The following is a 288,358-nucleotide window of genomic DNA, read 5'->3' on the forward strand; positions in this document are numbered from 1 at the left end:
AGCGAGAGAGTGGGCACAGACACCTGGGAACACCTGCCCCTGCTCAGGAGGTGCTGGGAAGGGGACACCTGCCCACAGGGGATTCGCCTCGTCCAATCCTTGGGTCCTTGTCCTCGGTGGCTCACGGTCCTGTCCGGCATGGCAGGCTGCTTGGGATCCGTGCTGCTGTTGCTGCTGTTGCTACTGGGTGAGCCCCTATCTTCCTGCTAGATCCCAGCTCTTTGCACCAGGTCCTCCCAGATGGGAAAACCAGAAGTGATCCCAGGAAAACTGGGACACAGGCAGGGGTATCTGTTGGGGAGCCTGTGCTCAGGGACTGGGGACACCTGGCCTTGCAACTCATCTGGGGACCCAGCTGAACCACCCCCCTCCCAAGGCTGGTCTGGTACCCAGGGACTTTCTGTCTGCCCCAGGGACTTTCTTTTCTGTGCCCTGAACTCCACTCCCAGTCTGGACCTCCATGCCCTGCGTCTGCTGTGCCCCCTTCCAGGGCTGCCCTCCTTCACTGGGGCCTCAGGAGGCAGGGCAGAGACTCTGTGGGGAACGGAGTCTGGTAAAGGTTTACAGTGCAGAGTTTGGAGCTGGGACTGGAGAGGAGGTCTGGGTGCAAAGGCCAGCTGGGTCCAAGAGTTCAGGTGACACAGGTGCTCCTGCAGTTGCTGTGCTCGGCAAGGCTGGTGGGGAAGACAGAGCACCTGCTCTCTAGGCCTCAGGCCTCCCTCCATCGGGGAGAGATGGACCGGAAGGGACAGAAAAGGAGGCCCCTCCTCTTCTGTGCCAATTCCAAGTCCTCGGTGTGTCTGTCCTTTGTGCAGACCAGAAGGCACTGAAGCTACAGCAAGAACCATGGTCCCCACCGTCAACCTTCAGCCCAGAAAGATAGCAAGTGCCAGAGGGGCCGCCCAGCCCAAGATGAGGGGCAGGCTGGGCCCTCTTCCTCAGACTGTAGTGCCACAAAGGGTTCTAGTCTTTGCAGTCTATTTGGAAAGGGAGGGGGCCCGACAACCTGGTGTTGGTAAATCAAGTCCTAGGACGGGATTGTCAAGTCTACTGGGTACTCGGGCGGGGCTGGATGGTGTCGTCTCTGGGCACAGCTCATCTGTCCACAAGAGCCCCTGATGTGAGGCTCTACCACGCCAGACCCCACGTGGTGTGTCACTTGTCACTGTGCTACTCCACTGCAACCCAGGACGCACCCTGAGGTCCTGAGTTCAGCACTAGGTTCTATGGCAGCCATCCTGGCTTCTCTCCATCCACATCCTGCGGCCGGCCGTCAGGGACCTTTCCTTGGCTGATGGAGGCTGGAGGGCTTGGGAGGCCAGAGACCACGTGGGGCAGGCTGAGTGAGACCCTGACCACAGAGGGCTGGAAGGAGGGAGAACTAGACAGCTACAGACCACCCGAGGTGCTCCACGAGGCGGAAGAGTGGAGAAGAAGAAAGGTCAGGCACCCCAAAGTGGCCAAAGAGGCCATACGGGGCATCCACTGTCCTCGGTGCTATGTCTGCGAAGTCTCCATTAGCCAGGCCGCCACGACGCCTCAGTGTTGCGCCGTCAGGTGGGACTGCGGTTGGAAGGAGCACCGTGGAGCTCTTCTGGTGGTGTGGAGCAGTTTGGGGGATGGTAGTTGTGACTGGAGAGGGTGATTTGGTGCAGGGACCAACACAACCCGCCACTACTCAATCTCGCCAACGTGGTCAGGTCAGGGGCATTCGGCCAGGCTTCTGGGCCACACTGTCCCCACCCTGGATTCTGAGTGTCACTCAACTTCCGAGGTGGCCAGGGAGAAGCCAGTAAGGTGCACGGTGAACTGCAGCCTGCCCTTCCTTCATCAGGGTCTGCGAGCGACGCCGGAGGGAACCGCTGCGTCGACGCGGCCGAGGCGTGCACGGCGGACGCGCGGTGCCAGCGGCTACGCACCGAGTACGTGGCGCGCTGCCTGGCGCGGGCTGCGCCCCGGAGCTGTCCCCGCGCCCGCTGCCACCGCGCCCTGCGCCGCTTCTTCACCCGCGGACCGCCCGCGCTCACCCACGCGCTGCTCTTCTGCCCGTGCGCAGGCCCCGCGTGTGCCGAGCGCCGGCGCCAGACCTTCGTCCCCGCCTGCGCCTTCTACGGGCCGGGCACCGTGCGGCCCCCCTGCCTGGAGCCCTTGGACGCCTGCGTGCAGAGCCGGGTCTGCAGGTGCTGGGGGTGCGGATGGGGGGCACTCGGGCCGGGCGATCCCCGCTCACCACCGCCCTGCCGCCCGCACAGGCCCCGTCTCCTGGCCTTCCAGGCTTCCTGCGCTCCGGTCCCCAGCACCCCAGACGGCTGCCAGCGCGACCAAGGTCTCCGCTGCCTCCGCGCCTACGCGGGCCTCGTGGGTACGCCTGACCCTGGTCCAGGGGCGGGCAGAGCCTCTCCTAGGGTGCCTCTGTACTACGGTAGGCCTGTGACCCGGCCCTCGGTCTCACCGCAGGCACGGCTGTTACCCCCAACTACGTTGACAACGCGAGCGCGCGCGTGGCGCCCTGGTGCGACTGCAGAGCCAGCGGAAACCGGCGGGAGGAGTGCGAAGCCTTCCGGGGGCTCTTTACCAGGAACCAGTGCTTGGGTGAGCGAGGAGCGAGGCGTCTACTGGCCCTTCCCGAGTCACCTTGTTGGCAGGAGCCCACTTTAAAGGAAAGGAAACTTTAAAGGAAAGGAAACTTGCGATAGCCTTGCAGGCATCCTCTGTCTCCAACCCTCGCTGTCGCTTTACCCCTGGGAATTGCGCCCAGGTCCCAATCCCCAGGAGGTACCAGGGCAGGTAGAAGGGAGCGAGTTAAAACAGGTTTTTGAGGACCTGGAATTGAACAAGGTGAGACTCCTACTTCCGGCATTTCTAAGCGCCCCCCCCCCCCATGGACGTGCTCCCAGGTGCTACAGCTGGCGCTATTACCCCTTGGAGTCTGATGGTTTTGTAGTCTGGGAGTTAAAAGGCCTGAGTTGTGGGCTCTTACTCCATAGATGGGGCCATAGGAACCTTTGACAGCAGGTGGTCTGGACTCCTGCAAGTCCAGCTGGACCCTCACCAGGACCCTGGATACAACCTCCTGCAGGTAGGTGCGGGGAGGAGGTGGTGAACTAACAGTTCCTTGAGTTTCCTCTTGCAACTTGCCATGCCAGGAGGGTGAGAAGGAAGCAAGCTTGTCCTGGGAAGGGGGTACAGGCGGCACCAGGCTCCTGCCTCAAGTCCTCACTCTGCTCCCACCCCTAGGTGTCCTCTGCCGCTGGGCCCCTGAAGGAGAGCTCCCTGCTGTCCATATTCCCTGTCCTGGCACTCCGGCCCCTACTGTGACACCACCACTCACTGTAAAGGGACCGGCTGCCTGTGTGCCTTTGCCCTGGAGTGAGGATGGAAGCTGGGGGCTGGGCCACAAAGCCTCCAGTTTCCCATTCAGTAGGGATTTTTTTTTTTTTTTTTTTTTTTTTTTGGTACCAGGGATCAAATTCTCCACTGTGTGCTTGCACAGCAGGCGCTGAGCTAAATCCGCAGCGCTCAGTAAGGATTTTAGGTCCCTTTCTTCACAGGCTTGAGACCACTAGAGTCTCCCTGGGGTAGGACAGGAGAGGGTGGGCTTATAGCCAGGCTGCACTGGTGCCATGATCTCAGCGATCATCTGGACTCTTAGGACTCTTGGACACTCTATCTGCTCCCCAAGCAGCTAACACTCTAAGGAACACACCTGAGTGGACTTACAGGCACAGCTACCCTAGCAGCTACTGCAGCCTTTTAGGGCACCCACTGTAGATCCGCCTGCGCCCCAGGGCTAATGTGGCTCAGTGCTTCCTGTCCATGCTGTGCTGCTGGGTAGCTGCCACCTGGATGAGAATCCGGTCCCTGTCCTGTCCTATCTCGTATTGGCTTATGGGCCCATTTTTCCTCATGGCTTGTCCCCAGCGCTGGGAGTGGCACACCAAGCTCAATAAACCCTGTTGCACTGAGGCTGACCTTGTTCTCTTGTTGTCTGTGTCGTGGAAGCCGGGAGATCAGGCTGTGCCACATGGTGTGCTCTGCTGTCCTGTGTGGGCTCAGATGGCCCCAGAACCTCTTCGGGTTCTGCTTTCTCCCTTACAGATGCCAAATGAATCCATTCTCAGGTCCTGTGGGAGAGGTTTTCTTTGTTTTTGTTTCTTCCTTCTCTGCTAGTTTTCAGGTAGAGAAGCTACATTTGCCAGGCCACGTAACATACCCTAGCCAGCGTGATCCAGCTAGACCTGGGCAATCTTAAATTGCTGTGCTGAAGGTGTCACCCAGTGGGAGAGTTTGTCTAGCATGCATGAGGCCCTGGTTTCCACCTTAGCAGTAAATAAATATAAACAGACAACAAAAATGACGAGCAGCTGTGTGAAGGAGTCTGGGGAGAAGAGGGTAGCAAGCCTCTGTCTGCTTAGTATATATATACTAAGCCTCTGTCTGCTTGCTTCCTCCTAAAAGCATGGAGACCCCTAACACAGCTCATAGCTGTCCCCTTCTCTGGAGAATCACTGCTCAGTGGGGTTCACACTGCTGCTGAGGTGACTGCAGCTCAGGACTGAGTGAGGCAGGCAGGAATGTAAAGGCCTGGCCTGCCTGCCTTGGGGCATGTCATGGCTTGTGTCAAGATGCACCCTCCCCCCCAAGCCTCATGCGGTCATAGGTGGGGCTTTTTCAGAGGTGGCTGAACCTAGAGTGTGGGATTAATTCGTAGTACAATCCTAGGATTAAGGGTAGGTGACTACTAAATCAAAATCAGTACACTGATTGGTTTAGCACCGCCCTGATCAGTAGCCTGGATACAATCTAAGGAGCAGAGAGAGGCTCATCTTGTCCCTTGTTTGCTTTGCTACCTTCTGCCTGTGATGGCTCTGGTGTCTGCACTTGGATTGCAGACCTGGCCATGGGCTGACTGTCCCCTGGGGCAAGGTCTCTGTTCCCGATTCCCCAGCTGGCAGGTGGCCAGGGGAGAGGCAGAAAGGCAGGTGCTGGGCTGAAAGTGTCCATGGATTTATTACCGGAAACTTCATGGCTCTTGAATGTGTCCCTGGCTGACAGCCCAGTGTCTAGGGACAAAGCTGGTATGGAAACAGCTCACTGCCCACCTCCCCAGGTAAGTTAGGCCAGCCTCCCTGAACCTGCTGGTGGACACTGGCCAGTGAACTTCACAGAGACTAAGGGGATGGCAATTGTGCAAGGCTTCTAGAGCAGTGCTCAGCAGGACAGCAGCTTGCCAGGGAGGCTGACACACTGGGAAAGCAGGTGGGCACATCATCCCACGTTGCTGCCTGTGAAGGCCAGAGTTGAAGGAGATCTTGTGACACTGTTCTGCCAGGGACTCGTCACCCCATACCCAGTGAGCCTTCAGACCAAGGCTGACAGTACAGAGAAAAAAATGAGTTTCCACATAAGTGAATAAAACACACAGCCAGGTGTGCTTATACACATCTGTAATCCCAGGTATTCAGGAGGCAGAGGCAGGAGTATAAAAGTTCAAGCCCATCTGGGCAAATTAGTAAGACCCTATATTAAAAATTTTTTGTAATATTATTATTATTATTTTATTGAGATGGTGTTTTGCTATGCAGTTCCGGCTGGCCTTGAGCTCACTTTGTAACCCAGGCTGGTCTAGAACTCTTAACGATCCTCCCACCTCAGCCTCCCGAGTGCTGGGATTACAGGGATGAGCCACCACGCCTGGCTATATATTATTTTTTAAAAAAGTCTTTTTGAGGCAGGGTCTCAATATGTAGTTTAGGCTGGTCTTGGGCTTACTGTATAGTCCATTTTGGCCTTGAACTACCAGTGACCCTCCTGCCTCAGCCTCCCAAGCAACTGAAATTATTACAGGTGTGTGCCACCATGCACAGCAAAAAGAAATTTTAAGGACTGAGGATATCTCAGTGGTAGAGTCTTTGCCTAGCATGTGTGAGGCCCTGGGTTCCATCCCCAGTATTACAAATAGATTAAATTTAATACACAAACTCAAACGACAGGCATTAAGGGACAGAGATTAAGCAGTTGAGAGGCAAAGCTTTACAGATGGGCCCTGGCTGCAGAGCTGAGACCAGCTCTTCCTAGCACTCCTTACCATCTCTGAGGTCAGCTGCCAGGTCCCTTTCTCATGTTGTGGACAGCTGGTCCTTGCAGTCACCTGCAGAGCCACAGGATGCTGTTCAGAAGGGACCAACTGGTCCATGGGGTTGGAGACTCAGATGCTAACAGTGACCTCACAGTTGGTGAAATTTCCAAAATGATAACCAGCTCGTGGTAAATCTTTTGAGGAAACAAACTTTAGTCCTCCTTTGATTTACGTGGTGGTTGAATTTCTGAAAAACTGATTGTGTATTAAACCAGCTCAAATGCTTTTTTAAGAATATGGTTAGGCTCTGTGTTAGAATAATTAGAAAGAGGTTTATTTTTTCATCTACACAGACAGCATCGAGATGCCTGAAATTCTGGCGTGATGCAGGTCAGGTCCTCTATGGGTCCGGCTGGTCCCACATATCACAGGGTATCTGTCTTCATCAGTGCAATAGGCAAGACTGCCATCGAGGCCCCTGGACGGTGTCCCCTGGAGGCAGTCTTGTGTTCCACAGTTCCACTGAACCTGTGGTCCAACGTGTCCCACCGTACCCTCATTTTGTCTCTGCTTTGCTCCAGTCACCCCACCTGGTGAGCTTGGGATCCCTCAGGCATGCTGCTGGCCTCAGGGCTTCTGCACCTGCTGCTGGTTTGACTTGCTCTGTTCTGCTGTCACCTGATCAGAATGACCTTCTCCAGCCACACCATGAGGTGGCAACCCCCCAGCATTTCCTACCCCAACCCAACTTGCGCCTCTCATCCCAGAACTTATCATCTGATGTTTTATACATACTGCCTCCCACATGAGGAGGCTGTAAACTCCTTGAGGATAGGAGATTTTGTTTTTCTCCCTGAAAAATCTCTGGTTCCTTCACAGTGCCTGGCCCTGTTGTGTCCAAGAAAACAAACAAACAAACAAACAAACAAACAAACTGTTGAATGGTCATACTTAGGCAGGGTAAAAAAAGATAGCTATTTCCCATACCTTCGGTCTACAGTGCTGTGTTCTACAGTCACCTGGGGTCCCAGGTGCTCTGACTCTATTCCAATACCGTCTTCTTTTGGAGGAGGTTAATGGATGGTGGAGGAGACATTCGAGACCTTGACACATCATTGGTGAGAACTGATTACTTATCTCCACCCAGATGCCTGCATCCTGTGCAGTACAGGTGACACTGGGGACTCAGGAGGAGGAAATGTGTGCTGAGTACCTGGCTGATGTGTGGCATGATTGCTGTCCTGGACAGGAAACATAGGCACCCTCTCCTAGGGGAACAGTACAAGTCCCATCCCACCCTGAGCTCCAGGTGATGCCCTGCATTAACAACTGACCTTCCGCACCCCGAGAGATAGGGGTGAGGTGGAGCAAGGTGCCCTCATTAATGCTGTAGTATAGGCAGGATGGTGGCTCGTGCATAGCAATAACTGGTTTTCAAGTCCTGCAGGCCTGCCCTAGGTGGGAGGGCCTTGCCAAGCCTAGTTCTGTCCTCTGCAGACACAGCTTTCATGGCTCTTCTTGCCAGAGGGCAGCTGTAAGCTGCCAAACCACCAAACCTCACCAAACCAAACCTGTCAGACGTTGCTACCCAGCTTCAGGGGCTTGGAGAGACCCTGGGGAGTTGTGAGGAGATGGGGGAAAAGGGGCAAGGGCAGTCATGAGTTTTGTCTTTGTTTTAAAGGCTGTACTCAAGATTTCTCAAACTTACTGTAACTTTCTCTTTATGGTGCTGGGGATCGAACCTGAGGCCTTGCACATGCTAGGCAAACGCTGTACTTCAGAGCTGCGTCCCAGGCAGGACTCGTCACATGCTTATGGTTGTTTCCCTGACAAGCAGTGCCTGCATTCTTGGTTCCTTTCTGGACAGTTCCACGTCGGCTTTATTCTTTGCGTCCTCCACATGGTGGCCTGAGGTTACCAGGCTCACTGGGGAGGCCACCGCCTCCAAGACCCACTCACTGTCTTTAAGTCTCACAGGGCTTAGCTGCTCACCAGCACCTTTTGTTTGGGGGGAGAAGCAGTTAACTTTCCTTCACTGCAAGGCCCTGGACTAGGACTCTCCAATGTGGCAACAACAAAACATGACACACTGCTTTTTCTTGCTTTTCCCCCCGACCCTGAAACTCGGTAGGCATGTGATTTGTTCCCCAAGTCTTCCCAGATGTTTTGCCATTGCTTGGCAGGGACCTCATATTCCTCCTGCTGTCTGTTGTCTCACTGCCCACCACCTGCTGCTAAGCCAAGGTCAAGTCTTATAGGTTTGGGTTATAGGTGCATCACACTTCAAGGTACTGGTTTGTATGTCGGAGTGAGAAACGCCCTATTGTAACAAGGGCTCTAATCTCAGGGAAAGATTGCCTGTCTGTGACACAAAGCTCAACCCAGCACTTACTGACCAGCTGGTTTGCATGAAAGTGGTGACTCAGGAACCCGCTCTCCCTCTGACATCTCGAACATGTGGCCCCCAGGCAGAGTCCTACAGAGAAGCATTTCAGCACCAAGTCTGGAACTGGTGTTATCACTTTTTCCGACACTGCATGACCATGACCCTGTCTGGTCCCAACCTAACTGGCGAGAGGGCTGGGAACTGTAGCCCTTCATGTCTCACAGCTTGTCTATGGCACCCACTTTGATGGCCTCATCCCTCCAGGACTTTGAGCACTGGGAGTCTGCACTGGGCACTGAAATGAACTGCTCAGACCCCTCCTGTAGGCGGAGCCAAAGAAAGTGGGGCTGAGCACGCAGGCCTTCGTAAGAGGCTGCGTGAGTGCAGACATCATCTAAAATGCAAGGCCAAGGACAATGCAATGGCCACCCAGGATGGCACCCGAGTCTAGGGCTGGGCCGAGCGGAGGTGTGGGATCCAGGGGAAAGCCTGATGCCACAACCAAAGTGGGAAGGGCCCTGAAACCTGTGAGGAGGGCGGTGGGAGCTGCCACCAGTTTCCAACAGGACGAAAACCTGGCATAGTGAGTTCACCAAACCTGTCAGATGTTGCTACCCAGCTTCAGGGGCTTGGAGAGACCCTGGGGAGCTGTGAGATGGGGGGAAAGGGGCAAGGGCAGGCAGCAGCATGGCCAGGCCCAGCACAGAGTGTCCCCACACCCCACAGGCTACTGGCACGTGCGCCCACCACCTGGCCAGCGCTGAGCTCCAACCCAAAAGGCCTCTGGGCAGCTTTACATCCACACCTTCCTGACTGCCAAGCGCTTCCTCCGGGGCAATCTGAAGACTGCTAGCATCCTTAACATTGTTTTTCTTTTCTGCAAAATTCTGACCAAGATTAAAATGAGCACTCTGAACAAACCCACATTTTTACCAGATCTACTTTTATTTCAGAAGGAAGTTTGTATTATAGTATTTACTTTTGTCTATATACAAGTGCTTCACATTTGTGTTTAAAATGCACAGACCTCCCTTAATTCTCTTGTTCCTGCTTAAATTAGCTGTTATTTTACAATACAAAAAATACCAAAAAATTGCAGTCCTAAATGTATGTATAACACCCACAATCCCAGCAATGAAATAGTTTACAATACTTACTCCATATTTACATGAGTGCAATAGATGCTAAATTATACATATTAACAAACTAAGCATAAACCCAAACAAAACAAAAACGTAAATAACTATAAAACAAAGACATTTCCAGAGCCAGAATTAGTTCAACGAAGCAGGCTTCACTAGTGTTCAGAACGTTGTTTTGTGCACAGATTCAGTTACTGAGCCGATTCCATTATTGCCTTTGGAAGAGAAGCCGCCGGCTCCCTCTGCACTCCCGAGCGCCCCTTGCAGGCAGGCGGTGAGCTCCCGCAGCTGGGCTCAGTCAGGGGCGAGGTCTCCATTGGTGGCAGCAAGCTGCATGGTAGGAGTTGGTCAACAGGGTAAACACTGCAGATGTCTGAGGGCCACGGGCAGCCAGGGCACAGTCCAAGGACAAGAGGTCTTCCTGGTTCTGCCTTCTGGATGGCCAGGTCTCACAGAAACCATCCTGAGGAAAGCTCTCCTGGGGGGTGGGGATAACAGGTCTGTGAGCGTTTAGAATTTCCTGTAATTCTCAAGAGCTACTTTTTCCATCTCCGTCATTGCCCTAGAATTAGCTTAGGTTAGTAAGTGTTCAGTAAATATTTGTTGAACGAATAGATGAATTCATGGAATGGGTGAAGGGTTCTCCTGAAAGCCATGCGAGCACCATCTCCCTGAGGAAGTGAATCACCTCCCCACCCCCAATCTGCTCTCCTCTATGGAAGGAGCAAGGCGGGGCCTGCAAGGGAAGTCTCTTCCTATCCAGAGCACTGTCTTCTGTGCCTCCTAGTGCATCTTCAGTCTTGCACCTGAGGCCTTACAGATATTCCAGCATTTTCCTGTCTTCATCTGAGTCAATGCTTGGTGTATAGGGGTGGCCTGCTCTGCATCCCTTTCTCGCCTTTACAGGTGACCCTTGCCAGCCCTCTCCAAGCCACAGTGAGGGGCAGGAGCTGGAGAGGAGGCTGGGCTGAGAGCTCCCTGCGAAAAGGAGCTTTCATGAACAAGGCTCCACCTTCCAGGCCCGGTTTTCAGTATAAAAGACAATGGTGCTCAGAAATGGTCATTAAAAATTCAGTCAAGGGACAACAAAGTGCAGCTGAGAACCCATTTTGGGAGTCTGACTTCTACAAGTTAATAGTCTTTGAATTTAAAGACCAGAGAAACAGCTTTCACATCGATGGGACTGCTCACCCCTTGCGCCCAAGAGTCCTGAGGCTGCCAGGTTGCCAAGAAGCATACTGAGCAACAATGGCGACAGAAACTCCTGCTTCCAGAGCTGCCTTGAGCACCGCCTGGGATCCAGCCTCACTGCCCAAGTCCTGCGGGTCCTGACAGGTTGAGTCCAGTGTGGAGCTTTCTAGCAGGAACCAGGTGCAGCCAACCGCGTCAGTGGCCTGGCTTTTGGTGTCATCATGAGTTGAGAGAGGATGTCCCAGGAGTTGGATACCCAGTATATGGCACAGAAACATATGTTAAACTCAGATGTCATTATGTTTAATAAAATACATTATGCTATTTTTCTGATTTATGTACACACCAAATGTCTGAACATTGTGGACACTACTGTGTAGTTATGTACAAGTGCAAGGTCAATGTTCCCACGAGTGCTTTATGTACAGGTTCTCCTGTGACGCGCAAAGGTACCAACGCCGACTCACTCCCTCTGGGAACTGGCTCTAGCTGTGCTCCTCTTCCTCCCTCATGACCTTCTTCTGCCCTCAGCCTGGAGAAAGCTGTTTGATGTCTCCTGCAAAGGAGAAGCAGGTGGATTCAGCTGTTTCTTCATGGCTGGAGCAGAGTGAAACTTCACTTGCTTTTTCCTTCCTTTTAAAAAATAAACATGTATTAGAAAAAAGGAAAAAAAAAAGACATAACGAGCTGGCTGGGGGTCACGGTGCACGTTATTTCAAGTGCACAGGACAAACATGGGGAAGAGACTTCTTTGGCCAAGGAAATTTGGTCCTTTGAACAAGGAGGATCTTCCTTGTAGGAGGACAAGCCTTGTGGCCTCCCTTTCTTCACCAAGAGGCTTCCTGGTGATCAGAGGGTGAAGGGCCAGGCGCTGCGGGTGCCATGTTCTTAAAGATATGGGGAGCTCCTGACAAGGTCTTTTCTAGAATTGTCTGCTCTTTAAGAGTGATGTGAAAAGGAAGCTTTTTGAGAGGCAAGTCTCACAGTAGAGGTGTTTTATGCATCGGTGTTTTATGGTTCAACCTCCTTGGAAACATCTTTCCAGAAACTTCTTCACAGGAGTGGGGTTAGTGTTGGGTTGGAGATAATACCTCCTCTCTAGGCACTGCATTTAAAGGTGAAATGCCGCGGGTTTTGCTCTTTTGAGTGTTAATTCCTCCAAATTCAGACTTGAACTGTCCAGAGGTCCATCCCAATCAGGTAATGCCAGAGAATTGCAGGTTTTGAAGCGCAAGAGATCATGGGAGGCTGCTGCATAATGCGGGTACAGAGCACCATATATGGGGAAATGCAACATCCAGGCAGTGCCCTGTGAGAGGAGAGCAGGGCACTATCCTACCCCTCTTAAGTTTGGTCATCTTCTGTTTGGCAGCATGTTCTCTCGTGCCCATTTTCCCAAGTGCTTTTCACCCCTTCCCATGTTCCCTGTCTTCCTCAGCCACAATGCAGTCTGGGAGGACAGGTGGGCCAAGCCCTGCCTGCAGAGAAGCTGTGGACAGATTGGGGTCCTTCTCCAGGCTCTGGGCGTATGCTGCCTGGCAGCAGGAGGCCATTTCCCTCCTGGTGTCTACTCCACCCTACCTGAGGCTGGCTCCAGGTTCAGATCAGGCGACAGAACACAGAGCTGCTCTTCAGGCCAGATGTACCACGCACAGGTAGTGCTCAATTCTGCTCAAAGGAGTCACATGACATGAATGAGTCCTTTCCTCTGTGGTGCCCAGTGTGAGTAGCCCAGAGGGCTAATCAAACATCAGGACTAAACTGACACCAGGGGGTAGGCAGGTGGCACACGGCGACTGCAATTTCTCGATAATGTCCTTTTTAAGAACAATATAAACAGGCGCATTCACAGTCCATTTCTGCATTCCTCAGTCCCTGCCGCTAGGTCAAATGTTCCTTGGGGTGAGAAAATTCTTTCCTGGCTGCAAATCAGATTTTAGAAAAAGAGCAGACTGCCAATGGTAGCTATTTAAATTTTACAAGAATGTAGGAATGCAATTATGTAAAAACTTAGGCTCACTAACTTTCCAATTGCTAGATCTATTTAAAGTCTAGGCACTTAGTGTGTGTGTATGTGTGTGCACGTGCTCGTGTGTCTGAATGAGAGAGAGGAAGAGTGAATATCAAATGAATTAAGACTAACTTAAGTTGCTACAGAAAACACCTATTACATCCACTTACATTCTAAGTAACACTGCTGACCTTGACATTTCCTACAGCCCCCTTCTATCCTAGTTGGACATAATTCAAAAGAGATGGACCATTATTCTCAACTAGAAAAAAGCTACTTCCTGGAAGAAAGATAATCTGCTGAAATTGTGCAAACGTAAACAGCACATCTTTAAAACACATCGCAGGCTGCAGATGAAAACAAGTGAATTCATCTGAATAATTTGTAAAAGATCACACTGAAGTACAACGGAAGATGAGGGTCTACTTGTGACCCCGTCTTTCTGTTTCTGCAGCTGAGATAGTCCCAAGGGCAGTTTCCACAGGCAAACTGGGCGTGGCTCCTCACTCCCTCGCTAGCTCTACACTGGCCTCCTCCAGCAACAGGCGGACCATCCCTGGACCTGAAGATAAATTATTTCCTATGCAAAAGTAAAAAGTTAGATGCTGGACATGGATGGGAGAAACCGTCAAAGAAAGTCTGTGATCATGCAGATGAGTTGGGTGCTTCGAGGGTTTCCAGTTTTCTGCCCGCATGGCACCGCTGCATCCCTGCCTGTGCCATCCCCTGCAGGCGGCTCTGGTGGGCATGTGCCCGTGTGCGCGGGAGTCCCTGTTCCCAGCATCAAATGCAGGTTCCAGGCTGTGCAGGAGGCTGCTGCTTCCGGTTCCTCACTGCTCCTGACTTCTCTTTGTACACTATTGGCATCTGCTGAGAAATGTCCACCAGGGCACTGGCCACAGCAAGACCTTGGGAGAACACACAGGAGGGATGTGTGTCAAGGAGCAGCTTGTTTTTGTTTTCAAATTTTTTTACATTTTCATCGTGCAAAAATTTTAAAAACTATACAGTGAAGAGCCTAACTTCTACTGTATATACCCTCTCCCATGTTTCCCTACCTCAGGAGTAAACCCCTTCATCAGTTTCATATTCTTCCAGGGTTTATTTATGCAAATGAACCTGCATATACCACCCTCCCTACACACACACACACACACACACACACACACACACACACACTCTCACAGAAGGTGCAGCCTGCTTGTTAGCAGGTGTCTGCCTGGTGGTGGGAATGTGGAATGAGACTGTAGCTATGCCCTAAGCGTGCCCTTTCTCCTGCCTGCCTCCAAAGGTTGGCAAGAAAGCCAGGCGTGGTGGTGCATGACTGTAATCCCAGTACTCATGAGTGTGAGGCCAGCCTGGACTACACAGGAAGACCTTGACTCCAAAAAAAAGCTTAAGCATGAACTTCAGATCTGTCCCACACCACTCTTTTAACAGGGGGTTATTTTTATGGCCACACTATGATGTGGGGCAGGGTAGACTTGACCCAGTCCAGGCCTTGGGACAGCAGGATTCTTTAACCCTCCTGTGTTAGTTCTGCATTTGTAAAACCAATGCATTAACAGCACCGGGCCAGTCGATGCATAAATTTCTTTTTGCGTTTTTTTTTTTTTTTTTTTTGTCTTTCTCTGAGGCAGGTTCTCACTATGCAGTTCAGGCTGGCCTTGAGCTCACTTTGTAGTCCAGATTGGTCTTAAACTCATAATGATCCTCCTGCCTCAGCCTCCTGAATGAGGGGGTTACAGGCATGCACCACCACACCCAGCTACAATGAGTGAATTTCTTACCTTTTACTCTCAATTCTGCTCCCTTAGGTATAGGAGTCCCCTTTTCCTACTGTATGGTAATTAAACTGATGTTCACTGGGCAGGTCAAGGAGCTAGGAAAGCTGCATCCTTAATACTGCAGAGGTGGCCTGCCTGGGTGCAGAGCCCTGCTGAGGCTGCCCTCAGGGGCTATCACTGTTACCACCACAACCACCGTGCCCCTGCTGGGCCAGTCAAATGGGGAGGAGAGAAGCACAGCTCTTAAGCGGCCGCTTTAACGGTTGGCACAGTGGAGAATCCATGCCAGTGATAAGTGTAATGGGCGAAGTCAGACATTCTGGCAGTTCAGGAAAGGGCACCACCGATTGTGTGTGTGTGTGTGGGGGGGGTTGACTCAGCAGTAGCTCACTTGCTTATCAAGTGCCAGGCTCTGGTTTCATCCCCAAAACAGACCAAAAAACCCCCCTAAAAGCCAAAAATGTTTCTGGATGTGGCAGCATATACCTGTAATCCCAGCTATTCAGGAGGCTGAGGCAGGAGGATTCCCAAGCTCAAGGCCAGCCTAGGCAACTTAGAGAGACCCTGTCTCAAAATTCAAAGGGCTGGGATGTAGTACAGTGGTACAGTGTTTGCCTATCTGTGCAGATCCCTCTGTCTGACACTCCCCCCCACCAGTACCACAAAACCAAAAAAATGCTCCCATAAAATAGAGATGTAGAACAGTTGGCAAGAATGGCCTCACTGTTGGGGGGCCTCCAGCAGAAGGTGGGGTGCAGAAGGTGTGCTGCCAGTAGGCACCTTGTTCATTGGAGCCCAGCGAATGTTTGCAAAGCTAGGTAGTGGCAGGTCATGAGCCACTCTGTCCTCAGCACTGGCAAGGCTGAGTCAGGAACTCAACTCCCAGGGATCCCGAGGTGAAACAGACAATGCATCTTGGCTCTGCCACACCGAGGGTGTCGCTGTGACGACACCAAAGGCCCCTGCCACTGTGTAAAATGAACCAGAAGCCTTTTTGGTCTTCAGGTGCTGTGGGGACACAGCTCAGGGTTGGACATCCTGGGCATCCTTTCCCCTCACACTCTAGGTCATCTTTGGTGAAGACCACCCTGAGTTTCAGGATGTCTGACATGTTTGTGTTGCTTGGAGCATCCCTACAGAGTACTTCATGATGAATTGAGATCTTTCCAGAACTGCATGCCATGGTTCCTCTGTGTTCCAAGTAAGAGCGTGCTTATGCAAATCATGACTCATGTATTTGATGCAAAGTTTACAAACACTGGTACAATACTATGTACTAAGCTGTAAAAGTGCTAATGACAGTTACATGAAAAAGGAAGAACAAAAATTGAGTCTATATAAGCATTCTAATTAAATTGCTGGCAAAGGCTAGGAAGAAAACACAGCAATAAAAATTGGTGAGTGTAGGCATAGCAAAACTGACTTTTTAGAAATCTCCTTTATGACATAATAATGCTTGTCTGGGATTTTTATTTAAAATAGAGTAAAAAAGCAAAAGAAATAGAGTGCGGCTAGAAATACTAACATGAGCATCACCACCTCTGAAGAGACAGTGACAAGTCAGGGTGCGGAGAAGATGACCAGGAAGGGAGGACGGAGAATATGGGAATGCACCCTAGATTCGGGACTGAACAACAAACAGAAGAAACTCGGCGCACAGCAGAGCCCAAGGGGCCTGTACGCCCCCTTTCTCTGAGAGGCTGAGGAAGCCGGGCCTGATGAGAAGGCTGGGCTTCTCTAGGAAGGGAATGGTGACCTCAGGTGCAGTGTTTGGAATGTAAGTGACAGCAGTGTTACATGACATAATCCTTGCCATGACTCCAGGGCCCTGTTCAGTCCCACCACTCCACTCTGTTCTCTGGCAGCGAAGCTTCTGAGGCCTGGCTCCTTCGCAGTCCCTCCCCACACTTACCCGACTGCCCAGGAGGAGGGATTCCACCCAGGCCTCTTGGAAGCCTCACGAACACAGACAGGACAGCAGCTTTGTTGCCAAAACATGGCTCCAGGGCAATGGGCTTGGGAACGGTCTGTGGAAGAAAAGCATCACCTCAAGTGGATTCCTCAACTGTCACCCAGCCAGATGTACCCTTTTCAATAGTGCTCACAAGGTCCGCAACTTCAGGAGTGTAGAAGGAGAAGCTAGATTCTAACTTGCACCATGAGAAGGATGGTACTGCTTGCCTCCTTCCTCAGAGCTCCTCATACCCGCCCTCTCTAAGGGCAGCCTGCACTGTGGGGAAGGCGATGTCTAAATGGCCTCATCTGGGCTCTGTACTTTTTTTTGAGACAGGGTCTTGCTTTGTAGTTTAGGCTGGCCCTAAAATCTCTATGTAGTCCAGGCTAGTCTCAAACTCACAGTGATCCTCCTGCCTCAGCCTTCCAAGTGCTAGGATTAGAGGCGTGTGCTACCATACCAGGACTGGGCTCTGTACTTTTACTTGAAATCCCAACTCACACTGCAGCCTTTAGATATGATGTGCTTGAGCAATTTAGTGAGATAGTGTCTTAAAATAAAAAATTAAAAAAAGGGCCAGTGATGTAGCTCAGTATGAAGGTGCTAAGTTCAACCCTCAATACTGGGGGAAAGAAAAAGAAGTGAAAGGGCCAGGGATTTAGTTCAGTGGCTCAAGTGCCTGCCTGGTAAGCAAGGTCATGAGTTCAATCCCAGCTACCAAAAAAAAAAAAAGTGAGATGTGACAGTGACTTAGAACAAGGTGGCAGCAATAGAGGTGCAACACAGTGGCTAGAAAATGTGGAAGACAGCGAAATATTTGATGCTACTGGCTGTCCAATGAGAGTACAAGAGTGAGAACTAGGGGCTGAGGCAGGAGGATCACTGTGAGTTCAAAGCCGGCCTGCACTACATAGTGAGACTATGTCTCAACCACCACTACCACCCCCGCAAAAACAATGCTGCCATGAATACTGCTGTATAAATATCTCTTTGAGATTCTGCTTTCAATTCTTTTGGATATATACCTAGAAGTAGAAAGTTAGATCACATGATATTTCTTTTAATTTTTAGTAAATAGCAATATTGTTTTATAGGAGCTGTATCATTTTACATTTCCATCCAAAGTGCACAAGGATTCCATTTTCTCTGCATTATAGGCGAATCAATGTCTGGTTGATTTTAAACTATTGTTTGTCTTTGGATATCTGTGGATTCATGATGGTAAATCCACCGTAGTTTTCTTCTTGTCTTCCCTCTTGCTGGCTTTCTATAATCCTGCTTATGATGTGCTTTGCTTTGGAATCTTTATATACATATATTCCATCAGTTTTGGAAAATTCTCAGTCATTAAATCTTTGAATGTTGCGTCTCTTCCACTTATTTGTTCTGGTACTCTAAACTTATATACATTGTATCTCCCCATGCTGTCCTCCATGTCCTTATAATTAGTGCTACTTTCTATACAACTTTTTCACATTCCTCTTCCAGTTCTTAAATTCTCTCATTCATGTCTAATGTGTTATTTTAAAAATTTTAACAACTATATTTTCCATTTGTAGAAGTCCCACTGGTTTTTCCTGACTCTCATAGCTTTATGATTCCAATTTTCATTTCTTTAAACACTTCAAACATAACTGCATTACATTCTGTAGACACCTGCAGTAACATCTGCGGTCCTGTCTGAAATCATACCTGTTGTTTCTGCTAACTCCCTACTATGGCTGCCTCTCCTTGTATTTGGTGATCATGAGTTGCTTGATCCCCTACAGGGACTGGTGATGTTTTCCTATGGGGAAGATTTGCACCCATTTCAGCAGGAAGTTGTGATGTGTTACCTGCCTGGAACCATGTAAGACAACTCATGACACTGGCCTTTGGTTCATTTTTTGAGAAAAGGAAAAGTAGTTCCTAGAGGTTGTGCCTCCTTTCGAGGGTTCAGTAATGCTTACAAAAGTCTTTTTCAGGATACCTAGCTGTCTTCCCAAACTATCTGACATATTTCACCATTTTGTCAAAGAAGTACTATCACTTCCTTTATCATTTTTAAGGGAGGTAAAACACTTATTTTCTACAGAATACAAGCAAGTTATCATTTTGCTGCTAAAAAACAAAAAAAAAAAATCCCCAAGAATATTATTATAAAGAACAATGGCCAGTCTGCCTATTTTCAAATACAAAAGTTAAACTATTTTGTAACAGAACACTTGTACACCTGGCAACCACCATCTTTTTGAAATGTAAAAATCTATTGTTTTAACATAAAATTATTATAGATGGCAGTAATTTATATGTAAAAATTCCCAGAACTTTTAACCACATGGACCAATGACTAGAAAATGAAGGCAGAAGAGTACCTGACACTTCAGTGTTTTAGCTTACTGTTATGCTTGATACACTGTATCAACTTGAAAAGTTTAGAAGTTTAACTAAGAGCCTCAGCCGGGAGCCTCAGCCAGGAGCCTTGTAGTCAGGATCCTTACTTTAAACATCCTCATCCTTTGCAAGAGGGCATACAGATTTTGTGAGTGCTACACCCATGCGAGGGGGTGGTAGTCTACTTACAATATAAAGGAGGAAAGGTTTGTTTCCCCCAATCCTTTAGTTCTGGCTGCTTTTGCTGGCTGCCGCCTTGACGTGTTGCCCCTGTGCCATGTCACCCCATCTTGGAGCCAGCTGAATATGGACTGAAACTTCCACAAACAGGGAGTTAAACAAATATTTCCTTTCTTCATTTTGGGTGTTGGGTATTTTGTCCCAGTTAATGATAGAAAAGCAACCAAGACACTTACTGTTAAAGAACAGAGGGAAAAAGAAGAGGAGCCGAACAAGGCACTTGCTCTCATGGGTTTGCCAGGCTCAGAAGCCTGAGTCTTGAAGCGTTAACTTATGGGGAAGTCTGAGAGACCGTCTCACCTTGACACTCCCTCCAATCAGATCTGGAGGCTCTTCATCTGTTTCCAAGGCAACATTTACCGAAGCAAAGGGTCGACTGGCCATCTGCTGCATCTCTCGAAGAAGTTGCTAATAGATGACATAGCGAGCATTAGACAATGAGTATTGAGGATATTCTATTACTGAACAGTGCACATTAAAAATACCTTATCTTCCTTAATTCAAACACATCGAATCTAAAATCACACGTGTGACAGCTGGGGATATAACGATATGGACTAGATATTAGATAACAGGAATTATTAAATTCTGTTGGATGTGGTAACGTTGTTATATCTTTAAAAGCTCTTTATCTGCTGGATATACACATTAAAGTAGTGGGGGATATTATGTGATGTCTGCATGTTAAATACATAAAGTGATGAGGGGCTAGGGTTTAGCTCAGCAGCATAAGCCCCTGCCTTGCAAGCAGGCAGTCATGAGTTCGATCCCCGGTACCAATAAAAAAAAAAACATAAAAGTGATGGAGCCTTATTGCTTAATACCCCTACTACATGGCTAAAGTCAGGCTTGCTTTCTTCTCATTGAAACTAAACCAGAAATTTTTATAGCAACAAAACCTCACGCCTTACTGCACAGCAGACAGGTCCAAGAGAATGCTTCATTCAGAGGTAGTGTAAGGTAATGTGGATGGGAAATTCTGCAGAGGGACAGCAGGGGTCTTGACTCAGGGAACGTGGATATGAACCCCTGTTCCACTCTCTCCAGCTGTGTGATCTTAAGGAAGGTGTGATGCATGTTAATAATCTTAGTACTTTAGGAGACTGAGGCAGGATGGTTGTGAGTTTGAGGCCAGCCTGGAACATAGCAAAGCTGTTTTTTTTTTCAAAAAAAAGATGTGCCGAACATGTCTTCAGTTTCTTCTTCTCTGAATCCATTTTGATCCCATCAGGTCGTTAGAATCAAGACACTGCCAAGCACATGGTACACAGTCGCCCATGTGTTCTTACGGCTTATTAGAGGTCTTCTGGGCACATTTTGAGGCTTAGAATTAGACAACATACAGGACTTTGTCAAACTACTTCTTAAGAACTATGATAGAATTCTGGGTTGCAGAGGTCACAGCTCTGTTCTAGAGGGTAATTTTATGTTAAAACAATAGATTTTTACATTTCAAAAAGATGATGGTTGCCAGGTGTACAATGCCTGTAATCTCAAGGGAAGTTGGGGCAGGAGGATCACTGTGTGTTCCAGTCCAGCCTGGGCCCCAAAGTGAGTTCAAGCCAGCCTGACTTATACATCAAAACTGTTTCAAAAAGGGGTGGGGGGAGAAAAAAAAAAGTCACAGTGAGACAGACCTCCTCCCCTCTGCAGCTCCCACTCCAGAGCCTTCGAGGAATGTAGGAGCAGATATGAGCACAAAGCACTCTTCGCAGGGCCCAATGCGTGCAAGGATTTAAAGTGTCCTGATAGGCAATAAATCACTACTGACCTTCTGGAAATGATGAAATATATGATGAATGGTCAGGTTCAGAGTTACAGAAACATTCTCAATGACAAGGGTGAAAGCTTGGTTTTTCAGTTCACCATTCACTGTGTCAGCTTCCACTGACCATCTCTGAATGGTCCTGTCTGCTGTGCAAGGAGGCACAACGTTTTGTTGCTGCACAAACATCTGGTTCATTTTCCACAGGAACAAGGCAGGCCTGGCTTTAGTCAAGCAGTAGGATGATGAAGCAGCACGGCTCCATTGCGCTTTTTTTCCTTTTTCATTCTGAGTCAGGGTCTCGCTAACTCACTAAGCTGCCCAAGCTGGGCCTACGCTGGGTTTGGACTTGATCCTCCTGCCCCAGCCACTCAGAGTGCTGGGGTTACAGGTGTGCGTGCACCAACACACCTGGCTCCTTTTATTCTCACTGTCATGAAAGGGTCTTGAGAAGGCTGTGTCAAATCAAGAGGTGGCCGTGGCTGTGGCAGAATTAAGGATGCTCCACACAGGACTGTACACTGAGTCTACCCACTGTGCTGCAGAGCCCTATCCTGCAGGGAAGGCACCAATCACAAAAAGAAGTGAGCTGCCTCAGAAACTCTCCTGGGGACTCTTCATCTTTATTAAAGAGGCTTACCTCTCTACGCCTGGACGCCCAACAACTTTGTTTGATCTTCCACACCACAGCAGCCACCAGGAGCAAAGAGAGGAAACAACTGTGAGAAAGGAAAGTACTGCATTATTATCCCAGCCCCAGAATCAGTACACTGTCACCCACACCTGGTCCTGCTGGTGCTTCCCCACCAGGGCCCAGTTCACAGGAGGCAGAGGCTCACCTGGGGACTAAGCATTCCAGCCTGACTTCTAGGAAAGCCCTGCTGGGTGCTTGGAGAGAGTGCTGCCCTTCCAGGGCCCTGTCAGAATGGCCCCTGTACCTACCCCCAAACATGAGAAACAATTTTATGGTAATAACAATAGACAACAAGCAGGCCATTAATCAAAGTAACAAACATCTACTGGTACAGTCTAAAAAAACCAAAAGTTCATTATTAAAGCAACAGTCAGTTTTTCAGAAGTAAGTAGAAGAAATGAAGAACTGTATGTGTACTGATAAATGTACTTTGAATAATATTTTTACAACATGAACACATGTATTTTTATAAAATAAAAGACATTTAAGACAACCAAATGAAGCCAACAACTTTCTTAAAAATTTTAGGAGAAAAATAACTCTCAGTGGTCTTACAACTGAAAAGATTTCAGTGTCATCTTATCTATAAACCAGGTGTTGAATGATTTGAAAGCTACCATGATGGTAAAGAGGAGAGACTTTAGAAATAGAAAAATGAGGGGCTGGAGATTTAGCTCAGAGGCATAAGCACCTGCCTTGCAAGCAGGCAGTCGTGAGTTCGATCCCTGGTACCGATAAAAACGAAAAAGAGAAAAAAAAAAAAAAAAATGGAAAGATGAGCTAAGTAAACCCCTTAGGTAACTGCTGTAAATAATTTTTAAATTGGCATTTTTACTCCTATCTTCTGGAAGGGGCTTGCTGTAGAGTACTTTTCAGTTTCAGGCAGACAGCGCTCTCTGCTCCGCTGGGTCAGGAACCTTCGTGGGAGGCTCTGGGTTTGTAGCACAGGGACAGTTTCACATGTGACACTAACACACTGTCTCCGGAGCCAGCAGGAGAAAGTCACAAGCTGCTGGGAAGATGGAACTGCCCTTCTGCAAACACAGAGCTCAAGGCTCCTGTAGCCCACTGCCTCCCAAAGCAGCACAAGGTGCAGAGCTCTCCAATGGAAGCCTGGGTCAGAGAAGTGCCCGCCAAGCCCCTGGTCATCACTCAGTGGACAGCCTTCAAGTCTGTTTGGTGGGCCTCACTGCTGTCTGTGCCTCCTGGGCAACAGTCTATACAGCGACCCTCAGACCAGGTCCTGTTCCCAGTTTATGGAGTACATAAATGAATAGGACAAAGAACATGGGTTCCCTGGATCACGTGATTTACATTCAGCAAATGGACAGCAACAGTGCACAGAAACAATGAGAGCCTGTCAGAAGGTAGCAAATGCCCCAGACATAAAAGATGTAAAAAGGTGAGGACGGCAGTGGTACTACAGCCAGGAGAGACTCCGGGGGCAGATACATGAGCTGCAGGCAGGGTGGCAGGTGGCTTGGAGATGGCATTTGGGAGTCATCTGCCCATTATCTAGTATTTGAAGCAATCAACTTGGATGAAGTCACAGGTGGGGTGGGGGCTGAACAGGTACAGGGGTGTCCTGAGGTACCGAATTTAAGGAGTTGGGGAGAAAAGAGAACTATAAAACAGTCTGACAGTAACCTACATTTTTCTTGGTTTTATGTACAACCCTGTTTCTTGTTATTTTTATTCCAGCAGATAAGCACAGGAGGTAAGCTAAGTAGGTAGGCTCATGCCTGCTGTAGCTGTGTACATTCAGGCAACTGCTCTGCAGGGCCATCTGCCAGTGTTTTCACATTTTGATATAGCAATTAGAAGAATACTATCCCAGAAAGACAGTCACAGAAAAATGCAGACATATGCAACAAAAACTGAGGGTAATCTAAGTCTCATCAACTAGAGTAAGACACATTTATACTATGGGAAAAGTTGTTTTAAAAACAAAGTGAAAGCTGGGCATAGTGGCACATGCTTGTAACCCCAACACTCTAGGAAGCTGAGGCAGGAGGATCACAAGTTCAAGTTCAGTTTGAGTAATTTAGGAACAAAACAAAACAAAAGGTGGGAACAGGAAGTGTAGCTCAATGCAAAGGCCTTGGTTTCAATCCCCATTACTGATACTACTAGTAATAGTATACTAGTATATATAGTACATCTCCTAGTTAAAAAAAAAAAAGTTGATTCTATGCATTGGGAAAGCAAACTACAGAATACTGAGTAACACTGTGCAGGTTATTACAATTTAGATCTAACACATCCCTCAAAGTCACACTCAGAGGTGGGGCCTTGTGGAGTGGTGGTAGTTACCATGGGCTTGACTTGAAAGGGTGCCTTCTCATCCTAGGCTACATAGTAAGTTCAAGACCAGCCCGACCTTGACTTTTAAAAAATGGGTTGGAGAAATAAGTACATAAATACAATGGTTTGGAGAAGTGACATAGAGAAGCTGTGGAGTACTGTGAGCAGAGATTGATGAAAAATTCTGGTAGCTGCTCAGAATTTTGTCATATTCATATAAGAATGTGAATCATAAAAAGGCTAAGTTCAGGAGGTGTCAGGTGGGAATGAGAACTCTGTTGGCAGCTGGACTAGAGGGCGTACGTGTTACACTCTGGCAGAAAGTTTGTTGATGTTTTGTCCATGTCTGAGACTGCGAGCGAATAGCAGACTAACCAATTTACTGGAGAAAATTTTAGGGCAGCCCAATGTTCAGCTTGTACTACTGGCTGCTTTTACCTTGATCTGCAGTGAAAATTAGGAGCAAAAAGTAGAGTTGAATGATTTGAAAAGTTTGTAGGTCTATCAGAAAGGAAGCTCCTACAAAGTTGGGGAAAAAGAGAACATTTAATGCTGAAAAGATTAGCATTAAAAAGAAGACAAGTTGAGGAGTAGCTCAGTTAATGAACTTTGTTCCACGAATCTGGAAAAAATGTCCACAGTCATGTTTGTGTGGGAAAGATGGCCATGTCATTTTTGTTACTTTACAAGAGTTAGCAAGCAAAACCAAAATTTTGCCTAAGGTTTCTGAAGCAAATTATTTGCAAGCAAAAGCACTTGTGAACCAAAGTATTACTGTATTTTGCACTAGAACCATAAAAAAGATTAGTGAGACCTCACCCCTTGAGGCTCAAGGGTGCAAAACTCTTAACTTCTTAAGAAGGGAATCTTTTGGACACCTGTCCGTTAGGACAGCCCAGGGAGGTGTGGGCACTCGAGGCCACAGCCTATTCCTGTTCTTCCCTTTAGGAAGGGGAATGTTTACCCTGTGACACTGTATGTTAGAAGTGCTTTTTCTTTTTGATTTTTACAGGGTCTCACAGTCAGGAACTTGCCTAGAATTTCAGAGGAGACTTTGTATTTGGGTTTTTCGGCAACATTGGAAGTGTTAAACTTCTGGCGACTCTTCACAGACTAAATGCATTATGCATAAGGCATAAGACTTTGGGGGTGATCGGTGAAATAAATTTAGCTCTAAAATGTCCTATAATGGTCTCGTGTTTAGAGGCGAGGTCTGGTTACATGCAGCTTATCGAGGTCTGATGTGGAGGGTATACTCTAGTCTCTTCCCTTCTCTGCTTCCTGGCTGCCATGTGGTAAACAGCTTTCCTCCACCATGCATTCTGCCTAGAGTCAGGTGATCATGGTCTGAGTCCACTGAGAACTGTGAGCCAACACAGATCTCCCCTCCAATAAGTGGCAAGTATTTTGTCCCAGTGACAGGAAAACTAATACATGAGATAAAGAACATGGGAGGAAAAGAGTGGCCCATTGCATAAATTTTGAGTAGTATATTTACAGAAAAAACTCTCTTCCTCAAGCTCATCAGCTCACAGGCAAAAGTGGGCCCATCAGTTTCTGCATAACCCAGCAAGGGATTTCTCCTTTTACAGTACATAGGGGAAGAGGTCATCTGATGCTTCCCCATGGGAAATACAATCACATGGCTCCTATGCCAGCAAGAGCCAGAAAGGTGTATGTCTAGAACATAGAATTACTTTTTCCCCCATTGCCCTTATATTTTTCAACTTTACTAAATTCACTTAGTTTTAATAGTTATCTGTGATTATTTTGAATTTTTATAAATATAGTCACATAATGAGTACTGATGATTTTTTTCCTTCCCAATTCCTTTTTTGTCTTTTCCCTTTTTATCGGTACCGGGGATCAAACTCATGACTGCCTGCTTGCAAGGCAGGTGCTTATGCCCTGAGCTAAATCCCCAGCCCCTCCTTCCCAATTCTTGTATTTCATTTATGTTTCTTGTCTCGCTGTACCTGTAAAACCTCCTATCACAGTGGGACAGTGGACATCGCTAGCTGGCTCCCAGTAAGAACGTGGTTTGTTGCTGTCATTACACAGTTCCTTTATCAGAATTAGAGAAATTTCTACTTCTAGTTTTCTAAGAAGTTTATTAATGAATGGATATCAAATGTTATTAGATGCCCATCAATTAAGATGATCATTTTATTTTTCTCCTTTATATAACTATACAAACTGCTTGTCTGATTTAAATCTATCTTGCAATTCCTGTATGATCCAATTGGGTCATGATATAGTAGCCTTTACATATTATTGTCAGATTTTGCTTATTTATGAGTAAAACTGACTTACAAATTCTTGCTCACATTATTTCTTGTCAGGTTGAGCTAGGTTCAAACATGAATTGGGGAGTTTTTCTTTTTTTTCTGTTCTCTAGAAGTGATTAATATTGGTATCTTTTTTTTTCTTGGAAAATTATCTGACCAATGAAGCCACACAGGCCTAGCTTTAATGTACGGAAACTTATTTATGTATTGTTTTTAAAAAAGACATAGGACTATTTTTCTTATTTTTTTCTGTACCCATTTTTATAATTGTATATAGTTGGGCTTAAAAAATGTTTCCATTCCATCTGTTATGTTTTCAAATCTATTCACAAAATACTCTTCTGAAGGAGAAAAAAAATGTCTGTAGGTTTTAGAACATACTCCAACCCCCTGGATTTCCAACACTGGTCATTTGTCAATATTCTTTTTAAAAATCCACTCTTAGCCAGGGATGGTGGCACACCTGTAATGCCAGCACTTTGGAGGTTGAGGCAGGGGGATAGTTATGAGTTCGAGGTAAGCCTGGGCTACATAATAAGACCCTATCTCAAAAGCAACAATAACAAAACAAACTCCTCCAAAAAACAAAGATCCACTCTGGTTCTTTACTCTGAATTTCATTTTTTCCCTAGATATTTATTTGTTTATTTTTGATGCCAAGAATTGAACTTACGACCTCATGCTTCCCAGGCAGGCACTGTGCCACTGAGCTACAACCCTGGCCATTAGATCATTATTTTTTGCTCTTTTCATATTCTGTTTCTTGTTATACTCTTTACGTTGGCACTTCTATCTGTTGAGAGGAATGTCTTTTCTTCTATCTGTTGAGAGGAATGTCCATAAGAAGTGATTCCTAGCCTTAGCTGCACAATGGAATCACCAGAGGAGCTTTCAAATGCCTGGGTCCTCTCAGAATGAGTTATGGGTTGGACATCAAAAGCTCCTCAAGTGACTCCAGATGCAGCTAAGATTGAGAACTACATGATTAAAGCCATATCCTCTAAGTACAACTGCATCCTACAAGTTTTAAATATTTTCTTCATTATGTAGTTTTGGTCTCACCCTGGGGAGCAGGGAGTCAGATGTCATAATCCTGCTACCGGCTGCATATCATCTTGAGCTTCAGTTTCTTCACCTCTTAAATGTGAATGACAACAATAACATTCTTCACCTGTACGGTTCAGTGTGAGGACTATATGGATAATGCTTTTTTTTTTTTTTTTTAAAGTACTGAGGATTGAGCTCATAACCTCGCACTTACCAGGCAAGCATTTGCACCGCCTAGCTAAATCCCTGGCTCCTGCATGGAATGATGAGACTGAAAGTGTTTGTTTGTTTGTTTTTTAAAACAAACTCAATGACATAAGATACTGTAGCAAGGAAAAAAACCTTGGTGGACAGTTATAGATCAGTTTTTTAAAAACTTTTCCTAGCTGTATTTTTTAATCCTATCTACAGGCATCAAGTTTCAAGAGATTTTTAAAGATTTTTACTTATTTTAATGCATATTTTAAGTTGATACCTATTAATTACAGTATTATTATTACCATTCCAATATACTATATATTTATAGGTACAAGTGACATTTCAATACATGTATGCAATGTGTAATGATCAGATAAGGATAACTGGCATATCTATCACCTCAGACAGTAATATTTCTTTATATTTGAAACAGTCAAAATTTCATCTACTAGTTATCACAAAATATCCAGTTACTTGTCACCAACTATAGTTACACTGCTGTGTGCAGAACACTAGAAATCATTCTTCCCATTCAGCTTCTGCCCTGTACCTGTTAAGCCTCCCTGGCTGGCCCTCCCTCCCTGCCTCACTTTCCCCAGGGTCTATAACCACTCTTTTCACTACTTCTTGAGATCTACAATTTTAGCTTCCACATATAAGTGAGAATATGAAGTATTTATCTTTCTGTGCCTGATTATTTTACTTAATCTCTTCCAGCTCTACCCACATAGCTACAAATGTAAAATTTTTTAAAAGAGGAAAAGAGATCTCATACAAGGAGTGGCATTAGCCTCCTCAATATTCATACTAGAAGTTAGAAGAAACAGCACAATGTCATCTGAATTGTAGTGGGAAGTTATTTTCAACCCCAAATTTTATATTCAAATTCTCAAGGAACTTGTAAGTATAAAAATAAAGATATTTCAGTTGGCAAAACTCACAAAATAGTTCCTCCTATGTACTTTTTCTTAGAAACCTTTGGGAGTAGACCAAAAAAAAAAAAAACAAAAAACAAAAAACAAAAACCTTTGGGAGAATGTGCTTCAGTGAAAGAAGGAAACATATAGGAAAAACATAGTGCAAATCAGGGAGGTTCATTAAAAAAACTAACAATTTAAAAACAAAAAATGGATAACATTATAGTTAGGATAAGCAAAGAGTGAACCTCCACCCAAAAAATGAAGTATAAGCATAGTTCAAATCAGCTGTAAATTAGAGTTTTATGATCATAGAAACACAGGCCACAGATTTGGCTAAGTGCTACAATACAACTGTATTCAATGGGTGGAGGAAGAGGATTGTGTACTCATTTGTGGTGTGGGGGGAACTGCTGGGTAAGGTAATGTAAGACAATAAATCCTCAGGAAGGACACCAATAGATTCACTTGAAAAAATGAAGAAATAGCATACATGTGGAGGACAAAGAAATAGCTAAATGGTTAAATTGGAGAAAGAACCAAGCAATGGAGGAAAAAAGGAAGGAGATGAAAGAGAATCAAGACGTGCTATGTACCCACACCAACTCTGCACAATGAATGCAATCAGCATGTACTGTAAACTTGTACTACCAAAAGAACTTTTAAAAAGTAAAATGGGAATGCCAGTTACTGCTCAAATAAAAACGGCGGGTAAGAATGTATGAAGCAGGCTGTTGATACTTTTACTAAGGACTGCAGCACTTGTCTTTAGTTGTTTCTTTGTAGCACTTTCAGAAAAACATTAAAACATAGAAAAACTGTAAAATAAAAGAGACTCTCATGGGACTAAAAAAAAAAATCACTTTTAGTTTTAAAACTCTGGATACTCATTGCAATCATTACCTGAACAAGATGAGGAATACATGCAGCTCACATTAGTAACCATTACTACTTTTTTTTTAAGCTCAAGATTTTCCCCATGAGAGCCAAATTACCTGTAAGTTAGTAAAAGGTACATACAAAGCTGCCCTCTCCAAAGCCAGAATGTACAAACAAAATGTTTTCATTTCATCAGGCAGGTGGATTATACCATCATAACATGCAACTTTTCAGGAACACACATTAAATTCGATCTTCTATGGAAGCAAGGATTTTTTTTTTTTTTTTAAATCTTTTACAAGCCAGTACTCATGGAACTAAAGGTCTGAACTGAAAGGACAGCTGTGGTTTATCTGAGGGAAGTTACCTGAAGAAAGTCACGAAGAACTGTACCAGGTCCATAAAGTTGCTGTGCTGGGAGAAGGCGATCTGTGGCAGAAAGGCAGGTGGTGAGTTACTTAGGCTAGGAAAAGCTCTGCTGGCTCGCAGCCCTCCTTTCAGAAATGAGCTAAAAGACAGGCGTTAGCCAGGCACAGGAGCACTCACCTATCAGCTCAGAACTCAGGGAGGCTGAGGCAAGAGGATTACAAATTTGAGCCAATCCTGGGCAATTCAATGACTTAGCGATACACTGCCCCTACCCCGACAGATTTTACATTTTAAAGGCAATGATTTCACTTACAGCAAAGTGCCTTCACTTCTTGTCTTGTCTTATTGCTAACTCAAAAGTGGAACAATCTGGGTTGCCCCATCACCTCCTACGGTCCCTTCCTCCAGACCCCAGGCTCCTCTGATGAATCCCGCCCTTGCACCTCCCTCAGACACAGTGCTCCATCGTTTGTTCCAAAAGCAACTCCTGGATCTACCTCAAGGAAGGCAGCCTCACTTTACGGCCTTCATTGCTTTACTATGTTTGTTATCACAAGATAGTGCCCTACTTTTTAAAAAAATTGTGTTTCGGATTTTGTCATATTAACTATATCTGACAATACATTATCGGTTCAAACAAATAATTTTACTATTATTTTAATAGTGTTTATATAAAAAATATACAAGATCCACTGTACTTCAGCAACTCTAATAAAACAACACTGACTGGAGGCAGCAAAGTCATTCTGTGTTCTATTAAGAAACAACATTACCAATTAAACTATGACAGAATGCTTTTGCAATCACTAGTTGTGAGATGCACTGTAACTCCAGAGATACTAGATATGAAGAAATGTGTACTGCCGAGTTAATTAAATAAATATGACAACTGTTAACACTTATAATATAACTACTGCTGGCTAGATCTCACAGTGCTTTTTTAGGAGATATAGCCCTTACTGGAGAGACAATGGTATAAACTGAGTATCCTTTACCCAAAGTGCTTGGGACTAGAAGTGTTTCAGATGTCAGCTTTTTTTGGGATTTGGGAATATTTGCTTAGACTCTGCTAGATGAACAACTCTGATCTAAAAATTCAAAATCTGAAATGTTTTCAAATCTCAAATTTGTTCACGTAAGTTTTGGATTTTCAGATTAGGGATAAATGAAACAATTACTGAATAAGGTAATAACTGTTCTACCACAGACAATAAATATGACAAGAATTAGGAATACTCATGATTATATCTTGATTAGCGCGTTTTTCTGTTGTTTGGGTGCTGGGGACTAAATCTAAGGGCTTTGTCAATGTCTAGCAATGTTCCACCACTGAGCTTTACTTCCAGCCCTCTGACACTCATCACAGCAAATAGGAAATTTCTGCTGGTTTTCTTCTTTTCCCTTTTTTGGAGACAGGGTTTCACTGTAGTTCACGCTAACCTTGACCTAACTATGTAGTCAAGGCCAGCCTTGAACTCATAGGACCCTTCTGCCTCAACTTCCCAAATGCCAGGATTACAGGCTTGTATCAGCACACCCCGCTCTAGAATGAAGTTTTTTTGTGTCCTGCCTCTAGCCAAATCATTTAAATCAGAAATAGAAGTAACACAGATTTTTCTAGAGTAGGCAAGCGGAAACCCACTTTCTTCTTTTCCTTCATTTTATAGTGACCAGTACCAAAACAAAGGACTTTGAGAGAAAAGCTATAGAACATAGGAGAATGGTCCTCACATACAAACTGTTTAGTAAGACTGAACGACAGTTAGGTAAATAAGGTTAATTAGTCCTGGGACACGAAGAGTTCACGTTACAACACACGAAGAAGAACACAGATCCCAGTCCCTCCCAGCTCTGTTTAGATTTAACTCCTTTGAAACAGCAGTATGTCCTAAGAGTTTCCACTCCTGAAACCCCTGAGATACTTTTACTCACTGTGAGTGACAGAGGAACCAGTGAGGTCCATGAGCACTGCCAAGTAACACTGCATAGGGCAGCTCCCCCATCCTTAACACGATTTCTTGCTGAAGCAGGACCACACCAATTCATAATAAAGAATTTACAGACCACCAGTATGGTAAGTATCCAAGACCCTACAAGGGTCCTCTTATCAAACATTGAGCATCTAAGTCTCCACATTCATAAGTTTGCAAAAGAAGCAAAAGCCACAGTGTGAACCTGTTTATGAATGTTTACTACTCACTTAGAACTATCTAGCCATCTCATCTTTGCAGGTCAGCCTTTGGTAAAGTGAAGAACTAATCCAAACTAAGAACTTCTGAGAGTGAAGGCACGTGTCATGAGAAATGACACTGGTAAATTTTCTTTTATGTATAGGGGATCAAACCCAGGGCAAATGCTCTATGCTCTTGGCTCATAGTTGAGTAACTTTTAATTATTCAGAGTAACAGGCAAAATCCAGTAACAAGCTGGGCATGCTGGTAGAAACCTGTCACTCCAGCACTCAAGAAGCTGAGGCAGGAGGATCACCATTAGTTAAGATTTTAGTAAAAGGTTCTACTCACACAGAACTACTGTAAAGTGAAGACTCAGCAGGCAGCTGGCCCTGTTAGCAGCTGAAAAAGGGGTAAAGGATAAAGACAGAATAAATATTTTCTAACTCTGCTCAGGACTAAGTTAGGAGGACTTTGGAGAAACCCATGAGACCCTAACTACAGCTTTCAAACCACAGAGATATCTGGAGTGAAGGACTCCACTCCAGAGCCACCACCTCTCCAGGCCCCATCACAATACTGAAGCCCCATATTTATCTGCTTAGTGCACTCTTTCTTAGAGACTTTATCTCTGTTGATTTATAGTCTCTTCCACTAGAGGCGGACTGCAGGGCAGGAGAACGAGAAGCCAGGCCCTCCCTGAGAGTCAGCGCCATGCAGGGGCTGCTGGGAGAACAGTTACCAGTGCTTTCCTATGAGTCAGCACCATTTGCAGACTGAGGGGGAAGAGAACAAGAAGCCAAGAAGCCAAGCCCTCCCTGGAAGGTGGCGCCATGCACGGGCCACTGTGGGAGAACCAGACACCATCCCTTCTGGTGCATGGGCTAGCAGACAAAAAGAGTCAAGGTCTGCCCCTTCCATTCCCTCCATAAGCAATAGGCTGATCTGGAGAAACACAGGCTGCAGTGATAGCTATTGAGGTAAAATACAATTTAATGCTTATAGTGTTTAGTACTTCACTGACTTTGCAGGCCTAATGCTGGTAGTCTGATCATCTATTTGGAGGATAACAATATGCATTGTAGCATCTATGGAGGATCTCTTTCTGAGGGTTGTAGCAACTGTTAATTCCCTATCATCTTGTTTTGAATTCCTGTATCATTTTCATTGTTTCATTGGGTTGAGTTTTATTCTGTTTTGTTTTGTTAGATTTTATTATATCTGATGGCACGGGCAGCTATTTTAAAGATAAAAAGATATATTATGGTAGCCATTTTGAAGTCCTTTATTGCATTCACTGTTTTGTTTTTATTGGTTTTACTCTTCTGTTTTGGTTTTTACTATGTCTGAAGGTATCTGCAACTATTTTGAATACCGTAATCATTGTTGATTCCATATTATTTTGAAGTCTGTGCCACTTAAACTGGTTTACTTTGATTGGTTTTATTCTCTTTTTTTAAAAAAAATCATCATGACTTAGAAGGAAAAGTCCTGTAGGATGGGGGTGGGTGGGTAAGGACACAGCAAAAGAAGAAAGGACAGTTCTTTGAAGGAAAAGGTGGGGCAAGTCCACATGTAGGGACTGGGAAAGGGAGGAAGCATTTGAAAGTGCCTGAAATGTGGAGTGCTGCCTAGTGGGCTTAGGAGGCTCTGGAGTTGCAGTAATCACTCTGTGTCCAAGATTGCCCTCAAAAAGTGAGGGTCCAGGAGGAACAGCCAGTGAGTAACAATCAGATCAAAGGCCATCTGCAGCTCTCTCTATGCGGGTAAGGCCTGAAGTTTCTGTATGTTCCTGAGAAAAGAGTATAGACCTCCACAAAAACAGAGGGTAAGGCCAGATGTGATGGTGCACATCTGTAACCCCAGCACTCCAGAACTGCAAGTTTGAGCCCAGCCTGGGCAACTCAGTAAGACCCTGACTCAAAATAAATGGTTCCGAATGTAACTCAGGGAGAAGGGCCTGGATTCAATCTTCAGTATGAAACAAAAAAGACAAAACAAAAAACCCCCAAGCCAAACCAACGCATGAAGAAAAATCCCAGGGTTTGAGAATGAATTTTAACAAGCATGGTGGGCAGAATTCTTATGACACTTCTTATATCAACTACAGAACAAATGCTTTTTTAAAAATGTGTATTTTGTATCTACTATGTACTATATATAAAATAGGCACTCAGAAACTTGAGTGAATGAACTGGGCAAGATGGCACATGCCTTTAATCCCAGATCTTGGGAAGCTGAAGTGGGAGGATTGCTGCAAGTCTGAGGCCAGCCTGGGCTCCATAGCGAGTTTAAGGCCAGACTAGACTACAGTGAAACCCTGTCTGGAACAAACAAAAACAAAAACAACTTGAATGAATGAAAAAGTGAATGAATACTGAGTGATTTGGGGAAAGGCTATTGGAAGTTTGAAAAGAGAGGAGAAAAGACCTCTAACTTGCTGTATCTTCTCCATGAGAATTTTAATCATGGCTATGAGCACGTAAGATGGGGAAGCATAGTTGCTGCCCTGTAGTATGCAGCCCTCCAGCTTTAGGCGGAAAACCCCAAGTATACCTGTACCAGCCAGATTCTTGCAGACTGCTCCCATAGCCCCAGAGCCAGCACCTCCACCAAGGCTGGGAGCCTGCCAGGACCAGGGCCTGTTTGCTCTTGGCTTCCTGAGGCTGAGATCTACAGATTTTTTTAAAACCTCAGGAGCTGGGCATGGTGGTACATGCCTGTAATCCCAGTACTTGGGAGGCTGAGGCAGAAAAATCATCACTGTGAGTTGAGACCAATTTAACTACACAGTGAGTTCAGGCCATTCTAAGCTTCATAGTGAGGCCCTGTCTCAGGAAAAACAAACAAACAAAAAAACAAAAAAACCCTCAGGAATGTCCATCCCTCACATGAAGTCTGGAGAGAGTCTAAATGGCCAGGCTGCCATTGGGGTTCCTGGCCTGGCCATGACAATCTAAACTCTGCAGGGCCAGAAACCAAGAACACATTTAGTCTTCCTTTTAAGAGCTTAGGCCCCACTACAAACAGCTTTTCTACCTAGGCCTCAGCTCTGCCAAGAATGGAAGATTCTGTAGGTGCTGGCTGAGTGCATTCTACAGCTATCACCTCCTTGAGTTTCCTTACGATACAAAATAACTTACTTTCTTTTAAACATCAAAGTTCTTACAGAACTCTGTATTGAGAACACAGTTCTGGACTGGATCCCAGAGACCATCAATTGGCCTCATACCATCTTCCTAATGCCAGTTTGTGCTGGCACAGAAACTCTATCCTCAAACTCTGGTGAGAGCCCAAGGCCAGTTAATGCTTGGGCTGCCCACTGCCAGCCTCTCTTCTCAACTCTGCTCCGAGCTTGCCATCTCTGATCTCCTCTCAGCCATTTCTTCTCACTCAAAACTATCCAGAATTCTTATTCCCTTTTATCACAGTTGATATTACTTTAAAATCACCAGACAATTCTATACATTCACTGAAATATCAACAAGTGCTAAAAGGCTAATCACAGTAAGTGGCAGTTGTTGCCCCTTTTCTCCAGAGGCCTCTACCTTTAACTGGTTTTCTGTTCTTGCAGAAGTTACCTTTTTTTTCTTTTAATTTAAAGTTTTTATTTTGAGACAGGGCCTTGCTATGTGGTTATGTCACAAGTTGGCCTTAAACTTGCTTAGCCTCCCTAAATGCTGGGATTCCAGGCTTGCTGGAAGTTACCTTATTATCAATATGATATTTATTATTATTGTATTATTATTATTTTCAGGGAAGTTTATGTCACTGCTCAGTGTCTCTGTTAGTTTCAGTGTTGTTATTCTGAGGGTGATGCTTTCAGAAAGATGCCAACAGACAGGAAATAGACACAATATCCTTGGATACAGGGAGAGGATGTGTCTGTTTCCATAAAGAGCTATAGGAGCAGAAGAAAATGCAGCCATGGCCCAGGACTTGTGGCCCCCAGGGAGAACCCCTGGGGCTCTAATGAGTGGCTGAGTAGAAGCAAAGGCGGGAGGAAGCTTCCTTTTGCACTCTTATCAAGGTAGGTGCGCAGGGGAAAAGGAAAGGATCTTTGTGCCTAATCTCCAAATACTCTGTAGACTGTCCAGTAGCAGCCAATAAAACCTGAGTATAAGACCCTAAACAGTGCTGTGTGCTTCCAGTGTGGGAAAACAGAAAGAAGATCAGTTCCAGGGCTCACAGGAGTCTCAAGGCCTCAGCTGGAGTGGCCCAGCAGATGCAGATTATGGATGCCATCCTTAAGGAGGCAAAGCAATATACTGTACTACCCAGACCTTGCGCTTTCTACCCCCTGTATTTCATTTTTTTCATTTTTCAATATAGGAAATTTAAAATTAAAAAAAGTAGAGAGCCCATCTTGTTTCATTTGCATTCCACCCACCTCTCTCTTGACTGTCTATTTTGCAGCAAATCCCAGCCGACACCCATACCAAAGGTACAAATATTGCAAAAAACAATAAAGTTCTGATACCTACCCTAAAGCTCTTGTACCAACAAACTGCCATCTCTCTAGTACATTTTTATAGTGTCTCCTCAACAAATTCTCACAATGCTGAAGATGTAGAAACATCAAAATGTTTGTGTCTACAGCTGTAGGGCGCATGGTTGGAGAAGTCCTATGGGAGCAGACACTTCCCCTGGGATTCTACTAAAGAATTCTGCCTGAACTTCCTGATTGTGGTGTGGCTCCTTTCAAGCCACACTCGAAACCACTGCCGCAGGGGTTTCTCTAAAACGTGACCTGTGGTTCCTTCTTGGTTTAAAAGATTTCAGTGAATCCCAGTCATTTTCAGCCTCAGCTGAGCAGCCTCAAGACAGCTGCTAGCTCCTTGTATACAAGCACCATCAGTTCTGCTAAACTTCTGGCAGGTTCTGAAAGCAACTGGACACTCTCTCTCTCCCTACTGCTAACACCCACTTTCTCTCCTCATGGTGAACACCCCCACCTCCTTGCCTCATGTTCCCTAGGAGTCAGCTCTGGTGTGGCAGCTCCTTAGATTCAGGGGAACAAATCTCTCTCCTCCCACAGGAGCTCATTTCCGATACCAGCACCAATGACCACACTGCTGCTCTGGGCCAGAAAAGGTGTAGATTGTAGAGTAGGTGAGTTTAAGGAAGTCTGCCTGGTTCTGGCTATGGGGACCGCAGGAGGGAGGTCTGCTAGAGGTGAAGATTACACATTCTAGCCAGAGGTGGTGTGTAGATGGCAAGGTACAAGAAGGAAGACAGAGTTCAAACAAAACCAAGGGAACAATGATGTTGAAGAGCTGATAAAAAACAGCCAAAGACACAAGTGAAAAGCTGGAGACCTTCAAGAAGGATAATAAATTTTTCTTGATGATGAAATCTACAAGGCAAGATAAGTACCTTATATATAGTTTAAAAAGGAAGACATGCTTTAAGTACAGTTTACTTTTAAATATATTTCAATGCTTTATAATTTTTAAAAGTCTTAAAGCTCTGCTAACACCAGGAGGTATATATGTGTATATGACTGTACGTAAATATTAACATCTTGGGGCTAGCTTACTGGTAGAGTGCTTGCCCAATAAGCATAAGGCCCTGGTTTTGATCTATAGTATTATACACACAAAATAAACAAATAAGTATATATCTGACATTACTCACAATAGCCACGAAGTAGAAACATTCAAGTATTCATCAGCAGAGAAATCGGTAAACAAAATGTGGTCCAGATACCCAATGAAATTCTATTAATCCACTTTGACAAGGAATGACGTTCTGACACATTCAAACCATGACCCCGAAAACATTATGCTTAGTGAAAGAAGCCAGTTGTGGAGTACTGCATTATCACATGATTTAATTTACACAAAATTCCCATAACAGGCAAATCCAGAGATTTCTGGGTGCTAGAGGAGGGAGAAATGGGGAGTTCTTTAGGATGATAAAAATACTCTAAAGTCAATTGTGATGATGGCTGTACAACTCTCTGAATATACTAAAAGCCATGAAAGCCTGCAATTTAAATGGGAGAGTTGTATGGTATAGGAATTACATATCGAGAAAAGTCGTTGTTAAAGAAGTATATCCAAGTGTGCAAAACATTCACACATCCTCTAAAATCTAAAGTGGCTGGTTCTCAAAACAAATTCTGTATTGCCTTCCATGTGAACACTGGGCTCTTACATGAAGCACTCACTGTGAAAAGGGCTTTAACATTAGCTCCACGTTACAATAACCACCTCTGTTGCAGAGCAAGTCACAAGTCAGAGCCTAGCTCACCATGCACCCTCCCTCCCACACACAGCGCTGCCTGTCCCTCCTCTATCCTGAACACCTAACCCTCCCACACTGTGGGCATGGTGGAGCCAGAGGAGCCCCTGCTCGCAGGAGAGAACCACAAACATGGCTTTTAGAGAGCAGAGGCCGTTTGCAGCAACAACTGTCCCTGCACCCTACCTCCCTCTACACACAGGTCTTTTCAGTCTGGTGTCATTTTTTTAAAAAAAACTGCTTCTACAAAGATTTTTATAATCAGCTTCAAATTTCCTTCAGTTATAGGTTTTGATCTGTTCCTAATTACAGAAAAGAACTTTGGGATCAGTTCAGAGTGAAGGAACTGGGGTTTTAGCATTACCACTTTTAAAGCATCAATGTTTAAACGGCTTCCTGTGTCAACAATCAGACTTCCTCAGTTACTTTGCTTTAAAAAATGAGGCTCATAGGCACAGAAATTCATACTGAAACTTAACTGAATGTCCTACCCTATACTGCACACTTAAGACATTTTCTTACTCTTTTCCTTAAATAAAGATCTACATTTTTGCTCAATTTGTACAGCTGCTATGTGTTTGTGTACGTGCACATGCATCTGTGTGTGAGAGTTACACCACATCTAGAAAAGCTACAACCCTGCGGAAGACAGAGACCACAATGCGCATACCCAGGAAGATACTAGCTCAGCCCTCCACACGGTGCCCAGCCAGATCCCTTCCCAAGCACACAGAACCCGTGTAAACCTGACTCCATGAGAGGAGTTTAGTCACACTGTTTACAGCTACTGCAATCATTTGTACCACAGCAAAAAGAAACATTTTCAATAGAACTTACCTGTTCTTTCAAGGTGGGCTTGGCAAACTCAAACGTGAGCACGCCATTGCTCCTGAATGCAGCTTTTATAAGTGGATTCTATTCAAGTTACTGATCCAGTCCAGGTAAGGAGCACCAAAAAATGAGAAAAACTAACATCTGCTTGGTTCTTAAACTTAAAATTATTACTTTTTAAAGTAAGTTTGGGGAAGAGCTCTCTCTTGAGGGATAGTTCTAAAACCATGTCAGTGACTTGCAGAGGGTGGAGCAATAGGGTGTTGGAAAGAAAAAAACTAGAACTTGGCATTGGCAACAACACGGCTATCTCCACACAAAAGCCTGCTTATATGCACACAGCTCTTTCCAGCTGTGGAAAACGTCAGCAGCGTAAATCAAGAGTCTCACTAAGAATCTGAAAAATATTAAATCATCTTCCAGTTGGGAACAACAAAGCTAGCAACTTCAACTGGATTTAGATTATGATGAGGTCAGTATAAAAACAAATCTCAGCTTGTACAAAAATTTTTATTTTTTGTACAAAAATAAAAATGTATGTTGTAAAAAATATACATGATCTATAACTTTAAAGTGCATTCAGGGTGTAGCTCAGCAGTAGAGGCACCTGCTTAGCATATTTGAGGTCCTGAGTTCCAATCCTGAAGACAGATCTTCTCCTAAAATTTTTTTCTAAAAGCTTTTATAATTACATTTTACATTTAGATCTGTGGCCAGGCATGGTGGCGCATACCTGTAATCCCTGTAGTCAGAAGGCTGATGCAGGAAAATTGCTGTGAGCTTGAAAACAGCCTGGGCTACAGACTGAGTTCAAGGTCAGCCTCAACTACACAATTAATTAAATCCTGTCTATCTCTCTTTTTTTTTAATTGGTACCGGGGATCGAACTCACGACCGCCTGCTTGCAAGGTAGGTGCTTATGCCGCTGAGCTAAATCCTCAGCCCCTTAAATCCTGCCTCAAAAAGACAAAAAACCAAACAAAACAACACTTAGATCTGTAATCCATGTTGAGGTATCTTTTGTAGAAGATGCACAGTTGAGCTCCAGGCTTACATACTTGTTTATGTCTGTCCAGATGCACTATTTGTTGAAAAGGCATTATTGGTTGAAAAGGCATCTTTCCTCCAATGAATTGCTCTCCATCTCTTGCAGAAGTCAGCTGGAAAACTTGATGTGGTTCTACAGATCAGCCTATCCCACTGATGTGTGTATCTACTGCTCTGCCAGTAACCATAATGTATTGGTCATGGTTAGCCTCAATACTAGGTACAATCATTCCTCCCACTTCATTCTTCTTTTTCAAAACTGTTAGCGCTATCATAGAACCTTTGTCTTTTTGTAAGTTTTAGAGTAAGTTTGTCTAAATCTACAAAAACACCTTGAGATATTTAAAACTTTTTTTTTATTGTGGCAAGACATATGAAACAAAATTTTCATTTAAAGACCTTTACCACCACCACCACTTTCTTTTTCCCTATGTTGCCAAGGCAGGTCTTGAATTCCTGGACTCAAACAATCTTCCTGCCTCTATCTTTTGAGTAACTGAGATTATAATACATGCCACTGGGCCCTGTTCCATTTTAACCATCATTAAGCATAAAATTCAGTGGCAATAACTATATTCACAATTTTAAAGCCCTATTATTTACTTCCAAAGCTTTTTCATCATTCTAAATAGAAACTGTAATAATAATGAAGCAGTACCTTCTTATTTCCTGCTCCTTCCAGCTAACCTCTAATCTATTTTCTCTCTGTATGAATTTGAATATTATCCTTTTTTTATAACTGGAACTATACATTAGATATCCTCTTGTGACTGGCTTATTTCGTTTAGTATAATGTTTGATGACCATTTGTCTTGTGGTATATACCAGAATTTTCACCCTCCTCTCTGTGGAGTGTTGAGGACTGATGGGACTCAGGGCCTGGCACTCACTAAGCAAGTATCATACTACTGAGCTACACCCCACCCCCAGGCCCTTCACTGCTTTTTAAGGCTGAATAACTTTTCACTACATACATAGCATAACTTTTCACCACATACATACAAAATTGCTACATACATAGCAATTTTTATTAATTCATTCATCTATTGATGGACATTTGGGTTGTTTCCACCTCATGGCTAATGGGAGTAATGGGCACTGATATACAAAAAGGTCTATATGGAGATAGATGCTATAAAGATTAGAGAACAGTGTGAGCAAGCTTATAGCAATACATCTGGAAATATTAAAAGTGACTTAGGGATTGGGCATATAGCTTAGTGGTTCAGCCCCTGCCTGGCAAGCATGAGGTCGTGAGTTTGATCCCTAGTACCAAAAAAAAGTAACTTGAATAGGAAAAGAAAACCCAAAACTTCCTCTCAGTTGATTCAGTAGCTAAAAAAAACATCTCCACAAATAAGACACTAGTCGGGATATGGCTCAGTGGCTCAGCGCCTGCCTGGCAAACCTGAGGTCTTGAGTTTGATCCCTGGTACCAACAAACACACAAAGCACTAGAATTAAATGGCTTTATAAGTATTTGATTTTTTTTTTTTGAGACATGGTTGCACTGTATAGTGTAGACAGTCTTTAACATACTATGTAACCTAAGGTAGCTTCGAACTCATCACAATCCTCCTGCCTCATCCTCCAGAGTGCTGGGATTACAGGCATGCACCACTACACCTGGCTGTAAGTACTTGATATTCATAATTCCAATATTTTCTACAGATGAGAGAGGAAGAAAATTCTTCAAATTACTATTATTAAAGGCTGGATTCATTTACTTTGATATCAATACCATAACAAAGACAGAAAAGGAAAATTACTGCTACTCATGAAATACACACAAAGTTCTACTTGAACTATTAGCAAAATGAATCCAGCGATGTGTATAGTAGGAAAAAAAAATACCATGCCCAAGTTGGGTTTACACCAAGAATGCAAATGATTTCCTGGCCTGGTTTGTACAAAAGCATGAATGGAAGTGCTGTTCCCTGAGAAAAAAAAATATAGGAGTTTGGGGTTAGGATCCCAAGAGCGACCACACACTATGCAGTGCTTTTTAGCATACAGGCAGAAATGTTGAAGCAGCAGCCATGAACATTGGTGCAGCCCTCACCTGGAGGCAGTATCCTGAGGTCTGCGCTTGAGACAAAGTACTCAGGGAACCCCTCTAGAGGGAAGAAAGAAGACCAGGGCCTGAACTGTAGACAACCTCAGTGCCTAAGGAAGAGGATTGCCTAAAGACTAGCCAGATAATCAGGGAAAGAAAGGAATGAAAGACAGCAACTCAAGTTATGCAGCAAGAGAGAAAGGGGACTGAAGAATTCAGTCATCCAGGTTCAGTGGGATACAGTCGTTTCTGGTGTGGTGGGAAAGAAGATTGCTGTGGGCAGAGAGTGGAGAGGAAACAGAAAATGTGGTCCTTGTTTATATGAAGACTGAGGAAGGAAGCAAAGAATGTGCAAGAGCAAAGGAAGAAGCAGAAGAGAAGATGAACAAATTTGCAAACTACCTACAGAAAAAGGAGAGAGAACTGTGAAGAAATAAAACATAGTTCTTGTCCTCCAATTCCAAAAAAGAAGGCTCCTTTTCTGTCACAGTCCCAAGGCATGAAGTCACAGCCACCAGAACTAGCTTCCAAACTCATTCTAGCTGGGCAATGCTGATTTGCTTCCAAAGTTGATCACATTAGTAGCTCCAGCCCAATAACCACATTTCTACAGCTAAAAGTGAAACAGTCTTTCAAAGTCCTCTTATCCCACCCCTCCACATTCACTCAAAATTAAGGAGGCAAGAAGCAGGCATTTTTGAGGCAAGAGCTCAGAGGACACAACAAATGGGTCCATGGGTCTTGACAGAAGGAGCCTGCAATCCCCTTGGAAGCAGGAAAAGAGCAGACTGACAACAGCATAGGTTGTACAACCTCAAGTCACATGCACAAATCATCTGGGACTCAGAGAGGCTCCACGATGTGCACAGCAGCTGTGAATCCAATCTTCTGTGAGGTCACAAGGCCTATGCTCTTACACACCACTTCATATTGCCTCTAGCTACACTGCCTTAAACTCTGATGGGGATCTTTTCCTAGGTCACTTTCCACACTGGCTTTCACTGGTTGTATTTGCTTATTTCCTTTCTACTCTCCTTATTCACCCCAGAGTTAAAGCTCTTTGTGTAACATTACTGGCTTCTAAATGGCAAGTGCTCTTTGAAGAAATGAACACATTTGTAATTACCAAATTTGCTATATGCCAACCTGCTTTCAAAAATACTTACAAATTTTTTTCAAAAGTGATGTAAGAAAGCCCTAGCACAAGCCTTTCCCCAGTGCTCAGGTGTTACAGCATTCCTTTGCACAGATCTTACAAGTCAAAGGCAAAGCAACAGTGTACATTTCATTTACCAATTCCAAATTAGCAAACTGAGTCTTCCCCTTGAGAAATTTCATCATCTGTGCATGAATGAGGCCAAAAAGCACTTCTTACCTGAATTTTGACAGGCCAGGTAAAATTACTGACATAAACAAAGAAAGTGATATTTGGGTGGTTGCGAAAATCAAACTTCTCATTAGAGAAGCTATCTTTATACTCCTTAATGTTGGTTTTTGAAACAACAGGCATCTCCTCTCCAGCTTGAGTTCCAGCTGTTAGGAAGAAGAGAATGAAAATAAGAGACTTCTTTGGACAGAATCTGCACTTATTAATAATGAAGATAACAGCATTTACTAAGCACTTATAATGTCTAAGAAATAGCATTTAAGAGCTCAATCTCCATTAATCCTCATAACAGCTCTATTATCATTTACAGATTAGGTTCCAGGAAATTAAGTAACTCGTCCTGGGTCACAAATAAAGCAAATAGTGGAGTTGGAATTTGAAGTCTGGCAGGCTGATACACAAGCCTGTACTCCAAAGCAGCAAGCCCCGCAACTTCCCATCCCATGACACTGTCAACACACAGCCATGAAACCACAGACCTCATCAGGTTCTAACTCACTCTAGCATTCCCTGTGAACAACCACCTTGATTCTCAGGTGTTTCCCCTTCACACCTGTAAGGCAATGGACCAGATTCTCACTTCCTAACGAGCAATGGCCTAAAGTCTAACAGGGAGGAAGGGCCTCAAGGGGTCACTCAGCCCCATCTTTTGCTATAAACCACCCTGTATGAAGTCCTTTCAGTCTGTTTTAATTCCATCTGTTCCCAGACATGCCTTTCACCTTCATGTTCCCCTCAGCCAGGAACTTGAATGACTATAGACCCATAAAATGGCTTTTCCCATGCTTGAGTTAACCATCGGTCTACAACCTAGACCAGTGATGGCAAACCTTTTAGAACTTTCAATCATAGCAAACACATGGCTGTGGCATGTGTGCCATAGGTTTGTCACCACTGGCCTTGACTGTCACATCTCTGCTGATATGGCCACTGCAAGTCTTCCCATGTTCTAAGGTGGCGCCTTTTTCCAAATACTCTATATTTCACACTTTTTCAAAAAAGTATCTCCTCATTGCAGATTTCTGAATTTTCCTCAAATGCTACACAATCTTTTTTTTTTTTTTTGTACCAGGAATCAAACTCAGGACTTATGCTTGCCAGGCAGACGCTTGTGCCACTGAGCTATATCCCAAGCCCTCTACACAATCTTTTAAGATCTGATGAACTCTAAATTGGTCGGAAAGCTTGTATTCTTATTTTGAACCAGTCTAACTGATTTGTGTTCTTACAAAAGTAAGGTATTGGCACAGTAATCATGACGATGAAACACAGTTACCACTTAGTGAACATTAATCACATTTCAAGTACTACATTGAGTACTTTATAAAAGCCTCATTTAATTCTCGTCACAATCAGCAAAGTGCTCTTTTTTTTTTTTTGGTACCAAGGCTCGGACTCACAACTGCGCGCTTGCAAGGCAGGCGCTTATGCCGCTGAGCTAAATCCCCAGCCCCAAGGTGCTCTTCATTATTTCATTTCATGCACAAGGAAAATGGCTCAAAAAGCTTAGGTAACTTGCCCAACAGCACGGGACAGTGAAGCAGCAGGCAGAATTCAAACAAACTCTATCTATCTGCTGAGTTATTAAATCGTGCAGGGTCATCTCATCTTTACTGAATCACAGTGAGCCAAAAAACTTGGTTTTAGTGCTCAGTTTAATTCCCAAAGTGCAGTTTTCTGTACCTATTAAATCTCATTTTATTTAAAAGGTATTCATTTCTTGACACCATGAGTCCTTCGAATGGCTGGATGCAGATGATGATGGCAGTGCTAGAGCAATGACCACAGCAGAGATGTGAGGAGTGGCAGCAGGGCAGGGGTAGTAACTACCTGCTGAAAGCAGGCAAGGGCAAGTATAACCTGAGTTTGCACAGTTCCAGGAGGTAAATAGGGCCATGCTAACTTTACAGATGAAGAATTCTAAGGTATAGAGAGGGGGTTAGACATTTGCTCAAGGTCTCACAGCTAATAAGTAGCAAAGGTAGCTTTTTTCATTTGTTTGTTTTTTATCTTTTTGAAACAGGGTCTCCCTATGCAGTTCAGGCTGGCCTTGAGCTCACTTTGTAACTCAGGCTGGTCTGGAACTTGCAAAGATCCTCCTGCCTCAGCCTTGTGAGTGTGTGCGGGATTACAGGCATGCGCCACCACATCTGGCTGCAAAGGTAAGTTTCAAAGCCATTTGTTTCTTTCCAGAGGCCCCCTTCTCCAATCTATCATCTCTGCGTGCAGTATCTTCTCTAGATGTCTTTACCTGAGAAGCTGGCAGCCCACGTAATGTTGAGGTTGAAGTTTTTAGAGGCATTGATGAACATGTCCAAATCCCTGTTTTGCTGAAGAAAGAGTAATAATAGGTAAAAAATTAATTACAATTATTTTCAGTTGTTTTTTGTTTTTTTTTCTTTTGAGATAGAGTTTTGCTATGCAGCCCAGGCTGGCCCTGAACTTGTAGTGATCCTCTTGGCTCAGCTTCCAGAACGCTGGGATTACGGGCATGTACCACCACATCCAGCCCATTTCCAGATTTTAACATAAAGCAATAATAAGATTTTATTCCTCTCAAATTCCTTAACTACAGAATGTTTTACAATCTCAAAAGAAACTCATGCTTATAGAAAAGATAGCAAAATTGCTAATTTTCCTTAATATAAGCAATATACCCCATAAAAATTTCATTTCCTTCATATAAAAGTATATGGAACTGGGTGTGGTAATGCAGACTTGTAATCCCAGATGCCTGGGAAGGTAAGGAAGGAGAATTCCAAGTTTAAAGCCAGGCTAGGCAATTTAACAAGATCCTGTCTCAAAATAAAAATAAAATAAAAATAAAAATGGCTGGGGGGGTAATAGCTCAGCCTACCCTGGGGTCAATTCTCTCTCTCTCTCTCTCTCTCTCTCTCTCTCTCTCTCTCTCACACACACACACACACACACAGAGAAATTTAATGCCTTATCAGATGCCTAACTCCATGAAAAACACCTTTGCAAAAGGTTACTGTTGAAGCACAATGATTCACATCTTATGACCCATGTCAGAGGACTCAGATTCTTCAGGAACCTCTGCGCAGCTGTTTTCCACATGTCTGCAGTTCAGATTTACTAGGGGAACACCTCATCCAGTGCCTCAACTTTTACTTATAACTTAAGTTCATATGCTTCTGAGTTTACAGATTATGACACACTATAAACCTTCCCTCAAATTGGACATGTTCTTTAAAAAGCACATATATAAGCCACTAGGACTGCTGAAAGTTTGAGGCCAGGCTGAACTACATAGTGAGACCCTATCTCAAAAAAGCATGTAAAGCTAAAATATACTAAATTGCAAAAATAATATAATTATGTTCACTCATGATTTAAAATTCCTTCCTCTCACTAAAAATGTTATTCAAGAGAAATATAACTAAGTATGCTCTCTTAGCTCTGAAAATCTTTTTTATTCCTTAAAAATATAGCAATTCAAAGATCCAGACTATTTTGATTTTGATGACTAAAAAAAAAAAAAAATGACTGAAAATGTTAATGCTGAGGAATCTGCTGAGCCAGAGTGAAAAAGACACTATTGTCTGTGCTAGGTAAATCATAATACTAAGTTTTAATTTGCACAAAAATTTGGCTAGTAAATCTCTTCCTGGGGTCAAGTAATTATGTTGGCAAAATAATCAGACTAGATTTTACAAAGGTATTCAATCATGCAGAAATTCTTCATTTAAAAAAAATCTTGGGCTAAGGGTATAGCTAGAAGCTAGCATGCTTGCCTAACATATGCAAGGCCTTGGCTTCAATCCTAGCTCCACAAAAAACCAACTGACCAACCAACCAACCAACCAACCAAACTCAAAATATATTAGAAGAGTAAGACCTGTGATGGTGGTGTTGTAATGGTTACCATAGTACAGAACCGAATGAATGGAACACTTGCAAACAATCATCTTCAAAATGTGAGCTCTTTATGAGCAATTTCTGTCACAGAGTAGTTATTTTCTCATTTACTGAGAAAATTTCAGTTTCTCTTGCAAGGACAGATCAACTGCTTACTTGTAGCATATGACCAACAATTCTTTCCATGGAGAAAAATCAATAAGCTTTAAATCTTTGTTTTTGTGGTAGCGGGGATTGAACTCATGACTCCGTGCTTGCCAGGCAGGCACTTATGCTGCTGAGCTAAATCCCTGGCCCAATCTTTGTGTTTTTTAAAAGACAGAGCTCACACACTTGGGTAATTACACTAAATATTCTGTCATAAGACTAATGGAAGTAGAGAGGTTCAAAGATTATGATCATTACCTGTCTTGTCAATTTGACCACTTAAATTGTGTCTGGCCACTTCTTGTTGGACCCAACTAAACTTTTGTTGTCTTACCTCCTAATGAGGCTAAGGACTCATTCTAGAAGCACAGGGGTCTACCCTGCTACTTCCTTTGCTGTCTGCTTGTGCCTGTGGCACTAGTGTCACTTCAATCAACAGTTTCTCTAATGGCGATCATAAAGTCTCTGGTCTATTTTGAAAGAGTCAGACGGGGTTCTGCCACCTGCTTTCAATAATGTGCTGACAGGCAAACCAAGTATGTGTACAGACAATGCCAGTCTGTGTACCATCAAATCCTGGCAAATAATATAATCATCTTCTTGCCTTTTGGATGGAAAGGAGATAAAGTGTAGATTTTAACATTTCCTGCCTCTGAAGACCACCCTGTGGACTCCCACTCTGAGGCTGCTGCTAAGGCATACAGTCCATGTTATGATGACCATGATGACTATGAAAAGGACTCATGCACAGTTACAGCATGTTGGAAAACTTTTAAAAATCTTACTTCGTCAGGAGTAGCCACAAAATTGATGGCTGTGTAATACCGGTCATCTTCCTGGGACAGGCTAAAAGTGAACTGATAGTCAATAAGAAGAGTATCTATGGAAAGAAAGAAATGCATATTTAAAAAACTGAAACAACAAAATAGAACAGTTCTATAAAACAAACTAAGTCTCTTGGCAGCATCATTTTAACTGAGAAACCCATCAAATCCTCCTTGTATCATGACCCTATTTGTGATTTTGACTCTAATCACCTACAAATATTAACTGAATGTCTACAGCTAGACTTAGAACTCCGTGGGAAAATGGTTGATTTTAGGTCTGGAGTATGGTCCTAAACATGTATGGCACAAATAGTTTGATAGTTTACAAAGAAAATAATGCATGTAATATCACACAGAAATTTTTCATGGAGGATTGAGACTGGAACTCACAAGAAGAGCTCACTTACAGCAAAGGAAAAACAAAATGTTTCTTCCCAGGAACTACTCAAAAAAATTATGGAGCACAGTGTGAGCTGACAGGTGAACAGGCAGGTGCAGCATCACAAGTATCTACGACAATATGGAATTAAAAAGATGCTGTGTTCTACAAAAAAGGACAGGCAAACAAAACATATGTGCTCTCAGGGTAAGCAATACTGGTGCATGGAACATGCAGTTGTCATATGTGAAGACTGCATTGAGCACTGATGGCTGAAGCAAAGATGACTGCCATAGTAAACCTTTGTACTTATATTTTTCACATAGGTTTTTATTTCAGATGTTATCTTTTAGGTTTGTAAGCAAGAAAAGAGTGATACAAAAATGTTGACGTCTAGAGCACTTTATATTTGACACTTTGTCTTACTGATATTTCATTTTCCTAAGTGTGTGTTGTGCAATACAGTAAGAAGCTCCTGAAAAAAGAGGAAAATAAGTGACAACAATAGCCTGCCACGCAGGGAAGGAAAGCTACACACATGTCAGTGTAAGTGAGATGTGTGCATGGAACGTGCAGCTGTCATGTGTGAAGACTGTGTTAGGTATGACAATTGAAGCAAAGCTTATTTCTGTGGTAGAGTTCTATTGGTATTTTCATTATAGTTCATAAAGGGATTTATGTCTGATGTTATCTTTTAGGTTTTGAACACAAGTACACTGCTGATATGAAAATGTTGATGTTTATTCCTAAACACATAATACATATGAAGAATTTAATATTTATTTTATTGGTATTTTATGTTCCTATTAACTCCACATTGTATAATATAATAAGAACCTCCTGACAAAACAGCAAGAGTAGCAAGATGTCAAGTACATCCTACAAAAAGGCCAGGACAGTAAAACACATGTGCCGCCAGTGTAAAGTAGTATGTCTGCATGGAGTATGATATCTAAAGTAAAGATCACTTTTTTTTGTTGTAGACTTTTTTCATTGTAATTCATGTAGGAATTTATTTCTGTTGTTATTTCTTAGAATTTGTACATCAAAAAAAGTCAATGATAAAAATTTTCATGTTTATAAACAATAAAATTTTAAAATTCAATACTTTATCTTGATATTTTTTCCTATTAAGTACTCATTAATACACTAAAACTCATAAAATTTAAATTAATAATTGAACACAAATATTCTAAAGAATCAATATGGGTATTATACCATCACAATGCACCTTTATAACAAAATTGTCTACTGGCTGCACACAGTGGTGCACACTTGTAATCCCAGCACTTGGGAAGTTGAGGCAGGAGGCTCACTGCAAGTCTGAGATAGTAGCTGGGACTATACAGCAAGTTCTAATCTTTTTTTTTTTTTTTTTTTTTGTCTTTTTGAGACAAGGTCTCACTCTAACAGTTCAGACGGGCCTTGAACTCACTTTGTTGCCCAGGATGGCCTTGGACTTGCAGTGATCTCCTGCTACAGCCTCCCAAATGCTGGGATTACAAGTGTGTGCCACCACATCCGCAAAACCCAGTCTTAAAAAAAAAAGTATTAAAAATGTTTATTGTATGACTAAGTAGCATCAACAAAAAACCTATTAAAAATGAGCAAAACCCTTTTTTCCTTATCAAACTGCCAATATCATTTTCCATAAAGATTAACATTTTGAGTCTTATGTTTCTGTAAAAATGGAAAAGACTGAGAATAGACTAAACAACTTTGATAAAGGAAAAAATTAAGAGCCCCAACCCTCCCCAACTCCACAAATGATCACAGTTACCCGAATCATGACAAATGAGCAAAAAGCCCTTTAATGAACATTTTTTCAAAGAAGATATACAAACAGCCAACAAGCAGCTGAAAAGATACTCAATAATATCAACAATATTAGTATTATTAATATTAGTATTAATAATACTAATAATATTTACAATAATACTATTCAATCTGCTTGTTAGAGAAAGCCAAACCAAACCCATAATGAGATGTCTCATACCCATCAAAATACTACCATTATAAAAAAAATCAAAACAGAAAATAACAAGTGTTGGCAAGGATACAGTATAAAAACTAAAATACTTGTGCAGTGCTAATGGGAGTGGAAAACGGTGTGGCTCTAATAGAATATGGCACCTCTTTAACATTAAACTCAGAATTTCCAGACAACCTAGCAACCACACCTATGGTTATACTTCCAAAAGAACTGAAAGCAAGGCCTAAAAAGGACACTTGTATACCCATGTTCACGACAGCACTAGTTACAACAGTCAAAAGACTGGAGCAACCCAAATGTCTACTAATAGGTAAGTGGATGAGCAAAACATTATGTAGTGCAATGGAATATCATTCAGCCATTAAGAGAAGGAAAATCCAGACGTATGCTCTAACACGGATGAACCTTGACAACATTACAATTATAATACCACTCATAAAGGACACATACCACACAGTCCACTTAGATGAGATACTCAATTAGGGTAGTCAAATTATAGAAACATAAAATAGAATGGGTGATTGATAGAGTCTGGGGGGGGTGATGAGCTCTTGGTAAGTCTATTTTTAACTATTTGGTTTCCCCAAGTAACATAGGAAGGTTCCAGTTTCTCAACATCCTTGCTAATAAAATTTGGTGTTGGCTTTTAACCCTACAAACAGATGTGCCAGATGACAAATTTCACTGATGAGTTTTCTATTTCCTATTTCAACCTTTAAGAAATGACCAGTTCTCCAGTTTCAGTAATGTATCAAAAGACACTGTACACAGTAGCACACATCTATAATTCCATCACTCTGGGAGGCTGAGATAAGAGGATTGCAAAGTTTTCACCCAGCCTTGACAACTCAGCAAGACCCTGGTTATGAGTAAAGGAAGAAAGGAAGGAAGGAATAAAGGAAGGAAGGCAAGAAGGAAGGGAGGGAGGGAGGGAGAGAAGGAGGGAGAAAGATTCATAAAGTCTCATTGATCAACTTTTATGAATTATGTTTTGCAAATCACATTGAAGAGCTCTTTTCCTTAGCCAATGGCAAGAAGTTCTTCTCCTGTCACATTCACAGATTCCTGGTGGACACAAATTTTGAGAATACAAATGTGATGCTATTCAACCTGGTAAGCAGTTATATAATTGGATACACCAAGCATTAGCTGCTTTTTCTTTTGGTCCACAATCTGGTTTACAATGTGAATTCTCATACAGGGAAAAAAATGCATTCAACCATGAGGACCTAGTCACCTTCCAGATCCACCTTTCACTCAAAGATAATTATTCTAGATTTTATTTTAAATTATTTTCCTAAAGAGGTGGTTAACACAAATCAGCAGCAAAAAGAATGATGAAACTTTATTTATAAATAATTTTAACAATTCTGTTTTTTTAAATCTCTATACTGAAATATGAAATGAAAACCTTGGTCAGGTAAAGGCACATGAAGTAAGGATTCAGGAGAAATGAAGGAAAGCCAGGCTTTGTAGCTGTACACTTTGAAGCTACACAGTAACATAAATCACAAGTGAAATAAAAAGTGTTTAAAACAGTGCTTACTGGGGACACTTCCATGGCTGCTGCTGCTGCTATAGTCTTCTAGCACTTCTAAACTATGTTGAAGAAAAAGAAGTTTTGTGGAACTACTCTGCTTCTAGAAATAAGAATTTTAGCACTTCTTTTTTTTTTTTTAACTTTTTATGGGTACCAGGGATTGAACTCACAACCGCCTGCTTGCAAGGCAGATGCTTATGCCGCTGAGCTAAATCCCCAGCACCGAAATAAGAATTTTAAAAAAACACTTACAGTAACATGTTCCTTTGAGAGGGTTTCCCTGGTATCGATTTTCTACCTCACATCTAGAAGAAGAAGAAGAAGAAGAAGAAGAAAAGAATTATTTTCTCTTAAGACAAAAGTCTACATTCATTTTTAAAAGAGAGACTCATGTAAACTACAAATAATTCTGAATCATGATAATTACATTCTGCACTATGCTTCCAATCGATGGACTAAGGGTTTGCAGGGATTTTCATGCTGATTTCCCAGCAATGTGCACCACCAACTATATGAAAACAATGGATACAGTGGATAGGGAGCTGCAAAAGCACATGAGATAAATCTAAATTTAATGAATTCAGATCCATTTATTATAACAAAAACCATACTTTCAACTTTTGTGTGGACTACATGTTCTAGAACAGTCAGATTCTTAATATTTTTCAAATATTTGCTTTTCACTTCTTTCCTGCTCTCCTTGGGTAAACTTTCTTTATAAACACAAGCAATAGAAACCTAAATACTAAGAATCACCTCAGAAACAAAAGGCTTTCAACGAGTGTTCACCTGTCTGGAGAAAAACTAAGTTCTATTTAAAAAGAATATAAATTTTCCAAAGGTACCATCTAAAAACAATTATTGACTAATGATCATCTACAAACATCAGCAACCCAGCTTTCTACCGCACAAAGCCACCAAGGCAAGCATGACGGCTTGGAAGTCTGAGAAGAGGGGAAGGCCCGGGGGAAGCACTTTTCCCAGAGAAGCTAAGCAGGGGATTCTGCCCTTCCAGCCACAGGGATAGTAGCTTCTGGCCCCAGCCCTCCTGGGTACTGTGTGTGGTACTCACAGCTGGCACTCGTCCCCCTTGACACCCTTGGTGGTACAGAAGCACTTGCCCGTGTTGGTGTTGCACAGCGACGCGTGCCCATTGCACTTGCATGCTGCAGAGGAGGAAAAGGAGCGCAGGTCACAACTGGCTTACACTTATTATCACACACTTTCACTCAAAGCAAGTAACTGTCTTCATTGGCTTTGGTAGGAAAGACAGGCTAAAACAAGAGCACTTAGTGGATAAGACTCATGATTTTTCAACTAATCATTTATTTCTAGTAAGGTAAACGCAACATTAAAGGAACCAAAGTCGAAGAGAAAGCTGGCTCCTACTGCTACCTTAGTAGTCACTCTTGATCTTTTTGATAGATTCTCTTTTTCAGTATCATGAGTCATCTGTTCAGTAAGTATTTACAAAGCATTTTCAGTGTGCCAGGTACTGGCTGCATGTCCTCTGGAGATGCTCTTGGTGAATGACATCAAACTCAGAACTGGGAGAGGTTCCCAGAGCAGGATGTGCATTCAAGGCCCTTCAGCACTCACCATCCTCTCCTTGCCTTCTCCTTTGTGTTTACCAAAAACAACTTTTTCAACTCCCTCCTGCTCAACACCTCTACCTGTCTTCATCCATCACACACTGATGAGCTACTATACAGCTGATTCCAGTCAAAAGGAATGAAGCTGTTGGTGTGCAACACCTTTACACTTTACATTGTTTTCCTATTTATAGGTTACTACTAAATTAGTCATTAGGCTGGAGAAAAATGAAATTTTAAAATAAATTCTATGGATACAAAGGAATCACTCTAAGAAATCTATAAACCAGAACAGTGCAGAGATTACCAGCATGTGTGCTGGAGTCAGAAATACATGTTCTATCTTGCTTAGCTGTGTGTGGAGGTGGGGCAGTGTCTCAGCAAAAAGCAGAGGCTGGCATTTGAATCCAGTGTCCTCCACGTAGCTTTTCTATAACTCTGGGCCTGCTACTTAACCTTTCCATGTCCTTGTCTATATATTGCAGATAGTAACACTTCCTATCTCAGAGGGTTGTTGTGAGGATTAAAGGAGACAATACATGTATGACACTTAAAACACAGCAAACATTCCATAAAGGGTCCGGGGGGGGGGGATAAAAGATTTAGTGTACTCAAAGGAGTGTTACTTGGCTATCAGGAAAGATAAATTCAAAACATTTGTAGGAAAATGGACACATCAGGAAAATATGTTACACGAAATATATCAGACATAGAAGCTTAACTATTGCATGTTATCTCCCATTTGAATGCAAAGTAAAAATAAAGAGAAAGTAAATAGAAGGATAAAGAGACAATAAATAGAAGGATCCAGGGAGACAGATTTTTGCAAATGGGAAGGAGCCCAAGGAACCAAGGCTGAGGGGCAGTGGGGACAGGAAGTATGTATAAAGGATTTAAGATGTGTCATATACATGTACCAATAAATATAAGCATTAAATGTTATAAATATGAACTAAAAATAATAGTGTTAACAATAATAATGGAAATGGAGAAAGGGGATCTAGAGACAGAGAGGGAAGTAGGCAGAGATGTGAAGGGAATAGAAAGAATCAAGATACGTTCTATACATTTTCCTATTCCCTAAGATGAATGCAAACTTCATGTTCATGTATTATAAACATGTACCAATAAAAATAAAAATTTAAAAAACAGCAGAACAAAAACAAAACAAGCATTCAAGATAGATATGGTGGTGCACACTTGTAATCTCAGTACTCAGGAGGCTGAGGCAGAAGGGTCACTGCAAAATTCAAAAATAGCCTGGGCTACACAGTGATTTCAAGACCAACCTGAACTACACTGTGAGACCCTGTCTTAAAAAAAAGAAAGAAAGAAAAAATAAAAACAAACAAACATAATCTGCCAAAAGCCAAGCATTCAACACAACACTGGCTATTGTCCTTTGTTAAGGGCTACATAATTCTAAGAGGAAAAATTAAAGACTTGGTACCATAAGGCATTTTTAAAATGATGCTTTCTATTGTAGATTAAAACTCTGAAAAATAAAATAAACCCTAAGTTCTGGACAACTATACTAAGTTGCCCTATGGATGACCCCAAAGGAAAATGTATCTTTCTAGATGGCAACTACATGTATGGAGATGATCACCTGGAGGTACATCAAGGCCAGTAATTAAGGTCAGTACTACTGGATGTAGCTTCCAGTGTGGCAGATTAATTGAAAGTAAGGTTTCAGGAGAACTTTAGGAAAAAAAGCTAGGGCTTTGTATCTGTACACTGTCTGCTCCTATCTTCCATGGACACACTAACATAAATCACAACCACGTGTAAAACAAAAATAGTGCTTACAATAATGCTCACTGGGGACCTTTCCATGGCTGCTGTTCCACTGCTGCTATGCTCCTCTCATACTTACTGCTCCCACACCAGGTGAGTTCCTGGGCAGGTTACTTGGCCTTGTGAATAATCAAGGGATCTGTGTCTCAAATGTCTGTCAGCACAATTTGCCTTGTATACATTTACTGCTCAGTAATATTAGGTGTTCTGATTCCTCTCTAATGAATGAAGTATAGTCACAAGGAGTAACTAAGCAGGATATTTTAAGAGTGGGTGGGAAACTCCAGAAGGGTAACAGTCATTGCTCAGTTATGAGTGCTGACTATGCATAATGCACTGTTCTAATCGCTCTAACCACAACCACCACCCTACAACCCCATTACATGGACGAGGAAACTGAAGCTGAGAGAGGTCAATGGGCATACAGCTAGATTACCACTGTCCTGTTCGGGCAATGAATGAGCATGGTAAGGAGTCTGGAGCTAGGATCTGAGGAGTAGGTAGAGGTATTCTTTGTTATTTTCAGAACCTGAAGGGTCTTTCAACTAGAGGGGTCATATCAGTTACCTGGAAACTAGAACAAATTTTTTAAAAAAATCAGTTCATTGGTGACATTGGTCACTTTAGAAAACATAACTTATGGTCTAACAGTAAAATGTCCTGTAGCTTGCAAACTTTTATCTGACACAAATAAGAACTATCTGAGTCTTTAAAATATGTTAGAAATATTGAGGAGTACAGCTCCTGGTTAAAAATCTGTGTGTGATTTATAGGCCCATTTGTAGGCCATTGCAGAGGCTTCCCAGGCAACCTTGGGGGAGAGGGGCCCACTGCCTTCCTGCCAACAGAGTCTGGAACAACACCAGGACCTGCAGTCCAGGCCGGGCTCAGCCCGCAGTCAATCATCATCTACTTCTTGAGTTTAATCTCAGGCTTTGGGTAGAGGACTCCAGTGCCTCCACTGAGGCCTCTTTAACAGAGAAAAGAAGAAACCCTAAAGATACTTTCTTCACTCTGACTCAGTGCCAGAGACTTCCTCACTGCAAGCTTTTCCCTCTCTCCTTCCCCACAATCTCAGAGTCCAGCAAAGCAGCTGACCAGGTTCCCTCCCTCCATGGTGAGAGGACATCCTTCCGCAGCACTGACCCTGTAACCACCCCAGCCCTCAGCTGGAGAAAGAAACAGGGAGTCAGCACTTTCTCTGGTCCAGGGCCCTTGCTTACACCACTGCTGACTGTGAAAGCCTTAACTCTTTCATGTCTGGCTTTTTACATGCCAGTGTGCTCAGCTCTCTTCTAACTCAGCTGAGCTCTTGATGAGTATCCAAAAGCAAGCAGCTTTCCCCTCCAAGACATTCAAGTCCAGTGGAAGCACTGCTTCCACCTGATCTCCAGTGGTGAAGCCGGCCAATATAACTTACGCTGGCATTTGCCTCCATTAGTGGGGTCTCCGTAGTAGCCAGATATGCAGGTCTCACAGTGCTTGCCGGTGGTCAGATTCTCGCACTTCTCACAGATACTCTGATTGATACATTTGCTGTGGCCGTTGCACTGGCAAGCTGAAAGGAAAAGAATTTCAGGAGGCTTCTCCCATGCAGAGCTGGGTGGCGCAAGTCTCACAAGATTTATTTGTATCTGTGAGTTCTTTATTGCATTTCAATACAAAAATTATCAAAACTAACTGGCAGTGGCATGTGCCTATAGCCTCAGGTACTCAGCAGACGGAGGCAGAAGGATCATTTGAGCCCAGGAGTTCAAAGCCTGCCCAGGATGCAAAGCAAGATTTAGGTCAGATGTGATGGCACACATCTGTCATCCTAGCATTTAGGTAGCTAAGGCAGGAGGATGGCTGCAAGTTCAAAGCCAGCCTGGGCTACATAGCAAGACTCTGTCTCAAAAAAACCCAAAAAGAAACAAAACTCAACAGATAGGTACAAAACAAAAATAAGCAAAACCTGAAATGCTAAAAAGTAGTTTGAGGGGTTAAAGATATAGCTCAGTAGCACAGCACCTGCCTGGTCAGTTTAAGGTCCTGAGTTCAATTCCTGGTCCCCCCCCAAAAAAAAAGTAGTTTGAGAAATAAGATCAAAATATCAAAAATGAAAATAATTTTTGTTCATTATAATGAACAACATATGCTCGTGATAGTGTATCTGTAAAATACAAGGAGTGGGAAAGTCACAGACAAAGCTACTATAGAGAACATTGTTCACATTTAATAACTTTCCTTCCACTATTTTTCTATACTGTTTTACAGTTTTGTTCATGTTAATATTCAATTTTGATATTTTAACTTAGATCAAAATTATTTTAAATTATTTCATCTATCATAAATAAAACTCTAAATAGCAAAATGATTTCTATAAATCATGTTACTGAATTACCCCTTTACATTCTAATACTTAGCTTGCTTTGTATTTTCATTACTATAAAAATTCTTTACATATAAACATTTCCAGAGGTGAGATTACTAAGTCTCCTGCCGCATACAGGACTTCATAACTAGAAAGCATATGAATTTTGGCCTCTCAGGACAGCTATGCAGGTATGCCCTGCAGAACTGAACAACTGTGAGCAGAATCTCTTGACTGCGCAGCTGTGTTTTAGTTGATAAACATGATGTAGTTTTTTCACCATCCTGGCAAATTTTCATAGCTTTTTTTTCTTTGTACTGGCCATGGAACTCAGGACCTCGCACTTGGCAGTGGAATTTCATAGATTTGCTGGTGTTCTGTTCATTCATCTGTTAGCTACCCATCCCCATAGGTATTTTAATTGTTTCATACATATAAAATTTATATAGTTGTATAACTTAAAAAGACTGCATCGGTTGTGCGTGCCCCCAAATGACTTAAGATGTACAGGGTACATGCTTTGTTCCTGTGAAAATAAGCAAAGGGCAAATCATGTGACACATGAACATGTTATAGTGAAACGCCTAAAGTCATTTACCAAAAAACGTCTGTCTTCATTCAAATAAAAAGAGAAGAAAATACTTCTTTCTCTTGTCTTCAAAATCTCATTGAAATTACAGAAAATTAAGACTAAACATAAACCAACAAGAGTGTGAGACAAAAGGGAAATCTGGTATCAAAATCAAAGTAATGCACTAGCTATCTTTAGGTTGCCAAAGCACCCAATGGGGAGAGGAACCTGACATAACCATGAGTGTGCAAGCAATCCAGGCATCTAGGTTCACTGTTCAACTGGAGCGGAGCACAAAGCACTCAATAACACTGAGAGCAGACCACAGCTGGGCAGCTCTGAGGCTGGTTGGCTTCACAATGGCTCACTCTACTAGCTGCTGGCCAATGTTGATAAACCTGCAGTCTTTTATAAACACTATCGACCCTGAGGACTCACTGTGTAAGACAATGTTCAACCTATGGGATCCACCAGGATAAACATGCAAACAGACCTAAATAAAGTGTTAATGTAAGATATACGAAAATAAAAAATTCTAGTTTTTAGTATTCCAAGAGGCTAGAATTACTGCAACCAAAAAATAAGAGAGAAATCTCTGAAACACCTTCACTATAGTTATACCTCTTATAAAATGTGAAAGATAAAACAAAAGTAGGCACAAAACTAGACCTAGGTTCAATAAAATATGTCAGGCTAAAGTTATCTATAGGAAAACACTAGAACTGTGTCAATAAATTTGAAACCTTAGATGAAATAGACAAATTCTTAGGAAAATATAGATTATCAAAATTGACTCAAGCAAAAATAGAAAATCTCAACAAATAAAGAGATCATATCAATAACTTAAAATCTGGGGCCAGATGTGGTCGTACGTGCCAGTAACCCAGCACTCAAAAGGCTGCGGCAAGAGGGTCACTGCGAGTTTAAGGCCAGCCTGGGTTATAAAGTAAGTTCAAGGCCGACCTAAACTGTATAATGAAACCCTGTCTCAAAAAGACACAAAATCCAGGTATGGTGGCATCTGCCTATAATCCTCCCAGCACTTAGGAAGCTGAGGCAGAAGGACTGCTCTGAGTTCAAGGCCAGCCTGAGCTACATAGTGAGTTCAAAGCTAATCTGAACTACATGGTGAGACCCTGTCTCAAAAAAAAAAAAAAAAAAAAAAAAAAAAGTAAAGAAATAAAATCTTCCCACCAAGAAAACTGAGAACTGATGGCTTCACTGGTACATTCTGTTAATGTCAATTAGTTAACTCTTTCAGTAAACACTGGAGGAAGGACTATGCCCCAACTCACTCTACAAGGCCAGTACTGAACTATCCAATTACCATAGCCTGACAGTCAGTCACCATAAGAAAACTACAAATCTACATTCCTCATGAATATACACAAAATCCCCAACTAGTAAATTGAAATCTAGCAGACACTAAAATCCAGCACATCATAACTAAATAGGTTTTGTGTTTCAAGAATGCAAATCTGATTTAACATCCTTTATTAATGTTATACCCAGTATTACCAGATTAAAGAATAAAGCCACATGATCATCTCAACAGACATAGGAAACCATTTGAAAAAAATCCAATATCCACTTATGGTAAGAACCCTCAAAAAACTAGAACCAGAAGGAAACATTCTCAAGCTGTTAAAGGGCATGAATAAAACATCTAAATTAATATCATATTTAATGGAGAAAAACTGAATTATTTCCCTTAAAAAGATTAAGACAATGATGCCCATCCTTAACCACTTTATGCAACATTATGTTGGAGTAACTTGCCAGGGCATTTAGCTTCCCCAAAAGAAAACGCTGTTCTGTTTGGAAAGAATGTTTAACTGTCTTTAGTATCAGATGGTATACAGAGGATCCTAAGAAATTCACTAAAACAAAACAAAACAACTAGGTAAGTTCAGCAAGGTTTCATGATACAAGATCCATATAAAAAAATCAACTATATTTCTACAAATAAGCAACAGAACAATTAGAATATCAAGTTGATAATCTCACTAACAACAGCATGAAGAACAAAATATTTTATATGAAGATACAACAACCTAAGTACATGACATGTACACTGAAAACTATAAAATACTACTGAGAGAAAGTAAAGGGATAGGGGCTGAGAATGTAGCTCGGTGGCAGAGCACTTGCCTGGCATATGTAGTCTGGCATCTTACCTGGACAGTGAATGAAAGACCAATTGTATCTGCCATCCTCCAGACACATGCTGGAGTTCAGAAGGGGCTGTGGATACACGATTCCCGTAGAGGCTTGAGAAGGCATCTTCACTGGTCCTTTATAGGAGCCCTCTATGCACTTCCCTTTCCCAGTATTGCTGGGGTCTGTACACCAGCCACAGCCTGGCTGCTCCAAGCAATGACTGCATGTACAATAGCCAGAACAATTTTCAGCTGCAATGAAGCAGAAGCTACAGTTCACTACCACAGGTAGATTTGCACTCACTGTATTTAAATTACTTTTTCTTTAACAGACTATATAACTTCTTTGAGTCAAAATTACTATTTTATACTGACCATCTCTTTTTTTCTTTTATTTTTATTTTAAAGAGAGTAAAACCAAACAAAATAAAACCAATCAAAACAAAATAGTGAAAGTGATACAGGACTTCAAAACAACATAACAGAGAATCAACAATGGCTACCATAATGCCTCTTATTGTCTTCAAAATAGCTGCCCATACCATCAGATATAATAAAATCAAACAAAACAGAACAGAATAAAACCATTCAAAACAAAACAATGAAAGTGATACAGGACTTCAAAACAAGATAATAGGAAATCAACAATGGCTACCATAATATATCTTGTTATATATTGACCATTTAAATAAGACAACTAATTCTAAAGAGCTCAACAAATGCTCTGCCCAATATACAATAGGAACCTCTCCCCTCCTCTTTCAATCTCAGAATGCTGGAGGGAGAGGAACCCCAGAGATCTTTTACTGAGAAGCACTTACTTTATAAATTAAGAAATTCAAATTGGAGACATCACATGGATTGAACCTTATGACCCTGAAGTTGGAAAGTTCCTCTGTACTCCATGATCTATCCTAGATTTATTTATTACATGTGTTATCATGCTGCCTTCTGCATGAACATTCTCATCAGGCAGAGCTAGCTTAAAAGCCTCTGCAGAGAATGGGGCAGAAGATGAAATCCAACTTGTTCAAATCCATAGACGTTCAAAGGCGAGAGCCCGTCAAGCACTGCTGCCCCATGCAGACCAGTGTTTTTCCACTTACGGGGACAGCTGCTCATCGTATACCATTCCATGCACTGGCCGAAAGGGAAGGAGGCCACATACGCATTGGAGTCCACGCACTGCTTCATGTTGCTGCACCACATGCACTCAGAGCTGCTGCTGGTGCACTCCCCACATGCCGTCCGCAAGGCACATGGGGTCCGGCACTGCTTGGCACTGTGGTTTGCTGAGGATGAAACCCAGAAGGGACACTGAGATCACCCACCATGTCAGCTAAGGTCAAAGACTGTTCAAATGCAGATTGTGATCCATCATCTTATTATGAAATCAATTTAGGCGCTAAAGTATATGGGGAGGAAAACCAAAATTTCAGAGTCTTTATGTGCTGGTTAGTCAAGTATACTCAAACAGCTGGGGAAAAAATGACTCCTTCAAAACTCACTGAGGACAAAGATAGGGTAAGAAGACAGTCTTTCCACAAAATAAGGCCTAAGACCCCACTGAATACAGCAGACCTGGCACGAACCTTGAAGTTTTACAACCTACCTGAATTTGTAATATCCTGTTGGTAATTTCAGGGGGGAGGGACCATAGAATACATTAAATTCATCAAAGTATTTAGGATTCAAACAGGCTTCCCTATGATAGTTTAGAAATCCTGTTTTAAGGTGACTCCTATGCTAGGAATTTTCTTCTACATATCCTGTATTGACCACCTTAAAACTGACCACAATATAAGTAGGGGCCAGCCTTCCAACATAACCCACAAGTTCCCCTACTGCTTGTGGGTCCTGTGCTCATCTGTAGGCTACCAAGGCTGGTTCTAGGCCTTCCTAAAGCCTACATAGCAGGAAATCTGAGAAGCTACGCAAAGCATCTGATCATTCGGTGCTCTGCCATACCCTGGGCAAGGCTCGGGCTGACCTCTGGCTTCTGTTAGAACTGTTCTCACCTTCTCCCCACTGACACTAGCTTTCTGAATACTGTCCATGCAGCGACTTTCTTTTTTTGTTCTTTCTTCTACAGCATTTGTCTGCCATCAGTGAGACATTTGTCTTTCAAAACAATCCTCAGTACTTTTGACGATCAACAAACCAATCCATCTCAATATTAATTAGGACTTCAGGTGCTTTGAGTAATGTTAGTTATTTTTTGTTTCATTATGGCTCAAGCTAGTCAGAGCTACAGACTATTTTTCTTTTAAAATTCTAAGTTATATTTGAAATATGCTTGAAATCAATACCTCATCTGTTTTCATCATTATTTCAGTCATCTTAATACATAACTGTGCTTGACCTTTTCCCTCAATAAAGTTCTGAAGCACCTAATTCACCCATGTGCTTACCAGGCCTTTCACAGACGCTGCCGTTCAGTGGATTAATACATGTTGCAGCCTTCAATCCCCGGTTACTGGGTTCTGACAAGATTCCACAGAAGCCAGCATCACTGGGCTCAGATGGCATCCATTGTAACAGGCTATTTGTAAATGGAGACATATCTTCCCAGCACCAGTAGGACACATTGATCTTCCGAAGGCCAACCCATGGGGTTAAGGTGAGCTTGGACTACAGGCAAAACAGGCACAACTGTGAAAACAACCAGTGTCTTGACCAAAACAGGCTTTTAGATAAAAGCCACTAAGTTACGTGATATTCCACAGATACAGGAAAACATTCTATTTCCCAAACTCAGCAGTGGCTGGTTAGCACAGACCATCTTTCAATATGGTTATTTTTCAAAGGACAGAAACATAGCTCAGAGAAGATAATGTATGAAAATGTTCACAGAGAATAACAGCAAAGCAATAATCAAGTTCTAAAATTTGATTTTATATCCTACATTCTATGACAAATGCTAAAGAAATAGTCACTTCCAAATGCCCATGTATACATGAAATTATTTAACCAATATTTATGAAATAATGTAGATACGATCCTCAGATCACTACTAAAGCCTGTCTGGAGCCAAGGCCAGTTAGATTCAAGAGTCCCACCTTTAGCTACAAACTACTGCTTCGCACTTAAAGTTTTCTTTCCCAGACTTACTGAGGTATAACTGACCAAAACAAAACAAAACCGCCACACACAAAACTGTTATTTAGTTGTACATGTTTTGATATACGTATCTACTGTGAAATGATTCCCAAAATCACACATTGATCATCTAACATATTTATTACAGTGTGCACACATGTGGGGAAAAAATTTAAAATGTACTTTCTTAGCAAATTTCAAGTATTATTGATGGTATTATTGACTATACTCTCCATATTATTACATCTCCAGAACTTATTCATCTTGTATAACTAAAACTTTGTATCCTTTGACCAAAATCTTCCTATCCCTCACCTAACCTGAAACCACCACTCTACTCTCAGCTTTCATGCGTTAAATTTGCTTTAGATTCTACATATGAGGTCATGTAGTACTTGTCTTTTGTTCCTGGCTTATTTCACTTAGTGAAACATCCTCCAGGTTTACCTGTATTATCACAACGGACAGGCTTTCTTTCTAATACTCCATTCCTTCTATATACACACCACATTTTCTTTCTCTATACACCCAACTTGACACTAAACTTTATAAAGACCAACAGAGCAGAGAACCCTGGCACAGTCTCTACCTCTACTCTCCTGAATTTCTTTCTCACTGTCATTTTAAAAACATTTTTTTAAAAAATGAAATTATGAAGTTTAGTCCAGAAATGAAAGCTATCTCTAATGTGGGCACTTAAAAAACAAAATGTATAATCTTTCCATTTTTGAAAGGGAAAATTTACACATGCCTATTAAAAGACCTAAAGGAAAAGAAATACATCTCATAGATGTTTTTAGTTATGATAAGTGAGATTTATTTTGTTATATTTATTATTAATATTTTCTTTGAAATATATCTATTATTTTAGAAAGATCATTAAAATTAATACTTTTTAAAACACCTTTCAATAATTTTTTTGCCCTCATAATAAAATTCAAAGCTATTAGCACTATAGACAACAATTCTCAGGACTTGGTCTCTTCTTGAAGCCCAGCTATCACAATTCCTTCCCATATACCCTGCAGCCAATCACACACATGCACGCGTGTGCGCGTGTGTATACACACACACACACACACACACACACACACACCCCTGCAGCTCACTCAGTGAGCCTATTCTCAGTCTCTCCAGCTTGCACATGAAAGTACACAATCCCTCTTTTCCTTTCCAATTCACTTCTTCCTATCTTTAGCGTTATCTTTTCCCACCTCCACCAGCCAGCCTCTGACCCTGAGGCCAGGTGAGTGCCCCTTCCTGTTTGAGTGCATTCCTGGGCTCTACAGACTGCCACAGTTAAGTGTTAAAGAGAAGCATATTATACTTTAGTTGCCTCATCTGTTACTCTTATGACAGGACTGAGTTTCTACTGAGTTTCTAAAGTTGTCACAACAGACAAGACTAGCCAAGACTGCTAAACGTCAGGAAATTTAAAGGACAGAGGTGTACCTGTGGCCAGCTGAGGTAGTCGAACCTCCCTAGTCAGGTAGTTTTTCAGAAAAGTAAATCTGTGTCACTGGAAGAGACCCCAGCATAATGGGCAAAGCTGTGAGTCTGCCACTCACTTCCTGAGGGAGTGAATGACTATGAGTAAGATCAGCTGATAGCTAAGGACAGAATACCCAAAGGACCCACACTTGGGGAGAAGAGAAATAATATAGTCTCCAATGGAGACTATAAAACTCAAAAAAGCTACCATAATATCATAAAATACCAAATGTAGACCTGGTATCCCCTGAGACAAGCAGATTAAGACTATACTACCAATATCTGTGTCCACAGCATACCAAAGTTATACCGGGAAAAAGAAAGAAGTAAAATATAGGGTACCTCCTAGCAGTCTCAGGATGGCCCTTCAGGTGATACACAGAGGCTGCACATAGCCAGGACCCAGGCCATACTCTGCACTGTCACTTGAAGATGGCTCCACCCAAGAAAGTGTTGCCCTCCACTCTTCTCTGCTTGACAAGAACACTCCCACACTGCCAGGAGAGCTTTGTTACATAAATACATAGTTAACTAAAGTCAGGAGTACAGTTCTTAGACTTTGAACTAAGAGTGACAAATTGTGACTATTAACAACTGCAAGTTGTTCAAGAGCACAAGAGTAGGGGACACAAGTAGGAGCAGGCAGGGAACATTTCTTAGTCTCACCACACTCAAAACCTTTAACAAGAAACTGCCTTCTTCTTTTGGGTTGGCCTGACCTAAGAAAGACTTAAATGCATTTCCTATTGGTGATCGTACTATGCACTAACATCACCTTAAATCTAAGGGATGTGAGTGGCTTAATCTACCATAGCTAATTAGCTGTGAGTTCTTTCTTCACTTATGGAAGAATCTAGACAAAAAGCAGATATGAAACTGTCTACTGAAATCAACAGAGTCTGTGAATATACATACACACATTACTATTTGCCCTACAAACTATTATGTATCTCATAATAGATATGACTATCAAAAATATACTAAGTGTTAAAAATTTTAATATAGGAAAAAAAAAGGCAGTAAAGCAAGACACTGACTGTTAGCATTCCTCCTCTGGCCATGCACACCACATGCATCCACAGCCTTCCACATACAAACTGCCATCAGGCCCTCAGCAGAAAGGTGAGGATTAGAAACTGAAGAACTCACCATGGTCTGTGAAGACTGCATCATTCGTAGCTGCTTAAGGACAAATTCCACCTTCTTCTGGGTTGTGAGAGAAGCCAAAAAGGCATTGTGATTTCTACAGGACAATTTAGCATTATCATAATTCTCCTTGGCAGTGGTAATTTTCAAACACACGTTTCCAACCAAATGCCAGCCCATGCCACATATGTTTTCTTTTACAAAGTGGAGAGAAGACAAAAAAAAAAAAAAGAGGTTGAAATCATGAAATTACTGTATTACTAGTTTGAATTATGGAATAGATAAATGATCCTTCTGATCTGAATTCTAGGTGTTTCATAGGATGTGGTGAGGGCATAAGACACATTCATAACTTCTAAATATAGGGCTTGAATTGCGGACCCACATGCAAGGTGCCCCTACGAGCTTACCAGGCAGGGCAATGCACTCCTGATTCCGGGGCTCCCACTGGCAATTCTGATCCAGGGCACAGCTCCTACAACTGGTCTTTTTGTTACAGTAGTACATGGGGTTGTCCTTGGGACAATTCTCATATTTGAAAATGGAGATCTAAAACACAGCAAACAAATGCATTTGTCTTCAATTCACAGAGAACTCAAGGTGAAGACTAATAAGATACTAAAGACCACAAAGTCCAACTGAGGAGCAAATAGCAAATAAGGAGATAGCTACATAAATCAGAAGTAGATAAAGCAGCACTGCGGTGGAAACACTGCAGTGGAATGTTCTGGTCAAGGACATGCCTTTACCACACAAGGAAGCAGTCCACTCTTTAAAAAATGTCACACCTTTCCTGCTCACCTAAAAAATGGGAATGTTAACCTTGCTGCTTTCCAAATGTTCCCCTAAAATCTAAAAATTTTTTATTTTACAAACTGCATTAACTTTGTTTCAAAGTCTAATTAGCTATCAAAAACCTAGGAGTGGTAACATAGGCCTGTAATCTCAGCTATTCATGAGTAAGGGAGAAAGGTTGCAAATCAGAGGTCAGTTTGTGCAACTTAGTAAGACCCTGTTTCAAAATAAAATAAAAAGAATTACAGGTGTGGTAGAGTGCTTGTCTAGCATATACGAGGCTGTGGTTCAAGCTCCAAAGCTGGGGGAAAAAAGGCTGATAAATAACCTAACCTTGATTTTTAAAAAAATTATATAGAGGGCCAGGGATTTAGCTCAGCAAAGTAAGTACCTGTCTGGTAAACATGAAGTCAGGAGTTCAATCCTCAGTACCAAAAAAAAAAATCATATAGAGTGTGCACTGATATGCTGAGCCAAGACACAAAAAAGACAAGGATATTTTGCTAAGTCTACCATCTTCACAATTCAGTATGGGACAGTATACACCTGCTTCAAACCCTAACTTTCTCCTGAAGCCTTACACAGGGGAATGAGCTTAACATTGTAAACCTCACACCCAGAAGCTGGTACTTAGCCCCTGCCTTGCCCAGGGCCAACAGTCCTTAGACAACACTACCACCTTCTTCTGTTATACCACACACATACTCTGTGGCTCCCTGAGACCCTTGGAATCAGGATGCACAGAGCATCCCATCCTGAAAGAAAAGCTGAGCAATAAGAAAATCCAAATCTATATCCCATTTAAAAATAATTCTGGGTCATTATTTATGCATATACTCAACTTCTACCTAAATCCAAGCAGAATTTTTCTATCCTCTATGATGTTCCTGAGAAACAGCACCTGACCTGGCCTTCCGTGCAGCTGTGGTTTCTAGGCACGCAATGGTCATTGCACCAGTGACAGTCATTGGTGTTGGCTGTACAACTGTAGCAATCTGTATTCTGGTCACATCTGTCATGGTCAAGAGCTATAAACAGAAAACACATTAACTGTGACAGCTTCTGTTAAGGACAATCTGATATAGTTAAAATAATCATAATAATTTAGTAGTTGAGAAGTAAAACGAACAATGAAACTGGAAGGAAATATACTGGGATGTTCAGGATAGCATAGGACTTAGAAATAAATAGGCAATATAAAGAAATACTGTTTTGTATAAAAGAAAACAAAAAATACAGAAAGTGAAAAAGCAAAGAAAGATAAATTAACACCTATAAGGTATAGTGAAATTCTGGGTCTTTCAACATTTTTCATCCCCCCCCCCCCCAAATGTAAAAACCTTCCTACAAGCCAAAGAAAGCAATGCAGGAGACCATGCCATTCGTCCCAATTATGAAAGCAAGGCTGGTTTGGGTACAGACAGAAGACAGTGCCAGAGATCCCTAAAGCAGGCACTAGCTGAGTATTTTGTGCATATACACATGAATTCAAAAGTGCAATCTCAGCTGGAAGTGGTGGCCCACACCTGTAACACTAGCACTCTGGGAAGCTGAGACAGGAAGTTCAAACTCACCCTGGACAACTTAAGTGATTTAGTGAGACCTTGTATGTTTATATACGTGATATGTATTTTCATATATGATGTGTATTTATATATACTACATATGTTTATGTATCATATATTTGTAATATATATTTTATATGTACTTGTATATCTCATAATTATATGAACATATATACTTCTATGCAATACACATATATCATATATATTTATGTAATTATTACATACAGTATGTATGTTATAGATTATATATTTCATATATTGTAAAGTGCTGGGGATATAGCTTAGAATGAAGGCCCTTGGGTCAGTTCCTAGTACCATAAAAAGAAAAAAAAAGTGCAAGTTTCAGAACTTCTGGGCTGCTGCAGATCTGATGCATTTCCTTTTGATCTCAGAAAAGAGAAGCTGCATAACCATGTTGCCTCATTTGTGAACCATCTTACGGGTATGGCACATGGTGGAACCCATTAATAAAAAAAGCAAAGGCCCACTAAGTGGCTCTTCCTATGCAAGGATTAGGGCTACCCAGAATTGAATGAAACAGAGTTAACATATAAAATGGGATGGGTTTATACTGAACCACTTAAATAAATTATTTCCAATACACTGCTGTTTAATTTGAACTTTTAGATTTTTGGTTACAAAGTAATTATTTCACTGATTTTTATCTCCTTCCAGAGACAGTGACTAACCCTACCAGTTTCTAGTAATCTCTGTTCTTCATCAATGAAGCTGGGATAACCATCTACTTCTTAACACAGACTTAACGCTCCTTAATTTGGAGCAACTCAGGAAAGTAAAATCTGCCTCTGTGCACCATAACTCACTGATCTTCTTAGGTAAGGAAGCCTGTCAATATACTTTAATGATGTGAACAAATATTTTGCAGATATTCTTTGTACTCTTAAAGGATGTGTTGTTCTGTACTCTATGTCAGAAGAAAGGGGCAAGAAGCTAAGCAGGTAGGATAAAGAAAGCAGCTTAGAAAACCTGGAGGAAGGTTCTAAAGGTGAGGATCATTGTTCATCCTCAGCAACATGAAGGAATGTTCTAGAAGCTGGAATCACTATTCATCTTCATCAACTTTCTGTCTCCCTATCACTGCTATTATCCAACTACAAGAGCTAGGAAATACTTTGTAAGGATGGGTGTATCTCTCTACCCACCAGAACAATTTACTATAACATGGTTTTTCTGGGTTGACCCTCCTACTCTCATTCTTAATGTTAGACATCCATAATCCAATATGGTACCATTAGACACATGCAGTTTTTAATTAAAATTAAATAAAATAAGAAAATACAATTCTTCTACCATTTTAGCCACATTTGGTTGTCTGATAGCCCCATGTGGCTAGTGGCTACCAGTAGAGAAGTGTAGAACATTTTCATCATCAAAACATGTTCTACAAGACAGCAGCACTGTCTCAGACCAAATGCAACCAGGTTTTGGAGTTGATGTGCAAAGTCTATGAAATGTCATGAAGATTTGCCTCTATCATTTGCAAAGAACTTCTATGAGCCACATGGCATGTCTTCATTCACTATAAATATTTTTACAAAACAATTTTCAAATACTCAAAAAAGCTTTGTGCAAGTATTACTAAATAATTATGGATAATGAAGTGAAAAACAGAAGTATACATGTCACTAAGTTCCTTCATAATTCAAATAAAAATTAGATCTCTAATTAAATTCTAAGCCAAGAAAAACATACTTCCTTTGGAAACACATTCTGATTTTAACTTTATGACTTGTTCTTCTGTAGTCAGTTCCCAGGAGACACACTGAGATGTTTCCGTGTCCCACACACATCGGATACCAGGTCCTGCTGCTATGCAAGCAGCTTCACTCTGGTGTGATTCACACTGTTCTGAGGTGAACACCAAGATGTCACTGAGGAGGAGACTGTTGAAACCACCAAATACATACATGGTGCTGCAAGATAAAAAAGGGACAGAAAGAATTTACTGAAAAATTAATAAACACACAATGTACTTTTTACAGACAATCTTCGACCATTCTTATATATCAAAAGTTCCCTAAGAAATTATTTTTCATGATCTCAAAAGTCATTATTGTTCTCTTCTTTCCTGAATTCCACCCTTTCATCCTGACTTGTCACCACTCAGAATAGTTCCAACAGCCTACCTCTAATGTGCATCCGGAAATATACAGTGAAAGTAGCAGGTTAAATTAGTGAGGAGAAGATGGACTTTTTGGTAAATGATAACAACATAACAAAACATTTAGAAAAAATAAAATTTACCTTAATTTCTTACTCTCTATATAAAGATAAATTCCAAATGAATAAGAGAACCACCTTTTAAAAAAGTCATGCGAATTCTAGAAAAGAATAGATGAACATTACATCCAACAATACAAAAAAATTACACCCATCTGATTTAAAATCTATAAGGTAGGAAAAATTTTAATCAGAAAGGGATTCAATCAGTTTTTAGGAAAAATGCACATGAAGAGATGTTCAATCATAAGAGAAATGCAAATTAAAATTACATTGATGTAGCATTTCTCATCTATTTGACTAGCAAAGAAAATCTCACAAAGGTTGGACGGCACATAGATTGGTGAGGCTGTAGGGCAATGAGCAAGCTGCCACTATTGCTAAGCATGTAACATAGTATAAGCACACAGAAGGGAATTTGGAAATCAAACTATACACTTTCGAACTTGATATATTTCCAGAAGTCTATCACAAAGATTCAAGAACAAAATGCAGAAAAAGAGCACACACAAAGCAACTTGCTACATCACTAATGATTACAGGAGAAAACTTCACAGTATGTGCTATTTATACATCGAAGGGGTCAAACATACACATATACAACTCATTTTTCTTTATTAAAAATAAGGACCACATTTCCATTTAACCTGTCTTCTTAACAGATTAATTCAGTAATAATGAACACAACTAGGACGTAGCTTAAAATACTTAAACCTCCCCATCACTTCCCTCAAACTACAGTTCTTCAAGAAAAGTCTAATTTCATGTCTGAGTCAAGAAATGTTCATAATGAATCTATAAAATCTGGTCATACCAGAAAGAAAGACAAAGATATGAATCTAATTAAGTTGATTTGCAGGAAGTTCAGAAGAGAGACCAATATGTTATTCAAAAGTCTGGAGATACTATTATCAAAGTCTGGGGCTGGAGGTGTAGGCCAGTGGTACAGCACTTGCTTAGCATGTGCTCGGCCCTGGGGTCAGTCCTCACATCAGCATAGGTAAGAACTGGGCTACAAGCAATTCTACAAAATAATCAACACAATCTCTAAGAAATAAAAGAAACTATAATGAGTGGGGAGCCTATTGATATAGAGAAACTTATAAGACTTTTTGGGGGGGTTGGGGAAAGGTTAAGGCATGATCCTTCTCTGTAGTGCAGTATGCCCTGAAATTTACTATGTAGCACAAACTGGCCTCAAACTCAAGGTGACCCTCCTGTCTCAGCTTCCCTCCCAAGTGCTGAGATTAAAGATATGCACCACCATGCTCAACTAAAAGACATTTTAACCAGTTGTGACACATAGATCTCATTTGGATCCTGATTTGAACAAATTCAACTTTTAAAAAATTTATGAGATAACTGGGAAATTTAAATATTTGAATAGATACTATGTGATATTAAAGAATTATTAACAATTTTTAAAGTGTCATAAACATATAGCGGTGATATTTTCAAAAGAGAGTATTTTTAATAAAAGATACTCAGGGAGCTGGGGATGTACATCAGTGGTAAAACACCTGCATGTACAAGGGTCTGCGTTCAGTCACCAATACCACATTTTAAAAACAACAACAATTTGAAACAACTTTATTTGCAAATTTTATGTTCATAAATTTGTCTACTTGTTAAAATTTATTTTTAACTCTGAAGTCAAAGCTTATAAGAGTTTCATGATCACTTCCAGACAAGTGCATGCAGTGGTGAAAAATCTGAGTTAGCAAACATGCACATTCCCAGTGGAGGTCCCCAAAAACTCAATATTTTGACTTCTTTTTTAGATCTCTGACTATAAGCAAGTGTCCCTTTTATGATTTCCTTAGTGCCTTTTATGATTTCCTTAGTGTGTGTGTGTGTGTGTGTGTGCGTGCACACATGCGCTGCATACTGTTATGATTCTGATGTTTAAAAGTAGCATCCAGAGCTGGGGATATAACTCAGTGGTACTAATTCCTGCCTGGCAAATGTAAGGTCCTGAGTTGGATTCCTAGTACCAAAAAAAAAAAAGCCTCCGGCGCAGTGCTAGAGTACTGTCCAGTGTTTCTAAACTGTGAGGTGCCTTACAGAGAAAATATGTGTTAGATAAACTTTCTTTAGCCATGAGTTAAAGGGCTGTTGGTTTTTAGCTCAATATTAACTAATCAACAACATATGTTGAAATTATCTTTCAACAGAAACACACATAAAGAAACATTTTGTATCAACTGGCTTATGAAATGTGATCAGAGGACTGTAGGAACCTAACCCTGCATGTTCTGTAGAAGTAGTAATTCACTATTCAATGTTTATAGCAAATTTATAGAAAATAACTACTGTGAATAATAAAATTAACTGTAATCTGAAACATCTACTTACGAAATCCTATTACACTGAAAAACTGCTTCAAACTAATTTGGAGTGAGTTAGGGTAGTCGGCAGTTGATGCTAAGGTTGAGTACAAGGTACATGAGGTTCATCATACTATCATCTCTACTTCTGTGTGTACTTCAAATTTTCACAATAACAAAGTTTTAATATTTTTTGGAGGGAAAATTATTTTGCTTAAATCTCTACCTAAAAGATTATAGTACATTTCTAATAATATACATGGTCTTAAGTCTAATTTTGTCTTTAAAGATAAAAAAGTATTTTTACATAGCCATTGATAGCATCTGTGTTTCTAAAAAGAACAAACAGCCAGGTGTGGTGGTGCACTCCTGTCATCTCAGCACTTGGGAGGCTGAGGCAGGAGAATTGTTTGCAAATTTGAGACCAGCCTGGGCTACAAAGTGAGCCTAAGGCCAGCCTGAACTATATAGCGGGACCCTGTCTCAAAAAGACAAAAAAGGAAGAAAGGAAGGAAGGAAGGAAGAAAGAAAGAAAGAAACAAACAAAGAAACTCAAATCATCTACCCATTTATTTATTCATTCAGAAACACCTATTTAGCATCCACTACGTAGAAAATACCTCTGGCTCCTGAACCTTCAGCCTGGAGAGTCAGTCAAAAGCTCAGCTCCACCTCCCCACTGCCACAGCTGAATAACTAAACTGTCAGAGGCCAAAGCAGCTTGGTTACCCTCTTTGAACTTTATTCATCTCTTAGTTTTTACCCAATATTCCCTTACTACTGTGCCAGGTCCTTGCTTCATTCTTTTTAATTGTCTTTCAGCAAAGCATCAGAAGGCAAAGTCTTCTTAAGATTTAGTGTCCAAGTTTTAAAACTTTTAAATGAAGTCTAGTTCTCCTTCAGAGACAAGGTAATCACAGTAGACTTTAGTAAAATTTCACATCTGCCAGAAAAGCAGAATGTTAATCTAGAAGGCTGTGTGTTTACACAGGCTTCAAGAATGCTCCAAAATTAATGAAAAAGTTCAGTTATCTACTCTGACCTACTGAATATGAAGTCTTGAAACTATAAGAAGCAAAAGCTAGGGCAGACTTGTAAACTTCTGAAACTCTGTTTCCCTAAATCACAAATGGGTCCATCAAGAAATGGTGGAATCCTTACTGGATAAGGATATTTAAGCAAAACCATTGACTGAAAACTAAGCTACAGTAATCTAGAGGGGTAACCCCCATGAACTCAGGCTCAAAATAAAAAACTACCATGAAGAGAAATTAACAGTGGCACAGTGTGTGGAAAACAGAAACCACAGAATAGAGTCCACAAGACATTAAATAAACATCAACAGTTCCCTTGGTTCCACATTTAGGTGACAAAGACTTCAACGCAACTAATATACTTGGGGAGGGAGGGATTAGGTCCAAAGAAATAAGTGAAGCATGATATGAATGACTCAACAGATAGGGGATAATAATAGGGACATAAATTATAAAGGGAATTTCTATTCAGAAAATGAAAAATTCACTACAGCAACCCAATACCAGACTTAAATTGGCAGTGGGGAAAAAATGAGAACTTTAAGTCAGATCAATATGGCAGGGAATGTAACTTAGTGGTTCAGCAGTATCTGACACGTAGGTCCTAGGTTCAATCCCTGACACTTCAAGGAGAAAAACCCCAAAAAATTCCATAATAATTATATAACCTGAAGAAAATGAACTGGGCTAGAGACCTGTAGGACACTGTCAAGCATAACTTACTACAGTGGAACTGCACAGGAGAGGAGAAAGAGAAAACACATTAAAAGAAACAGTCTTACATAGAAGTAGACTGAAGAATGACTTGTGCCTGTGCTCAATACTTCCATTTTCTCTGATAATATATTTCCAAGGATTTTTTTGTTCATCAATTTTGTTAACATTTTAAAAATCTGTATGACATAATACAAACTATTTAAAGGGAAGAAAAGGTTTCTTCTTAATTTTTAGTCATAATGTGTTATGCTAGGGACTAAAATAGAGCTAATCATGCTTTTTCTAGTTTTAGCATGATTTTTCTAACAGGATGAGATGACATTTATTGTAAGACAGGAATAACCTATTGTTAACTCTGTTGTCTAAAATAGTCAGTTAAAATATCAGATTCCTTAGTAGATCAAATCTTTTGTCTCTGGTTTATTCTGTGACATAGCAGGATGTCTAAAAGAAAACTATTTGTTAAAATAGTTAAGAGTTTTGTCCTGACTTCCGGGAGAACATGGCGGACAGATAACAGCAACTACCGGAGGCTCTCTGAAAACTAGGCTCAGAAGCCAGGTATGGTGCGGACTAAAGAGACATAAGCAGGTGGAGTTATGCTCTGCTGACTCAGGAACGAACTCGGCTGAGAGAAACCAACTTGGAATGCAGTCCTGGTGCTAAAACAGGAACAGAAAAGCCTCGCTGCTGAGGCTGGACCCCACGCCATTTGGGTTTCCCGCCGCGCGGTGGCTGGCTGCCTCTACATCGGCTCGGCAAGGAGAGAGACGCACGGAAACTCTGAGAACGGGAGTCTGTGAACGGAGTCGAAAACAGGACAGGCAGGGAGGCATGTTCTGACTTGTGGCGAGGTGAGTGAGAGAAACTGACACTCCACCACAGTTTGACTCCAACGGACTTTCTGGGCCCGGGCAGTCCTGCGGGAGCAGGGCGCGCTGGCGACTCCAGCCACACATTCCCCTGTCGGGCGGGATTGGTGAAAAGTGCCTGGCCTGCGTGACGCTGCCGGCGGACCCCGTAGGCTGGCCCAACCCAGATCCCAGAGCCTGACGGAGGCCGGGAGGGGCGGGCCCCCGCGTAGGCTGCCTGGTGTGCAGCAGTGAGTGGAAACACCTAACCGGCGCAATTCGATCAGGCTGTGGCTGACAGAGAGAGAAGCTAGGCCTCTCATATAAGCTTGCATATATAAGGAACAGAGAATATGGGAAGAGGCAGCAACAAGAAAGGCTCCTTGGCCCCCAATTCTGAGAAACAGGCAATAACAGACACCGCACCATTACACATAAGGCGCCATATAGAGAGCCTCATAGACCAATTCAGGAATGAAGTTATCAACGACCTGAAGCTAGAAGTATGCAAAATAGTTAGAGAAATACTAAGCACCACCCAAGAAAAAACAGATGGTGGAATGGAAGAACAGAAAAAGAGGGGAGAAGTGTTTGATGGAGAAAACAGGGAAAGCATAGAATACGTGAAGCAGGTTCAAAGGGACTACCAAGAAACTAAGAAGTCTATCGAAGACTGGCATAACAGCTTGAAAGAAACTAAGGACAGACTATCTGAACTGGAGGGCAGAATTGTAATATGGGAGAACGAAATGAAAAACTTCTTAAAAATAACAAAGAAACAAACAGCAATAATACAAAGACAAGAAGATGATAAGAGGAGCCATAACTTAAGGATTAAGAACATAAAAGAAGAAGTAGGGACACAAACAAATGAACTACAAAAGCTACTCACAGAAATAATCCAGGAGAATTTTCCTAATTTAGCAAAAGGTAAAGATACTCAGATGTATGAGGCATACAGGACCCCAGCCACCTACAACCCTAACAGAGCAACACCCAGGCATATAATAATAAAAATTCCAGAAATTCAATACAAGAACAGAATATTAAAAGCTGTCAGAGACAAGAAGCAGACCACTTACAAGGGAGCACCCATCAGAATTACAGCAGATTTCTCTGCACAAACCATCAAATCACGAAGAGCTTGGGGGGAAATAATTCAAGCTTTGAAAGATAATAATCTCCAGCCAAGATTGAGATATCCTGCACAACTGTCCCTCGAAATTGATGGAAAAACAAGGTGCTTCCAGGATAAAGAGGAACTGGGGGAATTTGCAACCACCAATTCAACTCTACAGAGAGTATTGCAGGATATTCTAAAAAAAGAAAAATACAAAGAATCCAGAAATAATGGAGGCCACAACGAATGGAGCAGAGAACAAAGTGAAGAAGACAAACTGACAGCTACTGACAGAATAAGAGCTCAACAGAAATGAGGCAGAGAAGATTGGATGATAGGAACAGCTATTTTGGAGAAAATGACATCTTAATAGGTAATACTGATTTAGTATCATCTTGTTTTGAAGTCTCATCTAGCTTTTGTCCTTCTGTCTCCAATGGTCCAAATAGGTTGTATCTTACTGGATTTTATTATGTATGATAGTATAAGCAAAAACCTTTTTAAGACAAGGAGATTATACAGAAACCATTGTTCATTTTCTGTTAGTCGATTCTAAATACTCTGTAATGCTGTCATTCTCTTGAATGGTTTTACATTGTTTTGATATACTTAATGCTACAGTATACGAAGTTGTACTCAAGGATTTCAAGGAAAGAGATAATATGGTAACTACTTTTAGGTCAGGATTATCTGGTGGTGAAACACTATTCTGCTTAAATGGTTATGTTTTGATCTGTGCTGTTTCGTTGTTATGCCCTCTTTTATCTCAATCTCCACTCCATTATTTACTTTTTTATTTTTATCCTTTTAATTAAAGGAAAAAAATAGCAGGATATATTATAGTAACCCACTTTGACTTTCCATTACCTCGATTTAAAGCCCTGTATTACTCTCACCATCTGGTTTTTAACTGATGTTCCCCCATTCTGTTTTGCTGGATAGTATCAGGTTCGAAAATTTAGGCATCAGCTGTGAAGATAATGAGATTCATTATAACGCCCATTCTCATTGACTTTTATCTATTTTTGAAGACCTACAATGTCTCCAATGTTTTGGTTTTGTCGGTTTTATTCTTTACAGTTTTGTTCAATTGTATTGTAACTAACAATATAGGCAATTCTATTAGAGATAGCGGGAGGCATTATGGTAACCATTGTTGATCACCTTGTATTATGTTTTCACATTATCTATTATGTCCACCCTTTTGACTTGACCGATTCTGTTCTGTTATGTCACATTTGGTTTTACTCTCTTCCAAAAAAGTAATAAGAACCGTGGGAGCAATGAAACCCAAAATGTGTAATAGTCATTGTACAAAAGAGAGGAAAAGAAAGTGCTCTGTACTATATAACTGCATGTATATTTAAGTGTATAAGATAGAAAATGATATCACAGAGTTTTATTGGATCATTGAACAGAACTGTTTGCAGTATCATTGATGGAATGTCCACTTTACAAGCTTTAATTTTGTGACTTGAACAATTATTTCTAAGATGACAATATGTAATCCATTAACTAGTAATTTCCTACTGTTCATTTTTTTTTCTGCAAATCTGTATAACTTGTACCCTTTCTCTGCTTTTTTTTCTTTTCTCCTTAAATAAAATTTAAAAAAAAAATTTAAAAAAAAAAAAAAGAGTTTTGTCCTGTGAAATCTACTGTTTTTTGGATTTTTTTGCTTTCCACCCTCCCTAATTATTAATTCTGCCTGTACTAGTCCTCTAGAAATAAGCTGAAACAACTTGTTGGGAGGAACTCTCTGCAGAGTTTGTTTTCCAAAGAAAAGTACTGTTCAGAAGAACAAAACTGAATTTCCCCAAGTGCATTATGAAGCATGGTCCCTAATTCAGCAATGGTCAGAAGTGAGGTCAAGAGAGCAAAAGGTTAATCATGGCACTAACCTTATTAGTGGATTAATTCAATGATGCACTGATAGCTAAACAGACTACACAGACACAGGGGTTTAACTGGAATAAGCAGGTCACTGAAGGTGTGCTTCTCCCCAGCTCCTGCCTCTCTGGCTTTCTTCCTACTTCGTCTGCTTTAAAGTGAGCAGCCTTCCTCCATACCCTTCTGCCATAATGTTTCAGGGTTGGAGCCATCCAACCAGGGACCACAATCTTTGAAACCATAGTTGTAATAAACCTTTCCCTTCTAAGTTGGTTTCTCGGGTATTTGATCACAGTGATCAAAAGTTAAACAACATAATGGAAGAGGAAAGGATACTCCTCAACACATTCTGAAAGTCCAGAGTTAGTCAATAACAAATGACATCACAAGAAAAAACAACTACAAGCCAATTATCTTTCATGAATATAGATAGGAACTATTTTTTTAAACAAGAGAACATAAACTTTGTGAGATCTTGACTATAGTGATGATTTCACAAGTGTATCAATGTCAAATTTATAAAATTACATACTTTATGTGTAGCTTCTTGTATATATCCATTCTAATTCACAGGCCACATTTATACATAAAGCCAAAAGTAAGTATAATAGCTCAAGAGAAAATTCTTAAAATGCTACTTTCAAAATTCTTAAAATACAAGGCTAACAAGGTTTACAAAAATGGTATTATTTGTATCATAGAGTATCCCAGGCAATAGTTGCATGCCTAGAATATCTCTGTACCTCTTGTGTGATGTTCAGTGGGTCATCCTTAATTTTACCAAGCCTCTCCAGATAAGTCTGAAGAAAATAAGGCTGGAGGCTGTGATAACAGCTAACAGATAACACTATCCTTTAAAGATCTGAGGGAAATATGCATAGTATAGGACTAATGCTTCTCTTGCTACAATTTAAAGATTGGACACAAGATCAGTAAGTGGAAGATACAGCAAAGCAGATTCCAGATATCATGAACTTGCTAATAATTAGTGTCTTCTAAAAAGCCAGGAGCATCCCTCTTAAGTAAATTTCTCATGCTTGAACTTAAAGGATATTCTTCTCTTCATGAGGCATCTCTACCCCTGAACAAGTATAAAGAGATGCATGCATTATATGAGATTTTAGGAGATGGCTTCTAGGACCTTCTGCAACTCCAAGATCCTACAAATTGCCAGGAATGTCAATCCTAATCCACAATGAGGTACTCAATAATTTACTTGCACTGTGCCTCTAGTTCCCTCAAATCAACAGAGTACTAATAACTGAAGCATAAAGATCACATGGTTATCTAAATATTTGTTAGCATATTTGAAAACTGCATGATTCAATTACCAAAAAAATCACCAGTTTCACTTTTAACCCCACTATCAACTTAATAATATATGGAACAGGCTGGATTTGGCTAGTGAATTTGTTGCTTAGCTTCCTTTTCTCCCAAGAGAGTTGGTGTTCCCAGACATTTTGAATCCCTTTGGTAACACACATCCCCTAGAAGGGTCAGAAGATGCCTTCCAAGAGGCATATAGCAAGGAGCTGAGAGGAACACAACATCCTCTGCAGCCTCAATGCCTCACAGCCTCTTCTCTGTTTCCCACCTCTCTCAAAAGGAGTCAGAACAACTAAGGCAGGCACAGCTGCTCCAGAGCTGCTGACTGATTTAACAACATGGATAAATGTGAATCAAAGTTTCTCCTTTAGCACTATGGCATCTCTCGTCAACTCTTGCCCTTTTCAACTCTGCCCTTTACTCACACACACTCACAGATCCGGACTCAAACACGCTACTGAAATTACATGAAAACTAAAATTTTATTATAACTGAACAAGTCATTTTCAACTTTGATGCATAGTTAAACAATGTTTTACTGCAAACTTATCTAAAAGTTTGTATAAACCTCCTCTTTTTTTGGTGGTTCTGGGGATTGAATCAGAGACATGTGCCAGGCAAGTGCTCTACCACTAGGCTACATTCCCAGCCTATTTTGAGACAGTCTCACTAAGTTCCCCAATCTGGCATTGAAGTTGGTATCCTTCAACTTTAGCTTCCTGAATAGTGGAGATAACAGGCATGCACCACTGTACTCAGCTCCTAAGAATGCTTCAACAGAAGATGATTTGTTTGATGGTTATAATCACTGCATAAACAGGTGCCATTCAGCTAATGCCTACTACATGCCAAGCCCTGCTACAATACCAGGAACACAAAGATCAGGAAACCTGAGGTCAGGCAGCCAGGGTCAAGGTGATGGCCAAGGGTTCCATTGCTTGAGGTGAAAAGCCTCAAGAAGCACTTGCTAGAAGGTTTTGAACAGTCTTCCTCAGAGAGGAAACATCATATTATAATTGAAGATAACACTTAAAGTAACCAAGGTAGTCAACAATCCTTCTATTTTAGTCTGTAACTATCAAACATTCTCGCCATAAAACTATATATACTGCTAAAAATGAAATCATTACTTTATAAAAGATGTCAGCTACTTCCAAAATTCTAGTTTCTAAATTCTGTTGAATCTTTCTTCACATCTTCAAAATGTTGATTTTTTTTCTAATCCAAACTAAAATACCTTCCCTGTTCTTCATCACCATAACAAAAATTTTAAAATCCAAAAGGATCCCAACATAACACAGCTTTAGGGTTTTATATGACTTTGATTTTAAACACGAACAGAGATATACCAATAATAGCAGAAACAAAGTAAGAAAAATTAATAATGTGATTAAGCTGTTTAGCTTCTCCAAAGTCTTTAAAGTTCACTATAAGAAATAAGAAAATGACCACTTCAAATCTCTTACTGGATGGAGACTTCTCCAGGGCAGACTTACACAAAGCTCTGGCAGTATGATTCGGGCACTGCTTACAGGTATATGTGGTCTTACCAAGCTTAACCCCATGTCTGTTCCCCTATATTATCCCTTACCTAAAGTGCCTTTTTTCTTTTTTTCCCCCCTCATAACTCTCTTTACCATTCAGATACAACTACTAGAAACTTGACAACTTAAATACCAAAAAGAATGGCAGAGAGCATAAGACAGTCATGTGTATATAGCTTTGGCTATCTCATGCATTCAGACACCACCAAATATAGCATACTCTGCATTCTAACAAAACCAGACCAATAAACAAGGCACTTGAGGAAATTCATATCCATATTAAGCATTTTAAAGCTAGGCCAAGAAATCCCTATCTATTCCACTTCATTTTATTTTATTTTCATTTTAAACTCAAGAGAGAAAAAAGCAAGAACTTCTCTAATTACCTGTTGTGTAAGACTGCTGAGTGGCCAAATCTGTTGACGTCATGGTGGAGATCAGGTCTGGGAAGCACTGACCAACGGTCACAAGCTAGAAACAAGAAAAACTTGTTTCAGAATGGACTTGTAATCAACAGGAACTGACACAGCTTTTGGGAAGAAGACTGAAACATAGCCTCATAAAACACCCCTCAACTTTCTTAGTCACACAGTTACTGCTCGGGCACAAAATGGCAGTAACAAATCAGTGGGACAGGAAAGAAAGGGAGATCATGTAGCAATGTTAATTAGCAAATGCAGCCAATGCTGACAAGCCTGTCACGCTGTTCCACTCTAGAAGGTATTTTTTTTTTTTTTGTCTTTCTCCTTTTTATCGGTACCCGGGATTGAACTCACAACCGCCTGCTTGGAAAGCAGGTGCTTATGCCGCTGAGCTAAATCCCCAGCCCCTAGAAGGTTTTTTTTTTTTAAACTCACGTAAATTTTGTACTTTACAAAGCTTATTTGAATAAAATAGCTTTCATGATTATTTTCCAATCTTTTCTATTCTGACTTGCCCAAACTTAAGTAGCTACAATGGAAAAGTATCAGTGGAAAATTAAAAATTTTTAAATGAAAACTTAAATTTAATGTTTAAAAAGTTCTCCCTTGATTCCATAGATATACTGATTTTCCTTTGTCCTGACCCATGCCAGCAACTTGTCCTCTGTACCTAATCCAGCCAGTGGAGGCTCGTGCACCACACACACTGTCCTCATGTTCACTGTCTCTCTCCTCTCCTCTCTCTGACACACGCACTGAACATGGGTTCTTCTCCGCCCAGACCTTCATTCAAGCCTGACAACAGTCTTCACGGCTTGGATCCTGACTTCCTCCCAGGGGAAACAGAAGCCACAACTCCCTGGCTTCTAGCCAACCCACTTTGTATCCTTCCCTATTACCATGGTGTTGCAGTATCTCTTCCTCTCATCTTACCTGGAAAGACACCCACCTTGAATGAACAATGCATACCCTTCTCTCCTTTGGGCCTCCAGCATCCGCCAGAGGCTTAAATATGCCCAAGGCTTCCTCTTTCTTTCTCTGTCTCTCGCTATCTCTCTCTCTCTCTTTCTCTGGAGAGAGGGTCGCACTACGCAGTTGGCCTTGAACTCACCATGTAGACTAGGCTGACTCAAACTTACTGCAACCCTCCTGCCTCAGCCTTCCAATTGCTGGGATCACAGGTGTGCACCACCATGACTGGGCTCATCCCTTTCTTAATGTCTCTTCCAGATTTACCTCCATCTGAATATTCACCTTACTCCTTTGGCTTGCATCTCTCTTAAAACACACCCCACGCAACCTTCATGCTCCTGGTAGTCAGTGAAGTACATCTAACTCTTTATCTTCATAGCCACGCTCACTACACTGGTTCAAATCTTCAGCAGGACTTCAGTAGTAGCCCTCTAACTACCAACAGGCCCTTTTCTAACCACTTGCCATAATGCCACTGAAGAGATCTTCATGAGACATAAGATTCTATCTCCTCCTCTGGAAGATACTTCGAAAAACCTATAGGCCTCAGCAAGGCACAGCAGGCTTCTCAAGATCAGAATGGCCTCCCTTGACTGCTGTTTATTTCTCTAGTTCCACTTGAGGCCACTGCCACCTTTTGTGTTATGATACACACAAAATTAATTTCTCAGCCATGTGCCATGATTTCTTGCCACCTGTGTCTCTGTACATGGGTGTCTAGGGCCTAGGAAGCCCTGCCTAGCTTTACTTGGCTGCTTCCCAGAATTCCTCAAGACCTCACCTTAGATGGCTCCTCCTCAAAGGCCCTCCCAATCAACCTTAAGAGTGATTTGAGGGTACTCAAGAGACTCTTTCATGTATTCTCTTCAGCAAGAAACATCTGAATTGCAGTTACACTGCCCATTTTTCTGCCGCTTCATCATTAGACTAAGGGCTGTAACTCATTTATCGTTATCCCCCAATATACAAGCTCAGTGGTCTGCACTTAAATGTCTGTCAAAAATTAAAACCTGGCTTAGAATAATCAAAACTGTAGCGATAAAAGAATGGTAGTTGCAAAAGTTGGAGAGGAGACGGAAAGGGGAATTATTGTTTAATGTGCAGACTGTTTCAGTTTTACATGATGAAGACAGTTACGAGCACAGATGGTAGTGCTGGATGTAAATATTATGAATGTATTGAATTCCATTGAACTATATACTTAAAAATATTAAGATTTTAAATGTTATGTGTATTTACCACAATAAAAATGTTTGTAAATGAAACAACAACATATTTACACAAAAACAGTTCTTGTGCTGTATTTGCTTTGTGGAAACAAACACTGCCCTCTTCTGGTCAAATATATTATACAATGAAAAATATGTGTGAATCTGTGCTTAAACCAATTTATGCAATGTTGGTGATTACAACTACTCCAGCTCTACATGTAAGGCAGGGAAACCATTTTTGTAAAAATGGAGAAATCATTTCTCTGAACTCAGCCTCAAAAACAGTTCTATTCAAGCAGCTAGCAACAGTGACTTCAAAAAGAACCTACCATAGAAGCTATACTTTTAATAAATCTGTAACCATAATCAAATAAATATAAAACTACCATTTGTATCTCTTCCAAATGGTAAAACCCATTTGAACTGGTGATATTTTCAGTTACTTTTTTAAAGTTTCCTCAATAAAACCTTTTTGAAGTTAAATGGCACTGGAAAACTTACCAATGTCATAAGCCATGAAATCTGAAGAGAAACATTTGGCACCATGGCTCATGGATGTGTCGTTGTGTGTATTTCCTCCAAACACCAGCATGGTTCCACTCACTACTACAGCTGTGTGCAAGTAACGGAAAAATCGGCTGTCCTTAAGAATGGTCCTTTTGAGTTTATTTAAAAATAATAAATACAAGGTTAGTTTTTAAAGAATACTTATCTATCTGCTAATGCAAACATAGCCATTTTATTAACTTCAGACCCAAATATGTAAATACTTCTAGACCTTCCCTATATATAATTTTCTCAATAAATATGTAGGAAACTCTGTAAGAATTTTGGCAAAATATATTAAGAGCTGTAAAATGTTCAAACCCCAAGGCATTGTAATCACAATTTCTGGGCATAAATTGTGAAATACAGAAAGAAGCCCTATACAATGATTTTTTTAAAAGACAAAAGCTAGAAATTAAAATCATCAAGTACACCAGCTTAGTATCCCTACACAATGGAATACTAGCCACTAAAAAAACATAATTTTTATGATAACATGTGAAATCATACCCATGATATGATCCCAAATATATGAGGAAATATAAAAAGAAACAGAAACTATTGGTTTATCATTACATTATTCCATAAGTCAAATCTGCTTGACATTTGTTAAAATTAGCACACTTTTCACAGGCAAATCTATAGTTCAGTGAGGAAAACTCTATCAATTAGATATAAACACACCTTGCCTATTGATTTTATGGGATGACTGATAGTAAAAGTTACACATTTATAACAAGGCAAGATTAAACACTAGGTATCTCTTGACCTTGGGATACAGGTCAGTGATAGAGTACTTGCCTAGCATGTGTAAATCCCTTATTTGATCCCCAGCACTACCTCCAAAAGAAGAAAAAAAAAACCTTTTAATTAATTACAACAGTGTGTACAAACTCAGCTATTTATTTTATTCTGTAGGATAAAATTTTATAGCAGTGCTTAGTGTATGAAAATTGAAAATCAGGCTGGTGATTTAGCTAGTGATTTAGCATAAGTGCCTGCTTTGCAAGCGCGAGGTCATGAGTTCAAGCCCTGATACCAGAAAAAAGAAAAAAGAAAGAAAGAATCAGCTCAAAACTTCTAAGTATTTTCTAATTATCCTACTATAAACTATAAGAAATACAAAAAACATAAATACTAGCTACTTTCTTACTCTGTGCTTATTTCCTAATTTCTCTAGGTACAATGTCAAGAGATAATCTCTGGATAATTAACCAGATCTGAAAACAAAAATATAGTACGTTTTCCCACCAACTGCCTTGCTCAAATCTGTATCTTAAAGTGGAAGCCCAAGAAAAACCACCCACCACATCTGGGTATCCACGTCATATCTGTAGAGGTCATCAGTGAGTCGGTATTTATTTGCACTGAAAGCCTTGTAGCCACCATGAACATACAAGGCCTTGGTCTTGTGATCATAAACACTGCTGTGCCCATAGCCTCCTTGTACAAGGGCACCCTGGGTGGGTAATATACTCCACGTATTCTTATCTGAAAAGAGAAAAGCCAGTTGCAATCTCCTCTTCTCTAATACTTAAAATCCAAATAGTTTAGGGCAAAAGAAGGGATTCCAAGAAAGCTGACTGAGATATCTATACATAGATATATATACATCTGAATATGGAAGTACCCATAATCATATATATAGAACTTTTTATTTTAAAAAAAGTCATCTAAACTTGTATCAAAGCCATGTGGCCAAACTACAGTCAGTTAAATGTATTTTTTTTTCAGTTAAATGTTTTATATGCTATATAGGAAAAGAATGTCACTAAAATTTAAGAACAAATGAACATTCAATTCACTATGACCTTAGGGATCAACACACCTTCATAGGCCTATCTTCTCAAAACATCAATTATAGTTGGTACTTTTTTTTTTTCAAATCCATTTTATTTCAAAGAGAGAAAAAAGGAAAACAAAATTTCAAAACAGGGAGTAACAATGGTACACATTTGTACATTGTCATCCCCAAATCATTCATCCAGAGCACAAGGCATCTATAGCTGATACTCTTCTACGAACAATAACAGATACAATAAAATTTAGCCAAAGGAGAAAATAAACACACACACACACACACACACACACACACACACACACACACGAAATCAAACTCCATTAAACTAATCTCTAAAGGGCTATACAAATGTGTTTCAGAGCATTTATTGTTTGATATATTACATAGGGGCATCAATAATATGAATTTCACTGAATTTTACATTACTGTTCAGTGAGTTTCAAGAAAAAGAATTGGATCAAGTTAGATTGAATCTTGTTAAACCATCCTAATAATGATGGTAGAGGTGTTAATGTTCAAAACACATCTGCTGGGAAAAGTATACCTACCCAAGTCATATTCCTGTACATTGCTTATATAGCCATAGAGAGGGCAGTGACCAAAGATGACCAGCATGACCACTCGGCCAGTGTTCAGTGTAACGATGTGTGCTGAGTGACCAACCACTGCATACTGCTCCTTTGCCTTTGGGGTCAACAACACCCACGATTCATTATGAATATGAAACACTCTTAACTCATTGGTCACATTCCCTGTTGAATCAATTTTTCCTCCATACATGTAAATTTTATCCTATGGGAAAAATGTAAATAGGAGTTTTAAAAATACTGAAAATTCAAATCTGAGAATAAAAAAACAATCAGTTCAAATATCTCAATATTATTAACTTTAAAAATATTAGTGAAATGTACCTTTCAGTAATTATTAGGAAAAGGACAGAGAAAGGAATAAAATAAAATAAAACAAATATTCTATTTTTCTAAAACTTTGCCACTTTTCTTAGACTTCCTCAAATGAGATCTTGTATAGAATAAAAGGACTTGGAAAAATAAAGCTGCCCCATTCTACCATACACCTACAAAAACAAGGAAATGAAAATGATTATTCAGTCACATTACAATGTGGTTGTTCTTGTCTAAACTTTGCTAATGGGCATAAAGGTTAATCTACACTCATTAATCATCATTCTTAATCATTCGGACCACAGTCATAGGTTAAAAAAACTTCAACTTCTGTTTCTATTTACAACTTAACCAATTACTTAACCTCTCCCCCCAGCTTTTTCCAATTAGAATCAATATTGACTACTTCTTCCACTATACTATACATAATGACACGAAGGAGTAGCTGAGTTTATAGTTCAGTGCAAACCTTATATAATCTCTTACCTTATACAAGGCTAAAGAATGACCGTATCTCACAACCACATTGTTCACAGAACGGTTCAGTGGAAGCCATTCCTTAGAAACAAGGTCATACCTACAAAACAAACAGTCCTATTTTTACCCAAAAGCCAAATCAGAACATCTGTACTCTCTTATTTGTGATATAATCCAGCTTGGAGATACTCACTAAAATTCCCATACATATAGAGAGGAACCTTTTACACTGATAACACACCTGAAACCTAGCTCACTGGACATGTAAGAATTCAGAAAGGGAAGCTGAACTACGCAACCCAGACATTTAAAATAATGAAGAAAATAATGAAGCTTTGGGGTCAGGAGTTTAGCTCAGCAGCACAAGCATCTGCCTAATAAGCACAACGTAGTGAGTTTAATCCCCAGTATCAAAAAAAAAAAAAAAAAAAAAAAAAAAAAAAAAGAACAGAAAGAAAAGAAGATGAAGCTTCTAATACCTCCCCAAAACATCTTATACTCACAGTCTAAATCACCTGAATGCTGCATTACACAGCACTAACAGGACATACATTACTTACTGTAACTTTTTCCTCATTCAAAATGAGAAACTGAAAACAGTACTGAAAAAGGAATAGTAATTAAGTAAATGAAAATTACTAAACTTTTACCTGACTTTTTGTTATTGCTAAAGGCAATTTTTAAAAGATTTTTTTCAGATAGGGTCTTACTATGTAGTTCAGGCTGAACTTGAACTTAATATATGTAGCTCAGGCTGGCATCGAACTGCTTCAGGTTCTACATGTAACCATCAATCACCACGTTTAGCATATTTATCTGGCTTTTAAGAAAGGCAGAACAGGGCTGGGCATTTTGCTCAGTGGTGTAACTATCTGCCTGGCAAGCGCAAGGTTGTGAGTTCAATCCCAGGTACCAAAGTGGGGGGGCAGAATACCATTACAGTATTTCAATTATATTATGAGTATATTTTGAAATACAAAACTAACAAAAAGAAAATGATTTATACTCCTTTCATGCAATTCACATTTACTCATGTATTACTGAAAATCATACTCAGTATCTTAAAATATGTGCTTTCGTTTTTTTTAAAATCACACTACTTCCATTATAAAATCATAGATGCCCATTACGAAGAATACAAACAATGTAAAAAAAAAAAACAGCTAAAAGTTTAAAAAAATGATCCCACATTCCATCATCTGGAAATAATGCAGCAGTAAACATCATTTCAGACATCCTTCTAAGCATATACACAGAATAGACAAATTAACAAAATACACAAAGGGATACTATCTTACATACTATACTTAATTTTTTAATGGAAAAAAAGAAACCAAAGGGGAGCAGGGATTATAGCTCAGTGGCACAGTACCTGCCTAGCAATCATGAAGTCCTGAGTTCAATTTCTGGTACAGAAGGAAAAGAAAAGAAAAGAAAAAACAAACGAACGAAACCAAAGGGAAACCAATGCCATTCTTAAACTCTAAATCTATCTGGAAACCAATGCCATTCTTAAACTCTAAATCTATCTGGGCATGGTGGCACATGCATGTTATCCCAGCACTCAGGAGACTGAGGCAAAAGATCACCATGAGTTACAGGCCAGTCTGGGCTATCCAGTGAATTCAGTGAGATCCTGTCTCAAAACACACAAAATACAATACAATACAATACAATATAAAATAAAACATTAAGTTTATCTGAATAGTTCAAGTTTTTAAAAAATTATGAAAAATGTTATTACATTTCAACAAGGCTGTATAGCATTTATCATAATTGCCTATCAGTTAAAATAGATTGATAAATTATATATCCAGGTAATTAATTATACAGACTAAGAATAAATATACTCAAGCAACATCAACATAAATCTCAAAACAATGCTGAGTTAAAGAACCAAACTACAGAATATTGTTTTATTATAAATTTATTAACTCAATACATTTTTACATATGCTTAAAGTATAAAGAAATTAAAGTGAAGTGTTTTTTTGTTTTTGTTTTGTTTTTTTGGTCGTTTTGAGACAGGGTCTCACTAGACATTTCAGGCTGGCTTTGAGCTCACTTTGTAGCCCAGGCTGGTCTCGAACTCACAACAATCCTCCTGCCTTAGCTTCCCGAATGCTGGGATTACAGGCGTGAGCCACCATACTCAGCTCAAGAAATTAAAATCTATAAACAACTGATAGCAAAATCTGGATACTGATTATCTCTGGATTTTGAAAAGCATGCACAGGTCAACTGTACTAGCAATGTTTTATCTCCTAACTTGAGTGGAGAATGCATTGATATATCCATTATTTTCTCTAAAACTTTCCTTTTGTCTTAAATACTTTACACATGATTTGAAGCAAATATAACAAAACAATGGCATCTACTAAACACGAATAGTACATACATTTGTACCAGCCATTAGGAATATTTTTGGAATGTACCACTTTTAAGAAATATGTAAATAATTACTTAGACTTTGGTTTTAATTTCATAATTATTCAGTAACTAGTTTTATTAAATACCTTATTTTATTACATAGACCAAAATTACTAAGTATTGAAATTATACACAATTTTAGACAAAACATACTAACTTCCTGCTTTGATCACTGAAAAGCTTAGTATTTATATTTCCAGTCCCATTTTCCCTGATTTTTGTTATCTAACTTGCACAGTATCCACGTTCATCAGCTTCCCTCTTGACCTCTTCAGCTCTGAGCTGGCCAGCTTCCACTGCCAAGTGGTATTTAGAGTAGCACGCACCCTTCACCGACTTTCCTTCAAGACGTCGCTTGCTCGCTTTACAGGTGAATGACATCTCGGCTGACTCAATGTGTAAGGTCCTTCATTTCTCGCAGGCACTGCTCCCTTGAATGCTACTGGTATTGAATGTTGTTATGAAGAAATCCAAGATTTTTCCACCTTTTATTGGTTTGATTTCCAATCAGGAAGTCTGAAGATTTCTCAATCAGTCTCATTCTCTTTCCCTCTCCTTTCTTTTTTCTTCCTCTTCCTCTTTTGTCTGACTCTGTTGCCTTCTTTTTTCTATCTCTTGCTATTTTTTAAAGATACAATGCTGCATTTTATCAAAGTAGAAATGACTTAAATCCATCCTGAAAAATGTTTTTATAAAATGCATTGAATACCACTCTAACAATCTGATAGAATTTTGGCTGTGTATGGTGTTTCCTAAGGACTTCCAACACTTCCAACCACACACAGACACCTTATGTACCTATAATCTTGAGAAAGAAGGAAAACTCGGAAAGCATAGGAAAAGTCTCTAGATGCTCCAATCCATGACTCTTTCAAGTGGCATGCAGAGTGCTTGACCTGTATCTTAATGCATTCTGCTCCTCCTCAGTCAGCTTGTTAGCCCTAAGAGCTGGAGATACCTAGGGGCTGACAGGGTTCCCTAACCAAGCTAAGGTGAACTCCCAAAGATCCTTATACAACAGCAGTCAATTTTTTCAGACCACAGAGAAGCAAATATAAGACAAGGACAATAGTAATAAAATATAACGTTATACGTTCTAAGAAACAAATGAATTCTATTCCCTCTCAGAAACAATAGAACATTAAGCAACTACTTCTAAGACCCAGACAAGCAGGTAAGCAAAGACAAACTTCATCAATTTAGAAATAAGTGTGTTCCACAGAGCTGCTGCCACCTCTCACTAGCCCTAGATGACAGCTAGCAACTCAATGACCGCTACGCCACATGTCACACGCTCTACCATCCTCAGTGGTCTGGTAACCTTTGACAGCACACAGTCACTACAAAGATCACAGAAAAAGCTCTACAGAGACTGGACCTGACCTCACCTGGTGGGAAGCACAGAACTTTCCCTGAATCTTCCTGAACAATAATGAGCTTTATTCTAAAAGTTTCTAACTTGACCAGATGAAGTCTTCTCACTGTGAAACTAAAGTTTTCCTGAAACAACTTGTGCTATTTCAATCCATGTATTCTGTTGACTAGGTTCTTTTCTTCAGGGACATCTGTTACGTTAACATTGAATCATCTCCTTTCGTGTGTTTTTGCCTTTATTTTTTTCCAAACCTTTTCATCAGTATTCATTGGAATTATCTCATCTGTCAGTTATTCAATTTCATTCTAGTCTTTGTTGAATCTATTTATTTCTGTTTCTTTAAGTCTATTCTTTCCCATTTCATCTTATTGTTATTATATTTTTGTCTTTTGTCTTTTCTGAAATGAAATTCTCATTAAGTTGATTTATAGCACAAAGCTAGAAAGACTGTCCTTGAAGTTCCTATTTTACAAACTGCATTCTTTTTTATTTTTTTCAACATATTTGCATTAACTACAATGTCACTGCTTTCATTTTATCAGACACAGTTTTCCACATGTTTTATCTGCAAAATACAGGTGACTTTAAGAATTCTATTCCCTACACAAGTATACTGGATTGCCACTGGAGCTTAGCAAGTAGGCTAGTTCTTTATGTTCTGAAGTCTAAAAAAATGTTGGCTTGGAATGAAGAGATACATAATCTGTTAGAATAAAATACCCAACCTCTCCTTGCCTCTGAGAATTTGTTTAAGTGTCCTACCATAGAGTGCAGATTATATTGTAACAAGGAGACAGAAGCCCTGAATTTGAAGCAGTCAACCATCCAAGCAATTTTCTCATTTTTCATTTTATCCTCCTTCACATCAATTTCTCCCACTCTTCACTGATAAGAAACCGGCAATGCCCACTCAGTTTGCTTCTTTCTGGATTTGGGGCTAGTGAAAACAATTCCCAGTGTGACTTCTGTAAGATACACAGTATTCACCCCTGATCTCCTGTGAGTCTCAAAGTTCTTTATATTACCTAATACTCATTTTCTTATTTGGTTACCTGTTTCTTAATTTCTTATACTTTTGTAAACTTTTTTTTTTAACTTCTTGAGCAGAAGTTCAAAGGAAGGAAATTTGGTAATGACACTTCAACTGGCATTCTTAACCATGAAGGCCAAGACCATTTATTCTGCAAGAGACCCACTGGGTGACATAAAACAGGAACTGCTTTTAAGACAACATAAAAGTTTTGGATTAACGGGATATGAGAGAAATAGAGAATAAGAAATAAAGACTGTAAGACTACACATTTACAATTGAAGTTCCAGAATACTACTTTGTTTTGGTTTTTGTTTTTTCATTTTTTTGTACCAGAGATTGAACTCACAACGCTGCACTTGCCAAGCAGGCACCTGTATGGCTGAGCTAAATCCCCGGCACCCAGAATATTACTTTTAAAAGGAATCACTACATTTACTTTTCATGGAAGCCAGTAAATCATCATTTGAAACTATACTAATATTTACATGAAATATAAAGCTTTAAAAATCATGTTTCAATAAAGTACAAATACAAAGAAAAAAGTTTCAATCAAAAACACAAAGTTGGAAGCACAGTGGGAGATGTCTGCAATCCCAGAACTTTACAGAACTGAAGGACTGCAAGTTTGATTTCAGCTTGGGCAACTTAGTGAAATTCTGTCTCAAAATAATGGATGGAATGAATGAATGAGGATATAGCTCAGTGCAAAGGCTCTGGGTTCAGTTCCCAATGCCAGGCAGAAAAAAAAGGTTCAGAGGTATACCAGTCAAATAACAAACAAAATGTTACACTGATACATCCAGAAATAAATATTTGTGAAGCAAATAAACAATACACTTGCTCCCTGTGTAATAGTACCATCTATGAGTTAACCCTAAGCTGAGTGAATAAACAAAGTCCCTAGCTTTTAAAGAATTTCAAGTGGAAAGAGTAGAAAATCAGTGTGCATGATAATGTACAGAAATGTAATTAAAGATTATCAATACTGCTATAAAGAAAAACACAAAGAACTTGTCTGAACTGGATGGTCAGGAAAGAGCTCTCTGGGAAAATTAAACTAAGATCTAAAGGATGAGAGATCAGTCCTGAGGTAGAGCAGGACAGTCTACATAGGGGGAACAATAAATGCAAAGAAAGCCCTTATCAACAGGATGCATCTGGTGAGTTCTAGCTAAAGAAAGAGGGCTGGTGGGGCAGTACAGAAAATAAAGGCAAGGACAGAACAAACTGTACCTGGGAAGGTAAACAGTGGTCAGTATACAGGACCACTAAATTTAATGGGAAGACAGCAATTGATTTTCTTTTTCTTGTCACCGGGAATCAAACTTGCACTTGCCAGGTAGATGCTTATGCCGCTGAGCTAAATCACTGACCCAGCAATAGGTTTCTAAAAAGTAGTAAATTATATGAGTTATATTTTAAAATCTAATTTCTATTTAGAAAACAGATTAAGAGGAAAGAATATAGGGTTGAGGATATAGCTCAGTGGCATAGCACCTCCCTGGCAAGAACAAGGCCCTGAGTTCAATTCCTGGTACCAAAAGAAAAAAAGAGGCAGGAATCGTAAAAAGTAGGTAGAAGATGACAGTCTGGGCATAAAAAAGAATAAAAATGCCATGCATTTGGTGACAGCTGATGAGGCTTGATACTGTACCAAATGACTCCCAGATGTCTTGCTTCAAGAGAGAGAATGGATGCCAGGTACAAGGGTAAAATCATATAGAAGGTAACACGCATTGCTGTAATAATATCTAATAATAATATATCTAATAACAGTGTAACAACAGAAGGAACACTTTCTCAAGTTTAGCTTCACCTTTTCTTTTCATAGTGGCAGCACTAGAAGAAGTCAGAAGTGATTAGATTTGTGTAGGTTTGTTTTCAAGGCAGATTTGCTGGCATACTGCAATAGGGAAGACACCTGGATGGGTCCCCACAATCTCTGACTGGCTGGCATTTGCACCCAAGTGTGAGGAGGACAATCACTTGCTTTTAACTAGCAGACTACTGCAAGTATAATGGGATGTCATTTCTCTGAGTCATCCTACTCACAGACTCAGTCAAGGCTCTACTTGTGGCCCAATGAAGTTAGCAGCCATATTGGTGAGACCCAAGGGACAAGGAACTCAGGGTGGCTTCCAGGAGTTAAAAGCAACAGCTGTGAGTTGAGAGTCCATAGCTAACAGGAAGACGGGCCCTCACTCCTATAGCCACAGGAAACTGATTCTACCAGCACTGAGCATGGATTTCACCCTCAGTTGAGCTTCTAGATGAGAACACAGGCCAGGTAACGCTGACTGCGCTGAACCCAGGTTCCCGAACAACCAAATTCTCAGGTAATAAATGCATGCTATTTTAAGCTGCTAAATTTATGGTAATCTTTTATTTAACAAGAGCTATGTAATATAGATGCCACTGCGGAGTGTGAAAAAAACCAAGACATCCAAGATGATGCTAAGACTTCTGGCTGAAGTAAACAGAAAAAGATGAAGTGATTAACTGAGATAGGGAGATATGGTGAGTTTGCAATTCCTATTAGATAGACAAAAGATTAGGGGTTGACAATACATGTTCAAGTGAAAAGTCAAAGGTACAGATATAAATTTGAGAGTCACCAGCATAAAGGCCAAGTAACTACTTAAGAACACAGACTAAAGATAAAGCTAGATACAGATCCCAAGCTGAGCTCTGGGGTACACCAGAAATCTGTCAAAGGGGAAGCAGCTGAAAAGTCCAAGAAGGAATAAGTAGCTAGAAGAATTATCTAGAGAAAATGGCATTCAGGAAACCAACTGGCAAAGTTCTTAAAAGAGAGAAAGACTGACTGTCAAATGTCCATCCAAACAAGTACTAAGAATGGACAATAAAGAATTCTATTCCTCAGTCACACTGGCCACAATTCAGGTGTTCAGCACTGCATATGGCTAATCACATGGGAACATACAAACAGACCATGACTTCCACTGAATAGCACTGATTTGCAGAAACAGAACATGCAATAAATGAACACAGATTGTAGGTAAAGGGTAAAAGTGGTGGTGGAAGTTTGTGGAAGTTCTTTGCCAGTGAATTTTTATCTTTCAAAATACAAGTAGGAGGCTACAGGTGGCAGTGTCTTCAGCAGCTCCCAGTGCAGGATGGTGCTGGAAATGGTGGTGTCACTGGTGGCAGCAGCAGGAGGGGAAGCAGTGCCCATTGAGGGTACAGCATGATAGATTTTGAAGAGTTGAGGAATACTGTTTCTAGTTTTATAGTTTCTGAAATGCAAGTGTTACTAGGCTTCACTGCACAGAATAAAAGTGGATACAAGCATGATCTCCTGATGAGGGCCCTGCATTTACTGAATAGCACCAGTAGAGCTGTGGTTCAGATTAAAATCCAAGAATTATATAGATGCTGATACCCATAGACTCTTGAAAGGCTTCCTGATTTATCTACAATCAACTCATCAGTTTTCTTGGCCAGGGATATAGATCAGTGGCGCAGCACTGACCTGGCAAACACAAGGTCCTGAGTTCAAATCCTAGTATCTCCCCCCCCACACACACACACCAAAAAAACCTATCAATTTCCAGTTTGGATGGTAACTCATCACCTGTAGAACCTGAGTTGGTTGTGGCTGAAATCAACACATAGCCTTTACCTTCAGTTACATCTCACTAACCATTCTCTCCTGTTGGTTCTGGGCTACTTCAAGATATTAAGCCCACTGCTGAAATGCAGCAACCATCTTCTCAAATTCCTCCTGTCTATCTTGATGTGCAGTTAAAAAATACTTGTCCTTTTATGACGCCCTTGATGTTTCTCATCAAGTTCATAAGAGTAGTTCAAAGTGCTATTCAACAATTTCAGACAAATTTTTTTATTTTTGCTTTTACCCCTCAACAAGTTAAGAGAGTGATATGCAGACTGATATGCATACCTGGATTTTTTTTTTTTGCTAGATGGTCAGAGAGCTTACACAGTTCAAGTTCAGCTGAGACTTTGCCTGGCAGAGACAACTTGTCCTCAAGACAGTAACTATCCCAATAGTCTATGTATAAAAGTAAATGAGGGGGGAAAAAAGTAAACGGGAAGCTGTTTCCATTGCCTGGTTACGCACCACCACCCAAAAATGGGATTGAACAAAAGCACCCTGGTTGCCCCTTAAATATTGCATCTTTAGTTAGGTTGTCCTCAGCTGTGCCAAACAAGATTTCTATTTCTTGGGATCTAAAATTGAAAAGAATTATTCCATGTCGATATATTTTGTACAACAACTAACATCAGTGATGTTTTTATGGAGATTAAAAATAAAAGATATTATTAGAAACCCTAATCACTCCAGAGCACTAATTAAAGAAAAACTTTCTGTAGATCCTGATAGTGACATTGCTAAAACCAATCTCTGGGTGTTTTTGACTTGTCCTATAGGGAAAATGAAACTAACAATGCCATGCCGTGCTGTAATATGTACACATCTGCAGTGCTTAGATGCTGTCTATTATTTACAAATGAATGAGAAGAAGCCCACCTGGATAGTTCCTGTGTGTGACTAAAAAGCTACCTATGAAAGTCTAATATTAGATGGGTTTTTTATGGAAATTCTCAATGACTGTTCTGATGTAGATGAGATCAAATTCTAGGAAAACGGTTCTTGGTGTCGGTGAGACCAAAGAAAGAAGTTATGAAAGTATCCAGCCAACCATGCATAAAAATAGAAAGTTCAAGTGTCATCAGTAAGCCTTGTTCAGTTACTGCAGCCAGTGAGGCAAGCAGGAAGAAACAAAACATTATGGGCCTAACAACAGAAAGTTCTTCTGATGAGGAGGAAGATTTTTTTTACTAAAATGAAATGCATCTCTATGTCAGAAATAAAAAGCAACCCAAGCAAAGGGGTTCTCATGTATCGGCCATCTTCTTAAGGGTGCCCAATGTGATTTCAGTTGACCCTGCTGCCATTCCACCTCCATTAACAGAATACACAGTGCCATTCCACCACATACCAATATCAAGCACGTCATCAGATGTGCCAGGTTTGGACTTTCTATCTCTTATTCCAATTGATCCCCAACAATACTATTCTTCTATGTTTTCAGATAGTCTCACCTCACACTTAACAGGAAGCAATACGTCTGTCACCATTACTACCACCATGAAAGCAGTACTCATGTTAGGTCACCCAGCAGCAGGAATGAGACAAGGGTCATGACCAGCAGTGGAAGTAGCACTCCTGACATCATCTCATTGCACTAAAGAAGGATGTGCTTGATTCTGGGAATCAATAATCAAAATTACTTTTTCTTAGATCTCTGATCCATGGAAACTTTTTTGGGGGAGGGGCAATTTGATGTTTACTGAAACATCAGATGGATTCTTTTGCTTTTTGAGAGATGAACACAGATGACAGCAGCAAGAACCAAATGACAAGCAAGGACTTCTTAGCCATGCTGCATACTGAGCATCAGATACATTCAGCCATAAACAGTCTTGAGCAGTGGATTTCAGTGCCATACTGTTATGGTTTGTGTCCCTCCCAAAGCCTGATGCAGTCATGGGATGGGTTTCTAGATTTTGTGATTGATTCATAGTCCTGCAGAGATTATGAGTGTGAGTGCTACAACCACCGTAGGGTCAGTAGTCTACATACAATAGAAGGGACAGAAAGAGTCTGCTCCTCCCTCTTTTTACTCTTGTTTTTGCTATCTTCTGCAGTCATGAACTTGCCTTTCACCATGAGCCATCCTGTCTTGGACCCAGCAGATTATGGACTGAAACTTCCAAAAACTGTGAGCTAAATAAATCTTTCCTTCCTGTTTTGGGAATCAGGTATTTTGTCTCAGCAATGAGAGAAAAGTAACCAAGACACATATACCATTGGATGGAGTCTACATAACATTTTAAAAAAATTATTGTATAATAAACAGCAATAAAAATCATGCATATATTTTTTAGGAACACAAACAGGAAATAAAACCATTGGCTAAGAATAAAAACAGAAGAAAAGGTCATGGAGATTTGTAAAATGAAAAAAGGGGTAACAGAGAGAAAAGACAGAATTGATGGACTTCTGTGAGGCTCAAAGATTTTTGGGTCTGGAGTATTGAGAGGAAAACCTAAAGAATTTGGAAAGTGTGTCAGGTGAGGTACCCTGCAAGTATAGTCAGACGGTATGTGTGTGTGTCGACATGCACATGTATGTATGCATGCATGTATGTGTTTCTTTTTCTAGTACTGGATTGGACCCCAGGGTCTCATGTATTCTAAGCAATTGCTCTGCCCCTAAATTATACCTGCAGCTCTTTTTATATTTTGAGAAGAAATCTTGCTAAACTAAATTGTCCAGGCTGGCTCTGAACTTGAAGTCCTCCTGCATCAATCTTCTAAGTAGCCAGAACTGTTGGTGTCTGCCACCATGCCTGACTGAATGGAATGCCTGAGCAAGTGATTAATCCAGGAAGTTCTCTCTGGACAAACATGCCAGAAAGTGAGATAAGACACGGAAAGAAAAGCTAAGCAAAAAGAAGGATGCAGCTGAGGTCTAGCTTTGGCCCGATCCCAAGTAGAGCTTGGTTTTAGTAAAAAGAATACTATAGTTTTCCCACGCAGAAGCAGCATGAGGCCCTTCTAATTCCATGTCAGTCACTGGCTGCAGGCTGCAGTGAACAAACATCCTGGTTTGCTCAGGACTGAGAAGTTTCCTGATAGGCAGGACTTTTCCGTGCTATACCTGAGAGTCCCAGATAATCAGGAATGGTTAGGGGCTGTCCCATGTATAGGGCATGACCTTCTATGTATTCTGGGTAAGATGGTTCCAAAGTGCTAAGAGAATAATTCAAAGGAGATAGCTATAAGCTGACAACAACCAACTTTCACAGCAGCTGGTGACTAGATGCACCAGCCAGGTAAAAGTGAAGAGCTCTAGGCACCTAGCACAGCAGGGGTTGGCTGGAATGTATAGAATGCACAGAAATGAGATTACTGATAAGAACACAGTCTAGGAGTGCCCAAAGGAGTGATATGCCTGAGGCAGACTGGACTGAAGAGATGGGCTAGCCTCTGAAGAATTATGGGGCTTTCTCTGACTGCCCAGCAAAGAAATGGGAGATGGACAGCTGTCTTTCCCCCAGTGGCAGAGTGTGTATAGGAGTTCAGTATCAACCAATCTATTGCAAGTCTTCCAGAGCTGTTTGTGCCAGTCCAATGTTGTACTGAAGAATCTGCTTTAAATCTGTGTATAAAACTGAAATAAAAGGACATTTTAATTTTATATTAAGGCCCTGTAACTAATGCGTGCCTATAATCCCAGCACTTGGGAAGCTGAGGCGGAAGGATCATGAGTTCAAAGCCATTTTAGTTTACATAGTTCTAGGTCAGCCTGGGGACCCTTTAGCAAGACCTTGTCTCAAAACAAATGAACATCATTTTAGGAAAACATCTGTATTCTAGGAAAAGAAAATAGCGGCATCTACGGTATACAGAAAGAGGAAAACCTGGCAGAGGAGTAATCTTGACCTGACCATCACAAGCATCTCATGAGAATTTATGGGGCTTGAACTAACACAGCAGCAATGAGACAGAGCTTGGGCCAGTTTTACTTGAGAGACACTTTAAAAATGCAACTATCAGTCCCAGTGATTTACTGACTAAAGGAGAAATGAGGGAGAAGGAAACTGAAAGAGGACTTCAACATCTTAGCATGATTGAGTAGTCAGGACAAAAGTGATAGAATTACTATGAGGATTAAGAGTAAGAAAACATCTAAGATGACACAGAGTATCCAGATTATTGCTATTGAAAATGATTGTCTTCAGACACTGCTTGTTTTCTGCTAAAATGTATGCATTTTGAAGAAGTTGTATGGATTTTCCAAGGGCAATATATACACAAATCATGAATTATGCTTTCAAATCCTTCTAGGAGAATATTAAATAAATGTAGTACAAATTTCATATAATTAATTTTAAGATCTTTTTTTGGTTGTATTTTGGCACATGACTGCTATAATTAAGCCAGAAAGAAAGAAACTTTAGATTTTAAGAAACCTACCACCTAATTTTACAGATGAGAAATAATCTCAAGAGTCAGTCTGGGCTACATAGTGAGTCCAAGGCCAGAACTACACAGTGAGAAATCACCTCAAAAACAAACAAAACAAACGTCAGACACTGAAATTTCTCCAACTAGATAGACTAAAACTCCCATCAAAGATAGTAGTTCACGCCAGGCATGATGGCACATGCCTATAATCCCAGCAATTGGGAGGCTGAAGAGGAAATATGGCCCAGAGTTTCAGTCAGCTTCAGCTACATACTGAGTCCAGGCCAGCCTGAGTAACACAGTGAGATTTTGTCTCAAAAACAAAAACAAACAAACAAACAAAAATAGAAACAGCAGTTCAGTGTATTTTAAAACCTCACAAGAAAGAAAATTGATTGCATTTACCAGCATTTTTTGTTCTCTGCGTTTTTCTGTCCTCTTCCTGAGGTTCTAAGATTCTTTCTGTTATCATTTCCTTTTATTTAAATACATTCCTTTATTATTGTTTTAGAAAAAGTTTAATGACAATAAATTATCTCAGTTTTCCTGTACCTAAGAATGTCTTGATTCCATCCTCTTTCCTAAAAGATATTTTCACAGGACACAGAATTTTAGGTTGACTTGAACAGTATACTGTTCTTTTCAGCGCTTGAAGAATGCTGTACTATACTTCTACTCTTTTGCTTTGCTTTTTGGTACTGGACTTAAACTCAGGACAGGACAGGCACTGTGCTACTGAGCTCTATCCTTCGCCCTTGTGCTACAATCTTCTGCTACCAAGGCTTTGGGAAAAAAATCTGCTGTCATTCCAATTATGTTATCCCTATAAGTAAGATGTTAGTTCTCTCTCATGGACTTCACAGTATTTTTCATCTTAATTTTTCAGAAGCTTGATGCTGGTGTGTCTTGGCATTTATTTTTTTTTTGTCTTTTTATCGGTACCAGGGATCGAACTCACGACTGCCTGCTTGCAAGGCAGGTGCTTATACCGCTGAGCTAAATCCCCAGCCCCTGTCTTGGCATTTATATTTTGGGGCTTATACTATTTGGAGTTGGCCTAGATTGTTGAATCTATAGATTCATGTCTTTTGTCAAATCTGGGAATCTTCAGTTATTATTTCTTTCAATATTTTTCCAGAAATTCTTTTTCTTTCCAAGATTCTTCCAGAGACAAAAATTTAAATTTTTTTTCAGTATAGGACTGTAAGTCTCTGACCTTCTATTTGTTTTTAAAAAATATTTTCTCTCTATTGATCAGATTAAAGAATTTCTATTGTTCTATCTTTTCTATGGTTCCTCTTTCCCCTCAATTCTGCTGTTGAAAAACTGATTTTTGTTTTGATCACTGTATTTTTCCAGTTTTATAATGTCCATTTGATTTAAGAGACTAAAACCAAAAGAAATAAAACAAGACACAATCAAAACAAAAAAATGAACATGACACAAGACTTCAAAAAAGATAAAAGGAAATCAATAATGGCTACTATAATGCCTTTTGTTATCTCCAAATAACTGCCCATACTATCAGGCATAAAAAAGTCAAACAGAACAGAACAGAATAAAACCAAGCAAAATAGAACAATGAAAACAATACAGGTTTTCAAAAATAGGATATAGATTAACAATGGCCACTGCCTTTTCCCTTTAGACATCTCCTCTCTTTTTAGCTTCACAACATATAATGCATTTTTGGATTCCGCTAACTCCTTTGGGAGACAATCCAATGTTCACCCACATGTCTCTGAATCATTTCACCCAAGAGCATGATCTCAAGTTTACCTACAAAAGCCTCCAGGTTATTTATTTATTTATTTGGTGCCAAAATCTGAGAGGTTATTTTTCTTTATATCTGAGTAACTTTCCATTGTAAAAAATGCCATATCTTTCTTATCCATTCTGCAGTTGATAGGCAAGCTACCCTACTTGTTTTCTGATTCTCTGTCACACAGAGATTGTTTTCTCTCCTTTTAGTCTATGAATTTCCTTTGGAGTTAAACGTGTTTCTTGAATCAAGCATACGGATGTATCTTATCTTCTGATCCACTCTGCCTGCATTTCTTTTTACTAGTGAATTGAGGCCATCCACGTTAATGGTTATGGCCAACATGCACTGCCTCATTTCTGCCATGGTATTGTCTACTTTTCCCAGCTGTCTGTCCTGCCCAGTGATCCCCCTCTGCTACTGTTTCTGGAACTGTGGTATTTCTTATCACTCTCTAGAATGTCCTTCAGTAATCTTTGTAGGGTTGGTTTGGTAGTCATGAATTCCTTCAGTTGTTGTCATGGAAGTATCTTGTTTCTGCATCAATTTTGAAAGATCGTTTTTCAAGGCACATCAATCTGGGTTGGAAATTGTTTTTTTTCAGAACTTGAAATACTTTACTCCAAGCTCTTCTTGACTTGATGGTTTGTGTTGAGAAGTCTGTCGTGATTTTGATGGGTTTTCTTTTGGGTGATCTGTTTCTTTTCTCTAACAGCTTTTAATATTCTGTTCCCGTGTTGAATTTCTGGGATCTTTGATTATTATATGTCTGGGTACAGATTTACTTTGGTTATGGCTAGCTGAGTTCTATATGCCTCAGTTATCCTATACCACATCCTTTTCCCGTGTTTGAGAAGTTTTCTGCTGTTACTTCTGTAAATAGAATTTTAATGTCTTTTGTGTTGACCTTTGCTTTTCCATTGACACCTATTAAGTTATTTTGCTTTGCGTTGTCTTACAGTCACTGAATTGTTATTTCCTGGTTCCTTGTTATTTTTAAGAGATCTTTCCTTTCAGGATCACAAGCTGCAAGCTTCAAAGTCTGAAAAAGACTATTTTCAGTTTCTTTCAAGTGGTTTTGCCAACTTTCAATGGAGTTTTTTAATTTCTTGGATATCTCTTTGAATCTGTTTCATACATTCTAAATTTCTTGTATTGTTCATTCATGGTTTCCCTCATTTTCCTATGCTCCTCTATGTTTCAAACTATGTCTTCTTTAGAGATGCTTAGCAATTTTTATTATATTTTTCATTTCTTCTTTTACCTGAGATAGTATTTCTGTTCTAATTTCTTTTATAGCCTCATAAAGTTGCCTCTTTACTTCAGTTGCCTTCACTTCAGAAACTTTAGGTGTACAACTCCCAACCCCTTCCATGTGTGAGTCCAGGGATTGCCTTTTGCTTTTTTGTCTTGACATTTTCTTGGGTTCTTCCAAACAAGCAGGTTATGAGGTCCCAGGTACTTCCTGTGTTGGCTACAATTTCTCCAGAACGTGACTGTTCGGTCCTCCTGGCCAGTGCTGGCTATAGGTATCCAAAGGTGGCCACTAGCTGCTGTTTTTCCCAGCCTGGGCTGGCTTCCTGGAGTGCGTGCGAGCACAGGGCTGGCTGCTGCCTTCCTACTGAGCTGGAACTGGTTACCAGTGGGCAGCATCTCTCCATTTGATTTTTTCTTCTTTATATTTTCTATTTCTTTGGTGATACTTTTTTTTTTTTAAGAGACAAGGTCTCAGTATGTAGTCCACGTTGGTCTTGAACTTGTTACATAGCCCAGAATGGCCTCCCACACTAATCATCCTGCCTTAGCCTCCCAAATGCTAAGATTATAGGCATGTGCCATCATGCCCAATTCTTTTTTAGTACTTTTTAAAAACTTATTTTTTTTTTTCAGTAACCACAGTTTACAATCACCTTGGGGAATACATGTAGGTAATACATCATGGTTCTTTTCTTTTTTAATCCCCCCTGCTTCCTCTAAATTCATTTTTGTTCTTATTAATATTATTAATCTTATCACTGTGTAGCCCAGGCTGCCTCAAACTCACAGTGATCCTTCTGTTCTAACTACCCAAGTGCTGGGATTACAGGCATGTGCCACATGGCCAGCTCTGACTTCCTACATAATTTTTTTTTTCAAGTGCATACAGTTCCTCACTGTAGCATTCTTACAAAGACTGCTTCAAAATCCTTGTCAGATAATTCTAACATGTCATCCCAGTGTCAGTATTTCTTGATTATTTTTTCATTCAAGTTGCTATTTTCCTGGTTTTTGGCATGACAAATGATTTTCAACTGAAATCTGAACATTTTGTATATCATGCCATAAGAATCTAGGTCTTATTCAAATCATCTGTCTCAGTAGGCCTTGTCTGGCATTACCCCAGTGAGATGGGGAAGGTCGGCTGTAGTTAATGCCATTACTGTCAGGTGAAGATAAAAGTCCAGGTTCTCTATGTGGTGTGCACTGATGCTGCAGAAGTGGGAAAGGTCTTATTACTGCCTAGTGGAGATGAAAGTCCAGGCTCCCACTGGCATTTTTCATGACACTCTAAAGGAGTTGGGGTATCTCATCACATCCTAGAGGCAGACATCTAAGTTTTCCAGCCAGACTTTGGCAGCTCATGTGGGTAAGGAACCACATTTCTGTGGTGTTTGGCTGAAGAAGAGTTACTCATATAAGCTTTATCTTGAAAGAAAGGAAGGAAGGAAGAAAGGAAGAAAGGAAGGAAGGAACAAATAAACTTTTAAAACTTAAATTCTTAATTTCTGTCCTCTCATTCTGGATTTTTCTAGTTCTGATTAGATTGCTCTTTCATATCATATACCATTTTCTCACTGCACTAATATTGAAATATAATTGCCATTAGTTTTATGAGTATATTTTAAAATGTGTAATGCTTTCTTGTATGAATAGAGTTAGACCATTTTCTTTTTTCTCATAAGAACTTTCTATAAGATTTAACCTTGGTATTTTTAAGTAAACTTGTTCCTCCTTGTGCTTTTCCAGGGGTATCCAGGTTTAGAGTAGTTTCCCTAAGTTCTCACTTCTCAAGTCCTCTTGAAAGGCAGCTCCCTTGTTGAGATCTCCTGGCTCTGTTCCCTTCAGATAGTTATCTAAACTTTCTTTTACTTTGTCTCTATTGTCCTTGTACTGCTCAATTTGAATTCATCTCCAGTGTTTAGCCTCAATGTGGAACTTGCTTCTGCACAAAAATTTAAGCTGACTCATTTTGAGAATAAATAAGTCACAAACTGTTCCAACCCCTTTTAATCCTAATGTGGATCCCTTGAACTCACTCTACTACTACAAAATGCAAAACTCAGAAATCACACTGCTACTCTCAAATCAGTCTGCTGAGCCTCTTCTCACCACTCTGGGTCCTAGGGAACTCCCACTGTTCTGCTTTGCTCCTTGCTGCACAGACACTGACACCGCACAGGTCTGGAGCTATTAATAGCTCAGCACCATCCAAAGACAAGGAACAAGCTTGGCTATAGAATTTATCACTTATATGTTTGGATTTTGCTATCCTTGCTGTCCTGTATATTTTTGTTGTTGTTGTTGTTTGTTTGTTTATTTTGAGATAAGGTCTTGCTATGAAATTCAAGGTTGGCCTTGGGCTCACTTTGTAGCCCACACTGGTCTCAAACTTGCAATGATCCTTCTATCTCAGCCTCCCGAGTGCTGGGATTACAGGAGTGCACCACCATACCCAGCTTGTCCCCTGTGTTTTAAGAACTATATTAAGGGGAACTGAAAAACTACACCACCATTACTGTAGTTCAGGACCTCCAAAAGGATGCCAATGTTTTACAATCTTCATTAATGGAAAATGCCTAGAAAATTTCCAGACCAAAAAATCTACATGAGAAAGTGCTTATTAAGTTAGTCTAAAATTAGAAAGTGCTTATAAAGTTAGTTTGTGTAGTTAATGGCACTATGATTATGTATATTTTTTCCCTTCAAAGTAAGTGGCACAAGATAGTAAATGGACTTTGAATGTTGGAGGATATAAGTGGCATGATTTACATTATCAAATTATAAATTCAAACCATTTGATTTATGAAACTATTAATTTAAGAGAAAGTAACCTCATATTTATATAATCTACTATATGTACCTAAAATAAAATGTTACAATTTTGATAGAATTTTCAAAAAGGTAAATTATTATGACAATGAATTTTCTGCTACTCCCAATTTCAAAAACTCAACATATATATCAAGAAGGTTTAAAAGACTACTTCCAAAATATTAACAAATTTTTCACAGGTAGTAGATTTATTTTTCTTCTTACTTATCTATATTTTATAAATTTTCAAAATCCTGAACAAAGCTTCTTGCAAAAATATTTAAGACAACTTACGCTAGAACCATGTTGTAATCTGAATGGTTGAACATATAACCCCCAACAATCCACATTGTATTTCCATTCACCACAGCTTTATGAGATGCTCTAGGGAGCTTTAAATTCGAATATTCTTCTCGCGTCCAAAATGACTGGTTAGCTGGCACAGGAACTGAACATCCAGGACCTAATAAAACATAAATTAGCCTTATAAACTGCAGCTTGAAAGTTTATTTCAAATTTTAATCATCTGAATATAACAAATATTTAAGGAATATTTTGTCTTTCCTTTAGCATCTAAATATCAAGCAAGTCTCTTTTTGCTTTTAATTTAATTCTAGGTAATAACCAAGGGTAATCTCTAATAAAATACAAAATTACACACTAATGATAACTTGGCCATACCCAGGTTACATGTTTTCAGTAATGAAAAACAGGTCTTAGTGGAAAGACTACACAGAAGAATTATTTATTCAGCAAGGGTTGGTGGCACATGTCTGTAATCCCAGCACTCTGGAGGCTAGGGCAGGAGGATCACGATGAGTTTGAAAATAGCTTGGGCAACATAGTGAGTGCAAGGCCAGCCTAACAAAACCTTGTCTCAAAAAACAAACATACAAGATTATTCAAATAAAAACTTTAGGGTTAAAATGTAACAACTAGATCTCCCAATAAGAATAAAAACTATCTTCTGGCAAAGTAAGGAACTTAACTGAAGAAAGAGACTTCTTTCTTGGGAGTCTGAACTGCTGCAACTTCTGTTAGGTGGAAAGTACTCAAATTCTCAGGTATTAACTCAATATCAGCCAAATCCAACAAACCAAAGCATTTAAACAAGCACATTTCCTTTCAAAATCAAAAGGTCATGAGCAAGGTGTAAGTATTTAAAAAGATTACTAAATCAGTAACAACTGTCTTTACTCATTTCTTAAAGAATTCTCTACGACTCCTTCAATTATTTCTGTAGATAATGCCAGTAAGTGACTGCACCAAGATTCTAATGTGTAACTGATCTCAATTTTCTCTAAACTTAGGGGAACTTTTGAAGGAACATTATTGTCAGCTCTTCTTCCATCTTCCAGTTTGGTTCTCAGCTAGTGTCATCTTACAGCTGAGGCCAAATCATCTGACTTTCACAAATGAGTTACAAAAAATATCAACCCCTCCACAACTCAAAGGAGACCACTTTGGCATATGTATGAAAATGAATGTAAGAAGCAGGACAAAGGGATGTGAAAGTTTAAGTGTCACCTGATATTGGTTAACACACACTACATGGATGCTGAGTATGAAGTCAACTACAATTTATTAAACAGAAAACATTTTGTGAATTGAAAGAAAAATGTGTATAGAAAAGGTGCTTACCCTGCCACTCAGATAAGCAGGAGCATCCTCTGACATTGCTTGAATTGCAGATGCCTCGATGAGGAAAGCCACAGTTGTCTGTACAGTAAGGAATGTCACATGATTCACCTGTCCAGTTTTCAGAACACTCACACTCAACAGTGTTGCTGCTGTTACTGATCTTACAGACTCCTCGGCCTGAGCAGTTGTTCGGACACATGTCAAAACTATAAAGACAGTGGAGAAAACTAAATCAACATACAGTAATGTGCCAATTAATTTAGTAAAATTCCTTCTACACAAGTTTTAAGGATCATTCTGTCTCTTCTGATCACTCACAAATGGGGCCATTTGATATTGCATAGCTAGGGTACTCGACATACAAGTCAGCAAATCAAATCAACTATGCTGGATCCTAAGAAAAGAGTAGTAAGTAACTCATCAAGTTTTTAAAAATTGTAAGAGAAGAGATTGTGCAAAATTATTCAGACTTAATTATTTCAGGCTGGGAGACCTATTCTTGTAGCCTATTAGTGCTGAGTGTGACGTAACAGTAAAGTTTGTACTTGCAAATGGGGAGTGGGGAACTGCTGACACGCATGGTACATAAAACCCTGAATAATTTCGGAAACTTGTAGAATTGTTGAGATTGGCGTGGTAGAGCATGGCTATTCTCAAGCACTTGGAGGTTAAGGCAGGAGGACTGTTGCAAGTTTGAGACCAACCTTAGCTACAAAGTGAGCTCAAGGCCAACCTAAAGTGCACAGGGAGACCCTGTCTCAAAAAAAAAAAAAAAAAAATCATTGAAGATCAGTGCTCAGACTGATGTGTTTAAAGTTTCTTAACAACTGTATCTACCTGATTTCTGATGAGAGAAAGCAGGCTAATTTACCTTAATTTACAAATTTAACTATATTATGTCATATAACATGAACTTTGATAATCACAACTGCCAACATTCTGAAATGACATAATTCAGATTTTAAGGAGGGGGAGATAAATGCACTATCATGATACTTTAAGTATATAGATTTTCTACTACTAAATATATAACAACTGCTAGAAGTTGTTGACTGTACTTAGCAAAAAAACCCTGATATTTTTATTCATTAGCAGGAAAATATCCTCTCTTCCAGGAGAACCTGAAGAGCAGCAACACCTGGGTTAAAACTTTGTCACACCACCACCACTCACATTGACTATTTTTTAACATTTTGTGCCAGTTTCTTCAATTATACAAAGAGTAGAAAAACACTGCACACAACTCGAGCTTTTAAAAGAACTTTAAATGAGAAAACGTGTGCAAACTGCACAGCACTGCACCTGCCATGCTGTAAGTCCTCAGTGTAGCAGTCTTTGTCATGATTAGATAGCCTTTTGAAGAAAATCACAAACATTATATTTAGATATCTTACTTGTAAGTGATATTAAATCCAGTCAAGTTATAAGCAGCATCACTAAAAAAGTGCAGCAGGGCATAACCTGATGTGACAACAACCTCGGGAACAGTCTCATTGCTGTCTCTCTCAGGAACAATGAGGCCACTGAAAAAGAAACACATTTTCATAGGGGAAGCACAGTCACATCAAACTGGAATTCATCTTTACTATTTTAAAAGCCACATCCAAGATGAAGCACAAATTCCTGTGATCAATGCACAGAGCCTCCTAATCTGGGTCTAGTTAGCTCTGGATTTTCTGAGGAACAGCTTTGAAACTTTTGCTAGGCTTTCTTTATTAGATGTGTTTTATTTTGTCCTTGTAGTACTGGGGATTGAAGCCAGGGCCTTTGTAGTTAACTACACATCCTCAGTCCTCTTCTGTTGTTTATTTGGCATGAGCTAGCATACCCTGCTTACATAAAACGTTTCAATACATAATAGGTATTTATATAAAAACTTTAAAAAGAAGCTAGGCAAACTCATAACCCCACATGACAGGCATTCTGATATATTTTCTTTGTTCAATTGGTATCACTTCTATTTTATTCTATTTTATAAGTACTATTTTATGAGCAAATCCTTGTCACCTGAAGTTCCCTAGGCTCTCCCTAGAACCTCACTCAGAACCCAGAACATAATATTCTAAATAAATATAAGTACCAATAAACTCAGGGGAGGAAAAGAAGTCCCGAGTCAAACGACATAAATAATGGCTTTAAGGATTTTTAGGTCCATAATACCAAGTTGTTTTTAAGAGAGATGCTAACTTGACAATCTTGTCAACACAGAATGAAAGGATTCATTCCACACCTCACCCTGCCAACAAAAAGGACCAGCCCCAGTTTAATTTTGCTAATGTAATAAATGAAAAGGGAATTCTTAAATTATCATTTAAAGTTCTTTTGTACTCCCAAGATTGTTTTTCTTTTCTCTTCTTTTTTATTTTATTTATTTATTGTCTTCTTGAGACAGGGTTTTGCTCTGCAGTTCAGGCTGGCCTTGAACTCACTTTGTAGCCCAGGTGGGCCTCGAACTTACAGTGATTCTCCTACGTCCACCTCCCCAGTGTTGAGATTACAGGCGAGCACTTCCACACCTGGCTCTCACATTTCTTATGTTTCTTTGCCACTTGCATTTCTTCATATGCCTACCACTTCTGCCCCATTACTGATTCAGCACATCTGTAAACATTCAGTCCACAGAATGAGCTTTGTACACTGAACCACCCAATAAAAAAACACTACATATTGTATTACTCTCTTACTTTACTCACTCACCCCTAGCACTCTTGTTTTCTTAGAGCACACGCCACCACCTGCCACAGGGCTATGACCATCTTAAATGCACATTCATTCTGACCTTGCAGTTGTTTCTTTGTTGGCATATACAAAGACAAACATCAGAATCCCAATGGCACTACTATCCAGGTGGCAACAGTCTGGAAGGCATCCAAGTGCTCAACCATCAGAAGCCCACTGACTCATTATAAGGTGGGAGTAGTTAGGGTAGCTGGAGAGGGAGGTGAGATGTCTTGGAGCCTGCTTTAAGGGCTAGATCTACCTCTTGAGTTAAACTTTAACTTAGCACATCCAGATCTAAATACAGTAGGAGAAAATAACCAGGTGAAGCTGCTTGCACACATTACACCTCGAGGCATGTACCTGGTGGTCTTCAGAACCAATGCCAATCCAGGCCTTACTACCATATCATTAAAAACAGTCTTTTCACCTCCACCCGACACCATGGTGACCTCTGGGTTGCTTGACAGTTCCTTCAAGGGCAATAAAAGGTTAAAAATTCCACTGCCTGACAGAGCTAAGCCACTCACTGGTAAGAGCAAGTCCTAAAACCCACTTAATTTCATCCCAAACCCAAATGCCTAAACCCTCAACACAAAGGCCCCAGGCTTATGAGTTTTTCTGATTGGCCTACTCCCTCTTGTGCAGCATAATTTCATTGTCAAATAAATCTTTGATCTTCAGTGTAAAATTTTGCTGCTCCTTTTGGTTCAGAAACTTGATATAACTGATCTGATAAAAATTACATATGTACGGGTCTGGAGGGAGCTAATCAAGGCATTCTGATGTAACAGGAGGAAGAAAGGCTACAAAACAATGGACCTAATATAAGTACACATTTACCTGAACTTATATGAGTGCATATAAAAATCACTGTAAGAGTAATCAAGTAGAGAATAAAGATGAGGAAAAGATGGGAAATTCACTCAATTTTTAACATAAAGACAGAACTCTAAGAGCCCTAAAACCCTAAAATATTTCAGGGACTACAAAACACCAATGAATTTTCTACTATGTATTCAACAAATATTTATAAAGCACTCGTGAGGCACTGTTGTAAATACTAGTAATGTAATAGTGAAAACAATGGCCCACCTCATGGAATTCAGCTAGAGCAAGAAGCCTGTACACATCCCTGTATGTACGTGCATGAATGTGTGTGTGTGTCTGTTTGTGTGAGTGTACATAAAATGCCAGGAAGAAGTACTGTAATGCCATGATGTTTTCCCTGCAAGGCAAAAGTTACTGCTTTAGAAAGGCGGATAAGGAGATAGGCAGTGTCGCCTGTCTGTAATTCCAGCTACTCAGGAGGCTAAAGAAGAAAGATCCTAAGTGTGAGGCCAGCCTGAGCAACTTAGCAAGACTTTGTCTCAAAATAATTTTTAAAAGGTCTGGGATGTAGAGGATTTCCGGGAGAATATGGGGGATAGAGAGCAGCAGCTTCGGAGGCTCTCTGAGAAACCGCACTTAAAATCCAGGAATGGTGCCGGGCGAGAAATCCTAAGCAAGGGGAGATATACTTTGCCGACCCAGGAACAACAAACGATAGAAAAAGAGCTCAACAGAAATGAGGCAGAGAAGATCGGATGGTAGGAAAAGCTATTTTGGAGAAAACAAGACATCATAATAGCTAGTGCTGATTTAGTATCATCTTGTTTTGAAGCCCCATCAAGCTTTTATTCTTGTGTCTCCATCGGTCTTAAAAGGTTGTATCTTATTGGATTTTATTATATATGGTAATATAAGTAAAAACTTTTATAGACAAGGAGATTATACAGAAACTATTGTTCATTTTCTGTTAATTGGTTTTAAATACCCTGTAATAAAGTCATTCTCTTGAATGGTTTTATAGTGTCTTGATATGTTTGGTGCTATAGTATATGAAGTTATACTCAAAGATTTCAAAGAAAGAGACATTATGGTAACTATTTTTATGTCAGGATATCTTGTGGTGAAACACTATTTTGCTTAAATGGTTATGTTTTGACCTGCGCTGTTCTGTTGTTATGCCCTCTTTTAGCTCAATACCTCCCTTTTTAAAAAATTATTTACTTTTTTTCTTTTTATCTTTTTAATTAAGGGAAAAATAAAAAAAAGCAGGATACATTATAGTAATCTACTTTGATTTCCTATTAACTTGATTTGAAACCCTGTATAGCCCTCAACATCTTGCTTTGACTGATTTTCCCCTATTCTGCTTTGCTTGATAGTACCAAGTTAGAAAGTATAGGCAAAACTGTGAAGACAAAAAGATTCATTATGATGCCCATTCCGGTTGACTATTAGCTTCTTTTAAAGTTCTGTAATGTCTCCAATGCTTTCGTTTTATTCTTTACTGTTTTGTTCAATTTTATTATAACTGGCAATTCTTCTTAAAACAGCAAGAGGCAGTATGGTAACCATTGTTGATCACCTTGTATTTTGTTTTTACATTATCTATTATGTCCATCCTTTTGATTTCACCGACTCTGTTCTGATATGTCGCATTTGGTTTTACTCTCTTCAAAAAAAAAGTAATAAGAACTGTGGGAGTAATAAAACCAAAATGTGTAATTGTCATTGTACAAAAGAAAAGAAAAGAAAGTGCTCTAAAGGTTATAACTGCATATATGTTTAAGTGTATAAGATAGATAACCATATTACTGAGTTTTTTGGATCATTGAACAAAACTGTTTGCACTCTCACTGTTTGAAAGTCCACTTTATATGCTTCAATTTTGTAACTTGAACAACTATTTCTAAGATGAGAATATGTAATCTATTAACTAGTGATCTCTTACTGTTTATTTTTTAAATTTTGTATTACTTGTACCCTTTTTCTGTTTTTTTCTTTTTCTCCTTAAATTAAAAAAAAGGTCTGGGATGTAATGTAGGGGTGGAACACTTGTATGGTATGCTCAAAGCCCCAGATTCAATGTCTAGCACAAAAAAATGATTTTAACTATATCTCATTTTCAATGGTTTTACATAGAGGTTGTATATTCTTTATCTGAATGATTGGGACCAGACGTATTTCAAGTATTTTCCGATTTGGAATATTTGCATATACATGATGAGCTCTCTTGAGGATAAGACCTAAGTCTAAACATGAAGTTCATTTATTTTCCAATATATCTAGTACACACGCCTAAAGGTAGTTTTATTGTATCTTTAGTAATTTTGTGCATAAAATAATTTCATGTTGTAAAATTTTCTACTTGTGATGTCACATCAAAACTAAAAAGTTTCATATTTTGAAGCAATTCAGATTTCAGATTAGAGATGCTTCATCTAAACCAGAATCCCCTGAAACATTGAAGGAATAGGTTACCTGTAAAGCAGGCATGCCAAAAAGGCATATCAAAACTGTTATGGCGGGGCTGGGGATTTAGCTCAGCGGCATAAGCGCCTGCCTTCCAAGCAGGCAGTTGTGAGTTCGATCCCTGGCACCGATAAAAAGGAAAAAGACAAAAAAAACCAAAACACTGTTATGGCTTATGTCTAGATGTCCTCAAAGTCTCTTGCACTCATAGGTGGGGCTTTTGAGATGAGGCAGAAACATGGATCATGGGTGTGTGATACTGGATCACAGGTATACAATCACTAAATTAGCCCACTGACTGGTTTAACATGGAGAACTTTAACTTTACCCATGGATTAATCCATGGAGAACATAATTTGATGGCATTGTTGGATGGATGGTGGTAGAAACAGGAGGGGAGTCTAGTGTAAGGAAATGGATTGGTGTGTGACTTTGGGGACTGTATCTAGATCCTGGTCCCTTTCTCCCTTGTGCTTTTTCCTTCCCTCTCTCTCTTTCCTGGGTACTATAAAGCAAGCAGCCTTCTTCCACAACAAATCTACCACCATGATGTTTCTGCCTCATCACAGGCCTAGAACCAATGGAGAAACTGACTGAAACCATGAACCAAAATAAACTTTTCTTCCCAGAAGTTGTTTTTTTCTTGGGTATATGGTCACAATGACAAAAGGTTGATCAACTCAAACTCTAATCCTTGTTCCACATGCCTGGGCAAGTCATTGACATTTCTGTGTTTCAATTTCCTCAAATTCACAAAGGAGAAATGCCCAGGAGCTCACAATGATGCAGTGAGGATTAAGCTGGTAAAGCATGTGGAGTGCTTATTAGGCACCACCTCACACTAGCAGGTGCTCAACATGAGATGGCTGATGTCTTTATATGGTGGGAACATTCAGGTGATTCTACCAACTGTAACTACAGGAATTGGTCAGCTTCCTCGCTGTCACAGAGGCTTAGACATTTGCTTCTATTCACTTCAAAAACTTACAACTGTGATGGACTTCTCCCAGTGTGAAAATAACTGGTTGATGACAAAAATAAACTTTTACAGAGTAAGTGAATACAAACACAGCCTCATTCAGCACACAAGAAAATGAAAAGTATATAGGTGAGGTAGAAATGCTGTATGACTTCCAGACTAAATGGCAGACTGCCTCCCTATCCCTGCCCCTAGGGAGATCAACAAGTGCTTGTGCAAGCCAGGCAGATGTCAGGTACAGTGTAAATGTATGTGCAGTCGAGGCTGCAACCAATTGTTCTACTTGAGCAAATCTAGAATTCCTGGCCTTAAGGTTGTTCAGACCTTTATATTTTAAACACTGACCATTACTATTTTTACAATTATTTTTGAACACTACAGAACTTTTTTTTTTTTGATAGTATACATTGAGGCTTGAAGCCCAGGCCTTTGCACTAAGCTGCATCAAAGCTACTATTTATTTTGAGAGAGGGTCTTTTTAAATCACTAAGTTTCTCAGGCTGGGCTTGAACTTGAAACCTCCCCAAAGTGTTAGGATTATAGGTGTGGTACTACTATGCCTGGCAGAACTAGATATTTTCTTAATAGTCCTGAAACTTAGCATAACTGTCTCAGACAAAAATGAGCTCTCTAGACACACATGACGTTATTAACTACACTATATAAATTTATTAGTAATCCTCAGTTTGACATGCTTGTCTCCTTGCAAGACTACATGCTCTTCAAGGGTTGAAAGACATAGAAAAGTAAGGCAGATTCTTAAAGTCAGGGCTCAGAGCCCTGGCAATTATGAAGTCCAGCACAGTCAAAACTTTTGCTTGATGAAGGAGAGTCTAAGAATACAAGTTACATGTCTTTCTTTGGTTATTTTCTCTAGGCATGCTGCAGTCTGGTTTCAAATGGGAGCCAGAAAGGCTGATTCCTGCTTTCACAAGGCTTCCTCTATTAACACCAATGTCTTAACACCTGCCTCATCAATACGTAACTTTAAAAAATAGTAACTCTGAAAGGAACTGCTCTTTTAAAAACTGTTCTCAGCTGGCCCTGAATCAAGGCTGGCAGCTTCCTGACACTGTTGGTTTCAAGCAGGAGCCTGAAGAGATGTATTTCTATGGTCTGTTGGCCATTTCAGAACTTGGGCAGTGAAACAGTCAATTCATTAGAAAGAAACAGCTAGAGACGGGTGTGGTGGCTCACGCCTGTAATCCCAGCACTCAGAAGGCTAAGGCAGGAGGATCGTTGGGAGTTCGAGACCAGCATAGGCTACAAAGTGAGCTCAAGGCCAGCCTGATGCACGAGACCCTGTCTCAAAAAGACAAAAAGAAAGAAAGAAAGAAAGAAAGAAAGAGCTAGAACCACCCCCCATCCCCTGCACCCCCACCTATCACCACCACCACCACCACCTGGTGAGCAGCTGTGAGTGTGGCAGGCTGCAGAGGCCCAGAAAGGGAGCCACTGGCATTTACTGGAACCCGAGCCATGCTGGGACCTGGAGCACTGCGAAACCGAGCAAACCCTCCCCTCTGCCTGTTTTGTTTTGTTGAACTTCAATATACATGAAAGTATGGACAACTATTTTGAAGAGAACAAGAGACTCTAAGACAGCCATTAGTGACTTCTCTACTGTATGATTTTGAAGACCTAAAATGCCTTCCTCATTCTGCTCAGATCAGTTTTACACTATGTTGTTTTGTATGAATTCTCTGTATGCGAAGACATAGACAACTATTTGAAAGAAAACAAGACAATATGGTAGATAGTGAAGATCTCAGGTCATCTAGTTTTGAAATTTGTATTTCTTACATTGCTTTCTTATGTCCTATTTTGTTCTGCTTTGTTGTGTTTATTTTACCCCCTTTAAAAATAAATAAACTTTCTTGGAGAAAATCACTCCCTTGCTTCATCACTGCCACCATATTGGCAGCTCCCTACAAAAGTACCTGCTCCACAAGGTGCTCCACACATGCACCCACTGAACCACAAAACCACAAGTGTTAGAGAGTGGAAAAAGTCTTACATTGCTCCAGTGGTTCCTACATTTGTTTGGCAATGGAACTCTTTTGTTAAACTGAATTTTTTTTTTTAAAGAACTGTAGCATATAAAAAGAAGAGCCAGATATGGTGGCCTATGCTTGTAATCCCAGCACTGGAGAGGCTAAGGCATGAGGATCACTGCAAGTTCAACACCAGCCTGGGATACATAGTGAGTCCAGTGTGAACTACACAATGAATGTCTCAAAAAAAAAAAAAATTTATACATAGAAAGATAAATGTAATCCAGCAGTTTGGAGTCGAATTAAGCTTTACAGTTTGTAATGCACCCAGAGAGAACACAAGGTAAAGCAGTGGTGGCAAACCTCCTATATGCATATATGTCATAGGAGGATATTTGTGATCAATGAAAGCTCTAAAAGGTTGCCATCACTGGGATAAAGAGACGACATACAACACCTTCATCTTAGCTTTTAGAAACTGAGATCCAAAGGACCTGAATAATCTATTCAAGTTCTCACAAAGACTTGAGCAGAAGCTACACTTAAAGTCAACACATTTTGAAACCTTTTCTTTAGTGGAGGGCTATCTGCTGTCAGGCTCTCTCCACCCTGGACCCTCAACACATGACCACTACATTGGTTTCTCTACCCAAACAGCTCCTGGTCCAACAGCTCTCCTGGTCCAAGCCATCTTGTAGAGGCCTCGGTATATCCTAAGACAGCAGTTTTCAAATGGCTCTGCACATCAGCATTTCAGGCAAATTTTAATATTTTACCTCTTCTCACTATATATATTTGGGGAGGGGGCATAGGAATTGAACTCAGGACCTTGCCCTTGCCAGGCAGATGCTGTGCCGCTGAGCTATACTCCATACCCCCTCATTATATTTTTAGGAAATTCACATTCAAATAAATAGTAAGTTAAATTTAATCAGTGCATTAACTTATACGGCTAACCAACTTCTGTACATATACTTTGGCTTCTCTTAAATGTCACTGGTTAGAATAAATATAGTAGTCCTCCTCCTCCTCCTCCTTCTTTTTCTTCCTCCTCCTCCTCCTCTTGCTTCTTCTCCTTCTTCTTTTTCTTGTGTTATTTCATGTGTCTGCCCATCAAACACTTAGTCCAGATGAACTGTGGGTTCATGTACACCTACTTGGTTCATGTTCCTACAAGGGGTATTGGCAAGTTGATTTCAAATGCCCAGCATATAACATGGGCTTCATGAATTCTGATTCACAAATGCAAAAACAAGTAAAATCCTTAGTAAGTACTGTTAGATGACATCATATTAGTTTTTGTGTTTGTGTTAAACCTTGGCGTGCTTCCTATCATCACAAGCAGGTATAAAGACACTTATGCCTAACACTTGCTCAATGTCATTTTCAATGCTTAGCATAGCCTATCCATAGCCTGCTCTTTGGGCCTGTATGTGAAACTTTAAATCCCAGACAATGGCCCTGTTCTCAGTTCAAAGATAGGTCAGACTGCACACTAGGCAAAAAGGATGGAGAAATACAAGGGCAAATCAGTCTCCTGATCTACTGTCCCTTGGCTTCTCATGTACTGCTTATTATCTTCCTCACCCACGTAGAATGTCAACCAGACTAGTCCCAAGTGAGAAGCACAAAAAATATTTGTTGGCGTAATTTCTTTTAAAGTCAAAGAAATAAAATGTTTGGAGGAAAGACATCTAGAAAGTCAGTTGCAGATGAAAAACTGACAACTATGGTTTCCTACAGAGATATGCCCTTTGAAAACATACTGTAGAACACTTTATCATGTAAAAGGAAGAAAAACAAAGACAGCTTTGAATTCTCATTTAGAATAAACAACACTGCTCTTACTACTAAAAAAAAATCCTAAAATACCAAGAAATTCAGAATATCCCATATAGTTGGCAAAACTCTTTTTAACTACTTATATAAAGTATACTTGTTGGGGAAAAAAAATCAGTATATATAACTGGTATTCTCATTCCCAGCAAGTAACCAATGCTGGTATTATGTGCATTTTTCTAAAAAGTTTCCCTTACTCATAATAATGCATATACATAGATGTGTGCATGTGCATACACAACACTGTATTTGAATTTGACAATTCCTAAAGGACTGTGCATTAAAGAACACACAGAAACAAAATCCACATGGCTTCTAAGATTTTTCAAAGAAATATGATTTAATACAAAATGTAAGCTTCCCCACCACCATCAGGTAACTAGAGAAACCAAATTGGGACCAGCACACAAGTGACAGACTCCGTAACTAATACTCATTCCATAAAATAAAAGTGTTAGAGGATAATAAACATAGTAAAAATACAATCCAAGAGATATATTTAAATTTAGAAATCAGGGATTGCCTACTACTTATAGAACTAAGCTTACCTAAAGGCAGCAATTAATGGTGCATAAATTGAGTCTCCATCATAAACATACAAATGATCCCAACTACACTCTGTAGCAAAATGATTGAAACGAAGTCTCATTATTCTATTTGGCCTAAAAAGAACAAAAAAGGTAATTTATAACAATCACCAAAACAAACACTTGAAAAAATAAGACTTTTTAAGAATTTACAAGGAGAGAAGAAATTAACAATATATAAAAAACATTCCCTCATTTGCCAAAGATTTACTTAATACCATATGTAAACAGATCATTAAATACGCAATGAGAAACAAAGCAGACATGGTCTGTGACTCTTTGGGACTTACAGCCTATTTAGCAGTCAGTCTTTAACAGCCTCTGAACTAATCCATTTCTTGCTTCCATCTTTAATCACTTTAAGATTCCATAGTATAGCATTTCATAAACCTACTTCTCAGTTTTCTAACTTGACTGCTCCTGTGCCTTTTCATAGCATTGCCTGGCAAAAGCGCTGGCCTACAAGAAACTATTTATCTGTTCTGACTTAGAACAAATTTAAAGAAACCTAAGATGCACTGTAAAAAGTCACACCACCACCTCCTATGGCATTTCAATACTGTCCATACTCTTATCACTGAGTCTCCCTCTCAAAACTGCAAATTCTCAATGGTTATTTCAAACCATCCGGTCTGCCTTCCTACTTAAGCCAAGTATCATGACAAAATTTCCTGAAATTTCTATTTTCCAAACATATAAACCTATCTACTTCTCCTTCAATCTCTCAAATATTCAACATTTCCCTCTCATCTGAAACTTTCCTATCAACATTGAAATCTGCTTAAGTATCACATATTTCAAAAAACAACAATAACAAAAAGCCTTAGAATAGTCAGATAGTAAAGATTGCAAAATGCAAAAAAATGCTACATTTCTCCATTAAAAAGATTTTTTCCATTAAGAACAACATTTATGTTAATATAGTGACTTTGTAACTGTCACATTTAAATAAATGATTTCTTGGTTTTATCTTCTAAAATAGTAAACATGGAACAGCTATAACCTATATAAACAAAAGTTACTTGGAATCTTCAAAGCTTAACAGTATAGAGAGATTCTGAAACTTAAAGAAGTTTGAGAAATGCTTACATAAAAGGTCTTCCATGAAGGGAAGGACCAAAAGAAAGCAATAGCTAGGGGGGCCAACAGGAGGACCAGGGAAGTAGCACTTAGGCAGTGATGTTTATTCTCACGTTTCTGTCCACAATAAAAATAGTCATTTAGAGGCCTGGGGATGAAGTTTGGTAGTGCACTTGCCTAGCATGTTGAGAAACCCTAGGAGCCATTCTCAGCACCATTAAAAAAATAGTACTTAGAAAACTGACACAATATTACAATTTATACTGCTTTAAGCAAAACATTTAAAACACTTTAATAGTTCTGTGAACTATTACAGTTGAAAATTTTTAACTTTCTGGTGTTTACAATTCACTTGCAACATTAAATCAATTTGAAACTTTTTAAAAACTTAACAATGAAAATTAAGAAAAATAAAAATATTCACTTATCAAGTGAAAAGTTATTAAACAGAATATATCTTCAATTGCTAATTTTACTTGTAGGAAAAGTAGTATGACACTGAGCGCTATCTTATACGTAAATAAACAAAAAGGTTAAGCATTTCTACTTACTGTCCTTCAATGAGCCATGTGCACTTCGTTTTATATTTATAATTTCCAGGTCCATCTGTTACAAACCCAGAAGATCCTGTTAGTCTGTAATTTAAATTAAGAAAAAAAGAATCAGTTTTCAGAATTTCACATATGAATCTTTCTTAATAAGCAATATAATACAAATTAGGCAGATTTGGAACATGACGGTATATCATAACAGAAGTGCACAAATTTGAAACAAAGATTTGCCACCACCTAAAAAGGGAATACAAACCTTATAACCACAGAGATGAACAAAAAGCATACCTAAATCTTGCCAGCAAATGCTTCCAAAACCCCCCAGTAACAGACACAGAAAAAGAGACCACCCTCTCTCTAGACTTTGGTATGGCTGAATTTTACAGCTGCAAGAACTGTAGCCATCACACTGAGCCTGAATACAAAGCCAACCTCAAGGATGACAAACGAAAGGAAATCAAAGAGTAGTACCAACTATCCACAGAACCCACTTTAGACTTTTACTTTTATGGGTAAATAAATTTCCCATCAGTTAGGGTGTGCATGTGTGTGTGTGCTTGTATGTAGGGTCAAAAAGTATAATGGCCTGAGCTATAACTCAGTAGTAAAGCATTTACCTACAATAAGGCAAAGCTCTGGGTTCAGTACTCCCACCACCCACAAAAAAAGGAAAAACAGAAAAAAAAGTAGAACGATATTCTTTACACCGCAGCCTAGAAATCAATCCTCAGAATAAAGATGAGAATTTAGGAGATTTTTTTTTTAGTTTAATGACTATCTACTATGCTTGCTATGCTTTTGTAAGTTTCTATGGATTTCATGTGAACAAATTAAACAATACTGTTTTTAGAAAAAGGTGGTTTTTAAATGTTTACTTAATATTTTTAAACATACATATTTACAGAGTTCAACAGATAATGTACAGATATAATTGTAGACTGGCATTAACTAAAGAACAATTCTCCTTTGTCATTATCTTCTCCAACTATTTCCGTTGGCCCCCAAGAAAGATAAATATTTACCCACCAGCATTATTAACTATTTTTCTTTATTCTCACAAGCCTATGACATTTGTGTGGTTCTCTTAAATAATTTTTAGTTACGCAGATAATTATTATGCAAAAGCTTCTGTGTCTTTCTTTTCTCAATAAAACCCTGAGGAAATCTCCAACTAAGTAGACATTAGCCTAATTCATTCTTTTTCATGTAGCACAATACTCCAACCTATGGAAGTATCAATTTTCTGCCTGATCCCTACTAACATTATTTTTGTTTTTCAGATGGTTGACATTAAAACACTACTATGATAAATACCCCTCACGTATGGCCTTATTTTTACTTTTATTTCTAAGAATAGAACCTTAAGGGGAAGATTATTGGACCAAAAGGAGTAATAAAGCCACCAAATTATTTTCCTAAAGGCTGTTTCACCAATGTATGAGAATATGCTCCTCACATTACTTCTGTATTAGGTGTTCTTGTTTCTTTTGAATTTTACCTAATTTGAAATTTCCTGTATATTCATGAATGGTCCAGTAGTTACTAAAAGGTTAGCAGATTTAAAAGGAGAAAACCAAAAACACCAATCTGAAATATCAGGTCAAGTTTGACAATGTCACTGATGAGACCTAGATGTGAGTACTGCCTGGCACTAAGAAACCTAGTTCATCAGCAGTCACAAAAGACATCAAATTAAAATATAAAGGCATTTCAATAACACAAGCCCAGAAATACAATAAGCTCTTTGTTGCTACCAATTTCTCAGTTCAGGAATACACTAAGGGGAATTCTGCAATGGAAACATAGGTGGCAGATTTCAGAGGAATCATCTAATAATTAATTAACTTCTATTATTACCCAATACTGTAGCATGCAAAATCTCAACTTTCCCCCATCTACAGAAACTTTCCTTATGGTCAAATACCTTGAATACTGACAAACTTTAACCAAATTTTAGGAATTTAAGACATGGTGCTAGCGACTAAATCCAGGACCTTGAGTGTATCAGACAAATGCTCTACCACTAAGTCATACATACAGCCTAAAACATTTTTTCCCCCCTGAGACAGGGGGGTCTCCCTATGTATCCCAGGCTGGCCTTGTACTTGCAGTGTGATCCTCCTGCCTTAGCCTCAAGAGTACTGGGATTACAGGGATGCATTACCACGCCCACCCTTAAACATTTATTCCTTATTTGCATATATAATTAAGTTCACTGAATGCACTATTTGATTCCTTATGTTCTTATCTACTAAAGCTAATTCTAGAAAGTGCCACACTATAACTGCTCTATCACATTTCTCACTTTTTTTTTTTTTTGTTACCAGGGATCAAACTCACAATAGTGCACTTGCAAGGCAGATGCTTATGCCACTGAGATAAATCCCCAGCCCTCTCACATTATTTTTGCTTTACATATTTAGCTATTTATTCACACAATTTTATGACTCTTAGGTTCCTATAAAATATGACTTTTATCATAGCAGTGTCCACTTACCTAGTTTTATCCCACCCTATTATCATAATTACTGATTTATTTGTTGTTGTTGCTGTTTTTCTTAGATCTTTTTCCAACTCTTCATCTTTTATCTTTATCAAGTTTTAAAGTTTTTCTAAAATAATACCTGTTTAGGAGATGCTTCTTAACTTAATCTGACAGTGTTTTATTGGCAGTACATAATCGATTCACATTCATTAGAATAACTGCTATAGCTCCTTCCAACCACATTTTTTTTTTTTTTTTTGCCTTTTTTTTTTAATCGGTACCGGTGATTGAACTCACAACCAGGAGCTTGCAAGGCAGGCACTTATGCTGCTAAGCTAAATCCCCAGCCCCTCCAACCACATTTTTAAATCAACCCTAATTGTGCAAAAATTTGCATATAATAATGTACAACTTGGCAAATTTTGATAAATGTATACATATGTATGATCCTCCTCAAACAATATAAAATACTTCCATCACCCCCAAAAGTTCCCTCACACCCATCTGTAGGTAATCCTTCTCAACTTCTGCCTCAAACACTGAATACATTTCTAGCTCTACAGAACTTGATTGAAAGACATGTTTGTGTCTCGCTTCATTCAATCAGCATGTATGTGAGTACTATGTGTCTCAATAGTTTGCTCTTTCATATTGCTCAGCAGTACACCACAACTTTGTTATCAGATATTGAGCCCAGAGCCTTCATACAGAGCTACATACTCAGCCCTTTTTATTTTGATACGTAATCTTCATAAGTCACCCAGGCTGGAATCAAATTGGAATCCTCTTGCCTCAGCCTCCCAGAGTATTGGGAATATACGTGTATGGTACCATACCCAGCTACTCCCAATTTCTTTATCCATTCTCTTGATGACTACTTGAATTATCTAATTATGGGCTCTCACAAATAAAGCTGCTAAGACAGACACACAGTATACAAGCCTTTGTGTGAACATGTACATACATTTATCTTGGACAAACACATAAGGTGAAATTTCTGGGTCAAAGTATAGATATGTACTTATATTTGTATGAAACCTAAACTATTTCCGCAATGAGTATACCATTGAAAACTTCCATGTCAAGGTAAGAGAGCTCAATATACTCTACACTAATGCCCACACTTAGTATAATCAGACTTTTTGTAGGCCTTCCAATATGCGCTGTCATAGCTCATGATTTAAATTTATACTTCCCTGATAAGTGAAGATTCTGAGCATCTTTCAGGTATTAGTAAGTCATTTGTATGTATAATCTTGTGACACATTATTATCTTTGTCCATTTTGGTGGGTGGCATTTGTCTTCTGAGTTACAAGATTTTTCATATGTCTTAGACACTAGCCCTTCATCAGATATATATGTGTGTGTTGAGAAAGATACTTTTTTTAATACTAAAGATTAAATCCAGGGCCCTTCACACATGCTAGGCAAATGTCCTATCACTGAGATATGCCTTCAGCCCTTTTAAAACATTGTATTTTGACAAGGTATCCTAGGCAGGGTAATTTGTGATTCTTCTGCTTCAGTCTTCAGTACCTGGCATCACGGGAATGCACAATGTCTTGTTATATAGACATAATGCTAATCTTGGCTGATGAAATGACTTGGAAAGTGTGTAGGTGTCTTCCTTTATTTTCAGAAAAAGTTTGTGTAGTATTTCTTCCATTAATGTCTGGTATGATTTACTGGTGATGCTACCAAGGCCTGAAGTTTTCTTAGTGGAAAGGTTTTAAATAATGAACTCAATTTATTTGATATAGGGTTATTCAAATTCTCTATTTCTTCTTGTCATTTTTGACAATTTAACTTTCAAGGAATTTTTCCATTTCTTCTAAATTAACAAATTTATTGACTATGAGTATTCTCCGTATGTCAATAAGGTGCAGTGCTTTCAAATATTTTTGTTGTATAAATTACTAACAGACAAATATAAAAATTATTCCTGTTATCACCAGTGGATGTTAAAAGTAAAAGGTATTGTTGAGTAGGTCTATAATCTCAGCACTTGGGAGGCTGAGATAGGAGAATCACCTCAAGTTTCAGGCCAGTTTCAGTTACACACTAAGTTTAAGACCAACTTGAACTATATAGCAAGACCCTATCTAAAAAAAAAAAAATTGGAGGTACGTGATGCCTATAACCCTAGCTATTCAGGAGGCTGAGGAAAGAGGATCACAAATTGGAGACCAGCTTCAAATTCTCTCTTGAAATTTAAAAAAAAAAAAAACAGGGCTAGCAATGTAGTTCTGCGGTAAAATGCTACTAGATGCAATCTTAGTACAGCCAAAAAAAAAAAAAAAGAGGAGGAGGGAGGATACTAAGGGGGAAGTGTATCTGTAAGATCTTAAAAGTGCCTCTCCAAAGATTGTTCATTGGTTTGCAAGAAGCAAAAACACAATGCTAATCACACATGGAAAAAGTATAAAAGAGGACAAAAACAGCATTAAATATAAGGGACAAGGGCCAGAGTTATAGCTCAGCAGCACAGTGCCTGCCTGGCAAGCTCAAGGTCCTGAGTTCGAATCTAGTACTAAAAAAAAGAAAAGAAAAACAAAACTAAGTGACAAATAGGCATCATGTACCTTTAGATGTAATATCTTATGAAGAATACTGTCACTTAAGCAGTATTCTGGCAAAGAAACGCATAACCTGAATCTGTTAACAATGAAACAAAGCAAAACAAGGAACTGGATTAAAGAGGGAAAATGTATTGATGAAAGAATGTCAATATCATAAAAAAAAAAAGCAGACCACTTTCATCTTTTTTTCTCTCTTCCACATAAACAGATTGTGTGTATATAAAATATTCCCCTTAAACTGTGGAGGGCTTTTATATTTATCATTGGTCTTGAACCTAAGTAGTTTAGTATATACTGTTCAAGAGCAGACAGTTTTAAAAGACTTAAGTCTTTTTCAAGAGATGAGCTCTTGCCCAGCATGGCGGCACACCTCTGTAATCCCTACAACTAGAGAAGATGAGACAGGAGTATCACTAAAGACCCGAGAAAATGAGAAAATGAGATAATGAGATAATGAAATCCTGTCTCAAAACAACACAATGCCTTGCTTTGTTGCTTAGCCTAACCCTGCACTCCTGGGCTCAAACAATCCTCCTCCATCTTCTTCCTGAGCTGGGACTACAGAGACACATCACATGCCTGGCTAAGAGTTAAACCTTAAGGTACAGTTTTAACCTCAACCAATCTTCAATTTAACATTATATAACACTTGTGTATGATCTCTTGTTTGTATACCACTTTGTCAATTGACCCAAAATGTACTTCATGTAATTTTTCCCTTCTAGTAAAAGATTCAAACTCCAGTTGGGTACTGTATCAACTTGTTAAATCTCTTTAACCTGCATTAAGAATAGACAGTAGCGAAACTTTTCAGTAAAGATATTAAGATTTTCAACTGTTTCTATTACATATCTCTATTTCAACTATGTACCTCTAGCAGACAATATGTACATGAAAGGGAGTAACTGCATTCTAATAAAACTATTTATGTATACAAGTGGTAGGCCTAATTGCTAGTTTGCTAGCTTTTGATCTAGATTTTTTTTTTTTTACCGGTACCAGGGATCAAACTCACGATCACGTGCTTGCAAGGCAGGCGCTTATGCCGCTGAGCTAAATCCCCAGCCCCTTATATCTAGAATATTTTAACACAATTTTTTTGTTGAATTTGAAGTAACTTTTCTATAAACAGTATATAGTTGGGTCATTGTTTTTTCATCCACTCTGCCCTCTGTCTTTTGATTAGCATACTTAGCCCATTAACATCTAAAGTGATTATTGAGAACATCAAGGCTTAAATTCTTTTCTGTTTCTTTTTTTGCCTTCCTAGGGGTTCACTTGAACGTTTTTTGAACATTCTGTATTGTATTAGGGTTCTCCAGAGAAACTACCAGTAAGATACATGGAATGGATAGATGATGGGAAATGGCCTGTGCAAATATAGAAGCTTTGAAGTCCCAAGTTTGCAGATAACCAGGAAAGCCAGTGGCACAGCACAGCATAGTCCAATTACAAGCAGGAGCTGACTGTGTAACTGTCAGTCAACAACCAATGCCTGAGAACCTGGAAGCGTACTGATGCAAGTCTTAGAGTCTAAAGGGAGCAGGGAACAGAAGTTTTGATGCCCAGGGACATGAGAAGATGAGTTTCCCAACTCCAGAAGAAAACTAAAGTTCACTTTTCACTGGGTAAGACCAGATCTCTCTTATTCAGTCTATTGATTCTAATGCCAATATTTTCTGGAAAACTTCACCAACATATCCAGAAATAACACTTTACCAACTATCTGATTCTCATTCATTTTGTCCATCTGTCTGTCTGTCCGTTTGTCTGTCCGTCTGTCCCTCTCTGTCTCCCTCGTTCCCTGTCAGTGTTGAGGATCGAACCCAGGACCTTTTACGTGCTAGATAAACACTCTACTACTGAGCTACAACTCACCCCAGTTTTCATCTTCATTTATTTATACTGTTTTTGAGTTTATCTTTACTCTCCCAGGTGGTTACCATAATATAAACATGACTTACAATAATCTACTTGCTAGTAACAACATTTTACCAGCTTGAGTATGGTAATTCCCATTCAGGTCTTTTATCCTCATGTACATTGCATCTTTAGTATCAGATGGTCTTATATTTTTGATCCAGTCACAAAATTTGGCAAATAAAACTTCAAAGGAAAACAAAATCAAGCCTCTTATTTTATGTAGCCATACTTCTGCTTTCCCAGTTGTTCCTTCTTCCTTTATCACTTCCTTTCTGTTTAAGGAACTCCTTTCAGTCAACCTTTAAAAGTAACAAATTCATCTAGTTTTCCATTGTTTTAAGAATGTTTTTATTTACCTGTAACTCCTGACAGATAATTTCAACAGATACAGAATTCAAGACTGGCAGTCCTTTTACTTGTTGAAAAAAATGTGCCACTTCCTTTGACCTCTATGGTTTACAGGTAATATGTCGTTTCTCTTGGACTGCTTTCAAGACTTGCTCTTTGCTTTCAGATTTCAAGGGTTTAATTAGATGCATCTTAGCATAGATCACATCAGGTTTATCTTTACAAGGTTCACACAGCTTCTTAGGTGGTCCTTTAGTTATGCTTTTTCGCCAAATATGCTAAGTTTTCAGCCACTACTTTTTAAAATACTTTTTCAGTCCCACTCTCATTCTTTTTTCCTTGTGAAACTCCAACTATGTGAATATTAGCTCTGCTGCTACTGCTGGACAGTTCATGCTCTGTCCTCCAGCTTACGGGTTCCATCCTCTGTCACAGCAACTCTGCTATCAAGCCTGTTACCGAGGCTATTATTTGTTTCCTCTACTACTATATTTTTCAGTTCTACAATTTCCATTTAGTTCGTTTTAATTTCATTTCTAATTTGGTTCTAATTAATTTCTTTAGTTCTTTGCTGAGATCTTTATACTTTTAAGTTTTGTTTCAATATAATTTTGAAACATTTTTATGATTAAAAAAACAGCATGGTGGGGCTGGGGGTTTAGCTCAGCGGCATAAGCACCTGCCTTGAAAGCAGGCAATCGTGAGTTCGATCCCCGGTACCGATAAAAAGGAAAAAGACCAAAAAAAAAAAAAAAAAAAAAAAAAAACCCAGCATGGTACTGGAAAAATAAAACAAACAAAAAACAGATCCAAAGATCAAAGAAACAGATTAGAAGACGCAGAAACAAAACCAGGCACACTTAGCTACCCTACCTCTGACAAAAGGTGTTAAACACATTCACTGGGAGGAAGGTAGCCTCTGTAATATGGTGCTAGAAAAACTCGCTCTGTACATGCTAAACATTAAAACTGGATCCCTATCTTTTACCACGCAACAAACTAAAATCGGAATGGATCAAAGAGTTTAATACTAAAGTAGAAACCGTAACTCTCGGAAGACAGAGTAGGTAAAACTCTTGAAGACCCCGGGATAGGCAAAGACTTTATGAACAAAACCCCATTTGCACAGGAACTATAGCAAATAATCTACACCTGGGATCTTACCCTACTGAAAAGCTTTTGCACAGCAAGAGAAACCACCAACAGAGAGAAGAGACAACTCACAATGTGGGAAAAAATGTTTGCCAGCTGTTCCTCAGACAAACGATTATATTGAGAACATAGAACTCAAAAAATTTAGATTCCTCAAATTTAAAGACCCAGTCCAAAAGTGGGCATCTGAAATGAATGCACACTTCTCAGATGAAGAAATACAAACAGCAAATATATGAAAAAATGTTCAACATCACTGGTCATTTGACAGATACAAATTAAAACAACACTGAGATTCCACCTCACTCCAGAAAGAATGACTATTATTAAGAAATCAACCAACAACAAATGCTGCAGGGGTATTGTTCGCCACTGTTGGTGGGAGTAGTATAGACTGGTACAACCACTGTGGAAATCAGCGTGGACATTCCTCAAAAAACTAGGACTACCCATTCCCTTCCTATCTTTCCAAAAAAATTAAAAGCATCATACCATAGTGATACATGCATAGCTATGCTTATACAGCACAATTTGTAATAGCCAAGTCTTGGAAACAGCCCAAGTGCCCATCAACTGGTAAAAGGACAAAGACATGGTTTGGGGCCAGGGGTGTAGTTCAGCAGCACAGCACCTACATGGCAAGAGTGAGATCATGAGTTCAATCCCTGGTACCAAAAAAAAAAAGTTTTTCTTTTTTTTTAATAAAATACAGTAGAACTCTGCCATAAAGAAGGATACACTTGAGAAAATGGATGTGTTGACTTCCGGGAGAACATGGCGGACAGATAGCAGCAGCTACAGAGGTTCTCTGAGATACCCAGCTTAGAATTCAGGAATGGTGCGGAGTAAGGAATCATAAGCAAGTGGAGATATGCCCTGCTGACCCAAGAACGAACTGGGCTGAGAGAAACCAACTGGAAATGCAATCCTGGTGCTATAACAGGAAGAGAAAAGTCTCAGCGTGGAAGCTGGAGCCCACGCCATTGGAAGCCGCAATTCGGGTTTCCCGCCGCCACTGCTGTGTCTACATCGGCTCTGCAGGGAGTGAGACGCGCGGAAGCCCTGAGAACGGGAATCGGTGAACGGAGTTGACAGTGGAACAGGCGCGGAGCCGTGCATTGACCTGCGGTAAGTGAGAGAAACTGGGACTCTTCCACAATCTAGGAGGCTCCAACAGAGGACATTCTGGGACTGGGCAGACTGGCCGGAACAGGGTGCTGTAGTGACTTCAGTCACATATCCCCCTCTCAAGCGGGATTGGTGAGCAGTGCCTAGCTTGCATGACACTGCTGGCTGAGACCCAGTAGGCTAGCACAGCACAGGTCCCAGCGCCTGAAGATGACCTGGAGGGGCGGCCCCGCATAGGCTGCCCAGTTCTTAACTCCCTGGTGCGCTGCGGTGGGCGGGAACACCTAGCTGGTGCAATTCAATCAGACTGTGGCCAAGAGGGAAGGAAGCTGGGCCTCCTATATACGCTTGCATATATAAGGAACAAAGATTATGGGAAGAGGGAGCAACAAGAAAGGCCCCTCAGCCCCCAATCCTGAGAAACAGGCAATAGCAGACACCGCACCAATAGACATAAAGCACTATCTCCAGAGCCTCATAGACAAGTTCAGGAATGAAGTTATTAATGACCTGAAGCTAGACATAAACAGAATAGTTAGAGAAATGCTAAGCACCACCCAAGAAAAACCAGATGGTGGAATGGAAGAACAGAAAAGGAGGGGAGAATTGTTTGATGGAGAAAATAGAGAAAGCATAGAATACGTGAAGCAGGTTCAAAGAGATTACCAGGAAACTAAAAACTCTATCGAAAACTGGCATAACAGCTTGAAAGAAACTAAGGATAGATTATCTGAACTGGAGGGCAGATTTGTAATATGGGAGAATGAAATGAAAAACTTCTTAAAAATAACAAAGAAACAAACAGCAATAATACAAAGACTAGAAGATGATAAGAGGATCTATAACTTAAGAATTAAGAAAATAAAAGAAGAAGTAGGGAAACAAACAAATGAACTACAAAAGCTACTCACAGAAATAATCCAGGAGAATTTCCCTAATTTAGCAAAAGGTAAAGAAACTCAGTTGTATGAGGCATACAGGACCCCAGCCACCTACAACCCAAACAGAGCTACACCCAGGCATATAATAATTAAAATTCCAGAAATCCAATACAAGAACAGAATATTAAAAGCCATCAGAGACAAGAAACAGATCACTTACAAGGGAACACCCATCAGAATTACAGCAGATTTCTCGGCACAAACCATCAAATCACGAAGTGCATGGGGGGAAATAATTCAAGCTTTGAAAGATAATAACCTCCAGCCAAGATTGATATATCCTGCACAACTATCCCTGGAAATTGATGGAAAAACAAGGTGCTTCCAGGATAAAGAGGAACTAGGGGAATATGCAACCACCAATTCAACTCTACAGAGAATACTGCAGGATATTCTAAAAAAGAAAAATACGAAGAATCCAGAAATAGTGGCAGAGAGGCCACAAAATGAATGGAGCAGAAAACAAAATGAAGAAGACAAACTGACAACTAATGACAGAAAAAGAGCTCAACAGAAAGGAGGCAGAGAAGATTGGATGATAGGAACAGCTATTTTGGAGAAAATGACATCTTAATAGGTAATACTGATTTAGTATCATCTTGTTTTGAAGTCTCATCAAGCTTTTGTTCTTCTGTCTCCATTGGTCTAAACAGGTTGTATCTTATTGGATTTTATTATGTATGATAGTATAAGCAAAAACTTTTATAGACAAGGAGATTATACAGAAACCATTGTTTATTTTCTGTCAGTTGATTCTAAATACCCTGTAATACTGTCATTCTCTTAAATGGTTTTACATTGTTTTGATATATTTGATGCTACAGTATACGAAGTTATATTCAAAGATTTCAAGGAAAGAGACAATATGGTAACTACTTTTATGTCAGGATTATCTTGTGGTGAAACACTATTTTGCTTAAATGGTTGTTTTGATCTGCGCTGTTTTGCTGTTATGCCCTCTTTTATCTCAATCTCCATTTTATTATTTACTTTTTTATTTTTATCCTTTTAATTAAGAAAAAAATAAATAAAAAATAGCAGGATATATTATAGTAACCCACTTTGACTTTCCATTATCTTGATTTAAAGCCCTGTATTCCTCTATCTTGTTTTGATTGATGTCCCTCTATTCTGTTTTGCTTGATAGTACCAGGTTCGAAAGTTTAGGCAACAGCTGTGAAGATAGTGGGATTCATTATGACGCCCATTCTGGTTGACTATTATCTACTTTTAAAGACCCATAATGTCTCCAATGTTTTGGTTTTGTTGGTTTTGTTCTTTACTGTTTTGTTCAATTTTATTATAACTGATGATATAGGCAATTCTATTAGAGATAGCGGGAGGCATTATGGTAACCATTGTTGATCACCTTGTATTATGCTTTTACATTATCTATTATGTCCACCCTTTTGATTTGACTGACTCTGTTCTGTTATGTCACATTTGGTTCTACTCTCTTCCAAAAAAGTAATAAGAACTGTGGGAGCAACAAAATCCAAAATGTGTAATTGTCATTGTACAAAAGAGAGGAAAAGAAAGTGCTCTAAATGATATAACTGCATGTATATTTAAGTGTATAAGACAGATAATGATATCACTGATTTTTGTTGGATCATTGAACAGAACTGTTTGCAGTCTCACTGTTGGAATGTCCACTTTATAAGCTTTAATTTTGTAACTTGAACAATTATTTTTAAGATGACAATATGTAATCCATTAACTAGTGATTTCCTGTTTATTTTTTTCTGTAAATCTGTATAACTTGTACCCTTTCTCTGCTTTTTTTTCTTTTTCTCCTTAAATAAAAATTTTTAAAAAAAATAGAAAATGGATGTGTCTTGAGTTCATATGCTTTAGTGAAATAAATCAGAGATACGTGTATAAATACCACTGTTTCTCTGGTATGAGAAGCTTAAAATGTAAATAAGGACCAAAATGTACAAAAAAATGAAAAAAATGTTCAAATGAGAAGAGGAACAAGGGAGAGGGGAGGGGAAAGGAAAGAAGGGAAAAGTAAAAAAAAAGAAAGAAAACATGGAAACAAAGCTTTTGTAAATGGAAGAGGAGAAAGAGACAGGATGGGGGTGGGAGGAAAAGCAAGTTATATCATGTACAGGTACAAATTCTCTATAATGAATGTGACCATTATGTATATCTAAAATGTACCAGTAAAATCTAATTGGAAAAAAATCTGTTTAAAGATAATTTTGAAGCATTTTTTAAGATTCTAAAATCCTCATCAGGGGCTGGGGATTTAGCTTAGTGGCACAAGCACCTTCCTGGGAAGCATGAGGTTATGAGTTCCATCCCCACTACCAAAAAAAAAAAAAAAAAAAAAAAAATCCTCATCAGAAAATTACAACATCAGGTTCACCTCATTCTGGTGTCTGTTGACTGTCTTTTCTTATTCAAGTTATGGTTCCTTTTGTTGTTGGTATTGTTAGGTTTCTTCTGGCACAGTAGAGAAAAAAAGAAAAAGGGCTTTCCCATAGGCACAGGAGTAGTTGGAGAAGAGCATAACATTTCCTCTGAGGCTAAGGAGGGCCAGGCTTCTGTTAGATTTGATGGGGTGGAGCTTGATGGGGTGGGCAAAATGAGGTATTAACAACGGACTGGGGAGATGCTGGCACACACTCTACCTTGTCAAATCTAATAGAAGCCCCACCGCTTCTTTGTCTGAATGAGTCTTGCACTCTTCTGCAACCCTCCTGTACCCATATAATAAAAGCCTCTTTATATCTCTGTCTCTCAACTACACCAAAAAACCTAACAAGTATGACCATGTGGCTGTTAATTTTTATATATCAAGTTGACTTGAGTAAGGACCACTTAGAGATTAATAAAGTTCTCTTAAGTTCCAGTGGATGACAGACATATAGACCAGCAAAATGAGGAGGGAAGCCCACCCAGGATGTGGATGGCAACAATCAATAGGCGTCTAGTGTGGACAGGGTGAAAATGGAAAGGAGGAAATGTTCTCTTTTTTTGGAGGAGCTCTAGTCTTTGCTGTTGCCTTTGCACCCTGGTCTTGAGTTTCTTCAGCTTCTAGTGCAGACTCTTCAGACTTCCAGGGCAGACACAGACTCACCCTGATGGCTCTGCCTGAGCTACCGAGCCTTGATGGGACTGCTACTAGATCTTCCAGCTTTCCAGCATGCTGACAGCCATTTTGGATTCTTCCACTTCTAATCATACAGATGGCCACTGCAACCTTTCCTCTTCTGATCCTGTAAGCCTAATTTTTGTATAATTACACATGTATTAATTCTGAGAATCCTAATTATGAGAATCCTAATTAATACTATTTTCTATTATATCATGAACATTACTGTATTAAGAGTTGCTTGCATAGGCTATTAAATTTTTTAGTTTAGCAGGTAGTCATTACCTTTAGTATGTGGCTCTTGATTTTCTTTGCTTTAACGGAAAATTATTTTTCAGAGTCTTGTTACTTGGTCTACTTTGTTTATCTAGTGCCACTGGATTCCCAGTGGTCCCTGTTAAAGCCACCTGAGTGAGCAAATGAGTTTCCCCAAACTAGGCTGTCAGGTGTCTCTTGGTGGGAAAGTGTGGAACCTCTAGCTTGCTCCAGCCCTTGCCAGCTTCTCTGGTGCCCAGTGTCTCTGAGTAGAAAGCCAACCCTTGAGCTCACAAAGAAAAACAAAGTGGCCACTTGCCATAGATAGGTCTCCATGCCAAATCCACGCATTTGCCTGTGTCCCTCTGTAAGGAAGAGAAGGATCAGGCCCATGTGGTCAGAGACTTCTGGGATCAAGTCAAGTTTTGTGGCTGTATCCACTTTCCAGGTAGTACCCACCCTTGGTGTTGATGGGCAGGGAAGGAGAGTTTCAAGTACAGTATATCTATGCAGAGGCCTCCCAGGATGGATTGCTTGCTATACCTGGGTCTCTTTGGGTCAGGAAACACCAAACCTAGGAGACATTTTTAGGGGGGTGACAGAAATGCAAGATGTTCTGTGGCTATGATGTTTTTCAAGTCCTGTGGGCCCCAACCAGCTCATCTTCTTACAACCTTCAAGAGATCACTTTTAATTATCTTTTGTCCAAATTCAAGATTTATAGTTGCACTTCACAAGAAAGAACAGGGAAAAATGAGTCTAAACTCCTAATCATGTCATCTGTACTGGAAGTCTATGAGCCTGTTCCAATTACCTGTATTCTCTCCTGATTTTCAGTCATTTTTACATGTCTGCTTATTTTTTATTCAATGCCAGACTAAGTTTTATAACTATGTGAATATATATTGTTATAATATACACATACATGCAAATACAGTTTTATATTAGGTAGTGTCACTAAACATATTAAAAAAAACATTCAAATAACTTGAAGCTATACTTGATGCTTCCTTCCCTCAGAACGTTAACATTTGCTCCTAGCATGCAATGAAGCGAGGAGTAGATCTCTTTAATCCAATCAGGGATTGAAGTTTCAGCCTTGGTAAAAGCTGATCTATTCTGAGGTCACCCTTAAGCATAAAATACAGCCTATTCTTCAGGGTTCCAAATTAAAGGTATGGGGTGTTCGTGTTTGTCTTTGCAGGCCCTACACTCCAATTTTGTCTTCCTACCCTATATGATTGCCAAAACTGCTTAGAATTTAAACTCTGCTACAACTTTCTGCTCAACTTCTTAGCTGTGCAGCACAAACCAGCCAAACAATTGCCCCCAGGGAAAAGCTCTGAGCTTACCTTCTCTCCAAAACTTGTATCTTTTTTATTACCACTCTTGCACTCTAAAGCTTCAAATATATTTTTTAAAAATATTTTCCAGCTTTTCTAGTTTTTCTTGGATGGAGCATTGGCTTAAGAAAAGCTACACTACCCCTGGTAGAAATGGAAATCTCCCCCATAACAATTTTATGATATGAAAAAATGTTCTAGGTTCACATCATAGAATTTCTGGTACCAACTTGAAGTAAGTCCTTCTACTAAGATACCCCAAACCCTTCGTTGTGAGAATTATAAGTTAGAGAACACATGCTGACACTAGAAATGTTCAACAATACCTCTACTGGTTTTGAGGACTTTCAGTAGAGAAAACTAGAAAATAGCTTTATAAAAGATAAATTCATACAGACATCACAAACTAAAGTTTTCAAGTCCAAGACTCAATCAAATTCCATGATTCTACATTTGTATTTCCGTTTTCTACACCAAAATCCAGGGCCCTGACCTAATATAATTTCTTGCTTTATAACACATATTTCTAATAACAACTATATATGACTACTCTATATGTCTACTAAAAACAGTATACATTGCTGTAAATCTTTGACCTTAAGGATATACCCCAATAGAAAAACACAAATTACTATGTTTCATTTTGTTTTTTGTCTTTTTGAGACAAGGTCTCACTATGCAGTTCACGCTGGCCTTGAGCTCACTTTGTAATCCAGGGTGGTCTCAAATTCACAATGATCCTTCTGTCTCAGCCTCCTGAGTGCTGGGATTATAGGTCTGCACCACCACTGAGGAATTAGTATGTTTCAAAGTAATTTGAAATATTCCATGTGATTCAGCCTGAAACATAACAGACATTTAAGTGTACTTATTTCATTTTGATTTAATTTTGCTGAATTCTTATTTTCATCTAGCTTATTACAACATGGTAAAGAATTTGCATAATTCTAAACCCTAATCCACAAAACAAAGTACCTGTAGAAATGTAGCTCCTATCCCTGGGTCACTCACCCTATACCCTTACTCTCCTTAAAATAACCACTTTTTTTTTTTTTAATATCAGAAATCAAACTCACAACCTTGCGCTTGCCAGGCAGGCACTGTGCTGCTGAGCTATATCCCCAGACCTCCCAAATAACCATTCCTGACAGTTTTGAGTCTATCATTCCATTGGTGTATCTGTGTATATATACATAACTATGTGTTTATAAATTTATAGGTTCCACCTTTCTTTACAAAATAGTAGTATAAAATATCACTACTTTTTTCATTTAACAAGATATTCTTTGGACGACTCCACAGTAGTATACAGGTATTCCTTGTTCAGATATATTGCATATATGTGTATAATATATACGAGCCCAGAATAAACTGCTATTAAATTTTATTTTACAATGTATGTTCACATAAAAATTCAAAGTTTTTCAGCAGTGGTCAGATCAACCAACCTGCTGATTTTGTGACCTTAACTATCATGGCTTTAAGCGAAAAAAGACTATATAAACAAGAAATTAAATACACTAACAAAGCCCTTGCCCAGATTTCTAACACACAGTTCCCAAATGGAGAATACATCAAAATATCCACAGATTTTTTTTTTAAATCAAATTATGAAGCTCCAACTCAAACCCATCCCAAGTGGTGCTGAATGTTTGTGTCCCTGAAAAACACCTATGCTCCATGTGTTTGCATTAAGAGGTGGTATCTTTGGGAGATGACTAGGTCATGAGAGCAGAGTTCTTTTTTTTTTTTTTTTTTTTTTTTTAATCGGTACCGGAGATCAAACTCACGACCGCCTGCTTGCAAGGCAGGTGCTTATACCGCTGAGCTAAATCCCCAGCCCCTGAGAGCAGAGTTCTAATGAACAGCATTAGTACCCTCAGAGAAGAAACCTGAGTAAACTATTTTTGGGCCCTTTTTTCCATGTAAGCACATAGCAGGAAGGTACCATCTATGAAGCAGACAGCCTGTGCCAAGCACCAAACCTTTTGGTGCCTTGATCTTAAGATGTCTCAGCCTCCAGAACTGTATGCAACAAATTTATGTTGCTTATGAATTACCAAACTTTATTACAGCCATCAAAAAAAGTAGTGATTGCACTAGTATGGGGTGTGGTAGTGCAAATCTGTGATCTCAGCACTTGGAAGGCTGAGGCAAGAAGATAATGAGTTCAAGGCTAGTCTGGGCTACACATTGAGACTGTCTTAAAAAACCAAACCAAGCAAAACAAAAAGAAGTTCTACTACTTTCACCCACGATAATTAAAATAACCACAAAGTAATAATGCTTCCTCGTATTTTTAAATCATAATAAATTACCTTTAAAAAATCTATAAAAACAATACTAGTTCCTTCACTCAAAACCTACACTCTAGGCTGGGCATGGTGGCACAGGTCTCCAAGAAGCTCGGGTCGGTAATCTGCATCCACAACCAGTCTCACCATGTCAATACCTGCCTGAAAAGTTTTGCTGACTTTACTTAGCCCAGCATTCAATGTCCATCAAAATCCATCTCCAACTTACCTCTCCTGTTCCATCTTGGACCACTGCTCCCCAGAATGAGCTGCTCACACTGCTGCAATACTGAAAGTCAGCCTCTTTCCTGGACTCATCTGCTTTTGAATCCCCATACCTTATAATGTCTGCCTGCCTTTTCCCCTCACACTTGCCTCTCCATATAGAAGACTCTTAATCACTCTTTCAAATCTCAGTTCAAGTGTTCTGGGATCTGAGAACTCAGCCCAAAGTACTTTGTGCTGAGCAGATGGATGCCTTCCCTATGGTCTGACTTAATCACGTGGTATTCTAAACAGGACCAGTTCTATTCAACAGATCACTGTTACTCTAACTCTAAAGTCAGAGAAAGAAGAATTCACAAATAAGGAGTCATTTAGATATGAGGGGAAAAACAGGAGAGTACAGTATGGAATGTCTAAGGTCCAGAAGCAAGATTTCAAAAGGTAAGCTGTGAAATGTTACAAAATTTAGGAAAAAAAAAGAATTAACCACTGGATTTGTCAGGTTGAAAAAGCTGCTGCTCCTACAGACAGGCTGATGGTAATAAGTTAGAAAACTGGAAGCAAGGGATTTGGAAATGGCAAAAAGAAATAATTTCATTCTGGGGCATTTGCTGTAAAAAAAAAATACAAGCAATATTTGGAGCAGCTATGAGATCAAGGGAGTTTTTCCCTAAAGATACAGTAATATGCAGATAATTATTAGAATCATTAAGAGTTTGAGAAACATACTGAACAGAAGACCAATACACAAAATGTCAACTGAATTTCTTTAAAACAGCTCCAATTAGAAAATGAAATTTTTAAAATATATGATGTACAAAAGCATTAAAAGAGAGCAAACACCTTGGGAAGTTATGTAAAAGATGTCTGTACAAAAAATTATAAAACCTTATTGAGACAAATTAACAATATACAAATAAATTAAGGTATACACTATGTTTCTGGTCTGAAAGACCAATATAAAGGCTGTCAGCCAGGTGTAGCAGTGCACAAATATAATCTCATCACTCTGGGAAGTTAAGGCAGGAAGACCACAAGTTAAAGCCTAGCCTGGGCTTTTCATTTTTATTTTTAGCAAAACCCTGCCTCAAAATTAAAAAGGCTGGGAAAAAGGCCCTGGATTCAATCCTCAGTATCACAAAAGAAAAATAAAAGACAATTCTCTCTGTTTAAAAAAAAAAAAGCTGGGGGCTGGGGATTTAGCTCAGCGGCATAAGCGCCTGCCTTGCAAGCAGGCAGTCGTGAGTTTGATCCCTGGTGCCGATAAAAAAAAAAAAGGCTGTTAATTTCTACTATGCCAGTCATATTCTCAAGATACTTTTCTTGGGATATGTGATTCTAAAATCTGTGTGGAAATGTCATGGACCAAGAAACTGCCACAATAAACTTAACGAACAAGAATAAAGCAGAACCAGGGATGGTGGCGCATGCCTGTAATCCAGGTCGAGACAGGAGGCCTGCTACAAGTTCAAAGCCAGTCTGGGCTACATAGTGAGTTCAACGCCAGCCTGTCTAAAAGACTCTGTCTTCAAAAAAAAAAAAAAAGCTGTAAAAACTAAATATATAGCTGCTAAATACACAGCATACGGACAGAAAAACAGACCAACAGAAACAGAATAGGATGCAGAAACAGATCATACACATATAAGCACCTGAGCAGCAACAAAGGTAGCACTTAAGAGTAGAAGAAGAAAGTTCTCACTGGATAAATAAGCATAATGAAAATAAAATAAATTTTACTCTGACCTCTCATTATTCATTCTCTCTCTCTCTCTCTCTCTCTCCAAAACACACTATATCACCTTAGGAAATTTTTTTCCAATGGGACACAGTAAGAATTCTCCATAATGGAAGAAAAAATAATATATTTGACTACATTAAAATTAAGAAATAAATGCAATATATACTATAATACCATTTTAACTGCACAACTGAAGTTGAAAAAAACAATCTATGTGGAAAAAAAACTTACATCATAAGATACTTGAATACCAGAGAAGTGAGCACGGTAGCCAAATCTATGGGTGCCTATGAAAGGTTGCCATTGCATTTTGGCAGTACTGAGACTTAAACCCAGAGCCTTTCACTGAGCTACATCTCCAGCCCTGTTTGTTTCGTTAGCAGATACATTTCTGTTTCAACAGCACGCAAAGCGGGGCATGGTCGCTCTCGCCTATAATCCTATAATTCCAGCATTTGGGAGATCTCTCAAATTAGAGACCCAAGGCCAGCCTGAACTGCACAGAGAGACCCTGTCTCAAAAAGAAAAAAAAAAAAAAAAATAGCATGTAAAAAATTGGTGCATCCTACAATAAATGGCATCTTAGACCAGATAAAATCAAGTTGAAATTCTTAATAAACTTTTTATTTTAGAAATAATTTCTGATTTACAGAAAAATTACAAAGATGATACAGAAATTTCCATACACACCTCACTGAGTTTCCATTAATGTTAACATTTTAGGTCACCATAGCACATTTGACAGATTAAGAAACTAATGTTGATATATTTCTATCTCCTAAATTTCAAACTTAACTCAAAGTTTATCTTTTCGGTTCCAAGATCCATTCAGAATATCAAACGACATCTATTTATACGTCTCTTTAGTTCCAAGTCTTTGACATTTTTCAGTCTTTTTTTTTTCCAAGTCCTTGAGAATTTGAATACTGTCTAGTATTTTGTGGAATGTCTCTCAATGTGAGTTTGTCTGATGTTTTTTCTCATGTGGTTATGAGTTTTAAGAAAAATACCACAGAGGTGACATTTCTTCCTAATCCCATTATTCCACTGGGCACCTGAAAACAGTATCTCATCACTGTAGAGTTAACCCTGATTTTTTTGGATAAAGTATTTTTAACAGGTTTCTCCACTGTTACTACTTGAACCCTTTTCTATATTTTACTTTTTGGGTAAGAATCACCAAGTGTAGCTCCACTCCCAGAATTTCTCTGAAAGGAAAGGTGTCTATCTCACCATTTATTTGTTTGGCCTATCATTTAAATCATTTAGATTTAAAAAACTGCAAACATAAAATAAAATATGACAGTATTCACTAGGAGAAAAGTATTGCTGCAAATGTAATCTAAGGATTAACATCCAGAATACATGATGAATGCCTATGAAACAATTTTAAAAAGACAACAAAACAGTCTAATGGCCAAAAGTAAAGAAAAAACAATTCAAATAAAGACAACTCAATGGTATTTAAACATATGAAATTATATTCACTCCCACTAGTAATTAAAAGGCGGCAAAAATCAAACAATCATACATCACTTCATACTCAACAGACTAGTATGAAAAACATAACTAGAACACCCAAATATGAACGATGGTAGTAAAAACACTGGATCAATTTCTTTTAATATCAATTTAGCAGTATCTAAAATTGAAGAGCTGGGACCAGGAAAATAGCTCAGCAGTGCAGTGCCTGCCTAGCAATCATGAGGTCCTGAGTTCAATTCTTGGTACCAATAAATAAATAAAATAATAAAATAAAATAAAATTGAAGTGCTTTAACCCAGCAATTTTATTTGTAGGGATAAACTCCAAACACATCCTTTAACTGACCTGGGTTGACATATGAAAACCACTACTGAAATGGAATAAAGTTCTAAAAATCTTCTACACACTCTTATTTCTTAAACTTAACCAGCCTGAGGAGAAGTACGCAGTGGTATCCTTTTACAATGTTTTTTGGGTACTTCTGGTTTAGGTTTTTTGAGACAGTATCTTGCTATGTAGCTCAGGCTGGCCCTAAACCCATGGCAATCCTTCTGGGTCCCAAATGCTAAGATTATAGGTATGTACCACCAAATCCAGCCCTTCTTTCACAATCTTATCAAAGTCTTTCTACCAGGCAAAAGAAATGGAATTCAAACCCTCACCTAAAATTTCTTCCATCTAAGATATACTTATTTAACAAGGCTTCTCAGCTTTGCATTTACAAAAAAAAAAAAGAGAGAGAGAGAGTGTGTAAGATTAACCCTGAACCTTGTGTCATTCTAGCACTAAAATACATCATCCACAAAGTTTTAAAAAGCAACCATCCAGAGCTGCACATGTGGCTCAAATGAGTTAAGGCGAGGCACCATCCTATCACCCACCTCAATATGCCTTGCTTTACGATGTTTAAACATTATATGTGAAAATGTACACATTTATAGGTTTTCCTGAGTTTTATACAAAAGTAACCATAGTGACTGACTAACCCAAATGAAAATCTTCAACACACAGAATCTAATGATCTCAAGACAAAATTTTCATTTATACACAAATCTTTATTTTAGAGAACAATACGATGTTCAATAAACTATCTTAAAGCATAGAAACAGTAGAATAAAATTCTATGGGAGAAATATATCCACACAAAATTAGCATAAAACTGGTGAAATCTGAATAAGGTTGATGATGTATATCATTGGCAATTTCAGGGTTGTGATCTTAAACTACAGTCACACAAGACATTACCACTGAAAGAAATAGGTAAAAGATACAGGAGTTCTCTGTATTGTTTGTACTATATCTCACAACTATAGGCGAATCTACAATTTCTCAAAATAAAACATTTTAATTATATGGGAGTATTTTTAAACACTACAAATTATAATAGTTAATCAGTGTGATACTGATTAACAACACACATACAAGACACGGAATATGGGAGTACAGAGCTACACCTGCATATCGAAAGGCAACTGTGTTTTGACAAGAATGCTAAGATCATTCAATCACAGAGTAACAACAGACTCATCAACAAGTGTACATGCACATACAAAAGAACAAAAGTAGACCTTATATTATATACTAAAATTAACCCAGAATGGATCAAAGAAGAGACAACCTACACTTTTGAAATTTGAATCTTCATGATCTTGGATTAGAAAATAAAGGGATGTGGAATCTACCAATAAGGATGGAGTTTCTTTTTGGCATAATGAAAATATTCTAGAATAAGATAATGATGACAGTTAGACTTTAAAAATACACTAAAATTATAAAACTACATTTCAAAACAGCAAATTGTATAGTAGATAATACCTGGAACAATGAAAGAATTGCTCATCCCAAAAAGCAGATTATGTGGGGCTATTAGAATAAAATTAAAATTTAAGGAAAAAAATACTAAAAAAGCCCTTACTTGGTTATTTTTTAAATGAGTGAGAACAGTTTTCAAGCTCCTATAAAATTTAAATTCACACCCATGCAGACTGTTTTTTCTGTAATGGGAATTAAATTCGGGCTACGGGTATACTAAGCAAAAAAAGCTCTACCACTGAACTATGTTCCCAAGCTTTTCAAATTTTATTTTAAAACAGGGTTTTGCTAATTTGTACTGGTTGGCCTGGAACTGTCTGTCTTCCAGCCTCACACTACTAACTAGTTGAGATTACAGGCATGTGCGCCATGCCTGACCCCACTCAACATATTTATTAAAATTAGTATAATGAGCTTTCTTTGTTTTTAGTAACCCTCTAATATACCTGAAGTTGTATTTTTACAATATAAACACATTTTTTGAAAAATGAATCTGTCAGCTAAATATATCTGTCAATCACTCCACATTTCTTCATTTTTTAATCTTAAGATCATGAAATGAAAAAACAAGAAAATTTTACAAGTTAAGTTATTTTGGAGGTGTTTTAAAAGTTTCACAATCACTAACTTTTGGATAAACCACGTAGGTCCAATAACCTTTGAATAAACCATACATGCCCAAATCATACACAAGGGCTAAAAAAACATGCCAAGAATATTAACTACCTAGCACTCAGGGGGCTGAGACAAAAAGATCGCCAGCCTGGGCTACAAACTGAGTTCCAGGCCAGCCAGAACCATACAATGAAACCCTACCTCAAAAAAGACAAAAAAAAAAAAAGAATGTTAACTATGACACTACTTGTAATAGCAAAACTGGAAAACTAAATGCCAATCAGCAGAAGAATGGACAAATAAATTAGAATTCTTCTGTAATGGATATAATTATGAATCAATTAGGCCTGTACTTAATATACATAAACTTCAATTATGTTACTAAGTGAAAAGATGTGCTACAAAAAAAAAATTTACAAAGCTTAAAAATATAATCTTGTTTTTGGAAACAGCACATTGTTTATAAATAAATTCATATATGTTAATTTTATTACATGCATACATATAATAAATAATATGCATACATATAACAAAAGTACAAACATGTAAGAAAAACAATAAAAGCCGGGCGTGGTAGCTCATGCCTATAATCCCAACACTTGGGAGGCTGAGGTGAGAGGATCGTTGGGAGTTCAAGACCAGTCTGGGCTACAAAGTGAACTCAAGGCCAGCCTGCACTGCAAAGCAAGACCCTGTCTCAAAAAAAAAAAAAAAAAAGAGAGAAATAATAAATATCAAATTCACCATACTAGTTAACTCTGAGGAGAGAGAGAATAAGGTAATGAGAATTGGGGAAGAGTAACATGAGGACTTTAGTTGGTGTATATTACAGTTCGTGTCAGGATGGTCCCCAAAACCTTATTCAGTCATGGAGGGGGGTGCTTTTTTGAGGCAGCTGAATCTAGAGTTTGTGATTTGTTCATTGTCTAGTACTGGGATTGGGGGCATCAGTGCTACACTCGCCCTAGGGCAGGTAGCCTGCATGCACTATAAGGGAAGAAAAATGGCTTGTTCCTCCCCTTTTCTCTTGTTGCTTTTGCTGTCTTCCACCACCATGAACTACCACCCCTCTGCCATACCACCCTACCCTAGCCAGGTGATTATGAACTGAAACCTCTATAAACTGTGAACTAAATAAACCTTTCCTCCCTTAATTTTGGGTGTCAGGTATTCTGTATTAGCAATGATAAAAGTAACTAAGGCAGTATATGTAATACTTTATTACTTAGAATAGTATTAAAATAAAGGAAATCCAACAAAGCTAGGTGACAGATACGTAGATATTCATTTTATTATCTCTGAACTTCTTCCCATAGACTCAGAAAATTTCATATGAGAAAGAAGTTGATGTTAGCCCAGCAACTGAATCAGCACCAAACACATGATCATTTTAAAGCAAATATTTTTGCTTTAAAAATATTTTGTTGGTAATTGCTTCTCAGTTGTGGTCCAAATGCTGTTTCAACTAAAAGACAGTAATGTTATCTATTGAAAAAGAAGCTTACTATATAATAGAAGTTACGGCAGGCCATAAAATCAATTTAATTCAGCACATCTGCCTCACAATCACCTTTACCAAGCCTTTTATCTTAACTTTTGTAGTTTTAGCTCTAGTACTTCAAAAACCAATGTTAAAAAGAAAAAATTAAGTGACAATTATAATTAGTGTGGCCTTGTTATTCATAGTGAAAAAAAAAAAAAAAAACACTACCCACACAGTAAATGTGTTATTTGTGGTGGCATGTGCCTGTAATCCCAGCACTCAGGAGGCTGAGACAGGAGGATTGCCATGAGTTCAAGGCCAGCCTGGGCCACATAAGCAAGTTTAAGGTCAGCCTGCACTACATAGTAAGACCTTGCCGCAAAAATAGGTAGCTATTTGTAGAGAAATGCTTACAAATAGCTGGAAACTACTATCATTTTATCTTCAGAATCAAAAGAAAAACTATTCTTAAAATTTTTTTCATTGATTCATTTTATTTTGGTACCAAGACTCAAACTCAGGACCTTGTGCTTACTAGGCAAGCACTGTGCCACTAACCTACATCCCTGGACATCCCCAAAACATTTTTAAAGCACAAATAAATAAATACTAAAGGGCCAGGAAAACTGCTTTTAATAGCATTTTTTTTAAAGCTTTTTTTTTTCCTTCAGTGCTGGGGAGTAAACCCATCATCTCATTGAGCTACATCTCCCCTTCGCCCCCCCCCAACACACTTTTCAAAATTTAAGTAGGGGTCTCAGTGAGTCACAAAGTTATCCAGCCTCAGCTCAGAGTTCCCACCCTCTGCCTCAGACTCCCAGGATGCTTTGAGATTATAGTCAATCTCCATGTTAATATAACTGATTTTAAAATTAATATCCTTTTTTATTCATCTGCCAATGTTTTTTACATAATTAGTTTACAATACATAAAACAACATGCATTACATGTTAAAATAAAGGTTAAATTTCTTTTTGTATTATACAATGCATTAAAACATACATTATAATTGTTATTAATAAATTACTTTTATACTACAATTTAAAATCATCTTACCAAAAGTGGGAGGCTGGGTATATAACACAGCACTGCCTGGCAAGTGCAAGGTCCTGAGTTCAATTCCCAGTACCAAAAAAAAAAAAAAAGAATAATCTTTATGGCACTTTATTGTAATCCCAGCATTCTGGAGAACTGCCCAAATCAAAAGATTATTTTTAATTCTCTCTCCCTTTTTTTTTTTTTTTTGAAACAGGATTTTGCTATGCAGTTCAGGCTTTACAGCCCAAGCTGGCCTCAACCTAGAGGTAATCCTCCTGCCTCAGCCTTCTGAGTGCTGGGATTACAAAAGGACTGCTATGAGTTCAAGGCCAGTTTTGGCTACAGTGAGTTCTAGGCCAGCCTGAACTACATAGCAAGATCCTGTCTTAAAAAAACAAATATAAATCAATAAAGTAAAAAAACTCTCAGGTAGATAACAAAAAGGATCAAGAAAAACTGGAAAATTCATTTATTTAATAACTATATGCCATTAATGCTAAATTCTAAATTCTAAAAAACTAAATAAAAATTTTTAAAAATAGGTAATTTGGTCACGACTAAAATTAACATATAAATGAAAAATAGACAATTCCAAATAACAAAGCATGTAGACACATAATTAGAACTGAAGCTCACTCAAAATGTAATTTGAAAAAAACTTTTCAAATAATTAAAACTAAAAGTATTAAATCAAACCAAAATCTCAACTTGTAAAAGAAAAGCAGTTAAAGATATGACATAAATAAAATGAGAAGAAAAAAAGCAAGAGAAATATATGAAAGCCACCATAAAATAGGCAAGATTAAGTTAGGCTAATAGTAAAGGATTAGCTTGAAAGTACAGAAAGAAAAGGAAAAATAGAAGGAAAACGTAGCAAAACAAATGAGAAAAAAGGTATATAGTGTATAGGTAAAAGTCACTTTCACAAAAAATGCATTTGAGAAATCATAAAATAGTAGAATATTATTTTACCAAGAGACAAGTTTCATAGTGGGGTAGTGGCAGCTAAATATTCAGATACAAGTATTTCCAAAAATACAGTTCCAGTTTCATTTTAGTTTTGCAAACAAGATTGTATTACAGGCTAGGTGTGGTGGTATACACCTGTAATCCCAGCACTCAAGAGGCTGAGGCAGGAGGATCCTTGTGAGATCAAAACCAGCCTGGGCTACAAAGTCAGCTCAAGGCCAGCCTAAACTGCATGGAGAAATCCTGTCTCCAAAAAGGTAGAAGGAAAAAAAAAAAAAAAAAGATTGTACTACGAAAAGGAGCAATGTGTTATGCTGGGGATATAGCTCAGCAGCACAACACCTTCCTGGCAAGTGCAAGGTCCTGAGTTCAATTCAAGTACCAAAAAAAAGAGCAACGTGAAATTTCTATGTAACCACACCACTAGAAACCTATTTCATTCTCAAATTAAACTACAAGTGATGCATTTACATCCCCCCATCCCAGTACCAGGGATCAAAGCCAGCATCTCATGCATGGTACACAAGAGCTCTACCATCAAATTATACCCGCAGCACTCTACAAATGTTTAAATCAGTTAGTTATAGTTAGTAAATTTAAATTTAAATCAATTAATTATATTTAGTAAAAACTGTGTGGAGCCAGATGTGATGACACATACTTATAATCCCAGCACTGGGAAGACTGAAGCAAGAGGATCCAAAGTTTGAGCCCAGGTGGGCAACTTAGCAACCTAGTGAGATTCTGCCTCAAAAACAAAAAATAAGAAAGGGCTAGGGATGTGGCTTAGTGCCAAGATCCTGAGTTCAATCTTCTACCCAAATAAGTAAATCCTAGGTTCAATCATCTAAATAAAAGAAACGAATGAATGAAAAAATGTTTTGGTCATAAGCATACTCTACTTTTTTCCATGTATGCATATTTTTTGTATTTTGGGGGGTTTTTGCAAACTTTTAATTTACATTTAAATATACTGTAGTAAGTAAAAAGCATTTGCCTATCTTGGTAACCTTTCACAGAGGTAAAGTCTAACATAATTTGCTGTAGAAGATGGAGCTGACTAACTCCAGTGAGTTAGCTCTACTGCACACGGTGTCTCAAGCACTGCTCCATTTTAAGCGAGACATCAGCTCTAACTGGCATAAGGGAAATATGGACTGTGGTGCCCTCTCACAGCCCCAAAAAGTACAGATTCAGGCATAGCTTAATCCAGAGTCACAACAGTCATCAGTCTTCAGCTCCATTTTTTCTTCTATCCTCCAGGATATTGCTCTGACCTCAGGTAGATCCCTCTCAGAACAGCAATGCCAGTATAATAACTCTAGGCCCTCGAGCCTTAGCACACAGTAAACAAAGCACCTACTTCATAAATTCCTCTAGAAGACAGAAGTCTCTAGCAAAAGCTGAGATTCACACTGATTGAGTCAGCGTGGGCCACATGCCTAGCTCAAAACAATCACCACAGCCAAAAATGAAAATGTCTTGGCTTATCCTTGGACACAGCCAGAAGCTGAGGCTGTTGGGAAGAGGGAAGCCATTATCACCTTTTGGTCTCACCCTGTTCCAGTGCATCACTCGCAAGTTATAGATCAGTAAAATCCATGTATGTTGTAGTTCTCTAAGTGTTGTGGATTGAATTGCATCCCACAAATAAGATGTGTTAAAGTCCTAACCCTAAGTACTTATAAATGAGACTTTATTTGGTAACTGGATCTTTGCAGATGCTGTCAGATTACTACAAAGCGGTACTTGTGCATTCAACATGATGGATATCTGTAAGAGAAGAGCTACATGGAGAGAGTACCATGTGAGACTGAAGCATGAGAGACTATGATGGCTACAAGCAAGGACTGCTGGCAATTCAGAAGCAAAAAACAAGGCACAGAACAGATTCTCTCCAAGTCTTCAAAGAGAGGAAGGCCCAACTAATACCTTGATTTCAGGCAGTTGGCCTCCAGAATATGGGTCATCAATTTCTATCTATTTCTGTCTTTTTGTCGTAACAGTCCTAGGAAACTAACAAACTAAGTTGACACAGACATTCCTTGTTTAATGCCCAACTTCCACTCCTATAAGTAGGTTGTAAAATGACCTGACTGCTTAATGAAGAACTGTATAGACTAGGAAACTCAGAACAAAGAAATGGTCAAAGGAAATCCAACTTGATGACTTTACTTTTATTTGCACAATTCTTCTATGCAGTACTTTAATGTATAACAGACATAAAACTCGGGGGTGGGGATTTAGCTCAGTGGCTTAAGTGCCTGCCTGGTAAGTGCAAGGTCATGAGATCGATCTCCAGTACCAAAAAAAAAAGACATAAAACTATAATCTGGATCATACAGTATAATAAAAATTGCAGGACTGTATAAACAAGGTACACTGCACACAAAAAAATAAGTCTCAATCAATAAGATGCACAGAATTGTACCAAAAAAAGGCAGATCCTAAATCTGCACAGCAGGGTGTAAATTTGAGCAGTGTGCCTCAGTAGTAAGTCCAGTTGTTAAACAGGAGGGTCATTAAATGAGGAACTGCTATCATTCATGTTTCTTTGCTTTTACACAAACTCATCATTCCTTTGGAATGCCCTTCTCCCTCAGGGAGTCTGTCCACACTCAGCCTCTCAGATGTTCCCCGCACCAGGTCCTCTCTTCTGTGATGCCTTCCAACAAGCCCACGAGACTTAAAACACCACATATTGTCTGCATTTTCACCATGAAATTCTAACTGCTTGTGCACATACCTGTATCCCCTTCACAATTATGAACTCTCTAAGCAGAGAGAAATGCCTGATTTTTACTCACTTTCTATCCTCAAGAGAGGCCACAGTCCCTCATACCACAATCCTTCAGGAGAGATACACAGAATGGATCAGATGATTCATCTCAAAAGAAAATAGAAAGTATGACCAGAACTGACTATTGCAAATTAGAGAACTGAAGATGGATTTTGAAATATAGGACCTGGATAAGTAGAAAAGAATGAATGAATATGGGGGTGATGAAGAGGGAAAGTGCTTAATTTATAAGGATGCAAAATAACTACAGAATGGAAAGATTTGGTGGGGGAAAGGGGTGGTAGTGTTTTACTGAGGGTCATTTTACAAGTAGTAAGAGTTAAAAAAAAAAAAAAAAAGGTTTTCCCTGGAGATGTAGCTCATCTGCCTAGCATCTGTGAGTCTTAGGTTCAAGCCCCAGCGTGACAAAAATCAACTTTCTAAGTAAAACAATGATACACGATGTGACATGTTTTTAGAAGAAACTTTATATGACAAAGTGTGGAATGGACCTAAGAGTGTAAGAGACCACTTAGGCTGCAACATAAGCAGATCAGCTGCAATGTGGTGGAAGGTCACAGGCACTAGTACAGCAGCAGGAGGAATAGAAAGGAGCGGACTTACAAGATTTCAGAGACAATAAACAGGTAAAAGAACGCAAGCTTTCTCCTAAGTTTTGACTTTTGTTTAGCTGAAGTAGACTTTACAACTAAAATACAAAGGGTGATTGAAAAATATGTTGAATTTTAAAAAAGAATTTTTAGCCAGGCGGCACAGTGGCACATGCCTGTAATCCCAGCACTCAGGAGGCAGAGGCAGAAAGATCACCAAGAGTTCAAGGCCAGCCTGAACTGTGTAATGAAACCCTGTCTCAAAAAGATTGAAAAAAATTGTTCAAATTATCGTAAGACACATTGTCACTAGTCTTCCTCACTTTGAACAAACTTGTCCCATCCCATTCTTACCACTTTCTGAAGCAGATTTGGAAGTCTTCTTTTTAAGAGTGTCTTACTGAGGTACTGGATCAAAATAGTGCCTTTGTAGGGTGTCATTCGAAAGAAAATCAGGTTTATAAAAACATTATGGTATGCCTTTATCCACCTTGTCCATCGGGTCTGGCACCCTGTAACTTTTGGCTCTTCCTCAACGTCAAAATGACATGAAAGGTAAATGTTTTGAATCAGTTCAGGACATCAAGGCAGCTAGGGCAACCCAACTGAAGTAACCCACAAACCAGGACTTTCTGTTCAGAAAGTGGCAAGAACAATGGTTAAGTGTGTTCAAAGCAAGGGGAAGCAGTTTGAAGGGAATTAATGTATAGTCATGTATATTTTACTGTAATATTTTTAATAAACATGCCATGTTTATTTTTATTAAACATGTCACAAAAGATAAAGGAAAAGGCTTTTTTAATGAAAATAAGAATGTTTGCTTCTTCTTTGTAATAGTCTTTTGTCTATGTTTTATACCCCAAGTAACTACTTTTAAGATAATGATACACAACATGTTAACTATTATAATCGTTTGTTATTCTGTTAATTTTGTTTTTTCATAAAATTAAAAAAGTGAAAAAAAGAAGAAGAAGAAGAAATTTGGTGATGGGGAGGCAGCAAAAGATTCCAAAAGAAGACACAGGACTTCAGAAAAAATATGATGATGAAGAACATATGCAGTATTCATGTGGGCAAAAACGTTTTTTAAGAGTCATAAGAAATATATTAGAGAATTTCATTCCTTTATTCAACAAATGTTTATTAGATTGTTATACTACTGATTTCTTTGAAAGAAAAAAAGTTTATTGAATATTATGTTTCTGGCAGTATTCTAAGCTCTGAAAAAAATAACACTGAATAAAACAGATTAAAAATCCTCCCTTAAAGGAACTTAAGAGTCTATTGAGAGTAACAGATAATCCTAAATTGGGCTCATGAACATAAATTTAGGGTTTCAGGTTAATACCAACCACTTTAGTAATTTTTTTAACTATTTCTTAAATTTTTACATCCAGAACTTTCATTTTACTAGTTAGAAAGGTATTTACGTTCTCAGATCAGCAGCCAGAGTCAGGTGAATTAAGATTTTTTTTTCACGCTAGCTTTCCTATTGTAAAAATCTATTTTTCTTCTTTTATATTTCCTTTTTTTTTTTTTTTTTTTGGTACCAGGGATAGAACTCATGACCTCATACTTGTCAGGCAGGCACTTTGGTCTTCCTTTATTTTTCAAAGTGTTTGTTGGAATTAGGTCAGCTCTACCACAGAATGTCCATTAAGGATGACTGGACTCAGGAAAAATGAGAGGTCAAATGGTACAACAGAGAGAGCAAGGTTTGGGAATCAAACAAGACCAGGGTTCAAATTCCAATTTTGTACAAGTTGTATGACCTTGGGCAAGTTATTCAGTATTTCCAAGTTTCAAGCTAAGGCACATAGCTCAGCCTAGCAGGCATAAGACCCTGGGTTCAATACCCAGCAACGCGCGCACCCGCGCACACACACACACACACACACACACACACGCCAAAAAAATCACAAACTTCAGTTTATCCATCTATTACATGAGAATAACTTCACTCTATGGCTTAAAAGAGGTAATTTTTAAAATTTCACACACTACTTGGAAAAAAAGGAAAAATCCAAGAGAAATAGTGGGAGTTTATGCCTCCACTACTACTATTACTATTGTTTGCTGACAAAAAGATAGATGCCCAACAACACTTTCTATTTCTCCTACAGAAGCCATGTCTTAACAGTTTGATAATTACAACACTCCAAAATTCTGTACAACAGCAATTAAATGCATATTAATTTCATAACTGTACCGAATATTTACTTCCTAATTTGATTAAATGTACTTAATGTCTAACTATCTCTGGGGCATATTTATCCTCCAAAGAAAAATTCTGATGGTAATGTCACCAAGTGAAAAAACATGACCCCTGAGTTATAAAGATTCACATAAAAATAAAGTGGCACTGCCTTAGAAATTATCCACCAAAGATTCTATTTTTTATTAAACTAACATAATTAACCTTATACCCTGAAATAAATCATTTTTATAGCATCTCTCAATTGGGAGGAAAAGTTAAGCAACCAACTAGCATCATATAAAAATTCAAGTTTCATACAACAGCCTCAAGAGTTCCCTGACAATGCATATGAAAATGCTTGTTTGCATGCAATATGTACTCGATAATATCTGCAGTGAAATATGTCACTCAGTGATAACTTCAATGAAAAAAATAACTTCAGTGAAATCTCTTACCCTATATTCCTTTCAAATGATGAAAGACCTATAATGGCGATTATAACAGAATTTAAGCTTAGAAAACACACTCCAACTAGATACACTTCTAAAGCAAAAAGACATTCATTTGACATCTTTTAATTTCAATAACAAAGAGATTTATAAGCTACAATAATAGCATTATAATTAAAAGCCATATTTAACTCTTCAAAATGGTGTCCAAAGTCTCCCATGTTCGGAAGATAACTGAACTATAGGGTACAGTTGCATTGCTTGGCAGGGGCAAGGGGTAATTGGAGGAAAGAGTCTCAGAGGTTCTGGTCTGGAAATTTATCTCCCTCCCCAGCTTTTCTCTTGTCACTCTGCTTCCTGTCTACCACGCAGTGAACTGCTTTCCTCTACTTAGATCCTTCCACCATCCCACTTCTGTCCTGGAGACAGCCAACTATGACTGAAACCTCTACAAACTGTGAGCCAAAATAAACCTCTCATTTTAGTTGCAGGTTATGTGTATTGGGTCCCAGTGATTAGGACAGTGACTAAAACAGAGTCTGCTACCAGAGATGGGGTTGTTGTTGTGACATGTGTGCTGACCATGTGGTTCAGAAGCCTTTGGAACCAATTTGAGGGGAAAAGTTTGGATGCTGGCTGGAGAAGCAGCCCTAAAATGCTGTAAACCAAGCTTAATAGAGGAGATTTTGGTCAGAACTCAGACAACCAGAATGCTGATACAAAGATAGATGGTAAAGACAAGGCTCTGGAGGTTTCAGTTGAAAACAAGACTCTACTGGCAGTGAGACTTCAGGCCTCCATGTATGTTATACTCTGGAAGAAAATGTGTCTACACTTTGCTCCTGTCCTAAAACTTTGCAGAAAACTGAGATTATGGGCAACAGACTAATTAATCTGGTGGAAGATATTTCACGGCTGCCTAATGTTAAGGCTGTGGTATGGATACTATTGGCGCTTTTAGCCAGCTCTATATTGAGAATCAAAAGCAAACAGCATGGTGGAGTGATTTTAAAACTTTTAGTTCCACCAGAAAGGAAGCCTAGGCATGGTAACATATGCCTGTAATCCCAGCACTTGGGAGACTGAGGCAGAGGACTCACACAAGTTCAAGGCAAGCCTGGGCTACGTAACAAGTTAAAGGTCAGCCTAGACTATGTAGCAAGATCCTGTCTCAAAAAACAGGAAAAAAAGGAAGGAAAGAAAGAAACCTCCCATAGAATTGGGGTCTGTAAAGCTGGAGCAGAAGACAGTTTAGTTACTGAAAAGATTAATATTTTTAAAAAGTGAACTACAGTACTTTACACTAGCACAATACAAAGGATTCTCCAAAAGATGGGCACAGGATGAATCCAAAATATGCCACCCTTTGTAGATTCAAGGGTGGAAAAGTGAAAGACTTTGCTTTTTACCCCAAAGGTACATTGCTTGAGAAAGGCCATCAAGGGAATTTGTTACCTGAAATTCATTTCACAGTACTCAGCCATCCATGTACTTGGAAGTCTCTGTACCCACAATTTAAAAGGATCTGGTTACTGCTGGAGCAAATGGTGGACCTTGGTGTCATCCATATGGTACTAGTTTGATAGGCATGCAGAATATGAGAGTTGTAGGCTCAGGTAGGCTTTCATCAAGATTTCAAAAGACCTGGGAGACCAGGGAGTATGCCTGAGAAGCCAATGAGGGTGGAGCCAAAAGTATAATGGAGACCCCAGAAATTTAGATAAGCCAGGAACATGGAATGAAAGAAGTGAGTAAAAAGCCAGCCTAAGAGAGAAGCTATGAGAGCTACAACCACCAGCAATGCTGTACAGGCAGGGCCACCCAAGCCATCTGGAGTTCACATCATGCAAGTATGGATATGGAACTACAGGATTTAATGATGTTTTCCCTGCTAGATTTCCGTCTTGCTTTGGTCCCATTTCCTTCCCTGTTCACCTGTTCTTCTCCTTTAGAAAAGAAATGTTTATTTTGTGCCACCATATCTTGGACGTGTTTAACTTATTTTTGATTTTCACAGGATTCACTAAGGGTTTGCCTTAAGTCTCAAAGGAACCTTTGGCCTTGCATTTTCAGTAATACTGGAACTTCTAACACTTTAGCAACTCTTTCTTTCTTTTTTTTTTTTTTTTGTCTTTTTGAGACAGGGTCTCACTGTGCAGTTCAGGCTGGCCTTGAGCTCACTTTGTAGCCTAGGCTGGTCTTGAACTCACAATGATCCTCCTGCCTCAGCCTCCCGAGTGCTGGGATTACAGGCGTGAGCCACCACGCCCAGCCACTTTAGCAACTCTTAGAGAGAAACTAAATGCATGTTGCATAAAAAGATGCACACAAGTCTTTTGGGGGCCACAGTAGAATGTTATGGTTTAAATCTAAAAATGGCCACAAAGGCTATGGTTAAGGTGATTAGATTACGGGATGGCATCACTGGACTGCTATTAGGAAGCAAGATTTGGTGAGAGGAGAAGGGTCACTCAGGACATGGACTACAAGGGTTTTTTTCTTCTCCTACCTGATTCCTGTCTACCATTTGGTGAGCTGCTTTCCTCTGCTCAAGCCTTTCATCATGTTACTTCTACCCTGAAACCAGCAAACTATGGACAGAAAACTCTACAAACCATGAACCAAAATAAATCTCTCCTCCTTTTAGTTGCAAGTATTGAATATTTTGTCCCAGTGATGAGGAAAGTGACTGAGACACTGTTCATCCAGAAAAAAAAGCCCTGCAGCTAAAAGTTTTTATAAAAGACTAGAGCCAAGGATGATGGTATAGTGTAGGCCTATTAATTGGGAGGCGAAGGCAAGAGGATCACAAGTTCAAAGCCAGTCTGATCACAAGTTAAGCAAGACCCTGTCTCAAAACTTTTAAAGGGACAGGGATATAGTTCAGTGGCAGTTCACTCACCTAGCATGCACAATTCCTTGGATCCAATCCCCAGTACTGGAGGGAAAAAAAAAAAAAAAGCCAAAGACATAACTTGCTCCTGTTTTCATTTTTTAAAAATGCAAATTCCAGAAGCTATTTAATATAATGGTATCTTTAGGACTAGTCATAATTACTTCAGCACTGACATCAGCTAGTAACAACTCACAGGGAATATCCACAGTAGCCAGGAGTGCCCCTTCACTTGAACATGACACCATCTGAGACAATCAATGTCTGGAGTGTCAGCTCTCCCATTACAAGTGACTCTTTTCTAATTCACTAGATTGTCTATGTGAACACTCAGAACAGTTTCTCTCACTGGCAATCCCCTTTGTAGATAAATGACTCCAATATTTACATGAGCCAGTACACAGCCTGAGAGCACCTCAAAATCAATTTGTACAAAATCAAACTTATCACAATCCATCTGCCCCTGTCTCCCTGTATGTTAGTGGCACCACTCAATCAGGAAACTGGATCTAGTTTTCTTTCCCTCACCATAACTCTCTCTCTTCCAAAGAGCAAATCAGTTTCAAAGAAACACCACTCCATTTTACCTTTATAACACCATGCAGCATCTATCCTTGTCTCTAGTACCATTACTTCTCTCAGGCTCTCATTACCACTGCCCTGACCCACACCAACAGATTCTACCAAGGTGCCCACCATCTTTTATACACAAAGTGGTTCCACCTACTCTGAACATTACAGGTAGACTAATCTTGCTATGACTGCCCCTTCTCACCTTGTGGATACCACTGCCTACCATTGTGTCCCAGATTTTCAGAACCTGAAGGACTCTCCTAGGACCCAACCATGCATTTGATCTTGAAAGTACTTCAAACTGAAAATGTTCTGGCCTTATCTTCACTCACCTAGGCCACTGCTGCAAGACTCTGACTTAAAAGCCTACAGTGTCATGAAAACAAGACTGAAGTGTGCCATTCCACCACTTGTGGGCTAAAGGTCGAAATGCTGGCAAATGTTTGGGCTGGACGGTGTCCTTGCCATGATCCCCTTACTCCCCTCTGCTCTAGCCATCTGGCCCTTTCTCTAGCCTGTCATGATCCCTATCATTTCCCAACCTCTGTGCATGATGAGTCTCAACACCCCACTTCTCAGATAGTAATACTATTTCAAGTTATTTACTCAGTGACTAACCTCACGCCCATTCCAAATTAAGTCCTGTGTACCCTGCTCTTCAATTCCACAGCCTTAACTTTGTAAGCAAAATTAAATTCATAAATCAGAATATCCTAAGTTACAAGATACACGGTGCCCCAAATCACTTAGTTTCTCCATCCAGAAAATTAAGAACTCATCTGCTCAGTATTCTCTGAGTTCCCTAGATGATCAGACAATGCCTAAGTCTTTGGTTTTACCATTCCAAACCTCTGTCTCAGGAAACTCTTCTACATAGGCACCAGTAAAACTTTACTTTCTGGTCTCCACAATTTTGCATCCTTTCTGCTACCTAGGATTTTCCCCTCAGCTCCACATTTCCAAAGCCTACTCAGCCTCAAATTCTCAAATTCAGTGTTACCTTCTTCTCCACATCATCTCTGAATCCCCCAAGATAATCACTTCTTTACCCCTCAATATCTACAGGTGCTTCATTCAGGTCTCAGATCAAATAGCACTTCAAATGACTGCTTCTTAAAGTCACCTGATGGTTATTTTTCTTTACCAGATCACCCTGTTTTATTTTATTGATGACATTTACCATTAGCTGAAATTGTCTTATTCATTTTACTCATTTACTTGTTAACTACCTGTCATCCCCACTAAGACAGAAAACCTTTGACAGTAGGGGCCTATATGTCTTGTTCACCACATTTCCTCTCTCCTTTATATCAGATGTTGAAGACACTCAGGAAATACCTGCCAAATGCATGGATGACTCTGTAGTTCTCATGACTAGGGTTCTGTGTACCTATCTTCCTCTTGCGGTATTCCAAACTCCTTGTGGACAAGGCCAAAGTCTGGCTAATCTATTTGTATGATCCAGAAATCCTTGCACAACTGACAATAACAAATAATTGCTAATAAGCGACCTCTTCAAAAGGTATTGCCCCAAACCAAGTCAACTCAAAACTCTACATTGTCCAGAAATCAGGGAAAACAAGAATCCCCCTCCATTCTCTCTACACACCCCTGTTATACTATGCCACCACCAGTGAGCTTCAAAAGGCTGGCTTCCTAATTTTCTTTTCACCAACCACACTTCTTCTTCTATTCCTAAAAATCTCACAATACTATACTTTTCCTTCTATCTCCAGCCAACAAATCACTTCCAGGGCCTGGTCTTCAAAAGACACCGTATCTCCTCCAATCAGTCCAAGGAATTCACCAGGCATTAGGGCAAACGGGGATGTTAAAAGGAAATGTTTAAGAACTGGCTCACTCACCTTTTCCTTGATAACCTCATTTATCTGATATAGACCCAGTTTAGGAAACTGGCTTTGATACTGAGACACTGAACATTCTTCCAGTCTAGCCCGCAGCACCCAAATACCTTTGGGGTGTCCTCACTCCTGATTCGCACCTTTTCACCTTCCCCTACAGGAAGATCCCCTGGCCAAAGACGATGATCTCTCCGGAAGCAAATGTCCATCAAATATTGTGGGACCGCCCTACACTACCCACTTTCCAGCCACTCTTCGCCTCTGGCCTGAAGCGGTCTCGAGCGCCCCTCAGCCCCAGCCTGCAGCTGGGCCCGACCCTCCACCACCACCCCTACTGACCTGAAGCGGCCCCCGCAGTGCTGGCATTGCTCGCCCACCCAGCCGGTGGGACAGACGCACAGGCCGGTACCAGGATTGCAGCGACCGCCGTTGACACAGGGCCGGTCACATTCCTTCGCCTCAGATGCGGCTGAGCCCGACACGGCCGCCGCCGCCGCCGCGGCCTCGGCCTCCCAGGGCACCAGCAGGAACAGGAGCAGAAGCAGCAGCAGAAACCGCCGCGGTGGCAGCGACGGCGACAGCAGCCGCAGGAGACGCAGCCCGACCCCCAGCCCCGGCCTCTCAGCCCTGGTCACGTTCCAGTCCCGGTGCCGCCCGCCCTTCTTCCCCGCGAGAGCTGCAATGTTCGCCGTCCTGCTCTGCAGCCTAGCCTCAGTCGTCGCCGCCGCCGCCACCATCTTCCCGGGGCTGAGACCGGGCCCCGCGAACACATACACACACACCGCACGGCCGGCTTCGCTTCGCCTGGCCGTGCGGGGCGGGGCTGTGCGGACGGTGGCCCTTGCGGCCAATCCTAAGGGCGGGGTCAGAGATGCGCTGTGGGCGGGGCTAGCGCGCGTGCGTGGGCGGGGCCCCCAGACTGTGATTCTCCAGCGTTCTAAGTGGAGCTTCGGTTTCTGTCCTTCTCTTTAGGATTTGTTGAGATCTTGACTTCGCCACCACGGAACCCTGGTGTTTTCGCACTAGTGGAGACTGCGAGGTAGCCGTACCAAAGTACTCCTCTTCCATTGGCACCTAAGAGTTGGCTGTTGTGCTGGCCAAGCGACTGCGTTGAATCGAAGTGCCCTGGTGGACACCGGAGCCCGCCAGCCCCTACTTCATCTGCGGGGTGGGAAGGGCCTGAAGACTGCGTCGTGCTATTGGGCCAGAGGCGATCCTGTAGGAGTGCTGCATTCTAACTTCTGAAATAGGGATGAAGAAATAACGCATGTGTTAAGAACCTGGCGTATCAGTAAATGTCTAGCAGACCAAAGACACAGCCAGCCCTCCCTTGATAACAGGGTGATCTGATTTCCGATGAGACGTACTCTTTCATCTTCAATTCTGTGGGATTATTTTTGGCATTATCTTGGGCCCCCCATCTGTCTTCCAACCATATTCTCTGTAAAAAAAAAAAAAAAAAAAAAAAAAAAAAAAAAAAGGTCTAGAATTAAGAACTGAAACCTCCTCAGTCTGCACAAGTTGAGTCCTAGATCCTTTCTTGTTAAATTTGTCTCTCCATTGAACCATGCCTTCCAGTGGTATAACTTTGTATGATCCATGACCCAGGAATCTGGCCGAGGAATGGGACTCCATTTAACCAAAAGAAAAATGTGCTGGAAATGACAATAGTTTCAAATCTGAGGTTTTGGGGCTGGGGATATAGCTCAGTGGTATAGCACCTGCCAGGCAAAGGTAAGGCCCTGAGATCGATTCCCAGTACCATAAAAAAAAAAAAAATCTGACATTTTTTTAATAGCTTGACATCTGTGATTGTGAGGTTATGGTAGTCCTGAGCTGCTCCCTTCTCACCTGGGGAGAATAAACCTTATATAGAGACCACGTGGAGAGGGAAAGGCCTGGGCACAGTTAGTGAATGCATCCTAGCTAAGGTTTCATTAAAGCCATCTGTATTGTTTCGAATTACAGAGACAAGTCTTTCCTACTGTGCCTTATCCAGAATCCCAAGAAATGATAAACTTACTGCTGTTTTAAGCTTCTACATTTTAAAGAGCTTAATTGTTACTCAGCAACGGATAACATTGTCTCACCTAATTCTTGTGCTGTGAGGAGTATTTCTTGGGCGCCTGGCAGTCTTTGGGAAACCTTGCATATACCTGTAGAATCTCTCGAATTCACCTCAATGTGCAGAATTCTAAAATGCTAGCATGGACTCCTCACACTCATACCCAGGTGCCGCGCATGTGCTGATTTGGACCCGCACATGTGCAATCAGGCCCCACTCCCATACTCAGGGTCTGATTCAGCATGTCCTTCAGGCTTGATGATCCTGAACTTCATAGTAGCCTCATCACAGCCCTTCACCCAAACATGCTTCCCATTCCAGCAGGAATCCTACGATCTGGCCCAGGCTCTAGTGCTACACCAGTATTGTGATTTACAGATTGGGTTTTTGCTGCCATGTTCTATAAGAGGCTATGTATGTAGGATGAGGTAGGAAAATACAAAACATAGTCTATCCTCAAGCAGGCTCTAGTTAGACAGGAGCAGCTAACACAAACAATACTGAGCGGTGGGAGACACTGTTCCCACTTCTCTTCCAGGTCAAAAGTGGAGCTAGTTCCTTCTTTCTCTTTCCACTGCAAAACTGAGCCCAGACTGTGAAGTTTTACATGATGTTATATGTCATCACATGTAGGGAAAACAAGATTTGTATGTACAGCAATCCATGCACAGTACTACATATGACTGCTCTTTGAAACCCAAGAACTTTGCAGCAGTATCCTCTTCCTTACCGCTTTAACATGTTCATGGTGGGGCTGCAATTTCCTGCAAGGTGACTCTGAAGTGCTAACATGACAGCCATGCATGGTTCAAACCAATGGGAATGTGTTAATGTACTCCCTTTTCTGGCTTTTTTGCTCTAGTCTCCAGACATACTTAAGTTATCTTGTTCTTAACAAATGAACAAAATGTTACCTGTGAATGAAAAGTATTATTAGCCTTTAGTGCCATAATCAAGATGCCCCTTTACTTTCTACCTCTGCATGGTGGACTAAAGAGGGCTGCACAGGCTCTACACTACTTCTGTGCAGAAAGGGGACCCAATCCTCCCCTACTTTTTGGGGTGGTCTTGCTGATTTTCTTGGCTGTTGGACTATGGTGGAAGTGATACACTCAGAATTTTGAGGCTAGGTCATGGAAGTCTTGTATCTTCCTTTGAACTGTTTTAGCACTCTTCCTCTGGGAAAAGCCAGCTCCCTTAAAAGAAGTCCAAATACTATAAGATTGCTATTCTTGAAGAAAGCCAGCCTCAGCTTTTCCAGACCCCAGCCATTCAAGCCTTCAGGAAATCATAAAGCAGAGCAGGAGGTCATCCCTGCTGAAAATACCCCAAGTTACAGACACGTGAGCAAAATAAATGAGTATAGTTGTTTAAACCACTGTTTAAGGATGTTTGTTACACAATAGATTATTAGAATATAATTTGGGCCTGCCAGGATAAAAAGAAATCTTGTATGTTATTGATTAAGAATTGCTTAAGAAGAACAGTATAATTACATATAAATATCTAAAATATAACTAGTCATCTGTATATCAGACACAATGTGTTCTGTTAATATTGTGCGGTCACATGTCATAGAAGGTTCACCACAACTCTGGAAGTGCATTCTGTTTTCCATATTCCTTATCACTAATGTCCTGTAACTATTCTACCTGAAATCTCAGCCACCTTTTTCTCCACTAGTGCTTATCATGATGGCCATTTCTAGGTCCCAGAAACTTTAATCCCATTGAGGAAAAAGAGCCAAAAAAACAGCCTTTGATCTGAAATAGTTCTAAGTCCAGTCTCTAACTAATAGAATTCTCACCAACAGCCTGTTATAGGGGATTTGCATCCACTTAGATGGTTGGCAGGTGTCTTTGCGTGGTGGTAGTGAGAAGCAACACTCTGTATGGCCCTTTTCCTTTCTGACTTCATGCCATCACTTTGTGTATCTTTGTTGAATTGTCTCCAGGTCATGAATATGGATGAATTTTAAAATGTTTGCCTTTAACTCATGCTATATCTTAGGTCACTGCAGCGGTTTCAATATGGTTTATCCCACCAAAACTCATGTTGATGCTTGACTGCTAGTGTGGAAATGTTGGGAGGTAAGGCCTAATATTTGAGTCTTAGGTGCTGAGTCCACATGCATGGATTAATGCCTTCACCACCTAAGTTCCCATTCTCCTAGGATTAGACTGGTTACCAGGAGAGCAGGTTATTACGTGAGTTTGGCTTCCTTGAATTTTTCTTGCTTTTCTTCTGCACACACCTACTTGCTTTTCTAATTTCTACCATGAGCTGAAGTAGCTGAAGGTGCTCACTGGTATGATACTCTTGGACTTTCTAGTTTTCAGGACTGTAAGTCAAAATAAATCTTTTCTTATCAACTCCCCCTTCTCAGGTATTTTGTTATAGCAGCAGAAAATGGACTAGAGCAGTCCCCTAGTTACCTAGAGCCTGAAGCAGAATTTGAAGGCGTAATTCGTTGGGAGAGTGCTTTTAGAAAACATAGCAAAGAAAGAAAGATACAACAGGAAAGGGGACTCAGCAAGAACGTGGCTTTATCTGGAGTTAAGCTTCAGTTTGATCCTATGGAAAGCCCTAATGCATGAATTTTACCAAAGTTGAATCTACCTTGAAGTAAAGGAACAGCATTTGGCACACATTTCATTTATCAGGCAACAATCACAGCAGCAAGAAGGATCCAGTAAAGAAAATTTGGGAGGCATATCAATAACATACTTGGTGTGAGTCTACTGCATACAACATCTACTACATAGCAAAGATGGAGCGCTGCCTTGGTAAGATTTGATTGGCATCTGACCTTCCCCAAGTATCACCAGATCCTATTCTATACTATTAGAAGCATCAACATATTTTAATATGCTAAATAGTTCCTTATACTTTAGTCTGCATGAGATTCACCAATTTTCTGATTACAAATGTCAGATCTCATCTAACAGGTAAGGTACTGTGATACCTGTGAAAGCAGTTGATCCTGAAAGTATGGAGGGTTCTAGGTAGAAATAAAACTCCATTGGAAGCTCCATCAGGTATCCTATGCAAGGGATGAATGATTTGTAAATATAAGACTTCAGCTAATCCTTAGAAGGCTCCTAACGCTTAGAAATTCTTGATCAGAGAGTCAGTATTGTCCCTTGAGCTGTTGGCAGAGCTCCCAGCAGCCTGCCGAGATAAGACCCACGAGTACAGAAGTAGCTTTTATATCAGCTCAAGGGATATGACCCATTATTGAGCTCATCAATTTAAAGTCAGAAGATTGAAATTTCTATTGGATGAGCTGGATTCAACTCCCACACCCAAATTTCTACAAGAGAGAACAAAAAATTTCTCCTGTACATAGATAGCATGAGAACAATGTTATTCTCAAAAAAAAAAAAAAAGAAATGATCTTGCTAAAATATGGCCATGAAGAAGGATTTAAAGTTATAAATTCCCAAATTGATACTCTTTTGAACAAGTCCCCCAGAATTTGTCATATGTACAGATAACGTATAGATTTGTTGGTTTGTTTTTCCAGTACTAGGGATTGAACTCAGGGCCTCTGCACTGAGCTATATCCCAAGTTTTTTTTTTTGTTTGTTTTGTTTTGTTTTTTTTTTTGTTTTTTTTTTGTTTTTTTTGTTTTTTTGAGACAGGGCCTCACTAAGTTGCTGGGGTTGGGCTTGAATTTGTTATCTTCTTTCCTCAGCCTCCCAGAGTGCTAGGGTCACAGACATATGCCACCACACTTGGCTTTTTTTTTTTTTTTTTTTTTTTTTTTTTTTGTCTTTTTCATTTTTATCGGTACCAGGGATTGAACTCACAACTGCCTGCTTGCAAGGCAGGCGCTTATGCTGCTGAGCTAAGTCCCCAGCCCCTTGGCTTTTTTTAACTCTCATAAATATATAGCCTAGTGAACAGTTGTAAACTGTTCATCCACATTAACAAATTACTTGTAATATCTTGTACTTAAATTAAGAAATAGGGCATTATCAGGATTTCTCTTGTCCCATCCCTTTCACTATCTCCATAAGGGAAACATTCTCCCAGCTTCTTACACTATAGATTTGTTTTACCAGTTTCTAAATTTTGTATAAAATCCTACAGTAAGGATTCTTTTGTGTCTGACTTCATCCTCTCAGTATTATATTCATGAGATTCATCTACATTATTGTATATAGCAGGTCATTTATTTTCTTTGCTATGATCTAGCATGTAAATATACACATACACCATGACATGGAAAATTGTTGATCCATCCTCCTGCTGATGGACATGTGGACAGTTTCCATTTTGAGGCTACCGTAAATAATAATGCTATGAACAGACTGGGAATATAATATGTACGTGTGTCTAGGTAAGCATATGTACACATTTCTATTGCATATATGTCAGAAATGTGCTGATAACTCTTAGTCCACCAGATTGCCAGGGGAAATAAAGCCCTCATATAGAGCATTACTTGATTCCTCTGGGTAAATATTCCCACCATGATGTTATTTCAAGCTACCAACATGTCACTGAATGCAGAATTGGGAGGAGGGACATAGACTCCGCTCTCCCAAGCTAGTGGAAACCAGTTCCAGCACTGTGTGTGCCTGAGAGGTCTATTGAGAAACAGATGCCAAAACAGAATTAGACATGCAAGAGATTTATTGGGGGAAACGTCTGTGTAGCCAGAAAAGGCAAGGAGAGGATTCAGAGTGGAATAAAAATCTTGACAGCTATGAAGGAAAAAGAAGGAAAGTTTGACTAAAAAGAGTCTCAGACCTCAGTGTACTCCCCAGATAGGTTCTTGCCCACCAGTGGGGAGTCCCTGGGCCAGTGTTACCAGTTGTAGTGGGCTGTATCTCTCAGGAATCAGCCTCCACTAGCACAAATGCACTGGCAGAGCCAGAGGGGCAGCAGCTGGGACTGCTAGTCAATTATGCTCCCCGCAGCAGGAAATCTGAGCAATGCATTTCACAGTTGCCACACCTGGCTGGCATCTGCACATCTCCAGCAGACAAAGGTGGCTTCTCAGTCAGGGTCCCCTAAACACATCTTACTTTTCACAGATTAGATGCACAATCCTGGCTTGGCTGCCTTTTTGGAAACTGATGGGCCCCTTTGGATAGAGTAAGTATCCAGTTTCTCCAGTAGTTTGGTAGAAAAAACCTCAAGAGGAACACATTGGATTTCCTCCCAATAAGCACAGATAATTGCCCTAATTATGAAGTAAACACATAGGCGTTAACCATACTAATGACCTGCATTGCTTAATCACAGGATACATTCTGAGAAACATTTTAGGTTGTTAGGTGATTTCATCATTGTGCAAACACTGCAGAGTCTACTTACACAAATGTAAGTGGCTGTGACATCACTGGGCAAAACAATCTTAGGAGACCACCATCATATATGTGATCTATTACATGATACATGACTATATCTTTTGGATGGGAGGCAGTTTGAAGCAAGGTCTCACTATGTAGTGTAGGCTGGCCTTGAACTCACTTATGTAGACTAGGCTGGCCTCAAACTCATGGTGATCCTTCTGCCTCAGCCTTCCATTGCTGGAATTACAGGTGTGGGCCACCATGCCCAGCTATGACTTTATATCTTCAATGATGCACTCTGTCTTGCTGATTATATAAGAAAGAATAGAAAAATGGAGCCAGTTGATCAGAAATGGAAGCTAAAAAAAAAGACCTTTTTTATTTTCCAGTACTAGGGATTAAACCTAGGGCTTTATACATGCTAGATAAAGTACTCTGCCATTTAGCTACATTCCTAGCCCTCTTTATTTTGAGGCAGAGTCTCACTAAGTGTCTCAGGCTGGTCTTCAATTTGCAATCCTCATGCCTGAGCCTCCTGAGTGACAAGATATTTCAGAAGCATGTGTTGAACAAGCCCTCATAATCCAAGTTAGCTATTAAATAAAGGCATTGTAACTTGTTTTTTGGTTTTTTTTTTTTTTTTTTGAATACTGGGGATTGAACTCAAGGTCTTTACTGTAAGCTCCAACCTTTTTTTTTTTTAAAGATAGAGTGTTACCAAGTAGCTAAATTATTTGCCTACACTGGACTTGAATTTATGATTTTCCTGCCTCAAGTTCTTACAGTACCGAGGTTACAGGTATATACCACCACACCTAGTGAATTATAGTACACTTTTTAAAAGCTGTTCACATGCTAGGTGTGGTGGCACATGCCTATAACCCCAACACTTGGGAGACTAAGGCAGAAGGATTACTGTGAGTTTGAGGACAGGCTGGTCTACAAAGTGAGTTCAAGGCCAGACTGAACTCCATAGTGAAGCTCTGTCTCAAAAAGACAAAAACAAAAGCTTTTCACAAATTCTTTGACATGCCCTTTAAAATTGGAGTTTAGTCAAATGTGGTGGCACACACTGGTAATCCCAGCACTCAGGAGGCAAATCAGGAGGATTGCCACAAGTTTGAAACCAGCCTCCACTACATGGTGAGTTTAAAACCAGACTGGACTACATGGTGAGACTCTGTCTCAAAAAACTAAAAAACTAAAAAAAATAAAAAAAAAAAAAAGGTTAGACTTTAATTCTTTGCCCCTGTAACATAAGTGAGATTTAGTGGCTCTGCTAAAAAATAGAATGTAGCAGAATTATTGTCTGTGACCTCTGAAGTAAGATCATACAAAAGATAACTTCTACTCTCTTTCTCACTCTACCCACCTCACTTTCTTTGTGGGAAACCAGCCACTGTATATGAGGGCGCTGAAAGAGCCTGTAGTGAGACCCAGATAAGGAGTAACTGAAGCCTCCCACCAAGAAAGTCAGAACCAATTTGCCAAAGGTGTGGAAGCCAATTTGAAAGTAGATAAGACTTCAGAGGAGCACTTTCTGGTCAACAGATCACTTAGCCAAGCTGCTAAGTGTGAACTCCTGACCCGTAGAAACAGTGAGAACAATGAACTGTTGTAACCACTACAATTTAATCTGTCTCACAGCAAAACATGACTAATACAGGTAACAATAACTTGGAAATCCCTCTACACATCCTAATTCCCTAGGCAGACATATAACCTAGTGACAGCATGGCAGCCATGTGGGAGCTATTTCCTCATTTCCTGCTTTTGCTCACAAAAAAAGGCCATCACCTCTCCAGTAACACTCCGAACAAAGCCCATTGTCCTGGAGTCACCACAAGGACTATTTCTAGTAGTAACGCAAGGCCCTGACCAGACTGTCCCTGAAGCTGAGATAAAGGATTACAGATACAGAGGTCCCCATCTCATGCTGCTACCAAAGTCACCGGGCAACAGCCCCTGGTATCTGAGACATCACTGGTAACAATGCAGCTCTCTTCACAGCAAAGTGTTTCTCATCTTCATTCATTTAGTGAGTATGGCATTAGCCCCAAGGTGGGAAAGGGTTGCAGGTGATCTTGTGAGCAGAACTTGCTGACCCAAACTCTGGGCCCTGACAAGAGGTATGACTCAGATTTGCAATGTTTGCCAGGCTAAACAAGCTGAAGCCAGGTCAGCATATCAAAAGTGAGAGTTTAGCTATGAGGTCCTGCAAGCCAGGGCCAAACCAGGACATTGATTGTGGACAGGATTCAAAGAGGACAAAAAGAAAGCAGCCCTGCAGGAGATCCAAGAGCCAGAGTCCTGGACTTGGGCAGCTTTGAAGTCTGTGCTTGTGGCCAGGTCTGGGCCCTCAGCCATCAGACCTTGTCTTTCATATGAATTTTAAGGGAAGCTATAGTTTATTCTCATGTAGAAAGTTCCCACAGAGTTGCCAAGGCTCAGACTATGTCTGATGTTGCATGGAAGGTTGAAAAATTTTGTATTAGTTTAGGAGCTCCCCAGAAGAAGGCTCTGAGTCAGGGATTAATGTGGGACATGATCTCTGGAAGCAGGTAAGGGAGACAGGTATTGCAGTTAGTGCAATACCAAGCCAGTTAGTGAGCATTCAAAGCTTAATTCTATGGGGGAACACTCTGAAATGTTACAGGACACAGGAGCAAGGGCTGGAGTATTTGCAATGTACTCATCCCTCAGTATTGGTAGGAGGTTGGTTCCAGGACCCACTTAGATGCTGAAGTCCACAGATGCTCAAGTTCCTTATCTAAAATAGTATAGAACATACCTTTCACCTGCCTCTTGCTTTGCACCTCTGACTTCACTATGGCTCCAAAGGGACCCCAATTACGTACTCTTACACCATTGATTGTGTCTGTACCTGTGTTGGCTCCTCCAATGCAGAATGCAAAGGAGGACTGGGTTGTAGCTGGGTCACAGAGCCCTTGCCTATCATGGTTGAGTCTCTGGGTTAGATCCCCAGGACCATACAGTGGGCAGGAAAGGCGGGGACACACAAATGCACAAATTATACAGAAACATTTAAAAACATGGGTCTTTTCATACAACCATCACCTATTTGCCATGTTCCTATGGAATATGTGAATAAATAAGTGTTTGACTTGAAAAATAAAATAAACTAATATGTAACCCACACACATCCTTCCATATATTTTAAGTCATTTCTAGGCTACTTATGATACCTAGTACAATGTTAATGCCACTTAAGTAAGCAGTACTGTGCTATATTGTTTAGGACCACGGTCTCCAACCTTTTTGACACCAGAGGATCAGTTTGTGGATGACAATTTTTCCACACCATGGAGGAGTAAAAGGGGATGCTTTGGGGATGATTCAAAGGAACATGAGAACTGGCTCCCTCAGTTCACAGCAGGGGTCTCACTCCAAGGAGAATCCAGTGCCACTGCTGATGAACAATGAGGTCTGGGGAGCTCCGGAATTTGCTCTGCTCTCCTGCCTTCACCTCCTGCTGCTCCATTCCTGACAGTCCACAGACCATCCACAGCCCAGGGGTTGGGGATCCCTGGTTTAAATGTGTTTCGTGCAGGCATCATTTTTTCCCCGAATATTTTTGATTTGCAGTTATTTAAGTCCGTAGATATAGACCTGTCGAAGTAGCACTTGTGGATAGGGCTGAATGTGTTTATCCATCAACTCCAGTCAGCTCTAACTGAAGGCTACTAGCAAAAAGGTTAATTACTGTGGGAGCCAAATGGAGTGTAAGACTCTGATTGGTCATTGATCAATCTTTTTTTTTTTTTTCCAGAACTAGGGATTGAACCCAGGTCTATCACACTGAGCTAAATCACCAACCCTTTTTTAAAGGGTCTTGCTAAATTGCCCAAGCAGAGCTTTAACTCACAATCCTCTTGTGTCATCCTTCTAGTGTAAGATTACAGGTGTGCACCACCACACCTGGCTTCTCTTTTCTTTCTTATTTATTTTTAAGACGCCGGATCTGCTATGTTGCCCAGGCGGGCCCTGAACTCCTGGACTCAAGTTGTCTGCCTGCCATAGTCTTTTCAGTAACAGAAAGTACAAGCGCAATGCACTGAGCCTAGTTTCTAGTTGATCAATCTTGTATTTAAGTGTTGGCAAAGTGGATCTCCCTTTGTGAATAGTACACTCATATCCTTGGCCCATTTTTCTATTGGATTGTTTATCTTTTTTTTATTTATAGGAGTAACATATATTCAGATACTCATCTTTTCTTCATTGTATGTGTGACCAATATAATTTTCCAGACTAAGGTTCACTTTTTCTCTTTATTTATGGACTCAAGCTATAAATAATAGTTTATTTTAAAATACAGATATAGGGGCTGGGGATTTAGCTCAGCAGCATAAGTGCCTGCCGTGCAAGCAGGTGGTCGTGAGTTCAATCCCCGGTACCGATAAAAAGGAAAAAGACAAAAAAAAATACAGATATGGTGCCCCATGCCTGAAATCCCAGCACTCAGGAGGCTGAGGCAGGAGGATCACTGCAAGTGTGAGGCAAGCTTGGGCTACATAGGCTGAGTTTAAGACAAGCCTAAACTATACAGGGAGACCCTGTCTCAAAAAAAAATTTCTTTTATATCTTGAAGTAACAAAGATAGTACTTTACTAGGCATTTTAAATTTTAACCCACCCAGAAATTATCTACATAATAATGCAATATAAGAGTCCACTCTTTAATTTTAATCATAGAAAATGTCAAGCATACACTTTTGTAGGGAAAAGAGTACAGTGAACTCAACACCCAACTTCAGCAGTTAACTCACGTTAGCAAACTGAAACAGTCATGGACACTATCTCACACAGTTTCTGTGGGACAGCATTTTCTGGAGTGGTTCAACCAGAAGGTTCTATCCCCTGTCTCAGGAAGCTGTAGTCATGCTGTCAACCCTCATCTGAAGCTGGCTGCCCTCATCTGAAGCCTTACCTGGGCCCAAAGCATCTGCTCCAAGGTGGTGCTCACCCACTGTCATGAGTTGGTGGCAGCAGCATCAGTTTCTTCCTACTGAGCTGTTAGAATGTTGTTGGCACAGAGCCGGTCCCTAGCCCAAGCAAAATGAATATTGCAAAGCTTTCTGTGACCTGTTCCTGGGAGACACACAGGTTACCTCCACCACACAATATTCATTAGAAGCAGGTCACTAAGTCCTGGCATCCTGAGAAAATTAGGCACCATTTTTTTGTTGTTGTTGGTACACATTTTTTTTGTTGTTGTTGGTGGTGGTGATCACATTCATCGTAGGGAATTTGTACCTGCACACAATACTTACTGCTTCTTCTCTATTTCCTATTCCCCATCCCTACTGTATTTTTTATTTTTCCCTATTTATTTATAAAAGCCTTGTTTCCATTTGTTCCTTCTATTCTCTTTTTTCTTGTCTCTTCTTTCCTTTCTCCCTCCCCCTCCCTTGCTCCACTTCCCATTTGAATGTTGTCTTACCACTTCCCCATATCTAGTGTACATTTTGGTCCTTACTACACTTTCTCTGGTCTCCCATACCAGAGGAACAATGCAGTATTAAAACATGTGTGTCCAATTCATTTCACTTAAGAAAATGGTCTCAAGGTACATCTATTTAGCTAGAAATGTCTCAAGCTTTCTCTTCTTTTTGGCAAAGTAGTACTCCATTGTATAAAAACCCCACATCTTCTTTATCTGTAGGCACTACTTTTTGAAAAGAAAAATGTAAAATGTTATGGGCATTTTTCAACTACAGTTTATAACACAAACCATCTTGTGCCTCCATCCATCCACTCCCCTTTACAGATTGGGTCATTTTGAAGAAAATTCCACATTTCACATAAGCTAATGTGTAAGTATTTCAGTACAAATTCTAAAATGTAAAAACACTGCTTTTGGTGCTAGAGATAGGACCCAGGGCCTCTCCTGTGCTAAACATTGCACTCTACTTACTGAGCTCTCTGTTCCCTCTTAACACTCTTTGAGACAAACCAACCCAGAGGTGTTAGAGGGTGAGAAACCTCTATTGCGTCCCCCTTTCACCTCCAGATGCACAGTTCTAAGACACAAGCTCACACCTTTCCAGAGGTCTCTTGGGGTTAAGGAATCCTATGTAGAGGTGGCCCCTGTGACCACACTTCCTTGTGTTGACTTTCCTGTCTTCCGTAATGTCCCGTAGTCCTGTTCTTTAAGATCACACTCCTCAGTAAAGCACACAGTTTTTTTGTTTTTATCGGTACCAAGGATCGAACTCATGACTGCCTGCTTGCAAGGCAGGTGTTTATGCCGCTGAGCTAAATCCCCAGGCCCCAGCACATAGATTTTGTACTGAGTTAAATTTTCTAGAAACATAGCTGGTTCTAAACAAAGCACACACGTTGAATTTGATTGATCATTTAGGTCTCAAATCCATAGCTTCCATCTTCTTCTCCTGCTTTCCCCTTACAGTTGCTTAGCAAACAAATCATACTGTTTGTTCTGAGCTTGTCACATTCCAGATTTTGATCTCTCTTGCTACAATGTTATCATGTTCCCTTGTTCCTTTTATTTCCTAAACTGATAGTTATACCCAGAAGCCTATCGGATTAAGTCTTGATTTTTTTAGAAAAAGCACTTTTGGGTGTTATTGTACCCTTCCTACTGTATCACATTAGAAGACATAATATCCATTTGCATCACTTCTTGTGACTTTAAGATCTATCAGTAAGTTCGGTGGTAGTTATTTTGATTCATCCATTATCAAACGTTCCCACCACTCTTTCACCCACTGGTTCCAGCAGCTGAAGATAATTGTGTCCTAGAACTAAACTAGTAAAATAAAACTTTTCCACATGTACATGTGGCTACTTAAATTTTAGTTAAGAAAAATTTCTAGTCATATTGTGCACACTTGTAATCTCAGCATCCTAGGAGGCTGAAGCAGGAGGTTTGCAACTTTTTTAAACCAGCCAGGGCAACTTAGAGGCTTGGTGAGACCCTGTCTCAAAATAAAAAAATAAAATAAAATAAGGACTAGGGATGTATTTCAGCATAAAGGACCTGTATTTAATTCCTAGAACTACAAAACAAACAAATAAATTAATTAAAATAGTAAATATAATTTTAAATTCAGTTCCTCTGTCACGCTGACCGCATTTCAAGTGCTCAGTAAGTACAGTGACTGTAATAATACACCAAAGCAAATATAGAACCTACCTTCACAGAAAGAACTATTTGATTCAGTCTCAAATTATTACTTAGTTTTAAATCTAGTATTTGTGATTTCTGAAATTTCATGCTAATTTCACCATCCTTTATACATTTATTAACTGGAAGTTTTCTATAAAGAATAATATTTCCCCGTCCACTTTTCAGTTACTCTGGAATACAGTTCATACAGGAAAAGCATGATAAGTGCTTGCTTGCTTTAATTTATCAGCATTCATAATAATGAGGTAATTTCTTTTTTTTTATTTAAGGAGAAAAAAACAGAAAAAGGGTACAAGTAATACAAAATTTAAAAATAAACAATAAGAAATCACTAGTTAATAGATTACATATTCTCATCTTAGAAATAGTTGTTCAAGTTACAAAATTGAAGCATATAAAGTGGACTTTCAAACAGTGAGAGTGCAAACAGTTTTGTTCAATGATCCAAAAAAACTCAGTAATATGGTTATCTATCTTATACACTTAAACATATATGCAGTTATAACCTTTAAAGCACTTTCTTTTCTTTTCTTTTGTACAATGACAATTACACATTCTGGTTTTATTACTCCCACAGTTCTTATTACTTTTTTTGAAGAGAGTAAAACCAAATGCGACATATCAGAACAGAGTCAGTGAAATCAAAAGGATGGACATAATAGATAATGTAAAAACAAAATACAAGGTGATCAACAATGGTGAGCAACCATACTGCCTCTTGCTATTTTAAGAAGGATTGCCAGTTATAATAAAATTGAACAAAACAGTAAAGAATAAAACGAAAGCATTGGAGACATTACAGGACTTTAAAAGAAGACAATAGTCAACCGGAATGGGCGTCATAATGAATCTTATTGTCTTCACAGTTTTACCAATACTTTCTAACTTGGTACTATCAAGCAAAGCAGAATAGAAGAAAATCAGTCAAAACAAGATGGCGAGAGCAATACAGGATTTCAAATCAAGTTAATAGGAATTCAAAGTAGGTACTATAATGTATCCTGCTATTTTTTATTTATTTTTCCCTTAATTAAAAAGATAAAAAGAAAAAAGTAAATAATTTTTAAAAAGGGGGATTGAGCTAAAAGAGGGCATAACAACAGAACATGTCAAAACATAACCATTTATACAAAATAGTGTTTCACCACAAGATATCCTGACATAAAAAAGTTACCATAGTGTCTCTTTCCTTGAAATCTTTGAGTATAACTTCGTATACTGTAGCAACAAACATATCAAGACACTATAAAACCATTCAAGAGAATGACATTCTTACAGGGTATTTAGAACCAATTAACAGAAAATGAACAATGGTTTCTGTATAATCTCCTTGTCTATAAAAGTTTTTACTTATATTATCATATGTAATAAAATCCAATAAGATACAACCTTTTAAGACCGATGGAGACAGAAGAATAAAAGCTTGATGAGACTTCAAAACAAAATGATACTAAATCAGCACTAGGTATTATGATATCTTGTTTTCTCCAAGATAGCTGTTCATACCATCCGATCTTCTCTGCCTCATTTCTGTTGAGCTCTTTTTCTGTCGTTTGTTGTCAGTTTGTCTTCTTCATTTCTCTTTCTGCTCCATTCATTGTGGCCTCTCTGCCACTATTTCTGGATTCTTGGTATTTTCCTTTTTTAGAATATCCTGCAGCATTCTCTGTAGAGTTGAACTGGTGGTTGAAAATTCCCCTAGTTCCTCTTTATCCTGGAAGCACCTTGTTTTTCCATCAATTTCTAGGGACAGTTGTGTAGGATATATCAATCTTGGCTGGAGGTTATTATCTTTCAAAGCTTGAATTATTTCCCCCCAAGCTCTTTATGATTTGATGGTTTGTGGTGAGAAGTCTGCTGTAATTCTGATGTGTGTTCCCTTGTAAGTGATCTGTTTCTTGTCTCTGACAGCTTTTAGTATTCTGTTCTTATATGGATTTCTGGAATTTTAATTATTATATGCCTGGGTGTAGCTCTGTTTGGGTTGTAGGTGGCTGGACTCATGTATGCCTCGTACATCTGAGTTTCTTTACCATTTGCTAAATTAGGGAAATTCTCTTGGATTATTTCTGTGAATAGCTTTTTAATCCATTTGTTTGTGTCCCTACTTCTTCTTTTATGTTCTTAATTCTTAAGTTATAGGTCCTCTTATCATCTTATAGCCTTTGTATTGTTGCTGTTTGTTTTTTGTTATTTTTAAGTTTTTCATTTCATGCTCCCACATTACAAATCTGCCCTCCAGTTCAGATAATCTGTCCTTAGTTTCTTTCAAGCTGTTATGCCAGTTTTCAATAGAGTTTTTAGTTTCCTGGTAATCTCTTTGAACCTGTTTCGTGTATTCTATGTTTTCTCTATTTTCTCCATCAAACAATTCTCCCCTTTTTTTCTGTTCTTCCATTCCATCATCTGTTTTTTCTTGGGTGGTGTTCAGAATTTCTCTAACTATTCTATTTATATCTTGCTTCAGGTCGTTAATAACTTCATTCCTGAACTCATCTATGAGGCTCTGGAGATAGCGCTTTATGTCTATTGGTGTCTGATATTGCATGTTGCTCAGGATTGGGGGCCGAAGATCCTTTCTTGTTGCTCCCTCTTCCCATATTTTTTGTTCCTTTTATACAAGCGAATATATGAGGCCCAGTTTCTTTCTTTGTTGGTTACAATTTGTTTGAATTGTGCCGGCTAGGTGTTCCTGCCCACTGCAGTGTACTAGGGAGACAGAGACCTGGAAAGCCTCTGCTGGGCCTGCCCCTCCAGGTCAACCTACTGAAGGCTTCACTGCTAGGGTGCAAGTGACACTGGGACCTGGTTTGGGCTAGCCTACTGGGTCTTAGTCATTGGCGTCACGCAGGCCAGGCACTCCCCACCAATCCCTGCTTGAAAGGGGAATATGTGACTGAGGACACTGCAGCATCCTGTTCCGGGTAGTCTGCCCAGTCCCAGTATGTCCTTTGCTGAAGCCTCCTACTCTATGGAAGTGTCCCCATCCGCTCACTCACCACAGGTCGATGCAAGGCTCCCGGCCAGTCTCACTCTCAACTCCGTTCACTGCTTCCCACTCTCAGAGCTTTCGCGCCTCTCTCCTTGCTGTGCTGATTGGGACGCAGCAGTAGCTGCAGGGAATTCAAATCGCAGCTTCCAGTGGCGCGGGGTCCAGCTTCTGCGCTGAGACCTTATCTGTTCCTGTTATATCACCGGGATTGTGTTCCCAGTTGGTTTCTCTTAGTTTAGTTCGTTCCTGAGTTGGCAAAGTATATCTCCCCTTGGTTAGGATTTCTCGCCCAGCACCATTCCTGGATTTTAAGTGCGGTTTCTCAGAGAGCCTTCAAAACTGCTGCTATCTATCCACCATGTTCTCCCAGAAGTCGAGGTAATTTCTTAACATTCCCCAAAATTGATCAAATAATTTTGTTGTTTTTGTTCCTTGTGTATCTTTATGAGTCCATGAATATACATTCTCTCTTTCAATCCAGTGAAGTTACTGTTCTTTTTGATGTTCAAACTGTCCCATCCCATAGCTGACTCTTACAGTAATATTGGATAGCTGTTTTGAATTTCCAGTATAAGGTATTTCCAGTTCATTCTGTGTACATTTCTGCCACAGATGTGGAATCTGACATTTCTTCAAGTAGCTGTGGTTTCTTTTTCAGAGAAAAATATTTAGAGACTACAGTCTGGGTACTAGAAAGGTTCTCATTTCTATTGATTTGATCATTGTTTTGGAGTCTTGGTATTTTTATTTATTTTAATATACAAATATACAGAATAATATTTTTTAAAATAAAATACATCTTAAATTTATATCAATATTCCAAATTCAAAGACTACAGAATTTTACTTCTTTGATTATATATTTATATCTCTTTTTCTTATGGACTGAAAATCATGGTTTCTAACCTCATGAAAACAAGTACACATATTTTCAGTCCTATCATATTCATGTTCAATCAATTTATGATTGATCTGTGCCCACAATGTATTGATTGTTAAATATCTTGAATGTCACTCCTTACTTTATAACCTTCAAATATTGTAAATTGATTTTCTTTCCCTTAAAACTGAATCTTGGGGGCCAGGGATATAGCTCAGCAGCACAAGCACCTGCCTGGCAAATGCAAGATCATGAGTTCGATTCCAGCACCAAAAAAATAAAAAATTGAATCTTAATGTGTTTCTCATACCAAAGGCCTTAAGCGGCCAAACTCAAAGAATTTTCCCACTTCAGCATCCTGAGTAGCTGGAACTACACATATCAGTCACAGTTTCCTTGTTTCTGCCTGCATCTCTTCCTATTGAGGAATTGTTATTCTGCCTATAATTTACTTGGATCTGTCAGTTAAGGAAAGTAAAAATGAACTCCAGGCCATGAGAGAGTTAACATCCCTTGGATGAATTTGAATAGTCTTTCCTTTTTACCCCTCTGTAGACCATTCCAAGCCATGGTAAGTTTGTGTAACATTTCGAGAAAACTTGTGGCAACCAGCCACCAGCTGTGTTTTCTTATGAAGCTGTAGTCAGCTCAATATTATATGACCTTGCATTTTTTTTCCTCCCTTCCTTCCTTTCCCTTGTCTCTAAGTTTTGTTGCCTTAAGATAGTGCCTCTCATTAATGCTCCACCAGGAAGTTTTGCCTCTTGCTCTTTTCTCTAGGGAGTCCAGGAAAAGCCAGTTTCCCAGGGTCTCATTCTTCAGAGGGGCGAGGAACAGTGCTGGGAATTTATGTATTTAGCAAGTGTTCCAAATGAGTGTTAAAATCAGGCAAATGTGTTGGACATACCTTAAGGCATTCTCAGGCCTCAGATCTTACACCAACAGGAAATGAGCTGCAAAAGCTGTACAAAATTCAGAAGAGGAACTCATGCTAGGCACCCTTTAGATGTGGCCGGGAGGACAATGGACAAGAGCGATGAGCACAAAGAGCAGCCCAGCGGCAACGAAAGGGTCTGACCACACAACACTGAAGGCCTCAGAGGCCAAGAGCACCCGAGAGCTTTTGATGCTCCTGTCTTGCAAGGAGCTGATATTTGCCACACACGGGTGACCACCTTTTGAAGTTCTCCCCTCTCTCAATGAGCTTTTATTGAGGTTCTTCCATTCTCTTTCCAACATTTGGGTTCTTTTAAGAATGCTACCTAGCCAGGCATGGTGGCTCACGACTGTAATCCCAGCACTCAGGAGGTTGAGGTGGGAGGATCGTTGCAAGTTCAAGACCAGCGTGGGCTACAAAGTGAGCTCAAGGCCAGCCTGAACTGCATATCAAGACCTTGTCTCAAAAAAAAAAAGAATGCTATTTAATGTTGCTGGGTTGTGGGGAGGCACATCTGGACTTAAATCAGAACTGAAGAAAATCACCCCCTCACACACATTCCCTCCCACAGCAGATGCAGCATGACTCAAGCTATTTCTGTTGGCAGGGGGTAGGGTGGGTACCCTGAGAAGCATATGCTGAGACAAGAAATCTACTGAAACTAGTTTGTTTGGGAAGTAAAGAGAAATACTGGTAAGAGAGTGGGGAAGTGATGCAAAGGAAATAAGAAAAGCAATATAGCATGCACTATCAAGTCAATTACTTGTGTGCGAAAGGAGCTCCATGCAATGGGAAACTCTGCAAGCAAGTGCAGACACATACTACATAGCCACCACAAGGAGTAAAGGCCCTAATGGGTTCGTACATCAACTCCTATCAGTCACTAGTTGAAGCAACTCCTGAAAAGGGAGAAATATTTATTTCTCTACAATTCTGACCTGCCGTGCAGGTTACAAAGAAGGCAACAGCCAGAGAAAACCCTTAAGCAATGAAGTGCACAGACCAGCAGCTAGAAGTCAGGCCAGTATGCATTAAATGGTAAGGACAAAAGGTTTTGGACAGGCAGTGACCGTGTTTACTGAAAAACCCCTGAAGGGCCTTTCTTCAGTTGTGAGCTGTGTTATCTTAAATGAAAGCTTTGTTTAAAAAAAAAAATCTGATCTCTGGGCAGTCAGAAAAATAAAATGCACACCATGTCTGATTCTGTTGTCCACAATAACCCTTCTTCCATTCCCTAGGATTCTGGCAAGACTGCCATTTAAATCATGAGAAAAATGCAAATTGAAACCACACAGAAATAACACCTCAGACCTGTTAGGATGGCTATTATCACAGAAGACAACAGGTAACAATTGTTGGCCAGAGTATGGAAGAAAGAGAACCTGTTTATACTGCTCATAGGAACAGAGCTTGGCAGAACCAAAACAAGGTGTGAAAATTCCTAAAGAATTAAAAACAGAACTCTGGTATGATTCAGGAGTCTGTTTCCTGGGTTTATACGCAAAGAAAAATGAAGTCACCATCTTCTAAAGATACCTACACTCTCAAGTTCTTTGCAGTATTACTCACAACACCCAACATATAGGTGGGAATGACCAAGTATCGAACAATTGATGAATGAATAAGGAAGCTGGTGCATTTGTACAGTATTTTAAAGTATTGTAGAGTATTTTAAAGTATTATTCATCCTTTAAAAAGAGGGATAAGGGTGTAGCTCAGTGATAGAGTGTGTGCCTGGCCTGCTCAAAGCCCTGCATTTTGATCTCCAACACTGTAAGAAAGAGCCAAGCGGAGTGTGGTGGTACGTCCTTGTAATCCTAGAACTTGGGAGGCTGAGGCAGCAGGATCACCATTTGAGGCCAGCCTGGGCTACACTGTGAGTTCAAGGAGAGACTAAACTACACAGCAATATCTTGTCTCAAAAAACCAATATATAAATAAATAAGGAGGGGAAGAAGAAGGAAAGAGATGAGAAAGGCACTTCTTGCTTGAGAAGAAGACCTTGTGTTGACTAAAATAAGCCAAACACAGAATGAAACATACTGCATTGTTTCACTTTAAGTGTGGGGCTCAACAACAACAAAAGAGTCATCCCATGGAGAATAAAACGGTTGCCAGGGCAGAGTTAGGAAACGAGGGTGCAAAGTAACAGCCTTGTAAAGTAATGGAGTCCAGAGATCCGTGAGCCTCTTTATCCAGTTTTATTTTCTGTAGTTTCAGTTACCTTGGGTTTCAGTCAACAAACAAAAGAAAGATAAGGACAATACCATAAGATATTTTGAGAGAGGTGCAGAGAATACTATGCACATAACTTTTAGTATATATATTGTTGTAATTGTTCTATTTTATTATTAGTTATTAGTTCTTTTCTGTGTCTGATGTATAAGTTGGACTTTATCACAGGTATGTATGAAAGGGAAAAAAGTAGTTCTGTGTAGGTTTTAATACTCTCCCTGGTTTCAGGTATCCACGGGGGCATGGATGTGTCCCCTGAGGATAAGGGAGCCTACCTTATATGAGAACTATAGTTAATGATACTGTCTTGTCCTTGCATTTTGAGTAAAGTTTAGTTGCTTTTGCCACAAAAAAAAATGGAGAACTATGTGTGATGACAGATGTGTTAATTTGCTTGACTGCAGTAACCATTTTATTATCTCCATGTATACCAAGACTTCATGTTGTACACCTTAAATATACTGCAATTTGAAAGAATTTTAAGGGCTTACCTCTCCTGTCAAAGAGCAGACAGATGGCTCCAGCAGGCCATCATGTTAATTCATTGTGAGAGATGAACTGGGGCCCAGTGAGACTCCTTTCATGGCCCTGTCCCCCAGATAGCACATACTCCGCCCCCAGAAAGTAGCTGCTAGACGCTCACATGTGCACCTTTTTTTTTTTTTAGAACTGCCCTCAGCAGGAGTGGTTAGTTCACTTGGGAGATTTTCCCTCCGGGGCATTCCACATCCAGAGCTAAAGGGATTCAGCTTAGCTTGCTGCAGGACAATCATGCAGGGCAATTTATGCTTCAAGGCTTTCTCAGGGACCAGGCAAGTTGGATGCCATTGGCCAGTCCCTTTGCCTAGCTCCTGCTCCTGCTCTGCCCTGCTCCCCGTCTGGGCTCAAAGCCAGCCCTACCCTGACTAACAGCTCTTTGGTTTTGTGGGTTAGGGAGTTCCGTTTCATGTAAATGAGCGTGGGTTGGATTTTGTAATGTTTATAACCAAAACCTTCCAACAGATGCAGTGATGGCAAGGCCTACGCAGCTGGAATATACATTGCTGCCCTGCGAAGAGACCCTAGATGACAAGGACATCTACCCATCAGAAGGAAAGAAGAAAGGACGAATGAGAGGAGGGGGAGAGGAAGGGAGAGGGATGTAGTGGGGAGAGAGAGAGAGAGAGAGAGAGAGAGAGAGAGAGAGAGAGAGAGAGAGAACCAGCACGGTGGTGCACACCTGTACCCCAGCACTCTAGGAGTTTGAGGCAGGAGGATCCTGAGTTCCAGTCCGACATGGGCAACTTAGTGACACAGCAAGACCCTGTCTCAAAGTAAACATAAATAAATAAATAAATTTTTTTAAAAATGTAAGGGAGCCGGGGATATAACTCACGTGAAGCCCCTGGGTTTAAAATCCAGCACTGTAGGAAAAAGAAAAAAGACAAAGAAAAGAAGAAAGGAAAGAAAGGAGGGCAGAAGGGAGAGAGAGGAAAAATTAGAACCAACCAACAAATAAAGTGAGTGCAATGCTGTGGACAATGTCTAAGCTTCAGGGTTCTTTGCGTTCTGTTATTTGAACCAACAAATGGGTGTCTGTCTGCCTTGTCTGTCTGAGCTACCAGCTCAGCCTGAGTAACTAACTACTAGTAAGTCTTGATACCTAGTATAACAAATCTCACTTTGGGCCAACACTATATCCCATCCATTACTACAAGGACTAAGGGAATGTTTGTTTCTGTTTCCCTCTATTACCTGAAAAAGCCTGTTTTAGATTGAAGTTATTTCTTACTTGTATATTGGGTTAGGAGTGTAGAATAGATCAGTAGTAAACTGCGTGTCTAACATATGCAAGACCCTGGGTCCAGTCATCAGTGCTGAAAAAAATAATATAACTTTCCTATAAAGCCATGTGAACCATAGGTTTTCTTTGAAGAGAAGTTTTAAATTATAGATAAAATTGCTTTGTTATAGCACTAACAGTACTTGCCTAGTATGTACAGGCCCTGGGTTCAATTCCCAGGACCACACCAAAAAAATAAATAAATAAATGAATCACTGAATTATGGGACTTTTTACTTCTTCCTGTGTCATTTCGATGAGTATTTTTCTAGGATTTCCAACTTCCCTTTTTATTTATTCATTTTTAATGATACTGGAGCTTGAACTCAGGGGTGCTCTAGCACTGAACTGTATCCCCAGCCCATCTCTGTGTTTGTCATGGACTGGATCCAGGTCCTTTGCACTGAGTTACATCCCCAATCTTTTTTTATTTTTTGTTTTGAAACAGGATCTCATGCTAAACAGTAAGTTGCCCAGGTTGCATTAAGTCTCCTGAGGGTAGATTATCTAGGGTTCATAACAAAACCTACATCAATAAAAGAATTGGAGATATAAGTTCAAAAGGAGAAACAAAATCACTTTATTGGAAAAAGAGAACTAGAGACAGGTAGCTACCTTGTGCAGTAAGGTGGGAAGTGGTACTGGGGAGTCTTTGTTCTGGATCCCTTTTATTACACAGTGAGAAAGGGATTCTCCTGAGAATTGTTCTAACTTGATTGGCTACCTTGGCCTCTGAGACCCCTGATTGGTGACTGCCCTTCCCTCGCCTATGGATACATTATTGGATAAGCACTTCTTTAGTCTCTGTGTGCTAATTGGCTGTTTATCTTGTGAGATTTCCAGCAGAGTTACATTCAAGTCCAAGTTAGTGAAAAAGATAAATGTGCATTTTAGTGTATTAATACGGTATTATTAATACAATAAGATACATATGTACTTATGTATATGGGTGTGTAAATGTTTAGGTGTTAATGTGTGTTTATGTACTAAGTAAATTTTGTGTTTAATGGGAGATGGAGGAGGAGGGAATGGAGCCTTGGCGTGAAGTGAGCCAGCCCAGCCTTAACAGCCCTCTTTGTTTTTCTTAGCTAATCTCCCTACAAACACACACTCCACCTCCTCCCTGGGCAGAGGTTTAACTCTTTATTTTCCAGAAAACTCACTGAGGCCCTTTAACTTTCCCTGTCTCTCAACTTTCCCTACAGTTGGATGTGAATCTGTTATCCTCCTACCTCAGCATAGCAGAGTTCTGTGACAACAGGTATGTCACCATGCCGGGTTTTTTATTTTTTAACTTTGAGAAAAGACCTCACTGATGTGGAAATAGCAATTCTCCTGCCTCAGCTTCCCAAGTAGATGAAATTATTATAGACATGTTGTGACAGCACCTGACATTCACCTTAATTTTTAAATATAGTAACATAAATCAGTTCATAGTATCTTTTTCTTGGTTTTTAACATTTGTGGGATCAGAAGTTATTCTCTTTTAATATTTCTGTGATGTTCTCTTAATGAAGGTCCCAAATGGCTTATTAGTTTTATTAGTCTTTTCAGAATACCAATTAATGGTTGCTCGTTTTCTATTTTGTACACTTGGGTTTCTGTTCATTTTTATTACTCCTATTACAAGTTTTTGCCTGGTGGGACCTCGGGCTATGGAGAAAACACAACCATTGCTGATAACAACACATGCGAAACAGAGAGCAAGGGGACACACACTATGGCTTTCCTTTCCTCTGACCCTCCAGTGCCAAACTTGTAGTCTTCCTGCCCTCGCCTCCCAAGCAGCTGGGATTACAGGCATCCCATGTCCAGCCCTTCTGTGTGCTTTAACTGTACACATACTACAGTTTGCGACCAACGAATCGCTGTTGCTGTCATTTAATTTTCAATGTGCCACTTATACTTACCTGCATATTTTCATTTTTGTTACTCATGATTTCTTTATCTCTGATTTTCTCTATTGAGATCATTTTATAGTCTCCTGAAACACACATTCTATACTCTTAATTATGGTCTGTGGATAACAAAGTATCCCTGTCTCTGAATTCCAAAATTCTTTTATTTTTACCTGGCCATGGCACATGCCTGTAATCCCAGCATTGTGGGAGGCTGAAGCAGGAGGACATAAAGTCAAGAGGTAACTCAGTGACAGTGTTTCAAAATAAAAAGGGCTGGAGAAATAGCTCAATTCCAAGTAACAAGCGCGCACACACACACACACACACACACACACACACACCCCACATGTGCAGGGAGCAAAATTCCATGATCTTCAGTTGGAAAAAATTATTTTGCTTGTTTTAAGGGGGCAGTGGTTTTTTCTCAGCACATTTAAAATATTCATGTTTTCTTCTACTGTTTTTCTTAAAATATTGGTCAGTGGTTTAATTGTTACTTATTAAATCTTTTGTTATTTTACTTCTGATGTTAAAGATTGAACCCAGAGCCTCACACAGGCCAAGCACATGCTCTTCTACCATGTTATGCCACCAGCCTAATTATTGCTTGTATTTCTGTAGTGTGGGAATTGAGCCAGGCACTTGACTGCACGAGGCAAGAGATTTACTCCATTCCCTCTTAATTATTGCCTTTTTGCAGGTAATTTGCCTCTTTCCTTTGGCAGCTTTTAAACTTCTTTGTCTTTTACCTTTAGCAGTTGCCCTATCATGCATGTCTGCATTTCTTTTTCTCAATACTGTGTGGGACTCTTGAAACTGGCGTCTTTTATTACTCTAGAGTTGTTTACAGCTATTATCTTTTCCAATATCATCCCTATTCTGATTCCTCTCTTCTCCTTTTGGGATTCTGATATGCATTACAGGTTTCCAATATAAGTATCTCTGACTCTTTTTTCTGTATTTCCCATCTATTCTTCTGTGTGTTGCATTTTTGCATTTATTTTTATTTATCTTCCACTTCAAGTACCTATTTCTCTGTTCTGTTTTCAGTTTAATGGTAGTATACATGCTACTGACTTTTTTGGGGTGTGGTATTATAGGAATTCAGTCGACGGCCTTCTCAATAACTGTATCCCCAGATGTTTTTAATTTTTATTCTAAGACAGGATCCGCTAAGTCACCATGTTGCCCAAGCTGAGCTCAAACTTGTGATTCTTTTCCCTCAGCCTACAGTGAGCAGCTCTTAACTTCAGGTATTCAATTTTTATTACTAGAAACTCTAATTAGATGTTTTCCTAAAGATTGCTGGTTAACTTTTAGTATTAGTATCCCTTACAGATAATTTTTAGCCTTTTTGTTTGTGCCTTTGAATATTGTATGCTTTTTAACAACTTGTCTAATATCTGAAGTCTGTGTATATTTCTACAGTTGGTTGTTTCTAATGTTATTTGTCATACAATCTTGCTTTCTTGCCTACGTGATCATTTTTGACTCTCCTGGTGGCTAAAGATAAATTTTATACTAGGGTTTTTGTTTATTTGTGTTTGTTTTTGTTTTTTGAGACAGGGTCTTGCTGTGCAGATGAGGCTGGTCTTAATCTCACTATGTAGCCCAGGCTGGCCACAAACACAAGGTGATCCCCCTGCCTCATGTCTCAAGTACTGGGATTACAGGTGTAACACCACGCACACTCTTGTGTATTTTCTAAGGCCCAAAATGAACCTATCTGGCCCCACAGAGACCTTTTCTGTACTTCTATCATTTAATGACTTCCTCAAAACAAATTCACAGCTTAATTTTCCATCCCATCTAAGTAGCACTTTCCTGGGTACATGCCAGCACTGAGCCACACATTGTGAGACAGATTTAACTCTGATCTCCTTTTCTCTGACCATGTTCAGCATCAAAATGATCTTCTGTAATATCACCTAAAATAGGAAAAAAGAGCAAGTTTAGTTCTGGTTCATACTTAAAAGTGTGGGGCTTTAGAGATGCAAAGCCCCAATTTGAATAGTTTTTGAGGTTATCCACCTTAAGCAGATCTTAGTCTTCTACTTTTATCTCTTGAATCTGTCTCCCAACACCACTGCACACATGGTGGCACACACCTATAATCCTAGCACTTGGGAGGCTGAGGTACAAGGATCACCATTTGAGGCCAACCTGAACTATATAAGCGAGTTCAAGGCCAGTCTGCACTACATAGTGACACCCTATCTCTAAAAAACAGCCAGTATGCAGTATTAGCCAAACAAAACCAGCCTGAATGCTCTGATACTATGCTCAAAACACACAATTGCGTAGACTGGAAGCTGTTTTATTGTCTGGGTAAGAATACAAAGGGAGGAAAGGAAAAGAACAGCTCAGAAAACTTACCTTATTATTTCTCTCCTATTTTTTAATCTCTGTATTTTTTTTTTCCTTCTGGAAAATAAACTAGCAGGTTATGAGGGGATGTTCCCAAATGCTAGCTTCTGTAGTTATTTCTCTCTGGTCTGGTTGATTGCTGAAGATAAACCTCCTGGTAACCTTTTGAATGACAAAAGGAGAAGGAGATGATGGTGGATAATCATGGAATTTCTCTAGCTCAGAGCAGGGGATTAATGTTCAAAAATATAGAATCACCCACTGTTCATTCCAGCAGCTCCTCAGCAGTGCCTCATCTCCCTCCACCTGGAGTGTCAGAGTCCAGACTCTCCAGATGGCAAACTCCAGTTTTCGTCTAAGCAGAGGTGAACAAGATTTGAACTGTGGCCTTCTGTTTCAGCAGCAGCCTTCACTCCTGAACACAACAGTTATGTGGTGCCTTCCCTCTCTGACACTTTCTAGGGGAGCGCAAAGTGGTTTTCCTCTTGTCGGCTCACCACCATCTTGGCAGAACTGAAAAAGTGGAAGGTAATGTTAAAGCAAAAGTCTGAAGCCAAGAGGTTGTAAACACTTATCAAGAATTTATTTAACTCAAGGGTAGCAGCATAAGCGCCTGCCTTGCAAGCGTGTGGTCGTGAGTTTGATCCCTGGTACTGGGTTAAAAAAAAAAAAAAAAAAAAGAATTTATTTAACTCAGTAAGAAGGAGCCAGAAGGTAGCAAAAGAAGGTGGTCAGCCCAAGCTAGAACGGCGACGTGTATGTGCACACATTGCGCAAATGTGGACAGAGCAAAGGGAAGGAACTCCCAGGATGATTGCTAAGTGTGATTCAAGACTGGTTAACTTTCTGCTGAGCAATAAAATCCTTGGGCTTAACTACCAACCGGGCTATATAATCTCAGTACCTATTAGTTTCTCAGGTTAAACTATAACTTTACAAAACTATAAAACTGTCTGCTATTCCAATCATTGTGAATTAATTAAATCCACTGTGGCAATGGAATTTTACTCTGTAGGAATGTGTAATAGATGTAAATTCCAAGATGCAAGGTTTTGCACTTATTCATTGTTGGAGAAGGTATTCCCTTGTGATTTCAGGAATCAATCAATCACGTTTTTGCCATTTTTCCAAGTGTGGAATCATTTTTTCAGCCATATATCAGGGGAGAATATCTAAACATTTATTCTTGCTTTCACTGGCATAATTTTGCCTCAGTATCTGTTTTTTTCTGACCTTATATTTTTGTTCCCTGTCACCCCACCCCAATTTACTGCTCTTTACTGAATTTTGGGTAACAAGCAAATATAAATACATGAACTCAATTTCCCTCTTCATATCACAGATTTACTTCTGTGTTTTCTCATCACAGACTTTCTTAAAGTGTCTGGCATTTTTTGTTGCTGTTTATTTGTTTGGTTTTTGTTCTGTTGCTTTGTTTTGTGTGCAGGTGTGTGTGTGTGTGTGTGTGTGTGTGTGTGTGTGTGTGTTTTACAGGAGATTGAACCCAGGGCTCATTGCACTAAGCACTTAGTTGTCAAGGCTGGAATTTGTAACCCTATTGCCTCATCCTCCTAAAGGGCTAGGATTAATATAGGTGTGTACCTATGTGACCTACTCTTTTTTCAATTTTTGATGCCGCTATAAAATTATTACTTTGTCTCTTTTACAATTTTTATGGATTTCATTGGGAATTTTTAGCAGAAGTAACAGTGTGAATTTAGATGTTCTAGCTAGTGTTTTGGCTAGGTCTTTTTCTGAGTATATCAATCCTTAGTTCCTAGTATCAACAAGGTCATTACCCTTGGAGACAGAAGCAAATAGTGCCCATTATGCAGAAAACACTATTATGATGCTATATTAGATTTCTTGTCTCTTATATTACTGGGGGTGGCGAGCATCTTAGGCTGAGGGGTGTGGTTCAGTGGTAGAACTTTTGCCTTATATTAGCAAGGCCCTGGATCTGCTCCCCAGTACTACGGAAGAAAAAACAAAAGCAAGAAGAAAAAAAACCCACATCAACTTTCCATTCAAGATGATGGCCTGAGAACAAAAAAGGCAAAATGATAACAAGCATCTTAGTTCTGAACCTGTCCCTTCTGCTTCTTACTTCCCCCTGCACCTTTAGGAGACAAACTCTCTTTGGCTGGTATTATGGCCTCCTTTCCTCAGAAGAGAAGACATTTTAAACTTTAACCATACTTTCTGATGAACATGGGACCAAATAACTTAAATTTACCTTATTTATGGCAGAATAGTACTCCTTCATGTATGAATACCACACTTTCTTTATCTATTCATCTGGTTTATCTTTCCTTCCTTCCTTCCTTCCTTCCTTCCTTCCTTCCTTTCTTTCTTTCCTCGGGATAAAATCCACACATTGCTCACACTAGGCAATTTATCCTACCACTGAACTATATCCCTAGTCCTGGATCCACCCTTATATAAACTTTTCAGATGGTCCTTTCCAAAGGCTTTGCCTCAGTTTTTCAAATTTTAAAGGACACATGTAGCACTAGGGGGAGCCGGTTATAAATGTAGAGCCCCAAACTCCACTCCCAGAAGAGAGAGAAGGTGCACTGGATCCATATTTTATAGAGAGCCCCATGTAAAGTGCAAAACAATGTCGGCCTCAAATGAATGCAGGAGCAGATGCCAAGCTGACCATCTTTTATCCAAAATGCTTGGGACAAGAAGCATTTCAAATTTTTTCAGATTTTGGAATACTTGCATATGCATAATGAAGGATGTTGAGGTTAGAGCCCAAGTCTAAAGGTGATATTCATTTATGTTTTAAATCCACTTTGTATATGCAGCCCAATGGTAATGTTATATAATATTTTTAAATAATTTAATGAATGTAACAGAGTTTCATGATATGGAATTTTCCACTTGTGGCATTGTATCAGCACTAAAATTTTAGATTTTAAAGCACTTCAGATTTCAGGTTTTCAAATTAGAATGCTCAACCTGTATGAAATACATTGAGTAGAAGAAGATCCCATATGCTTATATTAACATAACAGAGTGAGAGGAGGAACCTCTATTTCTGTTTTGTGGATTTTTAAAATTTTTATTTTTATTAGTATGTGTTTGCAGTACATAATGATTATATCTCTCATGGGGAGTAGGTACACATACAAAACACATCTCAGGGGCTGGGGATTTAGCTCAGTGGCATAAGCGCCTGCCTTGCAATCAGGCAGTCGTGAGTTCAATCCCCGGTACCGATTTAAAAACAAAAAACAAAAAAAAGACCACATCTCAATTCTCCATTCTTTTTTCTCAATCCTCTTTCCCTCCCCTCTTCTCCTCCTTCCATCTTTTGGTCCCCTTCCCTTTTGTAAAATACTTATTATTCTGTTTTCCATCATCTTTTATTTTGCTCTTTAATTTATTTATATTTTTGGGTTTTTTGTATAAGAGAAACCATGTAATATTTAAGATTGTGTATCTCACTGATTTCATTTAACATTATGGTCTCAAGGTGCATTCATTTTCCTACAAACAACTTAAGTTGACTTAATCCTTCTTTATGGCAGAGTAGTACTCTATCATGTATAAATACCACACTTTATCCAATCATCTGTTGATGGGTGTATAGTTGCTTCCAAGATTTAACTGTTACGAGTTGTGCTGCTATCAACACGGGTATGCATTTTTCACTTATTATGAATTTCAGTTCTTTCAGAAAGATACCTAGAAGGAGAGTAACTGGCTTAAATGAAATTTGTTGTTTCAGAGTTTTGAGGAATCTCCTTAATGATTTCCATAGTGGTTGTGATAGTTTACATTCCCAAAGAAGCTCTTTTTCATAGAAGAATGCTAGGGAGTCAGTGTAAAAGAAATTGTATGAATGGAAAATCATTTTGTGGCTAGTCTGGAAATAACTGATTCAAGCAGGCATTATCAATAGAAGATAGCCCAGGTGTGGTGGTGCATACCTATTATCTGATCCGGCCTGCGGACCAGTTCATGGGTCTCACCTGGAGAGGGGATCAGGCATGGGGGCAGGGCAAGAGAAAAGAGAGATGGAGACAGGATGTGATTCCAATCGAGTCTCGTTTATTTTTAAAATGGCTACAACTTATATGGGGGGGGCGGGCCAAGGGCAGGAAGAGGGCACAGAGTGTTATCTGATAGGTCATCATCACATCCGGATATATGACGTAAGCAGGAGAGGATTATGGGTAATGTAGGCGGACATGAGGATCATGGGAAATGTAGGCTGACATACAAAATGCCCTCAGGCAGGAGGGGCAGGGCAGCAGCAGCTATTTGAAGCCGCTCCCTACATCTCCTCCCTTATTATTTATATTTTTTGGAACATGGCAGGCCCTGGGAGGACAGCGCCTATCTTGGGTCAAGGACTCCTCATATGAACCCAATCGAGCCTTACCCGTCATGGGCCTGAAGGACAGCTGTTGGTCCTGGACCTGTCTTAGGTGGCCGATTGGCATTACATATGTGTCCTAGTTGCCCGTCTCTGACTGCCTGTCCAGTGCCTCAGGGCATCTGGGCCACAGCATCATGTGGGCCGTCAGTGGGTGAATTTTCCCGATAAGATTGTTGTTCTGCCATTTCCAACTGATGGTAATATACCTGAATGGGCTTTGCCATAAATGTGTCAACCTTGTTATTAACGTTATTAATGAGTGTCACGATCCTCTGGAAAATACAAGGTCCTACAGTAAGCAGTAACAGCAACGCAGCTAGGGGTCCCAAGAGGGAGGCAATGTAAGGGAAGAGACCCCCCCACATGGAGGAGAAGGTGGTTGCTCCGATGCGCTCCTTTTCTCTCTCTTTGAGGCGCTCTCTCAGTATACTCATGGACTCTTTGACTACTCCCGAGTGGTCAGCATAAAAACAACACTCTTCCTTGAGGGCTGCACATAAGCCACCCTCCTTCATAAATAGGAGGTCTAGTCCTCTTCTATTTTGCAGGACTACCTCAGATAAAGACGTCAGGGACGCCTGTAGAGCTGTCACAGATGCTTCTATTTCTTTTAAATCCTGATCTACTGCTGCCTGTAATTGAGCTAGATGCTTATTTCCCAACACTAGAGCTGCGGTCCCTGTCCCTATTCCCGTTGCTACTCCTAATCCTAGTAACACAGCTAAGGTGAGCGTCGCAGGTTCTCTCTTAGATATATAGCTGATCTGCGATGCCTGGAGGTAGTAGTCTCCTGGGTGGAAGGTTATGCGAGGAAGAACCTGTACAAGAACACAAAAATCTGCAGACTTGTTAAAAACAGCAGTTGCTACACAGGGTGAGAGGCCAAAATTGCAGGCCCAAGACGTTCCTGGGGGTGGAATGAGGTAATTATTTGGCTTGAATTTGGAATGAAGCTGGGCACAGAGTTGTGTTGCCAGTGCTGGTGGATGGCTGGAATCCCCAAGACAAGTTCCTCTACCTGAGACATCAGGGAGAGTCAGCTTGTGGTGATTGTCCCAGTCACAGGCAGATGAGCTAGAAGAACTGATAAAGGGTAAATTGAGGGCCTTTCCTTCATAATATGGGGGAGGAGCAGCCAAGCATAACCAACATGATTGGATGAGATCAGGTCGGGTATGATTTAAAGCCTTGTATGCTCCTTTAATCAAATTGAATAGGTTAGAATGTGAATATTGAGGGGCAGGTACATGATCTGTCTGGTGTAGCGGAGCTTGAGAAACCATTATGGCTGAGGGACTTACTGTGGTTATTTGAACAGTAGTAACAGGATCTGTAGTGGGCTGATTGTATTTTGGATTTGGATAATATTTTGGCTTTAGAGCAAAGTTTGGTCCTATGGGCAGAAATGAAGTCTGTAGGGGAACCTTTTTTATGAGAATAAGACTTCCCCTGTCTTTACCTGACTCATAAACTCGCAGTCCCCAGGTGCATCCTGTCAGCCAACCTGGGTCCTCAGGAGTGCTGACAGTGACGGTTAGAACCTGACAGGATATTTGATTGGCCAGTGGGTAGTCACCTAGGCTGCACCCCGGCGGCCCCCATGTCAGTTTAAGGTGTTTATTGGGGAAGGCAGGTTGCCACCCTGTTGCAGCTGTTTCACAGCCCCAATAAGCACAAAAATATTCTCCCGGGAATTACAATATGATCTGCCCCCGGTTGCTGCGGGACAAAGGTAAAAATGACTTTGTTTGGGACATCGGAGCCCTGGAAAGAACCAACAGGGTGTGGGCGCAAACCATGGACTTCCTGATCCTATCCAAGTCCAAACCACCGCTTGGTCTTTCCAGTGACTAAGCTCCCATTTCTTTCTTTTTTTTTTTTTAAACCTCGACTTGTAAGAATGGATAAGCTCCCATTTCCAGGGTAGATAGGGCGGTACGGAGAAGGGAGCATGGCAACGCCATTTTTTTTTTTTTGTCTTTTTAAATAAAAGCAACCCTACATTTATTGCCTCCAGTAAAAACATAAGGGTAGACAAAACAATATGAACAAACATTTTACAAATACTCCCAAGGCAAACCACTTAATCAGCTGCCTTTTTTATATGGGTACACACTATAATTGACATTTATCTTAATTGCCTGCCATTGCTTCTCGCTGCTGTCTTAATTCATTGATAATTTCTAGTTGGAGACACTTTGCAGCAGAGTAATATTATCTCCTTTCAGCATGATCTGACCCAGTTGTTTTCTTGACTTGGTTGTAGAATGAATTTCTTCTGCATCATCTAATCACTGTTTTTTTTTTTATTGGCACCAGGGATCGAACTCATGACTGCCTGCTTGCAAGGCAGGCGCTTATGCCGCTGAGCTAAATCTCCAGCCCCTATTTTTTTTTTCACCACCAGAGTCAGTATGGAGGCAGCGCCATTTTGAGTATTGGGCGGTGCACGCCATTTTGAGTACCCTCGTGGCCTCCAGACAAAGGGAGTGGTGGCATGTCGCCATCTTGAAAAGGCTCCAGGATATCAAGGACCACATAGTCAGGAGGGCTGGGTGCCTTAGATAAACTGGATGGAGTACAATTGCAGAAAGCAGATAATGCAGCTTCACCCTGGGCGAGCATCTCTGCGACCTGGGATCTGCGTGAGGTTGTATCAGCAGCTCAGAGATTAAAATCCAATATGAAAAAGCAGTTACAGGAACCCTTTTTGGACCAAAAACTTCATAATAGTCTTTAAGAGCATCTCCTACTCTATTCCACCTGTTTAAATTAATGGTACCCTCTAGGGGGAACCATGGACACACTGAATGTATAAACTGAAACTACTTTATCAAATCTTTGTCTCATAACCTTAATCTCTCTGGTCTTGAGTGCCTCCCTGAGGCCAGTCACGAACAATTCCTGCTCACTGAGTGCTTGCCCATGCTAATGCCGTTCACCTACCATGATTCAGGCGAGACCTAAGGTGGCTGTCTGCACGGATCACAGGAACGAAGTCCTTGAATCAGTCACACTGGCCAGCGCTTTACTCCTGTGAACGGTGCCACGTCGTTATCCCTCGTGCCAGGTGGGGTCCCAGGGCGCCACTTCATCCGCCCCACGTTGGGCGCCACTTGATCCGGCCTGCGAACCAGTTCGTGGGTCTCACCTGGAGAGGGGATCGGGGATGGGGGCAGGGCAAGAGAAAAGAGAGATGGAGATAGGATGCGATTCCAATCGAGTCTCGTTTATTTTTAAAATGGCTACAACTTATATAGGGGGGGGGGCGGGCCAAGGGCAGGAAGAGGGCACAGAGTGTTATCTGATAGGTCATCATCACATCCGGATATATGACGTAAGCAGGAGAGGATTATGGGTAATGTAGGCGGACATGAGGATCATGGGAAATGTAGGCTGACACACATAATGCACTCAGGCAGGAGGGGCAGGGCAGCAGCAGTTATTTGAAGCCGCTCCCTACAATTATCCCAGTATTCAAAGGCTGAGGCAGAAATCTGAGGCCAGCCTCTACTACTTAGTGAGTTCAAGGCCAACCTGAATTATGCAATGAGACCCTGTGTTAAACAAAGCAAAACAAAACAAAAGAAGATAAAATCCTTGGGATGAAAGAAGTAGGGAAGAATAGAGAGATACAAGAGGTCTAAAATTATTGTTCTAAACTATTTAGTAATTTCAAAGAGAAAAGACATCATTATCATAGAGAGATCTGATGGTCATCACTTTGGCCAAAGACTTAAACTTAAACCAACACTAAAGCAACAAACTGAATAGTGTGACATACTGAGAACACAGCATCGCTTAATATCGTCACTAAAAATCTGACCCAATTTATAAGAAAAGCAAGTCAAATCAGGGGCCTGTGCATGATGTTATGGTGATCTTAAACACAAAAGGTTAGCCCCTGGACAGAGTGAGCACTTTGAAACATTTAGTTCTCTTCTACCACGGTCTCCTGTATGTTCTAGAAGTAGCCAAGGAGACTCTTGCATAGTCCTCTCAGAATCCTCTGTTCTCCCTCTGGAAAGGTCATCTGCCAGGCCTCTTGTATAAAAAGAGATGAGCATGGCCTCTGCTTTCATACAGTCATGTATCTTTGCGAAATGCCTCCAATGCCAAGGACGTGCCGTGCTAAAGCTGCTGAAATATACCTTGACACTTTTTTTTTTTTGACACAGGGTCTCACCAGATAGTTTAGGCTGGCCTTCAACTCACAGCGATCTTCCTCCCTCAGCCTCCAAAGTATTGGGATAACAGATGTGGCCAAGAGTGCTTTTTTACATTAGTCCCAAGCTGGGGATTTAGCTCAGCAGCATAAGTGCCTGCTTTTCAAGCATGTAGTTGTGAGTTCAATCCCTGGTACCAAAATTAAAATAAATAAATAAATAAAAATTATGGTCCCAAATGCCCCATGTTAGACTTCCAGTATTTAACCAAGACTTTACATGGCAACTACTAACTTTTTGTACTAACCTCTCTCTCACTGAGAAGGGAGAACTTTGAGAAGACAGTGGCTGAGTCAATGCTGTTACCCTCTCAGGGAACTCTTGTCATTCCAAACCAGTCTTTCAGCTAAGCCCTGAGCTCTCACTGTAATCCACACCTTGGAGTTCTACAACACAGGAAGTGTTGTGTAAGACAGGTCAGGACCTGTGGGCGCAATGGCAGCCAAAACTGAAAAGGGAGAAATGACAGATTAGGGGGCAGTAGGCCTTCTTAACTCACTGCTTTTCAGCATGACATTGGGCCTTGGAAAACAGCCTATGGGGACATTGCTTCTTTCAGTTATCCGAATGATACCTGCAATCCTTCATTTATGCAGACATGCATCTCTTTTGTCGATGTCGCTCCCGGCCGGCAGGAAGGACACACGACAAAGTCTGGCAGTGGACAACCTTTTCTTTTATTTTCTCTCCGTACAGCCTGCCCTGGGATCGCTCCCAGCCGAAGCCTCCTCTGGTCCGCTCCCCGCGGCTCCTTCCGTGCTTCGCTCCGAAGCCTCTACCGGTCCGCTCTCCGCGGCTCCTTCCGGGCTTCGCTCCGAAGCCTCTACCGGTCCGCTCTCCGCGGCTCCTTCCGGGCTTCTACTTCCCCCCAGGGGTGGCACCAGTATATATACGGATACAGTGTCCAATCATATTAAAGTAAGCAAGGCAAGCTGATTGGCTAACATATTATTGAGCGGGTTGTTTACGCGGTAAGCAGGAAACTAACGTGCTCGATGGGAGGGGTAATCTAACTCAGGCTTTACTCTTTACCACAGGCCGCATGATCGCTATATGCGGCGGCTCGGCAATGTGGTGGCTCCCAACACTCTTTTTTAAAAATTTTTTTATTTAAAGGAAAAAAGAAAAAAACAAAACAGTATAAGGGTACAAGTAATACAGAATTACAAAAAAAAGGTAAGAAATCACTAGTTAATAGATTACATATTGTCATCTTAGAAATAGTTGTTCAAGTTACAGGATAAAGCATACAAAGTGGACATTCAAACAGTGAGACTGCAAACAGTTGTGTTCAATGATCCAACAAAAACTCAGTAATATGGTCATCTATCTTAACACACCTAACCACACTTACAGTTGTATCCTTTAGAGCACTTTTTTTCCTCTCTTTTTTACAACAAAATTTACACATTTTGGGTTTTATTACACCCACAGTTCATACTCCTTTTTTTTTGGGAAGAGAATAAAACCAAATGTGACATAACAAAACAGAGTCAGTCAAAACAAAGGATAGACATAGCACATGATGTAAAAACAGAATACAAGGTAATCAACAATGGTTACCATAATGCTTCTTGCTTCCTTAAAAAGAATTGCCTGTATCATTAGGTATAATAAAATTGAACAAAACAGTACAGAACAAGACCAATAAAACCTAAACATTGGAAACATTACAGGACTTCAAAAGAAGATAATATTCAAACCAGAATGGGTGTCATAGTGAATCTTATTGCCTTCAAAGTAGTTGCCTATACCCTCAAACTTGATACTATCAAACAGAATGGAACAGAGTCTAATCAGTCAAAACAAGATAGTGGGAGTAATATGGGGCTTCAAATCAAGTTAAGAGGAAATCAAAGAAGTTACTATAATATATCCTGCTAATTTTTTTGGTTTTTATCTTAATTAAAAAAAATAAATAATTTTTTTAATGAATAAGGGGGAGATTGAGATAAAAAAGGACATAGCAACATAACAATACAGGTCACAGCATGATAATTTCAGCAACCTAGTGCTTCACCACCAAATAACCTGACTTAATAGTAGTTACCATAGTGTCTCTTTCCTTGAAATATTTGAATATAACTTCATATACTATGACTTCAAACATATCAAGGCAGTGTGAAACCATTCAAGTGGATGGAAGTATTACAGGGTATTTAAAACCAGCTAAGGGAAAACGAATAATGGTTTCTATATTATCTCTTTGCCTATAAAAATTTTTGTTTATACTATCACATATAATAAAATCCATTAAGATACAACATGATAAAACCAATGGAGACAGAAGAGCAACAGTTTGATGGGACTTGAAAACAAGATGATATTAAATCAGCACTAGCTATTATGATGTTTTGTTTTCTTCAAAATAGCTGTTCATATCATCACAGGCAATAATATCAGGCAGCCCAGAATAAAGTCATTCCAATTAATGAGTGAAAACTTTTTAAGGCTTCAAAGCCACATAATGGTGAATCATGATTACCACATACTTTTATATATTTGAATCATTTCTTACACTAGGGAAACTATTCGGTATTCATACATGTGAGTTTGATTTATTTCACTTATGAGTATGGTCTCAAGCTGTGCCCATTTATTTATAAATATCTCAATGTGATCCTTCTTTATAGCTGAGTAGTATGCCATTACATAAAAATACCACAACTTTTTTATCCATTCTTCAGTTGGTGGACACTTGGGTTGTTTCCAAGATCTGGCGATTACAAATTTTGCTGCTATAAACATAGGTGCACATATATCACTGTGGTATGATGATTTCAGTTCTTCTGGGAATATGCCTAGAAGTGGAATAGCTGGAACAAATGGGACTTCCAATCCCAGCTTTTTGAGAAATCTCCAGACTGACCTCTACAATGGTTGCACCAGTCTACACTCCCACCAACAGTGCAGGAGAGTTCCTTTTTCCCCACAGCCTCTCCAGCATTTGTTGTTGTTGGTTTTCTTGATCCTGGTCATTCTTTCAGGAGTGAGATGGAATCTCAGTGTCGTTTTAATTTGCATTTCTCTAATGACCAATGATAAGGAACATTTTTTCATGTATTTATTTTCCATTTGTATTTCTTCATCTGAGAAGTGTGTATTCATCTCAGATGCCCATTTTTGGATTGGATCTTTGAATTTTGGGGGTCTGATTTTTAAAAATTCTTTATATGTTTTAGGCAGAAGTCCCTTGTCTGAGGGAGAGTTCACGAAGATTTTTTTCCCAGTTTATGGGTTTTCTTTTCACTATGCTGGAGATTTTTTTTTGACATGCAGAAACTTTTTAATAAGAGGTGGTCCCAGTTATTGATTCTGGGAAGTATTTCCCGTGAGGTTTGAGTCCTGTTCATGAATTCTCTACCTACCCCTATGTCTTCAAGGTTTCTACCCAATTTGTCTTCCAATAGATTTAGTGTTTCTGTTTTAATATTCAGATCTTTGACCCATTTAGACTTTAATTTAGTACATGGTGATAGACATGGGTCTAGTTTTAGTTTTCAGCAAATGGAGAGCCAGTTTTTCCAGCACCATTTATTAAAGAGACTCATTCTACCAGTGAACCTATTTGGCTCCGTTATTAAAGATAACGTGGTTGAGTGTGTTTATAGTTGTGGTTGTATCTTCTAATCTATTCCATTGATCTTTGGCTCTGTTTTGATTCCAATACCATGTTGATTTTACTACGGTTGCTTTGTAGATAACTTCAAGTCAGGGATTGTGATGCCTCCTGCCTTGCCTTTGTTGCTTAGAACTGTCTTTGCTATTCTAGGTCTCTTCTCACTCCAGATGAATTTTAGGAGTAATTTCTCTAGATCTATGAAGTATGTTGGTGGTATTTTTATTGGGATCGCATTGAATCTGTATAAGAGTTTTGGGAGAATGGCCATTTTCACAATATTTATTCTTCCTATCCATGAGCAAGGGATGTCTTTCCATTTTCTGAGATTATCTTCAATTTCTTTTTTCAGTGCATTATAATTTTCCCTGTATAGGTCTTTCTCTTCTTTTGTAAGAGTAATTCCTAAATATTTCATTTTTTTGGTTGCTAGTATGAAGGGTGTAGCTTCTCTTATTTCTCTCTCTGTGATTTTGTTGTTAGTGTATAGGAATGCTATTGATTTTTGAGTATTGATTTTGTATCCAGCTACATTACTGAATTTATTTATTATATCTAAGAGTCTTTCAATGGAGTTTATGGGGTCTTCTATGTAGAATATCATGTCATCTGCAAACAATGATAATTTAACTTCTTCCTTTCTTATCTTTACCCCTTTTATTTCTCTCTCTTGTCTAATTGCTCTGGCTATTATTTCCAGTACTATATTAAATAGGAGTGATGTTGTCTTGTGCCTGATTTTAAAGTAAAGGCCTTCAATTTTTGGCCATTTATTATGATACTGGCTGTTGGTTTGTCATAGATGGCCTTTATTATATTGAGGTAAAGATCATCTATTCCAATTTTGTGTAAAGTTCTTATCATGAATAAATGTTGGACCTTATCAAAAGCTTTTTCTGTATCTATAGAAATGATCATGTGATTCTTACTTTTGGCTTTATTGATGTGGTGGATTACATTTATTGATTTACGTATGTTGAACCATCCCTGCACACCTGGGATGAATCCCACTTGGTCATGGTATACAATCTTCTTGATGATTTGCTGCATCCTATTTGCCAATATTTTATTGAGGATTTTTGCATCTGTGTTCATTAGGGAGACTGGTCTATAGTTCTCTTTTTTAGTTGGGTCTTTCTCAGGTTTTGGTACTGAGTAATATTTGCATCCAGGAATGACTCAGGAAGGATTGCTTTCTTTTCAATTTCATTGAAGACTTTGAGGAGTGTCAGCATTAGGTCTTCTTTGTATTTCTTGTAGAATGTTGCAGTGAATCCGTCTGGGCCTGGGCTCTTCTTTGTAGGTAAGGACTTAATTACATTTTCAATTTCATTAATAGAAATTGGGTTATTCAGCAGTTTTACATCTTCTTGACCTAGCTTTGGTACTTCATATACCAAAGTATGGTATACCATATACCATTCCATTTCTAGGAATCTGTCTATTTCTTCTGTGTTATCAAACCTTTGAGAGTAGAGGTTTTCGAAATAGATGCTGATGATCTTCTGTATTTCTACAAAGTCTGTAGTGATTTCACCTTTTTCATTTCTTATTGCATGAATTTGAGCTTTTTCTTCCTTTTTAAAATACAGTTGGCTAGGGGCTTACCAATTTTATTTATTCTTTCAAAGAACCAACTCTTTGATTCATTGATTCTTTGGATTGTTTTCTTAGTCTCTATTGCATTGGTTTCTGCTCTGATTTTTATAATTTCCTCTCTTCTTTTGGCTTTGGGCTTGACTTGCTCTTTTTTTTTCTAGCTGTTTGAGGTGTAGCATCAGGTTATTTATTTGTATTCATTCTGTTTTCCTGATATGGTAACTCAGTGCAATAAATTTTCCTTTGAGGACAGCTTTCATTGCATCCCACAGATTCCAGTAAGTTGTATCTGTATTTTCATTTTCTTGTAGGTATTGTTTAATTTCTTCTTTAATTTCCCCTGTGAGCCATTGATTACTCAAGAGTGCGTTATTCAGTTTCCACGTGTTTGTGGGATTTTTGCAGTATCTTTTATCAATTTCTAATTTCAAAGCGCTATAGTCTGATAACATGCAAGGGATAATTTCAACTCTTTTGCATTTATTTAAATATGTTCTGTGAGCTAACATATGGTCTGTTTTAGAGAATGACCCATGTACTGCTGACAAGAATGTGTATTCTGATGTTGTTGGATGGAACACTCTGTATATGTCTATCAAGTCCATTTGTTCACAGGTGTGATTCAGTTCTGTTATTTCTTTGCTGATTTTCTGTCTGGTTGATCTGTTCCTTGGTGTCAATGGTGTGTTAAGGTCTCCTGTTACAATTGTGTTATGATAATTTGATTTTTCATTTTTGTTAATACTTGTTTTATATAACTGGGTGCTCTGGAATATATTTAAGATAGTTATCTCTTCCTCTTGGAGTTTTCCCCTAACGAGTATGTAGTGACTTTCTTTGTCTCTTCTGATCATTATTGGTTTAAAGTTCACATAGACATGCATCTCTTAATGATAGGGATATCATCTGAGAAATGTGTCATCAGGGGATTTCACCACTATGCAAACACCTGAGAATGCACTGACACACCAGGCACATCATGGTCTAGTCTACCGCACACCTACGCTGCATGTTACATATACACACTAACGTACTGCTCCTGTAGCCAGGAAGAACAAAACAAGATTAAATTAGGATTGCACAAGAGAGATGGCAGAGCGGTAAGCAGCAGAGAATACAGCCTCTCTGAGAGTCTGTCTAGACACTGGAATACAGCATGATGAGGAAGACAAGAAGGAGGGAAGTGGGTCCACTGGACCCAGGGAAAATCTGAAGTATGAATCGCAGTCCACTGTGAGGGTAAAAAGAAAAACTTCAACAAAGATGGTGGTAGCCAGAGGCAACTTTTCCCTGAGACGGGATTCGCTGCACAAGAGAAGTGATACAACCTGTGGACCCAAGGTGACAGTGTCTGCTGGTGATCCCAGAGGCTTCTGCAGAGAGAGATGTGGTAGTAGAGGAGAGCAGCAGACATGAGGGACTGCACTGGCTGGCAGTGAGTGTAGAGGACTTAGTCCTCCTGTGGAAGAGACTAATTGGCCAGGAGCCATCTTGGAGAGGGGCTGGGCTGAGCTCAGAACCCAGAACTACTGCTGGCTCCATCTAGCATCTCTGAGCTGGGCTCAAACTCTTGGAAATTGCTCAGAGAGCAGAGAGTCCAATGAGTCTGGTTTCAGAGTAGGCTTGCTGAGATTATCCAGTACCCCCTCCAAAAAGCTACTGATGGTTTGCTGGGATAGATTGGCATAATTTGGGACTCTGTCTCCACAGGTTGTCTACTAATGAAACCAGAGAGAATTCTGGAAATGGACCATTTGTTTTTCTTTCTTTCTTTTTTCCGTTCTCCTTCTCCTTCATTGTTTTTATAATAATGTGAACATGGTTCCTTGCCCCTTTATGGGTGTGATTCTGTTATGTGCTTCCTTTTATCTCTTTTCCTTCTTCGGCACGAGTTCTCCCAAGTTGGCAGGATCCCCCTTTGTCCTCCAACCTTATATCTAATCCCTTTATCTTCTTCCATTTCTCTATTTTCTCCTTATTCCATTTTAAATTTTAGCCTCTGAGAGCAAAATTTACACATTAAGGACTTACATACTGCATATAATTTTCTGGTTTGTTTTACATTTTGTTATATAATCACAAGCCCAGTTCATATGGTTAAAAGTGGGGAAATTAAGGGTTAGCTCAATTTGTGATTTTCTAGACTGTTTAATGTTATTGGTACCATTCCAGCCAAAATTGACATAATTGTCCTAAACAGCAGTCAGTCCAGATATTCCATGACTGAGATTAACTAAGTGTCACAGAAAATATTATGGCACAATGCCAAAGAACCAGGGACTAGCCCAAATAAGCAATAACTTATCTTCAACAAACTGAAGGGGTAAAATCTTCCAACAGACTCAAAACTCAAAAACCAGCTGGAAAATACCTCAGAGAAGTAGTCTTCACCTAAGGTCCTAAATACTAGCAATAAAGCAACCCACAATAGGCAACTTACAAGCATCACCCCAGGAATTAAATGAAAAAAGAAGCTGGGCATGGTAGTGTACTCCTATAATCCCAGCACTCGGGAGACTGAGGCAAGGATCATTACAAGAGCAGCCTAGGCTACAAACTGAGTCCAAGGCCAGCCTGAACCACATAGTGAAACCTTGTCTCAAAAAGACAAAGGAAGAGAGAGACAGGGAGAGACAGAGAGAGGGAGAGAGAGAGAGAGAGAGGGAGAGAGAGAGAGAGGGAGAGAGAGAGAGGGAGAGAGAGAGAGAGAGATGAGATGACACCTAAGCAAAACACAACCTCAGAAATCCAGTTCACCAAAGATAAATCCAGGGGACAATGAGAGGGGACAATCTGAAGGGGCAACAACAAAGCAATTGAAGGGGCTGGGGATTTAGCTCAGTGGCATAAGTTGCAAGCAGGCAGTCATGGGTTCGATCCCCGGTACCGATAAAAAGGAAAAAGACAAAAAAAAAAAAAAAAAAAAAAAAAGCAATTGAATAAAGTCTGGAAAAAATGAAATCAGAAATAATCTCTCAGGTAACTAGAGATTACCAAAATATACACCCTACTTAGTGACATTAGAGCACACACAGACAAAAAAGAAAAAAAATAGGTGAGTTTAAGAAAACTATGGAAGCTCAGCATAGGAAAGAAATGGAATCCATAAAGCAGATTCAAGCAGACATCCAAGAAAATAAAAACTCCACTGAAAGTATTTAAAGCAGATTAGGCCAATGTGAAGACAGGATCTCAGATATTGAAGGTAGGCTTGCAGCTAGCAACCAGGAAAAGAAAAATTTCTCAAAAATAGCAAGGGACCATGAGAAATTAACCCAGCAGATACTAGATGAGACAAAGAAGACTAGCTTAAGATTGACTGGAGTTAATGAACAAGCAGGAGATACCACAAATAACACTGAAAAAATGTTCACAGATATCATAACAGAAACTTCTCTTGTAGTGAAAAAGAATTTCACATACACATAAATGAGCATATAGCACTCCAACTAGTGATGATCAAAAAAAATCTGCAGCCAGTTATATCATAGGCAAGATTCCAGAAATTTCACACAAGAATAAAATCCTAAAAGCTGCTAGAGAAAAGAAACAAATCACCTATAAAGGAAAGCCCATCAGAATCACAGCTGACTCTCAGCACAAACTCTCAAGTCAAGGAGAGCTGGGTGAGAAGTGCTCCAAGTTCTAAAGGAAAAGAACTTTCAACCCAGACTGATGTATCCCACAAAACTATCTTTCACAACTGATGAAGAAATAAGATACTTCTATGGCAAAGAACATCCAAGGAAATTTATGAACACCAAATCAGCACTCCAAAATGTTCTGAAGGGCATCCTAGAAAGAGATAAACACTACAGCACCATGAACCCCAACAGAAGGAATTCATCAGGAAAGGCAAACAATTATAGGAGGGAAAAAAAGTGGGAGGGGGGAGCCAACAACAGGAAAATAACATGATAAGGATAAATCAATACTTATCGGTTATAACCATCAATGTTAACAGTCTCAATTCAATAATCAAAAGACACAGACTGACAGAATGGATCAAGAAGCAAGATTCAACAATATGCTGTATATAAAAAACACTTTGAATTCAAAAAGAAATTCATAGACTGAAAGTCAAAAGATGGAAATCAATACTCTATGGCATAGGAATCCAGAAAACAGCAGGAGTAGCTATTCTATTTGCAGACAAAGTGAATTTCAAGGGTCAGGGATGTAGCCCAGTGGTATAAGCACCATCCTGACAAGCATAAGGTCGAGAGTTTGATCCCCATTATAAAAAAAAAAGTGAATTTCAAGCCAAGACTGATTAAGAGAGATAAAGAAGGTCCCTACATCCTCATAAAGGGAACAATCCAAGAGGAGAGGTAATGATCATAACTATATGCAACAAATATCAATGTGTCCAAATATATGAAATAATTACTAAAGCACATGAACAATGAAGCCCTAATACAGCTGTATTGGAAGACCTTAACACCCAACTGTCGCAAAAAGACAGATCAACTAGAACAAAAAAATCAATAATGAAATAGTAGAACTAAATCAAGCTTTTGAACAAATGAACTTATTAGATGTCTATAAAGTGTTCCACCCCACATCAGAATACACATTCTTCTCAGCTGCACATGGGACATTCTCCAAAAGAGACCATCTATTGGCTCATAGAACATGCTTAAGTAAATGCAAAGGAACTGAAATTGTCCCATGCATACTATCAGACCACAGTGCAATGAAACTGGAAATCAGTGGCAAAGGAAACCACAAAAACTTCATAAATACATGAAAATTAAGTAGCACCCTACCATGCTCACTTTAGTAGCACATATACTGAAATTGTAATGGTAGAGATTAGTATGGCCCCTGTGCAAGGATGACATGCAAATTCATGAAGTGTTCCATATTTTTGTTTTGTTTTGTTTTGTTGTTGTAGTTTTTTTTTTTTTTTGGTGGTTCAGTGAATCAAATAGGCCACTGAGCTAAATTTTCAGCCCCGTGTTCCATATTTTTTGGACACTTGAACAAGTGAAGAAACTGAAAGATTATGCTTTCATTCATTTTTGTGAACGAGATAGTGCTGTCAAGGCTAAGGAAGAAATGAATGGCAAGATGTGGAAGGAAAAAATATTGAAATTGTTTTTTGCTAAGCTACCAGATTAAAAAAGGAAAGAAAGAAAAACTCAGAGGCAAGCAGTGAAGAATCAAATGTATGATGATTACTACTACTATAGTCCACCTTATATTTCCCTTCCAACAAGAGGTCAAAGGCGTGGAGGTAGAGGTAGTTATGGATATCCTCTAGATTATTATGATATGAAGATTATTATCATTATTATGGCTATGACTGCCATAAGTATCATTGCAGATACAAAGACTCATACTATAGTTATGAAGATTTTCAAGAAGGAGCTAGAGGAAGAGGTGGTAGAGGAGCAAAGGGTGCTGCTCCATTCAGAGGTCATGGGGCTCCTCGTCCTCATGGTACAGCTGGTTATTTAGAGAGGAGGTCCTGCTCAGCAAGAAGTATTTGTGGCCTGAGAGGAGGTGCTCAACAACAAAGAGACCAAGGGGGAAAGGGAGTCGAGGCCAGCCCTGACCTGATACAATGAAAACTGATTTCCTATGTGGGATGACACCGGAATCTTGTCTTGGCTGTACAGGAGCACATTCTATTGCAGAAGATCTTCCTGTGAAGATCATGGAATCAAATACAGGACATTGAACTCATACCTAGATATCGATATGGATTTCCTTAATGATTTTCTCTGCAGTGCAAGTTATTAAACAAAAGCTGTTCTATTGTCTGAATGTGTTCCAATAGAAATCCTTCATAATGTCTAGCATGGTATCTTAATAAAGAATAAAGTTCTTCTCTTTAAAAAAATAAAAACAAACAAGTAGCACCCTACTGAACAACCAATGGGTCACAGATAAGTTAAAGAAGAAATTAGACAGTCTTTACAGTTGAATGATAATGACAGTGCAACATACTAGAACTTATGGGACACAATGAAAGCAGTCTTAAGAGGGAAATTTATAGCAGTAAAAACCCATATCAGGAAAACAGAGCAAGTACATATAAACAACTTAATGATGAACCTCAAAATACTAGGAAAAGAAGAGCAGGCTAAACCAAAAGCTTGTACAAGAGAGGAAATGATAAAGATCAGAGTAGAAATTAAATCACTGAAGACTAAAAAAAAATTACAAAGAATCAATGCATAGAAGAGTTGGTTCTCTAAAAGATTAAATAAACTTGACAAACCATTATTGAACCTTACCAAAAGAATAAAAGAAAAGACTCAAATCCACATAATTAGGAACGAAAAGGATTAAATCACAGCAGACTCTGCAGAAATTCAGATGATCTGTGTCTACTTTGAAAACTTGTATTCTAATAAGATGGAAAATACAGGACTTCCAGGAGAACATGGAGGATAGATAACAGCAGCTATCTCTGAGATAGCCAGCTTAGAATCCAGGAATGGTGCAGTGTGGGGAGTCCTAAGCAGGGGGAGATATACCCTGCTGACCCAGGAATGAATTAAGCTGAGAGAAAGCAACTGGAAATGCAGTCCCAGTACTACGACTAGAAGAGCTAAAGTCTCAGTGTCAAAGCTGGAACCCATGCCTCTGGAAACCGTGGCTTGAATTTCCTGCTGCCGCTGCTGCATCTGAATCAGCACAGCAGGGATAGAGACGCAAAAACTCTGAGAGTGGGAAGAGGAACCAAATTGAGAGCAGAGCTGGCGGGGAGCCCTGCATCGACCTGTGGTGAGTAAGAGGAACGGGGACCCTTCTATAGACTAGGAGGCTCAAACAGAGGACATTCTGGGACCAGGCAGACTAGACAGAACAGGCCGCTGCAGTAACTTCAGTCACATATTCCCCTCTCAAGCAGGATTGGTGGGGAGCGCTTGACTTGGGTGACATCACGGACTAAGACCCAGTAGGCTAGCCCAAACCAGATCCCTGTGCCTGGCAATGCACCCTAATGCAGTGAAGCCTTCAGCAGGTTGACTGACCTGGAGGGGCAGGCCCAGCATAGGCTGCCCAGGTCTGTGTCTCCCTAGTACACTGCAGTGGGTGGGAACACCTAGCCGGCAAATTCAAACGAACTGTAACTGACAAAGAAAGAAACTGGGCCTCCTATGCTTGTATGGAAGGAACAAGAAGTATGGGAAGAAGGAGCAATAAGAAAGGGTCCTCAGTCCGCAATCCTGAGAACACTGATACAGGAAAGGTAAATGCAAAGGAGAATGAGGACAGAAAATATGCAATATCAGGCACAGCACCAATAGACATAAAGTGATATCTCCGGAACCTCATAGACAACTTCAAAAGTGAATTATTTAACCAAGTAAAGCAAGATATAAGAAAAAACAAATGGTGGAATGGAAGAACATAAAAAAAGGGGAGAATTGTTTGATGGAGAAAATAGAGAAAACGTAGAATACATGAAGCAGGTTCAAAGAGATTACCAGGAAACTAAAAACTCTATTGAAAGCTGGCATAACATCTTGAAAGAAACTTAAGGATAGGGGGCTGGGGATTTAGCTCAGCGGCATAAGCGCTTGCCTTGAAAGCCGGCAGTCGTGAGTTCGATCCCTGGTACCAATAAAAATGAAAAAGACCAAAAAAAAAAAAAAAAAGAAAGAAAGAAAGAAAGAAAGAAAGAAACTAAGGATAGATTATCTGAACTTGAGGACAGATTTGTAATGTGGGAGCATGAAAGGAAAAATTTCTTAAAAATAACAAGGAAATAAGCTGTAACAATACAAAGGCTAGAAGATGATAAGAGGATCTATAACTTAAGAATTAAGAATGTAAAGGAAGAAGCAGAGATACAAACAAATGAACTGCAAAGGCTATTCACATCAAGGAGAACTTCCCTAATATGGGAAAAAGTAAAGATACTCAGATGTATGAGGCATACAGGACCCCAGCCACCTACAACCCAAACAGAACTACACCCAGTCATATAATAATCAAAATTTCAGAAAGCCAATATAAGAACAGAATATTAAAAGCCATCAGAGACAAGAAACAGATTACTTACAAGGGAACACCCATCAGATTACAGCAGACTTCTCACCACAAACCATCAAATCACAAAGAGCATGGGGTGAAATAATTCAAGCCTTGAAAGACCCATAATCTCCAGCCAAGATTGATTTATCCTGCACAACCGTCCCTAGAAATTAATGGAGAAACAAAGTGCTTCCAGGATAAAGAGGAATTAGGGGAATTTGCAACCACCAATTCAACTCTATAGAGACTACTTCAGGACATTTTAAAAGAGAAAAATACCAAGATTCCAGAAACAGTGGCAGAGAGGCCACAATGAATGGAGCAGAAAGAGAAATGAAGAAGACAAACTGACAACAAACAACAGAAAAAGAGCTCAACAGAAATGAGGCAGAGAAGATCGGATGGTAGGAACAGCCATTTTGGAGAAAACAAGACATCATAATAGGTAGTGCTGATTTAATATCCTCTTGTTTTGAAGTCCCATCAAGCTTTTGTTCTTCTGTCTCCATCAGTTTTAATGTGTTGTATCTTATTGGATTTTATTATATGTGATAATATAAACAAAAACTTTTATAGACAAGGAGATTATACAGAAACCATTGTTCGTTTTCTGTTAGTTGATTCTAAATACCCTGTAATACTGTCATTCTCTTGAACAGTTTTACATTGTCTTGATATGTTTGATGCTATAGTATACGAAGTTATACTCAAAGATTTCAAGGAAAGAGACACTATGGTAACTACTTTTATGTTGGGATATCTTGCAGTGAAACACTATTTTGCTTAAATGGTTGTGTTCTGACCTGTGGTGTTGTGTTGTTATGTCCTCTTTTATCTCAATCTCCTTTTTTAATTATTTTTTTGTTTTTATCTTTTTTAATTAAGGGAAAAATAAATTAAAAATAGCAGGATATATTATAGTAACCCACTTTGATTTTCTGTTAACTTGATTTGAAACCCTGTATTGCTCTCACCTTCATGTTTTGACTGATTTTACTCTATTCTGTTTTGCTTGATAGTACCAAGTTTGAGAATATAGGTAACAACTGTGAAGACAATAAGATTCACTATGACATCCATTCTGGTTTGACTATTATCTTCTTTTGAAGTTCTGTATTGTCTCCAATGTTTTGGTTTTATTGGTTTTGTTTTGTACTGTTTTGTTCAATTTTATATAACTGATGATATAGGCAATTCTTTTTAAGATAGCAAAAGGAATTATAGTAACCATTGTTGATCACCTTGTATTCTGTTTTTACATTATGTACTATGTCCATCCTTTTGATTTGACTGACTCTGTTTTGTTATGTCACATTTGGTTTTATTCTCTTCAAAAAAAGTAATAAGAACTGTGGGAGTAATAAAACTCAAGATGTGTAATTGTCATTGTAAAAAAGAGAGGAAAAGAAAGTGCTCTAAAGGATATAACTGCATGTATAGTTAAGCATATAAGATAGATAACCATATTACTGAGTTTTTGTTGGATCATTGAACAGAACTGTTTGCAGTCTCACTGTTTGAATGTCCACTTTATATGCTTTAATTTTATATGTCCACTTTATATGCTTTAACTTGAACAACAATTTCTAAGATGACAATATGTAATCTATTAACTAGTGATTTCCTACTGTTTATTTTTTTTGAAATTCTGTATAACTTGCACCCTTTTTCTGTTTTTTTTTTTCTTTTTCTCCTTAAAATTTTTTAAAAAAATAAGATGGAAAATGCATAAGAAATGGACAGATTCCTAGAAACATGAATTACCACAGCTGAATCAAGAAGATATAACGATTCTAAATAAGATATCAATCAATGAAATCAAAGATGTAATTCAAAACCTATCAACAAAGAAAAGGCCAGGCCCTGAAAGATTTACTGCTGAATTCTACAAGAAATTTAGAGAAGATCTAGTACCACCACTTCTCAGATTCTTTAATGAAATTGAAAAGGAAACTCATTCCTGGAAGCAAGCATTACCCTCATTCTAAACCCGAAGAAGGATACAACTAAGAAAGAGAATTACAGGCCAATCTCCCTAATGAACATTGATGTAAAAATCCTTAATAAGATACTGGCAAACAGAATGCAGCAACTCTTCTAGAAGATTATTTACCATGATTAAGTGGGATCAGGGTTGCAGAGATGGCTCAACATAAATCCAAAAACGTAACATGCCATATTAACAGAGCAAAGGACAAAGATCATATGATCATCTCGATAGATGCAAAAACTTTTGACAAAGTTCAGCACCCATTCATGATAAAACCCTACAGAAAATTGGAATAGATGGTCTTTAGCTCAATCTGATAAAAGCCACCTATGACAAACCAACAGCCAGCATGATACTAAATGGACAAAAACTGGAAGCTTTCACTTCTAAAAGCAGGAACAAGACAAGAATGTCCACTGTCTCCATTCTTATTCAATGTAGTCCTGGGAAGTTTAGCAGGAGCAATTAGACAAGAGAAAGAATTAAAAGTAATAAAGATATGAAAGGAAGAAGTTAAACTATCATCATCTGCAGATGACGTGATACTTTCCTTAGAAGACCCTAAAAACTACACCAAAAGACTTCTAAGTTTAATAAGCAAATTCAGTAACATAGCTGGATACAAAGTTAACACTCAAAAATCAGTAGCCTTCCTGTACACAAATAACAAACTCATTGAGAGAGAAATCAGGGAAACAAAACCTTCCACAATAGCGTCCCCCAAAATGAAATACCTAGGAATCAATCTGACAAAGGATGTAAAAGAACTCTATATTGAAAACTACATGGGCCGGGGATTTAGCTCAGTGGTGTAAGCACCTGCCTGGAAAGCACAAGGTTGTGAGTTCAATCCCCAATATCAAAACAAAAAAATTACAGTACTCTGAAAAAGAAGATTGAAGAAGATATTGAAAAATGGTGAGACATTCCATGCTCTTGGGTAGAAAGAACCAATATAGTGAAAATGACCATACTTCCAAATCTGTTGTTATACAGATTCAATGCAACCCAATCAAAATTCCAATATCATATTCTCACAGAATTAGAGAAAACAATCCTAAAATTCATCTGAAACCAGAAGAGACCTAGAATAGCAAAGGCAATCCTGGGCAACAAAGACAAGATGGGCTATTACAATCCCTGACTTGAAATTATACTATAAAGCTACTATGATAAAAACAGCATGGCAATAGAAAAAAAAACAGACCCAAAGATCAATGAAAATAGATTAGAAGATGCAGAAACAACTACAGACACACTAAGCTACTTTATTTTTGATAAAGGTGTCAAACACATTCACTGGAAGAAAGACAGCCTCTTTAATAAGTGGTGCTGGAAAAACTGGCTCTACTCATGCTGAAGATTAAAACTGGACCCATATTTTTCACCATGTGAATGGATCAGAATGGATCAAAGCTCTTAATATTAAAAACAGAAATATTAAATTGCTGGAAGACAGAGTAGGTAAAACTCTTGAAGACACTGGTGTAGGCAAAGACTTCATGAATCAAACTCTGATTACATTGGAACTATCACAAAGAATCAACAACTGGGATCTCATCCTACTGAAAGCTTTTGCTCTGCAAGAGAAACCACCAACAGGCTGAAGAGACAACATACAATGTGGGAGAAAATGTTTGCCAGCTGTTCCTCTGACAAAGGATTACTATCAAGAACAGAGAAAGAACTCAAAAAAATCAGTCCTCCCAGAATTAAAGACCTAATCCAAAAATGGGCATCTAAGATGAATATACACTTCTTAGATGAAGAAATACAAACAGCAAGTAAACATATGAAAAAATGTTCAACATCACTGGTCACTGGAGAGATGCAAATTAAAACAACACTGAGATTCTACCTCACCCCAGAAAGAATGGCTATTATCAATAAATCAATCAATAACGCATGCTGGAGGGACTGTGGGGAAAAAGGAACCCTTGCCCACTGTTAGTGGGATTGTAGACTGGTGTAACCACTGTGGGAATCAGCGTGGAGATTCCTCCAAAAACTAAGATTAGACGTTGCATTCAGCCCAGCTACTCCCCTCCTGGGTATCTTCCCAAAAGAATTAAAAACATTATATCACAGTGATATATGTGCACCCATGTTTATAACAACACAATTTGTAGTAGCCAAATCTTGGAAACAATCTAAATGCCCATTGACTGAGAAATGTGTAAAAGAAATGTGGTATTTTTATACAATAGAGTAGTACTCAGCTACAAAGAAGGATAAACTGTACACTTTTATTGGCAAATGGATACAACTTGAGGCCATATTCACTAGTGAAATAAACAAGACACACATGTATAAACATCATATTGTCTCACTAGTGTAAGAAGCTAAAAGAAACAAATATGTATATGTATGTATATGAAAAATTGTTAAAATAATAATACTACTGATTTCTCTGGTATTGTTCAGATAATTGAATGCAGATGTCTTGTGCTGTGGGTGAATGAACTGAGGATGACAATGCACAATGTATGTACCATTGTTGCCCCCTGACTGACGTGTTTTGATATTTTATTTTTTTCTCTTTGAAATAAAATGGATTTGAAAAAGGAAAAAGATGGCACAAGAGAAAATGATGCAATCAAAAGATGCAATAAGGGGGCTGGGGATTTAGCTCAGCGGCATAAGTGCCAGCCTTGCAAGCAGGCAGTCGTGAGTTCGATCCCTGGTACCAATAAAAAGGAAAAAGAAAAAAAAAAGATGCAATAAATACCAGATGCATTAATAAAATAAGTTTACAGTAAACTTTGTAGAAAGAAGGATTATCCTATAAAATGCTGATCTTAAAATATTGAATAGAAGAAACAAGCGTTCCCTGTGAATGAGCATCATGCCCGGGCCACCACTGATGGTACAGCCAGACCCCAGCCTTTCTCTGTACGTTGGTGACACTGTTAGACTGTGAGGGAAGAAAAGAAATCAGCAAGAAGCAAGTCCTCCCTCTGAACCAGTGTCATGCACAGCCAGCCCCCAGCCCCCAGCATGCGGGCTGGGAAACAAGAAGAGCTACCCACTCACCATAAGCAACCTGCTGATCCAGAGAAATACTGGCTGTGATGATAGCTGTGAGATGAAACGCAATTTGACACTTGTGGTGTTTGGTGTTTTGCTGACTTTCAGGTCTAGGGCATGGTCCGATCATCTATTCAGAGGATCATGGTAAGCAGTGTGGCATCACTGGGGATCTCCTTCTGAAGGTGGTGGCCATTGTTAATTCCCTGTTATCTTGTTTTTGGAGTCCTGTATCATTTTCATTGTTTTGTTGGGTTGGGTTTTATTCTGTTTAGTTTTGTTTGATTTTGTTATATCCAATGGCATGGGCAGCTATTTCAAAGACAGCAACATATGGTAACCATTTTGGAATTACTATTTTATTTTGAAGTTCTTCATTGCATTCATTGTTTTGTTTTTATTGGTTCTACTCTGTTCTGTTGTTTGATTTTCACTATGTCTGAAGGTATCTATAGCTATTTTGAAGACAAGAGGCATTATGGTAACCATTGTTGATTCTGTATTGTTTTGAAGTCCTGTGTCACTTATACTGGTTTGTTTTGATTGGTTTATTCAGTTGTGTTTTGCTTGGTTTTATTCCCTTTAAAATAAATAATTAAAAAAGATAAAAATATAGCATAAACCTGACATGGTGTCATATGCTTATAATTCTAGCATTCGGGAGACTGAGGCAGGAGGATCACTGTGAATTTCAGACCAGCATGGATAACACAGTGAGTTCAGGCCAGCCTGAACTGGATATAGAGACCCTGTCTCAAAGAATATATATAGTATGGTGAACACATAAATCAGTGTAACATGTATCCATGTATTACATCAAGTGGTGTGCATGCTGGGTATGCTCCTACAAATCTGAAATCCCAACTACTAGAAGCTGAAGCAAAAAGATCTCAGATTGAGACCCCCCTTGGTAATTTAGCAACACTTAGGGCTTGGCCTGTAGGTACTGTGGAGAACAAAAGGCTGGAGAAGTAAGGGAAAAAGGATAGGGAATGCAAATGCTGGTTTCTCTGTTCTATACTGAATCCTGGAGAAAGAGAGGCAGTATAAGAATTTGGCTGGGCTTTCAAGGGCAGAAACATTCACTTAATTCCATATTTGGGGTTCTGGAAGGAGGCCACCATGTAGGATGGCCCTGATTGAACCCAGGAAAAGCATTGTACAGAGCGGCCAGCCAAGGACACAGCCTCAACTGGGCTGCGGCAGAGAGGCACGCGCTGCCCTGTAGCCCTGTAGAGCAGCTGCCAGCCGAGCGCCAGCAGGTCTGTCACTAGGGAGCAGAGGCTGCTGAGCAGACTGAACAATGTGGACAGGGACAGGGGAGGCAGATCAGAGACTGTAGGTGTCCCTGAGGCCAGGCCAAAACCAATGAAAGCCAGAGTCAGTGGCACAGGGATGTAATCTCAGCCACTTTGAAGGCTGAAGTCTGCTTCACAGGATCACAAGTTTGAGATCAATTTAGGCAACTTAACAGTAAGATCTTGTCTCAAAACAAAAATGTTTTAAATGGCCAGAGATGTAGCTCAGAGCATCCCTGGCTTCAATCCTGAGTACTTGAAAACAAAACCAGAAAACAATAAGAAATTTAATCATCAGACCCAGCTCTGACCAAGAAAGAATGAATCTCATCAGCCACAGATATCAGTAGGGAGCAGACAGATGCAGAAATCAGCCTCCCTCAGGCTGTCAGTGGCTTTCTGAAAAAGAGAGAGGTATGCAGAACGAGAGTGTGAGTATTCGTTCCTAAATGACTCTGTTGAACCTGCTTCTCCTGTACAACAAATAACCTCAAAAATTCTGGGAGCAGTGGCACAAGCCTATAATGCCAGTACTTTGAAGGCTAAGGCAAGGGAATTACCATGAGTCTGAGCCCATCCCGGGCTACACAGTGAGTTCAAGCCCAGCCTAAACTAAGTGAGACCCTGTAAAATAACACCACACAAAACCCAAAATAACCTAAAAAACAACAACATCTTACAGATGTTAAATCAAATTGGGCAAAGGGCAGTAGTGGGAATTGAATCCACACTGAGCTTCATTTCCAATTTAAATCAAACTTTTGAGAAGTCTCTGGATAAAGGGCTTATTGAGCTGTAGAAGTGCCAGCCAAAAAGTCAGTGGACAAATTCCCTCAACCGCAAGAGCAGCAGCACCAACAGCAACTGGGGAAAAGTCTACCAGACCTAACAGTCCTAGGAATTCTGTGATGAAATTTTGAGGAGGAGAAGCATAACTTACATGGGGTTGACACTGACCGTAGATAAGTGGGGCAGAACCAGGAGAGCAGGCAAAGTCCTGCAAGAAGAGTCCAGACTGGCTACTTCTTGGTTGGCTGGTTCTAACAAGAAAAGAAGGTGGAGTCATTTCTTCTCTCTTATTTTCTTTGTTGATTTATTCTTGAAGCTATCAGTTGCAGTTATCTTCTGTTATGTCTTCCCTCCCCTCTTTCTCTGACTTGTAACAATTTAGGACTTCTGAGAATTCTCTTGTAAGTTTTGAATTGTTACTCGCAAATTTCATTAAAAAAAAAAAAAAACCAAGGTTTTACTGTGCAGTTTAGGCTGGTTTTGAACTCCCTGTATACCCCCAGCAGATGATTCTCTTGCCTCAGCCTCCTGAGTGGTGAGATTACAGGTGTGCACCAGCACACCTTCTTACTCACAGGTTTGAGATTCAGTTGTAGCTTTTTTTTTTTTTTTTTGTACTGGGAACTGAATTCACGACCTCATGCTTTTCAGGCAAGCACTTTGCCACTGAGCTATATCCTCAGCCTATCTTTTCTTTTTCAATTGGGATCAATTTAGGTTTATCCTCTAGTCCGTGGGTGGGATTCAAGTGGGCTTCACGAGTCCCCCATTCTGGCACCAGCAGCTAAGGTGACCTGCTCTTCTCATGACAGAAGACAGGATCGTAAGAACCAAGGCAAGCAACACAGACACATTTTAAGCCTCCACTCACATCATATCCATTAACATTCCATTGCCAAACTAAGTCTCGTGGCCAAGTTCAAGGTCAACAGACAATGATGAACAAGTACATTACAGAAAGAGTGAAGGGCTGAGAACAGAAATTCAGACCATTGCAGAGACTGAGGCTTAACCTAGAGACTCACCAAGTTCTTCTGTATTAGACTAAGATTGCTGGACAGGAAGAGACTTACTTTTTCCCCATCACTCAGTAGATGAGAGAGTTGTTTTAGATGACATGCCACAGAAGCAGAGCCCAAAATGGGGATTCCTGAACACATGCTGTCCTGAGTGTGTGTTCTGGGGTGGAGTAAACATTTCGGGAAGTGTGACAAGGACAGAAAGAGGGAAGGAAAAGGAGCAGCAATGATCACTGTACCTTGGGAAGGGACCCGAATGTGATCTCGGCTGGATCCGGCCTGAGCCCACAGGACTGGAGTGTGCGTTGCACCACAGGTTGTCCCCTTGAGGCAAGAGCAGGGCCTCTGGACCCCTCTGTTAGTGAGTCAGGAGCTGTCTCCTCCAGTGGGCTGGTGACCTCCCAGGGATTTCTCTGGGAGGTGGCAGCTGGAGGCCAAGTGCAATTCTCTAAAGAAGGCAGAAGCTATAAGCAGACTCAGACGCAACTCACAGCACTGGCTGATTGAGGGACCTGAATCGGGGCCCTAACAGCTCCTACTACACGGCTTGCCTCCTGAAGGACTAGATCAAAATAAAACTACTGAAGAAAATAAAATAAAAAGTAAAGTACTGTTTTCTTTATATACAGAAAATACTGCTGTTTATTTCCTAATATTAACTCACTTTAACTAAAACTAAAAATAAAATGATTTAGTTGTACAGAGTAAAAACTACATTTTTCAGACTCCCTAGTATGAACATATAATCAGTTTCTCAACATCAGATGAAAGCAGACAGCTCATATGTTAGCTTCTGGGATCTTCATCTTCTCCTTTTTGTCTTTTTTTGTTTGTTATTAAATACTTAGTGAACTTACTTAATTGAAGTTTCAATGATACAAAAATGAAAAATATTAGAGATCTAACTATAATAAAAAGCAAACATAAATTAGCCACCTGCATGGATATTTCCAGTGAAACATTCATACAAATACATATTCACCTTTTTGTTCAGACAATAACAAATGTAAATGACATGAGACGTGTGGCCAAAAACATCAGTGATCTTAACAATATTCTCACATTTCAAAAATGTTGTGAAATATGTTTTAACAAAAACATTCTACCTGAATGTAAACCCCTGATTTAATTCTATGATTTTATCATGCCAGAAGTATTGTTAGTTTTATTTTTTTAAAAAACAAGATATTGGTATCATAACACATTGGTTTACTAATAATTTAAGGCATTTTGTATACATTGTATCTTATGTGTACAAAAATTTTAATATTGATTAATTATGATGGTGTTTTAAATGTTGAAAGTTTCCATCATAGAAAAATAGCTGCACAGACTTCATTTTATTTTTTTAATAAAACACACAAAATAGTTGATGATTAGGGGCTGGGGATTTAGCTCAGTGGCATAAGCACCTGCCTTACAGGTAGGCAGTCGTGAGTTCAATCCCTGGTACCGATAAAAAAGAAAGACCAAAAAAAAAAAAAAAAATTGATGATTGGTCTCTGTAATTCCTAGGAGTAAGTCCTGTCTTATTTTTTCACATAACATAAATTATCTTCTTGGGGCCAGGGATTTAGTTCAGCAGCCTAAGTGCCTGCTTGGCAAACGGGAGGTCATGAGTTCAATCCCTGGTACCAAGAAAAACCATAAAGTATCTTCTAATGCAGGTTTGCAGTAAGACCCAGTAGTTCTAAAACAATGTTACTAAGTAACCATCAGTCCCAAATGCAGCAAAGGGGAACATCTTTATAGCACACTTTCATCTCATTGAAATTGAAAATATTCTTTTGTATATTTTTCCACTTCAAGGCAAGGTACATTGTTCAGGTTTCATATTGTTACTGTCGTTAAAAGAAAAAGATGGTTTTGAGTTTTTCCGTAGATCCAAGTTGGAAATCACACAATCCCCCGATGTTCCTTGGTAGATGAAATCTCTCAATGCAACTGCAATAAGTAAGTGTCTCTGTCCTTTAGCTACAATACCAGTATATCCTGCAACCAAAGTAAAATGGTTTTCCTGTTCCCATAATCTGCTTAATTGGTGTTTTAAAACATGAATGTTTTTATCATTATAATTGCTATTTTGAATAAGAGTTCTGGCTTTTTAAATTTATTTATTTAACTTTTTGAGACAGGGCTTGCTATACAGTTCAGTCTGGCCTTGGGCTCACTTTGCAGCCCTGGCTGGTCTCAAACTTGCAGTGAACCTCCTGCTTCAGCCTCCCAAGTACTGGGATTACAAGTGTGTGCCACCACGCCCTGCTTAGTTCTGATCATAACCTTTTTACTATTGCTTGAAGCCAGTTTAAACCATCAAATTTGCTTTTAAGCAATAGTTTTACCAGAGGCAATAAATCTACACAGTAGCCAAGTGAGAGATACATTGTTTTTCTTCCTGTAAACTACTGGTGAGCTCAAGGAGACAATCTACCACAATTTCCAAGGTCTTCTAGCCTCACCAAATAGGCTACCAGTTCACTTATACTTCTCCTTCTTCACAAAGTTAAAAGCTACATTCAGTATCAAATCCCTGGTGAACAAAACTTGGGCCATTGTTTCATGGTCCTGAGAAACTTAAGAGAAAAATCCATTACATGGATTTTGATGATGGGCTTTCTGTTTGAGAAGAATCAGTGTCACTGGAGTAATGATTTACTTTCATTCCTTCTTTCTTTTTCTTTTCTGTTTTGTTTTTTCAGACAAAGTCTTATCATGTAGTTCAGGCTGGCCTTTAACTCATTATGTAGCTTAGACTAGCCTAGTGATCCTCCTGCCTCAGTCTCATGAAGTGCAGGCATGTGCCTCCCTGCCAGGCCTGAGTTAACAACATTCATGTCCAGCTATTGTGGTGTGATTTTTCAGGCAGGTGACCTGCACAAGGCTGTTTATATTCCTTATTTGCCTTGTCATAGACCTCACTTCTATGGGGCAGTCTTTCCTAAAACAAGTATTTGGCAAGGGATGATGAGCTGTTCTTCCACAACAAATCACATTATGTAGTACATCTGGGCTTTTCATAGCTTATCCAACTATAGATGTAAGCAGCTAACTGTTTTTGGAGGTTTCTTAGCCTCCTTTGTATTATTATTAGTGAAATTAGAGATTCTTTTTCTAGGAAGATCAGTAGAATGGTCCTCAATATTATTACAAATTTTCCTTTTTTAATGTTGTGGTTTTCAGATGTGATAAGTTCTTAAATACCTGTACCTCATGGTACCGAGCTGCCTCAACCCAGCCTGGGTGCTAACAATCACACGCTGCAGCTTAAAGCATCCCTTGGTTCCCCCACAAATTTTTTTTTTTTGATACAGGGTCTCACTAGGTAGCCCAGGCTTGCCTTGAACTCACCATGGTCCTCCTGCCTCTTCCTCCCAAATGTTAGGATTAAGGTGTGTGCCACCACACCCACCTTCCCCCATAAGTCTCTAAGAGACAGCTGGTGTCACTGTTTGTTCCTTCTTTGCCCTTTCCTCCACCCCATTGGCTTGAATGCGTATGTGATGACTGAAACAGGAACAGGCCTCTAGGCCTGAGCGATGACAGGGGCAGAAGGCTGGTGGGGCTGCAGTATTTGTAGAAGGGGCCGTGTGCTGGGGTTGCCGTGAAGCACATCCACCATGCCTTCAGCCGAGGGATGAGACCCACTCAGGGTCTTTTGCAGTTTAAAACCTATTTTAACTTATTTAAACCTTTACAGTTTAAAACCTATTTATAGAGTAGTGGAATCCTAATCAAGTCAGATTGAAAAGGAATTTAAAACCCTGCTACCAATGTTTTGCCGAAACACCTTCCAGTAAGATTATATTCATTTATAGTTCACCCAGCAGAGTGTTCATTTCTGCACACTCCATATTGTTTAGATGGTTCAATTTAACAAGTGAAAAACCAGTTTATTGTTTCTGTTTTCCTATCACAGGTTTCTAGTCAAGTCAAAGGTATTTTTTAGTCACTGCTAGGCCATTTGTACTTCTTGCTTCGCAAATTTGCTGTTAGTAGCACTGGCCATTTTCTGTAAGTGTGCTTACATTTTTGTAGTGATCTGGAGGTGTTTCTTGTTTGAAAAAATAAAACGTACTGCTAGGCACAAAGATTAATAAAATGAAAACCTGGGTACTAATTGCTCAAATTAACAACTGTTGCTATTTTGTCACATCTGTATCATTTTTTAAAATTCTCTTGTTTTTATTTCCAAATGTTGGCTCTCGATCAATATTTTCCATTTAATTTATTTCTTTAAATTATTGTGAAATTGGGCTGGGGATTTAGCTCAGTGGCATAAGCACCTGCCTTGCAAGCAGGCGGTCGTGAGTTCGATCCCCAGTACCGATAAAAAAGGGAAAAGAAAGAAAGAAAGAAAGAAATTATTGTGAAATTATTGTTTTAATTTTGCATATATTTAGGGTATAGAGTATATATAGGGTAATTGAGTACATACGTACAATATGGAATGATATGAAATCAGGATAGTTAGTATTTCCATCTCCTTAGATATTTAAGAAAATGTTTTCAAGCAAAGTATGGTGGCATTCACTTGTAATCCAGCACTCAGGGAGGCTGAGGCAGAAGAATCACACATTTGAGTCCAGTGTGGGACAATTTAGTGACTTGACAAGAACTTGTCTCAAAATAAAAAATAAAATTTTAAAAAGGCTCAGGGTTCAATCCCCACACCCCAAAAGCAAACATTTAAAAATTTTGTTTGCAGTACTAGGGATTGAATTCAGAGATCCTCCACCACTGAGCTATACCCCCAGTCCTTTCCAGTCCTTTATATTTCTTAGAGACAAGGTCTTACTAAATTAGCCATGCAGGACTCAAATTTGGGATCCTCCTGCCTTGGCCGCTCTCAGGGCTGGAATTACAGTCATGCACCTCTGTGCCAGGTTTCAATTTTTTTTAATGAACTTGAGAAGTTGAGTGGGGAGCAAGCCCTTGGCAGTGGGTGCTGGTATGTACTCTGCATCTTTGAGATGTTATTGTGTGTGGATTGGATGCTTTTGAAAAATTATTTCCCAGCCAGGTATGGTGGCAGTGCTTGTAATCCTAGCACTGAAAAAGCTGAGGCAAGAGGATTGCAGTGAGTCCGAGGCCAGACTAGGCTGCGTAGTGAATTCAAAGCTAGCCTGAACTACATAATGAGACCCAATCTCAAAAAAAAAAAAAAGATAGCTCATTTTTTCATGATACATTGTCATAACTCAGAACACGACTTGTCCCTAGAGGTAGTTGTTATCAATTTTAAAATATTAAGATCTTCCCAAGGTCATCTGATGATTCAAACCTAAACCTGTACTAAGCAGGACAGACTGAGCTTTTTGATACAAATATCTTGAAGAAGGAAATGCTTCCTAAAAACACAAAGAGGTTTGCATCCTCTGTTATCTTTCTTTCTTTCTTTCTTTCTTCTTCTTCTTCTTCTTCTTCTTCTTCTTCTTCTTCTTCTTCTTCTTCTTCTTCTTCTTCTTCTTCTTCTCCTTCTTCTCCTCCTTCTCCTCCTTCTTCTTTTCTTCCTCTTCTTCTTCTAGACAAGATCTTAGTAGGTAGTTCAGGCTGGCCTTGTACTATGTAGGTCAGGTTGACCTTGAACTTCCAGTGATCCTCTTGCTTCAGCCCCTTGAGTGCTGGGATGACAGATATGCACCACTATACCCAGTTACCTCCTTTCATATTAATATTTGATAAGGATTTTAATTTATTTTAATTTCAAGCAGAATCAAAACTCCTCTTGGGGAAATGGCAAGTGTGTAGCACAAGCAAAATCCTATATAAGTAGTATTAAAGCATTATCGCATTGTAGAGAATGCACACTATTAAAAATGTGAAACTGCAAATCTTCAAGATATCACAACACCAAAGCTAATGCTTCTTGAGGTATGCTTCTTAGAGGGCTTACTGAGCCTATGAATAACTGATTTTGCTTGTATTACATGACTGGTAATCTTACTGAAATATGCACAGTTCAGTTTTAGCTCTCGGTTACTTCAGCTGAACTTTGTGAAGGTCTTATTTGTGTACAGCAGCTAGATTTGACCTGTTCTAACTCATTAGCCCTCCCCCCACTTAACGCAAAATTTAGAAGAGGTGTGTGTTGGTGTTAAGTGGGTTGGTTTTGGCATGGCTTCTTCCAATCAGGCTCTCTAAACTCTGATATATGCTGAACAGGGGCTCTTCGATTCTGAAATCCTCCTTCAAAGCCTCACTTGAACCTGAATCAAAGTATTCTGATTGCCTGCTTTCTGAAAGTTCGGGACAGAAGAAAAAGCATCATTTCCGACCTCCCATAATGAGGAAGGCACATTCGCCTGCTTTATAATGCCACGACTCGGCTTATTTTTAAAATACTATTTTAAAAATTGCGCGCCACTGCAGCCGTGCCAAGATCATCGCTGTCCCCGCGGTGCTCTGCCATCACCTGCAGCGCCCCCACCTGGGGACCGGCAGTAGGAGCAGTCACACTCCAAGTAGTAAGCATGTTCCTGGGTTCAGAGGCGCTCTTGGTCACTCAGCTATGCAGCTCCTGAAGGGCGGTGGAGGTTACTGCCCGACAGCACGACCTCTGCAGAAGACAAGTGAACTGCAGAAATTCATCACCACTCCACCAAAAAGGCCCCAGGGCTGGGGATTTCACTCAGCTGTGGCCTGCCTGGCAAGTGGTAGGTTGTGAGTTTGAGCCCCCGTACAAAAAAAAAAAAAAAAGGAGGCCTCAAACAGTGCCTAACCTGGAAGACAAGAGCACTGAATTGAAATCTGTAGACGGTTTTACAAGAGCTCTAACCTGGATGGAATAAGCCTCAGTGTACTTCCTGGTCTCAGTATTACTGGATTGGAGAATTGCTGCATCCTGTTAGCTCATTTCGTTTCCCACTTCGCAGTACTCAGAACTTCGTACTAAAAGCACTAAGAAATTCAAGTGGAGTATATTGAAGTAAACTTCATTACATCATTTCTTTCTTTCTTTTTTTTAAATGGGGAGAGCGGTTTAGACAGGGTCTCACGACGTAGTTCAGGTTGGCCTTGAACTCAGGATGACTCGCTGCTTCAGTCTCCCAAGTACTGAGGTTATAGGCATGCCCCACTATGCCCAGCTTCTTTGCATCATTTCTATTCAACTTGAAAATTCATAACTCTATTGAACATTCATAACTCTATTGAACATTTTTTAAAATTTCAATTAATATGCCTTGAATGGACACCGAGCTCCTATGAAGGTAAGCATAAGAGCATAAGATTCCCTATTATACACAGTTCAAGCAATGCAACCTTAAACGAATTCATAGAGGATCTTAAATATGGAATTACTACACTAGGAAGAAAATGTGAAGCAGCTCAACACACTGCTCTTTGTAGAGAAAGAAGGCATTCATGTTCTCCATTGGCCTTTCAAGGGTGGTGTACTTTGTTCAATTAGAGTGTTAATGACTGGTTAAATCTTGTAAAAATTAAGTTTTGTGAAAAAACCTGGTTGTTGAGTTGCTGTCCAGTGTGTTTTAGGCTTGGGAGAGCTCCAGTGCTTGTTGTTGTACCATTAATTGAAGGTGGAATGACATTCCAAGATGCAGTACAGTTTGTAAGACCAAAGCAGCATGAAACTTTTAAAAGCAAGCAGCTTTTGTATTTGTAGAAACATTGCCTTAAAATGCAACTGTGCCTCAAAGACTTTAATAGTTAAGAAAGAACTGCTGTGTACAATAAAACTGGGGTGCCTGCTGCTATTACTCTGAAAATGGTGCTTGAGGCAAGATGTAATTTGTCATACATATCAGCCAGTGTGTTGGCACGGTGACTAAATCTAATGAAGTGCCCACAAGAGTGTTGAAAAGCAGTTTTACCAGGCTATGAACTTGAAAGAATTGAAACCTCTGTGTTTGGGTTATGATGAACTTATTTGAACAATTCCCAAAAGGTTTTGCTCTTTAGCATTTAAAATGACCTTAGCTGGATAAGGTGGTGCACAACTGTAATTCCAGCACTTGGGAGGCCGAGGCTAAAGGATTGTCATAAATTCAAGGCTAGCCTGAGCTACATAGTGAATTTAAAGCTAGCCTGAGCTACATAGCTACATAGCAGGACCTTGTCTCAAAAAAGCAAGGGAAAAAAAGCCAATAAAATATCCTTAGCAGTTGCAAAAATTGACCTTTCTTGACTCATACAGTAGTGAATTGTCTTTAAATCTGCTCCCATGCAGGAATCTTATTGTTATATAAGAAATTAAGAAAGATTAGATGTTAAAATAGCCAGCACAATACTTGTATATTTTTAATATCATATAGAACCAAAATTCCAGGAACTAAGAACACTCTAGACCTAATATGATTTATTTCTTTAGTCTTTTCAAACATTGCAGGGCTTATGTGGTCATTTGCCTGTCCACTTTGCTTATATTTTCTGTATAAATACGAGTATACAACAGGTTAGCTTAACTGTGGATTTTTCTTTAATTATTACCAAGTTTTGGGATGATTATTTACTGACTTTATCTAAGTCTTAATTTGTACTTTAGGGGAAATCTCCATTTTGAAAATTCACATAGTTCAAGGGACTTCTGTCTAAAACATATAAAGAATTTTAAAAATCAGACCCCCAAAATTCAAAGATCCAATCCAAAAATGGGCATCTGAGATGAATACACACTTCTCAGATGAAGAAATACAAATGGCAAATAAATACATGAAAAAATGTTCATCATCATTGATCATTAGAGAAATGCAAATTAAAACAACACCGAGATTCCATCTCACTCCAGAAAGAATGGCCAGGATCAAGAAAACTATCAACAACAAATGCTGGAGAGGCTGTGGGGAAAAAGGAACTCTCCTGCACTGTTGGTGGGAGAGTAGACTGGTGCAACCAGTATGGAGATCAGTCTGGAGATTCCTCAAAAAGCTGGGATTGGAAGTCCCATTTGACCCGGCTATTCCACTTTTAGGCATATTCCCAGAACTGAAAACATCATACCACAGTGGTATATGTGCACCATGTTTGTAAGCAGCAAAATTTGTAATCGCCAGATCTTGGAAACAACCTAAGTATCTATCAACTGAGGAATGGATAAAATTTGTGGTATTTTTATGTAATGGCATACTACTCAGCTATAAAGAAGGATCACATTGAGATAGTTATAAATAAATGGATGCAACTTGAGATGATACTCAGAAGCGAAATAAATCAAACTCACATGTATAAATACTGTATAGCCTTCCTAGTGTAAGAAATAGTAAGAGTACATTAGAGTTTATGGTAATCATGATTCCCCAATACATTGCTTTGAAGCCTTATAATGTTTGAATTCATTAGTTGGAATGATTTTATCCTGGTTTGTTTGATTTTATTATTTGCGATAATATGAACAGCTATTTTGAAGACAATAAGACACTTTAATAGCCAGTACTGATTTAATATCATCTTACTCTGAAGTTCTACCATGCTTTTGTTCTTCTGTTTCCATTAGTTCTATCATATTATATCTTATTGGATTTTATTATGTGTGATAGCATCAACAAATTTTATATGGAAAATGAGATAATATAGTAGCCATTGTTCGTTCTCTGTTATTTGGTTCTGAATGCCCTGTAATACTTTCATTCTCTTAAATGGTTTTATACTATTTTGTTATGTTTGATACTATTGTATATGAAGTTATGCTCAACTATTTCAAAGAAAGAGACATCATGGTAGTTACTGTTAATTACGGGTTGTCTTGTGGTGAAATACTGTGTTGCTTACATTGTTCTGATCTGCTTTGTTATGTCCTCTTTTGTCTTAATCTCTTTAAAATAAAAAAAAAAGAAAATTCACATTGTTATGACAGGACATCTTTAATGTGTCAAGACAAAAAAATATGTTTTATAGTTAATGTTTGCAATCTGACGTAGAACTTAAGAAGAGCCTGAAAAAAGAACAGGAAGGTGCTTTTAAACATTTTTAGTAAAATATTGCCTTTGTCTCACGCAGAATGTGCAGAATTTATTGTAGCAAATATTTTTTTAAATGGTAGAGATACTGTTATTATAGCTAAAACACTTCTTAGAAGGTGGAGATGAGATAAAATAGGAGGAGATTGTGGTGTATTGCATACATGTACTAAGTCCCTATGAGAAATATGATCATTATGTTCTACAAAAAAATATACGAGAAAAGGCCTGAGAGATGGAGGAAGGAGAAGGGAGAAGAGTGGAAGAGGATAATAAAAAAAAATTAAGAGGCCAGGTGTGGTGGTGCATGCTGTAATCCCAGCACTCAGGAGGCTGAGGTAGGAGGATTGTCACAAGTTCAAGGCCAGTCTGAGCAACATAGTGATCTCAAGGGCAACCTGAACTGCATAGTGAGACCCTGTCTCAAAAAAAGAATTAAAATGTCATGCACATGTACCAACTCCATATGATGAATGCAATCATTATATACTACAAGCATGCACTAATAAAAAATAAAATAATTCTTAGTCATAAAATTTCCAAAATTCTTGTAATTTTCTGCACTACTTGGATGTGTTTACCATTACTTTTGTTTGAAGTGTGATTGTTTTTCTCTCTTCCCATCTTGCAAAAAAAAAAAAAAAGCGGGTCTCTGCAAACCAATTAAGCAGCAGCTAATACTTTCTATGCCTTTGAGCTGTGTAACTTAATATTTGGATACTTGACAATTTGTTCGATTATGTAATGTTGATATGTATTAATGTTACCTCAAACATCTGGTTATACTGTCTGGGACTATGTGGTAACAGTTCTGTGGGAGAAATAGTTTATCAGTGTTAACAACTTGTAAAAACTTTTAATTTTTTTAGCTTGTAAAACTCAGTGTGTCCTTCCAGGGGGAGCTCCTGAGATTCGTGCCATGTTGGACCTTAGGCCACTGGGAAGCCAAGCAAGCACCTCCCCTCCTTGGTAAGCACTGGCGGTGTGGCAGACTGCAGCCCTTCCAGGGGGAGAACCACCAGCAGCTCCTGAGATTCACGCCATGTTGGAACTTAGGACGCTATGAAACCAAACAACCAGCCTGCCTCCTTGCTAAGCAATAGTGAACCTACTGATGCACAGCCTAGAGTCAAACATTCCACTTCCCCTACCCCACTTCTTCTGTCCCGTCCCCCCACCCCCCAGCAAAGGGAACCAGAAATCTGAGCATCTTCTGGGAGGTTGACCATAGCAAATAAGGGGGATTTCCTTCTACCATCTCTTTGAAGACAAATATTTTTATTACTGTTTTGCTCTATTCTGATTAATGGTGCTGCTCTATTCAATATTCTGTTTTGATAAGTTCTATAATATTCTGTATTTCATCTCATTTTGATATACGTGATTGAAAGAACAACTATTATAAAGATAATGAAATATACTATGATACCTATTACTGTTATCCTGTTAACCTGCTGTGAAGTTCTGTACCAATTTCACTGTATGATCTTAGTTGGCTTTATTCTGTCTTATTCTGTTGTATTTTACCACTTTCAAAATAAAATTAAAAAAACTCAGTGTGAAAGCTCTAACATCTAAATAAATGGTGGAATGTGTTTATTTTTTATTTAAAAAAATTTTTGGTAATGAGGATTGAACTCACCTCATGCTGAAATGCATTTATTACAGAAAATAAATAAAATATAAAATGAATAAACATTCTATAGTATTATAGTAAGGTATGAGCCTTATTATGAAGTTTTATGGTTCTTAATCTAAACTTAACACTTTATATTTCTTCCTGTTAGGAAAACAAAGTCTACACACTCCTAGCGATGATATGCACAGACTACACAGTGAGTTGGCCTCCCGCAGCCTTTGAAGAGTATTAGTAGAGTCAAGTCATTAGCATCCTCCTCAGTTATTTTAAAAAAATGGTTGCAGTATTAGTGACAGAATATATTAGAACAGTCACCCCATTCTCCCTTTTTCTAAACCTCGACAAGGGTTTGCTTTTTCCTTTTCCACGTACTGTATGGCACGTGCATGTACTGTGTGTAGTTATGTACTTTGTATTAATGAAATCTACTAATCTGTTTTGTACTTCTTATACTATTGGGTATCTACAATTAAAACATTTACTCGGGTACTGAATGAATTTAGGGAAGTAGTTTAGCAGCACAGCACCTCCTGGTGAGTGCAAAGCCCTGAGTTTGATTTCTAGTACCAAAATAAAAAAATAAAAAAGAAAAAGAAATGAATACAGTTAGTCTTACTATTTTTAAAAAATAAAATAAAATACCAGTCATGATGGTGCATGTCTGTATTCCTAGCTACTCAGAAGGCTGAGACATGAATATCACAAGTTTAAGGCCAAGCTGGGCAACTTAGCAAGACCCTGTCTCAAAATAAAATAAAAAGGATTGGGAACACAGTTCAATACTAGAGCACTTGTCTAGCATTGTGGGTTAAATCCCAATACCCCCCCTAAAAAAATAGAAAAAGAAAAAGAAAACATTAGAGATTGTGATATGCTCACCAAGTCCATCTCTCCAGTTTGAGAAATAGCTGCTCTTATCACTTTATTCTTTTGTTGCAATGTATGCAGTATTGGTTCGTTTGTGTCTTTTAATTCTCATTATATTGCAATATTCCTTGTAACTCACTGCCATTATATTGCGATATTCCTTGTAACTCATTGAATCTTGTTTCTAAAACCTACCCATGTTCATCTATTTTAATTACTGTATGACTATTCCACATCTGATTTGCTTTTTACATTTTATCTTCTTTTGATGAGTAGTAAATCCCCTTCCTGTTAATTTTATCATTCCAAACATTGTGACATAAACCTTTTTAAATTTACCATACATGTTCCTACATGCTAGCTTCTTTAAAAATGGAATTGCTGGGTAACAGGGACATACTTGTATCTCCTACTTTAGCAGATATTACTGAATTATTGCCCAAAGTATTTATATAATAGATCTTGCTTATTTGTGATGGATATACTCCAACACCTCCACTGCTTCTTGAAACTATAAATAGTACTGAACTCTATACTGTTTTTGTACATGGATATATCTATAATACAGTACAATTTATAAATTAGACACGTAAGAAATTAACAATAACTACTAATAAAGTAGACCAAATATAACAATATACTATAACAAAAGTTATGTGACTATTGCTTTCTTCTCCCTCTCAAATGTAGTATTATACTGTGCTTGCCTTCCATGTTTTGGTGTGAGATGAAATAAGGTACACATTGTGATGAGTGTTAGGCTCTAATGTAAGAATTGCTTGAATACAGGTATTGCAATACTGAGATATATGACAAGCACAGGGGCTACTAAGTGACTGATGAGCAGAGAGAAGTTATTGTATTGTATGGAGATAAAAGCATAATTCATGTCCTGAGCAGGATGGAACTAAATAGTGCAACATTTCTTTTTCCTTTCTATTTCTTTTCTTTTGATACTGGGAATCAAACTCAAGACCTTGCACTTGCCAAGCAGGCACTGTGCCACTGAGCTATATCCCCAGCCTGATAGTACAAGATTTTATCATGCTACTCAAAGCAACTTGAAATTTAAAATTTATGAATTGTCCATTTCTGGAATTTTTCATTTACTATTTTAGATAAACCAAAAACTCAGAAAGTGAAAGCACAAGTAAGGATGTGTATGGGGTATAGCTCAGTGATAAGAGATTTGCATGATGCCCTGGGTTCTGTCTCTAATATCATAGAAACAAAATCAAATAAAACCCTGTGGATAAGGGAAGGACTACTGAGCATTAATGCAAGAAAAAGAACAACATGGCCATGCAAAGACTTACAGATAAATGTTTGCAGGAGTTTATACATAATAGCCTCAAACTGGAAGTAGTTCAAGTATCTGTCATCTAGTAAGAGGATAAACAAATTACGTTATGTCTAAACTATAAAATGCTACTCACCGGCAAAAGTAAACTACCACTAGACGTGTAACAAGATGAATGAATCTCCAAATCACTATGCCGTTGCCATTTGTACAAATTTCAAAAGCAGAATAAACCAATCTATGGCTACTAAAATCAAATTGTTATCTGCAGCGGGGATGAAGATTTGACACAAAAAGTCTTAGAAAACTTTCTATGGTCATGGAAATGGTCCTGATCAAGAGGGCAATGGGTATATAATTATATATATTGAAATTTTTTGTTGGCCAACCATGGTGGCATAGACCTATAGTTCTAGCACTCTGGAAGGCTGAGACAAGAGGATCATGAGTTCAAGTCCCAATCTCAGCAAATTAGCGAATTAGTGAGAACCTGTTTCAAAATTTTAAAAAAGATGGCAGGGGCTACTGGTGGTGTAGCCCAGTGTGCAGGTCCTGGGTTTAAACTCCAGTATCAAAAACAAAAAGTCAAATAAAATGAACTATATATTTAATTATTTGGTATACCTCTCCCCTGCTGGTGAGCGGCTGTGAGCATGGCAGGCTCCGAGATTTGCACCACGCTGGAACCTGGAGCGCCGGGAAACTAAGCACCCCCCACCACCACCACCACACACACACCATGAGCAGCTAGCTATGAGCCTGGCTGCGCAAAGAATCAAACATCACATCTTCTCCCACCCCACCCCCACCCCTGTTAGCAAGTGGGAGCCAGTGATCTGGACATTCCTTGAGAGGTTGTTGACCATAAGCAATGTAGCAAATAGTGGGGATTTCCTTCTGTCATCACTTTGAAGGCAAATACTTTTATCCCAGTTTTGCTTTGTTCTAATTAATGGTGTTATTTTAGCCCGTTTTGTTTTGTTGAACTTCAGTATACATAAAAGTATGAACAGCAAGTTTGAAGAGAACGAGAGACTCTACGACAGCCATTAGTGACTTACCTATTGTCTGGTTTTGAAGACCTAAAACATCTTCCTCATTCTGTTCAGATTAGTTTTTTTTTTTCAGATCAGTTTTATACTATGTTGTTTTGTATGAATTCTCCATATGTGAAGACACGGGCAACTATTTGGAAGAAAACATGGGATAATATGATGGATAGTGAAGATCTCAGGTCATCTAGCTTTGAAATTTATATCTCTTACATTGCTTTCTTATGTCCTATTTTGTTCTGTTTTGTTGTGTTTAATTTTACCCCCTTTAAAATAAAAAAGGAAGTCATACCTCCAAAAATATTATTTGATAAGATCCTTATTGTGATAGTTAACTACGTCAACCTGAGTGAGAAACACCCAGCGAAACTGGGTCAGCACAGTTCTGGTGTAGGGAAGAGATTCACTGAGGACAGAAGGCCACCGTCGCCAGAGTGGAATGAAAGGGAAGCAAAGGAAGAAGGCTGGCTTCTGTGTCTCCAGAGGAACACCCGTCCTCAACCTCACCTGGGACATCGCCTTCTGGCTTTCAGCCAGACCCTTTGGCTTCCTGATGCGGACTCTGGTGGGACACCCTGAGCTCCAGGCCTCAGGCTGTGTCCTGGATCTCCAGTGCAGATGACCCCTTGCACTTTTCCACACCTGCCTCTGCCTGGCCATTGTAAGCCAACCTTGAATATCACTATATCTGTATATCTTGCATTAAATCTGTTTCTTTATTAATCACTGACTGATACACTCACTAAATAGATTATATGTAGTAAGGTCTCTAGATTTAGCAAATTAAAAAAATGATTTCAGCTGAACTCCCATCTAATTGAGGTTACATCTAATTGCTTAGTTATGTGTACATTGATCTAAAAGAAAAAATTTTACATGGAATATACACTAAAACTGTATTTTTATTATAAGTAAATTATCTACATTATATATTTCTTTTCTTAATTTACATTTTTCTGACCCATTTTAGTTAAGCATTCCTTATAATTTGTTCATACAACTCCTTGCAGATAAAACTTATCCTTATGGTCTGAATCTAGATGTCCCCAAAGCTTCGTGTACTCATAGGTGGGCCTTTTGAGAGGTGGCTGGATCATGTGTGTGATGGTGGAGTGTGTGATATTAGGGTTAAGGATATGTGATAAGTGAATTGGTTTAACATGGATGTGGATAATGGAAGCCCCAATTTGAATGTGGGTGGCACCACTCAAAAGGCTTGTATCCTGGATGGGATAAAAGGGCAAGGCAGGCTTGATGCTTACGACTGCTGCCTCCTATCTGCTCTCCTATGAACTGTTTCTCCTCTTCCATGCCATCTTCCCTTGGAGCCAGCCACCTATGAACTGAAACCTCTATAAACTGTGAGTTGTTTTATCCCTGGATGTCAGGTGTTTTGTCTCAGCAATAATAAAAGTAAATAAGATACCCATGCTAATTTCACTGTAGCATAGCTTCGACAGTGGCCACATCTGTCTTATTGCATTATTCTGTCCACTGAACACTTACTAATTAGAAGCTGGGTAAGGTTGCACATGCCTGTAATTCCGGCACTTGGGAAATTAAGGCAGGAGGATCACTGCAAGTTCCAGGCTAGCCTGGGCTACATGGTGAATTCAAGGTCAGCCTGAACTACATAGCAAGACCCTATCTCAAAAAGACAAAAAAAAATCCAAAAAAACAATTTACTAATTAGAACACATGCTCAGCATTAGCATAGTTGGCAGTATGAATCTAATGTGTTTGTCTTAGTTACTTTTCTCATTGCTGGGACAAAATACCCAACACCCACAATATGAAGGAGGAAAATTTTATTTTAATTCACAATTTGTAGGGTTTTCTGTTCATAGTCGGCTGGCTCCAAGGCAGGGTAGCATGGCAGAGGGGCATGGCAGAGGAGAAACAGTTCATGGTGTGGTAGACAGAAGCCAATAAGCAGCAAGCAGCTGCACCAAGTCAGCCTTCTTTATGTCTCTTTATATCTCATTCAGGCTACAAATTTAGTGATTGGTGCCACATATACTCAGGGTGGGACTTCCATTATCTGCTCCTTTATTACTCCTACTATTATACCCTTTTTTTTTTTATCGCTACCAGGGATGGAACTCACAACTGCCTGCTTGCAAGGCAGAGGCTTATGCCGCTGAGCTAAATCCCCAGCCCTTAGTATTATACCCTTAATCCACCTTCATACACCCTAATCCAGCCACCACACCTATGCTCACAGGAGGCTTTGGGGGACATCTAGACACAAGTCAAAACAATTTTTTAGGATAAAGTTAACAGCCATGAAAATTGCTCTTTAAATTTGGTTTCCTGAAGCAAATAACATCTTTCACGGCATGACTTACTTTATCCATACTTCAGGATTATGTTGCATCTCTTTGTCAATAACTTTCAAAAGCAGTGTAGCTCAGTAGTAGAGTGCTTGTCTAATATGTACATGGCTTTGGGTTTAATTCCCAGGACCACACACACATACACACACGTGCACGTGCACACACGTACATACACACAAAACAATTTACGAACATTTTGTCTCACTGGCTGGAGGCAGTTCCCAGAACATCACTGGAATCCTGTTTCTGAAACCACTCTCCATACAAAGTGATTCTGGAGGTAAAAACCTTGAGTTCTCAGAGTCTAACAGTTACCTGGATATCAGTGCCATGGAGATGTCAAGGGCAGATGTCACTCTCCTCCCTCTACACCTAGAGCTGGTTGGAAGAGGATAGATATCGCCTGCCTAAATCTGGTAACTTTCCCATTTATGTGCCTTCTTTGTGACTGAGACCACACAAAGACCAGGCCATCCTGTTAAAACACTGTCTACAGACGAAGTAGAACATTATGCTTTCACTTACTTGCGTGAACTAAAGAGAGCTAACAAGTTTCTGAATATAAGAGAATTGAAGAATTCTGAATGTCAGCAATATGACAAAAATCTTTTCATTGTTCATTTTAAACAGTATAAATGCTGATGGGAAAGATTAATTTTATGACAATTGTTTCAACCAGTAAAGACATCAGACAGTGTTTGGGCAGCATTATGTAGACCACTCAACAGTTTCCACAAGATCATTCATGTTTTATTTCAATGTTGAGTAAATATTGTGTAAACACTTCTTACTTAAGATAGGGTCTCGCTAAGTTGCAAGGCTGGCCTAGAACTGGCAATCTCCCTGCCTTACGTTCCCAAGTCACTGGGACTATAGATGTGTGCCACTATATCAAGCTCTAAACTTTTATTTCTATCCTCGCTATCAAAGGCAACAATTTTTTTCATTAACCTCTAACTCAATAAGAGATTTGCTGCAACAACTTACTCTTGTTTCTGAAATCTCATCTGGAAGAAATTTTGCTCAAAATTGCCTTACAAGAAAGCTTTTCACAACAAAAATTGTGTACGAGAAAGAAAAAATTTTCTGCATGTGATTACTTATATCCATAGCCTACCTATAAAATGTTGAGGTACTTAAAGCTTTATAATTACTGCAATAGTAAATGCAGCTATTACAGTATTAATTACTGCAATAAAACTTTGTCCTGACAATTGAAAATTTGCTTACAATTTTGGAATTAAAAAATGCTTCTGGTAGCGATATGTTCAGAGGCATCTGAGCTAAAAGACAGGGTGACAGGTCATTAAAATTTCTGTGATTTTTATTTGAATCTTCCTTAATAAAAAATTTTGCCATTTGATCACTTCCTTTAGTAAAAGTTGAGTAAATCACACATCTGTTCTACCATTTTCAATATTGAATGAACATTTGCATAGTACACAGAGATACAAATGGACATTTCCCTCATTTAACCTATTTGTACTTAGAAAATTTATGAAATTCACACTTGCATTTTGGAATCTGGGGGCTCAAATACATACAAGTAAAAATATCAGGTAACATAACTGATTTAACAAGACAATTTGATGGGAACAAATAGCATAGTCAACAAATTGTGTTGTGGTAACTGGATACCCACAGCCTGAAGTGACATTGAACCCCTTCTTATCACAGTATAGAAAACTTAAGTAAAAATGAATGAAAGACCAAAGTGTAAGAGAGAAGACTAAAAAAACTCTCAGAAGAACCCAGGCCTGGTGGCACATTCCCAGCACAGTGGTGGGTGGGGGTCAGGAGTGAGGTAAGGGAGGAGGATTGTTGTGTATTTCAGACCAGCCTGAACTATATAATAAGACTGTGTCTCTAAAAACTAACTAACCAAACCTACAGAAAAATAAACAAACACATCTCTTATGAGAAACACAAGAGTAAATCCTCATGACGTTGGGTTAAGCAATAGTTTCTTAGTTGTGACACCTAAAGCAAAAACAAGAACAAAATAGAAAAATCAAATGTTACAAAAATTTAAGTTTGGTACTTCAAAGGGCATATATCAGGATTATAAAAAGACAATGTATAACCAGGAATGGTAGTGCATGCCTATAGTCCCAGCACTTGGGAGGCTGAGGCACAAGAATTGTCATATGAGTTCAAGGCCAGCTTGAACTACAGAGTGAAACCCTGTTAAAAAAAAAAAAAAGACATTATACAGAATGGAAGGTAAATTTTTTGCAAATCATCTATGATATGCAACTAGAATATATAAAGAGCTATTATGACTTACATTTAAGACAAATAGCATTTAAAAAAAAACAAAAAATCTGGACATAGTGGTACACACCTATAATCCTAGCACTTGGAAGGCAGAGGGAGCAGGATCATGGGGTGAGTTCAAAGCCAGCTTGGGGCACACAGGGAGCTCAAGGGCAGCTAGGACACATTAAGTAAGAACCTATCTCAAAACAGAAGGGAAAAAAGACAAAAAAACTGAACAGACATTTTTTGAAAGAAAATATACAAATGGCCAACTGCAACTGCATATGGATCAATAGCTATCATGCAAATACAAATTCAAACTATAATATCACTTTATATCCACAAAAATGACTATTACCAAAAAATAGAGAATGAGTATTAGGATGTGTAGGAATTAGAACACTTATGTATCTTCCTATTGGGAATATAAATGGTGCTGTCTCTTTAGGAACAATTTGGAGTTTTGTCAAAAGACTAAATAGGGCTGGAGATTTAGTTCAGTGGTGCAGTATCTGCTTGGCAAGCGTGAATTCCTGAGTTCAATTCCTGGTAATCCCCTCCCCAGAAAAAGACTAGTTTCCAAGTGATTCAGCAATCCACCTCAACATTAATATCCAGGAGAAATAAAAGCATATGCTTACACAAAAACTTTTACACAAATGTTCATAATAGCATTACCTAAAAAACAGAAAAAAAACTGTCCTGCAAATAACCCAAATATCCATTAACTGATAAATGGATAAGCAAGATACAGTATGTAATAGAATACAATTCTATTATTTACCAGATAATATTCAAAAATATTTTAGATAATATTCAAAAATAAAAAGGAACAAAATTCTGATCCATGTGACAACACAGATAAATCTTAATAAATATCACACTAAATAGAAGCCAGGGACAAAAGACCACAATATGTATGTGTCTTACTTACTTTTCTCTTGTTGAGTCAAAATACCCACCCACAAAGAAGGGGAAGGGTTTATTTAGCTCATAATTTATAGAGGTTTCAGTCCATAATGGGCTGGCTCCAAGGCATGGTGACATGACAGACAGGCCTCAAAGAGGTCAAAGAGTTCATGTAGGCAAAAGGTAACAAAGGAAGCAAGAAACAAGGCAAGCCTCTTTCTGTCACTTATATTGTACCCAGGCTACCAAGATTAGGGTGCTGCCAAACCAATTAATGGAGTGATTTAGTAATCACTCATCCTTAATCCTGAATTGTACCATACTGAAAGAATTTTCGGCACGGTTAGAAGACAGGATATAAAGTAAAATGGCCTTTATTGTAAGAATGTGGAGAGAGAACCCCCAACCACTGAGGTCTGGTGTTCTCTCTGCCAGACACAGTGGTGTGGGGGCATACATGTAGCTTAGGTTTGGGGTGGAGCCTAAGGGACATTACTGATGCACAGATAGCCCATTGGAATTCATTTCTGCCACAGATAAATTGCTTAGGGGTGGGGAAGGTGACCTTCCGCCTCCCAGTGCTTCCCACCTACAACGTCCCCTGTAGGGCAAAATCCTTTCACATACTCTAGATTCAGCCCTCTAAAAAGCCCACCAATGACTACATAAGGCTTTTGTGGGGACATTCAGACATAATCCTGATTAAATGAATGTTTAGAATAGGTAAATTCAGAGATACACATGATGTTGGAGAGAAATGGAAAATGACTGCTAGTAGGTAAAGGGTTTTCTGTTAGGATATTAAAATGTTCTAAAAATGATTGTGATGATGGCTGGGCATCACCACTTTGTTTATATACTCATTCGATTGTTTTGAAAAATTGATAATAGCAGGTTGGGCGTGATAATGCATGCTCTAACTCAGCACTTGGAATCTGAAGCTGAAGGACTGCTGCAGGTTCGAGGCCAGTCTGGGCTACATAGTGAGTTCAAGACCAGGTTGGGCTACACGATGAAACTCTGTCTCAAAAAATTAAAAACAAAAACAAAAACAAAAACAAACGAACAAAACTTATAAAAATTAGTAATTGCAAACACAGCAAGAATTGGAAAGGTTGTATCTGATAAATCTCAAGGTTGAGTCATTACATCTGAAAAAAATCCACATTCACACCCAACTGTAAATGTCAGTTGAATTTTGAAAGAGTTGCAAACTTTGAATTTGCTTATAAACAATAAACAGAATTCAGTTTCTGGTGCAAAAACAACAAAAACAATGAATTTCTCACATGCTTGCCACTCACATGTTTTTCTTTTTTTTTTTTCCCCAAGAAGTTGAAGGATTTAGCGGTTTGTCAGGTACGTTAGTGGTCACTGGAGCAAGCCAGCTGAACAACGCAGATCCTTTAGAAGTATGGACAGGGGTGTGACACAGAAGCTGATTGGCTATTACCTAGAAACCCAGCGCTGTCAACGATTGGCTAACTTTCAGGGACTGCCATTGATTTTCTTTCAAAAACTGTTAATGACTGGCTGATTTTGAGAAACATAAACCCAGAGTGAGACTGTCGCTGATTGGCTAATTTTCAGAGTTTGTGTACTGAGGTGTGGTTTTCTCTAAATAAAGGTGGTTATTCATTCACGACTTGGGATTTGAGTAAAAAAAAATCTTTTCCTTCCTTGAATATGAAAAACATTTATTCCTACAACTCTTCTGTTAGTTCGTCCTCAGCTAAACCTTCAGAAGACACTATAGGGATTGTAAGGATTTTCATGTGTGTAAGGAGGATTTTCGCCAGCGGTTGTCATTTAAGTAAGTCAAGCGCCAATTACTGTGGTGCAAAAAACAGCCCTGGATAATTATTTTAACATCGTAAAAAAAAATGTAGAGAGGGTATAAGAATCCTGACAAAAAGAATCCTATGTCAATACATGACACAGACGAAATCATTAGATAGGTCCTGTATATATAGAATGCCTAGTAACCTTGTCAATAAAATATTTTCCTCTATATTGCACAGAAAAGGACGGAAGCGATTAAGTTTCTGGGCTTGGGCCCCGCAGCCGGAAATGGATCGAACCAGGATCTAAATAGCGAAGGGCAGGATCCTCCGGGACCCTAGGGCTATGAACACTTAACGTCATGCCTTGCTATGCGCTGAATGCGCATTGCTAACCCCAGGCCAGCTTGGAATCGGCTGGGTGTTTGAGAGGTGGGTACGACACTGAAGAGCAACACGCGAGAAGACAGCCGCGAGACACCCTCGCGGGAGATCCCGGGAGGAAAACCCGGATCGGAGGAGGGAGGTGGGGGCCTCAGTGTAGGTGCAGCGGAATACTACGCCGAAGGCGAGAGCCTGGAGGCGGGGCTGGGACGAGGCCCCGCCCCCGTCGCGTGCGTGTACGCGGCGGGGGCGCCGCACAGTCCTACGGGGTAAGGGGCTGAGGGCAAGGTACATCCCTGCCCGGGCATCCCTCATCCCGGGAACCCCAGTCTCCAGCGTCTGGCCCAGCTGCCTTGCGGCTTAAGAAGGGTGCGGCTCCACTGCAAGGCTGTACGCCGCCCCCACCCCCACCCCGGCCTTCTCGACGCCCCACAAGCACTCCGTGCGTGCGTCCGCTCCGCCCCGCCCCGCCCCGCCCCGCCTCGCCCCGCCCCCCACCGGCACGCCCCCACCCCGCCCGGCCGCCGCGGGCCTGGAGCGGCATCACGGGCCTGCTCGACCCTCGCCGTGGCGCTGCGCTCCTCCGCTGGACGTCGCCATGGACGTGTACCCCTCGCACCAGCTAGGGCTGCTCCGCGCCCGGTTGCCTGGCGGCCCCGGCCGCGGATCGCCTTCCGTCAGGTACGCGGGGCCGAGGCTGCAGAGGGGCAGCGGGGCTGGGGACGCTGGTTTTGGGGTCCCGCGACGCCTCCCACCGCAGGGCGTGGCCCGACATGGCTTCCTTGCGGACCAGTCTTGAGGACGGTTACTGAAGGAACGTTTTCCCGGACCGGCGCCATCTGTAGGGGCTCCTGGGGCTGGCTCCTGGCAATCCCACAATGGTCCCCGCGGAGACCCCATTTTGTGACATCTCCACAGCTATAGCGCTTTCCTCCCAGAAAGAGTCCCTTGTAGAGAACCCCCCCGGGGACTTCCCCGTAACTCACGTGCCTGCGGGCCCCCCCCCCGCGGTTACCTTTATAGACACTTCCCTCACACAATAGGTCTCCTATAAAGAACCTCTAATGAGTGTCCCTCAGAAGCGGCGTGCCTTGTAGCCCCGCGATGGTAGTCTAGAGCCTTTGCTTTTGACAGCGGCTTCTCTCAAGATTACCCCCGCCCTGCATGTATGCGGACAGCATCTTCCCCATTGCAGGATTCCCACTTCCCCTCCCCCAACCCTTCCCTCACTCCAGATAAGAGCTTGGATTGTGGAGAAGTGGCTGTCATTTGGGGAACAGGAGAGAAAACTAGCTGGATGGATAGAGAAAAAAGGTCCAAAATCCCTGAAATGCCAGGCCCATGAGCCTAGACGCAGAGTCCCTGGTTAGCTCGGTAATGCCAAGGATCTGCTATTGGGGAGAGGCTACTGCCTGTGTCTTTGGGGCTGACCTTGATACAATAGTCTAGTTATTGTTTGTGACGGGGAGCTGGTATGGGGTCGCTAGCAAAGTATGGAGGGTGGGATGATGGAGGGGTTGCAGCGGAGACCTTGGGGAGAGAGAGGGAGCGAGTGAGCAATGAGCTTTGGTACTGCTAAACTGTCATTAAACCGGAAAAAGGATTTCTTATTTGTTCGCGTTCTCTTCCTTCTAGGCACTTAGCAAAGCAAATGTGGCATTGTTCCCTGTTCTCTTGAAAGGAGATTGTCAATGTTAAATGCCTTTTCCTATATTGTTATGGTACTTAAGGTAGTCTATGGTCTACATGTTAATATGGTTTTTGGTTTTTTGTCTTTTTAAGACAGAATCTCATTACACAGTTCAGGCTGGCCTTGAGCTCACTTGGTGGCCCAGGCTGGTTTTGAACTCATGTCTCAGCCTCCTGAGTGCTAGGATTACAGGTGTGAGCCACCCCCAGCCCCACCCCCTGAGTTCAGTAGACCCAAATGCATGAAATACAAAAACAAAAAACAAACAAACAAACAAAAAAAAAAAAAAAACCACTTAGAATTTTGACCCTATTTTACTTCCCAGCATTCCTTCCCACCCAGCAGCCCCCCTTACCCCACAACTAATGCGAGTTGGTTGAATGAATAAAGGACAGAAGAGTCCTGGTTTTCTTCTAATTTGACATCATGTGAATTTCTTTACCCTTTAAAGCAGTTCCTTCTGGATATAGTTTAAGTGTTTAGCTATTGTGGCAACTATCTCCAGTCCAGCCCAACGTTTCTGTCACACGTTTTAACTGTTTGAAAGTATTTCAACTTTGTATAAAAGTTGCAGAGGATACTTTAGTACTGGGAGCAGCCATCCATTAAATCTGGGTTCTCTGTAGACTTGGAGTTTATTCTAGATTATTTTGAGCTCAGCAATCTTGATTTGAGTTTTTAGAAACTTCTAGGGTGAGCAAAGTCAATTTTGTGGTGGATAATTGCTGCTTTCTTTGTTTCTAGGAGCATGGCAGTATGTTTTTTTTTCAAGGTAGGGTTTTATGTTAAAAAGAAATATGTTGGCTATTAGTCACCCATAACTCTGAATCTTTCATCTGCAGTTTGAATGAAACTTGGTAGATTTTAGACAAGGGATAGTGCAAGTAGTAACACCAAAGCCTGGCTGGTTTGTGCCTTTACTCTCCTTTCCATACCTTTTTGTAATTGAGCATGATTTTCTTATCTACTGAAGCCTTCCCACCTTTCCAGCACTTTTGACAGTGAACTTCCTAAGTAGCTTTGGGCTTAGGCTTTTCCTGTCACCTGTAGTTGGTCTCTTGGCAATCTTTGACTCCTAAGTGATGAAAGAAGCAGGCTGAACTGGTGAAGTTACATTCCTAAAGATATGTACATAGGCTTTGCAAGAGTGTGGTTCTCTTCCAGCAAGGGAGCTCATTTTCACAGATGGGAAATGGAGATTAAGAGTTAAAATATTATTGCTCAGAATTAGAGGCTGCTTTTTTAAAGATATGATAGTCATCAGTGATATCTATCTGATATTTTTGGTGTCTGTCTCTTGTGCACATACTAGAATTGTACTCCCATATTCTCAGGCAGGTTAAATGGATCGTCTTCAACTGAAAGTGAAAGATGGAGAATGTTAAGTTTTTTGTGGCACGGTAGAGAAGCAAAGGCAGAAAAAAGGAAAAAAAGCCTTTATTGTGGGCATAGGTGGACTGCAGAAGAGTGCAAGATCCCTTCAAGGCAGACAAGTCACAGGCTTTTTATTTTGACAGGAGGTAGAGTTTGAAGGTAGGGGGCAGAGTGACATATTGACAGCTGATTGGGGGTGTGCCTGTGAAAAGCAAGAAGTTCAATTTCAACTTGGAAGAAGAAACCAGAACTTAGTATTGAAGGGACTCAGTGTCATCTTTAGGGTCCAGTGCTATGTTGGGCAAGCACCACGCTGAGCTTTGCAGAGCTTCATGTGGGTGCAACCCATTATTCCCATCTTTTGGTTGTTAGGGGGTAACAACTCTCTTAAACTGTTTCCTGCTGAATGGGGGAGTCCTGGTAGGGACTGATGTAGTTGCTGGGATGACAGGTATTGTCCATATATATAGAAGCTGGTGCCTGTGGTGTCAGCCAGTATGGGAAGTTCTCAGGTAGAGAAGGCCCATATCCTGGATTGAAAGAGTTTTGAAAAAAGTTTAAATAGACAAGGAGCTATAAACCAAAAAAATAACATATAGGGTGAGAGGTTCTGCCAGAGGGAAAAGGTAGGGGCCCAGCCTCCTAGGGAAGACCGGGTGGAAAAATCCTGGTGAGAGGCCTCCTTGATTTTAGAGGTAATGTATTTATGGATTTTTACCTTATCCATTACAATACCTGATTAGCAAAGTAACATTTTTTTTTCTAGCATGGGATGGGTTCCTCCTTTTATATCTAACTCATGACATTTTTTATTTATCTTTTGATTATGTTTTTCTGCAGAATGTTTTGGACCAAGTTAAATTGAGACCTGTACTAATTAAAATTAACCTCTTGCTATCTATTAAGATCAGTTAAGTCTCCTCAGGATTTGTGGAGAGAGGCTCTTAATTCTTGACAGTATCAGCTGTTAGGATGAGTCATGGCCATTGCTTGACCAAGTTGTTTTTTGTGAAATCTTTGGATTTTTTTTCTCTTGGTAACTCTCCTTGGGCACGTTACATATCGTAGATCACACTTTTTTTGTGGTCCTATAGACCATAGAATAGACCAGAAGACCAGGAACTCAGAGAGTTATGGGGTATCGTTGCAGAGGTTCTTTTTTTATATCCTGGGTCTTCATTGACCTCAGAGATCTGTATCTAAAATATTGGTTGTCCTCCTAGTCCATCTATCTTTTTAGTTTTTAGTCTTCAAATATCAGCTGTTGAACATCCAGAAGAAAAGATTGATAACATTATAGTGTAATAAGGCAGTAAACTTAAAATTATTATCTGATCTGAGGAGCAAGCACCTTAGAACATTAAAAACAGCTGTTATTTTTTATCAACCATGGATGTACTAGTATTTAAACCATGGATGTACTAGTATAACATTAATATTTACATATTTTTCACAGAAAATTTGAAATCAAAACCATACATAATACTGTGTTATGACAATTATGACATTTTGTAACAATTTGAATTTGCATTTTGACATAAAATATCCCTTTTAGTTAATCATCCCTGTCATTAATATGTAAGAAGCTTTTGCCTAACTTGTTTATCTTTAGTAGGATGTACATCTCATAAGTTTTTGTGATAGACAGAGGGATGAATCTGAAACAGAATTTTGTCAGACAATCTGTGTTTTTTATTTTTGGAAGACCTGTACATATGGAAGCATGAATATATTAATACACTGTGAGGTTAACAGCAATCTGTCACAGCCATATGAAACCTTTGTATCAGAGTATCTTTAAATCAAAAACCTTATTGTATTATTTCTTATGATGATGACCAATGTGAATGTAATGCAATTAATATATTTTTACAATTTTAGTTGGGATGTCTCCCATAAGGCTATGAAGATCATTGGGACCTCTGGTCAATGAACAAGAACTGGTTAAATGTTACCAGGTGGCTGCTTTCTTACTTATCAGTTGAAGTCCTCCCTACCCTAAGGATTTTGTTTAATTATCTTAATAAACTTACGAAAAACCCAATCACAACTTTTGACACTATTTTTGAACAGTGAACATTATTTTTGAATCTCAAGTCATGATACATAAACAACAATCTAAATTTACACAACCAAGTATAGTATCATTTTGATCAGTTGGCAACTCAGGTGGAAGCATGCTTTTAGATGTATAACCCATATTAAGTTGCAAACAAATGATCCAAAAATGGAAAAAAAAATTGTTGAGCACAAATAAAAACAGCTGTTTATGGATATGACAAACCAAGGAACATATATAGACAGCCTGTACAGATTGGACAGACATGGAAACAGATACACAGCTTACCAGACAAATACTTTATAAAATTAAAGCACACTCAAATATATTTGGCCAATTTGAATTATAACTCTTACAGTTTTTACATTTGTAATACAGATAGACTAGTTAGATCAAGTAACAGATCTCTTATGAGAATCAAAAGGAATAAAACCACTTACATCTGTGAAAGCAAAGACAGTTATTAAAGCAAAGACAGCTATTAGGAGGTCGTAGGTATTAATTATAAATTGGAGCTCTTTTATATAGTCGTAGGGCTCTGTGGAGAAGGAGCTTAGTCTATGAGGTGTTTGGGATAGGTCAGAAAGAGAAAAGGGACATGAACACAGATTAAGCCTTTAGGACCTGTTACCTTGCAGAGAGAAAGGAGAGGTTGGGGCAAGCGCCATGGTAAAGGTGGTTGGGGTAGAGATAATGGCAGTGACGTGTGAATGGAAGGTGGCAGCAGGCAGGAGGGACTCAGGATGATGGAGTCTTGAAGGGATCAGAAGGCGGTGGAGGTTGGGAGGAGTGCAATCAGGTAGGATAGGCAGGAGGGGGAAGTGGTGATGGCCGGGTGGAGGAGGAGCAGGAGGGAGAAGGCGTAATGGGGAGGGTGGAGAAGATGGCAATGGAGAAGAACACGAAGTTTCTTGGGGATATGGAGAGGGGGACAAGGCAGAAGGAACATCATCCATGGGGTCAGTGGGGTCATTAGATGGGGGGATTGGCAATGTGGAGAGGGCCAAAAGAGACTGGTTTGCTCCACATGCCCAAATGAGGGACGGGTGTGCCCTAAGAGAGAAAAAAAAAAAAAGCCTGGCCATAAGGAATCACTAGCCAGTATGGTAGCAAAACTTGTCTAGATCACAAAGGGTGGCATAATAGAAGGTAAACGCCCCCCTCCTGCCCCTGGCCACTGGTGGACATTATGGAGCTTGTGTCTTTTTGGGAGCAGGAAGAAATATTTTCCATTGTGGCTGAATAGAGGTAAGCTGGAGGCTACAAAACCCGAGCCACAATCCCCTTGAAGAGTGATCACCCTCCTTAGGATTGTGTGAGAGAGAGATCCCCAGCACCTGCACCCACCAGTCATCACTGAAGGAACAAGGGGGGTCCCAAAGGATGTGGTGCCACAGGACATTGGAGGAAATCCTGATGTGAGCTCATGATTTAGACAGGAACCCCAAAACCGAGAGGTGGCTCACCTGTGAGAATTGAGGTGGATCAGTGTTGGTTGGAGGCTAGTAATGCCAGTGGCAGAGACAAGAAAAAGGGAAAATAGGGTGAGAAAAAGCAGAGAGGCAACTCATTGTGGTAGGGAGCTCAAACTGGGGGCATAGCCCCCAAGAGCCACTCACTCTGTTGATCCGAGTCATGGCACCAAAAATGTTAGGCTTTTCTGTGGTGCCATAGAGAAGCAAAAGTGGAAAAAGAAAGAAAGGAAAAAAAGCCTTAATTGCAGGCACAGGAGGGCTGCCGAAGAGTGCAAAATCTCTCCTAGGCAGATGAAGCCACAGGCCTTTTACTAGGTTTGACGGGGTGGAGTTTGAAGGGGCAGGCAGAATGACATATTGACAGCTGATTGGGGGAATGTTGGCATTGTGTGAAAAGCAGTGGTTCAATTTCAGTTTGGAAGAAGAAAGCAGAATTTAGGTTTGAAGGGACCTACTGTTGTCTTTAGATCCAGTGCCAAGTTGGGCAGGCACCACGCTAAGCTTCACATGGATGGACCCCATCAGACAGGTGTTTCAAATTTGAAAAGAAAGAAGATGTAAAGTTCATCCAGGAGAACAGGGAAGCACGAGTTGAGGGAGGAATTGCTTCAGGAGTCCTCAGCACAGAAGTGCCTATTTGGTGTTTGTGATTATAAATGTAAGGTGAGACCCAGTTAGCATAGTTGTCTGCTTTCTGTGCAGTTGTGTTGGACAACTTGAACGCGTGTGCTGTGGGAAGGAATGTCAGGAGGATAGAGGGCAACACTATTGGAGAAGATTCAAGGAACTAATAGGCGAAGACAGTGGTACAAAATGAGATTAGTGTGAATTAAGCTTAGGAGTGGTAATAATGAGAGACAGTGATCCAGAGGCTAAAATCTTTAGGGAATTAGGAGGCCTGAATGATTTAGGCCTCCTAATTAGGGACAATAAGGAGAGATAATGAGTGGTTATCATATGATGGCATGAATTATCCAATAAACACAATAAACTATCCAATAAACACATAATCAGTACTAAGTATGAATTGGTATTATTAGGTATAATAAAATACCACTGTTACTATTTATTGAATGAATAGATAATAATTGCAGGTCAATCTGTGGATTATGTTAAATTTCATGGGTGTTCAGAGAATGAAGTCACGTTTGTGAGCTAGGTGGTAAGCAAGTGGTTTATGATAGTGATGCTCTACGGAGAGCACTGAGTGACACTTAATGAGACCTTAATGGTTATCATATGATGGCATGAATAAACTATCCAAAAAACCATAAGAACCAAAGGGTATGAGTTTCGAGGTTAAAAGGACTCACGAAGAATCCTGTGCAATATTCATGCCAGGGCTTGGGGTGTGGCTCAGTGATAGAGCACTTGCCTAGCATGCTGGAGGCCCAGTACTGGGGCACGCAGGGGGCGGGGATTGTGTTGGAATTGAAAGTTAGAAGATAGTGAAGCACAAAATGTCTTCTGAAGGGAAATGGGTTCTCATTCAGGATTCCAAATCCAGCCAGATTCTCAGACAGATGTGAGGAAAGGAAAAATATACTGCAAATATGCAAGATCTCAAAATTTTATGAAGGTACTACTGGATGATGTGCTTTGACAGTCTGTTTAAAGGATTCCTGGGCTGGGGCTCCTCTTTTATCGTGTATAGAAAGAATGTCTTCTTTTTTAAAAGACTCATAAGGAAGAACTTTTCTTGTTACTCCTAGAAATTACCAATGGGATGGAGCCTTTCTTTTTTTCTTTTTGAGACAGGATCTCATATGCAGTTCAGGCTGGCCTTGAGCTTGCTTTGTAGCCCAATCTGGCCTCGAACTTGCAATGATCTTCCTGCTTCAACCTCCCAAGTGCTGGGATTACAGGGGTGTACCACCACACGTAGCTGATGGAGTCAATTTTAATTGCCATTTGCTACTTTGCTTGCCCTAGTGTTTAGATTAGTGTGAGACACATAATCAATACTAAGTATGAATTGGTATTATTAGGTATAATAAAATACCACTCGTACTATTTATTGAATGAATAGATAATAATTGCAGGTCAATCTGTGGATTATGTTAAATTTCATAGGTGTTCAGAGAATGAAGTCGCATTTGTGAGCTAGGTGGTAAGCAAGTGGTTCATGATAGTGATGCTCTACGGAGAGCACTGAGTGACACTTAATGAGACCTAGTCTCACATAAATAAATAGATCAATAAAGAACACCTTAGCCTCGCATGGTGACATGCTCCTGTAATCCCAGCACTTGGGAGGCTGAGGCAGATAATTGCAAGTTTGAGACCAACCTGGGCTACAATGTGAGCCCAAAGCTAGCCTGAAGCACATAGTGAGACCCTGTCTCAAAAAGAAAAAAAAGAAAAAAAAAATATATAGAGAGAACATGTACATACATGTATATGCAATGCACACATGCATGTAAATACACATACCAATACAAATATGCACACATATGTCAGTACACACATTTGTGATAGTGAATTTGCATATGAAAATGCACATACATGTCAAAACAAAGCACATCAAATTGTACACATCACATGTCAGTTGCCCAGGTATGTCAAAATGTGTCACAGGTCCGTTGCACATGTAAGAACATACGTGTCATTAAGAATACACACGTTGGGGCTGGGGATTTAGCTCAGCAGCATAAGCACCTGCCTTGAAAGCAGGCGGTTGTGAGTTCGATCCCTGGTACCGATAAAAAGTTTAAAAAAAAAAAAAAGAATATACACTTCAAAGTATGCATGTCTAACTATGTGTCAGAACACACAAGTCAAAACCCATCTACATAAAAATGTACATGCATGTCCATACTCTCACACGTGCTAAAACACACACACACATAGGGAAGACAGTGTACTGTGGACTGTTACTTTGTGAGTATCCTGGCATTGATACTGCACAGTATCTTGACAGTATTTCCTGTCTTTGGGGCTGGTTTCTAATGTTGTAATATTTAGAGAAGGGAAAGCAAATGATGGGAAATGTTTTGTCTTGAGGTTATACAGCTTAAGTTACTGTTTATGCCTTGAAATTTGAAAAAAGAAAGGAAAGGAAAAGCAGGCCGTGCAGCTTGGGTTCTTAAAACTGGTATCTCTGATTTTGAGCCCCAGTTTGAGGTTCACTCATTTGGCGTGCTTTTAACTTTTTGTTTTAAAATAATTTTAGATTTTATATGAGTTGCACAGATGGTGCAGAGTATTCCCATATACCTGTTGAGTTTTTTTTTTCCAATGTTAACATCTTACATGTAACCTTGAATACTGATACAATTAAGTATGCTGGTATAATAGTTTACTTAGTAAACTTATATGTACTTGGGATTTAATGCTAGGCTTTATTTGAATTTTCCTAGTTTTCCCATATCTTTTTGCTATTGCAGAATTCAATCCAGGATTCTACATTTTATTTAGATCTGGCATGCTTTTAATAGCAAAGAAGTGAAGGAAAGTAACTGTGAGTGGATTCTGAATGAAGACTTGTGAAACTGACTTTACAGAGAGCAGATTGTATGAGGAAATGCTTATAGAAAGCTGTAGAAAAGGAGGGGACTGGGGATTTAGCTCAGCAGCATAAGCACCTGCCTGGCAAGTGCTAAATCATGAGTTCAATGGCTGGTACAAAAAAAAAAAAAAAAAAAATGGAGGGAAAAGGAGAAAAATGAAAAAAAGATGTTTACAATGGAATGTGATACATAGACTTCTATACAACACTTTCCATTTGTGGTGGTTAGCATTTTCTGAAATTCTTATTTGTTTATTTAGTACCAGGAATCAGACTTAGGACCTCACACTTGCCAGGCAGGCACTGTAAACCTGAGCTAAATTCCTGGCTCAATATTTATTTATTTAACAGTATTGGGGATTGAACCTAGCTCATTTTTAAAAAAAATTTTTTTTTAAAAATTTTGAACAGGATCTTGCTATGCCACCGTGTCAGGTGGGCATGAATTTGCTATCCTCCTGCCTCAGCCTCCCCGAGTGCTAGGATTAGATGAATACCTAGCTGAAGTTCTTGAATTTGGTTTGTAGAATATATTAGGTACATCAATTAATGAAATATGTATCAACATGAATTGGAACTAGACATGAATTTTAACCAGTGACCTATCAGGAATTATAGTTAACAGGTGGTAACAGAAGCCTGGCAAAGGTAACTATCAATTTTATTCTCTTGCAAAAGATATATCTAGAGGGTAGTAGGCCAGTCTGAGTATAAAGGCATCAAGGAACCAGCCCTTTTCTGTGTTTGTATTTTGCTATTTTTGGCAATTGGCTTTTGTCTTTACCATGGTTCCATGGTCCCAAAATGACTACGGGAACTCCAGCCATCATGTCTGTCAGATAAGAAGTGGAAAAAAAAGTATTCCTCTTAGTTGAGTCAGGTTTTTTATTGTGTTTTGTTGGTTTGTTGGTTTTGAGGCAAGGTCTCACTGTGTAATTCAGGTTGGCCTCAAACTCACAGTGATCCTCTTGCTTCAACCTCCCAAATGCTGAGAGTACATGCCAGGGCATCCAGCAGTTTCCTTTGTAGAGCTTTCCTAGAAGCTTCTCCCATAATGACTGCTCATATGTTGACTCATTGGTCAGCTCGAAGTAAAAGGATTCAATCTGTACATTAGTAAAAAAGAAGGAGGGAATGGATACAAATCAGGCAACCATTTGTGTGGAATAAGAGTTACTTTTCCTTGATTATTTATGGCTCTAGTGAACTTCATGAAAGTATTAGGAGAAAATGACAGTCATATCTTATCTGTATGTGTGTGTTCCTCCAGCCTGAGTCACTTTATAATTGGTGGTTGACTGTGAATTGGCCGTGATGACAGCATTGACTTCGCTTTTTCCATTGAAAACTTGATCGCTGTAACCAAGACATCAGTGGAAAGGGTTATTGCCTTGCCACATGTTCTGATTCTTTGTCCAAGTTTCTAGTTATGTGAGGGGAATAAATAATTTCAACTTTCTACTTTAATGCATGGCTATCTTTCTTAAATCTGAAGTGATCCTACAATAAAGTCATTTTAATCAGTATCTAAAGTCTAGATTAATGCTGATATAGGTCTTGTTACTCCTGTTGAAAGCTGAAAGTTAAAAGAACTGTTTAGTGAGCATTCATACATTCGTAGTTATATCTAGATTCTATACTTAATATATTTGGTATATTTGACTTAGTACATGTATGTCCATTCCTCTCTCTACCCATTCCTTTTTTTTTTTTTTTCTTTTTCTTTTTGAGACAGGATCTCACTATGCACTCACTTCATAGCCCAGGCTGGTTTTGAACTTGCAACAATCCTGCCTCAGCCTCCCAAGTGCTGGGATTACAGGTATGCTCTACCACCACGCCTGGCCCCATCCCTTTTTTTAAAAATGCTTTTTGAAATAAATTGTAGGCATCAGTATGCTTCAACCCTAAACATCTCCTGGGATGATTTTGTATTAAGAGTGCGCTCACTGAGTGTAGTGGCACATACCTATAATCCCAGTAATTTTTTTTTTTTTGTCTTTTTAGAGATGGGGTCTTGCTATGCAGTTCAGGCTGGCCTTGAGCTCACTTTGTAGCCCAGGCTGGTCTCGAACTCACAACGATTCTCCCACCTCAGCCTTCTGAGTGCTAGGATTACAGGCGTGAGCCACCATACCCGGCTATTCCCAGCAATTTTGGAGAAACTGAGGCAGTTTGAGAACAACCTAGGCAACATAGTGAGACTATCTCAAAACAACAACAAAGAAAAGAAAGAAGAAAGATTGTTTTCTGTTGCAAATGACAGAAACTCAAAGAATTTAAGTGAAAAAGGGAATGTATTGGCATGCTTGTCTGGACGAACACTGGGGAGTTAGGAAGAGCTCCAAGGTAGTGGGGCCTCAGTATTGGGACCAAGACTGTTACTGAGTGGTTGCTTCTCTTAGTGCTGTCTTTCATTTCTGCATCTATTTGGCTGCCTTTTTTCGGGTGAACATCCCTTTCTCAAGTCAGAGGTGGTTTTTATAGCTCCAAACTCCAGTCATCCTATATCACAACCCTAAAGGCCATTCTCATCTAGCTCTAAAACAGATGTTCCTGGGAAGGACTTCAGATGGTCTACCTGGCCTGCCTCTGGGTAAATTGGGACGGCCAGGAACAGGCACAGGGCATGTTACTGAGGGCATGGAGTTGGAAAGCATACTGAATGAAGTGTGGAGCTTCCCGTTCTCTGAGGCAGGCATAGTCCTAGTACTTGATTAGTAAAGTGAAACTACAAATGTAAAAGTTCTTTATAGAGTAATAGTATATTAAATCTGTTAGTATAGTAATGTAACAGTATTACTTTATGCACAAGTAGGGTTGTCCCAGAAATGCAAGAACTGTTATTAGGAAATCTATTAACAAAATTAAGAATAGCAGGTCCCTCCCCCAACATCTGCTTAAGACTTAACACTCATTCCTCATTTAACCAGCCAGTATAATAAGAGCTCCCAGGTTCAGCTCTTACCTACTCAGTTGGCTTTTAACACAACAAAACAGAGTGATGTTATTAAAATGTAGGTAATTTCATGTAACTTTTCAAAGTATTCCAAGTAAAAAGCTCAGATCGTCTGTCTAAGACCTTAGTTCTCTGTTCTCTCCACATCCACACGTAATTTTTTTTAACTTGCTGTTAATTTCTTGCTGCTCTCTTCCCCATTCTCTACCATTCGCACAGGTCCCAGGTCACTCCCTTTCAGCTCCTTTGCTCTTGCTATGTATTTTAGATCTTATTTCAAGTTCTTTCCTGATTTTTCTATTTAAATCTAATCTACCTTCCTCCTATGACTCATAACTTCCTATTTACCACCATGTGACAGATTTATTTTACTTACTGTTTTATTTCTCCTCCCTTTTACCCTTCCCCATTAAAAATGTAAGTTCTGAGATTTTTGTTATAGAAATTTTTGTTCTTTCTCTCTTTGCTAAATCTGTAGTGCTCTCCAGTGCCAAGCACACAGTAGGTACTTAGTAAAATCTTGAATTAATGATTTGGAATAAAGCTAGAAGAAAATTTAAGACAATAGAAAAATATATGAATGCTAAAATTATAGTTTAGCAAGTGTAAACTTTGAAAAATGTAATGGACTCAGTATTACATTCAAAATGGTAACCCAAAAAAGGATAAAATACCTAAGAGTCAACCTACTAAGAATGTGTAAGACATGTTTTATAAATGAAAATATAAAACTTGATATGAGTATTAAACAAGAGAGGAAGGAAAAGAGAGACATATGTTTCAGATTCAGTATATTTGTTTTGTTTTTTGAGGCAGGTTCTCGGTACAGACTGGTCTTGAACTCACTATATAGGCTAGGATGGCCTTTACACAGTGGTGCTCCTGCACTCAAGCCTCCTGAGTGCTGAGATTATAAGCATGTGCCACCATGCCCAACCAGATTCAGTAGGATTATAATACAGATTCTCAGCAGAAATTTTTACAGAATTTATATTTCAACCTGAAGAGTAAAAAGCCATGAACCTTTTAAAAAAAACAATGATGTTAGGAGTTGCCTTATGAGCTCTAAATATAATCTTTGCACTAGAAAGTTCAGTAGCTAGCATACCTTAAAGCTGTGATTATTTTTTTTAATATAGTATTCTTTTTTATCAGTACTGGGGATCAAATTCATGACCGCCTACTTGCAAGGCAAGTGCTTATGCCACTGAGCTAAATCCCTAGCCCCTTAATATAGTATTTCTGGGAGAATAGATTTAAATAGCTTAAATAGAGATTCAAAAATTAGGTGCAGCTATATATAACACATACCAAATTGCCATTCTATATCAGGGGATTAAAAGGCTCAATATGTGGTATTGGAACAACAAAATATAATTAGAGCTAGATGTGGTGGCACATGTCTGTAATCCCAGCACTCAGAGGCTGAGGCAGGAGGATCATTGTGAGTTGTAGGGCAGCATGGGCTACACAACAAGACCCTGCCTAAAAAAAAAAAGACCAACTGTGAAGCAAAATAAAAAATCCTGTGAAAATACAGTTAGAATCTTATTTCATAAAGTAAAACAAAGTAAAACATTCCAGGGCCAGTCATGGTAGTGTTCTAGAGGCTGAGGCAGGAGGAGGCCAGCCTGGGCTACATAGTGAGTTCAAGGCTAGCATAAACTGCATCATGAAACCCTGTCTCAAAAATAAATAAATAAAATATAAAAAATGAAACATTCCAGAGGAATAAAGAGCTGGAAAAAAAAAAAACCCTCACACATAAATCAATTACTGGTATACTTGCTTTGTTTACAGTACTTTCATATCACACTTATATAAGATGGAAGATAGAAAGAATAGAGGTGGTTATTTTGAATTCAGAAACATTGTACCTACAGCTAATTTTATTGTCAGGAAAATATTGAGGAATAGCAAAAAGAAAAACTTCAGAAACAGGGTGCCTGGTCACTCTGATTCTGCTAATTAACCTCATGCTATTAATCTTTACTTAGCCTTGTGATCTTGGATCTGTTCAGGTGTTGGTTTCTTCATCTTATGTCCATCATGTCCAAATTTGTAGTCTAAACTCAAGGAAAATCAGAAATAAGTTGTAGTATGAATGTAGCACATTAGATATAAACTGTTGAGTTGCCCAATTCTACATGTGTTCTAAAAGTGGAAATTTGTAGTTTTGGGCAACCACAGGCCTACCCAAGATGTGCCAGTCATGCTTAAGTAGACCTGGAAATACACCATTATGTGGAGATTTGTTGTGCGTTTGATAATTTCTTTTGTGAAAAATGATTGGCCAGATACAGCAAGCTCATCATAGTTGTGACTTCTGGGCATGAGGAGCAATGAAGACTTCAGTTTCATATGTGGCTCCAGATAGCACTAACAGATAAAAAGCAAATATACCAAGGCACTCATAATGGTTATCTATGGGCACTGGAAATATGAGTGATCCTATTTTCTTTATAAGTTTATTGGGGTTTTTAGAAACATTTTTTATTTAAAAGATCAATAATTCAATAAGTGACATTTTTCATGGTTCAGTGATAAATAATAGGCTATGTTCTATATTAAATTTAGGAAGCAAAATGTGTAAAGAAAACAAGAGTAATTTTATCCATTTAGCAAGAAGATAAGAAACACTAATTAGGGTAATATATTACTTGGAAAAAGGAAAGTCTTTCTACAATTTGTGTGTCAGTATTTTATTTGGCCAAAATACTGTACTTGTGGAAAAGAAATTGTGTTTACAGTATTGTCTTGGCTTTCTGCAGCAGTTGTAGGGGAGTTGTTAGTTTCCTGGTCACATGACCTATGCATGCTTTTGTCACTGGCTGCTTGTAGTTTGGAAACCAAAGAACTCTTGGTAACATTGGCAGTCAGTGACCATATTGTGTAGATGGATTGGGAAATGGCCAAAGGACCAACTCGATGAAATCTTTCTAGTGCAGAAAAGGGGAGGGCAAGATTCAATCTGTTAAACATGAAAAAGAGGAGAGGTGTAGGTGATTATCTCCCAGGGAAAGAAATTTTCTTAATTTTCTTGGTTATCTTACTGTTTCTGTCCTGCTGTTTCCCCACATGACTCCCTGTTTCCCTACATGACTCTTTCTTCCTAGCCCCAATTTTTATTGTGAACATGTTCAAGCCTATAGAAAAGGTAAAAAAAATAGTACAGTGAATACTCTTTAAACCCATCATATAGGTACAGTCATTTTTAGTATGTTGCTGTGTTTTATCTTTTTTTCTTTTCCTCATTGATTTTTCTATATGTTTACCTTTTTGAAATAAATTGCAGACCTTGTTATACTTCATTCCTAAGTACTTACGCATCTGCTAAGAAAAAGTACACTTTACTATATAAACATGACATGTCACCTAAAAAAATTATAGCAGATCTCCCATAGCATCAAATGCTCAATTTGTAGTCATTTTTCTCAGATGTCTTACAGATATTTCCCTGTTTACATTTTTAACAAATCAAATGAAAGTCTCCCTTTCTGTTGATTTTGTTTCATATAACGCTGACTTTTGTCAGATATGATGGCATATACCTGTAATCCCAGCACTTGGGAGGCTGAGGCAGAAGGATGGTTGTGAGTTCAAGGCCAGCCACAAGTACATAGTCAGACCCTGTACAGAGTCAGACAGACAGACTTTCTAAAATTCTAAATTTTAAAAAATGTTTTCAAGTTCACAAAAAATTTATCATCTTAGCCATTTTTAAGTGTACAGTTTCATGCCACTAAGTACATTTTTGTTGTTAGGGTAAATTCCTCTTGGTCTTTTATAGACCACCATTCATTCACACAACTCTTCATCTTGTAAAACAAATTCTATACTTATTAAGTGGTAACTCCACACTGTCTTCCCCCGACTTTTAGCAGCCACCATTCTGCTCTGTCCGTGACATTTACTATTCTAGGTACAATACACACAGAATGTGCCCTTCTGTGGCTGTCTTATTTAACTTAGTAGTATCTCAAGGTTTATCCACACTGTAGCATGTGTCAGGATTGCCTTTTTAGGGATGAGTAATAATCTTTCCATGTATGTTCTACATTTTGTTAGCTGTCAATATGGGTTTCTTCCCTTTTCTTGCTACAGTGAATAATACTGTTATGAACATGGGTACACAAATAGCCCTTTGAGCCCTTGCTTTCAAATCTTTCAGGTTTATACTCAAAAATGGAATTACTACATCATACAGTGATTCTTTGTTAATATTTGAGTCACCATTACTCATTTTCCATGGTAGCTATACATTCCTATCAACAGCGCCCAGGGGTTCTAGTTTCTCCCAGTCATTGATATTGCTATTTTCTGTTTGTTTGTTTTTTTTTTCAAATAGTACACATCTAAATGGTGTAAGGTGATGTTTCATAGTGGATTTGATTTGCTGTTCACTGTTGATTAGTAATAATGAACTTTGGGGTTTTTTTGTATCAGGGATCAATCTCATGACCTCACACTTGCCAGGCAGGTGCTTACACCACTGAGCTAAATCCCCAGCCCCATAATAGTGAAATCTTTTCATGTACTTATCAGCATTTGTTTTTCTTTTTTTGGAGAAATAATCTGGTCAAGAATTTTGCCTGGTCTTATTTGTTTGCAGTTCTGGGGATCAAACCTAGGACCTTGAACATGCTAGGCAAGACCTCTACCACTAAGCTATATCCCTCACCTAACTTTGACTATTTTTAAATCATATTTGTTGTTGTTGTTTAGTTGTAGTAGTTCATTATATATTCTAGATAATAACCCCTTATCAGATATATGCTTGTGAATACTTTTGCCCATTCTACTTGTTGCCTTTTCCCTCTATTATGTCCTTTCGTGAATAGAAGCTTTAAATTTTATTAGTCTAATTTGTTTATTTTTGCTATTGTTCCCTGTGCTTTTGCAGTAATATGCAAACTAATTCTTATGTTCCTTTTAATTTTTTTTTTTTTTTTTGAGACAAGGCCTCACCCTATAAGTCAGACTGGGCTTGAACTCTTAACAGTATAGCTCAAGTTGCCCTGAAACTTAAGGCAATCTTCCTGCCTCAACCTGCTGAGTGCTGGTAGTATAGGCATGTACCAGTTTATGGCTTCTTTTATATGAGAAACCCAAAGTGTAAATAATTCAAAGAACAAATTAAAGATAGATTAGAAAAATCAGGAAGATAGATGGGAAGGGAATCTAGGGATAGAGAGGGGAGGAAAGAAGGAAGGAAAAATAAAAATGACTAAGATGTGATTTTACCAGCTCCCCAGGAAGAATGTAATCATTAGTATGTACTAATGATTAGTACAAGCATGTACTAATAAATAAATAAAGACAAAGTCTTTTATAGCAAAAGTTTAAATTTTTGGGTGAACTTGGTATGCCTGGCGTCACCTCCCTGTAATCCCAGCTGTTCTTAGGGAGCTCAGCATAAGGACTGTCGGTTCAAGGCCAGATTGTACAGTTTAATGAGAGTTTATCTAAAAAGGAAGTAAGTTGAAAATGTAGCTCAGTTCCCTCTAAGTTCAGTTGCCAGTGCCACCATATTTTTTGTTTGTTTGGTACCAGGGATCAAACTCATGACCTCAAGCTAAATCTCCACTCCCTATATTTTTTAATATAGATCTATTTTTTAAAATAGATCATACATTTTGGTGTCAAGTCTAAGAACTTTTCACCAAATGTCCCAAGTACTTTCTTTGATATTTTTCTAAAAGTCTTATGCTTTTACATTTTTAGATTTAAATTTATGATCTATCTTAAATTTTTAACCAGAGATTTCAAGATCAATTTCTTATGCCGACCATCTCTAGCCTTTTTTTTTTTTTTTTAATGGACTGGGGATCAAACTCACAACCTCATGCTTGCCAAGCAGGCGCTTATGCCACTGAGCTAAATCCCTGACCAAGTTAATTTTTATATAAGGCTGAGGTTCATGTTTTTGACTCACACCATAATTGGAAACATTATCCTCCCTCCACTGAATTGCTTTTACATTTCTGTTAAAAATTATTTGAGTCAAAAAAAAAATTTTGGGTCTATTTATGTGGGACTATTTTTGGCTGTATTTCTATATAAGTGCTTTATGCTAACCACTTGTGGCCTGGAGCACCTTTGACTGCTCTGTTCTGTTATGTTGATCTATGTGTTTTTCAGACAGTACCAATCATTCTTTATTACTTTCTCTTGAGTGGAGTGATTTTTTTTAAAGTATATTAGTTCCTTTGCCTTCCATACAAATTTTAGAATAGTCTTCTCTACCTCTACAAAAGCTCTCACATTATGATATAAATTGTGTTAAACTTGTATATCAATTAGAACATTTTGCTACTGTGCTAGGTCTTCTGTTCCATAAACATGTTTTATCTCTATGTCTTAAATTTCTTTCATCAGTGTTTTATAATTTTTACCATGTACATTCCATGACTATTTTATTAGATGTATACCTAAGTATGTATTTTATGTTTGGAGAGTTGAGGTTTTTTGTTTTTTTTTTTGTCTTTTTCCTTTTTATCGGTACCAGGGATCGAACTCACGACTGCCTGCTTGCAAGGCAGGCGCTTATGCCGCTGAGCTAAATCCCCAGCCTGAGAGTTGAGTTTTTAAAAAAATTTTTTGAGACAGGGTCTCACTATATAGTTCAGGCTAGCCTTGAACTCATGGCAATCCTCTTGCCTTAGCCTCCTGAGTGTTGGGATTGCAGGGGTGCACCAGAGATATTATAAATGGCATTATATTTTTAATTTTGGTTTCTGTTGAACCCAAGACCTCACACATACTAGGCAATTGATCTACCCCCAAGTTACATCCCAGCCCTACAATTTTCCTTTAGATTCCTTAAGATTCACATAGACTGTCATTTATAAGTAGGTTGCATCCATAAATAGAAACAGTTTTATTTTTTCCTTTTCAGTCTGTATGTCTTTCATTTCCTTCTCTTATCACATCCTGTTAGCCAGAACTAGTATGATGTTAAATAGTAAAAGTGGTAAGAGCAGACATCCTTCTTTGTTTCTCATCTTAGAAGAAAAAGTCTTTCACTATTAATCTGCAATTCCAATTTATGTTCAAAAGATATTTTAGAATTTTAAAACCTAACATAGAAAAAAGCAGTCTATTTCTAGTCTTCTGAGTGTCTTGATTGTGAATAGGTATGGAATTTTGTTGCTTGAATTTTCTGCATGAATTTTATGATTGTGTGATGAAGCATTACGTTGAGGAATGAATAATGAACCAGGCTTGGGTATTCCTGGGATAACTACCACGAGATCATGGTGTGTTATGCTTTCTGTATTCCTAAATCTATTTGACAATATGTTGTTAAGGAATTTATACTTACATTCATAGTAAATATTGATTTTTAGGTAGATTTCTTTTTTTTTTTTTTTTTTTTTTTGTCTTTTTCCTTTTTATCAGTACCGGGGATCAAACTCACGACTGCCTGTTTGCAAGGCAGGCGCTTATGCCGCTGAGCTAAATCCCCAGCCCCTAGGTAGATTTCTTTTAATGCTTTTGTTGTGTTTAGATATTTTTTGGAATTTTTTGAAAGTCTTGGTGGACAACATTGATAATGACTGCAAGCCATAGAGCAAATGAATTCAGGCATAGGAACTTCAAAAAGAATCCAGTGGGAAAAAGGAATCCAGGGTCTTGGGGAAGAATAGTGTTGTTTGGCTATAAATATGATTGTTCGAAAAAACATGGAGCAGATTCAGAAAGAGGTAAGAGGAAAAACAGAAAGATAGGGATGTAGTATCAGAGTCTCAGAGAGAACAATTAGCCTTCAACTAGTTTATGAAGCTCTGAATAAGGCTGTGGGTAAGGTTGGGACTGTGTTGACTCTTAAGGAAAAGATTAAATGCAAGGACTATTAGGGATTGCATAGCAGGGCTGGGTCTTTGATCTGAAAGTGAAAAGAAGACCAGGTAGGAGGATCAAAGGGTCAGACTTGGACAGGAAATTGGGTGACCCTCTTTGGAGCTGATGGAAAGGAGAAGGGATTGATGTGGAGAGAAAGGGACCCTTAGAAACTTAGAAACTGTATAGTCTGGGAGTACCCTTCCTAAAATTTGTGTGGGAACAAGGAGGTATCCCGAAGGCTGAAGGAATAATAGTTCTGCACAGAAATGGAAGCAAGTATCCTCTGCTAGCACTCTATCAGGGTAGCTGTGAGGATGACTTAGAATTTGTTTAGGTCCTTGGGTCAGTTTTATTTTTGACTCATTTTTTGTTTTTGTTCCCCCATCCTCACACCGTACTGGGAATTGAACTCATGACCTCATGCTTGCCAGGCAGGCGCTTATGCCACTGAGCTAAATCCCCAACCCATTGTTTTTGTTTTTGAGGGGCTTGTGAGAAGCATAGTAAGGACAAGTTGGTATGGAGTGTCTTTAAAAATCATTAAAATTTTGGGCTAAGTGCAAAGGTGCATAACTATAATTCCAGCACTTTGGGAGGCTAAGACAGCAGGATCACAAGTTCAGGTCCAACCTGACAGTTTGAGACAGTTTAGCAAGACCCTGTCTCAAAATTTAAAAGGGCTAGGAGTATAAGCTCAATATGAAAGCTCTAGGGTTAGTCCCCAAGTACCCCACCATCACCACTATGCACACATACACAGAAGGAAGTCATTAGAAGTTCTTGGAGTTGGCTGTGGAGTGACTGACCCTGAGATGATCTTTGGCTCTATTGTCTGTTGAGCCCAAAAGCCACTGGCTATCCAGATGTTACTAGTTCAAGCCGGATGACTAGGACAGAATTGCCTCAAATTGGATGCCAGCCCAGGCTACATAGTGAGACCCAGTCTCTAAAAAAAATAAGGCAGTTTGGACTAATTCTTCAATCTTTTACAGAAAATAAAGGAGAAGAGAATCCTTCCCAATTCATCTTATACTTCTGATAGTAGCACCAGTGAACAACTAGCAAAGTTATTTTTCTTCCTTGTGCCTCACTGTAGGATCTGAGTCAGGAAACTGTTTTCTGTTCTTTTTGCAGCTGCAGTCGACTCCGCCAGGTTCAGAGCATCCTGACCCAGAGCAGCAAGTCTCGGCCTGACGGAATCCTCTGCATCCTAGGTGAGTAGTTTTCACAAGGTAGGACCTAGGGCTGGGGAACTTGGATTCTTGTCAATAGGGTCCTTGTACGATATACTGTGAGTTAGTATCCTCCCTTAGTTCTCATTCTCCCAGTAGCTGTTGCTGTTTTAATGAGGTTGGATAACCTCTTTGAAAGGTGAAATATGGCCCCCCTTATCATTCCTGGAGCTCCTTTTACCCCAGTCCTTTCCTCTTAGTCTCTCATGGATAACTATTTCCTGCCCTTGACACTTGCTTCTTGCCCAGAACTATATCTCTGGGACTTCACAGGTAAAACCAGGTAGTATATATACATGAAGTTTTAAGAAGCAGTGGAGAAAGATAACAAGAGGCATTATGGTAACCATTGTTGATCACCTTGTATTTTGTTTTTACATTATGTATTATGTCCATCCTTTTGATTTGACTGACTCTGTCCTGGTATGTCACATTTGGTTTTACTTTCTTCAAAAAAAAAAAAAAAAAGTAATAAGAACTGTGGGAGTAATAAAACCCAAAATGTGTAATTGTCATTGTACAAAAGAAAGGAAAAGAAAGTTCTCTAAAAGATATAACTGCATATATATTTAAGTGTATAAGATAGATAACCATATTACTGAGTTTTGTTGGATCATTGAACAGAGCTATTTGTAGTCTCACTGTTTGAAAGTGCCCTCTATATGCTTTAATTTTGTAACTTCAACAACTATTTCTAAGATGACAATATGTAATTAACTAGTGATTTCCTACTGTTTATTTTTTCTGAAATTCTGTATAACTTGTACCCTTTTTCTGTTTTTTTTTCTTTTTTCTCCTTAAATAAAAAAAAAAAGAAGCAATGGAAAAGGCTGTTTCATTTCACTTCCTTTTTATTTGTCTCTGACACAGCTGCACTGGAGTGTAAGCTTTGGGAGGGCCATTTGCAGACAGCATCTGGAACTGTACTGAGCCTTGTTCCTGGTACTTTGTGAAGAGATGTGTATTTGTGGTTTCATCCACTTGTTCCTTTCTTCATGATTGAGTTCTTTCCATACCACTTTAATTTGCCTTTACTTGATTCCATGTTTTGGTAAAAATCTTTTAGAAAGGTGAATATGTTGCTGATCTCTATTGTTAAGCTAATTCTAAGTGTTCTAAGATCATTAATAAACCATAGAAAGACTTGGACCTTTTTTTTTGGTTCTTTTTATCCTTAAGAATTGTTTTTTAAGGGGCTGGGGATTTAGCTCAGCGGCATAAGCGCCTGCCTTGCAAGCAGCCAGTCGTGAGTTCGATCCCCGGTACCGATAAAAAACGAAAAAGACCCAAAAAAAAAAAAAAAAGAATTGTTTTTTAAGGTCCAGGGATATAGATCAATGGCACAGTACCTTCCTGGCAACCAACAAGGTCCTGAGTTCGATTCCCAGTAACAAAAAAAATTTACTTTTGAGACATGAAGGGCTTCATTAATGTGTGCCATTTGATTTTCCATACAGATCTTAGGCTCTAAGAAGGATAACTGATGGCTTAGATGGTTTGTTTTACGGAGTTCCTTAGCACAAAATTGGTCTGAGAGCTGCTGCCTTTGGCCATTATGTTTTTGTTGTTGTTTTTGTAACAGTCTCTCTGTGCAGTTGAGGCTGGCCTTGTATTCACTGTGTAGTCTGTGCTGGCCTCTAACTTGTGGTCATCCTCTTACCTTGGTCTCTGAGTGCTGGCATTCCAAGTGCGCACCACCATATGCATCTCTGACTATAAGGATTTTGAGGCAAATTATTGGGGTTCACTTATATGTCACTGTACAGTACAGCTGATCCTTTGTCTTACAGGAATTGATAGCAGATACAATGAAGGCTGCAAAGAGCTGGCAAATTATCTTCTGTTTGGTTTATATAATCAGAATACCAGTGATTTTGAGAAAACAGGATTTTCTGAAGAAGTTCTAGATGGTAAGTCTATTGTATATTGGTAAACTATTTGATAGAGGAGCAGATGGTTCATTTCTTTAGATCTTTATTTCATTTTATTCTTATAGGATGACATCAGATTTAAAATAGTCCAGAGTCCCAGTGGATTGAACTTAGAGCCTTCATGCCGAGTTGTATCCCCAGCCCCATTTATTCACTTAGAGGCAAGATCTTGTAAAGTCTTTGCTTTGCCCATGCTGGGTTTGAACTTGGGACACTTCTAGCCAAGCCTTTCAGAATGTGTGTGTCTGCATGCCTGGTTAATATTTTCCTTATAACAGTGAAAAGTTACATTTTTTTATGTGTTAATATGTGTCTGTTGGTCACTGATAGGATGATAGACTAACAACAAGTAACATTCACAATACATTTACAGGGTAAATCAGCTTTGGGGAAGAAAGTATGCATCAGTGTTTGGCTTTATCTCTTTTTGGTAAGGCACTAGTTTTCCTCATAATGCTGCTTCTATATGCTGAGGGTTCAGATTCCCTGCTAGTGTCCAGTGAAAGCGCGTTCAGTTGTGGTGCAAGGATGAGCCTGCAGGCTGTGCCTACAAGAAGACTGCCTATGGGTCCTGAGTTGTGGAACAAAGGCTCTTTGTCTCAGCTGCCTTTGGGAATTGTTTCCTGTGTGACTTTAATTCATGGCAATGCCTCTGACTACAATGCAGGCTTTCTGCTTACATTCCCTTTCCACAGCTCTGAGACACTGCCTGTGTTGGTGCTACAGTGGGCTGTTACCCAGAAGTTGTCTCTGATGTCACAGACTTAGCATCATTGCTTGTCTGCCAGATAGGTCAGGATACATAGGAACAGGCAAATAAAACTGTACAGGAGACAAAAAGCTCTTGTGAAGCGGCTAGGAGAGTGTGCAAGCAGACATCTGATGTGAAATGGTCTTGCTTGAATTTGGTGTTGTTCCCTGGGAGAAGTTTGGCAGTGTCTAAAGCCATTTTTTATTGTCACAACGGGATGGGGTGCTACTGGCATCTACTGGGTAGGGGTCAGGAATGCTGCTGAACATCTCATAAGGCAGAGGACGGCCCTCAATGACAAAGAATTTCCTGATTCATACTGTCAATAGTATCAAGTTTAAGAAACCCTGAGCTAGTATATGTGAAAATTCTTGTTTTACAATCCTAATAGTATTTATCCTTATAACTGATCAAAATTCTCCTTTTCATTAGAAAGTACAGAAAATTAACTGAAATTACTCTTCCCATTAAATTTCTTCAATTCTGATTTAATTTAGATTTTCATTAAAATGTTGATTCCTTATGCTATACAGTATCTGCTGTTTTGGAATGAATTATCTTGGCAATCTATACTAACTACACATTTCACTGCAGCTAAGGTTGCTAAGGACTTTACACTACTGAAAATAAGGAAATAGTTTAAATTCTCAGAGAAGTGCTTTTTTGACTTTGTCTTTATTCTGTAACATGGTGCAATGGGTACTTAGCAAATGAACATTTCTTACAAATTAATAAATTCATCTTTAAACCCAAATAATTTGAAAGCTGAAACATCAGAAATACACTTCTGCATTTTAATATCCAATTATGTGAGAGGGAAAAGCCAACATGAGGGACTTACTTTATTTATTTTTTGGGTACTAGGAATCGAACTCAGGACCTTGCATTTGCCAGGAAGGTGCTTTGCCTCTGAGTTATCTATATCCCAAGCTCCAAGGGGTTTATTTTTTTAAAAGAAACTAAAAATCTTTTGCAATCTCAGTTTCTTGTATTTTCTTCTTTATCTGACTGTATACTCTGTTAAAGTTATGTTTATGATGATGACATCAGAGTGTGTCAAGATTCTGAGAATGGTAGTTCTGTGAGTGATTTAGGACAGGGGTCTTGAGCTGATGGCCCAGAAGCCCCGGAGGTGAGAGGCACCACCCTTTCTACTCTTTGCTGCCCTTTGAGTTAGCACTTTGTTAAGTCATTTTCCCAGCTTTGTTCAGGAGATCACCCAGCTGTGTGCTCAGCTGAGGTTAGTATACACTGGGTTAGTCCCTTGCACATGCATAATTTGTTTCCAGGAAGTGTGGTTTGTCACAGTGTACTGCTGGGTTGGAATTGCCCTAAACCTGTTACGCCAGGTGCTTCTCTTCCTCCATATCTTTCTTACTTTCAGCTGCCTTCTCCAGCAACTTTTACCTTTATCTTGTTAGAAAGAGGCCTGGTAGCTCTGGTCTCAGATGACCCGTGGAATGAAGCTCTGTTTTGCTTTTCTTGATATGACTGCTTTCTGTTTTTTGATTTGGTTTTTTTTTTTTTTTTTTTTTTTTTTTGGTGGGAGGTACTGGGGTTTGGACTCACAACCTCACGTTTGCAGGCGTTTGTGCTGCTGAGCTGTATCTCTGGCCCTTGCTTTCATTTTTTGTTTCTATTTTTCTGACTATTTTAATATTCCTTCTCCATTTTGTGACTCTTCTGTTAATTTAGGCTTATTTGCACCCTTTGTATTGTTTACCTGACCCCCCAGTGTTCCTTGAATTTGCCAGCTGCTAGTCTATTTACAGAAGCTATTTCAACTTGTTTCTGTTTCCTTCCTTCCTGCCTGCCTTTCCTGTACAGAGTTCACTGCCATACACAATTCTTCCCAAAGTTGACAATGCGGTATCTAGGCTCTTAGTGAGCCAGTGGCCCAGGTGCTGATGTCTGTGGAAGAATAGTCATCGGCCATAGTTCATGCTCTTTTTTTCCTTCCCTAGTGGCTTTAGGTCATGGGATTTCTATTTGGTATTTACAGTATCTGGGCAGTGAAGTACACAGCTGTGTTTGATACAACAGATTTACTCTGTTGGACTTTGCAAAGCACTGTGTTTCAGTAGCTAAAACTTGTTCTTTTGACCCGTTTTGTGCCTGTATTGCCATAACGAGAGAGTTGTGGTAGTGGAAACATCGCAGAGAGACTAGGAAATTCTCTGTCAATACTTGAATGTTCTCCAGTCACTTGGAAGCATATTGCCTGATTAAATAATTTTCTGTTTGCAGTTTTGTTACATTGTTTCTGAAGTTTCAATTAGAGAGAGAGAAAGACAGAGAGAGAGAGTGAGTGTGTGTGTGTATATGTATAGAGCTGGGGATGGATTGAATCTGGTCCCTTGCACATGCTAGGCAAGTGTTCGTCCATTGATCTACCTCCCTACCCCTTAATAGTTTCACTGATTTTCTGGGCAGAAAACGTCTAAAGGAAAAGCCTATGACAATCTTGCCTTTTGACTTTGTTTTCTTACAGATGTAATTATGTTGATTAAATCAGATAGTGTTCACCTGTACTGTAATCCTGTCAACTATCGCTATCTCTTACCCTATGTGGCACATTGGAGAAATCTGCATTTCTACTGCATGACTGAAAATGAGGTGAGGAGAAAAGATAGAACAGGCACTTCTTTAAGGAAAGTTGGTTTATAAAGAGAAGCTCATAAAGAAATCAAATTGTAGAGTATGGTTACTTATTAAAAGTAGTTCTTTAAGAGGAAAGTTTCACATTTCAATATGGAAGCTACTTTTCAGACAGATTATTTGCCTGCTGGAGACTGAGGGTGGGGAGTTCAGATTGAAATTTAGTAGGCTAAGGGGTTGGGGATTTAGCTCAGCGGCATAAGCGCCTGCCTTGCAAGCAGGCAGTCGTGAGTTCCATCCCCGGTACCGATAAAAAGAAAAAAAGACCAAAAAAAAAAAGAAATTTAGTAGGCTTGTGAACCTGCTTCCTGCTGTGCTGTGTTTACCAGCCTGAGCCCAGTCCCTCAGTATCGGTGCCTAGGGACTGCACTTGGAGAATTTTTTTATACTTTGTAACATTCCTGTCTTTGGGTTTCTGTTTCTGTTTCCCTTTGGGTCCTTTTTAAGGGTTTGACTGAAGGTCAAAATGGGACTTGAGATTTTGGATTTCATGGAAGTCATATCCAGTATTACTCAAGGAACTTTTTTTTCCATGTTGAGAATTTGGGAGATTTGGGGAGATAAGTTTGATCTCCTGTGTTTAGGTTTCCTGATCCATTTTAAGTTGATTTTTGTATATGATCTGAGATAAGGAAGTGACATGTATTTCTAACCGGTAAATATAATAGATTTGCTCTGAAAACATTACATATAAATGCCATTTAGGACAACTCTGGTGAAGTACAGAGAAAACATGGAGCATTATGTGATGTATAATCAGAGCCTGTTTGCTTTCAATTTCTCTCTTCAGTATGAAGATGAGGAAGCTGCAGAGGAGTTTAAAATTTCCAGCTTCGTGGATATGGTTAGAGACTGTAGCAGAATTGGCATCCCTTACAGCTCCCATGGTGAGTGTGTGACAGCAAGGCATTTAGGGACCTCGCATGGATAATATGTGATCCCAGGCACCCTACTTTTATTGGAAACATTCAGCTAGGAAACCCCATGATTCATTTTTACAGAGGCAGAGCATCTAATAGGATAACATTTGGGAACATTCCTGAATAAGCTATTCATGACCATGGAGTTGCACAGCAAACCAGCAAGCCACCAATGATCAGGTAGAAAAATTGATAAAGGATTTAGCACAGTTACCACCTGGACTGTATCACTAATATAGAGAGAATAGATATGAAATCTCTTGATAGTAAAACTCGATAGTATTATTTTTGTGAGTTTTTGTTTGTTTGTGAGAAAAGGTTTCACCGTGCAGCTCAGACTGGCCTTGAACTTATTTTGTAGCCCAGGCTGGCCTCAAACTTACAGCAGTCCTCCTGCTTCAGCCTCCCAAGTGTCGGGATTACAGATGTATGCTACCATGTCTGGCTTGGTAATAAAACTAGTAATTTGGATAGCCATTTAAAAATATGCTGATGGTGAGGTTCAAAAATGATGTGTGGAATACAGGAAAAAATTAACAAGTTTAGCAGGATTTATGGGGGAAAGCCTTGCATATTGAAGCTATTGTTACAAGAAAGCAAGATTTTTGATTTGGTTGTTTCCTTTGAGGAAGTTGGTTGGCTGTATTTCCTAAGGGAAAGGAGCCCACTATGAGTCTGTTAATAATTATACTTGGTAAATGATGTAAGTCAGTTGTAACAGACTGCTATTTACTTATTTTTTACATAGTTACTTACTTGGGAAGCCAAAATATGAAAACACACTGTAGAGAAATCTAAGTTATGCAACTAACTTGTTTATGGCTTGAATTTGTCTTGGCTTTTACATTTTATTTCTTGTTTCAGTATCTGTTTCATCTGTTTGAAATTTATTTTATTATATGAGACCTTGGTGAACTTGTGAGAAATGATGCCCATCTAACGACATTAGATCAGGATTAGACTGTTATATCCAGGATGGCGTTTGATACGTATTGTTGTATTTGATTCTTCTAGGTCACTTGCAGATATTTGATATGTTTGTGGTAGAGAAATGGCCAATTGTACAAGCCTTCGCCCTTGAAGGCATTGGAGGAGATGGGTTTTTTACCATGAAATATGAGGTATGTGTGAAAAGCCGTATGTTTGGTTTTTGTTGCTGTTTTTGTAAAAAGCCAACAAAGTGAATATCCATTATAATGACACTCTGAAAAGTTGACAGTAACCTCCCAAGGGCAAGGAGCAAGTTAAAAGACTTGAAATAGAAAACAGTTGCTGTCTAAGGCTGGTTCCAATTTAGCCCTCTTGTACTGTCTTCTTGGAGCTCCTCCCCATGCTCCCCAATCTGAGTTAACTGTTCTCTCTACCCCTCTGACACTTGAGGCAGTTCTCTTAAAATTTTATCATCCTGTTTCTGTGCATTTGTCATACATGCTTCACCTAGCCACCTGGCCCTACTGTCTGGACTGCAAGCTTCTTGAATAGAAAAATAGCCTTGTTATTGCTATTGTTTGTACCTTAGAAATTCATATAATTTGAGGACTATTGAAGCACTGTGAAAGGGACAGTATAGAATCTTGTATAAATACAGAGTACTGGAGGAAATAAAATGGTTAGTTTTTGCAGCAAGAAGAATATCTTTAGAAAAGGGAAAAATAAAGAATAATATCTTTTATTTCAGTAGTTATCTCATCTAGGAAATGACTAGCAATTATTATTAAGTGAATTAGTGAGTGAGTATGAGAGGGGAGTCATGTAGAGTAGATCATGGAGGTTGGCCTGGTAGGTTAGCAGCACTACCACAGGCATCCATATGTCTCGTAGGAGCCTCAGGAATTCAGCCAGCCCCAGCATAGAAAACCAGGCAAGGACAGCATTTCCATACTAGAAATAAGAACATCTTAGAGAGAGAGTAAGTGGCACCTTTGGAAGCAAGGCATCGGGTTAATTCCTGTCCCTCCTTCTGAGAAGCACCAGCTTCCCTAGAAAATGACCGGGGAAGTACCTGCCTAGAAGGGCCACAGCACACCATTGTAGGGCAGCATAGGCTGGAGGGAAGCTACCACTTGGACTTCTCTTTGCTTGTTCTCAAAGAGCAGTACTGTGACTCCAAGTAGCAGAATACTAGCTAGGCTGTAGAATGTGCCACAAGAAGTAATGCTATCCATTTCAGAAGAGAAGGAGCTTAAAGGGAGACAGGCCACGGGGGCTGAGAGGAACATTAACATTTTTAAAATAATGGTTATATTTATTTTTAATTAATTGTGTTAACTAAGCATCTATAGAGTGGCTATATGACAGATATTATTGTACACTCTTTGTATGAAGTGTCTGGTTTAATTCTTAAAACAACTCTCTGAATAGGCAATGTTTTACATCTCTTTTTCACAGGGAGGTAAGTGAGTTTTCCAGAACCATAGAGCTAGTGAGTAACAGGGCGGAAGTAAGATCCAGATGATCTGGCTTCAGGGCCTATGCTCCTCGCCCGTGGACTGTAGCCAGCAGTATTGGGCAGTGGTGAGCTAGGAGGCTGCACAGCTGATGCAGCACAAGCAAGACAGGCATTCTGACTCCTGCACCATGAAGTCACATTCACAAGGAACAAAATCTCCCCATTAAGCCTGTGAAGGGCAATGTAGAGCTTTGCTGTAGGATAGTACTTTCAGGGAGTAGGATGTGTTATAGGGAAGAAACAACACAGGTATAGTTATTATAAGTCTTCTGTCAAAACCCCTTGGCCTAGCTTCTGACTTCTTATGTAGCTGTTGTTTTTATACTTCCAGTATTTCCCTTTTGTCTCCTCTTTGTTCCTTCCCCATCTTAGTTCTCTTCTTTACCGCATCCCTCCTTGTACTTGAAGGTGCAGAGCAGACCAGTTCTGCAGATCGGTTCTGCCAGCGTTCTTTCCCTCCAATCTGATAGCCTGATGATCGCCTGTATCAGAAAGTCTCTTTCCTCCTCTGAGGACTTAGAAAAAAACAACTGTAGATATTTACAATTTCATACCACTTTTTTTTCCCGGTACTAGAGATTGGACCCAGGTCCTTATGCATGCTAGACAAGTTACTACTGAGTTCAATCACCAGTACCATAAAAGAAGGGAGGTGGAAGATCGTAAGTCTCCGAATTTATAAAAGAATTAAAATTTGCATTCAAAGCTAGACACATCCATTCTCCCCCCAAATTTAATTAGATAACATTTTTAAAGCTATTCCAGAATATGGAGGAAAGGAATTAGGTTAAATCAGTGTGGGAAAAGATGATAAAAGGTAGAACAGAGACAGGAAATTGATGATACAGAAATTGAAGGAATTAAGTGGCAATTATTATGTAATAACCTGTACAGTCCCTTTGCCTCTTTTTCCTTCCCCCTGAGATTGTCAGGCAATCAGACATTTGTCACCTTCACCCTGAATGAACAAATAATAGACAATAGACACTAGGTTTTTCTTCCTGAAATAATCAAAAACAAAACAAAGCAAAAAAACAAAACCAAACAAAATATGTGAGATAATGATTTTTCATGAAGTTAGGCATCAGACAGAAGATTAGTGACTCCCTGCGAGATGAAAACAAGTCAACCTCAGAATTGCTCTTGCTTGCAATTTTGAGAATATTTCCACACCATGCATAGGGAGAGTGTACCCAATTAGAGCCTGGTACACTCCCTGAGTTGGGAGATGCAGCTGGGGACTTCAGAACACCAAGGCAGCAGAGTACTAAAGAGAAGAGGACTGTGCAGGATGAGAACTCAGAACTGCAGTGAGTCCCCAACCCTATGTGGAATGTACTTGTGTGTGAGGTAACTACTTGAAGCCAACGGACAATCCATCTGAAAAATTAAAGGACAGTGCCTCATGTGTGCTCAGGGCTGAGAATAGTACCTATTTCTACCCCTCAGACTGGAAAAACATTCAGAGGGCATTGGGCACAGTACTCAGGACATGGGGAATAATCAGCACTGCTTCAGATCCTCCCAATAATTGATAAAAATGCAGATTCCAAAAGGGTCAAAGTGTTTCCAAATAATTGCATCCCAGAACAAAACATGAGACTGTTTATTGGCGCACAAAAATATCTAGGACCTTAACGGATAATATTCACAGTGTTTGACATCCATAGACTATCAGGTCGAAAAGAAGCAAGAATTAGGTATGGTGTTGCATTTCTCTAATCTCAGCATTCTGGGGGCTGAGACAAGAGATTCACAAGTTTGTGCTCATTTTGGCAGCACATATACTAAGATCACAAGTTTGAGCCTGTGCTGTGTAGCTTAGAGATTTAATGAAGCCCTAACTCAAAAAAAATTTTTTTAAGCGCTAGAAATATAGCTTAGTGCAGAAGTCCTAGGTTCAATTTCTAGTACTGCAAAAAACAAAACTTCTATAGATGAAAAATACAGTATCTGAAAAGAAAAATATACCATCTGAAGCAGGATACAGTGGTACATACCTGTAAACGCAGCTGTTTGGGTGGCTGAGGCATGAGGATTGTGAATTCAAGGTCAGCTTGATCAATATAGCAAGACCTTGTCTTAAACAAACAAAAACAACACAGCTGAGGTTAGTAGCAGATTGGATACTACAGAAGAAAAGATTAGTGAATTTGAAGCCATAGCAGTAGAAATTATCCAAAAAGAAGCATAAAAAGAATAAAGAATCCAAAAAGGAAAAAAAAAAAAGAAGAAAGAAAAGAAAAAGAAAACATCAGCGAGCTATCAGTCCATCTTGAAGGAAAAAAAGTTTATTTCCTATTAACCCTTTCTTAGAATTGGATGGTGTGCTTCAACAAACCAGGTAATTTTAACCAAGAAAGAGGAGATAAGCCAGGAAACCAAAATCCGTCATCCACAAGCTCTAGAATGTTAGCAAAGAGAAGTGTCAAAATGCAAGTTGCAGCTGTGTGGCAAGCTTGCAGACCAGAGTGAAGCCAGTGGAAGAAAGGAAATTGATGGATTATTTGGTACACATAAATCAAATTTCAGGTGGAGATGATTTTCCCTCTCCTACCCCAAAGATTTGACAGTGTTTACAAGTATTTTTGGATTGGCTTTCAGGATAAGGGTGGGGCTATACACATGTAGTAAATAGAGAACTAAATACTGCTAAGAATTCTGCAATACACAGGGCCAGCTCCACACAGCTAAGAAATATCAGACCCCAATGACAGTTTCGCTGTGGAGGAACCCTCTAAGAAGGAAACTGGGTGAGGCTGTGAAAAAAAGAGATTAGGATTGATTTGTTTTAAAAAAAAACTTGCATGTGAAAAAAATGAAGCTGTTAATGCTTCTAAGAAAAGTAGAAACAAAAAATCAAATGAATATAATATGTACTTAATAATATTTTACATGGTGTTAGTGTTATAAACCAGTGATGTAGCAAAAATAGTGATTGATATTTGATGGTGTGTGTAGAGAAAAAGTGAGAATGGAGATGAATGTAAAAGAGCAGCGTGTTTGCCATAAGTTAATATTTAACTGCTAAAAATAGCTATAGAAGCATATTATATCCAAGTACAGAGATAAATACCAAAAAACTCATAGGAACCCAGTAACCTCAGTGAATGTAAACGTTATATGCTAAACATGAGCTAAAGTGAACAAAATCAACAAGAATGAAAAATCAGGATAAGGAAATTAAGGAGGAAGGAGGGAGGGGGATTAAAAAAAAAAAAGGAAACAAACTATATTATATACATACCCACTTCCCCAAGATGATTGTAAACTGCATGTACTGTACTGTAAACATGTACTAATACAAATCTTTCTATCTGTCCGTCTGTTTTTCTCCCTCTTTCTTTCTTTTGTACTGAGAATCTAATTCAGGGCCTCATGCTTGCCAGGCAGGCACTGTGCCACATAGAAAGTTAAAAAAACAAAACTAAACTAAAAAAGATATTAAGAACTTTAGTTGCTTCTGAGGTGCGAGATTAATGTCTCGGAGTTGTGAAAGGTTGAAATGAAGTAGTGGGAAACCTATGGCACACCTACCACAGCAGACTATCATTGAAAGCTCATTTGTTACAGTTTTCTTGTAATGTACGAGTTGTTTTTCTGAACTAAAACCTCAGTATTCAAGTTTAATTGCAGTGTTGGAAGTGCAATAAGTAAGTAGGTTTTGGGTTGGAGTTAGGGTACCCAGTCACTTAAAAAGTTTGCCATCACTGGAATAGGGATTTAAAGATTTTTATTACAAATATTTTTTACTGTTTGATTTTTAAAATCATGTACATACATTATTTTGATTAGAATTTTATCACAAAGGCAAAGTATACATAGTATATATACATGTGTTTATGCATGTATAGATAGTATGTTTTAGTATTGATAGAACTTTGGGGGACCGATGGCGGCTGAAAAGATAAGTATGAAATATAAATGACCTTATTTTGAGAATGTGGGGAGAGACACCCCCGAGCCCCCTAGGGGCACGGCATCTCCACCCCGGGGTCGGCGATCTCTCCATGGAACACGTGGAGTGAGGCACATAAGTAGCCTCGGTTTGGGGTGGAACCTAGGGGGGCATTAGGGATGCCCAAGCAGCCCATTGGTCTTTGGCGCCAGAGGTAGATTCCTAGGGGAGGGGGAGATAGGAGCTCCTTGGCTTCACTGGTTACAGTGTCCTGTCTGGGCCAAAACCCTTCCAAGTATATGTGCTATTATAGATAATAATCAAAGGATATATCAAAGGTTCTGAAATAAATAGTTTCCTTGAGTGGGAACGTGCTTATTAGTATTTGTAGGTTCTAATACAATTAATAATTGGTAATATAATTATTAGTAATGGTTTATTATATTATCAGTATAATAATCATACTGACTTTATATGAGGATTATAATGTCTGAACATTAGAAAATAATTCAGATTGCCCAACAACATTGACTTAATTTATTTCTATGTTTTTGTCCTTTATGCAGCTGCAGGATGTGAGTTTGAATCTGTGGAATGTCTACAGTAAGATGGACCCTGTATCTCTCGAGGATTTGCTTTCAGAAGTAAGGAGCCAAATAATGTTTAATTTAAAAATACTGTAGCCAAGCTCAGTTAGCCACGAAAGCCAAGAGTTACCAGTAACACATGTCTGCAATCCCAGTACTGAGGAGGCCAAGACAGCAGGATCACAGTGAGTTTGAGCCCAGCCTAGACTACATTGTGAGTTCAAGGTCAGCTTGGTTTACAAAGCGAGACCCTTTCAAAAAAAATTTTTTTTAAAAAACACTAAAGATATTTAATTTGGAAAACAAAGCATTTAGTTTGCTTTAGTCAAAGAACAGAGCAATTTCTTCTTACTGTTCTGAACTCCTTTCACTTTAGGTGAGGAAACCTCACCTAAGGCAAAACCAAGATCTCCTCCCTAGCTTTGGATTTAAGGTTTCACCTGAACACATTCTTTCTGTTGGGCTGGACTTTAGTAAATCAAGACAAAAGGTGTTTTTTGTTTTGTTTTGCTTTGTGGTATGAAAAGATGGAATATAGCCGACATGAATCAAGAATTACCACAGGAGCAGTAACCTTGCTTTGTAGAGGGTCAGAGAGTATTTTTGGCTTTGTGCACCATACCTTGTCTATTGGAACTTCTCAGCATGCCATTGTAGCGCAAAAGCAGCCTTAGACCATGCTTGAAGCAAGGATGTGTCTGCCTTCCTATGAAATTTTGTTTACAAAAATAATATGGCCTGCCCCAATTTGCCAACTCCTGAGACGTTAATTGTTCATCTGAAAAAAATTTTCAGATGAGGAAGCAATTTGCTATAAGAAGTTATTCACAAAACTAAAACTATAGAAATAGTTAATATGGTTAAAGCAGCTCAGTAGTGTCACATGGAGGATATGGAAGGAGATGCATGATCATGAATTTGAGTATTCAAATGTGTTCGGCTTTTTAAAAATTAACAAAGCTTTGGGGCTGGAGGTTTAGCTCAGCGGCATAAGCGCCTGCCTTGGAAGCAGGCAGTCATGAGTTCGATCCCTGGTACCGATTAAAAAAAAAAAAATTTAACAAAGCTTTACTTGCTGTATCTTCTGTGATGTGTCACTTTGACTTTGTTCTTCCTGTGTAGAATAGATTAAAATGTGTCACTATCATTATTTGGAAGAGGCACAAAGAAAATTAGAGTATGTGTCTACTTTCCCTCTCTCCCTCCCCTAGTATAGGACATTCCAGGATCATCTTGATTTTTTTTCTGTCTTAGACTTGGAACCAGTGGTTACTGTAAGGTGCTTATATTTATTTTAGTGATGAGTAATATTCAGAGATCATAATCTGTGTGCTACATGTTTCATGCTACTATGGGACTTTTATTCTAGGTCCTTTGAATGGGCAGAGTAAAAATAAAAGGATGAGAAGAAAATGAAAAGATACAATTTTAAAACTTCTATTTCCCTGGAATAATAAAAAGTTTAAATCTAAGTACAGAAAAAGGAGTACTATGTCTCAGAAAATTGTTTCAGAATGGTTAACACTGGAACATATCCTAGTGAAGTTACAGTACAGGATAAACAAACAAACAAATGAAATGCTTTGGTAGAACCAGGTGTGGTGGTGAATGCCTATAATGTTAGCATTTGGGACACTGGGACAGGTAGATTGCTGCAAATTGAGGCTAGCCTGGATTAAAAAGCGAGATCCGGTGTCGAAAGAAAGAAAGAAAGAAAGAGAGAGAGAGAGAGAGAGAGAGAGAGAGAGAGAGAAAGGAAGGAAGAAAGGAAGGAAGGAAAGGGAGAAAGGGAGAGAGAGAGAGAGAGAGAGGGAGAGAGGGAGGAAGGGAGAAAGAGAGAGAGAGAGAAAGAGAGGGAGAGAAAGAAAGAAAGAAAGAAAGAAAAGAAAAGCAAGCTTGCTTGCTTCAGTGGCCAGTCAAAGATGAAGGGAAAAATTCAGACTGGGCATAGATTTTTTCCATATCAAAAAAAGTAAAGCAACACTTGTAAAACAGTCTTCTTTTTTTTTTTTAATTTAAAGAGAAAACAGTAAAAGGGTACAAGTAATACAGAATTTCAAAAAAAATAAACAGTAAGAAATCACTAGTTAATAAATTACATATTGTCATCTTAGAAATAGTTGATCAAGTTACAAAATTAAAGCATACAAAATGGACATTCAAACAGTGAGACTGCAAACAGTTGTGTTCAATGATCCAACAAAAACTTAATAATATGGTCATCTATCTTACACACCTAAACACACTTGCAGTTGTGTCCACTAGAGCACTTTCTTTTCCTCTCTTTTTTACAATAACATTTAAACATTTTGGGTTTTATTACTCCCACAGTTATTATTCTTTTTGGAAGAGAATAAAACCAAATGTGACAAAACAAAGCAGACTTGGTCAAAACAAAGAATGGACATAGTACATGATGTAAAAACAGAATACCAGGTAATCAAGAATGGTTACCATAATGCCCCTTGCAACCTTAAAAAGAATTGCCTATATCATCAGGTATAATGAAATTGAACATAACAGTACAGAAAAAAAACAATAAAACCTAAACATTGGAGTCATTACTGAACTTCAAAAGAAGAAAATAATCAAACAGGGTGGGCATCATAGTGAATCTTATTGCCTTCAAAGTACTTGGCTATACCCTCAAAATTGATAATGTCAAACAACAGAATAGAGTAAAATCACTCAAAACAAGATGGTGAGAACAATACGGGGCTTCAAAAACATTCTTAAGAAGAAGAAAAAAAAGTAACCTCAAAATGTTATATTACAATTCAAGTTATAAAAGGAACAAACTTTTTTGTATTTTTTGATACAGGTCTTGCTACGTAATCCAGGCTAGCATTATACTCAGTATGTAGCATAGGCTGGCCTCACACTTCAGATTCTCCTGCCTCAGCCTCCTGAGTGTTGAGATCACAAGACTGTGCTACCACACTCAACTCAACCGTGTGTGTGTGTGTGTGTGTGTGTGTGTGTGTGTGTGTGTTACTGGGGATTGAACTAAGTGCTTTACTACTGAGCTATATCCCCAACAGACCATTTTGAATTTATAATTATAGAAAACCATGGTTCTCAAGAGCTTCTGAAGAACCTAATAGAGGACAGAGTCCAGCCATCAAGATATGACTGGAAAAATTACAGTGAAAGGGCTAGCAGTGAGCATAGAACTTTTGATTGTAGACTAAAGCTAAGCGTTTGTGAGAATATGGTGGTACAACAGAGTGTGAATGTATTGATTTTGTTTACACAAATGACTTAACTGACAGAAGTTGGTAGGAGAAGGCAGATTAGAGTAACAATGAGAAATTGTTTTCTTATCTCTATTAACAAAGAGTGTCTCAAATGCCATTTGAAACCCCCAGAAATCAAGTAATAAAGACACAAATATATTTAATAAGCTTGGCTAAGTAAGGAAAGAAAAGGGTAGGGAAAAGACTAATGCAAAAGGGAAAAGAAAATGAAACTGAAGTGTTGCTTCTGCTCTCTGAGCCCTGCTCAGGTGGGTGTCAGGGTTATTTCTCTGCACACCATGCACTTCTCTAATAAACAGTAGCTGGCTGGACTCTAGTTCAACTTGGTTCTGACACTGGCTGCCTGGAGATAGCATCACATCCCATGGGGTGAGGATTCAACTTCATAAGACCATCCCACCCTGCGCTTTTTTTTTTTTTTTGTACCACGGATCAAACTCAAGACCTCTTGCTTGCCAGGCAGACATTTATACCGCTGAGCTAAATCCCCAACCTTACCACCCTGCACTTTTAATGCCAATGACAAGTAGTAGATTGTGACCTGTACTTCTGACTCAGCTGTCTGTAAATGAGGGGTTCTCAAGAAACCCTCCTTAGGTTCAATTAATCTGCTAGAATGGCTCACAGAACTTATGGAAATACTTTGCTTGCATATATTTGTTTGTTTGGTTTGGTTTTTTCAGGCAGGATCTCATTATTTAGTTCAAACTGGTCTTGAACTCACTGTGTAGCTCAGGCTGGCCTTGAACTTGCAGTGATCCTCATGCCTTACCCTCTCAAGTGCTGGGATCACAGGTGTGTGCCACCACATTCGGCTCCTCATTAACTGGATTATTATGACAGTGCTACAGAAGATACAGAGGAATAGTTAGTGGAGGAGATGCATGGGGTAAGGCATGTGAGAAGGAGGTACAGAGTTCCCATCCCCTCCCTGGGAACCTTCACATACTGAACTGTTCAGAAGTTCTCCGAACCCTATCCTCTTGGGTTTTTACAGAAGTTTCATTAACTGTGGTTGATTATGTCATTGGCCATTGGTATCAGCTTAGCTTTCCTCACCATTTTCACTTCTTTGAGACTGAGGGTTAGGGTTGAAAGTCCCAACCCTGTAATTGTGCCTTGGTCTTTTGGATAACTGGTCCCCAGCCATCAGTTATCTTGTTAACATAATTTCAGCACTGAGGCAGGAAGAGTGCTGCAAGTGAAGTTACAGTACAAGATACACCTGTATATATATAGTGAGAATAAGTAAAAGATTCCAAGGGTTTTAGAAATTGTCAGGAAATTGAGAGGAAGACTAAATAGAGTATATATTTCACAATAGTGTTACTAATTTTATTATTGGACATGTTTACGGATTAATAGATACTGAGGACATTGAGAATTAAGGCTTTTACATTAATTACTACAATTAGAATTGAGAAGTAATAAGATTTTAAACAACTTATTGAAGTTTAAATTTTCTCTTAATTCATGTAAGGTAAGATAAAACTGAAATTGGAGCTGGATTTATCATGCATGGCTATAATCCCAGCTACTCAAGAGGCTGAGGTAGGAAGATTGTGAGTTTGAGGCCATCCTGGACTACATAGTGAACCTATCTCAAGAATGATGAAAGAAGCTGGGCATGGTAGCACACATGCAATCCTAGCACTCAGGAGGCTGAGGCAGGAGGATCACATGAGTTTCAGATCAGCCCGAATTACATAGTGAGACCCTATGTCAAAAAACAAACAAACAAAAAATTTAAGAGGAAAGAGAGGTAGTTGTGGAGTGTCTGAGAATAGTGCTCCACTTGTATGCACTGCCGTGTGAGACCTCCGCAAATCGCACGTGGAGGCCCATGTAACATTGCAGTTTGAGAGCACTGCCAGCATCTCTGGTCAGTGGAGAGGTCTAATCAGGAGAGAATTGCTGACACTGGAGCTATGGCAATGCCTGCAGCTGAAGAAGCAGTAAAGGTGGTCATCACTGACCATAAAGCAGGACCTTTTGTGATTTTCAGACTTCCCATGAGCTTCACATATTCTTAGATAATATTAAAAGGGAGAAGAGAGCTTGGCACAGTGGTGCATGCTTATAATCAAAGCTGTGTGGAAGGTTGAGATACAAAGATTGCGAGTCTAAGCCCAGCCTTGGCAACTCAGTATGATCCTGTCTCATTTTAAAAAATAAAAAACAGCTAGAGATGTAGATGAGCAGTAAAGTTGTTGCTTAGCATGTGCAAGGCCTGGACTTCAATCCCAGCACTGCAAGATGAAGAAAAGAAAGAAGCCTTTTAAATGTCTGCTAGTAGTCTTTGCATCTGTTTTGAAATGTAAAGGCCAGGTTTATTTAGAAATAATTAAACTGATAACTCTGTCTAGATGTACTTAAGATTGCTCCTCAGTGGTGTAACTACAGAGGTAGTGGGAACATAAAAGATAAGGGAATAACTTCCTGGGAGTGCTCAGGCTAAGCAAGCATGAGTCCCAGAGGAATCATGCATGATGATCAAGGATTTTTCAGGGAGAGGAGGGAGATGGCATGAAGGTTCTAGGCACCAGGTAAAAGCCCATCGGAAAGCCCCTGAGTCACCCTTTTTGAATGGTCACAGTGGCAGCCCTTGCCTCACTCCACAATGGAGCTGTGAATATGGACTTAGCTACCCAAGCACTACCTCTGCTGGATGCCACCCTAAGGCTAAATTCAATCTGAAGTTCAAAGTCCTTGTCCCCTGGCTGAGGGCCAAGGCAATCTGGCATGGTCCTTAGGGTTTAAAAGGCTGCTTCTGTCACCTTGATGAGTCTGAACAAATAAGAGTTTGTGTCCAACCGTCTAGCTTAACCTACATAGAAACCATTTCTACAAATGCAGGGTTTCTGCTGGGGAAAAGAACACAGTATGTCTGGTGAAAAGTACACAGCTCTAGCTATCCTCTGCAGATATATTTCAACTTTTACTGCTTGTTAGTGTTGAATCCTTGGGCAGGTCACTTTATTGCTCTCAGTGCCTTACTGTTCTCATCTACAAATGTGTATACAGAGGTACATGGCAAGTTAGATTGAAAAGGATAATATACACAAAAAGGCTTTTCCAATATACTAATAGTTACTTTTGGTATGAAAAGTCATGACATCTTCAGTTTTATGCATACCGTGAAGCTGAAGGCAATGTTTAATAATTCCAGTGTATTCTTACTACTGACATTTCCACCTCCTTTAGAGATAGTTATTGGAAGCAAAACTGTCTCTTTTGTGTAACTCGCAAGTGTTTCTTATCTAGTGATTTGTTTGTTTTTGTTTTGTTTCTTTTACCTAGAAAATAGCCAGGGAATGGCCACCATTTAAGGGTTTAGCTCAGATTACTCTCATATACCCAAGCCAAGATGCTGTCACTAGATATGACTTGTAAATTAAAGTATATATTGAGTCTGTTTCTAAATTCTACAATTAAAAAACAAAACAGTATATTGTGTATTGTTAACTATAGTGTTTCCTTTTGTATCTTAAGTCTCAGAAAATGAAACATTTTGGATTAGCTGAAAGGATTGTACAGAGCCAATAGGCAAGGCAGACACACACTGCAAGGGTGATTACAGGCCTGGTCTTCCTGCCCCCAGTGACTGCAGCATGGCATCTGAGATGCAAAAGAACGTAAGGAAGTCAAGTGAGACTCAGCAGTTCTCACAGCCAGTCTGGGGCTGCACTATGGCAGAGGCAGAGAAATTGCCATCTGGTGTACAAAATGTGGCAACGATTACTTCATGCAGATGACTTTGTTTAATTTCTGTAATAGCTCTGTGAGGTGGGTAGTGATCTCTCCAGTTACACATTAGACTCTCAGAAGTTAAGATTCTTGTCCAGTAAGAATCTTACTGTCATGGTTTATGTCTGTGTCCCCCAGGCCTCATGAGTTTGCATTGTGTATTTGTGATTGGTTCATTGTCTAGTGCTTGGGTTGATGATGTCAGTGCTCCACCCACCTAGGGGTGGAGCCAGGATGTGATGTAATGGCAGGAAGAAGGTGTGTCTTGCTTTTTGCTGGTTGGAGCTTGCTGTTGGCGGCTGCCATGAACTGTGGCCCACCCATGCCCACCTGTCTTGGAGCCAACTGAGTGTGGACTGAAACCTCCAAAAACTGTAAGAAATAAACCTTTCCTTTCCCAACTTGGGCATCAGGTATTTTGTCTCAGCGACGAGCATAAAGTAACTAAGACACATAGCCAGTAAAAGGTAGAGTAGAGGTCCCAACACACATCTTTGTGTGTGTGTGTGTGTGTGTGTGTGATAGAGTCTCATACCTTTTTAAAAAATTTAATTTTATTGGTACATTTTAGATATGCAAAAAGATTGTAGGGATTTGTGTGTCTACCAGATATAGCTTGATTCTTGTTTTTTCCCCAGTCTCCTCTCCTCCTTTCAATCCCGTTTCCCCTCTTTATTTACAAAAGCTTTCATTCTTTTTTTCTCCTTGTTTTTTTTTTTTCTTTTCCCTTCCATCCTATCTCCTGCTTGTTCCCCTTCCCATTTGAACATTTTCTTAGTTTCCCAATATCTGTTCCATATTTTGGTCCTTATTTACCCTATTGGTTGTTCACACCATAGAAACTGTGTGATATTTAAATGTGTGTGTCTGATTTATTTCACTTAAGAGTATGATCTTAAGGTAACACACATCTTTCTCAGTTGAAACATACTTTTAGTACTAAGACATAGTGGCACCAGCTTCACATGGGGAGTCAATCTGGACCAGTGGAGTCAAACAGACATGGAAGGTCTATGCTTAAAGAATCAGCTGAAAAAGTAGGAAGTCTGCATCTTTTCAGAGTCCAGAAGGGCGTGTAGGAATTAACCCTGTCCCTAGTGGAAAGGCTATCCCAGAGCTAGCAGAAAGAGCATCCAATGGATCTGCTAGCAAGTAGGTCAGGGACCCAAACCCTGAAGGACTAACTTATAGATCCAGAGAGACTATAGCAGGGAAATCTGCCCCAGATACCTACAGATTACCTCTAACAAGTACATGAATACTTGATATATAAAATGCATGTGTAACAATAGAATGAGAGAGCATTTCCCAAAATGGTAATGATTTTCTTTAATGAACAAATATTACTTACATATTTATTTTTTTAAAACTGTTTATTATTAAAATAATACAGACTCAAGCAATAGAGTAATACTAATTACAACCTAATGAATTATCAAGTATACAACTTCTGAACCTTGCTAACTGCCCCAGGAGCAGTCTAGGTGCTTTCTGCCAAACCCATAACTCCTTCCTCAGTGCCCAAGAATAAATAACACTGTCATGGTTTATGTTGGTGGCCCCCAAACCTCATGCCTTTGCATTATATATTTGTGATTGGTTCATTTTCTAGCCCTTAGATTGGGAGAGCAAGTGCTACACCGGCCTAGGGGTAGAGCCAGGATGTGATGTAATAGCAGGAAAAAGACATGTCTTGCTCTCTTGTGGGTTTCCACCTTGCTGTTTGGAGCCACCATGCCAACTGAGAATGGACTGAAACCTCCAAAAACTATAAAAAAATAAATCTTCCTTTCCTGACTTTGGGCATTAGGTATTTTGTCTCAGCGACAAATAAAAAATAACTAAGACAAACACTATGGTGAATTTTATGACAATCTCTCTTTACTTTCCTTCATAGTTTTGTCTTCCAGATGTGCTTCCATAAGCAAGTAGTTTAGAGTTGCCTGCCTGCAGCATGTGTGTGTGTGTGTGTGTATTCACAGAATGGAGTATGTTAGGTTTCCTACTCTATTGCTTTTCCCTACACCTGTTTTGTTTCCCCGCAATCCCTTGCTATCTGTTGAAGAAACTGAATTGTCTTCTATTTGTCCTCACTTGGAATTTTTAAAAAATGTTTATTACTACATGTGTATAGTACATAATGGTTGTATTCATCACCCCGGGGAGTTGGTTCATGTATGTACATGACACATGTCAATGCTTTTTATTCCCTTACCCTCATCTCTTGATCCCTTTCCTGTTTATATAAGAGTTGTCTCCCATTTCCATTATTGGTTTACTTTGTTCCTTTATTTATACTTTAGACTTCTCATATAAGAGAAGCCATGTGATATTTAAGCTTCTGTATCTAATTTGTGTCACTCAATGTTATGATCTCAGAGTGCATTCATTTTCTTACAAATGACCCAGAGTTATCCTTTATGGCAAAGTAGTGCTTCATTATGTGTAAATACTACATTTTCTTTATCGATTTGTCTATTGATAGACATAAAGGCTGTTTCCAAGATTATGAGTTGTGCTGCTATAAATATGGATATGCATGTGTCACTGTAATATCTTCAGTTCTTTCAGGAAGATAATTAGAGAAGGACTAACTGAGTCAAGTGAAATTTCTATTTTACTTTTTTGAAAAATCCCCATATTGACTTGCATACTAGTTGCACTAGTTTACATTCCCAAAATATGGAATAATTTATTTTTCTCAGAAACATTATCTGCATTTGTTTTTAGAGTTCTGAATACATTTTTAAGATGGAATGTGTTGTTTTAATTTGCATTTCTCTAATGGCCACACATGTTGAACATTTTTCCATGTGTTTATTGGCTATTTGTATTTCTGAGAAGCGTCTGTTCACTTCAGTTGCCCATTTTTTGATTGGGTTTTTTATGGGGGGGGTCTAATTTTTTTGAGCTATTTGTTCTAGATATTTTTCCTCTTATCTGAGGACTCGTGGTCATCTAAGGGATGCACCTTGAGATCATAGTTAAGTGAAGTAAATTAGACACAGCTTAAATGCCACATGGTTTCTCCATACCAGCTACTGAGGAGTAGATGGTAAAACATTTTTACATTCTGTAAGTTATCTCCTCGCTCTGTTGGTTGTTTCCTTTGCTGTGCAAAAGCTTTTGAATTTGATGTATCCCTGGTACCAGACAGGGCCCAAGAGGTTCCCCCACTGAGATAAGAATAAATATCTGCAGAATTGCAAGTTTGCAGCACCCATAACAGAAAAAGAATTTTCAGAATGCATTAGGCAGAGGAGTAAAATGATTTATTAGAAATTTAAGGCCTAGGGGCTGGGGATTTAGCTCAGCGGCATAAGCGCCAGCCTTGCAAGCAGGCAGTCGTGAGTTCGATCCCTGGTACCAATAAAAAGGAAAAAGACAAAAAAAAAAAAGAAAGAAAAGAAAAGAAATTTAAGGCCTAGTGTGGAGGTGCAAACCTGTAATCCTAGCACGCAAGAGGCTAATGTAGGAGGATAACCAAGTTTGAGGCCAGCCTGGGCTACATAGTGAGTTCAAGGCCAACCTGGACTACATAGCAAAATCTTGTCTCAAAAAAAAAAAAAAAAAGAAATTTAAAAGTACACAATCAAAGAAAAGTGCTAGCCCCAAAGGAGGTACATTGTTTTCTTAAACTGAGAACATCTATGTTTCTCTTTAAAGGGTGAAAACTATAAAGGTCTATCTTGTGCCTTAGTTTGTCTACAGAAATATAATGGGTCATTAATAGGGAAAAGCTGATTTTACAGGTAACAGAAATATTGTTTTCAGAGATGAAAAGGCCAAGTTGAAGTAGGGCTGGTGGCACATACTTGTCATCCAATCATTTGAGAGGCTGAGGCAGGAGGAGTACAGTGTTCCCAGGTTGTTTTTTTGTTGCTGTTTTCGTATTTCAGTTTTTGTTTTAACCTCTTCAGTTTTATTGCCTGTTATTGGATTATTCAGGGTTTTAACATCATCTTAATTCAGTTTTAGTTATTTATATTTATCTAGAACTCTTATTTCTTCCAGATTTCCAACTTATTAGTGTAGTACAGGTTTTCTTAATAGTTATTAGTAATCCTCTAGATTTCGGTGGTATGATTTTTCTTTCTTGTTTCTAGTTGCAGATTTGGGTCATTTTTTGTGTGTGTGATGAAATTGTCTAAGGGTCTGTCTGTTTTCTTTCTTCTTTCAAAGAACCAGCTCTTTAATTCATTTATTTTTTTTTTTGTATTTTTTGGTCTCTATTTCATTAATTTCTGTCCTGATCTTTATAATTTCCTTTCTTTTAGTAACTTTGGGTTTAGATTGTTCTTAGTTTTTTGAAACCTTTGACTGCATCATTAGGTTGTTTACTGGGCTTACTTTGTTTTTCTGATGGAGGCATTTATAGTAATAAACTTCCCACTTAGGATTGCTTTCATTGTGTTCCATAGGTTCTGATATGTTGTACTGGCATTATAGATTGATTTTAGAAACTAATATCTTCTTTGGTTTTCTCTATGACCCATTGATTATTCAAGAATGTATTGTTGCTGGACATGGTGGCACACACCTATATTCCCTGCACTTAGGAGGCTGAGGCAGGAAGACCCTTGCAATTTCGAGACCACTATGGGCTGCGAAGTGAGCTCAAGCCTATCCTGAACTCATAGTGAGGTCCTGTCTCAAAAAGACAAAAAAAAAAAAAAAAAAAAGTGTATTGTTTAGCTGGGCATGATGGTGCAAGCCTATAATCTCAGCACTTTGGAGGCTGAGGTAGAAGAATAGCCTTAAGTTTAAGCCCAGTTTAGGCAGTATAGCAAAACCCTGTCTCAAAAACAATACATTGTTTAATCTCCATGTGTTTGCATAATTTCTGTGGGGCTTTGGGGGTTTGTTTGTTTTTGCCATCAAACTCTAGTTTCATTGCACTATGATCTGGAAATATATGTGGGATAATTTTGATTCTTTTGTACATATTTAAAAGCATGCTTTATGGGCTCATATGTGGTCTGTTTTGGGAAAAGTTCCATGCACTGCTGAGAAGAATGTATATTATGGTTGAACGGCACACTGTAGATACCTATTAAGTCTTATTTTTTAGAAGTTTGATTCAAATCTGGTATTTCTTTGGTATTTTTGTTTTGTTAAGATCTCTTACTATAGAGATTTTAAAAATTTCATTCCTTTGATGTAGTTTAAGATTTTTTCTGGCTTTTGTATTTCCTGATTATTAGCAATTGACTGTAGAGGCTTACTGGTTTCAAAACCAATATTCAGAGAAAAGACTACTTCCTAGAATGTATTATATTCTTTGTCAAGAAGCATATAATGTTTGAATTTCTTTTTTTTTTGGTCTTTTTCATTTTTATCACTACCGGGGATCGAACTCACGACCGCCTGCTTGCAAAGCAGGTACTTATGCCACTGAGCTAAATCCCCAGCCCCTCTTTTTTTTTTTTTTTTTTTTTTTGAACAGCCATTGTTATGCAATCCTCGGTCTTAATTCACTAATATATAATGGTAATTGAAACTCAGTACTATAATTCTTTCTCCACTTATGTTATTTTTATACCAAGGAATAGGCAATTTGCTATTTAGTTATATGATGTGACATTCATATAGAAGAAGTATGATCAGTGTTTGAACTATTTTTTTTTTTTCCTTTTTCTTTAGGGTGATACTGGGAATCACCCAGGTTCAACTGGGACTTTTGCAATGTGCTGCATCCCCAACTCTTTATTTTTCATTTTTTGTTTTGAATTAGACTCTTGCCCTGTGACTAAGTTGCCTAAGCAGGGCTCAAACTTGCGTCTTTCCTTAGCCTCCCACAGTTCTGGGTTTATAGGCATGAACCACAATACCTGGCAAACTTAGGTATGTCTCAGTTTTCAAAATAAAGTTGGTTCCTAACCATTCTTCAGAAATAACCATTTAGGTTTTTAAATATATATAAATTTGAGCTCATATGGCTGAAGGTATATTTGAAATATTTATATCCATTGCAGATAATCCTCTTTCGGGATACTGAGGTTGTTCTGTCTTTAGGTAATAAATTTCATTCAAGTTGATTTGTGTTTTTTTGGTTTTCTTTTCTTTTCTTTTCCTGTACTAGGAATTGAACCCAGGGGCACTATATCTCTGTTTGTTTTGTAGACAGAGTCTTGCTAAGTTGCCTAAACTTAAAATCCTTCTGCCTCAGCTTCTTAAGTATCTGGAATTACAAGTGTGTGCCACCATGCCTGAC

At 39.5% G+C, this 288,358-nt stretch overlaps 3 protein-coding genes, 2 non-coding genes and 3 pseudogenes across 9 annotated transcripts in view; 6 read left to right on the plus strand and 2 right to left on the minus strand.

Annotated features, from left to right (window-relative positions):
* The window catches only part of Gfra4 (GDNF family receptor alpha 4), a 4,193-nt gene extending 227 nt beyond the window's left edge, over positions 1–3,966 (plus strand). Inside the window, exons 1-6 of one of the 3 annotated variants that reach the window (XM_063248765.1) lie at positions 1–187; positions 1,835–2,172; positions 2,253–2,362; positions 2,458–2,592; positions 2,988–3,079; positions 3,238–3,966. The exon at positions 1–187 is cut by the window's left edge and continues 227 nt beyond it. In XM_063248765.1, coding sequence (XP_063104835.1) covers positions 1–187; positions 1,835–2,172; positions 2,253–2,362; positions 2,458–2,592; positions 2,988–3,079; positions 3,238–3,318 — 943 coding nt within the window. In that variant the 3' untranslated portion in view covers positions 3,319–3,966. Of the gene's footprint in view, positions 188–1,834; positions 2,363–2,457; positions 2,593–2,987; positions 3,080–3,237 lie in introns of all 3 variants that reach the window. The other 2 variants (XM_063248767.1, XM_063248766.1) reach the window with 2 other exon arrangements.
* Positions 3,967–9,391: 5,425 nt separating this feature from the next.
* Positions 9,392–160,894, minus strand: Atrn (attractin). Of its 2 annotated transcripts, XM_063248768.1 has the most exons (30): positions 160,078–160,894; positions 157,313–157,348; positions 121,455–121,538; positions 119,785–119,898; positions 109,801–109,929; positions 108,407–108,612; positions 107,060–107,228; positions 88,086–88,176; positions 87,246–87,489; positions 86,204–86,387; positions 84,852–85,006; positions 82,132–82,216; positions 70,409–70,629; positions 68,037–68,158; positions 66,746–66,884; positions 66,339–66,529; positions 63,011–63,230; positions 61,706–61,891; positions 60,618–60,851; positions 56,937–57,074; positions 53,200–53,293; positions 52,380–52,432; positions 48,174–48,268; positions 45,614–45,692; positions 43,351–43,508; positions 29,623–29,684; positions 21,569–21,647; positions 19,464–19,571; positions 16,509–16,623; positions 9,392–13,717 (listed from the first exon to the last, which is right to left on the minus strand). In XM_063248768.1, the coding sequence occupies exons 1-30, from the start codon at positions 160,473–160,475 to the stop codon at positions 13,593–13,595; spliced, it is 4,314 nt and encodes a 1,437-aa protein (XP_063104838.1). In that variant the 5' UTR covers positions 160,476–160,894; the 3' UTR covers positions 9,392–13,592. The 2 variants fall into 2 exon arrangements, with proteins under 2 accessions (XP_063104838.1, XP_005008408.2); XM_005008351.4 differs by lacking the exon at positions 157,313–157,348 and having other exon boundaries at positions 160,078–160,893.
* LOC106029045 (E3 SUMO-protein ligase PIAS2-like) lies at positions 95,184–98,148 on the plus strand (annotated as a pseudogene).
* LOC111753469 (small nucleolar RNA SNORA2/SNORA34 family) lies at positions 116,442–116,578 on the plus strand. The gene has a single exon (XR_002788260.1). It is a non-coding gene; the product is annotated as a small nucleolar RNA SNORA2/SNORA34 family (small nucleolar RNA).
* A 45,124-nt stretch (positions 160,895–206,018) lies between the features above and the next one.
* On the plus strand, positions 206,019–206,120 carry LOC111753528 (U6 spliceosomal RNA). The gene has a single exon (XR_002788308.1). It is a non-coding gene; the product is annotated as a U6 spliceosomal RNA (small nuclear RNA).
* A 13,181-nt stretch (positions 206,121–219,301) lies between these two features.
* Positions 219,302–223,838, minus strand: LOC100714601 (KATNB1-like protein 1; annotated as a pseudogene).
* A 36-nt stretch (positions 223,839–223,874) lies between these two features.
* On the plus strand, positions 223,875–225,058 carry LOC134476175 (protein tyrosine phosphatase type IVA 1-like; annotated as a pseudogene).
* A 15,238-nt stretch (positions 225,059–240,296) lies between these two features.
* The window catches only part of Dnaaf9 (dynein axonemal assembly factor 9), a 148,049-nt gene continuing 99,987 nt past the window's right edge, over positions 240,297–288,358 (plus strand). For both annotated transcript variants that reach the window (XM_063248769.1, XM_063248770.1), the window contains exons 1-7: positions 240,297–240,485; positions 261,849–261,928; positions 263,737–263,856; positions 267,120–267,244; positions 268,077–268,173; positions 269,221–269,327; positions 275,120–275,197. In XM_063248769.1, coding sequence (XP_063104839.1) covers positions 240,403–240,485; positions 261,849–261,928; positions 263,737–263,856; positions 267,120–267,244; positions 268,077–268,173; positions 269,221–269,327; positions 275,120–275,197 — 690 coding nt within the window. In that variant the 5' untranslated portion in view covers positions 240,297–240,402. The remainder of the gene's footprint in view (positions 240,486–261,848; positions 261,929–263,736; positions 263,857–267,119; positions 267,245–268,076; positions 268,174–269,220; positions 269,328–275,119; positions 275,198–288,358) is intronic.

This window comes from Cavia porcellus, unplaced genomic scaffold, assembly GCF_034190915.1.
Source record: "Cavia porcellus strain 051 isolate PalLab524CR breed Dunkin Hartley unplaced genomic scaffold, mCavPor4.1 scaffold_5, whole genome shotgun sequence".
NCBI lineage: Eukaryota > Metazoa > Chordata > Mammalia > Rodentia > Caviidae > Cavia > Cavia porcellus.

Coding starts and splice junctions, on each gene's coding strand:
- Atrn (XM_063248768.1), bottom strand. CDS start 160,475: ATGGTGGCGGCGGCGGCGACGACTGAGGCTAGGCTGCAGAGCAGGACG. Junction 52,433..53,199: donor AAGGGGGACGAGTGCCAGCT/GTGAGTACCACA, acceptor TTCTTCTTCTAG/ATGTGAGGTAGAAAATCGAT. Junction 19,572..21,568: donor GGGCGTCCAGGCGTAGAGAG/GTAAGCCTCTTT, acceptor GTCATCTATTAG/CAACTTCTTCGAGAGATGCA.